Here is a 262363-nt window from a genome sequence, read left to right on the forward strand (position 1 = left end):
AGAAATAAAGAAAAATAAACAGAAGAATACAAAAGTGAATTAAACGCTCTGACTGAATTCATATAACCTAATTTTCCTATTCCACGTTTACTGAATAAACCACACTTGTCTGTATATGTACAAGCATATACCATATGTTACAAATCATAATGAATGTTCATTACTGTGTATTTATACTAAGTAGAAAAAAAAGCTATGTTGTGACATATTATGTATATGTATCCACCTGTATAGTATTGGGATGGCTAAGTGATTGAATGTTTGTGATGCAAGAAATGATATTTTCCATCTGCTCTTCATAAAAAGATTTCTGCTGAATGCACATTCAGGATCAATTGTAGCAACAACAAAAAGCTTGAATAAATATTGATCACTACTGTGAGCAAAAAGAAACAACACCAACACAAAGGAGCAAGCATTACATTTCTATTGGTTGAGGGTATTTTTATAGCTGGATTAGCAGTAAACCAGAATAGAAATAATACATCTATTTCTTTTAATTTATGACATTTGTTCCTATCTCTTGGCACAAACACCAACAATCAGTTTACCATGATAATGCAATGCATCCAAATCAATCAAAGACATGGATTAAAAACAGCAATGGATGCAGATTAAAAATGTTGAAAGCAGTTGAAAATGAGATAGATTCCTTTTAAAGGACAAAACCAGTTTTGCCTATGGCATAAAAGGTAACAGAGATGATGCATTATTCAAAACTACACAAAACTAGCCTTTTGATCTACTAGTTCTGATTTGGTGATGTGTTTTGCGAACCAAATAAATTGTGGATTGTTCAGCTAACTATAGTTAAACAAGTAATGATTTGGTGAAACTTCTGAATGTACCTTACATCTGTGAGGGGGAAAAAACCATAGTTTCAGAGTCACTACAGAGGGCACCTTTTTAGTAGCTATCAGCCTACATGCCTACAGCCTAGATGGCGATATACTAAAAAAGTATTTTAAAAAATCAGGTGGCATGGTGGTTTTTGTGGATAAAGGAATTTATGAAAAGCAGCTTGAAGAGTCTGGTTACAAGATTTAATAAGTTAGAACTTGTGCTCTTTACACTTTGAAGTTTCCAAATAGTTTATTAAAAATAGCCTCAAGAATGGAATCATAATACTTCAAAATTAAGAAATGTCTTGATTCCTATATATGTGGTTACCAAGCTCCAAAGCAGGACCACACAGTTGAAGTCCCTTTCTAATGAAAAGATCTATTTTTAGAAGCTCTTCAGAGTTTTTTATTAATAAATGCAAGGAACTCCTATTATTGTACTTATGGCATTTCATAAGTAACTTGACAAAAGGAAGTTTTCAATAATCCAATTTTGAATCTTAATGAAGACTGACTAGAGAAAGACTATTAGTTTTGATAGTGGTGTGTGGAATTTTCTTCTTCAACACGTAAGTGACCATTACCTCTGGGCAGTAGTAGAATTTTTCTTATTGTCATGTTTCATTAGTTTTCACAGCTAGAACAGCCATACAAAGAAAATATGTACAAAGGGATGATTGTGAATCACTCTGGATAAATAAAAAAATGTTTCTTTCTTGACAAATTTCCTTTAATGTGGCACCATCCAGATGTGTTGAGATTGCAACTCCCACAGCTCTGTGACTTTAACATATTTCCTCTGATTTCCATTCATTTTCCATAATTTTCTTGTTGCAGGGGAGTAACCCAGTAATTTGCTGGGCAAGTAAGTCACAGCACAGAACTTTAAATGACGAGATTCATACACAATTAAAAGATATGGAGCCCTTCAACAGAAAACTGTTCATCAGAGACAGGTAATATTTGAAGTTTATGAGGTTTAATACCATGCTCTATGATTCTCAGAAAACTACAATTTCACACAGCTGTTGTGTAATAAACCAAGGAGCTGACATATAGAAAAGTCACAACTTCCTTCAGTGGGAGTATGGACCATGCTTTGAAGCAGAAGAAAACGTGGCCATTTTTAAAACGGTCTCTTCTGGATTAAAGCAGTTCCCACTTTTATGAATACAAGACCAGTATATATGCCTCTGTAAATGCTCCATTATGAGTTAGGAACAAGGAAGGATTCATGTTTATTAATTAATCAAATTTATATAGCCACCCATCTCATCAAAGGTGACACTGATTAGCAAGCAATTAATAAGAACAAAAAATAAAAACAAAAAATGTACAATATGGAAAATTTAATTAATAAATATCAAAAAGCAAAAATACAAGCCTTAGGTGAGGGATGATAAAAATGGCTATCTCAACAATGGAGCCATCTGAGGAAGTCTATCTTCGCCTGAGAGCCTCAAGCCTAACAATATATCCAAGACTTGTGGGCTTTTTGGAATACCAAAAATGACAGAGTCTAATTTGGGAGAGAAGAATTTTCCATGAGGTGGGTGACATGCAGAGAAGGCCCATTTCTTGGGACCTCCCATCAAATAAAAGTCCTGGGACGATCATATCTGCACCGTGCCTGTTCTGCCAGATTTCGTGTGGTGAAGAGGTGTTCCCTCAGACAACCCAATTCCATGGCATGAAGGGCTTTAAAGGTGATAACCAGCACTTCGAATTGGACCTGGAAGCAGTGAGGTTGATACAATACTCCCACCTGATCCCTAGAGCTCAACTTGATTAATAGGATCTCACCACATCCTTACTGAGCTAGTCCCAATTAGGCAAGTCCATGGTTTAGCATGAGTTGTGAACGTAGTCTATGGGTCCTTGTGTTAAGAAATCATAGTAAATAAAAGATATAAATAAAAGATACTTTCTATTGTCCTTGCTTCTTTATTTATATATATGACATATTTAGTTTGAGGTTTCTATGCAGAGCGGATTTAACAAAAGTAATGAGTATACCAGTACATTAGAAATACTGAATTCAATTGCTCTTTCAATAATAGTTCATTTCCTCGGTATTCTTGATTACTCCTGTAATCTTTAATTTTATTTATTTATTAAATTTATGTACCGTCTATCTTATAGCCAAAGTGACTCACGCTGAGGTGGGTTGCTCCCGGTTCAGCCCGGTTCAGTCAAACCGGTAGTGGAATTCAGGCCTGGGTCGCAGAACCAGCAGTAACCCAGGCCTGCCACGCCCCCGAACCAGTTCCCTCACTGCCGCTGGGCTGCCACCATTTTGGTTTTTAGTGACTGCGCGCATGTGCAGTTCACTGTCCATTTTTCTGCACATGCGTGAAAAACAATTTACATTGAATAACGCACACGCGCAGTGCATGTCTGGTGTGCAATCAAGTTGTGAATCGGTAGTAAAACCAGCAGCAACCCACCCCTAGACTCACAGTAGCTTACTTGTACATAAAAATACAACTAGAAGAACATTAAAATTAACAATTAAATAAAGGCTATTACTGCCATAGCAGTAATCCAAGTGAGAAATCATCAATGCATGAGTGACTGAGTGCAGGGCGTCACAATGTGGGAAAAGGTGCAACTGACCAACAAGAAGTTATGCAAATGTTCTTTTAGATACAACTGCCACCTGCTCTACTAATCACAGAAAATGGAATTTGCTTGTCATAACAAAAATAGCAAAACTATAAACTACAGTGATACCTTGTTGTTTTTCAGCTGCTTTAAAACTCATTGAATTTGATACTCAACAAATTTTGACATGAAAATTTTATCCTGGTACTCATCATTTTTTGGTACTTGATGCACAAGCTACAACCTGTCAGTGTCATCTGCCTTGTGACTCACTACATTATTCCTTATCGGAAAAAAATGTTTGGTACTCATTATTTTTGGTACTCATTACATCTCCCGGAAACAATTAACTGAATACCAAGGTACTGCTCTATACTTAGAACAACACATTTAAAAATGTATATCTATCAATTTTCTGCCATGCATGTTATTCACAAAACAACAACCCCCCTCCCCCCAAAAAACCCAAATCTTGGCTCTTCTAATTTTTTTAAAAAATGCTTTGAAGCTATTCTCTAAATGCTGCAATGTAATCAAATACGATGGCAAGAACATTTTGCAGTGTACAATACAGTGTTTTTATTGTCATGATTTTTATCTTTGCAATTTTCTCCCCATTCAGTGTCCACTAAAAATATGTAGTTTTTGGGAAGGTTGTTATTATTCCCTTCAGTTTTACTCTGCCTTAAAGATTGGTTGTATTTCTGCACACTCAGTGATTGAAAGTCTGTTACTACCTCCCTTTACATACCTGGATTGTACCATATTAATTAGTAAAAAAAACAACAACCAGTACCATACGAAATCAAATTACTATTAATTTTTGATGAAATCACTATTCGTTGAAATGAAATCACTACTGTTGAAATTTCCAGGACAGATTTCAGCCACAATCTCAAATTGCCGTACTTCTGTTCTGTTACAGAATCTTACCATTGTTTCTTTACAGCTAATAGGGGATACTTAAAGATGCTGTAAAAATGTAGGTGGAGCAGTATTTCCAGCTTCTTTGTGGGCACTTCTTTAAAAAAGAATTTTTGAAGGCAAGAGATGAAATAAGGGCTTCAGGCTGTCATTTCAATAAAACTTTGAAACCTCTACTACAAACGGTTCCCACACATTTGTTTCTAGAATGTGATACTTGTATTCTGAGCAGAGTGCATGCATCTTTCAAATGCACATTCTGAAAGTGGCTGCACATTCCACTTCTATTTTCTTCCTTTGTTGGGTCAATTTTATTTGTCTGAGGGCAGAGGTGGGTTTCACATAATTTTACCACCAGTTTGCCATGCACCGAAAATGTGAGCGTGTGCCTTCCATGCATGCGCTTTGCTTGTGCGCGCAGCTTGAACGCATGCACGCAGCTTAGAAAATATGGCTAAATAGGACAACATAGCACCAGGGCGGATGCTGGGGTGGGTGGGTGGGCGCCACTCACCTATCTTTTTCATTAGTCATATTGATGTATTTTCTTTATTTTATTGTTCTATTTTTCTTTCGCTTTGTTTAAACTTCCTTTTAATTTCTTTGTTTTTCATTGCTGTAGGATGCCTAGAGTAGCTCCATGGCGAGACACGTGGCAAATATATTTAATAATAATAACTGGAGTACCTCTTAAACAACATCATCATTGAAAAATTCACCATCAGTCAATTGCAAAAAGCAGCTTTACTTGGAACAGCTTACATCCTGCGAGGATATAGCTAATATCATATAAATGTCAAGTACTACCTATCCAAGGTTCTTAGAAAGGACTCGATAGGTGGTTAAAAATGCCAAACCCAGTCTGAACATCTGATCGACTCTGCAATGAACCATAATAATAATTTAATTTTCCTTCTTTCCTCTTCACTAGATTTCTGTTTTGGTAGATTTCTATATGTGTGTTGTATTACATTTTAACGCAATTGCACTCAAGATTGCATTTTCTCTCTCCTTGGGGGGTATATAAGTGTGTGTGTGTGTGTGTGAGTGAGAGAAAGAGACAGCGAGGCGGGGGAGAGGGATTTTATTTTTCAGTGAAGCTCAGGATATAAAGCATTTTAAATAAGTATCAGTTGTCTTGCATAACAGTGGCCATTTTGAATATATTGTATAATCCAAATTTTGCTATGCTCTAGTAATCATATACTTAGCAATTTTCCATCTCACTTAACTCCTTTTCTGCAGTGAAAAGGTAACCTGAACTTCAGCCTTTTAACTTTTCTATTTTAAGATGTGAAAACTTAATTTAGTAAATAACCTCCTTCCCGCAAATAAGATGAGATTATCCGTAAAATTAATACATGAGTTTTGTGAAGGAAGATGATTAAAAAACTTCAGTGATGTTGAATCAGGTGTGATAAGGAGATATTGAATCTTTCAAGAATTCACTGATTTTCATTGGTCTGTGCTATATTATGTTTACAGAGAAAATTCAATATTTTGAAAAGCTGTCATTTCCCAAATTTGTAAAACAATCTATGACTGTTCTGTAATATATAAATAATATATAAGGTTTTGCATAGACCTCTGGACTATTATAACAGACGCTATATGAGTCTGCCCTTGAAGCCTCCAGAAGCTTCAACTGTACAAAATGTGGTGGTGTATCAGTTATGGGTTTGTGTGTCCCTAGAATAGAATACATTCATGCCTACATAAAGAATACATAAAGAAACAAATAAAATAGCAGCAGCAAAAGGAATTCATTAGATGGCACATGCATGCATGAATGCACCCATGTGCCTTGCATGGTGAGACCTATGTGTAAATCCTTTATTATCTATCCATCATCATCTCTCTGTCTCTCTCTTCCTCCCTCCTTCCCTCCTTTAACCACCCATCTCCCTCCCTTTCCATGATGTCTACTTAGAACTAAATATTAAATAAACTTCAGTTTTAAGAACTAAGCATAAAGAATCTAATAAATTCTTGTATCCATTACATTTCTATAAGAACCAATGGGACCATAAGGTTTCCTGCACAGTATAGAGTTAGCTGTTTGCTTGTTTCCTTAAGCCTAGCCTATTTTCCTGCTATAGACACAATCTTTGTTATTATCTTCCTTCATCTTCTCTTTATTTCTGATAAATTAATTAGTCTTCTTCAGTCATCATCCATGTCTTTTTGGGCTATGCTAAACATACTAAAACATATCGCCAGTTATAATCTGTTTTGGTTTTGGTTTTTCAGCATTTAACAGATATTGCTTAACAGTAACTGGATTAAAAATAAATCTTGAATTGAAAAATTGCACATTTGGAATGGACTCTCTGATAAGGCTAGAACAGGGATCGCAAACGTTTTTCTGCTCGGGTGCCAAAAGGGTGTGTGCATGCGTGATAGCACATGCGTGCGTGCCCACACTCATAATGCAATGCCCTCCCTCCGTGCATGCACGCACAACACCCCACACTCCCCTTTGTGCATGGGCGCAGGCCTCACTGAAGCCTCCAGACTTCTGGTAGGCCCGTTGCGCCATTTTTCGCCATCCACAGGCTCCAGAGACTTTCCTGACACCCGAGGAGCATGAAAATAGCCTCCTCCACCTTCCAGAAGGCCAAAAATCAGCTGGTCAGCTTGGCATGCCCTTGCGTGCCCTCAGATATGGCTCTGCGTGCCACCTGTGGTTGTTTTGGCCCCGTGATGGGTTCACTATCACAGGGCTAGAACATCCTGACCAGCTCTGAAACTTACATGAAAATATTGCCTTGAATTTTAGTCACTTTATGCACAATGATCAGAAGTGTAAACTACAAGGTCTGACAAAATTCTCCACAGAAAACATGATTCATATACCTTCCTCCTTGATTTCTTCCTTCCCTTCAGAGGCAGCCTCCCAATACTACATGAGTAGATATTTTACTGCAATATGCGTAAGTAATGAATTGCTTAGCAGTTCTAGACATTGCTCTCCATGTTTAGAATGGATTTGATTAACGGTTCTGTTGAGTATAGATCTTAACTCGATTATACATTGCCAAGAGTAGCCACAAAGGAAGTACTATTTTTAAAAATATGAGCAAACATAAACAATCATTCTGGAATAAATCTTGCTGTAAGAGATGCAGGCACTTTACATATGACTAAACAGAATAGTAATAAAATAAACAGTTCAAATGAAATTTCTCTGCACAATATCCAGGATCAATCCAAAATATGGAAATAAAGTGTTTCTTTGTAAATAGGAAATATCCAAGACTGCTTTTTAAAAACCAAATGCTGTAGAACATGTTGATGATTTGCCTTTCATTTGGATTACTGTGGTTTGCTGTATACTTTTATGTATTTAGAAAGTTAATGCTGGTTTTTCTTCATGCCAAAATCAAGTATAGGTGTGTACACCAATTAGCAGCCATTTTCTTAATGTAGATTGCCACATAGGCCAACACTCAGCAAAGTGATGCCTGTAGGCAACATGGAATGCGCACCTCCGTTGAATTCACAGAGACCCAAATTAAAGGGCATTTTTTTTAAAAAAAGGCTAATATCTTGCATGACTTGGATGACTCAATAAATTTTGTTGTTTGAGGAACAACATCAGCATTGTGGAAATTTTGATTTATGTGTATTGCAGTACGGATAGTCCTCAACTTAGGAATCACAACTGGGATCAGAATTTTAATCATAAGCCATCATAAGTTGGCCCCCTTTTTGTGATTTTTTTAATGATGGACATTAAGCAAATCGCATGTCATTAAGCAAATCCAACTTCCCCGATGCATGTTTTTCACTGGAAAAAGGTCACAAATTACAATCGTATGACAACAGAATGTTGCAGTGGGTTATAAATATGAGTCAGTTGCCAAGTATCCAAATGTGAGTGGTGCAATAGTCATAACCAGGGGTGGGTTCCTGCCAGTTCTAACCTCTTCTATAGAAGAGGTTCCACAAATCTACAGTGCTGTTTAGAACCGGTTCCAGCTCCCTCCCCCTGCCCATCCGCACATCATCAATATGAAGAGCGAGAGGAGGAATTCTGGGAGTTGAAGTCCACAAGTCTTAAAGCTGTCAAGTTTGAACACCCCTGGGGTTTTTTTTCTAAAGGGTTAGGGAATGCAAGGGTCTTGTAACTTGACAGCTTTAATGCCAGAGTTCCTGAGCCAACATGACTGGAGGAGGAATTCTGGGAATTTAAATCCACAAGTCTTAAAGCTGTCAAGTTTGAACACCCTTGGGTTTTTTTTTCTAAAGGGTTAGGGAATGCAAGGGTCTTGACAGCTTTAAGACTTGCACACTTCAATGCCAGAGTTCCTGAGCCAACATTTTGGTTGCTAAGCAAGAGCATTGTTAAGTGAGTTTCACCACATTTTACAAGTTGCTCACTCCCACCTGGTCACATGGCCAGCAAGCCACTCCCACAAAGCAGGCCACACCTACAGAAGAGGTTCTAAAAATTTTGAAACCCATCACTGTCATAACGGTGAGTATAGGTTGCAAGTCACTTTTGCTAAGGTCATTGTAACTTTGATTGTTAACTGAATGGTTGTAAACCAAGAATTACCTGTTCTTTGTAGACCACCAGCAGGTCCTTGGGAAGCACTGAATGAGCATATTTAAGGGCCACATGTATTCCTCAACTTACAACAGTTCATTTAGTGACTGTTCAAAATTACGGCACTGAAAAAAGTAACCTATGACCGTTTTTCACACTTATGAATCTTGCAGCATCCCTGTGACCACATGATCGCCATGCAGACACTTGGCAACTGGCTTCATGTTTAGAATGGTTTCATTGTCCTGGGTGCTGTGGCCTGCCAATGGCCAGCGGAGCTTGTGGCACACTCAGACAGTGAGGAGGTTGAAGAGGAACATGGGCCAGTCCTCTGGAGTCTGGGGAAAGCTCTGACGAGTGCTCTGCGTCAGAGGCAGAAATGGGATCGGCTCCATCTGACAGTTATCAGCTCTCTTTTGAGTCGGACATCAGTGGGGCAGAAGAACAGCTGGAGCCTATTCCCAGCGTGCGCATGCACAGAGTTGCCAGGAGAAGGGAACAGCTAAGGAACAAGGGTCGACTCAGGAGTAAAGCCACAGGTGGATGGTGAATGGCCCCTCCCATAGGGAATAAAGAGGAGCAAAAGGGGAGGGGAGTTTGCAGGAGACAATTAGTTCAATTCATTAGGGTGAAGATCTGTTCCTGACTTCTTGCCAAGTATTGTCTGCTACAGAGTGGCGTTTGGAAGATATCAGTCTGGCAGTTCTCCAAGCCTGATAAAAGTCTGTAGTTGTGAAATCTCTTGAAAGACTGTTGGCCGGGACTTTGCTGGAGAGGAATTCCCTTTAAACTAAATAAAAGCGATTTTATCGGGACAAGGAGTTAGCTTCGTGCTTTTGGGAAGCCTAGGTCAGAACACTGGGATCATGTGATCAACTTTTGTGACCTTCTTACAAGCAAAGTCAATGGGGAAGCCGTGTTAATAACTGAACTACTGCAGGAATTCATTTAACAACCACAGCAAGAAAGGCCATAAAATAGAGTAAAACTTCATTTAACAAATGTTTCACTGAGCTACATAAATTTGGGTGTGAACTGTGGTCATAACTCGAGGACCACCTGAATTACATTAGACTTCTATAGCACCTTTACAACAGTTTCCTATCTAGCATTGCAGAAGAAGGCTAGGAATTAGACTCACATGGACCATTAGCCATAGACCAGGGATAATTCATCAATGTAGTTGGGGGACTAAATGGATTATATCACCGTCAAGTCATCCTCTGTTTGCCTGCTCCAGTTCGATATTTTGCTTTATGTTTTAGCATTAGCTGTGCAATGCGGTTCATCTATGCCACCTTTGATCAAAATAAGATTACCTATTAGCCACCTGAGTTGCTGCAGTGCAGAGAACCAGATAGATAATCTTGAAGAGAGGAACAGATGTGGCAAAGGCAGAATAGGGTTGAATTTAACTGTTGCAGTGCTGAAATAGAATTTTGCCTTTTCTTCCGATACACGTCTGGCCATACAAATGTTCTATGACACCTCCACAATTGTGCTGGTGATGATGCAGTCAGAGGCAGGATTATGCCCACCTTCTCTGGAAGATGAGCTGGAAACAGAGTCAGAAAGTGAGGAGGTTGGGGAGGAACATGGGCCAGTCCTGGGGGTTGAGGAAAGCTCAGACCAGGACTCTGCATCGGAGGCAGAGAGGGAGTTAGAGAGCAGTGAGGCAGAAGAACAGCTGGAGCCTGTTCCCAGTGGTGTGCATATGCAGAGCTGCCAGAAGACAAGGGCAACTAAGAAAGCAGGGTCTACTTAAAAGTAAAGCCACACCTTGGAGATGATTGGCCCCAGAGGACACAAAAGAGGAACGAACGGAGACTGACCTATTGCAGGAAACAATTCATTCATTTCGGTCTGGAAAGTTCTGTTTGGGATTATAAGAGACTCTGTGCCAAGTTTTGCTTTGCCTTGTGTTTGGAAGCTAGTTATCTGGCAGTGCTGTAAATAAGATAAGGTACATGTGGATAAACATTCCTCTGAAAGACTGTTAAAGCCATGCTGACTGTGAATGAAAGTAATTCACAGTCGTGTAACTAAAAGAGATTTTGTCGGGATCAAGACTTTGCTTCTTGCTTTCTAAGGAAGCCTGGGTCAGAAAATTTGGCATTGTAGAGATGTTAAATAGGAATGGGGAATGTATCAAGGCTTTGGCTCAATCTCCCCCTTCACCACTACATGCAGAGAGTGAAGAAGGTGATTGTGTCAGAATTATGCAACAAATATTACCTAGGAACAGAGAGCTGAAAGTGCTAGGAACAAGATAATATTTGAAAACAGTTCAGGCGACACCTCCCTGATTCACTTAGATATAAGAAAGGAGATAAAGTACAACCAGACTTGCCAGATTATTTTATTGCAGCCTATGTCAATAACGTTCTAATCTTCCTGTGGAGTTAATCTTTGGTCTGGTCTACCTTAGTGAGGCTCACCCCTGATTGCAGAGAAAGAGGGAGAACCAGGGCAACACTTTCTCCACAACTTTCCCCCAAAGGGGAGGTTAGCAAACAGTTGGAAATGACCCAATACCTTTGGATCTAGCATTGATTTTACTTAATTACTTAATATTTATATAATTGCCTATCTTATAATAACCCTGGGCAGTTTCTTCAGGAGGAAGAAAGAGGAAGAGGAAGAGGAGGAAAGGCAGAAGCAAATGAAAATCCAGGGAAAAAACCATCCAACAATCTAAAAGGGCTTCATTCACCCTTGGAAAGCTTGTGAAAAGCTTGGACACACAGAAATAACAGAACAGAATCTCTCTCTTAGCCCTCTATTCAGCTAGAGTTCAACTCAAGTGTGGTTCTAAGAAACCATCAGATGCCTATAATGATTTGCACCCAAAGAGGAATAATCTGCCCGATTTGACCACATCCAAGTCAGATCTATAACTAGAACCCCTCACTACAGTTCATATCTGTTCAAATCAGTCCTGAGCCTATCCACCACATCTATAAATCCTGCCATGTATAATCTAGATGTCAAACAATCTTCTCCAGGCAATTAAGCATAATAATCTCTACTGATGTAACTGCAATTAGAAATTGGGATGGACATTCCAGAAGGAGGCAGTGGCAAATCATTTTTGCACTGTTAATAAGAAAACTGAGCTCCAAGATCACCAGAGATGGGGACTGCAGCCAAGAAATTAAAAGACGCTTGCTCCTGGGGAGGAAAGCTATAGCAAATCTAGATAGCATACCAAAAAGCAGAGACATCACCCTGCCATCAAAGTGCGTATAGTCAAGGCTATGGCTTTTCCAGTTGCAATGTATGGCTGTCAAGGTTGGACTATAGAGTTCCAAAGAATTGAGGCCTTTGAACTGTGGTGCTGGAAAAGACTCCTGTGAGTCCCTTGGACTGCAAGGCAATCAAACTGGTCAGTCCTAGAGGAGATCAACCCTGAATGCTCTTTCAAAGGCCAGATCCTGAAGATGAAACTCAAAATACTTTGGCCACCTAATGAAAAGGAAGGACTCACTGAAGATGAGGCCTAATGCTGGGAACGATTGAGGGCAAAAGAAGCGGACGGCGGAGATTGAGGTAGCTGGATGGAGTCACAGAAGCAGGAGGCGTGAGCTTAAATGGACTCCAGAGGATGGTAGAGGAAAGGAATGCCTGGAGAAATGTTGTCCATGGGGTCACAATGGGTCGGACACGATTTCGCAACTAACAACAAGAAGAAGAAAACTACAAAGATTGTCCATGAAAACATCAGAAATCAAGCTTGAGTTGGAAGACATTAACCTTTAATGTCAGCTCAGTAATTTCTTTTTCACCATAGGGTATATGCCACTATAAGAATAAGGCACATTTAATAGATACTATCACTAAATTTGTAAGAATAATATTATACTTCGGATAGCCAATCTAAAGCTCCATGGGAAAAGGAAAACACAATACAATAGGCAAACAAAAGTTTAATTAGAGCCTGGAGGCAATGGAATCTATGCAATTGAACCTATGCCAAAGCACTGTTTCAAGATGCCCTAGTACACAACTTTGGTGAATATTAAATAGATATGATACAAGAAGAGAATAGATCCAGATTAAGTAACATACCAGAAGCCCAGGTAGGTTTTTTTTTTTTTTTGGAGAAGATGATGTGGATGATTGCAAATTATAATGTTAGAGAAGAATATTTGTAGCTCAGGGTTAAAATGGGTGACGCTTGGTGCTCTCTGAGCTTGGTTGTTTTCAGACTAGTACTGATATTTGTGTATCGAAACTACTGCGTGTAACGAAACATCTGCAAGAAAACAACTAAGTTCCCTTGACAGCGAGACAGCTAGTGCACAAATTTACTAAATAAAAAATAATGAAAGAAACAAATTTAACAGGAAAGACTTGAGATGGTCGCGTTTGGATGGAGTTGGAGAGGTCGTCAAAGTAGAATTTGGGGAACAAACGGCAACGTTGAGTTCTTTAAGATGTTTTAAAAAAACAGAAACCCATTTTTTTTTAAAAAAAGGTAAACTCTATACTGCAGGGGTGTCCAAACTTGGGAACTTTAAGACTTGTGGACTTCAACTCCCAGAATTCCCCAGCCAGCATGGCTGGCTGGGGAATTCTGGGAGTTGAAGTCCACAAGTCTTAAAGTTCCCAAGTTTGGACACCCCTGCTATACTGCATTCCAGGTTTTTTTTATTACATGTCGCTGATTTACACTTAACCGTTTTTCCTACTCCTTTTCTGTGCTTTGCTAACGCTGCTTACAAAAAAAAAGAGGCTATCTATTGGCAGAGGGCGCGAGAGAGCCAGGCTGGCTCTGAGAACTGGTGGACTCGAGACTCCAAGAAGCCCTTGGCGCTGAGGTTGCCGGGAGTTGTAGGCATCGCTGTTCCGGAGAGGCGGCTCGGGAGCCCGGGAGCCCAGCCCAGTGGGAGGGACGGGCTCAGGAAGAAAGGGGAGACAGGTACCTTTGCGATCGGCCCTGCAGGTGACAGGAGCCGGGGGAAGGGAGCGGGGGAGGGCATGCGAGGGGGAGGGCAGACTCGGCGTCGAAGAAAGAGGAGGCCCGGGGGAAGGGCGGCGGGGTGCATTGCAAGCCACAAGGTGGAGAAGCGAGCCGCCGATTGGCCAGCCCCCGGATTGCCACTGGGGCAAGTGTGCGATCACCAGCCTTTTGCAGCAACGGGGAAGGAGCACGAGGTGGGCTGCTTTTCTTTTCCCGGCGCGGGGGAGCCCGACGTGGCTTTTTGGCGCTCACGTCTCTCCACTCCTCGGTTAGGAACAGCGGAGGAGCAGGTGTTGGGGGGGGGGGGAGGTCTGGTGGAGGAAACCCACGCCTCCTACATACATCCCCTTTGTGCTCCCCCCACGTTCCCAGCCTGCGCCCGCGGTGCAGAGCTCTTTCCCAAAGCGAGTCGCCTTTCCTAAAAGTTGGAGGAGAACCTTTAAGATCATAGTGGCAGAGTCGGTCATAAAATAATAGTCATAGCAACAACAACAATAATAATAATGTCCAGGGGATAGAATGTTAGAAGGAAAAGTCTGAGTGGCAACGGTTGAAAGAATCAAGGAAGGGTGGATTTTCTCAGCCAAGCTTTCCCTGGTTTTAGAGTCCTTTTTTTAGAAACACGGACATGATGGACATTCCTTATGGTAGAACCAGACTATTTTTTTGGTTCTATCCCACTTTCTCCCTATAATGGTCAGTCCACCTCTACCACCAATCCCTTTGTACAATATATCCATTGGCCAGCTCAGTCTCCCCTCTTGAGTTCCTGTTCCTTCTGCTTGTATCTAGAGGGGATAACTTGCCTGCCTCTAAGAAGCCACACTGATTGTTGTGCTGCTATTGTTCCCCGTTTCTTCCCCTAGAGTTGCAGCACAGTGTGCTTTTTGACTTTGGATCCTCCTTCCCTCTCCTTTGTGCTAGCAACTGCCCCTGGGCTATTGCTGGACTCACTATGGAGGAGTAGGAATTGTGCATTGTGTGTTGGGCGATATGAATTGATTGACTGCTTCAGTCTCATCCTTTGGGGGGGGGGGAAGGAGTGAATGCCTAGGGAAACAGTGAAGGGAGGGAGGGACAGGGTCCCCTTGTGCCATATGTTCTTTTCTTGTTGCCTCTGTCCTGGCTGAAAAAGGGCACAAGGAGCACAGAAACGATATACGGCAGACCCAGATAGGTTTTGTGCTGCTGCTGGTGCCTCTAGCAGCTCCTGCACTGATCCTTTGCTGTCTTGCAGCTCGTCTCCCGCAGCCGTTTCCCCAGGAGCTACTGCGTGCTCTTCGGCGGCAGCAGGAGTGAGAAGTGGAGAAGGATAAGGGTGTCTTCCGACTCCCCAAGCGTGCGTGCCGATTTCTGCAACTTCACATCATAGCTTCTCTTTTGCCATCTGGGACTCCGTGCACAGAAGAACAGAGGAGAGAAAGAGGAGGCACTGTTAGCAGCACTAACCCTGCCCTCCGTGGGTTTGCATTACAGGAACATGCAGTGATTTGCTGCTTTGCCTTTAGACCCATCCCAACCATCAGAGTGTGTGGTATATGGTGTGTGTGGGAGGGGGAGATCTACTGTCTCTGTAATAAATGATAGAGGATACAATGACTTTGCTCTCTTTGCTGGGTCGGATCATGCGTTACTTCTTACTGAGACCAGAGACGCTGTTCCTGCTATGCATCAGCCTGGCCCTATGGAGCTACTTCTTCCATACGGATGAAGTGAAAACCATTGTCAAGTCCAGCAGGGATGCAGTGAAGATGGTGAAGGGCAAGGTAGCAGAAATTATGCAAAATGATCAACTTGGGGGTCTAGATGTGCTGGATGCAGAGTTTTCCAAGACCTGGGAGTTTAAGAACCACAATGTGGCTGTTTATTCCATCCAAGGCCGGAGAGACCACATGGAAGACAGGTTTGAAGTGATCACGGATCTGGTGAACAAGACTCATCCATCCATATTTGGGATATTTGATGGACATGGTGGAGAGGCAAGTTTCAGGCTGGTTTGGGTGATGGGAATTTGCTATTATTGTGTGTTCAGATGTTTGGGAATTTGGGCAGTGATCTTACGGGGCTTTGTAAGTTAGATGCAAAGTTGATTTGTGCTGTTGTAACACTCTTTGATTTGCTCAAAATCAATTCCATGAGTCTCATTGGAAAAAAAGGGGTACAGATGAATCTTCAGTGAATTGAAAATGTAGACCCAGAACCTTAAGAGCAATGATTGTGCTTTTTCATATGTTTGGAATAAGCTCTTAGAATCAAACTGTCTGGCCTTCAATGATGATATCTGCAGTTAGTTAAAAGCTACCTTTGTTTTAATAAAGCACGAATGTACAACTGTAAAGTAAAAGCTATCAGGACAGTGCTGACTGAGGGATGTGCCGGCAAACTTTACCGCTCTCCGTTTTGCAGCAGCCTCTTCATTATGACTTTATTTATGGGATTTTCCGTATCCTTTTTTTGACTCACTGAGATGAGCTGCTTGCCTAGAATAGAAGTGAAAATAAATGCCATGTGCCTCCCTGCAGCATATGCGCAGAAGATGGCTGTAGCTTTTTGCAGTTGTGTGGGAGAAGGCAGGTTTATTTAGATAATAACTAACTTCATGTCTGTTCATTAGCCACACATTAGAAAGAGGCTTCATTCTATTTCACTTGAATTCAGAGGGTGGTTCTGAATGGCTAAGGAGGTGGTTTCATGCCCAAGTTAAAAATTCACACCCGCTGAAGTAATTGGCTGATTTGTTTTTATTCACTTCTGTGATTTTATTTATTTATTTATCAAGGGTCTGCATTTCCTACAGCTGTTCTGATAAATCAAACTTGCTGGAAAAGCTCTGATGGTGATCAGAAAGAAATTGAGCCTCCTGGGGAGAGCAGCTGTTCTTATAATGGGATATGTTGTGGCTCTTGATAATCTTCTGTTTGTTTGTCAGATAAGGAGATTGGATGGTTAGTGGCCTTTTCTCTGTGTGTGGGCTTAATGAGAAGCAGTTTGATTGGAGGGTAGTCGGAATCACTCTCCAGATTCTGCATGGCTCTTCAAAGTCACAAAATGGGGAAATTGGCATCCTGATAGCAATTATGGGCACTGGAATTGTATAGGATGTTGGGGGTGAAAACTGGGTAGAATAGGATAAGCAGTTGCTCCTTCTGCCCCCCTCCCTTCAAAATGAGCAGTTCTTGGTTTGTCTTTTGAAATCTTTGTTTTTCATGCTGCTAACCGTTATGAGAGAGCGCCTAATATTATACTGAATTCATGTTATTGTTGAAAGCTTTGATTAGGCTATCTAACCTGTGCTTGAGATTAGATGTATTTTCTCCTGTTAGTTGACCTTTGGGAATAAGGGTTTGAAGTTGAGTAAGCCCCGTTCACCTTTGCCTGGGAGAAATTCTTGAGGATAACATTGTCCTAGCAGGTGCACTGTCCTCTGCAAAGAAACTCTGCTTTTTACCCCTGTCCCCTTCCTGCTCCTTCATCATATTAGATTCTCTGTGTCTGCTGTCAGCAGTTTGAACTATGATTAAAATAGATTTGATAACTTGGCAAGCTGTTTGGTTGTTCCCCATGTGCTACAGCCATCCTCCCATCTTTCCAAATCATTAGCTTAGCCACATCTAAAACAGTGTTTTAAAAACATGCTAGAATGTCTGTGGGATTTAGAAGTTTAAATGTAGCATTTATCTTTTAGCCTGTCTTGAACAGCACCTTTTGTTTCATTACCTGGATGATTCTTTGCAGAATTTCATAGGTTAATAAGCAAATTTTTAACTATTAAGCCATTATTTTTAGAAAAATCTATGAAAGATTCGACAATACATATAGAGCATATGTTTGCAGGGATAGTGTAATATGCATTTCTTTGTTTTAGGGGATACTTATTAATACTGAACAAAATCTTTCTGACTATTTAAACTGAATAATCTTAAACCAGCACATTGTGCTCCTATCCAGATTAAAGGTATATGGCTGCTTATATGTTTAATGCATTTGTTGGATTACAGGTAGACTTCAACATATGAACACAATTGAGCCCAGAATTTATGTTGCTGTGAGAAATTTGTTGTGAGTTTTGTCCCATTTTATGACACTTCTTGCCACATTCGTTAAATGAATCATTGCAGTTGTTAAATTAGTAACAGTGACCTGTATATTCCATCAAGTTGGTGTCAACTCTTAATTCAGTGAATCTGGCTTCCCCAATGACTTTGCTTGTCAGAAGGTCACAAAAGGTGGTCACATGACCCTGGGACACTGCAATCGTCATAAATGTCAACCAGTTGTCAAGCATCCAAATGTAAATCACGTGACCATGGGGATGCTGCAATGGTTGTATCTGTGCAAAATGGTCCTAAGTCTCCTTTTTCAGTGCTGTTGTAACTTGAACGGTCACTAAACGAGCTGTTGTAAGTCAAGGATGACCTGTATATTCCATCAAGTTGGTGTCAACTCTTAGTGACCATATAATTAAACCTTAGCCAGGACGATCGTTTTCCAGCTTTACTCTTCAAGTTCCCCAATGGAGCATCCATTACCACTACAATCAAACCCATCCCTATTGCTGCAGGTTGTTCTCTTCCCTTCCATCTTTACTAGCATTTTGGATTTTTCAAGGGAGCTTGCATTGTGTTTACGTGACGTGTGCAGAATGCTATAATTTGAGCCTGATCATTTGTACCTTGGGTGAAAATTCTAGATTTATTTGTTGTCCAATTCGTTGCTTGTTTTCTTGGCTATCCATGGTTATTTCAAAAGTCTTCTCCAACACTAAAATTCAAAAGCGTCAATATTCTTTCTGTTCTGCTTCTTTAAAATTCAACTTTTGACTTGCTTATTAATCTAAGTGTATTTTGAAAAGGTTAAAGCACTAAAGTAGGTAGTGGCAGATAGAAAGGCAGTCTCATAGATCAGGTGTCCCCATCCCCAGGTCCGCGACATGCCAGAAATCGGGCTGCGCAAACAAGTAAAGCCCATCTGTGGGATACAAGCAACACACAAAACCACATCCCCTCTGGTCCATGGAAGCAGTCCCTGGTGCCCAAAGGTTTGGGGGTCTAGATCAGCTTTTATTGAACTAACCTGCCTCCTACATGGAAAGATGTCTGGCATCAATTTTACAAGCAGCTTGGGTAACTGCCTCTGCTAAAAGATACTCTAATATTAAGCTGAAATTCATAGAAAATAGACAATATGGATTGATTCTGTATTAGAAGATTGTGTTGTCTTCATAAACAGTGTATAACAGCAGGTCATATGTGCTGCATTACTCAATATTAGTTTGTATTTGGGATTTATAAATAATTCTAAAGTAAACAACTGACATTGAAATGCTTAGGGTTTGATGTCATATTGACCTTTTGGATCTAGCCTAAAATCTTCTCCCACGGTTTTGGAACTTTTTTTTTTTAAAGTCCTATTTAGTTTTAATTATTGTGCCAAAGGTGATTCTTTGAGAAGAAGGAGTGAGATGGAAAGATTTAATCTTCAACCCTCTTCATGTACTTCCCTTTTAAAATCGCAAATCTCAGCCTAGCAGCTAGCCTAAAATGGCAAACGGAGTTATTTGTAGAAATGGGGATTTCCCCCCCTCCCTTAAATTGAGGCTATTACCCATAAAGAATAGAATAACAGAGTTGAAAGGGACCTTGAAGGTCTTCTAGTCCAACACCCTGCTTAGGCAAGAAACCCTATACCATTTCAGACAAATGGCTATCCAACATCTTCTTAAAGACTTCCAGTGTTGGGGCATTCACAACTTCTGGAGGCAAGCTGTTCCACTGATTGATTGTTCTAACTGTCAGGAAATTTCTCCTTAGTTCTAAGTTGCTTCTCTCCTTGATTAGTTTCCACCCCCTTGATTAGTTTCCACTCATTGCTTCTTGTCCTACCCTCATGTGCGTTGGAGAATAGTTTGACTCCCTTTTCTTTGTGGCAGCTCCTGAGATATTGAAACACTGCTATCTTGTCACCCCTAGTCCTTATTTTCATTAAACTAGACATACCTAGTTCTTGCAACCATTCTTCATAAGTTTTAGCCTCCAATCCCCTAATAATCTTTGTTGCTCTTCTCTGCACTGTGTCTAGAGTCTCAACATCATTTTTACATCGTAGCGACCAAAACTGGATGCAGTATTCCAAGTGTGACTTTTCCCAGCCATTGTAAAGTGACTAACTTTATGTGATCTTGATTCTATCCCTCTGTTTATGCAGCCTAGAACTGCGTTGGCTTTTTTGGCAGCTACTACACACTGCTGGCTCATATTTAAATGGTTGTCCACTGGGTCTCCAAGATCCTTCTCACAGTTACTACTATTGGGCAAGGTACCACATATACTGTACCTGTGCATTTTGTTTTTCTTGCAAGAAAAGGAACCCGTTTCACACTGAGCTGAAAAAGTTTCTCTTTAGCTGAAACGTACATTGTAATTTTTTACAATTACATTCACAGTTGCTGGGAGTTGGGCATTGTATACATTTATTATTGCTGCTGCCTGCTGCTGTTTCTTGTTTGTCACAAATAGCCATAGTTGACTATGCAAGGATTTTATTTTTGTATGCTTGTTATTTTTATGTATAAGTCAGGAAGGTGATTCGTTCTTTTCTTGACTTACACGGGTAACTGTTCTACAAGACATCACCACAAAGAAATTGATTTTTTCCCCGTTTTTTTGTTTTGGTGGTCTCTTTAAACTGAGGAGGTTATCACTTCCAACCTGTCATGGAAAAGCTTTAGATGTCTTGTGATGTACTTAAAAGCGCTTGCAAAAAGGCTCAATGTACCTCTGCAATTTATTCCATGTTGATGAGTGCTTTGAACAAGAACATCCTTCAACTGTCACCTTGAGGGATGTGATGGTGCTTAATTCATTTTATTCAGTAACATTCAAGACTGTTGGGCTTTTTCAGTCAGTTGTCTGGACTGCTTACCTGCTGTAACAGTGCAGAATTCAGTGGAAAAAAGAGTTAATGAGCCAGAATAATCTGATAGCTTGGGGAGGAGGGGGAAGTGTAAAGGGGTTGGTTCTAGCGAGACTCTTACTCAGTTTAATATGCAACATGACCTTGTCTGAATCCACCCATCACTGCAATTAATGTACTTTACGTTGTAGGAATGTAAGATCAGTGGCGTTTTTCGGGAAACAAAACAACACAAATTGCTGTTGCTAAGAATTGAAATTAAATATGACACTTCCTCTTAACCACAGCAATTTTCATTGTTGAATTGGTATTGGGATTTAATTAAATTACCCTATAATTCTTTATCAGTGCCTCTACTTTCCAGGAATTAGGGGTGTTAGGTATATGATTTTGCATTTAGTTTCTGGTCCAGATTCTCTAGGTTTACTTTGTTTCAGTGAAGCTAGATGGCCTATTTGTATGGTCAGTAAGTCAGTAAAGAAATCAGTGAAGGTCTTTCATAAATTTATATGTAATCTGAGTATGATTTTTCTACTTTTCAAATAAAAAAGACTTAATACATATTGTCTTCGACTTATGACTACTATTGAGTCCAAAATTTCTATTGTTAAGTGAAACAGTTGTTAAGTGAGTTTTGCCCCATTTTATGACCTTTCTTGTCACAGTTGTTAAGTAAAATGGCAGTCATTAAGTTAGTAACACGGTTGTTAAGTGAATATGACTTTCCTATTGTATTTGCTTGTGAGAAGATACTTGCAAAAGGACACTGCAATCATCATAAATATAGTTGCCAGGTGTCTGAATTTTGATCACATGACTGTGGGAATGCTGCAATGGCCGTATATCACTTTTTTCAGTGCCATTTCAACTTTGTATGGTCACTAAACTGTAGTCAAGGACTAACTGTAGTTGATTTTTCTTGTCTATGAATATAAAGTGCTTGCTTGATTTTCAGCAAACTGGATATGTAAGTAGTAAATTCTTGATTTGGGTTCCTACTTACAAATAAAGCAGGCTTACATAGATAAGTGATCAGAGATTAAAATATTTGGTATGATGGTTATTACTTTATGCCCTTCAATTTGAATATGATTACTTTCTCTGTTTTTTAACTATCTATGGGAGAAACAACACTGCAAATTCTTCTGTATAAATAAAAATATTTTTACTTGGCCAGCATTCAGTGAATTTCTATATATCTTTTGAATGTTTTCACAGGAAGAAATATTTTAAAAATGAGGGCTAAGTATTAGGTGGAAGAATGTGTTGCAAGATTTGGATGATTGCTTGCTATTTAAGTGGTTATTCCCTACTAGCTTTTATTGACTTCAAAGAGCAATTGAATAAGTATTCTACACTATGTTTTATATAAAGATTTGTTTGGAAGAGAAACTTGCTTTTGGGCAGAAATATTTTTAAGCTAGAAATACCTTGTTACTGGTAGAGAGTTGTTTTAGTCTGGGGTGGTTTTTTCGGTGTTTGACTTTGTTTATTCAGTTTTAAGTCCAAAGATCAAAAAATATAAAGTCATGAGCACTTGGAAATGCTGAGTTTTAAAGATATAATTGGCAAGGCAAAGGTATTTTTATGTACATACAGGTTACAGTGAGTTGCACAGTAACAAAACAAAGTTGTATCTGTTGAGGTCTTCTTCCTCCACTTTGATAAGACGCTGAACATATGGCCTATCAGAACTTAAGTGCCCTGCCCCATTGTTACTGTGACAGATTTGGCAACAAGCTGTCATGTTATCACAGTATGATTTATTTATTTTTTTGCGTGTTGAGAATACAAGCTGTAGAATTACACTTTTGGGAATTACACCTTTAGTGCTTAGGTACTAAAGCAATGAAAAAAGAGTTTGAAATTACAGTCCCAACTTCTGGGATTATCACCAGTAAGACTTCTGTGACCTTCAGCTATTGGAGAATATCAGAAGAAAAATGGGCGCAAATCAAAAGTGTTAGATGTTCTCCCATGTAAATTTCAGATGCAGGTTTTGTAATTGTATCAATCTTCCTATTTTTCAAAACATGTTTTTCTCGCCTTTCCCCATCTTGGATCTTTCTATCATAAATGGAAATCTCAAACTTCATGGGATATATGTAAGAATGGAGAATGTTCCTCTTAGTTCTATGTAACTCTGAGGGTACCGGTATATACAAACACACCAGTGGTGGGTTGCAGGGGGTACACCCCGGTATGGGTGTACCGGAGCCTACCCGGAGCACTGGGTACCATTCCAATTCGGTGCTTCCACCCTCCCGCCCTAGCTCCTTACCTGTCTTTTAAGCCTTTGGCGCTTCCGCGAACACGCATGGCACATATGGCACCTGCGCGATGCTCCACCGAGCAGCTGGAGCGTCGCAGAGGCTTGCGGAAGCGTCGCAGGCAGGTATGATGCATACGTGTGCCGCGTGCGTATGTGCACGTGCTGCGCGCGTCCATGTGGGCGACACCTGGGGATCCAGAACCCACCACTGAACACACATTCATATTTCTCTTACCTAATTGCTAAGGATAATCCTTTTAAATACATTAATGAAGCTTTGATGCTACCAGCTTTTCCTCAAATTGAATGTGCAGTTTGTTTCCATTCATTATTACAAAAAAGTCAGTGAAATTTCTCACCAGTGATCAAAAATGGGTACTTGCACTTCTGATAATCCCAGCTGGGAAAGGTTTACCGCTATTGTTCTCTTACTTAACAAATCTTAGCTTGGACATGTAAGAATTCTGGTACCTGATATACCTTTAGAGAAAGATATGGTACCTGTTCAGATATGTTTTTCATCTCTGTTAAAGCCATGTAGGCAAATGTACCCACAATCCAGCACTGAGTCCAATATTGAGCAATTAATCATTTAAGGGAGGAGATCAAACTCATACTTTTCAGAATAATATCCAGTTTGGGACATGATTATCTTTTGCAAAATGCACTTCTCCAAAATGAGTGGTTATTGTGGGGAAAAGAGACAAGCACAAATGTGTATACTAGAGAAAGATGTAAATTTTACTTTTTAAAAAATGCCGAGTGATGAAAATATTTCACAGAATGCTAACTGAAGTCATGAAATTGATGCAGACTAAAGTAGATTAATGTACATAGTCTTATTGAAGACGGCATCACTTGAATTTCTTACTTTTGTATTGTGCTCCTTATTTTTTAATGAGGGAGTGTACTGTTTGGAGACCATGTGGTTCATGTGCTCAAAATGTGACACATTGGCTTTGAATTTTGCTCCTTTGAGTAATAAACCCTTCATGAAATCTCAAATATGTACACAGGATTGCATGAGTGCTAGTGGTCTTTTCCCATTTATAGAAATGTACTCCAGTTGTTGATAATGAAATACGTTTGCATTACACTAACATAAATATTTACAATGGTGATATCCTGCTTATATATAAAACCCGGTCACCGGTGGTTAAACCGATGACCACCAAGCTATCACATGAATCAATGAAATCAAATAATTAGATGCTGCATTATAAGTTAGGCTCAAAATACCGTCATTATTTTCTTTAGTAGTTCAAACTGGGCCAGATTTTATTCTAAGATTTAAGACAGATGCATGCACTTTTAAAAAATGATTACATTTTTTGGAAATTAAATGGCTGAAAATGCAGCGAAGGTTAAAGGAAGGATTATACAGTACAAAGGAAATTTGTAAGTACGGTTCAATTAGGGAATTTACATCACATTTACTTTAATGCAGGGCTCTCCTCACTCAGCAAGACATAAGTTGCCTTCATTCCCTCTTTTTCTTCGCATGTCCTCATACTGTTGCCTTCATCTCACCTCAGCTCTACTGTATCCTACCAGTGAGATAACTTGAAGTGTCTTTAGCTGTTCCAGTGTTAAAGTTCTTATTCTAGCAACAGCCAACAGTGGCTGTAAGTTATATCCAATCTGTTAGGTTTTGCCATGTATTCCCTTGGGAGAAAATCAGGTGACTGCAATGACTTGAAACAGAAGCAATAAAAGTAGGATAGAGATTAGCAATGGAGATAGAAGATTTCATTATTTCAGGTCAATGCAGTTTTCTGCCTCCTGAAATATAGTTAGGTTGCATTTCAGCACAGCAGTCAGGAAAGGTCTAAAAGTCTTAAGTTTCCTTTAAACAATTAAAGGAAATGAAACAGTCTTATCAGGAATTGTTTTTGCTTGCTGTCATCTCATAGGTAGGATTTGGAAGAGGTTCTAATTGCTGAGCAGCAACTACAGAAGACTGTCATTTTTATCATGCTCTGCTTATAGGTATTATTGTTGACAATTAGCAGAAATAGAAGGGTAGCCTTAATAAGTATTTGACTCTTGACTAGGAATCTTCTAGACCAGGGGTGTCAATCTGGTGGCCTGCAGATCAGATGCGTCATGTGCAGACCACATCTACCTCAGCTCCGCAAAGGGAAAAAACGCAAAATGTCATGTGACCGCAATGTGATGCCGTGAGTTTGACACCCGCATTCTAGAGGTAACATTCAAAATACAAGTTGTGGTTCTTTTGCCATCTCTCCTTACACTTTGAAAGAGTGGAATATTCTACTTCCACAGAGAACTGGAGTGGTTTCTTCCTCAAATCACTGATTTCCTTACACAGAATATTCCAGATGTTGCTGTGACATAGCTTGCAATATTAGCTCTGCTTCCGGAAAAGGCTGGGAGTTATTTTTCAACAGCATCTGGCAAGCCACAGGTTCCTGATTTCTATTTCTAGATGGGTTAATCTAGACCTGATATTTAAGGTTCATATACTTGGATGATGCCAAGCATTGTTGCTGTATTTCATTATTTTTTGCGTGCCTGGGATTGGACAGTAGATTTAGTTATAGGACTGTAGGTTTTGGCATTCTGTATAAGCCATGAAATGCTGGTTTAGAATGCATTGTTTTATAGGCATTTGAAGAAGGCATTTGAAGAATAGAAAATAGAGCCAGATGGAGCAAAACTGCTAACGTGGAGTGGAAAGTCTCAAGATTATTTTTAAATGGAATAAAATAGAGGAGGTAGAAAAGTGGAGACAGAATGGAGCACCTGTCATGCCGTTGATGATACAAATTGATTACAGCGCTGACTGGTTTTCATCATCCCTAACCTGTCTGATTCACAGTTGGGTAAACAGCTGATTGTCTTCAGTGAGACAATACAAGGATGTGTTTTAGCCACCCCATTGTACTATCTCATCCTAGAGGGAAATTTCAAGGGCCATTTATGTCTATGTTTCTTGCTATGCTTTGCACATTTCCAAGTAGTTATAACATGGCCAAATACTTTCTCCCTTCTTTCTCTCTTTTGTAATTGCCTTAGGAAGAAACATTAATTATATTATGCATCCATTTTTAATAGCAGAGACTCTTGCGCAAAGCTGGATTCTTTCTACCAATAATATTTTGTCCAGTAAAGCTTTTCCATTTCTAGTAGTTATAAAACCGCTGGAGGGTACTCAGAATTTTTTTCAGATAAGGAGAAGTACATGCCCTATAATGTATTTCTTTGATCTACAGCACCACTCTCATTAAAGGAAGGGGAAAATACCTTGCATTTAAACGAGTATTTGGCTGGGTGCACATAATCCTGATACTGAAGATTTAAATTCCAAGAATGAGACTTCTAAAATTGGGGTCTCCAGACAAGTTGGGACTGTATCTCTTAGAATTTATAGCTTTTGCTAGGAGGGCCTGGAATTCTTGCCTTCTAATCCTCTGTTGTGAAATCTTACCTTGCTTTGCATTATGGGCGAAAAGCTTCTGTCCTTCACTCTTTTTATGAGAGTGACAATGTCTGTAAAACCAGTATGTTCCCCATCTCTGCTTCCAAAAGATAAACGTTCCCCTCACACATATATGCTAGTCGTTCCTGACTCTAGGGGGCGGTGCTCATCTCCGCTTCAAAGCCGAAGAATCAGTGCTGTCTGAAGACCCCCTCCATGGTTATGTGGCCAGCATGACTAAATGCTGAAGACGCAAGTGAATGCTGTTACCTTCTCACCAAAGGTGGTTCCTATTTTTCTATTTGCATTTTTATACGCTTTCGAACTGCTATGTTGGCAGAAGCTGGGACAAGTAACAGGAGCTGGCTCACTATGTTACGCGGCGCTAGGGATTTGAACTGCCGACATTTCTGATTCACAAGCTCAGTGTCTTAGCTGAGATATTTTCTTATAGATTATAAGTTAACACAAGATGAGGTTATTCAAAATGGTCTTTGTTTTAGCAAAACCTTTAAAGTGGATTTCTGTGTTATCTGTAGTAAATAACCAGGCTGAGCAGTCCCTTCATGCCCACAAGGATCTAACTTCAGCCCACCTTGAATTCTGTTGTCTCTTATCTACCACGAATTTGCTTTGGTTGTTACTAGTTCAGATTCTTGTAGAGAGCATTAGCATACAATAAATCTATATTCATTTGAACTGCCCGGGCTCCTGATTTCCCGCAGTTTACATTATCTGTATCTATCACAGTAGATTGTTGTGTAAAAGATGCCTACTTGAAAATAAGGAAACAAAATGTTGGGAGATAATGTATTTCATTGGCATGCACAAGTACACTTATGGCTGGGCTCTGGGCCAAAATAATGCAAAAAAGCTTTTCTCTAAGATGGTTATAGGTTATATCTCCCTCAGAAATATTACATGGAAATGATAAAGAAAACAAGTAAAAACCACACTATTATTTTTACAGCTGGAATATAATATCTGATAGCAATAGCACTTAGACTTATATACTGCTTCATAGTGCTTTACAGCCCTCTCTAAGCAGTTTACAGAGTCACTATATTGACCCCAACAATCTGTGTCCTCATTTTAGCAACCTTGGAAGGATAGAAGGCTGAGTCAACCTTGAGCCTGGTTGAGGTTTGATCAGCAGAAGTAGCCTGCAGTACTGCACTCTAACCACTGCGCCACCACGACTCATGGATAGTATTTGGTACCCAGCATCTCCAAATTCCTCTCTACTAATAGACTCAAATCCATCCTAATTACAAATACTAACACTGAGTACCATTAATATTGGTATTTGTGTCCATATATCATTTCCCTTTCCCCAAAAAGGAAAGGTCTAGTTTCTGTTATCTTTCTCCTCTCTCTCCAGGAAGGAGTCATTAGATGGCTTTGGTTTGCTTTCTTCTTGAGCTTGTTTGCCTTTTTTCTGATATATATGCTGATATTCAAGGCATCATGCATGACAGTCCTCCACAAGATGTCTAATCTCGTGTTTCTAGTTTCTAGTGTTTGGGGAAATGAGTCTATGAATCAGTTCTCTTTGAAGCATTAATTGGTTAAGCTGTTAAGTTGAGTTTTATCCTGTATGAAGTCAAGAGTTAAGCAACGTTAACCCATATTCTAAAATAGGCAGATTGGAAGCTGTAATGTAATGGCTAGATTTTGACAACACACTTAAAGTAACCCATTTTTTTAGGTTTGCACAGTATATTTAATTATAAATTAGGCTAAAGGATTGAGTTTGCCCAATATCTTAAGCACCATCAACAAAATTAACAAAATTAAACAATTATGTATGATATAGCTCAGGGGTGTCAAACTCGATTTCATTGAGGGCCACATCAGGGTTGGGTTGACTTTGGGGGGCTGGGATGGGCATGGCCAGGTGGGCAAGGCCAGCTCGACATCATTCATGTCGCTGGCGCCTGTGGCGATCCGAGCGCTTGATCAGAGAAAACAGGCTCCCGAGCTCCGTTTTCAGCTATGATGGCCTCCTGTAACCCTCTGCTAGCAAAAACTGAGCTTGAGAGGGCCACATGCAGTCCTCCCAAGCTCCATTTCTGTTGGCAGAGGCACTGAGGGCTGGTCCTTCGCTGTTTCCAGGGCAGCCCCGTGGACCAGATCTGAGCATCTGGCCCCTGGATCTTGAGTTTGACACCCCTGTTCTAGTTGCTAGGTTTTTCAGTGACCTAGGTAAATATGTTGAACAAGCCCAGGCACTCCCTGAACTTGTCACGCCTAATATTGTTGATATCCAAGTGGTTCTTCAGAATTTTAGGCCAGCATTCTCTAATTGTAGCTGGAGAGGCCGAGGATTAAACTCCAGACATTTGATATGCAAACCTTGTGCTGTACCATTGTGCTCTGGCCCTTTCTTTAAAATACATGTTTAAAAATAAATGTTTTGTTTCTTGGTGCCTTTTTGGTTCCCCAAAACATATTATAAAATGTACATGGATTCTTCCTTGTAAGAAAAAAGCAGAATAATATTATGGTGGAGGTACAGAGAAATTAGATTTGCATAACAGATGCGTTAAGAGGCTGCCTCCTCATTCACAGTCATGCTGTGCCAAATGGCAAGATCTTTTCACAGCTTTTCCCATATTGGACCCAGGATGTACCTTTTCTAGCTTTTTTAAAGCTGGAGGATTTGAAGGTTTTCGCAGTTATTTCTGCCTACTGCTGGCATGGACCTCTGTTCAATTTGAGTTGGGACTGAGCTTTAATCTTTTGTTCACCATCTGCTGATGATGCAGAGCCAGGTTATTGAGAAATATTGCTTTGGAGTTTGTAAAAAAAAAAACTGGGATCATTGAAGGTTATAATGATTTACATGAAATCAGATTGGGGTCTGTCTAGTCCACTGCATTTTCTTCTAACTAGCAGTTTGTCAAGGATAAGGTTTAGCCAGGGATGTCAAACTCAAGGCCCGTGGGCCAGATCTGGCCTGTGGGGTGCTTAGATCTGGCCCACAGGTCCGCCCTGGAAACAGCAAAGGATCAGCCTGCAGTGCCTCTGCCAGTGAAAACAGCCCTGGCAGGCCATACACATCCTCCCCAAGCTCCGTTTTCACTGGCAGAGGGCTGCAGGAGGCCATCGCGGCTGAAAACGGAGCCTCAATGTGTGACATCCAGCTGGGCATGTCTCTCCGGGCCCCCAAGGTCAAACACAACCCTGATGCAGCCCTCAATGAAATCAAGTTTGACACTCCTGGTTGATACAGTTCTTGGAGTGAGCCAGTAAGTCAAAGCCATGGAGTTGGATGGAATGGATGGAAACTGGTTGGAAACTAATCAAGGAGAGAAGCAACCTGGAATTAAGGAGAAACTTCCTAACAGTGAGGATAATTAACTAGTGAATCAGTTTGCCTTCAGAAGTTGTAGGTGCTTCATCACTGGGGATTTTTAAGAAAAGACCGGACAGCCACCTATCTGAAACAATATTCTGCTGGAGCAGGGAGTTGCCTGCTGCAGTAGAAGACCCTCCAAGGTTCCTTCCAGCTCTATTCTGATTGTAATTGCATTAGGAGCACGCAAAAAGTGCCAGATAAAGAAAGTGATTGTTTGCTCAAGTGTAGCCAGAGTGGAAAACCTTAAATATGAACTGTACATTGCAAACTTCATTTTTTGCATTTGTGTCATGATATCATACACAAATGGATAAGAGGTAGAGTTTGTCTTATGTCACATGTTTTACCATTTGCCCCTCTCACGTCGACATTCATGTTGGGAAGTCCTAACGTCTTTTAGGTCTATTACTTTAGTCATTTTATAGAAAAGAAGTTTTGCACCAATTTAATTTTGTAGTAATTTCCCAATTGACCTAGTAAAAAAAATAGTCACATATGCTGGCAATAAATCAGAATCTACAGTACATTTAATTACAGATTCCTCCAAATAACTGATGATGAAATGGTTAGACTGCCCCTCTCCCTTGCTGTCGTCTTTCTTTGCCTGGATAGAAGTGAACATTTCCCAATTTGGGAGGCACTTTGACTCAACCGCTGAATTTTTTTACTTGCAGAAACACACATGCGTGCACACTCTGCCACTCATGAATGAACATGTCTGTGCAAATTGTTTTATAAATGATTTTATCTTTGTTCCAAGCTAAAGGGACAGCCATGCAGAAATCTGTAGATTTCCCTGCTTTAGCTTGAACCGACAAGGAAGTTTCCAATATTTTGAGTGGAATCCTTTATGAGCTTTGCAAGCCTATAATTGCAGCTTGCCAGCTGCTTGTATATGCTCTGTTATTTAGTTTTATATAGGTGAAAGGGAAGATCTTCTCGCCCTTTTGTAAACATTTTATGGAATTTATATAAAGATCTGTTCATTTGTTCATTCCATAATTATTCATGGTTGTCCCAATTTGGCACACCTGGATTTATTTAGACTATGGTTACCCATATTCAGATAGTGTTATTTGGAAAAAAAAATCCATTCCAATCATAGTTTGATTTGTTTGCTTTTAAATTAACTGAATTAAATGGTTGAGTTCCAGAGGGATATTGAACATAAATTACAGAATCCCTTTAAATTTAATCAAGAATAGTGTACAAACAGCCCGTGAATGTGGCCATTGTGTAATCCAATGAGAAAAGGGACCATATCAAGAGAAGCAGAACTGAAAGGCAACTTGTCTACTTTGGTGGCCTAATTCCTAAAAACAGGGATGGCCATGTATGGCCCTCCAGACACTGTTGGACTCCCTTTAACATTGGATGTACTGGGAAAGACTAATTGGTATTGGATCATGTATTAAACGTAAAGGTTGCCCTCACACATATGTGGTAGTTGGTCCCGAGCCAGCGCTGTCCAAAGACGTATCCATGGTCATGTGGCCGGCATGACTAAACGCCGAAGGGGCATGGAACGCTGTTGCCTTCCTACCAAAAGTGGTTCCTATTTTTTCTACTTGCATTTTAACATGCTTTTGAATTGCTAGTTTGGCAGAAGCTGGGACAAGTAACGGGAGCTCACTCCGTTATGCGGTGCTAGGGATTCGAACTGGCGAACTGCCGATCTTTCTGATCAAGTGGCTCAGTGTCTTAGCCATTGAGCCACCATTGAGTCACTTTGGATCATGTATTACTCAACCTATTTGTCTTAAATTCCAACTTAAGATGAAAACACGACAGTAGAAAGACAGTTGTAAATGTTTGGGGGCAAACATTTTGGATATATGGCCCCAGAGAAGAGTTATTGTCCAGTTCTAGGCAAAGAGAAGAAGTAATGCTGTAAATCTTGCATTCATTTTTTATATTCTTTTTGCCCTAAGTTTTATTTAATGTATGTTTTTCTGTTAACTTTTAACTGTATGTTTTTCTGTTACTATGATAAGAATAAACTTCATGATCAGTCAGAACAACAGTTGGCATAAATTATTGGGCAGGGAAAGAAATAGAAGGATATAGCATGAAGATATGGGGTGGATCTGCATCAGATTCCAGGCTTTTCCTCATTTGAGTTGGGAAAAAAATGTGTAATTGAAGCTGTTTATTAGTGATGACTAGAATCACCTTGATAAAGCCCATAACTAGTCCAAAATCCTGATGTCCCAAAAGGTTGAATAGAAAACTTCCATAGAGAACTTTCAACATGTTTCACTGCACCAAGAACTTGATTTGGTGCGTGGGGTGGTGGTGGAAAGGAGCAACAGGCTGGGTGTTAACTCTTATTAATTAACGTACAGTAGTTCGTGTTATCATTCTTCCTACTTCCTATTCTCCCCCTTTCCAACATTTCTAGGTAGGAGTTTTATTAGATTCTGAGAGTTACCACATGTAGCTTGTAAATTGAATTTGGTTTTTATAACTCAAAATTTGCAGCATGGAGAATGTAGATATGAGATGAATTTGAGGAAGGGAGTGATTGGATGTTAGGAGATATAGTATTTCAGAGTGATGGACTACCAGAGTAAGACTCTCTATCTAACATCTCTTATATCCCAAAGGGAAAGACTCTAATACATCATTTTCAGGATTATTGCATGTGATGAGCAGGCTCTGTTTGGAGAAGATGGTCCCATAGATAACAAGGAACCAAGTATGGAACTCTGAGAATCAAATTCAGCACTCTAAATTTCTGGGAGAGAGTCTAAGGTGGTTGAGAAAGAAATTAGACATAAATCATTCACGGAGGGAGGACTTTGTTCTTAATCCCTAATCCTTGTATTAAATCACCTTGTTGAAGTCTGGCAATTCTTGCTTCCTTGAATCCTCATGCTGTGAGGAGTTTGACAATTGTACTCAGAAACATGCTAGCAATCATTGTAATAGCCACTGTATAGGTTTGGCACTGCTGTAATGACTCTCATTTGTCATCATGTGAGATGTTGCAATCTGCACCAGTTGAAGTTCTCAAGTATTCTTCACAGTCATTCCCAGCTATAATGATTGCGGAAATGAGGGCACGAGTGGGTGTTGCCATAGCTTCCCAGTCTAAAATTGGCCACAATCGGTTGTACCAGATGAAGCTGCACAAAGGGTGCCCTGGTCATGGTCTCTTCTTACTCATCAGAGGGAAACCACAACTCTAGGAAAACACCCAAGTTGTAGACCAGTTCCTTCATGGGAGTGGAACTCTTCCCCAAGACTTTATAGGGGGCATCAACAAATATGATGGCTCCTTGACAGAAAAAAAAAATCCTCTACCTTGCTAGGATTTCATTTTCAATTTTTTTTTTCAATTTATCCAGTCCCTTACTACTTCTAGACATTGGGTATATACATCTATTATTTCTCCTGTCTAACAAAGAAATTACTAGAGAAAATAATTTCCATGCCCAATTTGTTATTCGCTTCAAGATGTCTTTATTGGCTGTCCGTGGAAAACAAATGTCAACCACGTTTTGAGTGGCTAGTTATTTGCTGCCTGCTGATCAAAGAGAGGCTACAGTAATATTGTAAGCTGTAATTACCATACTATTGCTGTGTGCCTAGAGCTGGCACGGACGACTCATACCCTTTAGTGTTTTGGGGGGGACCGGGTAGACAAGACTGCCAGATTCAGATGCATAAAAAATACAAAATTGGAGCTTGAAAGCTTCAATGATAGTTTTCCTGTAGTGAAATTTTTGTAATGCAGAAGTTTTAGCAGCATGGAATTGGTTGCTATGCTTTTTTGCAATTGACCTTGAAGTTGATAATGCATTTAATGTTGGTGGAGCGCCCAACCTCTTGCTATATAAATACTTAATCATGAAAATAATATTATGTAGGAACTTCAGTGCTTAAGTGGGGATTGGCTACGTAACAAGAATAGAATTCTTGTATGCAATAGGATTCTGTGTTCTGTGCACTTCGGAAATTAGACGTTTCCTAAGCATAATCCCCATTACCTCTTTACATGTGCCATTTCAGGCAAATTCAGTGTTATGAAACTTATATCAGAAACTGAATAACTATCAAAAATGGTTTTATATAACATGCATTACTCTTTAGCAGAGTCATGCATTTTAGACAGAAGCTGACTACTAAGTGGAATTCGTTTTGTTTAGGGTAGATGAAGCTTACACCAGATCTGTGAGCACTGTGGACAAAATCCGCCAAAATCCGCCAAAAAATAGAAATTTTTCTGTTTTCTTACTCTAACAAAAAAAAAAAAAAGATAAGTAAGTAGTCCAGGATAAGATAGACTTGAATTAAATGCAAATTAGAAATTTTGTGTTGCCTGGTAACTTTAAATTTGAAAACTCAAATCAGTCATTCAGTTGCAGTACTGCTACAAGTTGTAGCCTGACAAGGACATCAGACATTTTGTATAACAACAAACAAAACTAGCAGCAGAGCCCTTATGAGGAATAAAGTGGAGTTGGTATTGCTTTTCCACTGCTGAGTAGAAAAACCCAAAGTCTGTGACGGGAGGATCTATCAGAGGGGACAGCCAATTTTCCCAGTTCAGTTTAAAGGCAAAGCTGATCACACAACAGCACAACACAACAAAGGGCATATACTTTGACAAATAAAGGAATTTGTGAATGCTTCTTACACACACTGTTTACCATTTTCCCACATGTAAATAAAAATGCAATAATCATGTTTTCATATGTTTGCTCCCGTGGAGGTCACACAATTATGTTCTGAGAAATGTCTGCAATCTTAGTTCTTTCTGTCAACTGCAGAGCATAGAACCCAGATTCTATGCTCTATAGACAGTTGTTATTAAATAATCCCTAAAGCAGTGGTGAAATTCAATTTTTTTTACTACCAGTTCTGTGGGAGTGGCTTGGTGGTGGGTGTGGCAGGGGGAAGGATACTGCAAAATCTCCATTCCCTCCACACTCCTGGGGGTAGGATATTGCAAAATCTCCATTCCTACCACACTCTAGGACCAGGCAGAGGTAGTATTTGCTGATTCTCCGAACTATCAAAATTTCCGCTACTGGTTCTCCAGAATAATTCAGAACCTGCTGAATTTCACCCCGGCCTTAAAGCCACCTTGGTATAGTGGTTAAGGCACCAGGCTAGAAGCTGGGAGTTCTAGTCCCACCTTAGGCACAAAGCCAGTGGGTGACCTTGGGCCAGTCACTTTCTCTCAGCCCTAGGAAAACAGTGTCAAACCATTTCTAAAAACCTTCCCAAGAAAACTGCAGAGACTTGTCTAGACAGTCTTTAAGAATCAGACACAATTGAATGGAACAAAAAAAAAAACCCTACTAGTCCTTTTCAGGCCACATTTAAAATGCTTTTTGCAATGTAACAGACAACATTATTTGTGTTCAAGGTATTTGATATTCTCTCAGATGCACTTAACTGGGTTTTAAAGATCCTCTGGAAAGACTCTCTTGCCATCATTAGAGGAACACTGAGTATTTAGAGTGAGGCGTGGACTTCTCAAGTTCAGTTCCCAAACTCTCTGCCAAGTTGTCTTTTCAACAGCAAGCAAAACATTTTTTTTTAATATGGATGATGGTTTTTGGACTTTGAAATGTTTGCAGGTACACATTTTAACCCATGTATATGATTATAAAACCTGATTGAATTATAAAACTGGTGCTTTACTGTTAGCTACCCTAAGCGCTATATGTAACCCAACAGAATATGCATTTAATAATTAGAATTATGTGTGTGTGTATTTTTATTGGGTGCTATGTCTCTTGATTTTCTACATTGCAAAAGAAGTTTTAATATTTAGAAAAGTGACTTCTGATCTTCATCACAATATATATAAACAAACTTATAACTCTAAACCCCTTATAAGGTTACAAACGAACCTTCTTCCTTTAATCTGTCCCTTATCTATATACAAATCCATATATCATAAATTGTTTAGTTCTGGGGTCAGCAGGGTTAATAGAGCTTTTAGAAACATTCTTATTCAGACAAACCAACTTTATATTCCATCCTTTTACTTGTAACAGTCTTGATTTTAATTCATCTGTTGTCATAGGATTTGATCTTTGTTCATTTTTTTTTCTTTTTTCTACTCCCAAAGGCCTCTCCAACACTTTAGCAAGCCCTTTTTGTGTCATTTGTATTTCCACTTTAATTTTTAAGGTTTTAACCAAGTTTTCTGTATCCAGTAGAAAGCCCTTATCCAGGTCATTCTCTTGGCTTGTCATTTATGTTTCTATTATAGTTGTTTTCTTTGTTTTATAATCCACACCTTTTAATATTTCTGGTTGTAATATTTCTACATCAGCAGAATATGTTTCACCCCCTTATCCTGTAGATTTCTTAAAATATTTTTTCCACTTCTGTTGTTTCTTGATTACTATTTTTTTGTCTATCCATAGAAGCATATGTCATTACTGATATTGTACTAATTTCTGACCCCATTCTTCAAAACTTTTCCTGGAAATTTCAAATATAACATTTGTAAATTTGTAAATTCTAGTATTAACCAATTTCAGTCTATTGTCTGACTTACAACTATAATGGAGCCTGGAATTTCCATTGTAAGTCATGATAGTCATAAGTTGAGTTACCTATCTGACTGGACCCAACATCATCTTATATTTGCAGTGATCATTGTTTTCTTGCAGACGTTTCATTATCCAAACTGATAACATCATCAGTGTTACCATGTTTCCCCGAAAATATGACAAGGTCTTATATTTTTTTGACCCATGAAATATGGCCTTGGGCTTATTAAAGGGGAGGGCTTATTATCTTTGGGTTGCTGGGCGGTTGCTCCCTTGCGAGCAGGCTCCCGAAGAGCCGGGCACAGCCTCAGGGTTGAATGGCTGTGTTGCACTGTTGCTTTCGGAATGCCCCTAGGTGAGTGAATGGGGCTCTGCATGGCGGGAGAGGAGGGTTGTGCGAGCAGCTTTTCCACTCCCCACTCACATGACTTGCGGGCTCACGATGCCTTTGGCGAACTCTACAGTACCTGCAGAGACAGGGCATCTCTGCTGCTGGCGCCGCCCGCCGCTTGGTGGTTTTTTTTTTCAGCTTTCAAAGCACGGATGCCACTCTGGAAGTATGCTCTATGGTAGCGTACAACCATAGAGCGTACTCCCAGAGCAGTATCCTACCTCCATGCTTTGGAGCGGGGAGTGGAAAAGCCGCTCGCACAACCCCCCTCTCCCGCCATGCAGAGCCCCATTCACTCACCTAGGGGCATTCCGAAAGCACCGAACCGCGGGAGGCAGAGGGCGATGAACAGGCACTCATGTTGCTTGGTGTCTTCTGGGTACCGCTAGGTCAGTCAGCGGTGCTGTGCCTGGCTAGAAAGGAGGGTTGCCGGCAGCTGCTCACAAGTGTGGTCACCTCATGGCTGCTGTGTTGCTGCTGCGACAGCGCAACACAGCCATTCGACCCTGAGGCTGTGCCCGGCTCTTCGGGAGCCCGCTTGCAAGAAAGCAGCTGCCAGGCAACGCCCCCTCTTCAGCTGGGCACAGCACCACTGACCGACCTAGCGGTACCCCGAAGGCACCAAGCAACACAAGCGCCTTTGCCCCCCACCTCGTTCCAGCGGCTTGGCGCCTTCAGGATACCTCTAGGTCAGCGAGAGGTGCTCTGCCTGGCCGGAGGGGGGGATTGTCCAGGGAGCTTATTTTTGAGGGTGGCCTTATATTTTTGCCCATGTGAAAAATGTGGCAAGTCTTTAGTTTCAGGACAGGTCGTATTATCGGGGAAATACGATAGTAAGGAGTGCAGTTTGCCGTCAGCTTTATATTTTGTTTGCTTGCCTGTCAATGGTGGTGGGAGTGATCTTAGAAATTCTTTGATTGGGCTTTTTGCTGTTGGCTTCTTCGAAACTGCCAAAGAAGTCAACAGCAAACAGCCCAGTCAAAGAATGTCTAAGACTGGGGTTTCGCAAGTCAGAGGCATTATTTGTCTCTTTCCAGCCTGGGATGCTGGGGGCCAGGGTGTCCTCTGCAACTATTGGCCGTTGGCTGCGACAGGCCATTGTAGACGCCTATGGGGCAACGGGTCATCCCGCCCCGTCGGGGATAATGGCCCATTCCAGTAAGAGTGCCGCTACCACGGCGGCATGGGCCACTAGGCTCCCTTTGAGGACATTTGCTGGGCAGCTACTTGGGCGTCCCCGACCCCGTTCATCCGGCATTACCGGCTGGATTCGTTTACTTCAGCGGAGGCGTCATTTGGTCGGAGGGTCTTGCAGAGGGTAGTAGCGGATCCTCCCCTTGGGCTGTAGTTGTTGTTACTTCCCTCCCTGGGACTGAGCTGGGTATGTCCCACACGTGACCACTCCCTCTCCCCCACTGGAAAAAGAACATTGGTCTTACCTGAACATGTCTTTTCGGGGGGGGAGAGGGAGTGGTCACGACCCACCCTGTTGAAGTGGGGTGGGCCCAGGAGAGGGCTGGGGGGGGGGTTCCCCCGGGTTGTGTTATGTTGTTTTTCAGTTCTGGAGTTCGCCTTCGAGGAAACTGGGCAAGAAGGAAAGGCAGGAGTAATTAAGAAGTTTACTCTCAGTCTTTGGACAAATCAGACTTTGAGAATACCCCACACGTGACCACTCCCTCTCCCCCCCCCCCCCGAAAAGACACGTTCAGGTAAGACCAACCTTCTTTCTGTTCTCCTTTTCATAGTAATAAAATGCCATTTTACTTTACAGTTTTCGGACTTTTTTATTACAATTTATAAATTGCTACAAGTGTATTCCTTCAGAGGGAACTTAATCAAGTAATGGAGTTATTATTTTTATTAAAAGCATGCCACCTTTCCTCTGAACCTCTCAGTGCACTTATATAATTGAATAATTGTTGTAACGCGATGAGGATGTTTTCAGAATATAAGTGGACACTCCATTTTTTTAAAAAATGATGGAAATGCTACAATTGTTACAAAGCATGATATAAGCACGACGCAAAAGCCAAAATGTGTCCATAAGATATTCAACCAGGATTTAAAAATTAAAAGCTCACTTCATGCAGTGAGCACAAGAGGAGTGATATACCCAGGAGCTCTAAGAAGACATTGCAGATTAGAAAAAAAGTTGCAGGGGCAAACAAGCATATTTAATAATAAATACAGTGCTTTCCCCTGGAGCAAGCAGCGTTGAAATTTCCAATCTTGGGATTGGAGTGGGCTTGGGGGTTAATGCAGAATAAGTCTACAGAAATTTAATGTGTTTCTTCCTGCAGTTACTTTAACAAAAAATGGGGACAACTGTGAAGCTGAAAATAGGTGCTTTCTGCCAGATTTCAGTAGTGAGATGTTGGAGAATTTAAGTCCTTCAGAAAAAGCTGGTTATAGCATGCAGGTCCTGATTTCCCAACCTTGGGGTAAAAGAATGTACCAGTGTGAAATTGGAAGACGACTTGCTTAAAAGCTTCTCTGTTTTGCTAGGCAAAAATGTTTCTGCTCCCAGTGGAGAAGCCTTCCCATCATGCTGTCTCTTTCTAGCATCAACTGACAATTTGCTCAATTGGTCAAGGCAAGTTATTATCAAGTTCAGTTAATCCAGATAGAACCTTGTGGCGACATGTGGATTTTGTTTGGTTATAAAAATCAAACTTTAAAAGAATTCCTGCGTATGCTTTAATCATTCCTACTTGGTGCAGAAGATCCAGAAGACCTATTGCAAGTATCAGTCATGGCTCAATTACTTTCCTTCTTGTGAAACCAAAATTATTCAAGCAGCATAAAAGAGTTGACATTTTTGAAGTGCCATTTTTGAAGTATTGGAAGCAATAAAATAAAATCTCATTAATTCATTTTTATGGAAAAAAACACAGTGGATTCAGCGTTGACCTAAACATTTTTACTCACTAAAAGATCATTGTTTCAATTATAAGGGTAAAAAAGGAGGAGCTATGGTGCAGTATTGCAGGCTGACTCTGCCCGTTACCAGTAGTTCGATGCTGACTGGTTCAAGATTGACTCAGCCTTCCATCTTTCTGAGGTTGGTAAAATGAGGACCCAGATTGTTGGAGGCAAAAAGTTGTCTCTATAAACCACTCAAAAGAGTGCTGTAAAGCACTATGAAGCGGTATATAAATCTAAGTGCTACTGCTATTGCTATTGTTAAAGAAGAATCATTCAATTTCAGTGTGTGGACAGACCCATAATTCTACTGTAGGAATGTTGTTTGCATCAATCAGGCCTAGCTCCAGTATAGCTTTTTGTCTAAGATTACCCCAGACTAAGTATCCTGGGCTAGATTATACCAATGATTAACTATAATAAAATTCATCTAATGAAAGGAAGAGGAATCCTTGTCAGTGGAAAAACATGTATAACATCTAATATTTTGCCCAAGAATAGTGATTTTTTTTTAAAAAGATTGAAAATATCAATACAATACAATAGCAGACTTGGTAGGGACCTTGGAGGTCTTCTGTCCAACCCCCTGCCTAGGCAGGAAACCCTATACCATTTCAGACAAATGGCTATCCAACATCTTCTTAAAGACTTCCAGTGTTGGGGCATTCATAACTTTTGGAGGCAAGCTGTTCCACTGATTAATTGTTCTAACTGTCAGGAAAGTTCTCCTCAGTTCTAAGTTGTTTCTCTCCTTGATTAGTTTCCACCCATTGCTTCTGCCTTCAGGGGCTTTGGAGAATAGTTTGACTTCCTCTTCTTTGTGGCAACCCCTGAGATATTGGAACAATGCTATCATATCTACCCTAGTCCTTCTTCTCATTAAACTAGACATACCCAGTTCCTGCAACCGTTCCTCATGTTTTAGCCACCAGTCCCCTAATCCTCTTTGTTGCTCTTCTCTGCACTCTTTCTAGAGTCTCCACATCTTTTTTACATCGTGGCGAGCAAAACATAATGCAGTATTCCAAGTGTGGCCTTACCAAGACATTACAAAGTGGTATTAACACTTCACATGATCTTGATTCTACTCCTCTGTTTATGCAGCCTAGAACTGTGTTGGCTTTTTTTTGGCAGCTGCTGCACACTGCTGGCTCATATTTAAATGGTTGTCCACTAGGATTCCAAGATCCCTCTTACAGTTACTACTATCGAGCAAGGTACCACCTATACCGTACCTGTGCATTTTGTTTTTCTTGCCTAAATGTAGAACCTTACTCTTTTCACCATTGAATTTCATTTTGTTAGATAGTGCCCAATGTTCAAGTTTGTCAAGATCCTTCTATATCTTAAGCCTTTCTTCTGGAGTGTTGGCTATTCCTGCCAGCTTGATGCCATGTCCAAATATCCTGCAAGTAAATTTAGTTATTTTGCTTCCAGTACAATCATGGCAGAATAAATGCTAGCTGGAATAAATGCTGAACTGCATTCCAGATAGCATTAGAGCCACGGTGGTGAAGTGGTTAGAGTGCAGTACTGCAGGCTACTTCTGCTGATCACTGGCTGCCAACAGTTTGGCAGATCGAATCTCACCAGGCTCAAGGTGGACTCAGTCTTCCATCCTTCTGAGGTGGGTAAAATGAGGACCCAGATTGTTGTGGACAGTATGCTGACTCTGTAAACCTTAGAGAGGGCTGTAAAGCACTATGAAGTGGTATATAAGTCTAAGTGCTATTGCTATTGCTAGCATTTGTTCTTTAGAGTTTCATTTACTTCATTGACAAAGTTGTCCAAAGGTCTCATACTTTTTTCCAATTAAAAAAAAAGAACCCAATATCATTTTAGCAGAGCTAAGAAATAGTTCCTAGAATGAATTTGTAATAGCTATTTTTCACGTATTCCTAATTTATCAGGTTTTAAGGATGATACTTTAGGATAATAGCTGAAATATGTGCTTCAGCTATAGGCAGCATAGGAAAAAACAATCTGGAAGAGATGGTTATGCCTTGGTTTGCAAGATTACATGACCTTTTTTGACCCTGGTAACTGCTTGCATCTCATCGGCTGGTTAAGCACAATCTGAACTTCAGTAAGTCATTCTGTTTATTTATCAGTCAGATCTTGGCTGTTTGCCTAGTTTACAAGCTGCATTTGTACTTACATAGTTCACAATTCTGTTAACTCTTTCTTATCTGTTTTAGCATCTGATCGGGATTAGCTTTTTTTTTTTCCAGACAGTGGTTTTCATTGTATACCAGCTTTCTCCAAACCTGATTACTCAGATTCCACATATTTATGTCCTTTACTTATAATTTGAGAAGGAGGGAGTGTATGATGAGGTATTTCAGGAATGTATGTTAAGAATTTCAGGTTCCATCTACATCTATTTGTGTGGGTTGTACTTGGATATTTGTTGTTTTCGAAGCTGGTATCTTCCCCAAAAGAATTAATGTTATGGCTTTCTTAGATGGGTCCAGCAGAAGAGATTAAAAGGCATTGCATAGGCGATTTAACAGTGAAATTAATTCTAGTCTTTCCATCCATTCTCCAACACATGGGAGGGAGGAACAAATAGGCGAAGGCATGCTGAGTGCTGTTAAGAACATTTTGTAGATAACAGTATTACAGTTCAGCACTTTTTTTGATATTGTAGTCTGCTTAAATATAAATATGTTTTATTGAAAAGACTGAATGAGGTTTCTAGGGCTTTCCTAGAATTTGTTCATTAGTTTCATCTCTGTTTCTTTCTTTCCCCAAACAGCTTGCTTATGATCCTGGTTCAACAAATTGTTCATCTTTTCTTAATATTTTGTACCGGTATCAAACGCACTGTGTGACATTGTGTCACATGAGGTATTGCAACATTTCCCCCCCCCCCCCTTTGCAGAGCTCAGTGGGCATTGCCTGTGTGTGAAGCATCTGGCCCGCGGGCTTCCATTTTGACACCTCTGATATATTGACTTCTAGTTTACAGTTGTTGTTACCGAATTACCAAGTCATAAAATGTGCAAAGGAGCTTTGGTCCTCAGAGAGAAATGTTGTATTGACAACCTAAATTGATAGATTATGTTCCATCAAGGTAAAGTCAACTCTTTGGACCTAACCTGATCCTTCCCATCTTCCAGAAGTCTATCCACTTAGATCAGTGGTGTCCAAACTTGGGAACTTTAAGACTTGTGGACTTCAACTCCCAGAATTCAGTTTGAATTCTGGGAGTTGAAGTCCACAAGTCTTAAAGTTCCCAAGTTTGGACACCCCTGACTTAGATAGAGACATTTGCTTGTCCTTGTCTTCTTTTTCTTTCCATCTTTCCCAGCATTACAGACTTCTCCAGAGAACTAATGTGCCTGAAGTGTGATCATTTGAGCCTATAATTACAGGTTCATCTAAACCCAAGATCAGAGTATATAATCCGTAGATTATAAAAAGAGTATAATCAGGTAAGTGTAGCTCTTACAATAGAATTTTCTTATGTTTAATCTTTCACTTCTTTGTAGTGAAATGAAAAACAGGAGGGACTTTCTCACCATTTGGCTTGGAAATGCTATCAACTATTGGAAGAATGAAAAAGCATGTTCCCTCTATGCAGAGTTGGCAGCCTTTCTTTATTGCATGATTTTATGACTGACCTATGACATAAAACAATCTTTTCCAAGAGAAAAGGCTATTTTGGTTTACTGTAACATCATCAAGCAATGCAATGTATGCCCTTCCAAATATAAAATCATGAATTCATAAGATAGTCACATTTCATTCCTCTCTGTGCTAGAACTACGGAGGAAACCACTTGTAGGAATGACAACAGATGGAAACGCCTTGATGTTTCTTCAAAAGCCTTGGATGTGCCAGAGCAGGTTATGATTTGGAAGAGAATGTAACCCCAATTAGAACATATTATATCACTCTCTTCAGTCTCTAAAAGGCTCTTGGCTTTATTGTGGCGACCAGCTTTTGCATTATGGAAACTGTGTTTTAAGTTCTATTTGTTTGTTTTGTTTTGTTTGGACTGAAGTGCAGTGGGACCACAAATAAAGCAGATTTAAATAGTCTGTGTGTAGGTAAGAATGAGAGTGAATGAGGACAAATTAAAAGAAATTATTATCTTTTAACCATTCTTGGAACGTTTGGTCAATTATATTTGTGTACATCTTTTTAACAATGCCTGCTGTAAGTCATATCTTCTTCTAGAGAAATTTATCATCAATGTTGGAACCAGTGGATTTTGGAAATTTAGAGGGAGGCAGTTTTTGGCTAAACATTAGGAGAAAAAAAAAGCTTTTACAGATAAGAGCTGTTTGGCAATTGCTGGAAAGCCATCTGTCAAAGATGCTATAGTTGCAGTATGCACCACAGATTCTGTGTTGAGTAAGGGCGGAAATTGAATGGGCTCCAAGCTCCCAGTTGCAGTTTACATCTTATTTTGCACTCCAGCCATTTGGAAACACCCTGCCCCAGAATCTCTGTACAAGCAGCGAAGAAATGAAGCAAGACTACTTCTGATTTTAAAAGTTCACCCAGACAGTTAGGTCCAAGTTGAAAGTCTAAGTCTAAAATCAGGAATCCAGATAGCCAACCAGAGGCCCCCAAAACACGATGAGAATGTTTCTAGCACTGGGCTAGCCATGTTGTTGTGTGCATTATTGCAGAAATGGTAATCTTTGGGCTTAAATCTTGTGTGAAGCCTTTTAGATTAGAATCTTAAAGAACAAGACCAATTCTCCACTTGCTCTGCTGGCCCAGGCTCTCTAGTGGTAAAGGTATTTGAGGAAGAACAGGGAGCCAATTTGAACCAGTTATCTCACAGGATTGTTGCTGAGAGAAAAATAGGAAGTGTGAGTGTTTTATATATATGTCAACTTGAATTCTTGTACAAGGCAGAATATAAATCTAATAAATAAAGGAACAAGAAACCTTATCAGAAGTTGAGTTGGTTGTAAAAACCACAACGTTCCCTTGTGGAAACTTCAATATCCCTCTCCCTCTTTCTCCATAGTGAGGGGGAGGAGTATCCAGACTGGGTTAACCTTGTCCTCTCACTGATTGGACTGAGTCAGATAAGCTCTTTGGGAACGCCCACTGGTCACCAGGTGCTACCCAGTTATCGACTCAGTCTACTCACTGGACGGTTGACCATTCTGGATCTCCAGCAAATTTCTACAATTTAAAGGAAAAAAGACTTGGACCCATGAATTTTGCCTCACAGCACCGTGTTTTAGCCTCCCATCTACAGGAAGGACTGACACAAGCCCTCTGGGGCAGCACGCTGCCCTGGCCACTGAGTGAGACCGAAGTCACTCAGTGAGGACCTTTGCCGGGCAAGCAGGGAAGAGGGCACAAGCCTCCTGGAGGCAAGCCCTGCCGCGGAGGTTCTTCAAGAGCAGGAGCGCTCCGCCGCTCTCCCCAGGGTTGAGCGGTGAACTGCGGCTTTTCCAAGCTCCGCGGAGCGCCTGCACTACCTCCACGTGGCCAGACGATCGCAGGGAAGCCGAAGAGGAAATCCCTGGCCACAGCGGCGTTGGAAGGAGGCAGGAGGCAGGAATCCAGCGGCAAGGGTGCACGGCAGCTCCGGAAAGCCCCAGCGGCTAGGTGAGCATTTTTAAAAGTCGTGCCCTTTCTTCTAAGCCACGCAGCACCATTTTGAAGCCGGGAGGACCCACGTGGTCCAAGATGGCGGCGCCCAGCAGCTCCGAGGAAGCAGGAAGCCAGGCAGCTGCTAATCCAGCCAGCAGCCCCACCGGAGGGGCAGAAGAGCATTCAATCAGGTCAGTGGCCTTCCCAGAGACTGCCCATAGAAAGCGGGGAGGAAAGGCTAAGTCTAAACAGAAGCATATCTCTCCCAGGGTAGATCCAAGGGAAGGGGGGGCAGAAACCTCCCAAGCCTCCCTCCAAGTACGAGAGGCGAAGGCATCAGACCTTGGAAAGGCTCTGCAAGAAGGCAAGTGGCCACAAGAGCACCCCAGGCATGGGCACAGAAGGGCAAGCTCCAGGGACTCCCTCCCCCATGGGAGCCACAGAGGAGAACCCAGCAATGCAGGCTAGGATCCCGATAGATACCTCTGGCCTTTGGGGCCCTGCGCAGGGGGGGCAATCCCCCTCCCTTTCTGCAGTGGGAGCAGCCTGCCCACAGGATCTCCAGGCCTGGGCATTCCTCCAGCACAGGGGCACCCAATTTCCAGGAGATGATGATGAGGGCCTTTCAGCAATGCATGGCAGCGGCCTTCCAACAGCCACAGCCACAGGAGCCTCCTCCTTCCCCTCCCAGGGCTTCTGACTACCTGGATGTCCAGGAGGAAGACTTTCCCAGTTCCTCAGCCTCATCCCAGGAGGACAGCGACCTGGAAAGTGAGGAGGGAGAGATCAGGGAGAGCACGCTATCATATGATGAAGGCATGCTGCCTCCCAAGCCTACATTCACCAGATTGTTCCAGCCTTTGCTGTTCAAATCTCTGCTTTTCAAGGCCAAGACAGCAGCCAAGCAAAGCTACAGAGGCTCCACCTCCGCACCAGGGCTTCTCAGCGGAGAACAGTTTTGATGAGCAGACCTTCAAGGCGGACACGATACCTACACTCAAGGCCTTCCTTGACCTGGTCAAACGCCAGTGGGTATCCCCCACTGCGGGCCCTTCGCCTTTATCCACAGACAGGGTCTTCTTTAACGTGGACCAGGAGATGGCGAAGACGTTGGCACAACCCTCCATCGGCGCTCCCGTTGTGGCTCTGCACACAATTACCAACCTGCCAGGGGAACCAGAAGATGCCTTAAAGTTGGAGGACAAGAAGGCGGACCTCACCTTGCAGAGGGGTCACGAGGCAGCTGCCTGGGCGGTGAAAGCAGCCACCACAGCCTCCTTCATCAACCGATCTTCCTTGCTATGGCTGCAGGAGCTGCAGCAACGCATGCCTATAACAGATGTCCGAGTCCATCAGGACATCAACAAGCTGGTGGCAGCCATCCAGTTTTCGTTGGATGCCACCCTAGCTGCAGCCAGGTTCGCCTCCAGGGCAATCGCTTCTTTGGTGGCTTCCCGCAGACTGCTGTGGCTTCGGCACTGGCAGGCAGACGTCCTTCCCAAGTGGCGATTGGCATCAGCTTCCTTCATAGGAGACGCCCTCTTCGGACCAGCACTGGAGCCGTTCCTAATCGAGAATAAGGACAAGAGAAAGGTCCTTCCCACCACCCCGAAGAAGGGCAGCTTCAGAATGGCGCCATACGCCAGATGCTCCTACTCCCAGGGTCAAGACTCTGGCTCCTTCTTTCAGGGTCAGGACTCCTTTAGGGGATCAGAGGCGGGGTACTCAGGGAACAGGCAGTACCAGGGAGGATTCTCTGCCAGGCAGAGATACCCAGACAGGCAACAGAGAAGCAGGCAGTAAAAGCAGCCCTTTTGAGGGGGCGGAGGAGGCGGAGGGGGGCGCTCCTTCCGCAAAAACTAAGTGTAGGTCCAGCTCTCCTCCCTTCGGGGAGCGCTTAGTGTACTTTGCTGACCGCTGGGACCTTTCCTCCTCCGATAAGTGGGTGCAGGATACCATCAGGCATGGCCTTTCGTTTTCTGTCCAACCCCCCGAGTTTTTTCCAGATATGTCTGGTCTCTAACAACCCGAGCCGGAAGCTGCTGATGCAGGAGATCATCCAGCATCTGTTGGAGATTAGGGCCATTCAGCCCGTGCCTCCAGAGCAGAAGGATCAGGGACACTACTCCATCATTTTTGTCATCCCCAAGGCTTCAGGGGGCTGGAGGGCAATCCTGGATTTGAAGCGCCTGAACCGCTATATCCAATATAGGAGGTTCAAGATGCACTCTCTGCACTCCATATTGGAAGGCATTAGGCAGGGGGACCTTTTAACATCCATAGACCTCATGGAGGTCTACCTACACATTCCCATTGCCAGGGAGCACCATAGATATCTCAGGTTCTGCTATCTGGGGCACCACTATCAGTACCGGGCACTGCCCTTTGGGCTATCTTCGGCCCCGAGGGTATTCACTAAGCTCATGGTGGCTCTGGCAGCACGCCTGAGAGAGGTACCGGTACGCATTCAATGTTACCTAGATGACCTGTTACTACAGTCATCTTCCTTTGAGGGTGCCCTAAAGGACTTAGATATCACCATGGCAGTCCTGAGAGACCACGGGTTCTCAGAGAACATGGCCAAGAGCCACCTTCACCCCTCTACTAGCCTGATCCACCTAGGGGCCCCAATAGATACCCAGATGGGTACGGTCTTCACCACTTCTCCCGAGGTTCTTCTCCAGGTACCGAACAGGGGGGCGGAAGGGGCAGACGCTCTCCGGTGCCCCTGGCCCAGGGGTCTACTGTATGCCTTTCCGCCTTTACCCCTGATCCCCGGAAGGTACTGCAGGAGAGGGCGGAAGTGGTTCTGTTGGCCCCTCACTGGCCCCACAGGCTGTGGTTTGCAGATCTCCAGTCTCTGTCAGTGGAGAGGCCCTGGAGAATTCCCCAGGAGAAGATATCCCTCAGCCAGGGGTTTCTGGAGCACCCAGATCCCCAATGGCTCCAGCTGACCGCCTGGCACTTGAGCGGAGCATCCTGAGGAAAGACCACTTCTCCCCCAGGGTGATACAAACCATCCAAGCCGCCAGCAGACCCTCCACAGAGCGCATCTACAGCGCCACTTGGCGTGCATTCTCCTCATAGTGCAGCTCCCAGGGGCACGACCCCATTCAGACCACGGTGCCACAGGTCTTGGAATTTCTCCAGGCAGGCCTGGACAGGGGGCTGGCTTCCAACTTGATCAGGAGGCAGGTTTCAGCCATTTCATCAATTCTCCTGTGTGGCAGGAACCAGAGCTTGACTCACCACCCCATGGTCAAGCAATTCCTTAAGGGGGCTTCCAATCTCAAACCGCCCACGGTACACAGGTACCCGTCCTGGGATTTACACAGGGTACTGGATGATCTGACAGGTGCTCCGTTTGAGCTTTTAAGCACTGTTTCTCTTAAGTTCCTGACCCTTAAGGTGGCCTTCCTGGTGGCTATCACCTCCGCCAGAAGGATATCTGAACTGCAAGCGCTGTCCACTAGGGAGGATCTCTGCGTGTTCCACCAGGACAGAGTGGTGTTGCGGTTGGATCCGTCCTTCATCCCCAAGGTGTGCACCTGCTTCCATCGAGCACAGGAACTGATCTTACCCAACTTCTGTCCAGACCCTTCTCACCCGTTAGAAAAGAAGTGGCACACTCTGGACGTAAGGAGGGCTCTGAGGATTTACCTCAGGAGAACCAGGCCAAGCAGGAAATCCGAAGCCCTGTTCGTTTCCTTCCAGCCGTGGACTCTGGGGAAAAAGGTGACCTCTGCAACCATAGGCAGGTGGTTGCGATCCTGTATTGCCACTGCCTATCAGTCACAGGGCCTGTCCATGCCAGGCCGCATCACTGCTCATTCCACGCGGAGTGCAGCCACTTCTACGGCCTGGACCACGCAGGCTTCCTTGGCTGAAATCTGCAGGGCAGCCACGTGGGCTTCCCCTTCCCCTTTCATAAGGAACTATAAACTGAACTCCTTTGCTTCGGCAGAGGCCTCTTTTGGCTGCAGGGTGTTGCAAGCGGTCCATAGGGTGGGGGCCATGCCTCACCAGGCATGAGTTGGGAGGGGCATGGGCCTCAGGGGTCTCCCTCCCTAGGGACATGTAGGCTTTGGTACGTCCCAGTCTAGATACTCCTCCCCCTCACTATGGAGAAAGGGCGTTGGTACTTACCTGATCCGCCTCTTCTCATAGTGGGGGAGGAGTATCCAGCCCTTCCCTGACAGTGTTATGTTGATACAGTGTTATGTTGACGGTACTTAAGTTATGTTGTTTGATACAATAAAAGGTAATATATGTTTTAAGAAATCTGGAGTGAATGGTGCAACGAGTCGGATAGAGTTCTTCGCCGATAACTGGGTAGCACCTGGTGACCAGTGGGCGTTCCCAAAGAGCTTATCTGACTCAGTCCAATCAGTGAGAGGACAAGGTTAACCCAGTCTGGATACTCCTCCCCCACTATGAGAAGAGGCGTATCAGGTAAGTACCAACGCCCTTTCTCTCCATCTTTCCGTCCATCCATCCATTGATCCATCTATCTATCTATCTATCTATCTATCTATCTATCTATCTATCTATCTATCTATCTATCTATCTATCTATCTCTCTTGCTCTCTATTTTTCTCTCTATCTTTCTCTCTATTTCTAATCTCCCCCACATAAAGAGCTGAATACAAAATATGATTTTTCTACCTAGTGTTTTCCTCACAAATCCATGGTCTGCTTTTTGTTGTTATCTGCCCAGAAGATCATCAGAAATCATCTGTTATTGAGGCAGAGGTGTTAAAACTATATTTTCCCTCTTAACTCTAGCCTTCCATATCATGATGTCCTTCAGAGGTACTAGGGCTACAGTTCCCAAAATTCCTAGGTAACATGCTGGTAGAAATTCTCAGAACTATAATGTCAACATATATTGTAGAGATGGCCTTCAATTGGGCAAGGCTTTGTCAGAAAGAGTAAACTGGGAATCAACAGCTTTATAGAAGCAGATGGAGTCTTAATTGATCTTTTGTACCTCCTCCGTAACATAATCACTGTGTTATGTGGAAGAGAACCATCTACCATCATCTTCTTTTCATGCATTGTGGCAAAGTAGTTGGTTCCCCACTGTTAGGCTGCATTTCCAAACATTGTATAACCAAGTTACTGAATTAAGTTAATTTCTAGTTTGCACAGTACATCAACATATTAAACTAAACCTATGATCTGGTTTACATAACTCCCTGAGCCTAAGTTACAGTAGGTTAACGGTAAACAAGTGTCAATGCTCTTTACTTGCCTGGTTAATCAAATTGTGTGAATGTGGATTTAGAGTCTCCCATTGAAATCCCATAGAGATTAATACTTGAAAATTGCTATTAATTGTAGTTATGAAGCCTTTCATCCTATATATGTAAAATAAAGGAAAATAGAAAACATGTCTTCATATAGATGAGATTCAGATTTTCAGCATAGAGTAAGCCTGTATAATTTTAGCATTGTTCTGGGGAAAAAATGTGATATGTGCTAGAAGAGTGACCACATAGTATTCTTTGGAATATATGATTTCAGCCAATAAAGGCTTAATAAACCCATAATTAAAACTCATGGGATAGTATAAAATATGAATCAAATAGACAGTGTTTAGTTAGAGAACATGTTAGATTATAATTTCTAGTATTTCCTCTCACTGTAATTATAAAGTGTGAAATGATTCACTAGAATGATTCAATCTTTTTTTCTGTTTGAATAATCAACTAATATGTATGCAAACTGCAAAAGTAAAAACCTAAATTGAATTTAAATTCATTTAAACTAGTGATAACCATGACAGAAATCAGATATAGAAGCGCATCTGAGCTAAGTAATTTCTCCCGATACAAAAATCAAATCCTGCATTGCCGTTTTGGAGAAGGAAAAAAACACCCTATGGATTATATTGATCGTGCAGCCACTTTTTCCACTACGTAACTCTGGTTGCTCAACATGTTACTGAAATTGCCTGTTGAATCAAGCAAGCATTCTGACACGGAGGGGATTTCGATTTCTGCTTTGACAACATTGTTATATTCCTTTTTCATCTTTAAAGCACTCCATGGCTCAGGACCAAGCTACCTGCGGGATCGCATCCTGCCCCATACATCCCTGCGGCCGATTCGCTCTCACAGGGAGGGACTCCTCCGGGTGCCGTCCACTAGGCAGTGCCAGCGGGCGACGCCCAGGAGTAGGGCCTTCTCTGTGATGGGCCCGACCCTCTGGAATGACCTCCCCCCGACATTAGAATAACGACGGATCTCCGCTCTTTCCATAGCAAACTAAAGACCCACCTGTTTAATTTAGCTGGCCTGGCCTAATTGTAACTTTTGTGTCCCTCTAGCCTGTATTTTAAATTTTAAATGTTTAGGGATAAATTTTATAGGTTGTTTTAATTTTTAACTATAATGTACAGCCTACCATATAATTTGTTTTAATGGGTATTTATAATTATCTAAGTTTGTATATTGTTTTATTGTGGTCTGTACACCGCCCCGAGTCCCTTTGGGGAGAGAGGGCGGTCTATAAATTAAATTAAATAAATAATAAATAAATAAATAAATCCCAAATTTTATTATAGAATGATGTTTCCAGTCATCAAAGTGGAGGACAAAGGTTTTTCCCAACATAGGCATGAGAGGGAAAACACAGACTAAGGAATTTTGAGGTTCCAACCTATTGGAGTTATTAATGATCTTGGCCGTAGAGCAGTGGTCTCCAACCTTTCTGTGGGGCGGGGGGGGGGACGAAATGGTTCTGTGCTTGCACGAATGGAGCTTCACACGCATGTGCAAGTGTCCGCTGCTTGTGCAAATGGAGCTAGGTGAGTGTGCATGCCTACCACTTGTGCAGCCCAGTTCCGAATAAAGTCGTACAGGGCCACAGCCTGGGAGTTGGGGATCCCTGCCCTAGAGGATTTGGGGCTAAAGTTTGCACACACCCAAGGATATAGGTTTTTTACAATTATTATGTTGACAGATAAGTTTTTGGATTCCCACCAATCACTTCAGCCCATCACCAGCTTCTGGTGGTTGTATGCCTTGCCTAATATAGTTGGAAATGCTTCCTCTAATAGCACAATGTTTATTGCTTCCTCCCCCCATGTCCCTCTGTGAAGGAGATGGGCAATTTGAAAATGCAATCAATAAATATTTTACATTTTATTTTTCTTTATATCCCATCTTTCAGAGCAGTATACATTTGCACCTTTCTTGAGACTTCCTGATGAATTTGATTCCTAGCTATTCTTTACAATTCATCTAGTACTATAAATCCAGTACTATAAATCGGATTATCTTAACTGAAATCTTAGCCTCCAAGCAGGCAAGTTTGGACAGACTGGAGGAGTTGAGGCTCGCCTTAAATGCCAGCTTCTTATCCAATTGGTGTTTTTTAAAAAACCTATCTGCAGAGGTATAATTGAGGGTTTTGTCTCTGAAGAATCTGAAAGCCATAAAAATATCAAATTCCCTTCCTGTTCTCTTTTTTAACCAGCATGCTTATGCTCGAATTATCAGCAATGTGTACTTGCTAGGGCCACCAAAAGTAAAAGTCTGCAATGCTCTACGGTCTTACTTTAAAACCAGTGTGATCATTCTCAAACTAGTTCATTCCCCCCCCCCCCCCACTGGTGCTGTACTTATATAGTAATTGAAGAAAAGAGTGCCAGATTGTTGCATTTTTTTTAAAAAAAAATGTTGCATATTGAGAAGAAAAATCAGTATTCTGATAATGAAGATGGGATAGGATGATAAGGCAATTATTACATAGGTTTTTCTTTTTAACTTTTGAAACCTTAAACAAATTCTCTGTTTATGCAAATATATTAAGGGGATCAGAACATATGTTCAGTCTTCAGTGTTAGGCTTCCAGCCCTTTGATTTCTCCATGCCCATTACAATATCTGAAAAAAATAATTGTTTTTATGTAAACTTCCATTTTCAGCACAAGAATAATAGTCAACTCATCTTCATGGTACTATTTACATATTTCTTCTTTATTTTAAGATTTCTGAAGTGAATAACTACACAGACCACATGACATGATGGAAATGTCTTAATGGATTTTCCTAAAATTTAATATGGATAGGTAAAATGGATATTCATGGTCACATGAACATGAAAAAGCATTAAGAATGTTTTAGCAGGATGGCAAATAGGAGTTTCAACTGCAGGATTATAAGAGGTTCTCGTCTGCTGCTGCCATTTTTTAAAAGTGTTACTATTTGTGTCTTTAGATCAGTCTTGGCTTTTGGCAACTACATGGACAAGTATTTGTACTTTTCTAGGTAGCATTTTCAAACCTTTTTTTTTTTGTTTCATTGCCTTCTTAGAGCTAAAAGACAGTGACTGGCGCAAGGTCACCCAGATGGCTTTGTGCCTAAGGCAGGACAAGAACCCACAGACTCCTAGTTTCTGCCTCAATAGCTTTAACTACTACACCAAATTAGCTCTGTCTCCAGGGTTGAGAAGTCTGCCGTACGTGCTCACTTACGTATGAGCATCTTGCTATATTGCCTTGTGTCACCAGATCAAACGGGAAACCAGCCATGTTACAGACATTCCTATCTCCTGGAGACGCTTGATGTTCTGCTTCCCAGTGTTTTCTAAAAATCAGAAAACATGGGAATATAATAAAGTATCTCTTTTCCTTATTAAGGGACACCTTATTTTGCTTCTATTTCAAGTGCATCTTTCTGCCTCTGATCCCATATGTAGAAATGTAAACAATTGACACAACCTACTGAGAGATCTTAGGACTTTCCAAATATACTTCTGATTTTATTGTTGATACAGCTGAATCTTTAAAATATACCTCCTAGAGTTACTTTCTAATTAGGCCAGAGGGAGAAAAGGCTGTTCTGTAAGACTCTAACCTTAGGGGGGGGGGGGAATCTATCACAAGTGGTATGTGTATATGCACACACTTCTAACATGCATAACCTGTAGGGAAAACAATCTTATTTTAAGACTTTCCATCTGCCAAGTTACTTACTGCTTCCCTCCCCCCCTCACTTTTCACCTTGAACATACCCAATTCTTTCACTATTAACAGGAACTCAGCTTCCATCCTAACTCATTTTCCTGTAAATTAAATGTGCCAGGAGCTATCCTATTTTTATTCTGAACACTAGCCCTGTAAGTTACAACTAAACAGAGTAGAGAGGTTCTAACCAGATGCACTGATTAAATGTCTGACAATTTCCAAGAAATCTATTTGGCGAGATGTTTACCAATAAATTTTGTGCCTGATTAATTTTCAGCCACATCAATAATCTGGTACAGCCAAGGACCAACTTATGCTTCTGTCTCTTTCTCAGAGAAAAAAAAATAGTTTACATTTATTTTATCATTTTTTATGCCATCTCTAGCAGTAGGTCAATATTGAAAACATATCTGAAATTCAGACAGGCCACGCCAACACCGATAATGCTACCTGGAATAATTAATTTCTTAAGAATGTTATAGAAAGAAATGTCATACAGGGAGCCCCTGTATGACATAGGATGGTGAATTAAAGAAAAACAGTACGATCAAAACAGATTTGCTGAACTGGAAAATGGGGAATCATAATAAGGAATAAGTGAAAATAAAAATTGCTACAATTTATAATGCTGCTGATGGGAAAAAGAAAAATCCTTTGAAAACAAAGTAGAATTTAGGTTTAGATCAAAAACTAAAAAATCCACCATTTTCCTAAATATAAATACGCTTGTTCTTGTTAAGAAGTCAAAAGCTTGATGGTACTTGAACGTGCAGCATCAACTCTCTCCCCCCCCCCCCTCATTTTGCAAATATAAATTATTGGATCTCAAATGTGGAAACATCATTTGGAATGACATTATCATTCCATCATTTGGAAACATTAGCTAGAAGTGGCTACTAATCTCAATGGCGCTGGGAGGTTTATGGGCTGAAAGTCCTGGGCTGAAAGTCTTGGGTTTTCTTTAGATTGTAAGCATAAGCTTCCCAGAGTTGCCCTGTGATAAGAAAGATGGCCAATAAATTTTACCATAAATAAATAAATAAATCATACAAATTATACAATGGAATTTTTTCCAGCAAACTCAGTTTTGGAATCTTGCAAGATCTCATGCAAAAACACAAACAAGAGGCTGGGAATCTGGTTGGATTGCAAGCTGTGTGTGTTGTTCTATTAAGATATGAGTATTGAACTATTATCAGCATCATTTAGGGAGGTGTTTGGCGTCTTATTTGTAACATAAGGATTATTCTCAGTATTTTCAAGCATTATTTAATTTTCAGTACTGCAGCAAAGCAACATCCACCAGTGGAGAAACATGGCAAAATATAGTAATTTGCATAGTATAGTTACTATACTATAGTATTTTCACACACGGAAAATGTATTATCGGTAAGTTGCTGCATTTGTCTCTAACATGCAAATATGAGATGGAGTAAGTCACAGCAAAGAGATTGTCTTTCACTCTTAGAAATATTCTTGGGTGCCTTTTTACTTTTTTTCATAACTCTTCATTATGGTAGTAAACCAAATATTTGCTGACATTGTTTAAGTCTACATTTAAAAAAAGAAAGAAAAAGAAACAGTTCCATGGTACAGGGATCCTGTACAATGCAAAGTAACTTAGCAGTCTGCAATTTTATTGAATTGTTACTGCTTAAGACACATCTGTGCCTTTATATTTAGAAGAAGTTGTTTCGCACTGAGTCACTGCACAATTTTTGCCTGCTTCTATTCTACATGCTTCGGTTCTTCCACCACATTTCTGGCAATGGGCCTAGGTCTCCATTATTTTCATCAACTGTTAATGATGAACTCAGCTTTATCTTTCTAATCATGGAAAGAATAAAATGCATGCAACTAGCTTGCTAAGCAACATTGCCACACTTTCAATTCTTAGAAACTCATCTGCTTAGTACAGGCAAGGCAATTGTTTAATTTGGGTTCAGTGACATCCCTTGGCTGAATTCATATAGACTCAGAAGTTACAAAGGATTAGTACTTGGATGGTAAATAACCAGGGAATATTACGGTTGTGAGGTTAGACTAAAAAGTCCCAAAACACCTTGCAAAATGGCAGTGATAAGCCACTTAGGTTTCCAAGAAAATACAGTGAAGTACAAACTTAATGTTATGTAAAGGATGCAAAGGCAGTTACATAAACACCAGCTTATCCCTAAAAGAGAGCAAGGGGTGAGAAAGAAACTCAAGGATACCCTGACTTGATTCTCTTTGGTATAAGGAGGAAGGGAGGGGAATTATAGAGATTTTCAAGATCCAGCATTCTGTTTCTATGTACACTCTGCAATAATAAAATAGTGATTGTAGACTAATCCTTTTGGTGTCAGTTTCCAGGCTGACCTTGAAGTTCTAATAGAAGACAAAGGTCCATGAAGTTACTGAAAGGTAATGTTAACTTAAACTTTACTTGTATACTAGTTAAAATTCTTAATTTCCCATGTTCCTATTCTTAATAACTTAGATATCGTGATTTTTTTGTTTGATAGTTTGATAATCTATCTACATTGGGTTTAGATAAAACCTGGAGAAAGGTCAAGCAGAGAATAGTTGATTTTGTGCAGAAGAGATTTGACACCATTCTGGCATACACAAAGATACATAGGCCAGCTTCCCCTTTTCTAGTTCACAGAATTCTCAGCAAGAACTGGGTAACTCTGCAATATATCTTATATCACCAAGTGTGCTAGGATTTTCCATTTTACTCGTAAGTTTCTCTGATTGACAGTGGCTATTCAGCATTTGAAATGCTTGATGAAGCTGGAAATGTGGAAAAAGTCTGCTAAAAGCCTGATTGTATACCCTACTTGTAAAAATTGATCAATATCAATATTAATGTCAATTAATAATGATGAACCTCTTTAGTAAAAGTGCATACTCTATGATTTCTCTCTTGTCTATTCAAAATAGGGTACCACCCCTGGCAGCCCCTGGAGCATCTGCTCCATTAGGCTCTGGAAAATACCCGGGGCTACACTGACCCCAAATTGCAAGCGTTTACATTTGGAAGCTCCCTGGTGCGTTATGATGGTTTGAGCCATGGCAGTGGCTTCGTCCACTGGGAGCTGCTTGTGCCAAGTCTAACATGGCAAAAATGTTTCCCTGGCCCAAGGAATGGAGGAGATGTTGAACCACTGGCACTGGGTAAGGGTTGGCTTGCAACCCTTTATTAATGGTGCATTAAAATCCCCGCAAATTCTAATACTACCATCCTGCTTAATAGGTATTACTATGGGGGTCTCCCAGGGGGAGTGGTCTACTGCTTTGAGCACTCCTTGTGTTATTAATTTATCTAGCTCTAAATCTACTTTGGGCCGAAGAGCAAAAGGCACTCTCCTGGGTTTTAGACGTATTGGCGCCACCTGGGGGTCCAAGTTAAAAGAAATGGGGATCCCATTATATTTACCAAGCTTGTTGTCAAATACGTCCGCGAACTTGCTGGCCAGTGCGGCGAAGGAATCTGGAACAACGGAGTGGATGCCGGAGACGTTGAGCCTCAATGTGGAGAACCAGTCAAGCCTCAGGAGGCTGGTCAGATGGCCATCTACAATGATGAGGGGAAGAGGCCCCTGGAAGTTATTGCCTGCTATGGTGAATGTGCCGCAACCCACAATGGGTATTGGCTGTCCTTGATAGTCTCTGAGGCGAAGTGGGCACTGCCTGAGTTGAGCTTTGGTCAGGCTGGGCACTATCCATTTGATAGTAGCCCAAGAGTCCAGGGATTTGGAAGAGCCAATGTCCACTTCCATCTTGCAGGGTTCTCCCTCTATGCGCACAGTCAAGTATATCTTATGGGTAGGCTTAGTCAGGGACCCTGGTCAGGGTGCTGCTGGTCACCTGCGATGGCAAAGCAGTCTTCATGGTGTTTGGGAAGTCTTTTTATAAATTGTCTGGACAAGGCGCGCTCCGGAGGTGGGTCAGCGATTGGCATGGCCGCTCTGCAGACTTTTGCTAAATGTCCTTTCCTGTCACACTGACGGCATATTGCAGCTTTGAACCTGCAGACTGACCTTGCATGGTTCCCTCCCCAACTCAGGCAAACCCGCCTGAGGTAAAAAATCAGCCCGAGTTTGTTTTTTCCTGGTGGCCAGTTTGAGGCGGCTAATCTCTTCTTCCTTATCCGAGAAGTCTTCTTCGTCATCTTCTTCATGGTGGACAGCATGGCCCCTGCTGGCATGGGTGGCCGGTGACAAAAATCTCTGAATTCTGCGGTGGATTTGTCTGACATTTCATATGCCGTGGCTTCATCCACGGCTGCCTGAAGGCTCAGCTCTTTTTGTGCTAGCAAGGGTCGCTGAAGTCTGAGGTCTTTGATACCATAGACCAGCTGTTCTAACAGGGCATCATCAAGCACAGGAAAGTTACAGTGCAGGACCGCTGTAATCGCTCACAGATTCCCCTTCTCCCTGGGTCCTCTGCCTAAACGCATAACATCTGGCTATGCGCGAGGGAGTTGGGGAGTAATGATTTTTAAGTTTATCCAAAAGAGTCTCCCAAGGCATCGAATGGATGGATTGCGGGGCTGCTAAAGCCCTGGCTGTTCCAAACATCTTGTGGCCACATGTGCTGAGAAAATATCCTCTTTTACGGCCACTGGACAAACTGGTAAATTCGTTTGCCTCCAGGAATCACTCAAACCGCTAGAGGTAGGTGTCCCATGTTTCAGTGGCCGGGCCGAATGCCGTAAATGCCGGTAGTTTAGCCATCCTTACAAGGACGGAACTTGAAGAATTAGCCTTGGAGTGACTTCTCGTCACCTATGACTTGAGGCAGCTCTTATTAGTGACTTCGCTTTTCCTTTACCTCAGTCCTGATCCCACCTTCATTACCAGTGTTCTGTAGGGAGAACGAGGCAGACAGGAACTGAGGCAAAGCAGGTTGAAGCTAACACAACCTTTATTAACAGTATAACACGGCAAAATGTAAGGCAAACCTCGACCCGGCAAACAGCAACATTTGACAATTGACAGCCCTCTTTATACTAGAACTGTCAGATGCTGAACCAATAGAATGGCTGCATTCTCCCGCCAGCTGGCTGCTCGCGTCTCAACCAATCGGGACGGCAATGATAGTCAATGGCGTCGTAGCCTCGACGACTTAGCACTTTCAAAATGAGTCTTTCATACAGAGGAAGTCACTGGCACTGAGAGCAAATTGCAAGAGCATCTCTAACTTCCTCATGAATAGAAAATGGCTTCCCAAATGCTTTGTCTGCATTGCTTTGCTGTTCTGTGCAGAGGAAATGTGAAAAACATAGGTGCATGATGGATTGGTATTGTGGTACAACCTTATAAAATGAGCTGCTTTATAACCGAGCTGAACAAATCTTGGCTAACCTGCAGTAAGTGCGTATAATCATTTATATCCTCTTTGTATATGTCTAATTTTGACTCTCTAAAGCTGTCTTTTTGTGAATTCTATAGTTTAACCGTGTGCTCTCTGCAGGCAGTTTCTATTGGATGCTTTACGTACATAGAAAAATATTGTACATAGTACAATATGTACATTGTACTATGATCAAGCAGCAAGCCATAATAGGAGGAAAAAGAATGTTTGTTTTATTGTAGTGTTTTATGTACAAAATGGTCAAGACTGTATTCTTTATAGAATACAGGGAGCGCACTCTAGGAACCTCTATGGTCAATTCTTCCTCAGTTGCTACTGGAACATCTGAAGAGAGAAAAATATACTTCATGAATTGATGATAATGTGCTTTAACTGCATTATTCCTAAGTGACAATTAAAAACTCTTGCCTGATCAATGGAGGCATCTGGATGGTGATTATGGAAAGTAGGACTTTGGATTAAATGTCATGTATATGGTCCAACATAATTTTTATTCTATAAGAAGGAATATGAAGTTCCAGTATGTTGTATCAATGTAGTCTACGTCTATGTCCTTGTGCTTGTACGTCTAAAAATAAAATTAAAAAAATTTAAAAGAATTTTTAGGTCACTGTTTCCTCACCCTTGATAACTTTAACATGTGTGGACTTCAATTCCCAGAATTTCTGTTGCTTAAAGTCCACACATCTTAAAATTGTCAAGGGTGTAGAAACCCTGTCTTAGGTTAAAATGGAACTGATAAATCATGGACGAACATCTCCCAATCCCAGGCAGCTTCCTGTAATGTCTGCCCTGTATGCAGTGGTGGGATTCAATTTTTTTTACTACCAGTTCTGTGGGTGAGGCATGGCTTGGTGGGCGTAGCTTGGTGGGCATGGCAGGGGAGGGATACTGTAAAATCTCCATTCCCACCCCACTCTAGGGAAAGGTTACTGTAAAATCTCCATTCCCGCCCCACTCCAGGGGAAGGTTACTGAAAAATTCCCATTCCCTCCCGATCAGTTGGGACTCAGGAGGCAGAGAATAGATGTGAACGGGGCAAGTCAGAGGTGGTATTTACCGGTTCTCCAAACTACTCAAAATTTCCACTACCGGTTCTCCAGAACAGGTCAGAACCTGCTGAATACCACCTCTGCCAGTATGGCAATTCCTGCTACCTATCTCCTTTCTAGCAGCTCATTAGTCTCTTCTACGGCAGGCTGTCAGATGTGATGTTCCCAGGTGCAGTGAAGTCACTTGTAGCAGGAATCCTTCATGTCCTCTCTGTGGTCCTAAAGTAGATTGTGATGGTAGTGAAGCAGCAATTTGGAAGAAAATTGCTAGGTGTGAGGCGATAAGGTTTCTCTCCATTAGCCATCAGTTTGCTCAGGTTTCCTCTGCTCAAGAAATTGTTTCCATCTTTGCAGGCTAACCCCAGTAACACTTATCCTACAGAGATTACCGATCCCTGTGTTAAATGGGAAGGGAACTTCAGTCTTGTTCTACTGTTAAAACAGTGCTATGAGGATATTAGAAAAAGTAATGTTTCATAACTGGACACAATGAACAGATGGCCATATAAGAAAATAAATAAAATTTGTCAATTTGATTTTCATTCATGAGAAAACCATTTCCACCTAAACATTTGATTCTGTTCTACACATAGGATAAGGATTAAGTCATATTCAGCTCACTTAGGCTTATTTCTGAGTTGGCATGTATTGTGTAAGATATCACAGGAAAGGTATGAACAGATGGCTTGGTTAATGTGCTCCACTCCACTGCCTACACTTTCTCGGATCAGATATTCTGAGAGAATCATTTTAATTTTGTAACTCTGAGCTACTTAAAGAAAACACCTTAAAAATAAATGTTGTAAAATAGTTTTACGTTCTTAAGGTCAAGCAGCAGTTTTGTAGGTTAAATTAGGCTAATCCCCCCCCCCCAAAAAAAACATAATTTATTTTAGCTAGAGAAAATAAACATTTTTTTCTTCAGTCATGAAAAAATATAGTATGCTTAAGTCAGTTAACTATAATTATCGCAAAAAACCTTTGGTATATAAAAGTGTTTTCCAATTTTGACAATTTTAAAAAGTATAGACTTCACTTCCCAGAATCCCCTAAATTAGTTGGAAAATTCTGGAAGTTGAAGTCCATATATCTTAAAGTTGCCAAAGTTAAATAACAATGGTAGAAGATTTGAAGATGTACATACTGTACCACAGAATCAGCTAGAAGTTATGTTGTAATACTAGAGTCTAATCATTCCTAGTTATATTGTACAGCATTCTGCAGAAATGGCTATTTACTCTTTAATTAATTATTTCCAATAAAAGAGAGGCATGAAGTCCTGACTTTGTGAAGTATTTTCTAATGCCCAATTGCAGTTGATTTTTCAGACAATCCCAGTTCACGGTCATGTTGGTAAAATTGTTATAATATGATTTTAAAAGGCAGTCAATGTTTTGCATGGACATAGCACCTTATAATACAGATCATCCTTGACTTACAGCAGTTCATTTAGTGACTGTTCAAAGTTACAGTGGCACAGAAATATGTGACTTGTGGCCATTTTTCAGAGTTACAACCTTTGCAGCATCCCCATGATCATGTGATCAAAATTAAGATGTTTGGCAACTGATTCACTGGGCACTATCTAACAAAATGAAATTCAATGGTGAAAAGAGTAAGATTCTACATTTAGGCAACAAAAACGAAATGCACAGGTACAGTATAGGTCAGCGATGGCGAACCTTTTTTGGCTCGCGTGCCACAAGGGGGGAGCGCAGGGGGTCGTGTGCGGGCGTGCCGTACCCATAATGCAGTGCGTGACCCCCCCAGTGCTCATGCGCGCACAACGCGCGACCCCCCCATTTTTACATGTTTTTTTCACCCTCCCCAGGCTCCAGAGGCTTTATAGGAGCCTGGGGAGGGCGAAAAGAGCCTCCCCTGCCTCCCCCCAGAGGCCGTCCGGAGACTTCAGGGACCGTCCGGAGGCTTCCCTGAAGCCTTTGGAACGCTTAAAACCACCCTCCGAGCAAACCGGAAGTCTATGGGTACGGCACGCCCGCGTGCCCTGACAAATTGCTCCGCGTGCCGCTTGTGGCACGCGTGCCATAGGTTCGCCATCACTGGTATAGGTGGTACCTTGCTCAACAGTAGTAACTGTGAAATGGATCTTGGAGTCCTAGAGGACAACCATTTAAATTTGAGCCAGCAGTGTGCAGCAGCTGCCAAAGAAGCCAACACAGTTCTAGGCTGCATCAACAGAGGGATAGAATCAAGATCACGTGAAGTGTTAATACCACTTTACGATGCTTTGGTAAGGCCACACTTCGTCTAGTTCAGTGTTTTTCAACCTTTTTTGGGCAAAGGCACACTTGTTTCATGAAAAAAATCACGAGGCACACCACCATTAGAAAATGTTAAAAAATTTAACTGTGCCTATATTGACTATATATAAAGTAATTCTCTTGAATAGGAATCAAATAAACACAAAGAAAGTATTTTATAATTACTTTATTATGAAATAGTAAGTAAAGAGAAATATGAAAAATTATAAAATATTCTGAGAGTTGAAGTCCACCAAGGGCATCAATCATATTAGCCCAGGGATCTGCAAAATTGGCTCTTAAGACTGGTGGACTTCAACTCCCAGAATTCTGAGAGTTGAAGTCCACCAAGGGCATCAATCATATTAGCCCAGGCAGGGATCTGCAAAATTGGGTCTTAAGACTGGTGGACTTCAACTCCCAGAATTCTGAGAACTGAAGTCCACCAGTCTTAAAACAGCCACCTTTGCAGACCTCTGTGTTAGCCCAAAGCCTGGCGCTGGGCGGGCCTTGCTCCCCCATTGGTGGAGCCCCAAGAAGCGAGGAGGGAGAAAAAGAGACGGAGGCTAAGGAGCTTCCCTCCCCGCAAAAATCTTATCAGGGAGCCGGCGGGCAATAGCAAATTAGCTGATCATGCGGTGTGATCGGCTAATTTGCTACTGCCCGCCCGGCTCCCCGGTTAGATTTTTGCTGGGAGGAGGCGGGGGGAAGCTCCTTAGCCTCCGTTTCTTTTTCTGCCTGCTCGCTTCTTGTCCCCGCCAGGCGGATCTGATCGGAACGCCCGTGTGCAAGAGGCGAGCCCTTACTTTTATTATTACTTTTATATTTACTCCGTCTCCTCCTGCTCCGGTCCTCCTGGTTTTTTTTTTTTAAATCTTTCGAATTTTTCAATTTTTCCCACAGCACACCAGGCAACATCTCGCGGCACACTAGTGTGCCGCGGAACAGTGGTTGAAAAACACTGGTCTAGTTTAATACAAAGAAGGACTAGGGGAGACATGATAGCAGTGTTCCAATATCTCAGGGGTTGCCACAAAGAAGAGGGAGTCAAACTATTTTCCAAGGCACCTGAGGGTAGAACAAGAAGCAATGGGTGGAAACTAATCAAGGAGAGAAGCAACTTAGAACTGAGGAGAAACTTCCTGACAGTTAGAACAATTAATCAGTGGAACAGCTTGCCTCCAGAAGTTGTGAATGCCCCAACACTGGAAGTCTTTAAGAAGATGTTGGATAGCCATTTGTCTGAAACGGTATAGGTTTTCCTGCCTAGGCAGAGGGTTGGACTAGACAACCTCCAAGGTCCCTTCCAACTCTGCTATTGTATTGATTCATCTTTATGATCGTTGCTGTGTCCGAAGGTCATGTGATCTTCTTTTGCAACCTCCTCAAAAGTAAAGTCAATGGGGAAGCCGGGTACATTTAACAACCGGTTTACTAACTTATCAACTGCAGTGATTTACTTAACAACTGTGGCAAGAAAAGTTGTAAAATGGGGCAAAACTCACTTAACAAATATCTCACTTAATAGCAGAAATTTGGGGCTTAATAGAGGTCATAAATTTGTAGGTGAATACTTTCTTACAGCTTCAGATAGGTCAGCTGTTTTCCAAATATGCCCATACAATTTTTATACATATTATCTAAATGTTGAGATGAAAACTCACTCATTCTATAAATGTTCTCACTTCTACCCCTCCCATGGGGCCTATTGTTCCTTGAAAATCAATTAGGTAATAAAATATTCATTCGTTAGGTCACAACAATGCCATTTTTTCCCTTCTCAGTTGCAAAATTACTGGTTTCCATATTAACTGAGATTAATAAAAAATGAATTCTGTCCTTTTGCTTTATTGGCTTCGTAATGGGGCCTTAAATAAAATGTATATTACCCACAAAATTCTTCATAAAGAAATTTAAGCCATTGGAAAAAATGAACTGGGAAATAATATATTGGCGAAAATACATAATTACATCTCCAGATGTTTTCTTTGTACTACATTCTTATTCCAGAAAAACTTAGGGGGGGGGGAAGTATAGCAGTCTGCATAAGATTTTTTTTTCTATTACTGTCCCTAAGCTTTGTATCTTGTTTACCAAGTAGCATTGTGTAGATGAAGAGCTGTGTTTAGAGGTGTGTCTGTTTTATATCTGCATTTTCTAATCCAGAGAAGGTGTTCCATATTTTATACCATACAGTTTTGCATGAAAATTTCTTTATTTGGCTTGTTGCTGTCTTCGTTTAATATATGAATTAACAAGAAGAGGAGTAATAAAAAAATATACATGCATTTAATTTTATCTGGGAAACTCTGCTCAGATTCTAACAGAAGTTGTTTGAAATTAAGGGCCTGAAAGGTCAGATGGAAATTGTTGTTGTAGAAGATAAAAAATACATTGGGTAAAAAATACAACTCAAAGAATATTTCTAACTCCTGGAGATCATATAGAACACATCCATGCAGTTTTTCCTAGCAGCATTGCTGTTTTCCAGAAAGTCTTTTGATTTCCAATCAAATCTGTGGTCCAGAGATTTCATGATGAAATCCTATCCAAGTACACACCAGGTGTGACCTTGCTTTGTTTGTTTGTTTGTTTTTGGAGCATCGCCAAGGTTATTTGAAGGCTTGCACCTGCTTGGGCACTTTCAAGATTTACAATTTTGTATGTTTTTGCATTGAAAGGAAAAGATTTGTTAAAGTAGCTCATTGGAGAGAAAATATAGATTCTGGCATTGCAATTATGAAGAACGTCAAAAAGCCAGAGACAGAATTTGAAAATTCTGAATCCTTAATCAGTTATAAATCAGAGTGGCTGAGATTGATTCTTAGGAATTAGAAGAATTCCAACAAGCTATATCCAGCTGATATATGATTGATGATGATAATGATTATTGCTACTGTTCATACATTGCTGTGCTTTCGTCTTTTTGCACATCTGTTTTTCAAATTCTGATTTATTCCCAAATCACTAGAGTAATACTCAGCTCCTAATTAAATCTACTGTATTATTTTATTGCTTAAACAATGTAAATTTTGAACAGAATGTTAAGAAGAAAAAATGTACCTATTTCTCTTGCTTGCAATGCTGGACGGGTTGCATTCCTTTCTAAAAGTCTATTTTATGCCCTGAACACTTACATTTTATATTTGCATGTTTAAATCCTGGAATTCTTCTGCTTCATGTTAAAAAAAAAAAGGAAGCGTTCCATAGAAAGGAGGAAGAAGAAAATAAAGATTCTGACAGTGCTTTGTCACTGTGTGGGTTTTTTATTAGATCATTCCTACAGTATAATCAGCTATAAATAGACATCTGTTAATTTGATGAAGAGGCTGTAGTTCCATAGATAATTGAACAAATATATCACTGTTCTCAAATATAGATAAAGGCTGCTTCTCTTTTTTATGCACCAGGAATAAGACTTGTGTTGGAAGGAGAGAAAGGAAACCTAACCAACAAAGATTGATTTTATATACCTCTCAGCAATCTATTCGTGAAAAGTAAATTAGGCCACTTAGCAAGGCTTCCATTGCAGAAGGCAAATGTTCAATTAAGGAGTTTTCATTGTGCTGTACCTTTTTTGAATGGCATGACTCGCTATCTAGGTTTAGGTCAACAATTATCCTTCCTTTTGCACAGGTGTTCTTTGTTCAAATAACATTGTATTCTCTTAGATTTAAATAGTAAAAGGCACAACGCTTCCAATAGAGATATTTACAGAAGACTGCTCTGCAATAGGACTTTGAACCCACACACTCTTATACTTCTTTGGGGAAATATCTAAAGCTGCTGGGAGACATCGTTGTAATACCTTTTGAAAGTGGATTCATTATTCCATCAGCTTCCACTCTGATTTTAATTTGAAAAGCTCTTTATAAGATACTTTTTACAGTATTTCCAGTTTAATTCTTACTCGGTTGCGGTTTAGAATGGTATATTCAATCAAACCTTCTGAAAGTCAAGGCTTTAAGAAAGTTGGAGGTAATGAAAATGTTTAAATTGAACAGAGAGAAAAGTTACTGGATAACTTTTAATTGCTCTTATATCGTTTAATAGAGGAAATCATACTCTTATGTTTACTTTGAATGCCTACTAGTTTAAACAAAAAAGTGGATGTAGCATGATGGAACTTTCTGGAGGTGGTTTAGATTACATGATGGCCATCCCTGATAAAGCTGTGATTTATATTACCACTTAAGGTTTTGATTTAGTCTACTTTGAAATCTGATTTAATTTTATTTCTACTTCTAAGAATAATAATCCACCTCTCCGAATTTTGTGCATGATACTGCCTTTTGGGAAAGGATGTGTTGAATTTTGTTTTCTTTTAATTAATGGCTCGTGGTTGGAATGTGTATATGACACAATTTAGGAACTGACTTGTACAATTGACATTCATGCATTGTTGGTCAATTCAGTCACTTCTGACTCCTTTGCTACCAATGCACATCATTTCATCAAGATTGTCTATGACTAAGAGCTTATTTGAGTTCATGTAAGCGCATGCATGAGTCATTGATGATAATCACCTTGTCTTCTGTTGATCTTTTCAACTGATTTCAATTTTTCCGGGTATCAGGGTATTCTTGAGTGACTCTTGCCTTTGCATTACAGTATAAGTTTAAAATACTCAATATTTTAATTTCATTATTAGTATATTCAATCAAACTTATAGTTGTGGTCACTGTCCATTGAATTCTCAACCATTTTTTTTTCTAGCACCACAATTCAAATACCGTATTTTTCGGACTATAAGATGCACCAAGATTTCAAACAAGTAAGTAAGAAAAAAAGTTTTTGTCCTCCTCGGTCCCCAGGAGCACTCTCCAGGTTTCAGCAGGGCTGGGGGAAGGAAAACATGGGAGAAAAATGGAAGTGTTTTTGCCTTCTTTCATCCCTGCTGAAGATTGCAGAGTGCTGCTGGGAGAAGGCAAAAACACCTCAGTTTTTGCGGAAAATGGCTCATTTTTGCCCCTTTTTTCATAAATGGGAGTATTTTTGCCTTTACCCAGCCTTCCTGAAGCCTGCAGAGTGCTTCTGGGGGCTGGAGGAAGGCAAAAACACCTCCATTTTTGCAAAAAACAGACTGTTTGTTGCCCATTTTTTGCAAAAATGGGATGCGGAGATGAAGCTTCAGGAGGCCAAAAATGGTTGTATTCGATGTATAAGATGCAGCAACATTTTCACGCTCTTTTGGGGGGGGGGGGGAAGGTACGTCTTATACTCTGAAACATACGGTATATCCATTTCACTTTATTCAGTGGTCTAATTTTCACAGACATATTTTACAACTGGAAAACTGTATTAGTTTTCACTTAAATATTTTGTAGGGATGTGTATTGGGCAAATTCAAAAAGCATCCCTTTCTGGTGTGGGGATTGCTTGCTAACCATTTTCGTAGAACTTTTCCACACCACACGACATTTGTATCCACAGTGAAGGAGCCTGAAGATGACTTTTGATACTCTAGTCTGAATAGGGTGTGGTCACCCTGTCCTCAAACACTGCGTGGGCAAGTTTAGGGCTATACAATTTCCTTCTGTTCCAGGTTGGTGGAGGGGGGTGGGCATGGACAGGAGAAAATAGTTATATGGAAGTGGATATAATATTTCTACCAAGCAGGCATTTTTTTCATCCTTGGAACATATTAATGTGTATAGACTAAGCAGCCCAAAAGGCTGTGATCCATAGGGATAGATTTGTGTCTCCAAATAATTATCTTGGTTTATTATTGTTTTTTACTTTCTTCATCCGGTTTTCATCCTTACACATTCTTTTTTCACTCCATTTTGTCAATGAGAGAAACAGGAACTCTGACTTCCATAATCTCTTTCTTTTTTTTAAATTGGTTGACCAGTTGAATTAGCAGTTACAAAGGTCTGTAATTGACTCACATGTATCTGGATTTGTGCATATAAGTGGAAGTGGAATTGAAAGGAGTCGTCTCTTTTATTTTGTAGACTATCTAGCTGGCAAAGTCCTTTCTCGGTGGCCTCTGCTCCAAGAGTCTTCTTCTCAGTTCTTTTCCTTGAGTTGTAGTATTATGATGTAGCTTTAGCTCCTTTCCCAATCTCCACAATTAAATCCTCTTTCTCAAACGCCAGCTTTTCAACAACACTTATGCAATGGAAGTTCCAGATAATCACTGGAGGATACCTAAGAAATACAGAATTTCTTTGCTACAGTCTATTAGTTGGCCAGTTGCCTGATTCCCTATAGTTTCAAGGAATTAAAAAGTTATATTGATTGATGATGTAGTAAGAGGGAAAAAATGGAGTAAGCAACTAAGCCAATTAATGAAAATTTTGCATGGTGGATGGTGTTTAATGGTGCTGGAATTTCAGCCAAGGGATCCACCAAACATGTTCCTTACGTTGTGCGTTGAAGCTGCAAAAGAGCAACAAAGCACAACCCATTCCGGACACGTGGGATGAGTTTTGGTGGCAAGTTTAGATCTATACAATTTCCTGTTCCAGGTTGGTGGATGGGGGGCATGGACAGGAGAAAATAGTTATATGGAAGTGGATATAATATTTCTACCAAGCAGGCATTTTTTTCATCCTTGGACATTTTTGACCTTAGAAACTTACTACTTCAACATCTTCTTGTTTGCATTATTGTCCTTATTTGTATATTGAACAAGAAGTATAAATCTTCCTTGCTTCCTGGCATTAGAGTAGATCAGCTTGTTAATGATTATCTCTGCAATTTTAATTCCAATTTCTATTTTTCCTAGTCAGCATTTTTCATCACGTTTTGCATATAATTTATAAACCAGAGAATATGCAATCTTGGTATACAGTACTCCTTTCCCAATTGTGAACCATTGAGTTGATTAAATCCCTTACCTTGCCCATAGTTAGAACTGGAGAAGCATCTTGGATGAGAAATGTCAAAAGAAAAATCAGAAGTCCTGTTGCCTTTTTTTAAAAAGCACTTTTGGGATATTTAGTTGATTCATATTTCATTCTAATTGTTGCTTCCAGATCATCATAGGAATTATTTCAGAGCAAGATCAGATGACCTGGTGCATCCATGTTTTTAAGGACCAGCTGATTAAATTGTAATGGTTTTTTAAGTCGAAAACATTTGCCTAACAGAGCAAAACTAGATGTCTTTTTGGAACTTTCTTGCCTTTTCCGTTATCCATCAGGTGTTAGGAATGTGATCTCAAATGCTCTGGTCTTTTACAAATCCATCTTATATATCTGCCAATTTTCATTCCATAAACTGCTAATGATTGCAACATCTTGTATGCCATTGAAAAAATAATAATTTTAGCATTCTCTAACTCTTTCCTTTTTTGAAATCAGAACATAAACCAACCTTTTCCAGTTTGGCCATTGCACTGTTTTCCATAGTTTCTTACAATCCAGCACTTTAACTGCATTCTTTTGAGATTTTAATTAGTTCTGCAGGTACTTCCTAGAGATTTGTTGTCAGAAGTGTTGTTTAGGGGCCATTTCCTTTCATTCAGAATGTTTGACTCAGTAATAATCAAATTCCTGATGTCAGTTTGAGATCTACCTGCGGGATCGTATTCTGCCCCATACATCCCTACGACCCATCCGCTCGCACAGAGAGTGACTTCTCCAGGTGCCGTCCACCAGACAGTGCCATGGGGCGGCGCCTAGGAGCAGAGCCTTCTCTGTGGCGGGCCCAGCCCTGTGGAATGACCTCCCCCCGGATATTAGGACCACTACTGACCTCCGCTCCTTCCGTGTCAAGCTCAAGACCCACCTTTTCCAAATAGCTGGCCTGGCTCAACCATAACTTCATATCGCTCCTGATGGGTTTTTTAATTTAGTAATTTTATTTAAGGGGATTTTAAATTGTGTTTTTAATTGCCTTTCACTTATAAGTCAACTCTCCTCCATGCACATATGTATATGTCTCTGTTCTTTTTGTATATATGTTTGTCTTATGTGTATTTTTATTTGTTTTGATTGTACGCCGCCCCGAGTCCTTCGGGAGAGGGTTGCAGCTAATCAAATAAAAATTATTATTATTATTATAATTATTAATTATTATCTTTTCTGTAGATTTCTTCTGCATATTCATGGCATTTTCCCCTTTACATTGCATTTTTTTAAAAGTACAATCTCCCAACTAATAAAGTTTAGCAACCTCCATTTATTTGTGTCATCCACCAACTCATCCTTCGTCCATCCCATTTTGGAGAAGCAGGAACTGAGTGAACTGTCCATTATCTTATCTATACCTGTCTTCATTTATTTCCAGGATGAAGTTCCTTCTATTGTAATAAATGTTTTCATAAACTTGAGATTTAAGATGTTGTTAAATAATGCTGGAGTTCTATACTCCTTGCAAAATGCTTTTGGTTTTTTTATGGCCACAAAATGATCAATTCAAACTGGTTGTATGTTAATTAAAAATGAACATGCACTCTTATTTAGGCTTAGAAATCCTGATAAATTGATTAGTAAATCATGAAAAGGAGCAGTAAATAGCACAATATATTCAACGTTTTGCAGCTTGAGAGCAGGCTAAATGTGATGGTCAAAATATTCCATGTACTATCCAGAGACCTACAAAGATTGTTAACAAATTGTACTTTTTAACATTGCTCCTTTCTGTTCTGTTTCCTTATTAACCTTGATTTGAATTTCCTTTATCAATCACCTTTTCCTAAGTTTTTCGGCATATTTTTTTCAAGATTTTATTTACACAGTGTGTGTGTGTGTGTGTGTGTGTGTGTGTATTTGCAATACACTCATTTATATTTGAAACAGACCATTATGTTTATGAATTGAAAATGAAATACGTGGAATTTGCCAGGCCTCACTATCAAAAACATTTAAAATTTATAAGGGGCCCAGGAAGAGCCTTGAACCCAACAATTTGATTTATCAACTTTCAATGTGTCTAGATTTTGAAAGAAAGTGTAGGAAGAGAGAATGAAAAGGTCGTGGGAGGAAAACACATTCTTAAGAAGTATTGAGCCAGTTTAAAGCGTGGTATTATTACTCTCTTGGCCATTGTTCTCATAGGAAAGACTACAGTGGGTTTTTCTAAAAGACAGAAAGGGATACAAAATATGCATGAAACCAATCCATATATTTTATCTAGTTGTTTGGAAATGCTTTAAGAAATAATTCAGTATCTCTGATTAAAATGACTTTGCTTTTCCTGTTTTCTTGTCATCAGTAAAGTTATCTTGTATAGTTGGTAAACATTAAATTCTGAACGAATTTCATATAATTTTGTTAGTCAAAGCTGCAACAAATGACCTTCACTCAAATGCAACTAGGTTTTGTAGAGATGTAATCCTAGTGATCAAAGAATGTTACAATACTTTACATACACGGATTCTTTTTTAAGCTCCCAATTCCTGTGAGCCCAATTGAGAGAGCGCTCTAAATGGGTGAACTATAACATTTGGCATGAAGATAAATGTCAGATTGTGTAAGTGAGAAATGAATTATCCTGAATTTGCACTTTATTTCCTATTTCTCTCCCTTACACAACTCATAAAGCCACCTCCAGATTAAGGTTTACAGTGCTGCATGTTGTCGCGAACCCATGAACAATGTTCCTCCAGGCCTTCCAGTCCTCTGCCATCCTCTGGAGTCCATTTAAGCTCATGCCTACTGTTTCAGGGATTCCATTCAGCCACCTCAATTCTCTGTCATCCCCTTCTTCTTTTGCCCTCAATCTTTCCCAGCATTAGGCTCTTCTCCAGTGATTCCTTCCTTCTCATTTTGTGGCCGAAGTATTTGAGTTTCATCTTCAGGATCTGGCCTTCTAAAGAGCAGTCAGGGTTGATCTCCTCTAGGACTGACCGGTTTGATCGCCCTGCAGTCCAAGGGATTTGCAGGAGTCTTCTCCAGCACCATAGTACAGAGATCTCAATTCTTTGGTGCTCAGCCTTCTTTATGGCCCAACTTTCACAGCCATACATTGCAACTGGGAAAACCATAGCCTTGACTATACGCACTTTTATTGGCAGGGTGTTGCATATCACCTCTCAATTAAAATCATGCCAGGCATCTTGGGTATTAAACTTTGGGGATAAAACTTGGGTCTTCATGGATTTTACATAGAGTGCTAATAAATCCACCATCAAATGACAGAAGTTATCTATGAATATGGAGGTGATGGTAGTTTGGGGTAATTCACACTCAGAAAAAGGAATTTCTGACAGATAATTAGGACAATCTGATGTCCATTTGGTCATGAAGAATTGGAAGTAACCAAATGACCACCATGTGCAAAGTCATTGTTCATTCATAAAATTTATAAGGGTCTCTTTTAGTGAACTTTGTTCTTGTTTCATTTATTAAATCTATATTCTGATTTTTCTCCAGGAGATCTATATTCCTTCCTCTAAGTTTCTCCACAAGGAAGTAGACTGAGAGATAGTGACAGACCCAAAATCTAGTAAACTTCAGTAGTTGAAAGTGGAGATGAACAAACTTCTCCCTAATACTTATTTTCAGATCCCCATGTTTTCACAATGCAGTTGATGGAGAAAAATCTGGTTTATATATTTTCTGGTGATTTGGAAAGATGTTGCACATTCTATACTGTAAAAGCCCATTAGTGTTTTCTGTTAGTCCCTTTCTATTTTGATGGATAAAAATTAGCAGCAAACATTGCCATAAGGAAACCTGCAAGAATGACTCTTCAAAGCATTAAATTCTTATTAAATTACCCTGAGCTACTACAAATAATCATGGTGAGATAAATTGGGCATGTACACATATAAAAAGGAGGAAATGAAATTCTTTTTGCCTCTATTGTTTTAGTAGCCCTTTGGATATACTGTACTCGTATTACTATACGTTTGTATGAAAAGAGAAGATTAATCCGCTTTCATTGCCTTAGCCTCTCATATTCCCTTCACTGAGCATGAAACTGTCTTGTTTACCAGCTTGATAAAGAGTTCGTGCTTCATTATGCTTCCCCCCCCCACTCCATTCCATTTTTCATGCATGAGAATTAATACTGAAACCAGAGTATAATGAAAATAAATGGTAATTCAATTCCAAAGGCACAGCCACTTTGTTGCTTTAAAAAATTGATTTGCACCTTTGCAAACTCAGCGTTCTTGCAATACATATAAGGTTCAAGTGAAATTAATGTGTTCCACTGTCCTTGTCGTTCGGGAGATGCTTCTTTCACTTGGAACAATCACAGTTTAGCATAAGTAGTCCTGGGACCTTGAGAGTAGTATTATAGAGGCTGGAAAGAAGCAATGCGAGTTACAAAAATTAAATTTAAGAACTTCTTATGCAGACTAGCCTGAACTGATTTTAGTTTTGCAACAGCTTAGAAGGAAAGAAAAGGTAAGAAGAAAGAAATCTAAGACAATGAGAGAAGAGCAAGAAAAATGGGGGCAAACGTGCCATGAATATGCATGGACTTACAAGTTCTGTATTGTTGAATTGATCATTGTTATTATAGGAAAGACCATAATCTCATGGCGTTTTAATTAAAACAAAAGATGAGAATATGAAGATGCATGAAACAAGATCATTTACCCAAAGAAAGCAACTGTGAGATTTTATATATAACATGTTTTACTGAAAATAAGACCCACCCTGAAAATAAGCCCTAGCTTGATTTTTTTTGGGGGGGGGGGGGGCTAATAGAGGTTTCAAAGCATCCCATTTGCAAGCAGATGAAGCTTCAAGTCTCCATCATTTCTCCATCCAGGTGAAAAATGAGTCTGCCCTGGGAAGCCTTGTAAGCCATTGCGGCTGCGGGCAAGCAGATGGTGGGAAGGAGTGGACTAGCGGCTGCAAAATAAGACATCTCCCAAAATAAGACCTAATGGGTCTTATTATCCGTGTATGTGTGTGTATACACACACACACACACACACACACAAAGTGTTTTGTCAAAGCACCTGGTATGCCCAAATATGGGAGGGAGCATGCTGCTTCCCTTTTGCCTTTCAGCCCCACGCCAGGAACCTTTCAAGCAGAAAAAACATTTTTGTGTTGCATTTTTGCTGATAAATAAATAAAGGGAGACTAGTATAGATCTATTTCAAGATATTTAGCTCTCATCAGCTAGCCATACCCTTACTGGGATTCAAACTTGGGCTGTTTTTATATGTTAGGCAGTTATATTAACCTCTAAGCCACAAGCTCTCGTAATCATTCCCCTGGCTCAACTGATAAGGGAGGAGAGCTTGTGGCTTAGAGATTAATACACACACACACACACACATATCTCTCTAAAATTGAAGTTTCAACTTTTGAAGTTTCACTCTTCAGTTCCCTGGATCAATTCTTTAATTTTTAAACTTAATAAATAGAGGTTTTCCCTGATCACGTCTAGTTTAGAACAGATTCTGTTTTGATTTGGTTTCCCTAAATGTGTTTTCATAGAAGACAATCATAACTTGTATTTTAAAATTGGATTCATTCTCAAGAACAGAGAATAATAAAACAGCTCTGGGTTTTCCCCTCCAATTCGAGCATATTTTTGCATTTATTTTGCTGCTGGATAGAAGCTTTTTAATATATTACTGATTCCATGTGGAGTGTTACTCCCACAGTAACTTTTTCGTCTGAAGAACAAACGGTTCACATAGCAAGAATTTTTAGAAATGCCATTGGAACAGCTGTTGCAAATCTCCAGCTTATGGGAAAAACACTCAATGAAGTGAAATACTTATTTATTTTGCTTCTGCCTTCTCTCCATCATCTCCCCACCTATTTTCAACGGTGTTTCATTAGGATAATTATTTTCTGTGACTACTAGTTGATGCTTTTTGTTAGTTTTAGGATATCCAGAATAGGAAATATCAGGTGTTATGCTATACAATAGAGAGAACAATTGCCTTTTTAATTCCTGTTTTTGCCATTCTTGCCAGAAATGCTGTAAACAAAAATCCATTAGGTATTGCAAAAGAAGGAAGGAAAGGAATGAGGAAGGGAGGGGAGAGAGGTAGGTAGGTAAGGAAGGAAGGAAGGAAGGAAGGAAGGAAGGAAGGAAGGAAGGAAGGAAGGATGCAGTCTAGTTAAATATCTCTTCTTTCTACAGTCTGTGTTTTCCCTCTGGGCATTTTCTTGATGACTTCATTATTGGTAGAAGGAACATTGCTGATCTTTTCACTTTTAATATATTTCATCTTCCAAGAATAAGGGATTACAAGCAGGAGGAAAAAAAGAAACTCAATAATGTATGTTTTATGTTGTTATGGTTATTTTAAGTCCTGCTGTTCGTACTTCCTCAAGAGGTTTCAGAACTCAATAATCTTTTCAAAATATTGCAATTCCCCCTCAACCTCTTTACCCTTGTAAATTCATTTCTCTAGGATACCATTTCTGCCTGCAACTGATTCATATTTAATATGGTTTGGTGTGCCTGTGACGGAAAGGTTTCAATTGTTTTATGTTTCTTAATGAATATGTAAACCAAAAGAATGGATAAATGCACTTACTCTGGTTTCATAATGCATTTAAGAAATTTCACTAACCTAAAGAATATTAAGCTTTGGACAGTATCTAGATTAGTGGTTCTCAATCTTCCCAATGCCGCAACTCTTTAATACAGTTCCTCATGTTGTGGTGACCCCCAACCATAAAATTGGTGTCTCAGTTCCTAAGACCATCGAAAATATGTGTTTTCCGATGGTCTTAGGCGATCCCTGTGAAAGGGTTGTTCGACCCCCAAGGGGTCCCAACCCACAGGTTGAGAACCACTGATCTAGATAGTACATTCGTTTTTCTGAATTTAATTTTTTTAATCATCTTATTTTCCTAACTTGCAAGAAATGCCAAAAGATTAGATCAAGTATTAAGAACCATCAAAATGATTCATTAAACTGCGTAATAGAGAAACAGAAAATAAAATTTAGCTCCAATAAGGACATAGTACTATTGGAGATAGATGGACAGTGTATAATTTAGGCATCTTTAGAGAAAATTGAAGCTGTTTGGACCCTGAACTCTTTGATCCTATTAGGATGTCCAGGCCTTAACTCTGTCTTATGCCTACTATGTACTATATATACTATAGGACAGTGATGGCGAACCTATGGCACGCGTGCCACAGGTGGCACGCAGAGCCATTTATCAGGCTCCGCGCTGGCCAGCTGAGTTCACCCTTTTTTAAAGCCATTTTTTGCCCTCCCCAGGCTCCAGAGCCTTTATAGGAGCCTGGGGAGGGCGAAAAGAGCCTCCCCGGCCGACCCCCAAAGGTCCTCCGGAGGCTTCATGAACTTCCGGTTTGCTCAGAGGTTCATTTTGACTGCTCCAGAGGCTTCAGGGAAGCGTCCTGAAGGTTCCTCAAGCCTTCGGAGCGCTCAAAACGACCCTCTGAGCAAACCGGAAGTGACTTCCGGTTTGCTCGGACAATCGTTTTGACTGCTCCGAAGGCTTCAGGGAAGCATCCTGAAGGTTCCTCAAGCCTTCGGAGCGCTCAAAACGACCCTCTGAGCAAACCGGAAGTCTCTTCCAGTTTGCTCGGAGGTTCCTTTAGCCTGCTCCGGAGGCTTCAGGGAAGTGTCCTGAAGGTCCCTCAAGCCTTCGGGGGGCTTCCGGGGGGCAGGGGAGGCTGTTTTCACCCTCCCCAGGCTCCTATAAAGCCTCTGTAGCCTGGGGTGGGCAAAAAAAGCATGCAAAAATGGGGGGGGAGCGCCTGTAGTGCGCACATGCGCATTGGGTGGGTCGCGCATTGCATTATGCTATAGGAAATGTATGGCCATTTAAAATAGGGTGGGGGCCCACTAGGATCAAAACTACTGTGAAAAATGTTTTCAGTTTTAAAATTAAGCAAAGTTATGTGAGATGGTAATAGCAGAATAATAGCTTTCCAAAATCCCAGTGAATTCAGAAGGATGAAATTTTGTTTGAGAATGGAAACAAAATACATTTTTCTTTGTGAAGTTGTCTACTTAAAATAGACTCACTAAAATCACTCATGGTTAATTTAGGTAAGCTAAATTACATTCTGATATATTTTTTAATTTGTAATTATTTTGGTTTATAGGCTAAGTCAGGGGTCGGCAACCTTATACACTCAAAGAGCCACAAGGTCCTAACTGGAAGCCCCCCATTCAATTCTGGAGTTGACCGGAGGTCCGGCTCCCCTACCATAGAGTCTCCTCCTAGCACGGCGTCCTTTTTCCTCTATTTGTCCTAACCAAAACCCAATTGTGGAGCCGACCTGTGACAGGGAGCCGCAACAGAAGGATGAAAGAGCCACATGGGGCTCCAGAGCCACGGGTTGCTGACCCCTGGGCTAAGTATATAATTCTATCTAGATCCAACGAAATGATTACAATACAGGTAGTCCTTTCCCCCTTGTTGCCTGCTTTTCACTCTCCCTCATCCAAATCTTAAGGCGTGAAAGTCCTATTGATAATCACATAGTAATTTTATTTAAATACACTGTAAATCTACAGAAGGAAAAAGTTACTACAGTAACATACTACTAGTTACTAGTAGTATTCAACATACAACCACAATTGAACCCAACATTTATGTTATTAAGGGAGACATTTGTTAAGTGAGATTTCCCCATTTTACGACCTTTCTTGCCTCAGCTGTTAAATGAATCACTGCGGTTGATAGGTTAGTAACCCAGTTGTTAAGTGAATCTGGCTTCCCCATTAACTTTGCTTGTCAGAAGATCGCAAAAGGTGATCACGTGACCTTGGGACACAACAACAGTCATAAATATGAACCAGTTGCCAAGCCTCTGAATTTTGTTCAAATGGTCCTTGGGCTGCTGCAAAAGTCATAACGGTGACAAACATAAGTCACTTTGTTCAGTGCCATTGCAATCTTGAGTGGTCACTAAACTAACTTGTAAGTCAAGGAGGTAGTGTAGTGGCGAGGGTTAAAGAAAAAGCGAAAGATATAATTATCTGAAGGGTTTCTTTAGCTTAGGAGGGAAAAATGCATTTCACAGCATACTTTGGACTTTGATTTAAAACTAGATTTCCTTGGAGTATTACTCTAGCATGCATATCTCTGATTCAAAATAAAATTAAAAATTAGCTTAAAATGTGCATTTCCAGTGAAATGCGATTTTTCTGAGGTTACCTACAGTGCCTGGGCAGAGTCAGGAACTTGCTTTATTGACTTAACATATTGCCTTGGAGCACTGGGAGAATCTGTCATTTCATTAGCAAAATAACTTGGATGCAAAAAGAGTAGATGTTTGATGGGGACTCTTGTTGCTGTCGCAACCAATGAATCAACACTCAGTTGCTCGGGCGAAAAGGGGACCCGCCACCTGCAGGAATATGCTAGGAAGGAAAAAAACAACTTCTTGTTGCTTTCTAAATAAGACTATAAATGAAAATATAGTCCAAAAGAAGATGTCAGCTTCACAGTCCTGGTCATTAGTTTAAACAAACAGTCCTATGGACTGTTGGAAATTATATACTTGGAGTAAACTTGTTTATTATTGGTGCCTTTCTGTCAGTATTGATTCCTAGCAACTGCCTGGACAAATCCTTGCAGTTTTCTTAACAAGGCTCTTTTTTTTCAGAAGTGGTTTGCCATTGCTACCTTCCTTAGAGAGAATGATTGTTCCAAAGTTATCCAGTCATGCCTAAGGTGGGTTTTGAACTCAGGTTGTTGTTCAGTTGCTAATTCGTGTCCAATTCTTTACAACCCCATGGACTTCAGCACGCCAGGTCCCCTGTCCTCCATTGCCTCCTGTAAGGTTAAGGTTCCCCTCCCACATATATGCTAGCCATTCCCGATTCTAAGGGGTGATGTTCATCTCTGTTTGAACGCCAAAGAGCCAGCGCTGTCCAAAGATGTCTCCGTGGTCATGTGGCCGGCATGACTAAACGCTGAAAGCGCACAGAACACTGTTACCTTCCCACCAAAGGCGGTCCTTATTTTTCTACTTGCATTTTTAAATGCTTTCAAACTGCTAGGTTGGCAGAAGCTGGGACAAGTAACGGGGGTTCACTCTGTTATGTGGCGCTAGGGATTCAAACTGCCGACTGTTCTGATTGACAAGCTCAGTGTCTTAGCCACTGAGCCACCACCTCCCTATTGCCTCCTGAAGTTTGCTCAAATTCATGTTCATTGAGTCGATCACACTGTCTATCTCATCCTCTTAGTCCCCTTCTCTTTTGCCTTCATTCTTCCCAATACCAGGGTCTTTTCCCATGAGTCCTCTCTTCTCATTAGCTAAAGTATTTGAGTTTTAGCATTAAAATCTGTCCTTCCAAAATCAGGGTTGATTTCCTTTAGGATTTAAATTTACAGTCTCTCAGTTTTTAGCCTGGTACCTAAATGATTGCTCAAAACTGTGTCTCTTGTTTAGAACGATTGATTGCAATTGAACTAATATCATTTTTTCCCCCTGGATTATGTATTGGGGTCCAGTAACATGACTCAGTTGAAGGTATGATTCTGTGATAAGATTAACCAACTCTAAATCTTGGGTACACTGGAGGAGAAGCCAATTGGAATTCATAAGTATTCATAATTATTAAATAAAGTCATAGGGGAAATAAATATTTGAATATTTTTAACTATATATACGTTTATGTGCAGGAAGGAGTGATGCTATACAAATCACCAGTTTAATCATCTTACAGGCATGTTTCAATTTGACACATAGAAAAACTAATTAAATTGTGGTAGCCTTCTGAAGCCCAATTGGGAACACACTTCCAGAAATTAGAGAGCAGGATGGTTAATAGAAATATACAGTATGTCTCAATTAATCTTTTAGCAGCTTTTCTTGTAAGAGAGCTGAAAATCTTTATCATGCAATTAATGAAATAAAAACAAATTTGAAAGGTTTTTTTTTTCCTGTTCCTGTAATGAATTAGTTTTGGTATTCTAATTGTGCTGTTGTAAGATGAATGCAACACATTGCATTTTGGTTTGTATTTTCCTCTAAAAAGTTTTGTTCCCGTCCACATTTTTTATTAATAAGTAAGATTAGAATTATTTAACTGTTGTAACATTGCTATATACACACCTTTCACTCATTTTTCTTATTTGGGTTTCCTTATTTGGAGGAAAATACAACTGGTTTTGTTTTGTTTTCTGTAGAGACTTTTTCCTTGTAACTAGCCACCTACTCTTTACTGCCTTTTTATCAGCACTTGAATATCTCTTTACCAATCTTTAGTAAATATTCTATCAAGATACACAAATTTACCTGTTTGCCCTACTTTTTTTGCCGCTTACATGTAGCTTGCAATTGCACAGACTATTTTTCTTGTCAGATACAACTTGGATCTTCAATGCACTAATTTTCAGGTAGATCTATATTCCTCTTTGTACAAAATAATCTAATATCGGCTCTATATGATTTCATGTCAAAAGTCTATTTCATATAATATTCTAACATATGCCTTCCAGGATTCTCTCATCTCAGTTTCATTACAATCATTTTATTACTTTTGTTTTTAATTCAATAAACTGCTAATGATCCTTGTTTCACTTTCACCTCTTTCCACTTTCAGAAAAATGTTTTATTTCCATCAGATTGCTTTGCCTCTCCGTTCCTTGCTCCATTTCACTCTATTCTTTGAACTGTGTTTTTATCCTTATATGCATTTGCAATATATTTCCTTCGTCTTCATCTTTTTTTTCAGCAATATGCATTTTCCCCAAAGCCTTTTTCAATTTATCATCCTACCAAGCATCCCCTTTCTTTCTTCCTAGTAGCATAACTCTACACACTTCTCTGTAATGTAATTTTTCATGTTGTTCTAAACAACTTCCATATCCTGTTTTTTTAATGTTCACGTTCCACTAAATATGCTGGGATATTAATTCGACTTAGTTCTTCTTCTTAGGAAACACCACATGATCAGTTTCATCCTGTTTTGAATTCTTTAGACAAAGGAAGACAGATGTTATTCAATGGAATTAAGTCTACAGGACATGAATTCCTAGACCTTTGCACTTTAGATCAGGGGTTCCCAACTCCCTGGGGCAAAGCCCACTACCAGGTCATGGCCTGTTTGGAATTGGACCGTGCAAATGGCTGGTTGGAGTGCATGTACAACTCAACTTACATGAGTGACGGGCTAGCGGGTACTTGCATGCATTCACACAAGGGTTGTGTGCATATGTACCACCAGCTCACAGCCCAGTTCCCATCTTCCCTGCCTCCAGCTGGGCTGCCAAGCTGCGCAGGTTGGGGACCGCTGCTTTAAACGACTGTATATAGGGCATTAGTTTGAGGAGCTGTCCAGATCCTGGAGCTCAGTGACCTTGGATCTGGGTCACATAATACCCCATACATGGACTCCTGACACAGGGTAAGGACACTGTTAAAGGAAATATCTATTATTCTCATTGGTGCATACAGTGCATCATTGAATTGTCTTAGTGCAAGTTAATTCTTGGCAGTTGCCTAGTCCATCCAGGTTTTTGGGCAAGATTTTTGGAAGTGGTTTGCCATTACCTTCTTGGGGTTGAGAGAGTGAGTGACTGACTGACTGAAAGCCATCCAGCTAGCTTCATGCCTGGCAAGACTACAACTTACAGCATCTTGATTTCTAGCCTGGTGCCTAAACCACTACACCAAACTGGCTCTCTATGAATGAAGCATGATTTATCGAATATATCATTACCTAAGGATGATATGTCCTGACTCAGCTTTGTCTGAAATAAAGATCAAAAATCACCTTATACTGATGGTTGGAGCCAACATAGTTTTCTCTCTTCCTTAGGTAGCCATTTCAGTAGGACACAGCATAGGACAAAGCAGTGATCCAGTTGCATAACACTGGCTCATTTTCAGAGATGACATTAGGGACGAAGGGAAGTTGCATTGGGCTGGTTTACTTGAAATCGGAGCACAGCTGGAGAACTTTTTCTTGTAGTGCTAAGGTAGTTTGTGTTCTTGTTTGACCTTGTTTCTTCAATCCAGAGTTCAAGTAAGCCTTAACTCTTCCTCTTTCTCCCCAACTCTTCATCTTCTTCCTAGAGTGGGAAACGCTGATTTTACTTCCCTTGTCTCCCACTCCAGCTGCTTCCTGCCACGATTAGAATATTGGGGAAGGTGCCTTGCATATCATCTTTACATCCTTTTAAATACCACAAAGAAAAGGCATCAGGAGTTGGTTTTCATTTGTTTTTGCAAACACTGCAAATGCTTAACTTCCCATCACAGTAACAAGGCTAGAAGGGAAGGTAACATTTTGTATATTTCCACTTTGGGTATGAAATTGGGGATACTAGATTGAGATGGGGCCACTCACAGAATAGCAGTTTTCTTTCATTAGTCAGCTGGAGGGAGCAGTAACTGGCATTTGGGGATTTATCTGTCTCTTTGGAATTTAGAAGCCTGAAAGAAGGAAGATGATCACGTTGCTGGCTTCAAACAATTTGAGGAATTGTTGAATTAAACCACTGACCTGTGAAAGTGTAATAGTATGTGAGCATGACAGGGAGGAAGATCTGCAGTCTAGGCAACAGCCTGATAAGAGGCATACCATGCCATATTTGGGACGGGGGAGTTTGGGAAGTGTTTCAAAACGGACTCTCTAGTTTTTCAGAAACAAAAAAGAGAGAAGGGGAAAATGAACTTTCAGTCTTGCAAGATTCTGTTAAAATAACCTTATGGTTTAAATAACCTTACAGTAAAATAGGATTAGTTCATCAGGGTGTACTTCTTGTCTGGAGAACCTTATAAGGCTGCGAGGAAGTGCCCGCAGATCAGTTATGTAGCTAAGAACCTGGGTTTTCTTACTTTCCTCTTTTTTTCTTATCGCTGTTATATATTGCATAGCGATGATAATGACTGTAGTTGATTTATTCAACCTTCAACTCTTTAGACGAGTTCTGATCTCAGACACGAGTTTCAAGATTTTAACATTGTGTCTGCACATCCTGTTAAGCCATGCTGTCATTTGATGTTGATTTAATGGATTAAGCAGTATCAACCAATTGTAATTTACTAATAAAGACTTAAGAGCCAGTTTGGTGGTTAAGGCATCAGGCTAGAAACCAGGAGATCATGAGTTCTAGTCCCACCTTAGGCTCAAAGCCAACTGAGTGATCTTGAACCAGTCACTTTTTCTTAGCCCTAGGAAGGAAGCAATGGCTAAACACTTATTAACGTTGCCAAGCAAATTACAGGCACATGTCCAGGCATTGTCCAAGAATTGGACACAATGAAACAAAAGGAATAATAAAATAAAATAAAATACTTAGTGTGGTATGCTTGTCTTATGCTAAAGTCTGGAGTTTAACAATAGTTTGTTGGGGGGGGGGGGGGAATACAGTGACCGCTAAGATAACTACAACAGCCGTATGCACATAGGGTATCTCTGCTAAGTCAAAATGGCATTGTGACTTAATGTGTGATATGCAAGTCCATCTGAAGACTGTGTTTCTTCTTCATAGCATTTAAGAAATAAGAAATAGCAGCCGATGTGGTAACACTGCATTGACATTTCCCTGGGCTAGAACAATTTCTGTCTTAAGAGAAAAATTGTTGCAGTTGCTAGCACCAAATGTAGCATAACCTTCTTCTGCACAAACTAACTAAATTAGAGCTAAGAGATGACTCTTAAAAGTTCTGCTATTTTCCAGTAGACTCGAGGGAGGGGCCACACGTGGGATATTCCGAAATCCTGATTGGTCCAAAGACCGAGGGAAATTTCTTTTAACCTTCTCTTTTCCCTGTTGGCTCCCAGTTCCTCTCAGTCTTTGGTCCAAACAATTGCTTTGGTTCCCAGCATTTCATTGAGAAAAATTAGGTAAATTTTATATTTTTACCGATTCGATCCATTGGACATTCTAAATTCCAAAAGCAGCTGCTGCCTCACAGGGAGAGGGTCCTCCGTCTCGCAGCGCATCGAGGGAGAGCTAATTGGCTTTCCGCTCTCCTCTCGTGGCACTGGGAGGTCCAACCGATTCCTGGAACTACGGGGGTGTTGGGCTCCATATAGCAGCTACGCGGGTGAGGCTCCAAAGTGGGTGGTGCCGTTTGGGCTGGCGGCAGTTTCCATTTCCCAGCCGCGCGCCCTTCTATTGAGCCGCAGCTATACAAACAAGCCGCGGTGGAGCTCACAGGCCGTTTGAAGTTGCAGTGAAGCTCTGGCAGCCATTTTGAAGCGTGCACATGGAAGCGGCCATTTTGACCACTAATTGAGCCTCATTGCATCGCAGCCAGGGTCGGGCCGGCATTTGAAGTTCTCGGCGCTCCACTCTTCACCCGCAAGGCCTCTGCACCGGCTGGTGTCTCCAGGCAAACCCACAGAGTTTGGACGCGTGAGTGGCCAGATGGCTGAATCACAGGCCCAAGGGGAAGGCCACATTGAGACGAGATCTTCCTCTTCTGTCTCTCCTAATAGGCCCATCAGACAAACTGGCATGGAGGTCTCTCATTCTCCTCCCACATCTACCCAAGGGGTCCGGGAGGATGCTGTGGAACATTGGAAGGTTCCTCCAGGGGGTTTCTTCCTCATCAGGCTCTAGCTCCCCTGGAGCCACTGGCAGATCAATATGAGGATGAATTTGAGAATTTAGAATTATTGCCCGAGAGCATTAAGAGGCTGATCTCCACCGCCATATCAAAAGGGGTCTCTTCAGCCCTCAACCAAAGGGAATTCCCCCCTCTGAGGGATAGGGCGTCCCATTCCCTTCAGCAACCAAGGGATCTATGCCTGTCAATGAAATGGTGGCTGTCCCTGGCTCTTCGATGCGGATCCCATATTTGGGAACAGGATCGCATCACCATCACCACCGATGCAAGCTTATTCGGTTGGAAGGCCCTGATGAACTCTAGGTTGGCGTAGGGGCGTTGGACAGTGTCGGACCTGCGCCACAATATAAACTGGCTGGAGCTTAAGGCGGCCCAGCTGGCCCTCCAACAGTTCAAGGACTCGATCTCAGACCGTCACATTCTTCTTTTAACTGACAATGTGGCCACAAAAGCCCACATAAACTGGCAGGGTGGGGACTCACTCCAGAGCCCTCTGGCTGGAAGCCCTGAAACTCGGCTCTTGGGCAGAGAGACATTTGGGGTCACTGGTGTCAGAACACATTTCGGGCACAGCCAATCACCAGGCCGATTGACTCAGTCGTGTGACAATAGACCACGGGGAGTGGCAGATCCACCCTGACCTGTTCTGGAAGATTTGCCAACGCTTCGGGTACCCATTGACTTATTCGCAACAGCAGCAAACGCTCAACTCCCGGGGTTCTTCTCCCGCTTTCCAGCCCGGGCAGCAGAGGGAGTGGACGCTCTTCGGTCCAGATGGCCTCCAGGTCTTCTATATGCCTTCCCCCCTCTCCCACTGATCCCGGGGATCTTGAGGAAGGTAGTGGTAGAGAGGGTGGACATCATTCTGATTGCGCCACACTGGCCCAGACAGCCTTGGTTTGCGGACCTCGTCCAGCTTTCCAACCCCCCCCCATGGAGGATTTCTCAGGAGGAGATCTCCCTGTGCCAGGGGGTCCCACCTGGAGCCTCAATGCCTCCACCTGACTGCCTGGCATTTGAGTGGAGCCACCTGAGGAGAGCCGATGTGTCCTCCCGGCTAATAGCTACCATAGAGGCATCCAGGCGCCCTTCCACTACACGAATTTATAATTCCACATGGTCAGTCTTTGTTAGATGGTGCACCCCCCTTCAGATATGCCCTACCAAAGCTTTGGTTGCTCACATCCTCGAATTTCTCCAAAAAGGATTAGACCGGGATCTCTCCCATAATACCCTTATTTATTCTTTGCATTTCTAAACCGCCCCCTCTCCCAAAAAGGGACTCCTTAGGTGTCAGGTAGCGGCCAGTAGCCTTTCTAGTCGCCATAACTTCTGCCAGGCGCATTTATGAGTTGAGGGCCTTGTCTTCCAAGGATGACCTTTGCCAATTTTACCAGCACAGGGTGATCCTCTCTTGGATCCCACCTTCCACCCTAAAGTCAATTCATCCTTCCACCGGGCACAGGAAGTTATCCTTCCTAATTTTTGCCCTAATCCCTCCCATGAGCAGGAGTGTCTTTGGCACCGCTTAGACGTGCGCCGCGCCTTATGCATATATCTCTGGCGCACATCACCTATCTGTTGCTCTGAAGCTCTTTTCATTTCCTTCCAACCTGGCTCCCTGGGGACCAGGGTATCATCTGCCACGATTGGCAGGTGGCTGTGTCAGGCCATCTCCACTGCCTATGAATCCTCAGGCCGGCCGGTCCCCTCAGGGATCACTGCCCATTCCACGCGGAGTGCCGCAGCCACGGCAGCATGGGCCACTAGGGCCCCTTTCGAGGACATCTGTCGCGCAACCACTTGGGCCTCCCCATTCTCCTTCATCCGTCACTATTGGTTGGATGCTTTTGCTTTTGCAGAGGCGTCCTTTCGATGCAGGGTCCTACAGCAGGTGGTGACTGCCCCTTCCCCTGAGTCTTAGGTTCCCTCCCTGGGACCAAGCTTGGGTAGGTCCCACATATGGCCCCTCCCTCAAGTCTACGGGAAAAAGAACGTTGGTCCTTACCTGAATGTTTCTTTTCAGTAGACGAGTTATGTTAGTTGATAGTGGGGTACGGGGCAGTCTGGTGGTTTGTTTTCCTTCTGTTTGTGTCTGTTCCTATGCAGTTACTTTTGGACATTCGCCTTCAAGGAACTGGGAGCCAACAGGGAAAAGAGGAGGTTAAAAGAAATTTCCCTCAGTCTTTGGACCATTCAGGCTTTCGGAATATCCCACGTGTGGCCCCTCCCTCTCATCTACTGAAAAGAAACATTCAGGTTAGGACCAACGTTCTTTCAAGGAGAAAAGTGCCATCTCTTCTATCTCAGTTGTGACAAAAACTAAGAATATTTTCCTCTCTGCTTTTCAAGCATTTAACATACTTGTTCTTGTGGAGTTGCAGGTACTGGCAAGGGATGAAATGCATTTTAGGCTATAATATTGAATGTTAATTAAATCTCAGAGTGCTCTGGGTCTCCAAAACTCCAAAACCACCTATCTCAGTCCATCAATTGTGTCGGCAGTTGAGCCATTTTTATTTTCAACTTGGTTATGTGTTTAGTAACACCAAAAAGCACATATTTCTGTTATGTTGTAATATTTTATTGTTCCTGTATTATTTTATTGATCTATTATGTTGAACGTTTGGGGAGAGTGGGATTGAGAAGAGTTTGATGCCTCTAGGTTTGTGATTAGCCCTGGTAGTGCAGTAGTTGGAATGCAGTATTGCAGGCTAACTCTGCCCACAACTAGGAGTTCGATCATGACTGGCCCAAGGTCGACTCAGCCTTCCATCCTTCTGAGGTTGGTAAAATGAGGACTCAGATTGTTGGGGGCAATATGCTGACATTGTAAACCTCTCAGAGAGGGCTGTAAAGCTGGATCTATATATAAGTCTTAAGTGCCATTTCTATTACTGTAGTACAAGGACATTGATTGAGTGATCTTTTTGGAAGCTTATATTAGCCATGTGGAAGTCTGATTTGTGTATGATGTTCCTTGAGTATACTCAATATTTCAAGATCAGCAGGACTGAAGTTATATAGATTGTCTGTATAGAGAAATGGAAACAATATAAGTAGACCTCAACAAAGTTTGTTTAGCAACTATTCAAAGATATAACTGCACTGAAAAAAGTTACTTACAGCTGGTCTCACAATTATAACCATCATAGCATCCCCACAATCAGATGGTCAACATTTGGGAGCAACCAGCATGTACTTATGATGGCTACAACATCACAGAGTCATATGAACACCACTTGCAACCTTCCAAGCTGGCTGCCAACAAATGCAGCGAACGCATTATGCACTTAACAGCTGCACTGAATTGTGGCAAAAAAGATCGCAAAATTGAGGTCAACTTAACCGCTTCTCTTAGCAATGGAAATTTGAGTCCCAACTGTGGTTGTAAGTCAAGGACCATCTGTATGAAGTTAAAATGAATTTAATGGCTTAATTTTCAAAACATTTATTGGCATTAATTATACCTGAGCCATGTGCAGCAATAATTTAGTTATTCTTTGCAAAAAAAAAAAAACCTAACCAACATAAGCAGGGGTGGGTTGCTGCAGGTTTTACTACCGATTTGCAACCCACCCATGTGTGCTGTTCAGTGTAAATTGAATCCAACATGGCGGCGACAAGCAAGGGAACGAGGTTGGGGCCTGTCAGGCCTGGGTCGCTGCCGGTTCTGCAATCCAAGCCTGAATTCCACTACCGGTTCAGACAAACCAGACCGAACCGCCAGCAACCCACCTCTGAACATAAGTCGTATAACTATGTCTTTTCAGAACATGTGGCACTTGCATTGAAATACATGAAGGGGAAAGAGCTGTGAAAATAAAGAAGGGCTTTAACAGAGTAACAGAGATGGGATCGACCTTGATGGTCTTCTAGTCCAACCCCCTGCTCAACGAGACCCTATGTCTTTCCATACACCCACAACTTCTGAAGGCAACTTCAGAAACAAAAGTATCAAATATCACAGGGGAAACATGAGGGAAAGATTTGAGTCACTCTTCATGAGTGAGATGGATAGCGGCAGGTTACTTACATACAAGCTGTTTTTCATCTTGGGGAAAAACACAACTGAAATATCAAGTTTCAAGTTTATTTGATTTATAGACCGCCCCCTCTCCCCGAGGAGACTCGGGGCGGTGTACAGGAACCACATTAAAAAACCATATACATAATAAATACCCTTAAAACCAAATTAAACCTAGAGCCCTGTACAAATTGTTAAAAATTAAAACACGACCTAAAACCAACCCATCGAATTTAAAAATACAGGCTTAGGGTGGGAAGCTGGGATTAGGCCAGGCCGGCTAAATTGAACAGGTGGGTTTTAAGCTTCTTACGGAAGGAGCGGAGGTCTGTAGTTGTTCTGATATCAGGGGGAAGGTCATTCCAGAGGGTCGGGCCCATCACAGAGAAGGCCCTTCCCCTGGGCGTCGCCTGCTGGCACAGCCTAGTGGACGGCACCCGGAGAAGTCCCTCTCTGTGTGAGCGGATCGGCCGAAGGGATGTATGGGGCAGGATGCGATCCCACAAATACCTAGGTCCTGTGCCATGGAGCGCTTTAAAGATGATAATCAACACCTTGAAACGCACCCGAAAAGCCACAGGTAGCCAGTGCAGCCCGCGCAGGAGAGGTGTTACATGGGAGTACCTAGCGGCTCCCAAAACTGCCCGCGCGGCTGCATTCTGGACCAACTGCAGCCTTCGGGCGCATCTCAAGGGGAGCCCCATGTAGAGAGCGTTACAGTAGTCCAGCCGGGACATCACAAGTGCATGAGTGACTGTGCGAAGGGCGGCCCGGTCCAATAGGGTACGCAATTGGTGCACCAGGCGAACCTGGTGAAACGCCCCCCTTGCCACGGCTGTCACATGGTCATCCATTGACAGCCGGGCATCAAGGAGGACGCCCAAATTGCGTACCCGATCCACGGGGGCCAGATGTTCCTTCATCTTGTTTTAATTTGCTCTGATTGATGAGGCATTATTTACCTAAGAAAAGTTGACAAATTGGTGTGGGACTGGCATTGAAGAATTGGGAATGAACAAAGTGAAAGTAGCTACTAGTCCAGGGGTGTCCAAACTTGGGAACTTTAAGACTTGTGGAATTCAACTCCCAGAATTACCCAGCCAGCCATGCTGGCTGGGGAATTCTAGGAGTTGAAGTCCACAAGTCTTAAAGTTCCCAAGTTTGGACACCCCTGGACTAGTCTATTATTGCCCTCAAAATGACAAGATGTCAAATTGTGGTTATGGTCCTGGGGGGTTTTTTTCTCTCTTTTTTTCTCTCTGCATCTTTTTTATAAACTTCCAACACTTTTTTAAATCTCTCATGAGCTGACCCTTCAGTTTCTTGCTTAATGGCAGAAATATTGAGCTTTGAAGAAAGGTGAGAAAAACTCTCATTAGATACAGGTTCACCTTTTCTGTAATGGTGCAGAAATAATTAACGTGGATGTATTCATGCTTACATTTTACAGCCAAAGTTGTACACATAGAGAATCAGAATTACCATGCCTCATAATTAGTGTTCTCTGCCATTATGATATGAACCTGCTTTCTTCTTCAAAATATTTACTGAGCTTTGATCTAAATGCAGCCCATTCGGCCACCAATCCATACTGACCCTTCCTCCATCACACTAATACTTGCTTAAAACAAACCAATTTTTCCTTGAATTAGTCTGTACATTGATCTTCTGTAGTTTTTTTCATCCAGGAATAAACTGATGAATCTAAAATGTTAATGTTTCCAAGTTGTTCTACAAAGGGCTAGGATAATATTTGGGAACTGTGCAGTATGAATGTCCAATCTTGTTTCAGATTTGAGGAATCTTTAGGCAAAATATCTTTTGACTGGTATCCGTAGACACATCTTAGCAGGATAACCTGTGGTGGCAAACTAAAGTATCAATGTTTGGGTTGACCTTGCCAAGAGGATCTGTTGGATCTTTAATTAAATTTCCTATAAGGTCTGAGCACAGTACAACCTCTGAATCATTGTTGTTCACTCATCAACTTTTTGGAAGCAACTTTTTAAAAGCCCAGAATGAAAGTGTTGGAAATGGTTTAGCAGAGTACAAAATATCCTAAAATATTGGTGTTTCTGCCTGAAACCTCTTAAGATTTTGGATGATATCGCATAATGGGTTATTTGAAGAAGGATGGATGGGAGAGAGAGAAAGAGAGTCATTGGGGAATCTTCAGTTCCAAAGCATAGAATGGGCAGCTTTTGAAACAGCATTTCTTGTGTTTTCTTCAAATAATAAAAAAAGAAGTGGGATTGGGTAGGTCAAGACAGCTTTTTGTTTGTTTGTTTTTAGCAAAGAGGAGATCTTGGATTTATCTGCTCTTGGTACTATTTGTATAAAAGTATTTTTAGGTGTCTTTGTTTTTTTAGAGGAGGATCAAGGTAGCATCGTTAAACTTGAGAACTGTCATAGAGTCCAAGTCTTATTTTTCTAGTAAAGGGCCAGTTAATAGTTAATGTAGAAAGATTATTTCTGGGAGCTCTTGCCAGCCCAGTGTAAGCAACTCTTGGCTACATGATAAATACTCTGACCTGATGTGAGTTAGTTATATACATTCTTTAGTAAACTATGCAACTATGATCCTTGTGTTGGGCTATTTTTGTGAAACAGGTTGCGGTGTTTCCATTCAGCCTTCCATTTTACTGATCTCACTTCAGTTAGCCTTGATCAAACAATACTTTCAGAGATCGCATAAGGCTTAAATTTTCTGAGAGCCAATGGAGCATTATATCCTTCAGAAGTGCAGAGGTTTCCTTGGTAATGTCAGAGTCAGGTTTTGACACAAGTTGTGTTCGGCATAAAAATTAGTTTGCTGGACCACGAGCCCATGTCTGCAAATAGAAGTTTATCCTGAATGTAAAAGCTGCAGGTGGGCATATACAACTAGTTATTGACTTATGTCCATAATGGAGCTTGCCCATTAAAAGTCATAAGTCATGGCAGTTGTAAAGCGGGTTGGTCACATGACTGACTTGGTTTTACGACCTTTTTTTTTTGCCCTGCCATAAAGGAATCCATGACTCACTAAGTGAATATTCAGCAAGTATGACCCTGTTGGGAGCACTTGAAGTGGTCACATGACTTGGAGGTGTCTGACTGTTGGAACTTTGAATCTGGATTGCAAGTACCTGTATGCATGGTGGGTTAAATCCTTCAGTTATATTCTTCTCTCACATTCATAGTCCATTCTGTGAAACCATTTTTCCCAACTGCTTTTCAGTATTGAAAAGTCCTGAAGATAAGGAAGAAAGTAGAGTGATTTGCAATGTTTTCCAGACTTTAACATGAAAAATGGAAACCATTTTCAGACTGGCGTATTGTGCTCAGCTTTTGGAAATGCAGCTGACAATAAGAAGAACCACAGGTTTCTTAAGAAAAATGTTTCTGCTCCATTACCTTTACCTATTATTCAGTGAATAATAGTCGCTATCACTACATGGTTAAAAAGTATAATTTATTATTCTGAACTGACGTTGCCACCATTTCTATTGCCATGAATGAATGATTAAGTTAATCATAATCACACTATAAATAAGAACAATTATTTTTTTCCACAGAAGTTTTCTTTTATTACTGTAACCATTACTGAAATAATAATTACAAATTTCCCACTATCGATAATATTTTTGAACTATTTATTATATAATATAGCATGGAAGGATTAAAACTAGATAGCTTGTGTTTCTTTTAGGTCTGTCTCTCTATGACAATTACAGTAGTCTGTTTCTGACAATAATACAGGTTTTTTTTTTAAAAAAGAATTTATAATCCAAATTGTTGAGAAAAAACAAATCTGTATTTGCTCCATGAAACATCTACATCTAATTTTAAAATTTGGACCTTTTATCATTCAGGAGCTTGCATGGAATAGAAGTGATACCAAGTAGAAATTTCAAAAAAATTGTAGAGTTAGAAGGAAACACATAAATTGTGGCATTCAGCCTTCTTCTTGGTACAGTAATCCATATTAAAGCATCTACTTGAATAGATGCAGTCAATAGGAACCTTCCACAGCTTTTTCCATTGAACAACTTTTTCCGTTAAGATATTCCCCTGACATTCCACTAGAATCTGCCTTTCTGCAGTAAATTATTATGAGCGGATTGTTCCATTCACAGTATTTGAGGAAGCAGTTGAGAAGTTCTAGTCCTGCCTTAGCCATGAAAACCAGCTGGATGACTTTGGGCCAGTCACTCTCTCTCAGCCCAATTCATCTCATAGAGCTGTTCTTGTGAGGAAAATAGGTGGAGGAAGGAGTATTGCCATAGTTATGCTCAATGCATCAAGTTACTTATAAAAATAAGGTGGGATAAATAAAAATATATATAATAAGCCAATTTGGAACATACTATATAACCTACGCCAGGTTGAATCATCATTTCACAGATACAGTGGTACTGTATACAGTTAATACTCATTAATTGGTTCCAGAAGGCGCAAAGAGTACAAAAAATGATGTCAGGCTTGTCCCAGCTTGGGCATTTATGAAAGAAAGACCCTTGACTCAATTTATAGCAAAAAGTATACTTTTTCTAAAGCCAAGTGGTTATAGTATAAGCAAAGCTGGATCTTAATATTCCTGCTCAAAACCTGCCTTTTCCTTATTTACTGGGCCCTTCCCCCTTGACCAGTTCATGAGTGTCCAATAATATTCAAATTTGGTGTTTTGGTAACAGATTTGAGGTTTGGCGCCTCAAAGTTTCATATTCTGTTCTCACACTCATGTCCTTGGATGAACTGGTCTGTTCCGGATTGACACCTCTGGTTCCTGTATTCCTACCACCCTCCCCCTCCCCCGCTTCATTCTCATTCTCCCCCCTCCCCTCCTGCATTTTACAGTAGGATGCCAGCAAAACAGACATGGCAGACCTGACAAATGACGAGGACCAAACAAATTTTTCCCCATAAGGAATAATGTACTGTATTTTTCAGACTATAAGTTATGCACCCGAGCATAAGACGCACCATTATTATAAAGAGGTAAATTTAAAAAAAAGTTTTTGTACTCTGTAGGCCTCCCAAACCCTCTAAATGCCTCTTTTTGTTTTTTGCAGATAAAGGGGCGGGGGCATGCAGAACTTTGGGAAGCTTGTAGAGTGATCCTCAGGATTCCGGGGGGGGGGCAAAAACGAGGAAAAACTGCCCTGGTTTTTGCTCATTTTTGCCCTCCCCAGCTCCCAGAAGCATTTTGCAGGCCTCCCAAACGCTCTGCACGTCCATTTTTGCACAGGGGGCGGGGTTTCGGTAGGCCAAAAATGCTGTATTCAGTGTATAAGACACAGTCAGATTTTCAGCCTCTTTTGGGGGGCAGAGGGAAAGGTGCGTCTTATACTCCCAAAAATATGTTCAATAAATATTTGTTCAGCAACTGTTTGAAGTTGTAATAGTCCTGAATAAAGGGACTTACAACCCATGGCCAGTTACCTCTGTTGCAGCTCACCTGCGGTCATGTAATCAAAATTTGGACACTTAGTAGCCTACCCACCTATCTCCTCTCCCATGTAAGCCCTTTTGGCCTTTTGTTGCCCTGTGTTCTGTCACCCCAGCTGACCTTCTCCAGCATCTTCTTGCTCTGCCTGCCGAGAGAAAGGCTGGTTTCATGGGGCAAAAAGGAGGGGAAAATACAGAATGGAATTTAAAAGGACCGCAGCATACTAAAATTCCCCTTTGCGCTGTGCTCCTTGGCTGGCTTTGTGCTATGAAAAATATTTTTCAAAGCACAAAGCTATTGTGGGGTTTTATTTCCAATGGAAGTAATTTGCCCTTGCCCTCTGTTCCACCTTTACATTACCTACTGGTTTCTCATCTTACTCGGCTTGATCCTTCTCATCTTCCAAGCCCAGACAAGTCCTGGTAGATGCTGACATATTTTGAGATAACAATCACAGTTCATAATTGCTTCCTGTCTTAAATTCCTTCCAGGTGTTGTTGTTGTTGTTGTTGTTTTGGCCTTTTCGTAATTTCCTAATTCAGAAGGCAGAAGGAAAGCAACACTTTCTTTTTATGATGCAAATCTTTGGTGTCTTATATCAAAATCATAAAACTAGACAAACCAGAACTCTTAAGATTCCATTAAACCCTTACATGGAAAGAAGATAACAGAAAGCTTTTAACTCTTTCTCACCATTTCTGCATTTTTGAAATCCAAAATTAGTAATCTTAAAGAAACACATTCTGAATAATTTTCAAATAAAATCACATAGCTGTTTTCATGAAAGCAACTGCTATTTGGTTTAATGGAATCTTCATCAAGAAAAATCTGCATAAACCTGAAACCACAATCCATACGTTTCTCCAAGCAGAATGGAGTCATTCTAGAATCTTACTTCAGCTTATATTCATTGGCTTTTAATTGGGTATGTTTGGTTTCCTAATTATCATTGTTCTGATCTGAAAGCTGCAGTTTTGCTTTTCCACTAGTTCAGTTCTCTATCCTACTTGAGACCCTAAGTCAGCAATGGCGAACCTTTTTTGGCTCATGTGCCATAAGTGGGGGGAGCTCAGGGGGGTCATGTGCGGGTATGCCGCACCCATAATGCAATGTGCAACCCCCCAGTGCGCATGCACAAACTACAGGTGCAACCCTCCATTTTTACATGTTTTTTTTGCCCTCTCCAGGCTCCAGAGGCTTTATAGGAGGCTGGGGAGGGTGAAAACAGCCTCCCCCGCCCCCCCAGACGCCTTCTGGAGGCTTCGGGGACCTTCAGGAGGCTTTCGACCCTCCGAGCAAACCGGAAGTGACTTTCTGTTTGCTCGTTTTGAGTGCTCCGAAGGTTTCAGGGACTGTCTGGAGGCCTCCCAGACGCCTTCATAGCACTCAAAACGACCCTCCGAGCAAACCGGAAGTCCGTTCCCGAACTTCCGGTTTGCCAATAGGGCCGGGTTTTTACGCCTCCGGGCGAGGGGGCAGGGGAGGTTCTTTTCGCCCTCCCCAGGCTCCTATAAAGACTCTGGAGCCTGGGGAGGGCAAAAAATGGCTTTAAAAAAGGATGTACTCAGCTGGCCAGCTGACAGGGCAGCGCCACACGTGTCCTGACAATGGCTCCGTGTGCCACCTGTGGCATGCGTGCCATAGGTTCGCCATCACTGCCCTAAGTGATAGCTAGGATCTGTGTTAAGCAATAAGTACTGCAATCCTAAAGGTAATTAAGAGACATTTTTATTTTTTATATTTCTGAAATTAATGAAACTGCTCCAGGAGAGGCTTAAAGATGTCAGATGCAACATTGAAAAATCAATTTTTTTAGAAGTATAGAAATTAATTGCCACCAAAAGTATAATGTGTCCAGATTCCATTATTATACGTATATTAATCGGAGATAATTTCTCATAGAACAACAGGGAGAAAGAATCAGGCAGAAAAATCTTACATAAAATTGTTTCAGGAGAACTAATATTGTTACAGAGATAACATCCATAAGTAAATGTTAGATATATGCCTTAATGTATACCAAAATGCCTAAATTCAACAATAATATGGTTAAGAAAGCATAGCAATGTAGAAGGTTGACATCCAGATAAAGTTAGGCTGGGACTCGTTCAAGCATGCAACAGGAGATTGGTCACCCTATCTGCCTGACTAGGCTGAAACAAAGGAGCCAGGAACTCGGTGCAATTATATCCTTATATGGCAGTCAAGCAAAGCTAATGTATATCCTGTCACTAGGGTTGATGTGTACGTGGCCTACGTGACACGGGAAGAAGGTGTACTTTGAACAATGATCAATATCCTGGGTGGTAGGGTATAAAAGCTTGTGGCTAACTGCCCTTCGGGGTTCAGATTTTGCTTGAGCTATCGCTGCTGAACCTTGTGCAATAAACTTTTCTCTTTGACAAAGAGCTGGTCTGGTCTCATTTCTGCAACATTTCTGGCACCCCAGATGGGACTATCAGGCGATCTTTTGCCCTGGACGACCAGGACCTCACGCCGGCAGAAGGATCCGAGCCCCGGGTATCTCTGACGCCACAAGGCTTCTTGCTTCAGAGGAACGGGGGAGGACGCCTTCCACCGTCGAGGGAAATTCCAGTCAACCCAAGGACCCTTTGTGTGAAAAGGGAAAGGAGAGAATCCAGGACGAGTGGGTGAGGAAAAAACCTGCTGGCAGGCGACTATAATATAGTTTTGTGTATCTACTCCGCTTGAGAGTAGAAGAGGGTGCCTGATCACCGCCTTGAACTTGGGACGTCGATCCTAAAGAATTCCGTGTTAAGTTGTATGGGAGGTTAAACCACTGCAGTTCGCGTTGGTGACCGTCGAGTGTCCGGTGCCATGGGTAAGTGGTAGTGTTTTAGAACATGGGTGGAAGAGGGAGTGCCCCGAGGACACCTCTCCAGTGTATGTTGAAGAATTTTAAAAGGGCGTATAATGGAGACTATGGGGACCCCTCAGCAACCCTGTTTAATTTGAAGAAACTTTGCGAATCAGAACAGCCCACTTTCGGTGTAGGGTGGCCATCAGAAGGGACCCTAGATCCCCGAATTATAAGCCTAGTTCATCAAATCGTAACCGAACCAGAGATTGGCCATCCAGATCAATATCAATATATTGATCAATGGCAAATTGGAGTCGAGGAAAGTCCCAATTGGCTTAAAAAATGCAAAGTCGAAATGCTGAGGATATGTGTAAATCGCACCCTAGAATCTGCCCAGAGGAAGAAAATTTTACACACAAAAAAGGGATGCAGCCACAATCCTAACTGGAAGACAGGAGGAAGATGAGTGTCCTCCGCCTTATGTCCCCCACTACCCCCCAATGCCTCAGCCACCCCGGTAATAGGAGTGCCGATCCTGAAGGAAGAGCCAGTCAGGCCAAAACAGAGGGGGGCATCAGCCCCACTGAAGAGAAAGGCCGAGTCTGGCTCAGATCTAGAATCCCCGATTTCAGGAAGGACTAGAAATAAGGCGGACCAAATTACCGTAATGGCTCCACTAAGACAGATGGACCAGAGAGTCTTAGATGCACAAAATCAAGCCCAACTAGTGTCAATTTTTCAATATACTCCTTAATTGGAAACAGCACTATGGTTCATTGCCCCCAAAAGTAAGGGAAGTGATCGAACTGGTTCAGACCATCATGCAGACCCATCTCCCGACCTGGGGTGATATTGGCCAATTGTTAGGGACATTGCTCAGCCCCGAAGATAGGGAAAATTGGAGGACAGCAAAAGAGAAAATTCTAAAAGAAAGATTCCCGAATGAGACTGTAGTGGATATAAATGAGAGGAGAATTAGAGCTATGGACCAGGATCCCCAGTGGGATGTAAATAATCCGGTCCATATAAACCAACTAGTAGAGTCAAACGAGCGGGAAAACCTCCCGTAAATTTTTTCAAACCCGCAATCATCATTCAAGAACCTCAAGAAAGTCCTGAGTCGTTTTTCCAAAGGTTGGTTGCCACCTATGAAGATTATGCCCAGGTTAACATACGTGCACCCCAGAATTTAGCAATGTTGAATGAAAGATTTAACGCCCAAAGTGCAGATGATATCAGAAGAAAACTCCAAAAGCAAGAGGGAGCATTAGGAATGAATACCACTCAGCTTCTTGAGATAGCCAGGAAAGTGTATGTGAACCGAGATAAGGTTGAGAAAAGGGAGAAGGATAACAGAATGCAGAAGAAAGCGGAACTTTTAGCAGCAGCTATAGGAGGGGTCTCACGCGGATCCAATCAATGTGCTCTCTGTAAAGAAGAGGAACATTGGCAACGGGAATGCCCACGGCGTTTGGGATCCCGGAGTCGTGGGATGGCCGGAATTATCCCATAAGGGAGGAATAGGTAATAGGGAATTGATCAAACAATTACAGGGGTTGAATATGCAACTAGAGGTCATAAAACATTGGAAAAATGAACCTCCTAAGGCTAAATGGAAAGGGCCATATACGGTGGTCATGTGTTCTCCCCTTACAGTAAAAGTACTGGAGTCTAAATTGTGGATCCTTATATGGCAGTCAAGCAAAGCTAATGTATATCCTGTCACTAGGGTTGATGTGTACGTGGCCTACGTGACACGGGAAGAAGGTGTACTTTGAACAATGATCAATATCCTGGGTAGTAGAGTATAAAAGCTTGTGGCTAACTGCCCTTCAGGGTTCAGATTCTGCTTGAGCTATCACTGCTGAATCTTGCGCAATAAACCTTTTTCTTTGACATAGAGCTGGTCTGGTCTCATTTCTGCAACAATAGGAGTGGATTAGGTTAAGGTTCCTAGTATATTATCAACAAAGGAAAATACAGGGTCAAAACTGTTTTTGAAGCTATTTTGCATTCATTTTTCCCAGTGTTTCCACCAGAATCTGCTTGGATATGATTATATATGGCAAGTGATCTCCAAAGCCATGGCAATTGCAGGCCTATCACAAGGCCGTTCCAGTCTTTAAATCTAACTCTGCACAATGCAGGGATCTAGATTAAAACATTCAGACAATTTTCTAGCCCCCATTTGAAATGAAAAGGAGAATATTTATAGCTCAGGGTTGGTACTCTTGATACTCTCCAAGCTTGATTGTTTTAACATCCTTGTTTGAAACATCTGCAAGAAAACAACCAATCTAAGAAAGTAACAAGGACTACTGTAAGGGAATCACCTATCTCTCTATGTAATTGGTTGCAGGGGTGAGCTTCAAAAATTTTAGCAAGGGGTTCTCTGCCCTGTTGCTGGGTGGGTGAAGCCATTGTAGGCATGGACTGGTCGGCCCCCTGCACCACGGCGGAAGGGGGGGCATTTTTGCTTTGTTTTGAGCCTCCAGGAGGGGAAAAACAGCCTCCCCAGGCTCCGGACGCCCTGCACAGGATCTTAGCTAGAGGTTCTCCTGAACCTCTGCGAACCCTCAGCAGCCCACCCCTAATTGGTTCCCTTGTTGAACTCCTCTTATTCTTGCAATGTTTTTTCTTCTGTTCTTCCTGTACAACCAATTGTGCCCTGAAGTCTGGATTGAGAGAGGACATGTATTGACATCCTTTCAGGTTTTGAATCTTATATTCCAGCTCAGTCTTTCTATTATTTTTAAGACTACAGCTCCTTTGATCTCTCTTCAAAGGTCTTAGTTTCTAGTGCCATGATAATCTTTGTTGTTGTTTTCTGAATTGTCCTTAAAGTGGACTTCCCAGAATTAGTACATCTGCTAGCTTGTAACATTTAATTTTCCAGCACTTATCTCTATAGTCTGTTGGAAGCAATGTTCAACTTTGCGACTTCCAAACTATGCTTTCTCTCTTAATCTCTATATAACTCCCACACTTCTCTTTTATTTCCAGATCTATTGTACTTTTCTGGTCGTCTTCTACTAAAAGCTCACACAATTTTACACTTTGCTCTGATGTCAGAATCAGATTAAGTGGAACTAACAAAAGGTGACCTTGCGATTGTGAAGTAATTGCAATTTATGGGCATGAAGAAGTTTTAAAGTGGAAGCGAAATCATTCTGATTTTTAAAAAAAACCTTCATCATGTAATGTTTTAAAGCTAAATATTTTGTTTGTTGTTTGCCCATAAGCCTAGATTCGATTTAAACTCTTTCTGACAAAAACATCCAAATTATCAGCAAGGCTTGGAGGATTGGATGTAGGGTGTTCCAAATTCAATGCAAACCCTCAAAGCAAAGGTGCAAGTGCTTTTTTTTTTATCTGCAAGTGTTTTTCAATCATATTTTAGAACAGAGCTTTTAAGGGCACGTTATCTGATTTTCTGCCTCTGAAAATATTCCAGGCAGGGTAATCGCTTAAGTTGTCCCTAGGATACATGTGGGGGATTTTAAATAGTGAATGCTTGTGGGGAAAATATCAAAACAGGAAAGTGTGTACCGAACGTCACATTTATTACTATAACACTGTGTAAATGTCATTGAAGTGTGTTTTGTCATAAAAAAGGATGGACAAGAAATTAATGGATTTTAGTTTTAGATTGCTTGGAAGTCAATATTTATTTACTTATCACTGCTATGCTGGATCGTTCTGTTGGAGAAAAATTGACCATTTTTTTCCTCTAAATCATGTATGGTTTTCAAAATGTATACATTAAGATATTTGCTGGCATTTTTAAATTCATCTTAGAGAAGGAGAAAAAATGACACATTGGAGGATAGAGAAATTTGTCTCTGTATTCTACAAATGTTTGCACACCGGTCAGTTTATGCTTTAAGAAAAGTTGCCATGGAATTTCACATTTAAATGCATCGTTGCCTATAATCTTGCAGGTTTCATGCAATTACAGATACTGCAAGAAATAAGCTCAGTAGAAACGTCTGAATATGTCAGATGAATGTGCAACAACCTGTCAAGATACCTTTGGGGAAAACTATGTTAAACTCGACATTGTTTGTATGATCAGAGGAGATTAAAGAATAGTGGAAGGCATCAGATAAATAATAGAAGTTTTTATATTTGCTGTTCTGGTCTAGACTGATTTGTTGGATTAATATGCGTATTATAATTAGCTAACCAGCCACTTTTGCAAACCTATATTTTGTTTGTTTGTTTAATATTTAAGTTGCCCATCTCCCTAAGTGACCCTAAAGAGCTGTTATTATACTTTTTGTTCCATGATAATTCTTGGTTTCAGGAAAACAAATATCAAAATATATACTGTGTGATTTCAAACATAAGTTAGAATTTGCTGGGATGTACATGATTTTGAACCTATTTCCTCTTAAAATACATGATTTCATAAAAATGAATGAACTAATTGCTGTGGAAACTTGGTCCATATTGACAGTGCTGTACTCAATAAATCAGATACCAAATGTAGGAGATGATCAGACTGAACCCAAGGGAGGGGTCTCAAACACGTCATCAGTCATGAGTCCCTGCACACCCACAAGAGATCTAAATACCGCGCACCTTGAATGCCTTCCTTATCTCCCGCTAATTTTCCTTGACCGTTAGTAGCTTAGATTCTTGTAGAGAGCTGAAGCTTCTAATAAATCCTTATACTCATTTTTTACTGCCTGATTCTTCTGATTTTCCCAGCACCTGACCCCCAATTTGTTTAACGCATCTTTCTTAATTTTGGATTATTTGGCTCATCAAAGTGTTTGTTTTATTTTATTTCAGGCTTCCCATGGTGGTCATATAAGTATGTGCCTGCCAGAATATTTTTATTGTTCAAAGATGGATAAAATGAAACCAGCCTGAAATACTCTGTTAGTCTCTTAAAATCAGAAATATTCACATCAGTACACATCAGTGCAACGGCAACACGAGTTTTTGAGTGGCATGTCAAAAGCTATATTCTAAAAGCTAATCTCTAAATGAAGGAGCTTGAATGATACCACTAAAAAATGAATGAATTTCACATGTAGGACTGAAAGGAACATGAAATGAAAGTAAGTTCAAGTCCAGCTCCATGGAGAGGTAGTGTGGTTTTTTTCTCAAGCACCATTGCATCATGCGGTTAAAACAAGCTGCATGTAAGATTTTAAAATTTAAATCTTCTGTATGATTCCAAGTGATTGATGCAATTAAAAAGCAGTTGTATTTAAACACCCTGATTCATTAATATCCCCCAAACCTTCTTTATGGTTTCAGATAATTATAATCAGCATCAAAAGAAAAGCTTTTGGCATGTTTCTTCCTTTGTTGTTATAAATTACATTTCTCTGCAGAGATGTTGTGAGGGGGGTTGTGGTTTGTTTAAGGGAAATGTTATGCGGTTTCTACAGTTAATAACACAGTCTTGTGATGTTATTGGATTAACATCTAACTGGTTGTTTTGAAGAATAATGTGAAACTTATTGGGTGTGCTTCGGATATAACTTCCTCTGTTTTTCATTTTCTGTAATTGTTTTTCTAAATCCTTTTTAGTGAAAGGGAATAATATTTGATGTGTGTGTATACAAGGCAGCCTTTTGTGATAGGAAATTACAATGCTAAATCTGAGTGCTTCTCTCTCATTTATGTTTACTGATGTAGCTGCCCTTTTATTCCTGAAGGTGCCTCTTGTTGCTACTTTTGTTTTTTTTGACAGTACCCGAAGAAACCCAAAGTTTTATTCCAAAGTCCCTGAGAGATAGTCAAATCTAATCTTCGAGGTGATTTGGTTATTGCAAAAGGGATGTGAAAGAATATGCAAAGAAAGCTGAAATAAATGTCATAAGTTCTCTTCATGACTGATTTTGAATTCTGTAATATTTTCCTTTATGGCTTAATTTAGATTAATGGACCCTACTGCGCAGAATTCAGAATCTCATCATATTTTTTTCCAATTTTCTAATTCTAATTTTTCTAAACATGAACCCTCCAGTGTAAAACTTATAGATGATTAAGAAACAGCAACCGGATTTCCATAGCCATGAAAGCTGAAATCAAATACATTTCTGGAGTGAAGTACCATATTTTTCAGAGTATAAGATGCACCTTTTCCCCCCAAAAAAGATGGTGAGAATCTGGGTGCATCTTATACACTGAATACAGCATTTTCTGGCCTCTCGAAACCCTTCCCCCTTCACAAAAATGGACGTGCAGAGGGTTTGGGAGGCCTGCAAAGTGCTCCTGGGGGCTGGGGAGGGCGAAAACGAGGAAAAAACGGGTTGCTTGTTTTTGCCCCAGCCCCCAGGAGCACTCTATAAGCCTCCTAAAGGCTATAGATGCCCTTTTTTGGCAAAAAGGGCCCATTTCCGCAAAACAACGTCCATTATTTGCTCATTCCCCACCCCCACCCCCAGGAGTACTCCAAAACCCTCCTAAAGGCTATGCATGTCCTTTTTGGGGCCAAAAATCTGGGCCCATTTTCATGAAAAATGGCTGTTTTTTGCTTGTTTTAGCCCCCCCCCCCCCCCCGGCCCTCAGGAGCAGGATTCATAATCATGCCTAGAATTCTCCATGGACACAGGAACACTGCAAGGATAAGGATCAGTCATAACCACCAAGCATTCAGCGCTTTTGTAACTTCAAACAGTCACTGAACAAGTGGTTATTAACTGAGGACAGAACTACATAAAGGAGGCTTTTAAAAAACTGCTTGCTATGCCCCAAGAAGCTTCTGCCAATCTAGGGAAGCTTTTTAATTTCCTATTGCTGTTTAACAATCTACCCCTTTATAATGGATAAAACAAATAATTGAGCATCTTCATTCAAAATCCATATAAGAAAATTGTTTCTCTTCATAGCTAAAAGATCTTGGGGCTTCAATCTATGATAAAGATTTCCTCCCCCTTCCAAACCAAAACAAAAAAAATATCCCAAAACATTTTCAAAAACTAAAATTTGAATCCCACTTTATTTATTTATATAGAACTTGGTGAGGACATATTTGATTATTTTTCTGTTCTGGAGTGACGTGGTGGCTCAGTGGCTAAGACGCTGAGCTTGTTGATCAGAAAGGTTGACAGCTCGTCGGTTCGAATTCCTAGTGCTGCGTAATGGAGTGAGCGCCTGTTACTTGTCCCAGCTTCTGCCAACCTAGCAGTTCAAAAGCATGTAAAAATGCAAGTAGAAAAATAGGAACCACCTTTGATGGGAAGGTAACAGCGTTCCATGTGCCTTTGCCGTTTAGTCATGCCGAACAGATGACCACGAAGACATCTTCGGACAGCGCTGACTCTTCGGCTTTGAAACGGAGATGAGCACCGCTCCCTAGATTTGGGAACAACTAGCACATATGTGCGAGGGGAACCTTTACTTTTATCTTTACCTCTTTTTCTGTTTCCTGTACTGAATAATCTAATGTAGATACTACTTTGCCTGCAAATCCTCAACAAAGCACATGTTCTGCAGTAAGTACAGTAAGTTTTGTGTCTGTATTGCAGTGTCATTGCTGGAGCCATTTATGTCTTATAAAATGTCATGTCTCCTGACATTCAGTGCAAAATAACACAGCTTTTGAAAGGATACAAACCAGGACGAAGGAGATCTAAGCTAAAATATATAGTAACCTGACAAATTGAGCATTCCCAAGAACACAGATAAACCCATATTAGAACATTTTTTTCCATTCTTCTCAGAAATCTTGCTGGTCTCTATAATAGACAAAGGATCCCAAAGTACACATCACACAGCTGGTGTTTAGCCACATTTCATACGTGGAACCCCATCTCTAGGCGTGAAATACTGTCTTTGCACCATTTCAGTTTAAACAAACATTCCTTTTTCATTGTAGAAGTTGTATCCTAGCACCTACGGCCTGCACCTCTGAGTGATACTGGACAAGATTTGTGAAGGCACATTGGGAAAGAACGAAGGCAAATATTATTTCAGAAAACATTTATGGAAAAGAAAATGCCAACTATTAACAGAACAGTCAATTCCTGCCAATCAAGTTAATAAAATATTATGGTTGCAGAATGATTGTAGGGCTTTTTGTCCGTGTGTATATGCCTGAAATTGACAAATCCTCTTCCTTCCAGGCGTAAATATTTATAAAGCACAAAGCCAGAGTCTTGTGGGGTTTCCAATTCCTGCTTGCAGCCTCTAACAGCACTGAGCAGAAGGGAGTAAACTCATAACTTGGTGATTAACATGCAGTGTGTTTCTTGGTCACATGTAAGTAGGAAGTGTACTTTGTTATGGAAAGTTTCTTTCAGTAACTCTCCCATGGTAACATAGGTCATCTCTTTCCCGGACTAGCAAGAAGATATCCCAGGAGGCTAGAGCAACTTCTCATATTAAATTATAAAGACACAGGCACACATTTATGGTCCGAATAAAAACCTATATCGTATATATAGACAAAATGCCAATTTCTATGACATTTTTCCAACTTGATACCTTCCAGCTGTGGACTTCAGTTCCTGGAATTCTTAGCCAGGAATTCTGAGAGAACTGAAGAAGCTTCTTGAATGAGAAGTAAAATATTTTCAAGGGGAAAAACCCCCCAGAAAGTACAAAAGTGGGAAAAGCACCTTTGGGACAATCATGACCTGGATGATTCAGAATCTCTATCAGTGGTGGGATTCAAAAATGTTTACTACCAGTTCTGTGGGTGTGGCTTTGTGGGCGTGTCATGGCTTTGTGGGCGTGGCAGGGGAAGGATACTGCCAAATCCCCATTCCCTCCCTCCCCACCTTACTAACCTGCTTTGCAGCTCCGTTTTCCTGTTCAGGTTAACACAAGAAGATCAGAGGGGAGGCAGTGGGTGTGGGGGCAGCCACTTTGCCAGTTCTATTCAAAATTTCTGCTACCGGTCCAGAACCTGTCAGAACTGGCTGAATATCACCTCTGATCCATAGACGTGACCCTGGGATGTAGGAATTTAGGAGTTGGAAGTCCAACACATTTAGAAAATAATGAATTTGGGAAACCCAATTACTCAGCTTTCTATAGCATAAAGCCATAGTCCTGTAGAATTTCCAATTCCTGCTAACAGTATCTAATGGTGTTGAGTACAAGTCAGTAAACTCATAACATGATATTTCACAGGCAGAGGGTTTCTAGATCACATGTAAATCAGGGATCACCTTTCTCCAAGAATCTCTATCCATTGAATTTAGCGGATAGGGTATGCTGCAGATCCCATCAGCCAAAGCGTGTCAGCTGGCAAACTAGAAGACAGGTTTTTCTGGAGTAGCTCCTGTTTTGTGGAATATCCTTCACTTGGAGATGAGATTGGCCCCAACCCTCTTTACTTTTACCTTATAAAATTCTAGAAACCTGTCTTGAGTTCCAGAGCCTGGGATACTGAATATGCTAACGGCCTGGCTTTATTGTTAAACTGACAAAAAATCTCAGCTGCTGTGTATATTTATTGTGGATGTTTTTATAATTTTAATTGTAGTATAGGTAAAGGTTAAGGTTTCCCTAATACATATGTGCTAGTTGTTCCTGACTCTAGGGGGAGGTGCTCATCTCCGTTTCAAAGCTGAAGAGACAGCGCTGTCCGAAGACGTCTCCGTGGTCATGTGACCTGCATGACTAAATGCTGAAAGTGCACGAAACACTGTTACCTCCCATCAAAGATGGTTCCTATTTTTCTACATGCATTTTTATGTGCTTTTGAACTGCTGGGTTGGCAGAAGCCGGGACAAGTAACTAAAGCTCACTCCATTACGCAGTGCTAGGGACTCGAACTGGCAAACTGCCGACCATTCTGATTGGCAAGCTCAGCATCTTAGCCACTGAGCCACCACTTCCCTTGTAATTGTAATATATTTTTCTTCAATTCTAAGATGCAGAAAATCACTGTAGAAATTGAATAAATAAATAAAATTCAATTGTATTTTGTTATGGAACGTTCTTTCCAATACTTCTCCTGAGCTAGCTTAGGCCATATCTTTCCTGGGTTAGCAAGAAGATATCCCAAGAGGCTAAGAGCAACTTCTCATATTAATTTATAAAGGCAAGGCATACAACATACAGTAAATGCATGATTACAATCAAAACCTATGTGATATATAAACAAAATGCCAGGTTATATTAGATTTTTCCAACCTGCTACCTTTCCAACTGTGGACTTCAGTTCCTGGAAATCTTAGCCCTTGGATGTAGGAATTTAGGAGTTGAATCCAACACATTTAGAAAATAATAGATTGGGAAAAACTGGTTACAGAGTTAGCTTGAATAAAAAGCTAACAAATGTTCAGGATGTTTAATTATGGAGGAAATTATATTGTTCTCAAATTTTTTTTAAGGTAATTGAAAAATCTTACGCATCTCTTGTATGCTGCAGGACTCATGACTGTTAATAGAGGAAGAAAATCCATTTATGCAAGCTAATACATGGTTTGTGGCTATTCATGAAAGAAGCTGATGCTGTGCTGCTTCTTCCCTGATGCTATCATTTTGAACTCTTGATTTCTCCAGATTTTGGACTTATATTTCCAAAGCCAACCTTAGTAGACTAATGGAGGCATATAGCAACCTATGACTTCCTACCCATCCTAAGGTATTACAACCCAAGGAAGGTTTGCCTTCTGATTCTGCTTGCTGTATAAATGGACTGTACTTCTAAATAGTACTTCAGTACTTCTAAATAGTAGGTCACTAGCAGAACTGTTGATCAGAAGGTTGGCAGTTTGAATCCCTAGCTCCATGTAATGGAATGAGCTCCAGTTACTTGTCCCAGCTTCTGCCAACCTAGCAGTTCAAAAGCATGTAAGAATGCAAGTAGAAAAATAGGAACCACCTTTGGTGGGAAGGTAACAGTGTTCCATGTGCCTTTGGCGTTTAGTCATGCTGGCCACATGACCACGGAGACGTCTTCGGACAGTGCTGGCTCTTCAGCTTTGAAATGGAGATGAACACCACCCCCTAGAGTTGGGAACAACTAGGACATATATGTGAGGGGGAACCTTTACCTTTAGCAGGAAATAACAGTTTGTACCTAACCTGGATTTTCAGCCGGGTGGAAAAAATGGCTAGCACGTCTTTTATCTTCATCAAATGCTATATAAAGACCTTCCCAAGGAGTGTGTACAGATTGCAGAAATAGATCTGAGCATCTGGGAGCAGCAACTTTGGAGAACAGCCTGTAAGACTGACTCAGGATCTCTTGTGGCTGAGCGCCCATCCCAGAATTGCTTTTCAAGACCTGGGGAAAGATGATCTGTTCCAAGCTCTTTAAAGAGGAACTCCATTCAGTATTGTTGGAAGCACAGAATTATAGAAAAGAATTATAGTGGCTTGGAGTTACAACCTGCATTTGTAATTGCAAAAGTTGGAACAGCATCAATGCCTACGGTAGTAAGAAATATAGCTAGGTTTAAGTGTTGCCTATAAATAAAGTTAAGCAAAACGAAACTCAGCACACACTTAGTTATTGTAGGGTCATGAAAGACAATGCTTAAAAACCTTCAGGCCTTCAGGGCTCGCTGTCTTTTGGATGCTGGCGTTGTGTTGAGATGAAGCAGTGGAGGCAGGATCTTCCAGCAACGTCAAGTTTCCTGGTAGGTGAACTGAGATCACCTTTTCTTTCCGTTCTACAAACAGGAGTGAGTTAATGAGTCGAGCAGGGTCTGTTTTGGAAGGGTTTTTTTTCAAGATTGTTTGGTATAAACCTTTTGGGATTTATTTTATTTTCCAGTTGTCTTTTCTGTAGAATCACTCAGCAATCAGCTTCAAAATAACTCCTGGCCTTGAAGATACCCCTTAAAATTATTGTTTCTTCCTCTTCCCGCAAAAGCTTCCAGTTCTTGATTCTGCTGTTACAATGGAGAGATTGGATTGGATTGGATTTATTGGATTTATATGCCGCCCTTCTCCCAAAGGACTCAGGGTGGCGTACAACATTAAAAAACACATATCATAAAAGTTAAAAGGAAATTAGATAAGTATCCAAAAAACCGAACCCAATTAATACAACAATAACATTTTAAAAATTAGATAAAATTAACAGGCCAGGCCAGCTTGCTGAAAAAGCCAACTTTTTAGGGCGCGTCGGAAGGACCGGAGGTCGGGGATTATGCGAAGTTCCGGGGGCAGCTCATTCCAGGGGAAAGGCGCTCCCACAGAAAAGGCTCTCCCACTGGGGGTTGCCAGCCGACACTGTCTGGCCGACGGCACCCTGAGGAGACCAACTCTGTGGGATCATACTGGACAGGGGGAGGCTACTAGTGGCAGTAGGTGGTCTCCCAGGTACTGTGGGCCTAAGCCATGGAGCGCTTTAAAAGTCATAATTAGTACCTTGAATCGCACCCGGAAAACAACCGGCAACAGTGCAGGCTGCCTAAAAGGGGTGTAACATGGGAGCACCTAGGTACCCCCATGATAACCCGCGTGGCCGCATTCTGGACCAGCTGAAGCCTCCGGGTGCTCTTCAAGGGAAGCCCCATGTAGAGAGCGTTGCAGTAGTCCAGGCGAGAAAGGACGAGGGCATGAGTGACTGTGCATAGAGCATCCCGATCCAGGAAGGGGCGCAACTGACATACCAGGCGAACCTGGTAAAAGCCCCACCCCTGGTTACGGCCATCAGGTGTTCTTCTAAACTAAGCTGCGTGTCCAGGAGGACTCCCAGATTGCAGGCCCTTTCCCATAACACCTTATGTCGCCAAGTGGCTGCATTGTCCTCTGTTCTCGGGGGGGGGGGGTAATTCCACTCTCTCACCTCCCCCTGATAAAGCGGTTCCTAAAGGGGGCAGCAAATCTCAGGCCTCCCCCAGTACATAGATTTGCCACTTGGGACCTGCCCCTTGTCCTAAAGGCCTTAACGGGAGCTCCATTTGAACCCTTGTGAACAGTCCACCTTAGATTGTTGTCCCTGAGGGTGGCCTTTCTGGTTGCAGTGACGTCGGCCAGACGCATATCGGAACTGGGCACTCTGTCGTCCAGAGACGATCTATGCCAATTTCACCAGGATAGGTTGGTCCTTCCTCTGGATCCTACATTTCTTCCAAAAGTAAACACTCCATTCCACAGGGCAGAAGAAATCATCTTGCCTAATTATTGGTTAGACTTGCCATTGGGGCATTCTCTGTTCCCCATTGTGGGTTGTTTGTTTGTTTTATTTTATTTTTATGTTGAGATAAAAGGGAAAAAATGGAATGTCTGGGGTATAATACTGTTCTTTTAGGTCTAATACCAGTTTGACCTGCCTAGTCTTATAAGAATCTCATTTTTTTTCCTTTTTCCTACTACTACTCCTTATTCCTCTCCTCTTCCTTCATTTATTTTTCCATGAAGCCTGTGAGATACATCAAGTTCAGGAAGAGTTACTCAACCAAGGTCATCCAGTAGGTTTAACGTATTGCTAGGGAATTGAAAGCAAGTCTTTCCTTTCATAGTCTAACATGCCAACTGCCATGGCTGCTGGTTATATGTTTGGTGTTCCCAGAAGGATCTTATTGACACTAAATTTGTATTTCTTTGTTCATTGTTTATGTATGCAGTGCCAAAACATGTAATTGTGCTAATAATTATAATTTGACGTACAGAAAGAGAATCATTATAATCTGTATTCCTGGTGATGATCAATGGTGTTTTTGCAGATCGTTTGCATTCAGTTTCTTGAACTGAGCTACTTGAACCATGGTCTGTGAACCATAGGGGGATTGCTTAACTTTAGTTGAGATTACAAGTGGCATTTTGATAGCAAGTCTCAGCAGGAAGATATGACAACTTACTTTTTGAAAAATATTTCCCAAGCATAAGGTTACAAGATCAGTTTGCAATGCCTCCCATTTAAAGAATCAGATTGAGGTGATTTAGCTAACTCTTCCCTGCCATCTAGTTCTCATCCATAGTTTTGCAGACTGATACACAATGTTCTGAAGCAGAATTTCTTAACTTCTGTTTTGCTCAAAAGTCTATGGACATTATCAATGATCCAGTCATGGTTATCCAGAAGGTAGGATTTTTTTTTTCAAAGACAACTATTTTTCTTGGTTTTTTTTTTCTTTGAAAATATTTTGCATTCATCCAAGAAGCTTCTTCAGTTCTGTTTTGTTCCTGCTCATTTCTCAGAACGGAAATAAGATCTTGGCTTATCATGATTATGCCAAGGAGATAAGGAAAGAAGTGCAGTGTGGAACAGACAAGTATAAGATAAGAGTGACCTTAGTTAATTTAAGCAAGTATACTTTTCCAGTGCCAAATAGATTACAGCTTAAGGTACTGAACAAATTGATGGCAGTATGCAAGTACTATTAGTAATGTTTAGAGCTTCCAAGAACCAATGAGATATCAGAAGGCTAGAGAAGACTCGCTGTCCATAACTTCAAGCAAGGAAGGAGGAGGAATTTACAGATCCATCAGCTTAACATCTGTCATCTTGACTAGGCACAATCCTCAAACAGATTATTAAACAATTAACAGGAGAGGCAGGTTTGTCACAAATCAATCATGTCAGATTAACCTTATTTCTACGTTACTAGAATTACAAACTTAATGTCAGAAGAATGCATTAGACATTGTGTCTCAAAACCTCGGTAAAGCCTTTGATAACTTCTATGTAATAAAATGGTAAATTATGGCCTATATGTAACTACCGTTAAATAGATTCACAATTGGCTAAAGGACCATATATAAAGTTCATTAATGATATCACTTCATCTTTGAGGAAATATCATTAATTTTGTTGCATATGTGATGTGACAATAAAGGCTATACTACTATCATGTGGAATGCCACCAGGCTCTGACCTATAGAATAACTATATGCTATTGAACAGTTTTACCAATTACTTGGATGAAGAAGTTGTGAAGATGCTGATCAAGAATGCAAATGATACAAAACTAAGAGAGAGGTGGCTAATATTTTTAGAGGAGAGAGGAAGGAAGAGAGAATTTAAAAGATAAAAACAGCCTTCACTAGTAAACTGCACTGACTATAGTTGAATATAAAAAGGGGGGGGGGAATGTACAATGTTCAAACTGAATAGGAAAAGGCCCACATGCTAAATGACTTAGTGGTATGGCATGTGAAAAGGATCCACATGTCCTTGTCGACCAGAGGTAAATCATGAGTCAGTATTTTGACGCAGCTGTTCAGAGAGCAAATGCCATCTTGGAGTACATTAGTAGGATAACAGAATCCAAAACAAAGGAAGTAATTGTGACATGATTCTGTGCTTCTGTCAGACACCTAGTGGAATACTGGCCCTATCATAGTTAAAAAGGGGCTTCGCCAGATTGTCGCTACCAAGATAGTGAGAGGTCTCAAAATCCTATTCCATGAGAAAATGATAATAGTTTGTTAAACTTGGCTGCACAACTCCCAATGACTCTAGGTAGCTCACAACAATTAAACAAAGAAATTACAAGAAAAAATAATCTAAAATGACAAATGCGACAGACCAGGTGGAATGAAACAAGGAGTCTCAGTCTTCCTGACGAAAGACCTTCATAAAGAGCCATATCTTCAACAGTGGAATTGATCTCCGGGATATTTAGAAGACTCTAGTGTGCTTCCCTTATCTAACTCAATATTTACTATTCAGCAGTTGCCTTCTGTCTTTATTATCAACTTACTATGTAATCAAATCACAAAGTTGAGAAGTCGTCATATAGAAGAGGGAGTAAGGTTAAAACTACAATGAAATAAGTTCAAACATTAGAAAATGTTGACTTATAAAGAGGTATTAAAACAGACACTGTGCAGTTATTTGTTAAAGAAGCTCCGATGATCTCTGCTCTGAGCAAGAGATTGAACTAAATGATCTCTAAGAACCTTCCCAACTTTGTGATTTGAGTCTTCTAAATATCCCGGAGATCAATTCCACTGTTCCCAGCCATGGGAATACCAAGGGACTATAGAAATTGTAATTGAACACTTGTGGACATTACCACGTTGTCTGTTCCTGGGCTAAACTTTGACCTAGCAGCTTGCTATATTCCCATTCAAGATCTATCCAGGAATGTCATTTTGAACAAAATGCAATTGTTCATGACTGATGTTTTCATGATGATATATACTGTGTACAAGTGCATGCATGTGTACAAATGGTTCTCAATTTATGGCCACAATTGATCCCAAAATGTAGGTTGCTAAGTGAGAAATTTGTAAAGTGAGTTTTGCCCCATTTTACAACTTTCCTCACCACATTTGTTAAGTGAATCACAGCAGCTCTTAAATTAGTAACACGGTTGTTAAGTCTATCTGATTTCCCCATTGACTTTGCTTGTCAGAAGGTTGCAAAAGGAGATCGCATGACTCCAGGACTCTGCAACTGTCATAAATGTGAGTTAGTTGTCAAGCACCTGAGTATAACTCACATGATTATGGGGATGCTGCAACGGTATAAGTGTGAAAAATGGTCATAAGTGACTTTTTCCCATGCCTTTGTAACACTGAACGGTCACTAAATGAACTGTTGTAAGTCAAGGATGGATCGATGATATCAGCAAATGTTGCGGGCCCAATTGGCAAAAGAAAGTTGAGTACCTTATGGGTTGGAAACATGCGGAAGAGGCCTTCATCCTGCAGTGGATAGACAATGGCTAAAATGATGGTTTTACACACACACACACACACACGCACACACACACACAGACGGACGTCTTTCCTGCTAATGGGAAGATAACGAGGTAATTAATCATTGTATATCCTGAATGTTTATTTCAGATTTCTTTATCCCCAGTGGCTAGTAACACTTGTAGCAGTTTTAAATGTATTGAACCTGGCACACTGGGGCATTTCTATTAACCACTGGGGCATTTCTATCAACCACTTAGGCAGTCTGTCAAGATGAAGTTTTCAGCACATGGCAGCTCATCTCAAATTGTTGGTTAATCTTTCAAACAGACACTGTCTGTTACAAAAGGCACCATGGCTTTAATTGCAAGATCAGGAATGAACGTTAGCTTTAAATGCACCTATCCATATTTTCACAATTTTGGTAACTAACCATCCAAACCAAGTTCTACTTTGCTCTTAAGCAGGGGTCCTCAAATGCGGTCTGTGAGCTGGATATGGCCCGCTGAAGGGAATTAATCCAACCCACACGTGGCCACGAGGCTGCCCTGCCCACATCGTGCCGCCGGCCACCACCCACTTTCTGAAGGCCGAGGCGGCCAAAAATAATATGTGTGGAGGCCTTGGCTTCCAGAGAGAGGAGGACGGGACAGGGGGGGAGACACACACACACGTCTCTCATACACATCCCAAGGCAGCCACATCCCTTCATTAACCAATGTTTCACCCCAGGAGCATAACAAATTACAATTTATTTTGTATGTATTGTTTGGACGGCTAAATTGGCCATCCCCACCCAGTCACATGACCACCTAGTCACGCCCACCCAGCCGGTCCAGCCCTCCAACAGTCTGCGGGACCGTGAATTGGCTCTCTGTTTAAAAAGTTTGAGGACCCCTGCTCTTAAGTATTCTTTTTCCGGTAATTTCAGTTCCCTGGTTTTACTTATATTAGTCTGGTTTGTTTATAGCCTCTGCATGATTTGGGCCTCATGCTCCCCCTCAGAACCTGGGATAAAGAATCAAGAGCCACTTTGGTGCAGTGGTTCAGGCATCAGGCTAGAGACCAGGAGACTGTGAGATCTAGTCCCACCTTAGGCACAAAGCCAGTCACTTTCACTCAGCTGTAAGAAGGAGGCAATGGCAAACCATTTCCATGTTCTCCAGGATTATCGTTTCTACATGTGAAAAGAGTAGATATGAATCCCTGTCTTCTGTCCAATGATCTCTATACACATTTTCCTGTGGTTACCTGAGAAAAAGTTTTCAGAAAATGAAATCAGAGAAATATCTAGAGCAGTGATGGTGAACTTTTTCAGCACTGTGCCTAATCCAGAACATGTGCGGACATGCACGCCGAAGCAGCAGAAACCCAAAGACCAGCTGGCTGGTGCACATGCGCTCGCCAGCCACCTGGTTTTGGGTTTCCGGCACCCGCATGCACGCTGGCCAGCTGGTCTTTGCGTGCACTGGAGCGCCAGAAAGCCAAAGACCAGCACATGCCAGAAACCAGAAGAGCAGCTGGCGACGGCATGAGTGCCCACAGAGAGGACTCTGCATGCCACTTCTGGCACACGTGCCATAGGTTCGCCATCACGAATCTAGAGGGACACTTAACCAGTAAAATATATCAAATCATATCAACTAAATAAGAATATTCCGACCACCAAAAATGTTGCTTTTCTGGATACCTTAAGGGGTTTTTCCTTAAAACCAATTATCCATAAGAAAGATGACTTAGTCTTAGAGGAAATTTCTGTGCCAAATTGTTGGCTTGGAGGTGTTGTGAGTCTGCCAGGAGATGTGCCTTTTTTGCCACAGCCCCTGCCTCTAAGAACGTTTTCTTTAGAGATCAGGATGACCCCAAATCTGTTGGCCTTCATAAGGCCATGAAGTCTGGCTTAGCTGTCCTGACCTAGGGGCCCTAAGTATGATAAGGGCCCCATTTCTTGGCTATGTGACACCCATGGTAATAATTTTACTTGACCACCATGTACATTTATATTGTTTTAGCGTTTTTATGATGTACGCCACCCAGAGTCACTTGTTGAGATAGGTGGCTAGGGAAATAAAATAATCGATTGACACAAAGGAAAGTGAAAATGTAACCAAGGACTGATAAATTCTTGAAAACCTCAACTGCATGTCCTCAGCAAAAAATAAAATAGTGCTCATCAAGAATGACACAGTCCAAGGAAAACGCCAACCTGATTAATAAATGATGCTTAGAAAAATAACAGAGAAAAGCTTTCTTCAGAAGATGGAAGTCTTGTCCAAATGAGGTCACTCAAAAAAAAAAGGACCTTCCAGAAAGGGTTACAGTAAGGGATGCTAAAAAAAACTTCGATGAGAATATAATCAATAATAATAAAATCCCCAATACATTGAATGTAAACACTTTAGAAATAGGAGGATGGCTAGGGAAGCTACTGGATCGTTGAATGACAAGATGATTAATGGGTGTACCTTGTGGAAGGTCAGACAATTACAGAAAAGCTGAATGTAATTTTTTTGTTTCTGGGTAGATACCTGTTCCTGAACTGACTCCCGCCCACCCCCCACACCCCGAAAATATGTCACAAGAATAATGTGCTTTGACCAAATAACAATGGCAGAGAAAAGTTTTAGGTCTTAGTGGCAATTTAAAAATGAACTCTTGGCAAATGTACATTTGTAGATTTGCTTTTAAGTTCCAGCAAAAATTGGTAAGGTTGTATGGCTGCTGGTGTAGCTCATTGAAATGTTGCCAACATAATGCTAGGTTTGGGGGTTTTCTTTTTTAAAGTGTTGGATAGTTAGCTTTAATTTCTGTCTCAGGTAAATTGATGGAAGGCACAATTAATGATAAAATCATCAATGTCTAGAATAGGTCTTGATTAAAATTAGAGAGTAGAAAATGCAAAATTAAAAAGAGAGGCTCATTGCCTCAAGTTATAGGCTTCGATCACTTGAAATATCTTCATCAGTTTCAGATCTCGGCCCATGAGTGGCTTGTCCCAGCTTCAACATGAAAGCCATTGGGATAAAGTACGAAAAGGTCTGCTATCACACTTGGAAAATGAGGTTTTGCTTTGTTCTTTGTCACAGTCATGGAAGATGTTGGATAGCCATTTGTTTGAAACGGTATAGGGTTTCCTGCCTAGGCAGAGGGTTGGACTAGAAGACCCCCAAGGTCCCTTCCAACTCTACTATTGTATTGTATTATTGTATAAGATAATGTATTATTGTCTGTTGTGTGTAGGGTTGGGGACGTAGGCAGGGAAAAAATCAGCTGCAAGCAAGTAGCTTGAACAAATACAAACTTAAGAGCAGTGGAAAAAATTAACAATTTCAAAGCTCTTTTTCCATTTCTTCTCCTCTCTTCCAGAAAAGAGCAGTGCATACAAAAGAGCAATATTTTTTTAAAAAACCACATAAATACAATTGGCAAAGGATCAATAATTTTAGTATTGGAGGTTTAAATGTGCCTTGTTTTGGAAGGGATGCAGAAATGTCTCTGAATAATTCTTATTATCCTGTAGATTTCTTAAGGATACAAGCTGCTGGAGCACACTGCATTTTTAGCTCAGCAGAGCACAGGAAGTGTCTGTTTTTTCTAGTTTTATGAATGGTGAGGCAAAGTTGTTTATTCATAAATTATAAATGCTTGGTTGTTGTTGATTTCTTCTCTTAATCTATTTTCATGACTAGATGGCCAGTCTTTGGAACATTTTGTTGTCTGCAGTGATCCAGTTCTCTCAACTTGTAAACCAGAGTTCTTTATTTTTTTAAAATCTTTCCTTTCCTTTTACAGCACAAACCTTTGTATTTCTATCTAAAATCACGTCATATTAAAGTAAGTAATATTTGTTGTGAAATATTGATTTATTTACTCCTGGAACTCAAGTCACGTGTATACCAACCCCTTTCCCCATCCCTTTTCATTTTTCCTCACAATACAATCCTGTGGAGCAGATTGCCCTAAGAAAAGATGATTGGCCCAGGATCATACAATCAACTTCCTGTGGCTGATTGAAACCAGGATTCCCCCAGTCCTAATTCAGTATCTTAATTACCATCACAGTTCAGAGTGGCGTGGGGGCCTAGAGGTGGCCTAGTTAATAAGGAGTCAGTGAGTTCGGTCCTAGTAAGTGATAGATATTTTTCTTTCTCGGCGCAAAGAGAAAATATCTGCTGTGAGCTCCATGTAGGCATCAGAAAGGGCATCCAGACAGTAAACATTCAGCTCTGTTCAATTACCCCAATGCAAGGGATTACAGAATCATTAAAAGAAAAAGAATTACCATCACAGTTCAATTCCAAAGGGCACTTTGGCTTATTATTAGTTTTTCATACTTTACAAGTAAAGCAGGCTTAAGCCACTCTGGAATTTAACCATCTCTTAACTGAAGTTTTTTTGGGGGGGAGGGGGGGATTCCTGCTCTTTGCAAATACTTATGTCTTTGAGAAAATACTGCTAAAGGTCAAGTTAATGGACCTAACTGAATTAATATTCCAATATAAATTTGACTTAGTCTTGTATCTGGATAAAAGCTACATAAGCTTGTTGATTAAGATTTTTATGATGATTCTAGTACAGGAAAAGAAGAATATGCAGATTTATCCATTGGATTGAATTTAATCAGAAATTTTCATTATCAATTGTTTTGATTGATCGATCGATCGATTGATTGATTATGCACAATCAAATCTGTTTCAATTTTAGTGATGACATAAATCAATCTTCTCTAGAGGTATCTGTCTATAATGTGGCTCTTAGGGTCTTCTACCTATAAAGGTTCCCTTCGCACATATGTGCTAGTCATTCCCGACTCTAGGGGGTGGTGCTTATCTCCATTTCTTAGCTGAAGAACCAGCGCTGTCCGGAGATGTTCTCCGTGGTCATGAGGCCAACATGACTAAATGCCAAAGGCGCACAGAATGCTGTTACCTTCCCACCAAAGGTGGTTCCTATTTTTCGACTTGCGTTTTTACATGCTTTTGAACTGCTAGGTTGGCAGAAGCTGGGATAAGTAATGGGGGCTCACTCCATTACACAACGCTAGAGATTTGAACTGCCAAACGCAACCTTTCTGATTGACAAATTCAGTGTCTTAGCCACTGAGCCACCGCATCCCTGTAGGTCCATAGTGAAATTCAATAGATTCACTATGATTTACCACTATTCTTTCTGAAATTAAGTACAGGGTCAGCTTGTTAGAATTACAATTAGGGTCTTGACACTTCTAATATATCAAGGTTGCTATGGTATATTTCAAAGAACACAATAGTAGTATTTCACACTTTGAATGATACTCTTTTCTTCCTTCTTATTATATGTCATCCTTATCACTTGTGAAGTAATTTTCCCTTGCAATAACTTTCTCCATAGATGTGTGCATGCTTAAACAGTCTAATCAACATTCTATTTAAGATTTATGTATCCTTGGGATTCTTTCTCTTGGCTCATCTAAGAGCAAAAGATCAGTGACTCACACTAACCTACTGAGTTTGAAATAAAAGGATTGCTGTTGGATCTCCTCCAGTTGTTTGTATTTTTTGGATGAGCTTTTCAATCACAATTTCCATGCTCTGTAGTGTACTTTAATACTATTGGCATGGTAACTACCGTATTTTTCCTCAAAAAAGAGGCTGAAAATCTGGGTGCGTCTTATACACTGAATACAGCATTTTTTTGCCTCCCAAAGTGGCTTCAAATTAACTCTGTCTCGAGGCCAATTGGACATCACAATACCCAATCCTGGCTAATCCTGCAAAACCTCCTAAAACAACAATTCAGGTAAGACCATCTGTCGTTTTTTGCACCCCCAGCAGCACTCTATAAGCCTCCATAAGGCTATGCATGCAATTTTTTTGACAAAAAACGGGCTGTTTTTTGCTAGTTCCCCCCTCCCCAGGAGCACTATGCAAGCCCCCCCAAGACTATTCATGTCTTTTATTTGGAAAAAAACACCCGTTTTTGCAAGGTTTGCAGAGTGCAAAAACTTTTTTTTCCTTTTGGAAAGCTCTTTAACTGATTGATGAAAATTACATTGATCAAGTGCTGTGCCAGCAGAAACAAAGTCTTAGGTGCTCCAGCGATTTCCTTCTCCAGCACATGGATAAATACACCTGGAAACATCTACCTACCTACCTATTCTCTCTCTCTCCCCCTACTACCTACTATATTTCTCTCTCTCTCTCTCTCTCTCTCTCTCTATTTCTCTCTATCCCTCTACCTACCAACCTACCTTCTCTTTCTCTCTCCCCACAAATGTACTGTATTTCTCTCTCTATCTCTCTCTGTTTCTCTCTCTCTATCCCTCTCCCTACCTACCTACAGTATTTCTCTCTCTCTCCCCCTCTACCTACCAACCTACCTACTCTCTCTAACTCTATCTCTATTCCTACCTACTGTATTTCTCTCTCTCTCTCTATTTCTCTCTCTATCTCCCTACCTACCTACTGTATTTCTCTTTCTCTATATATATATATTTCTCTCTCTCTCTATCCCTCTACCTACCAACCTACCTACTCTCTTTCTCCTCCTATCTATCTACTATATTTCTCCATCTCTTTCTATTTCTCTCTCTATCCCTCTACCAGTGACGTGCGGTGAGGTTTATGACTGGTGAGGCACTGACACAGTGCTGGGTTTCAAATATTTTTAGACTTGTGGACTTCAACTCCCAGAATTCCACAGCCAGGCATGCTCAGTTCCAATTTAAAGCGACAGCATTTGTTTTTCTCCTTTGCTCCTTCTTTCTTTTTTCTTTTTCTTCTCCTTCCCCTCCTTCCTCCCTCTCTCCCTTCCTCCCCCTCTCTCAAACACACACACACACACAGAGAAGTTGGATTGGACTATCTCTCCTACCCCTTCCCTCTCTCATTCACTCTCAAACAAACCCCCACACACACAAAAGTTGGATTGGATATCTTTTCCAGTGGCTTGAAAGCAGCTCCTCTGCCACCCACCCCCCCCATTCCCCTGCTGCCTTTCCCAAACACCTCCACCATTGCAAATGCAGCCTGCTGTCTGGGTGAGAAATGCCTGGAACACAATAAAGCCCACCCACCACCTCCTGCTGGCAGGCTGGGGTGAGAGGAGAGGCAGAGAAGCCGGAGGGGAGCCGATCTGAGCCTTCCAAAAGAAAGAGGCTGGGGGGAAGTGTGTGTACTACAGCATGGCTCTTTGCCTGGCTTCCTGCTTCCTCCTGTGGTCTCCTCAGTGCTCGCTTGTGCTCTCCCTCCCCAAGTGTAGTTTGATTGCAGGCGGAGCCACGTTGCCTTTTCAAACTTGTAATCAGTGAAGCTGGGCTAGATTTTTATATAGTTTTATCCAGCTGTGTGTGTGAGAGAGAGAAATGAATGGGTGCCTGGGGAGGAAGTCACTACACTTGGGGAGGGAGGATTTAGAGCCGAGGGAGTCCACTGTGCTACAGACGTCCGGATGTGAATCCCTGGTTGTGAAATGGGGCCCTAGGAGGCAGATGGGCTTGCTGATAGTATACCTGGCTCCCCGCCATACATCAGCGACCCTGCCTGAGCTCCTCGAGCTGATCTCATCGGTGGCGGTTGAGACCCCCAAACTTTTAGTGATGGGGGATTTTAACCTGCCGTCGGTGGGAGAAGCATCAGAGGGGGCTCGGGAGTTCATGGCTTCCATGATAGCCATGGACCTGACTCAAATGATTCAGGGCCCGACACACGAGGGAGGTCACACCTTGGACCTTGTCTTTGTCTCTCGCCAGTGGTTGAGTGATCTGGGAGGAGTGAATTTAACCATCACTCCTCTGTCATGGTCAGATCACTCACTCCTCCGTCTTGACTTCCCTGGTGCTACTCCTCGCTGCGGGGAGGCAGAACCGGAGAACACTAGATGGTTCCGCCCCAGGCGCTTGATGGAACCAGACAGGTTCCAGACGGAGCTTGGGCCACCTCCTGCAGCCCTGACCCGCCCTCGGGTAGAGGACCTGGTGACCGCGTGGAATAATGCGACTACCGGGGCCTTGAACCGGGTGGCGCCTTTGCGGCCTCTCCGGCGGCAACGATCCACCCTGGCCCCTTGGTTTACCGAGGAGCTAAGGGTGATGAAGCGCCGCAAGAGATGCCTAGAGAGTCGTTGGAGATCCTCCCGAACCGAACTTGACCGAGCACAGGTACGAGCCCATTTAAGGACGTACCTAGTGGCATTGAGAACGGCCAAACGTCGATATTGTGCCGCTCTCATTGCATCCGCAGAGAACCGCCCTGCCGCCCTGTTTCGGGTGTCCCGCTCTCTTCTGTTTCAGAGGCCACGGGAGGCCCCTTTACAGGGCAGGGCAGAGGAGTTTGGGAAATACCTGCAGGATAAAGTCGCTCAAATCCGGAAGGATTGGGTCCCCTTCAGTGGCCCAGTCGAGACGCCAGTGGCGAGTCTTGAGAAACCTTTTTGGGAGGAGTTTGACTTGGTTGTCATCGAGGATTTGGACAGATTGCGTGGGCGACTGCGACCTACCACATGTTTGTTGGACCCGTGTCCCTCCTGGCTTGTACTGGCATCCTGGGAGGTTACACGCGACTGGCTCCTGGACCTAGTGAACGCTTCGTTGGGTGAGGGGTCTCTCCCGGCCGCCTTGAAAGAGGCGGTGGTGAGACCCTTGCTCAAGAAGCCTTCCCTGGACCCTATGGAGCTGGTCAATTATCGTCCTGTCTCCAACCTTCCCTTTTTGGCGAAGGTTGTGGAGAGTGTGGTGGCTTCTCAGTTTCCACGACATCTGGAGGAGAATGATTATCTAGACCCACGCCAGTCCGGCTTTCGCCCTGGGCACAGCACTGAGACGGCCTTGGTCGCGTTGGTAGATGATCTCTGGAGGGCCAGAGATAGGGGCTGTTCCTCTATCCTGGTCCTATTAGACCTCTCGGCGGCTTTTGATACCATCGACCATGGTATCCTGTTGCACCGACTGGAGGGGTTGGGGATCCGGGGCACCGTCTTGCGATGGTTCGGCTCCTACCTCTCCGGCAGGACGCAACGTGTGTTGGCAGGAGAGCAGAGGTCGACCCTAAGCCCCCTCATCTGTGGGGTGCCACAGGGGTCGGTCCTCTCGCCACTCCTGTTCAACACATACATGAAGCCGCTGGGTGAGATCATCCGTGGTTTTGGGGTGGGATACCACCTGTACGCTGATGATACTCAGCTGTACATTTCCACCCCGAACCACCCCAACGAGGCCGTCGAAGTGATGTCCCGGTGTGTGGAAGCCGTACGGGTCTGGATGGATGACAACCGACTCAGGCTCAACCCTTCCAAGACGGAGTGGCTGTGGGTTCCGGCTCCCCGGTTCAACCAGATAATTCCATCTCTGGCCATTGGGGGCATTCAACTCGCCCCCGTGGAGCGGGCGCGCAATTTGGGCGTCCTCCTGGATGCCAAGCTGTCCATGGATGAACATGTGACAGCTGTGGCCAGGGGGGCGTTCCATCAGGTTCGCCTGGTGCGCCAATTGCGCCCCCTATTGGACCGGGACGCTCTACGCACAGTCACCCATGCGCTGGTGACGTCTCGCCTGGACTACTGTAACGCTCTCTACATGGGGCTTCCCTTGAAATGCACTCGGAGACTACAGTTGGTCCAGAATGCGGCCGCGCGGGTGATTATGGGGAGCACCAGGTACTCCCATGTGACACCACACCTGCGCGAGCTGCACTGGCTTCCTGTGGTCTATCGAGTGCGTTTCAAGGTTTTGATTACGATCTTTAAAGCGCTCCATGGCTCAGGACCTAGTTACCTCCGGGAACGTATTCTGCCCCATACATCCCTACGACCTATTCGCTCGCACAGAGAGGGACTTCTCCAGGTGCCGTCCACTAGACAATGCCATGGGGCGGCACCTAGGAGCAGAGCCTTCTCTGTGGCGGGCCCAGCCCTGTGGAATGACCTCCCCCCGGATATTAGGACCACTACAGACCTCCGCTCCTTCCGTGTTAAGCTCAAGACCCACCTTTTTCAAATATCTGGCCTGGCCCAACCATAACTTCGTTACGCTCCTGAGGGGTTTTTAATTCAGCAATTTTATTTAGGGGATTTTAAACTGTGTTTTAACTGTTTTTAGCTGTGTTTATTGTCTTTCACTTGCAGGTCTACTCTCCTCCATGCACAAATGTAATTGTCCTTGTTTTTTTCGTATGTATGTGTGTCCTATGTGTATTTTATCTTTTTGATTGTACGCCGCCCCGAGTCCTTCGGGAGAGGGTTGCGGCTAATCAAATAAAATTTGATTTGATTTGATTTGATTTGAGAGCACCAGTGAGGAGACCACAGGAGGAGGCAGGAAGCCAGGCAAAGAGCCATGCTGTAGCACACACACTGGCCCCACAATGTGGCTCTGCCTGCAATCAAACTACTCTTGGGGAGGGAGAGCACAAGCGAGCCAGGGTCCTTCCCTCCAGCCTTTGCCCAAAGCCCTGCACAGCACCAGGAGGATGAAGTTTGAATTCCTCCCCCTCCCTCCACACGTACCTTTTCCAGCTTTTTTTAACAGTTAAGCAGAGTCATCCACGGTGAGGCAGTAACTAGCTCAGCTTTTTCCTTTTACTTTTTTTTTTCATGATGAGTGTGGTGAGGCTGTGCCTCACTTGACTCACCTGACTGCACGTCACTGCCCTCTACCTACCTATCTACCTACCTACCTACACTCTTTCTGTCCCCCTACCTACTGTATTTCTCTATCTCACTCTCTTTCTCTCTCTCTCTTTCCCTTTATCTAGCTACCTACCTAACTACTCACTCTCTTTTCCTACCTACCTACCTACTGTATTTCTCTTTCTCTCCCTCTCTAGCCTTCTATCTACCTACCTACTTTTTTAAAAAAATTGCCTCTTCAAAACCTTGGTGCGTCTTATACTCCGGTGCATTTTATACTCTGGTGCATCGTATACTCTGAAAAATACGGTATTTATTGAATAAGAGAATTTCAATTTTGTTTCAGATACTTTTTTAAAACTTTAATCAGGTTCAGTTTGTTTGTGGTTTTTATTGTTCTTGATAAGGCATTCACATTAGTGTATAATTAGGATAGAATTGACCTGATCAGATCATCGTTGTATTTAATAGCTATGACTCTCTATTGTTTTTCCAGAGGGCATAAATGCTCATTTTAATGCAGCTTGTTTTGCTGCAAAAGAAATTGAAATTTATTTCTTAAACTTTTTTCCCTTCTATCTGTGACACAAGGTATTTCCATTGAGATGTTAGACTCGCAACAGATCTTTAGTGTTTAATTTTGAGACAGAAAATTTTAAAATTCTTGCTAGCACAAGCTCAAAGATATTAGACTTTATATTCTTGATATTCTTCAAGTGGAAAAGGCTTCCCAGCTTTTATTTATGAGGAAGCTACTAAAGTCAGTTCAATGAATAGAAGAGAAATGAGTGGGTGGTAGCCCCTTGCTTGCCTTTTAAGAGAAAACAAAAAACAAAAAAATAGCTAATTTAAAAAAAATCCCAAGCAGCTTCATTTTTTTGAATTAAAGTTTAATTTAATGCTGCAGATAAATCACATGTTATATATCTTGACTCTATAAAGTCATTTTCATATATCTCATTCTCTCTCTCTCTCTCCCTCCATCTCTCTCTCTCTCCCCCTTCTCTTCATCCACCCACCCACCTTTCATTCTCTCTCCCTCTTTCTCCCCTTTTCTTCATCTATCTATCTATCTCCCCCTCTCTCTCCCCTTCTCTTCATCTATCTATCTCTTTCTCTCTTTCACTCACTCACACACATACGCACACACATACAATCTACGTATCTATCTAATAAAAATAGTTTTGTTTAACTCTTGCTGATAAACTCAGTGGGAAAGCATCTCAATACAATACAATACAATACAATACAATAGTAGAGTTGGAAGGGACCTTGGAGGTCTTCTAGTCCAACCCCCTGCCTAGGCAGGAAACCCTATACCGTTTCAGACAAATAGCTATCCAACATCTTCTTAAAGACTTCCAGTGTTGGGGCATTCACAACTTCTGGAGGCAAGCTGTTCCACTGATTAATTGTTCTCACTGTCAGGAAATTTCTCCTCAGTTCTAAGTTGCTCATTAGAGTTTTTAAGAGCTGATGCAATAATAATGCAATTATTATTATTTTTCTTCCTCCTTAACAACAGAATTGATTGCTGTAAAAATTTGACTCTCTTTAAAAGTCATCCCCCCCCCCCCCCAATATTACTATACGAGGAAGGAAGACACATAAGATATATTACTAATATAGTTTGTTACTACAGTGGCACCTTGGTACTCATCATTAATTGGTTTGGGGGGAGGGATGAATCCCAAAAACAAAGAATAGCAAACAGTTATTTTCCCCATAAGAAATAATGCATTGAGTCACAAGGCAACTGACACCAACAAGTTCTACTTTGTGCATTGAGTACCAAACAAATGACGAGTACCAGGACACAATTTTCACATCAAAATGCTTTGCATACTAAATACAATGAGTTTCAAAGAAGTTGAGTACTACTTAGTATTGCAGAGTATACCTTTTATGCTCAAAACATCATATTCTTCAGAATGGATTGGTTGCTTCAGTGAAAGAGAGAGCTATCATAGCACCTAAGTAACATACAAAAATATTGATTGTTATACCCTGCCCTCCCATCCACTGGGATGTTAATACCATACTCTTAAAGACAACCTCATTCACAAATGAATAGTACGGTATTTTGAATAATATTATACAGAGGTTGCATGAGGAAAGATAGAATAAAAATGTTATTATCCTCAATTTTTATCCCAATTTCCTTTAAAGAAGACATGTTCACTTTTATATTAACAACAAAGGTAAATTGATGTTATAGAAGTTGATTTGCCAAGCATCATTGTCTGTTTCACTATGGAGTGGCATATTATATTTAAATTCTATTTCATTCTGATTAGATTTACTCTGTACATACAAATTACTGTGTGGTTATTTTATGCAGATGATTAATCTCTTCTATACTCCAGGATTGCTTTAAACTATATTTCTGAAGTAGAGGATGAACGCTGCATGAAGACTTTAAAAAATACAGTAGAAGCAGAAAAATTCTGATAGTGAGAAAATTAATATTATTCTATAGTTCCAAACGAAAAGGAAGATTTGAATAGTTATAATATATGTGTTTCTGCTATAGAAACAAATCCAACTATGGGGAATGTTTTTTTGGGATTGGGTTACTGTAAGGATAATAAAGGTTATTGTTTTCTTGTAGAATGAAATTACCATAGATATTATATATTCACTTTTGTCATTGTACTTTTATTTCCTGAAATCTCTGTCACTTTAGTTATTGTCTGTGATTTATGACATACGTCCAGACAGTTTCAACCTAATGCAAATTCTTGTAAAAAAACACAAGAGCTTGTTCCATGAATATTTGTATTTTTTGCCTACTGTCAATGAACATAAAAATCATCACTAGATAAATTTGATTTATTTTTAGCTGCAGAAAATTCTTTTGTCTATTGTCTCATCTCTTTGATGACTGAAAAAATGAGCTGTATTCCAGTATACACTGAAACCTGTAAAAACATTACAGTTTATAAATATTTTCTTATTATGTTCGTGCTGTGACATTTTACCCAGCATGTTAACTGTAAAATTAAATGTGACTTTAAAGAACACGTTTTGAAAGGGAAAACGATTCTTGAATTCAATTAATTTTGTTGTGCCGATTGGTTCTTGGTTAATAACAATTTATTTCATTTTTTTCATGAGTTTGGTGTGTTTTTGTTTGAGGAAAATAAACCATGCTTACTGTTGATTTGATACACTGACTTCTGAGTGAGTTTTGAAGGCATCTAGATTAGAAATGTTTTTTTAAAAATCAGATGAAAAGGTTAAAAATGCAAATTAATGCAGATTTCCTGTATACAAACTGTTGCATGTATTAAGCAATGTGCTAGCAACACAGAAATCCATGAGTTAAGCAGATATGAGAGCTAGTAGAGTGTTTAATTGCCATATTTAAAAAGTACTGAATTGGTTCTTACTTTTAAAGCTTAGTATTGCCCATAAACTCCCAAAAAATCAGTTGCCCAGAAAGTTAGGTAAATTGGTGCTGTAAAAAAATCAGTATGCTCTTAGGTATTTATCATGCCCTAATGGATATCAGAGCTATGGTTTTGCACACAGAAAATCACTTGGAAAGTTAATGATAGTTGTAGACATATTACTCACTAATCCATGAGCTTCAGAATCACTGGAGTTGGGCAGAATGAATTAGTTGTTCTCCAATGGTCAAAGGTCCATGGACTGGATTAGATGGGAGTTTGATTTCTTTTAAAAGCACAGCCAGAGCAAAAGAATCGCTTTGCAAATTCCCCCTCCCCTAAGTATCCTGCAAAGAACATACGTATAAAAACAAATGTATTTTTAGAACAATCAGGAAACGTGCTGTGTTCACATCACATTTCCAGATTGACTTTCCTTCTGACTTTCTCCAGTACAGTTAAGCTTATAGCTAAAACATTTTTGCCCTTCCTATAGGATCCTTCTTTGAAATAGCATGTCTAAGAGACAAGATTTTCTTTTGTAACACCTATTCTTGGAATTATATCCCCCGTGAGATTTAAGGGGCTCCGATCTTTGTTGGCCTTCCAGCTATGAGGATCTAGCTGCTTCTTAAGGTTTTACACTTTTGCAAATTGGGCAGAAAAAATAAATCTAATCAATCAATTAATAGTCTTCTCAACCTAACATCACATTTCCAGGCAATATAAATTTGCTGAGCATTCCTCTTTCATTATATTGAGCTCTCCCATAATCCATCTTCAGACTTTGAACTATGTCTTTGCGGCTTTGCAATTATTTTTCTAAAAGGCAACATCGCTAACTAGGCATACTGAAATTTTTAATCTAGCCACATTATAAACACTATTAGTTTTATGACTTAACTAACACTATTAGTTCCTTTTTTAAAATTCTCAGATATCTGTTAGTGTCATCTAAATTGTGAGGCCCATCATCTGGCTGTGTATGTTGTATTTTTGTTGTATTTTCTATCCATGTGATATATTTTTTTTTGGATAAAATTCAAAAGGGGTTTTCTCCCACACAGTTTCAATGGAAGTGTTTGCCATTATTGCCAAAGTGATAGGTTGCCTGCAGCATCTTCCTATATACAAATATACTATTATATTTATTTTGTTGTGTATATATAATCATAATTATATTGCTTCTGCCCAATGTAGATGGCTTCGTGCTTTAGCTGGGCAGTTGAGGTAGTCTTCCCATCTTGGGTCATTGCTATTGGTGTATAGCAATAACTGCAATATCACTTAGACTTATATACCGCTTCACAGTGCTTTACAGCTTTCTCTACACAGTTTACAGTCAGCATATTGCCCACAACAATCTGGGCCTTCATTTTACCAACCTCAGAAGGATGGAAGGCTGAGTCAACCTAGAGCCTGATGAGCCTCATCAGGTTCAACCAAATTGCAGGCAGCCAGCAGTCAGCAAAAGTAGCCTGCAGTACTGCATTCTAACCACTGCGCCACCACAGCTCTATAATTATAACTATTATGTTAGCGCCCCTCGTAGACAGAGAAGTGGAAACCTGAATAACACTTAACAGAAAGCAAACACTGGACTCTCCAAGTTATAGAGAATCTGCTGAAATCTATTCTTCCCAGTTCTTTAAGTATTCAGGGATAGGAGTTGAAAACCAAAACAGACTCTTTGGAGCCTCAGCAGTCGAACTCGGTGTAATGCTCAAAATAAAATATCTAACTAGTAAATGAATCAACAGATGGAGATTTTTTCTGGTTTTGCACTAGCAGTATAAATGGTGACCACATTTATTGAGTAGTTTCTTGCTCCTTCCTTCCTCTGAATAAGACTTTTTAATGTGCAGAACTAGCTATCATGTCTCCTGGCCAATGAGCATCATAGAAAGCTGGAGAGTTTGTGTGTGTGTGTGTGTGTGTGTGTGTGTGTGTGTGTTTGTTTGTGTATGCCTGATAGAGATAATTCAACAAATGCTTTCTCTGTAGGCTTCTCTTTGGGATCTGCTGTCTCCCAATCTTCTTTTCCAAACCCCACACCTGCCGTTTCTTCAGAGCAGCTTTATGGTCTACAGGCAATCATAGCCCCATGCTGGTTGTATTCACAGGGAGAATGGTGTTTTCCCTTCCCCACAACAGTCTTAAGGAAATGTGGCTTTTGTTCACTCTATTCTAAATAAGGGTCTGTTTTGATTTATCCTTCATTTGTCTTTCTTACCATTTTAAAAATAGCAATATTTTAAAATGTCCCAGCCATGCTGACAGGATCCACTGGGAGCAGTACTAATGAATTAACAAGCTATTGTTTTAATTAGAAGACAGAGACAGTAGGGTAAATCTGACTCGTAAGGGGGCGGGGGAAAGCTCACCATACTTCATGTTTTGCAGATGCAAAGTCATGGGTTCAACCCAGAGCAATTTTATCACAGCAAAGAAATGGATTTCAAGATGCACAGTTACATTTTAAAATCTTGGGGGAAAATTAGCTAGATTAGCTGGGCAATTCCAGTAGAAAGCATTTTCATTTTGTATGCAAGTTCTATTTTTTTTTTCAAATTGACTGTCTAATGGATGTTTATTCAGGTGGAAGTGATGATCTGGTATTAAATTCAAGTGTTATGAAAACATTTTTCACTGGAAAAATGAATGGGCAGGACCCTTGGAGTACAGGTAGTCCTTGGCTTACGCCCATAATTAAGCTCAAAATGTATGTTGCTAAGTGAGACCTTTGTTAAGGGAGTTTTGCCCCATTTTGCAACCTTTCCTGCCACAGTTGTTAAGTGAATCATTGCAGTTGTTAAGTTAGTAACACTGTCATTAAGTGAATCTGGCTTCCTCATTGACTCTGCTTGTCAGAAGGTCACAAAGGGGGATCACATAACTTGAGACACTGCAACTATCATAAATATGAGTCAGTTGCCAACCATTTGAATTTTAATCACATGACTGGAAAAACTGCAGCAGTCATGAGTGTGAAAAATGGTCATAAATATTTTTTTTCAGTGCCGTTGTAACTTTGAAAGGACTCTAAGTGAACTGTTGTAAGCCAAAGATATATTCATCATACATAATATATGTATACATTATGTTAACAATTTGATCTTCTTAACAAGATTTAGCTTCTCATTGTACATAAATTACTCAAAATAATTAGAACTTAACTTTTTTCATTGATTATTTCAGTTGCGAAGCCTGAATTCCATACACCTAAAACGCTCCAAAGTTGTAGCCATCCTGGTTTAATAACTACGGTGCTTAAGACCTAACTTAGTGAACTTTACGTTTTCTTACACAAAACATATGTTTTCTTGTCATCCATTCCCTGTTTATGAATGCTGTTTCAATCTGATTTAAATTTTTCATAGGAGGAAAATGTTAATTATCTCTGGGAATATTCCAAACCATTAAGTTTGTCAGCAGTTGCTTTGTGATGTGTTGTCAATATAGATACAGAAGTTCTGTAATCTCAAAAGGTACTGTGCAGTTTGAAAACGTCAGGCTGTGTCAGTTTTGAAATGAACAAACATAGGAAAATCAAAGTGGTATTATCTCATCAGGCCAGGAGCTCATTCAAGGCTTTACTAATGGAGCAGGTTAAAAAAAAAAAAACCTTCCCAGTTGTATCTTTGAAGTTCTCTGCAATATGACAGGCATTAAATGTGTATTAATAATTGCTCCCAGAAACAGCTAAAAATTATTGAAGTAAATAAACAAAACAGGATTATTATTGCAATACTTCAGCACTTTTCACAATTTCTAGAAGCTGGTTTTGGTACTGGTATGAAATAAACAGAGCTTTTTTTCATATCTGCCAGTCAGACAGAGGATCAAGAAAACGGTATGTAGCATATTGTGTTAAAATTTACAATGGCATCCGAATTAGGAAAAATGGTGGATGTAAAGACTCTTGTGTGTAGTTTTGTTTCATTCACTGTTATAGCAGGATTGTGTTAGTCCTTGGAAAATCTGAAGTCATAGAAGTTGAAAGGGGTCATTCAGATCAATAATTTCCATTCTATGTTCATTGGAACAATTCAGTTAAAGCAGCCCCAACAGATCATCAGTTCATTTGTTAGATTTCTCCAGCACAGAAAGCAGCCAAACCCTTTTCAATAATTACCGTATTTTTTGGAGCATAAGAAGCACCTATTTTCCTCAAAAAAGAGGCTGAAAATCTGGATGCATCTTATACATTGAATACAGCATTTTTTTTGCCTCCTGAAGCCCCACCCCTTCACAAAAATGGCCGTGCATACCCTTATGGAGGCTTTCAGAGAGCTCCTGGGGACTGGGGAGGGCAGAAATGAGAAAAAAATGGACCGTTTTTTGCCCCCCCCCCCAGCTCCCAGCAACACTCTATAAGCCTCCATAAGGTTATGCATGCAATTTTCTTGACAAAAAACTGACCCGTTTTTGCGAAAAACGGGCCTTTTTTTGCTCGTTTTTGGCCCACCCCACCCCCAGGAGCACTCTGTAAGCCCCTCCCCCCAGGCTATTCATACCTTTTATTATTTCTGGGAGGTTTGCAGAGTGCAAAAACGTTTTTTTTTTTCCTTTCGGAAAGCTCTTTAGTTAGAGTAATTGATGAGAATTACATTGATCAAGTGCTGTGCCATCAGAAACAAAGTCTTAGGTGCTGCAGGTTGTCAGCGATTTCCTTCTCCAGCACATGGATAAATACACCTGGAAACATCTACCTACCTACCTACCTACTCTCTCTCTCCCTACCTACCTACTGTATTTCTCCCTTTATACCTCTATCTACCTATCTACTTTTTTTTAATTTGCCTCTTCAAAACCTTGGTGTGTCTTATACTCCAAAAAATACGGTAATTTGTTATTGTTAGGGAGTTTTTCTTAATATAAACTGACAAGTACCAAGGTACTTCTGTATTTTCTATATTCGGCAACAGGGAATAACAAATCCTGACCATCTTTTTTGTATCATCTTTTCAGGTACTATCATATCCTCTCTGAAAGATCTTTTCTCAGTGTCTTCTTTTTCTCAAATACAGTGGTACTTTGGTAATTGTCATTAATTGGTTCCAGAAGGTGCGACGAATAGCAAAAATGATAAGTACCAAACAAAATTTTCCCATAAGGAATAATGTATTAGTCACAATACAACCAACACCTACAAATTCTATCTTGCGTCGAGTACCAGGATAAAATTTTCATGTCAAAATGCATTGTATACTAAATTTGACAAGTTTTCAAAGCAGTCAAGGGCTGAGGTACCATTTTATCTCATTTAGGCAACAGTTCTTATGAAATTTAGCTTACAGTTCCTCAGCCTTTCTCATTAATTTATTTTAATCAATTCTAATTTCTCAGAAACATTTGAATTCTAGTGTCCAGAATTGGACGTAGTTCTTCAAGGGTATAGATTTTAAAATGGAGTCCAATGTTGATCTTTGGTTTAACTCAGTGACGTGCGGTGAAAGTTATGGCTGGTGAGGCTGGTGACGTCATCAGGAAGGCGGGGAATGGGACCATGTGTGCAGGAGGCTGAGGCAGCCCCCACCTTCCTGAGTGAACATTAAGGGGACCGCGGAGTGCACTGATCCGCGTAGCCTTGCTTCCTCCACCGGCGCCAGTCCCTTCCCCCCCCACTCCTTCAAGGTCTTCCACCAACCCAAAGCCCAATCCCCAGAGGCCTCCCTCGGGCCTTCTGCATCCCCCTAACTCCTCCTGCACGGCTTCTTCAGCGTTGTCACCTCAACGAAGCCCTGCCTTGGCAGCCAGCAAAAAACCCGTTGGCTCCCGGGAATGGCCCCACATCAACGAGAGACTCACCTACAGGGCGGGCCTTTCCCGAGCCGCCGACTCCGAGAAAAAAATCGGGGTGAGGGAGGGAGACGCACAAAATGGGGGCAGGAGCTTCCCAGGGGTGTGGGAGAGGAGGAAGAAGAAGAAGAGCCTGTCTAAGGCTTGCAGCCGGCGGCGCCCACAAACGCGGGCCCGTGGCGGTGGGTTCCTTTGCGTTTGCTTCCTAACAACCCGAGAGGCAGCGCGCCGGCTGTGTGGTTGTCAAGCAGCTTCACCAATCGCTGCCCAGGAAAAGCAGCTCCGTGGGGCCCGGCGGCAAGGCTTGAGCGGGGTGACAGAGCAGCCGCCTCAATGGGAAAGCAACGAAAGGGGCTGCGCTTTCACCCCACTGAAGCCTTGCTGCCTCAATGGGAAAGCAGCGAAAGGGGCTGCGTTTTCACCCCGCTGAAGCCTTGCTGCCTCAATGGGAAAGCAGCGAAAGGGGCTGCGTTTTCACCCCGCTGAAGCCTTGCTGCCTCAATGGGAAAGCAGCGAAAGGGGCTGCGTTTTCACCCAGCTGAAGCCTTGCTGCTGAATGGGAAAGCAGCGAAAGGGGCTGCGTTTTCACCCCGCTGAAGCCTTGCTGCCTCAATGGGAAAGCAGCGAAAGGGGCTGCGTTTTCACCCAGCTGAAGCCTTGCTGCTGAATGGGAAAGCAGCGAAAGGGGCTGCGCTTTCACCCCACTGAAGCCTTGCTGCTGAATGGGAAAGCAGCAAAAGGGGCAGTGAGGACGGCTTCCCATGCAGGCAGCAAGGCTTCAGCGTGGTGAAAACGCAGCCCCTTTCGTTGCTTTCCCATTGAGGCAGCAAGGCTTCAGCGGGGTGAAAGCCCCTTTCGCTGCTTTCCCATTGAGGCAGCAAGGCTTCAGCGGGGTGAAAGCCCCTTTCGCTGCTTTCCCATTGAGGCAGCAAGGCTTCAGCGGGGTGAAAGCGCAGCCGCCTCAATGGGAAAGCAACGAAAGGGGCAGCGAGGTCGTTCTCCAGTCGCTTTCGTGGCTTCGTCATCCGGGAGCGCCAACAACATTTCTGCCTCAGCAGCTCCCGGGCATGGCTGACGGATGTATATAATATTATAATATAATATTACATACTATTATTTCATGAAGAGAGGTGAGGCTCTGCCTCCCCTGCCTCCCCTGCCCGCACGTCCCTGGTTTAACTATAATTCAGAAAGAACAACTGGAACTCCTGTGAAAATCTGGTTATTACTAGAAATTACTTTGTTAAACAGTGTTTTTCTAGCTAACAACTTTTTCTTTCCTTATCTTTGTTTTCTGATTCAGTCCTGGTTCATTATTTCAGTATGACTAAATTGTCTCAGTGATCTTCTTTTATAGTGGCCACTCACTTTTATAATTCACATTCATTAATCACACATTCAGTTTTTACCTCCATCATGTCTTGTTTTGCTAAAGATATATTTTCAGTAATCTGTTTCCTGGAATAAGAAAATCAGCTTTAGTGTGGGTCTTAGCTATGTTATACATAATTGGCATAATGCAGAAATTATTATTTTTTATTGCAGCATTGTTTCTTAATTTGCAATATGTATTTTCTAAAATCAATTGTAATGTTGATTATAGTTGAAAATAAAACATAAGCTTCATTTCTTACGGTGAACATTTTGCAATCTCTGTTAGGAAGAAAACAGTAATTGTTTCTTTTTTATTCATTAATCATTATTTCTAATTCATCATCTTTTCAGTGTTTGCTATCCCAAAACTAGCAAAATCCTTTCTTTTATTTTTTTAAAAAATGTGTACTTATGTTCCCTGAATTTTAACTCACATTAATTGTTAATTTTGTAGAACTGTTCGGTATATATGTAAATGCAGGAATACATATTTTGAACTTATTGCAACTTATTCCTAAATATATGTATAAGATTTTAGCTTTAGCTTGGCAATATTATATGAACAGAGTTGGGAATAAATCCAATTCAACACAGATTTATTTTTGAATTTAATTGATTCCATTGTTTGCAATAACTTTCCTTTCCACTGGAAAAAAGAAGGTCAATGTATAGGTATGATTGAGCTTTCATCAGTACCAATGGTGGAAACATTTAGCAGAGAAAACCAACATTGATGATGGAGAAGAAACATGGTTCTTAGAAGGATGTTGTTGAGTGTTGGTAAATGAGAATTGTAAACATATAAAAAGTCTATTATTTACATTTCAAGAGTCATTTGGTACTTAGGTGAATTATGTAAATTAAGTAACTAGAAGCTAAGTAACATGATGGCTATTGATTCTTTTCAGGGCACTCAGGTATAGTTTATTTGAAAAGCTCCAGATAATAGAGATAATTGTCCCTATGAGGCCAGATAATCTAGGTCATCTTTTTCCAGCCTGATACATTTCTGATGTTTTGAGGCTACTGCTTCCTGAATTCCTGATTTAGCTCAGAATTTTAGGAGTTGTAGTCCCAACACGTCTGGATGCCTTGAGTTGCATGAACTGACCTACATATCATTGTATCATTACATCTAATAAAGATAATGCAATGTTCATTATTTCATTAGATTGGGGTCATAAAGTCCCCAAAGATTGATTGATCTGGGGTAGTTTTTGAAGTACTTGTCAGGTATAAGGAAGACATATCGAACTCGTCTATTGAAAGGTAGCACTCTATTCTTTCTCTACTCATTATAGTAATTGGCTGTGCTACCAGTTTGAAAGGAAACTGGGTTGAGAAAAGGAGCTGTAGTTCAGTTACACCTGACTAAGAAAATAGGACAGAAAGAAGATGAAGCGGTATATAGATTAAAATCTTATCTATATAGAAATGACTGTGTGTGTGTATGTTCCAGCATAACTCTGGAATTCACAGCGGATGCTTCCCTTAATTCGGTTAGGTTTTCTGCAAAGGCCATGGCTTCATCTGTATCTACCAGATGCTTGCTCTGGTTGAAACAATGGCAGGCCGATGCGAGGGCCAAGTGGAATCTGGCTTCAGCTCTATTGGGGGGGGGGGGGACTCTTTGAGGCCCCTCTGGAACCACTCTTTGTGGAATCTCAAGATTCTGCCCTCCCTTTTTAAGAAAGCTGACAACAAATCCTCTCATTTTTACCAGGGGTCTTCCTTTCGAGGAGGGATGGGGGGTTTTATGCCTCTCGTCCCCAACGCCAGTCCAACTTCAGGCAGTCCTACCAACCTCAGGACAGATTTGGGAAAGACAGTCAACGATTCCCTCCCAAGAAGCCCTTCAAGGGCTCTTCCACCCAACCGTTCAGACGTCAGAAGTGACTGTCTTAACAGCCTCCCGATAGGGAGTCGACTGTCAGCCTTTGCCAACCAGTGGGCATCCTCAACATCGGACCAGTGGGTCCTAAACACGATTCAATTCGGCCTGTCATTGGAATTTCTCTTTTCCCCTCTGATGCTTTTTCTTCCTTGTCCCGCACCTCAGGATCCATCTCGCAGGCTCCTGATGGAACAATCCATCCAGGCAATCCATCACCTGACAGAGATCCAGGCAGTTCAACCTGTTCCTCCGGCTCAGATAGGTCAAGGGTTTTATTCCCGACTCTTTGTTGTCCCAAAAGCATCAGGAGGGTGGAAAGCAATCCTTGACCTAAAACTCTGAACCTGTATATCAAGTACCGTAGGTTCAAAATGCAATCACTTCAGACTATTCTGGAAGGGATCAGGGAGGGCAACTACCTCACATCAGTGATAACTTGAGTGTGTTATCAATTTTTGTCCTAACACCTTGCGTCAGTCTACAAATCTGTCTTCGCTAAAGCTGGGAGGAAAACCAGTGGTACCAGTGATGTCACAACTGTAGACTCAGTCCGATTGGTCAATGGACAGAGACAACCCATTCTGACTGCTGTTTCCACCTCCCGGAGACTGGGTGTATCAGATAAAAACCAACGACCATTCTCTCTTGCTCTCCCCATATAAATTTCAGTGCGGTATTTCAGTTATTTGTTAGGGTTTGTTTGATGGAGATCTTCTGCGTTTATTGTAATTGCAGTTCAGTACCAGAAAAATTCATATGAATAGTTGGATTGATTTTCTGATGAAAAACCCAGATTTCCACTTCAGATGCTGGATACACTAAAACAAGTATATTCAGTCCTGCCCATTGTTCTGCTTTAATATTGGCTGCAGGAAAAGGAATAAGAAGGGGAGACATGTCATTCATGTATAAGCTGAAATTAAATATTCCTTCCTCTGCTGGGTTTGTTTTGGAATTGCAAAAGTAGTAATTACATGAATAAATGAAAAGAAGCAGAAAACTATGAGAAGCTTTGCTTAGATTTTCTTCACAAGCTGTGTCCCACTGCTTTGGGGTAAATGGAATAAAACAAGGGTGCCAGCCTTGGTAGCAGAAATCAGAAACTACATTTCTAAAAAGAAAAAGAAAAAACCAAACCTTGAAATGAAGAATGAGTATCAGAGCAGAAACTGTAATGATATTTATGCAGAACATACTGAATCTGAAATGTCATTACCCATACAGATTTAATCCACATGTGCACCACTAAAAGGAAATGCCTCTGGACCTTTGGGAAAATTTGATAGAGACAGAGCACAGTTGTCTGGTCTATTCTCCCCTTAGCACTTTGTGGAAGCGTTTGTGACAACTACCAGATATTAAATTGAATGCTAAGCTACTAACCAGCCACACTTATGCTGGCTGCTTTGATTACCGAACTATCATTAATGGTGGGTGAATTCACCTTCAATTTTCCTCCACCTATTTTTAAAAACATCAAGATGGTTTATTTTTAAGTTTAAACTTGAAATTGATGAGGTGATGTGGGGAGAGATTCTGATGAGCTTCCAAAGTAGATATTTTCAGTCCTTCTGTCAGGATGATAGTGGGCACAATTAACTTAATCCTCAACAGAATTTCTCTTCCTGGAAAAGCAGAGAGCACATTTCTTGATTTTGACTCGATTTCTTGATTTTTTTTTCTCAAAATGAAGGTCTGAAATGAGTGTCATGAAATGACTTGTAATACAGACAAATCAAAAGCCTTTATGACACAGCCTGCACAATACAATCTTCCTTCCTTCCTTCTGCACAGCATGCAATGGATACAGTTAATTAACATATAGTTTCTTTTGTCCCGTGACTATAGTATTCAGGTCTTAAATGGCACATGGGTTAAAATTCTGACATATTTATTAAGTTTCTTATCTATTTTCTTTTATGTCTGTCTTTCTTTTATAACGATAGGTTTATATGTAAGTCTTTCCTCTTATTGGGTCTGGAATTAGACAACCGACTGAAGATTTAATAACTTCAGAGGAGGCAATAATATTAATAAGATCAAATACAATCCATTTTAAAGATACCGTGGAAATTACACTACATTTATTCATTATTCATTCATTATGGGAAGAAAATCATTTAGGTTGAGTCCAGTCTCTCACTCAGTACGGGATCCAAATTAAAACAGGGATTTCTGGTGCTGAGATCACAGTTAAAATAATGAATGAACGTATGTGCCATCCGCACCTGTGAAATAGAACCATCAGACTACACCCGGGTAGAACAGCCACACTTTCTGGACAGGCGTCCATTGACTTGTTTAGGCACAACAGAGCACAGCCTGGAAACAATGTACCTCTGCAAATTCCCCTTGCATGCCTAAAGTTGAAATCACTTCAGAACTTGTTCCAGCCCAGGAATTTGCTTTGATCACCTTTGGTGATAAAATGAGGTAAGCAAGGTTCAAGCCATATAAGGATTGATTTGTTAAAGTAAGCACTTTGAATATGATTCAGTAAGCAGGAGGAAGCCATAACAGTTGATCCAGGACAACTATCTCATGTCCCCCCCCCAAAAAAAACCTGCCCATATCAGCTTGGACATCTTGAACCTTATAGATTCTGTAGAAAGATTTCTACAAAAATTGCATTAGAGCAGGGGTGTCAAATATCAGGGTTCCAAATACCATCCAAAAGTAAATCAGCTTCAAGGCAAAGTATTGCTCAAAGTTCCAATTTATTAAGAGAGCCATGTTGGCACATCTGGGAAAACCTGAATCTGAAAGCTTTCCAGTTTTTCCCACCTAGTTGAAAGTTGAAGATTTTGCCCCCACACCCACAAGTCCATCACATGGCCTAATCTCCCACTGCCATGCTGGCAGTTCCACCCATCCAGTTCCAGTCAGGTGCAAAGACAAAGGCTGACCTTGGCTTTCTGGAAAGAATGTTGTTATGGCTACATCGCATCTCACTCCTACAATCCTCCCTCCCATTTTTCCACAATAGAAAATGCATAGTAGAATAATAGAAAGTGTGGCAGACCAAAGATCCAAAAGAAAAGATGACTGTAGGCCTGACATCAAACTCATGTACTCATGGTGGTGTCATGTGCCGTATCGGGACTTTTTTTTCCTCTTTGCTAAACTGGGCGTGGCCATGGCCAGCACCTGACGCATCTGGCCCACGGACTGGGAGTTTGACAGCCCTGCATTAGAGTAAACTCTTTGGGAGGTAACTAACACAAAAGGATAATAGAAACCAGATCAAACATAGTAAGGAAAAGGGACAACATTGGTAAAATCAAATGTAAATGAAAACAGAACCTGTCACCAATAGGCTTATCTGAAAAATAAGAAAGAGCAGAGGGTTGAAAATCAAGCAGCGGAATACTCCTTCATACAGGTCCCTAACCCTGGGCAGAACAAATAAAATTCCATCAAATTCAAGAATTATGATTGACACCCAAATTCTCCACCTTTTGTTTCTTGGAACCATGCTTCTTGTGAATGCAACCTAAATTTTCATTTGCATTCTTGGCAGCGATATCATGCTGTTGATTCATATTTCAACCAACTACTATTTCACAAATAATATTACTAAGCATCATACCCCCATGCTTTCAATTTGCTTCCTTAAAGGAAGAATTTTGCTCTATTATATTCTGATATTTTCAATTCATTTTTTATCCTGCCAATACAGTTCTGAATTTTAGATACAAAATATTCTAGGATATTAGCTATCCCATCTAATTTTATGCCTTTTGCAAATTTGATATGCATTGCCTCCAGCTCCTAATCCAGGTCATTAATAAAAATGTTGAAGACATTTTAAAGACTTTGATGTATAATTAAGTTAACAAACCACTCAAAGAGGACTAAATTAAATTTGAGCTAACTCGACTGAATAAGTAGAATGAAAAATCCTCATTCTATTTTATTCTTCTAAGCATAGTTTTTTTCTTTCATTTAACTCAATAGGCAACCATGTCTGAAATTCACAAATTTCCATATATTAGGTAATTCCTAATGAGCCTTAATTGCTGTCAACACCTGCTGTTTGATGAACACTCTTGCAGTTATATACTGTAGTATTAGTAAAATACCAGATTACTGCAAAGCATTTTTGAAAAGGTTACAAAATACAAAAATCATATCTTAGAAGGGGTTTCTTTTCACTTATACAGTCTTCAGTCTCTCCTTTTTTCTGTCTTATGTCCTGATCATAAATTAAAATAAAGATGCCTTTTGTATCTTTACACAAGGACATCCACAAAAGAGACCTCAGGTGTCCAGGAAGAAATGCTCAGCCATTATGAAATTTGTTGTTGTCATGAGACTGCACTAATCACCTTGTTGGTTGAAACCCACAATATATCTCTTTGACCAGCCAGGCATGGTCCAGCCAAATGACCCAGCGAAGCTCTGCAAACTGAGAGAGATAATAACTACCCTTGCTAATGTAGTCCTCAGCATCTGATCATTATGAAGATGGACGTTGCAATCACCATGTTACTACATAATAGGCACTAATAGGCCTATCTATTATGAATGTATATAGTCCATTTTGAAGTGCCTTTATTGACAACCATCAAAATATCCTGAGATATTGTGTTATAAAAAGAAGTGCATCATTAACTTTGCGAGTTTCTGTAGATATTAATGGAAGTATTTCAGTTAGATTGGTTTACAGAATGGGGAAAAACACGTTGGTGCATTGAATAAAAAATGAAGCACATGTACTAGGGATTGTGTCCGTCGCTTGAATAACGATATGACTTTACCTTATTCAATGACAGTGGTATTCAGCTATCTTTCAGTTAATTTTAAGCTGAAACATGTGGAGCCTGTTTGCATTATTAAGATTACAACCACAGCTATTGTAATTGTAATAATTCAGCATAATTTCTAAGAGCAAATCTGTTGTTTTCATTAGGAACCGATTCATTTCAAGCAACGCCATATTTCATTACACACTTGGTACTTCCACCTTAGTGCCATTACATTATTAATGTATGTGTGCAGTGCAAATAGCATTCACTGATATATTCAGCTTTGTCAATATCTGTGGGCTTCAAAGCTTTCATTGAAATTATGGAAGCCATATTCCAATTCAGTGTCTGCTGTTTTCATAATTTCTGAGCTGGTATCTGTTAGACAGAATGTTTGTTCAAATACTTATAATTTGTGCAAACAATTAAGGCAGCATTGTATATAATGCAGTGGTGAAATTCATTTTTTTTTACTACTGGTTCTGTGGGTGTGGCTTGATGGGCATGGCAGGGGAAAGATATTGCAAAATCTCCATTCCCACCCCATTCTGGGGCTAGCCAGAGGTGGTATTTGCCAGTTCTCAAACTACTGAAAAATTTCGCTACCAGTTCTCCAGAACCTGCTGAATTTCACCTCTGATATAATGCTGATTTTCTGCACTTCTATTTCCTTTCTTATTAGAAAAATATGCTTTCATCCAAACCAGCCAAATAAGATAATTTGCTTTTGACTGGACACCAGGATCAATTATAACCTCAAACCTTTCATGGAAATCTTTTAAAAGGTTTGAGACAGGCATGGTTGATTGCTTTTTATATTCTCTTAAATGCTGAAATCTTTTTAAGGCACCATCTTTTCTATTGTAATTTCTTATTCATTCCTTTTTTAAAAAAATTAACATACTTTTAAATACAGTTAGTAACAGCTATCTTAAACCTTTGTTAAAGAGAAAGGCACAGAATAAAATACTTTTAATTTGAAAAAAAAACTGGCTTAAGTCAAATACATGTTTCTACAAACATGTAACTCAAAATATTTTGGGGCCTAATCGTGCCACTAATTTGCATGGACCTTGGCATGTAGCTGTATTTTCATCTTGCCTTTTGTTAAGTTTTATGTTATTTTATAATATTAACTACATCAGGTAGGATTAGTATCTTACAGACTTTGATGAAAGATGCCATTGTAGTTAAAAACATGACTTCTTTGTTAGATTGTGTATGCCAAATCTGGTTAATTTTCCTGAAAAAAATGTACAGGTGCATAAACATGTGCACTCTATTTTCTTACTTTGATGATCTAAACTGGTTTCTCTGTTACTAGTGCACATTAAAAAAATACACTAGCTAACATTTATAGACAAAGACATGGGAGCTCAGTGGCTAAGACGCTGAGCTTGTCGATCAAAAGGTTGGCAGTTCAAATCCCTAGCGCTGTGTAACAGGGTGAGTTCCCGTTACTTGTCCCAGCTTCTGCCAACCTAGCAGCTCGAAAGAATGTAAAAATGCAAGTAGAAAAATAGGGACCACTTTGGTGGGAAGGTAATAGCGTTCCATGCTCCTTTGTTGTTTAGTCATGCTGGCCACACAGAGACATCTTCGGACAGTGTTGGCTCTTCCACTTTAAAAAGGGGATGAGCACCATCCCCTTAGAGTCGGGAACGAGTAGCACATATGTGTGAGGGGAACCTTTACTTTTAACATTTATAGATCACAATTTTTTTGTTTGAATCAAACTCTTCTTGAAGAAAGAAATGATAATACATTTTGAATATATGTATGGTAAGCGTGTACTGTACTCCTTTTTTCCCTTTAATTTGTAGCGCTCTTATCTTGGAAAAATAATAACCATAAATCCATAAATGGATCCTGTCAAGGAAGATCGAGCCCTCTCGTATTAAGCTAGAGCATAGTCTGGACCAGATGGCATTTCCTTTCCGTTTCATGGACACCAGCTCTCACCGGCCAGCTCATTATTTTGTACAACTGAAGCAGCTGTGGATTACTGTAATTATGGATTTAATATATCCTTGACACTTCAATTTGAATACTAATTCAGAGTTCACATCTCTGAAAAACCCAATTAATTTTCTCATGAGGGTATGATACTTTATTTGAATAAAAACACTAGGAATGCCATATTTTTGGCTTCTATAGAAGTTGTTACGGTATAGGTTTGTGTTTAGCATTCAGTTTTAGGAAACGTTAAGAAATAATTGCTAGCTGTTGATTCCTGGGCTTGATCTTTTTAATACTCTGAAGGTTATAAGGGAGGAACCTTGATCAGCAAATATAATACTAGATATTACTAGACTGCATTTTTTTGGCAAAGCTGGGGTTTAGTATTCATCAAGAACAGGGTATCAAACTCGATTTCATTGAGGGCTGCATTAGGGATGTGTTTAACTCGGGGACGGAGGGCCAGGGGAGTGTGGCCAGCTCGACATCACTCGTGTTGGGGGGTGCATGTAGTGGCCCGAGCGCCGTGCCAGCAAAACGGGCTTCTGAGCTCTGTTTTTGGCTGTGATGGCATCCTGCAACACTCTGTCAGCGAAAACGGAGCTTGAGAGAGCTGCATGCGGCCCAAGCTCTGTTTTCGCTGGCAGACGCACCACAGGCTGGTCCTTCCTGTTTCCAGAGTGGCCCTATGAGCCAGATATAAGCACCCTATGGGCCAGATCCAGCCTGTGGGCCTTGAGTTTGCCACCCGTGTCCTACAACTAGTGTTTTATGTTGGCTGAGGATTCTACCTTGCAGGATTCCCAGCCAAATAGAACATGGAATTCTAGTAATCCTGGAATAATCAGGTGAATTATATGTCCAGGGAAATCTATAGCTGAAGAATATATTTATTTAATTTATATACTACCCATCTTCACTGTTGAAATAATTCTGGACAGCTTATATACGCATGTGAAAATCCTACTTTATTTCTGCAGAAGTTAATTTTGTATTTAAAAAACTCAAAAATTATTGATGTATAACAAGACCATTTTTATTATGAGTGCTTTTCCTGCAAAATTATTTTAAAAAAGTAAACAGTAAATGTTCTTCCCTTCAATACTTCCCCTTGTGAATGTTCCAACAGCTATGTACTTTTTTTAATATTACAGGGATTAGCATTAAAATTGCCTGCTCTTTTGAAGTGAGGAGAAAAAAAACCTCTGCTAATATAATTCCCACCAATAGTAGAATGAAACACAAACCATAGAATAAACATAACTAATTAATAAGCAAAATAAAATATTAATAAGGGAATATAAAGTAAACTTTAAGAATAGAAAACAGGACCCACCTATATTTAGGTTCCACATAAAATCCAATTTGGATCTTCGGCAGGAAGTGTGGACTCCTGCTTTATATAGAAATCTTCTCCTGTAGCTCTCAGTCTTACCTAGACTGATATTTTATATTTTATATTATATCATAGAGTACTCATTTAAGCATTCCTAAAGAGGTTGAAAAATTGACTGAGGTTTGTATAAAATCTGCATACATCTTATGTAAATTTAGAAAGCATCTTAGTTAAAATAGATATTTGGCCAGCTACTAACTTCATGGTTTCTTTCTGACCCATTTGGAGTTTCCTTTCCCTAAAGTCTCTTTTCTGATTTATCTTTAAGCCAAACTTGAAGGTCTTTAAATGGAGAGTCTTTTCAGAGACACATCTTCTATCAGCTTTTCCATTCAAAGACTGTCCCCTATGAAATATGACTTACAGCCATCCTATTATCCTAGCTATTATAAGTGTAGAACACAGTTCATTTTATTCACAAGATTATGAGAGCTGAAACCTAACACGTTGCAACATGGCAGAAAAAATATTAGATTTTACTTTGAATCTTTCCTAATATAGCTAACCTAAAGATCACTTTGCTTTCTACTGTTTGCATTGTCTTTTTACTATAATTGTGAAATTTGACCAAAAAAAGTAATGTGATACTGTACCTTTGTTCACTAAAACAGGTTTATTAACATTGATTTGTTACCATACAAAACTAGCTAAATTACTGCATCTCTCATTATAATCCATGCTGCTGAGTCTTTTGAACACTGCATGTTCCTCTCCTATACGGTACGATATTGCCAGACAACTTTTAAGCCACAGGAATGGACTCCATTGAGCAAAAATTGCAACATCTTTCATGCATTTAAAGAGAAACATAATCCACCCTGATAGATATGTGCAATTTATGATTCTCTGACTATGCTGGATTTAACCTAGTTGCTACCAAAGTGGTTTTAATAAACCTCTGACTTTAAAAGGCAGCAAACTCAGGACTGCAAAAGGGGAAAGTGTGTTGTCAAAAATAATTTCAAGTTATAACCATGGAGTTTTACCAGAAGTAAACAGAGAAGAGCATTGTTCGCCCATCAAACGGTTTGGCCAGTTTGGTCTAATTTGAACTAGTTACAGCCAGCTTGATCTAGTGTTAAGGCACTAGGCTAGAAACCAGATGACTGTGAGTTCCAATCCCACCTTAGGCATGAACTGGTTGACCTTGGGTCAGTTACCTTCTATCAACCCATGACATGAGGCTCAAGTGCCAAGCTGGCTGGTCAATCAATTCCTGTCACAACCAATGGATCAACACTTGATTGATCAGGAAAAAAATATGACCTAGTTCTTGTGGGAAAATGCAAGGAGCAGGAGACCCATCTAGTCCTAATATTACTTCTTATGACTGACAGGAAGGTGTGATAGTGTCTTTTATTGAGTGAACGCATTGGTCTGCCCAGCCCAGTATAGTTGACACTGACCTGCAAATGCTTGCTAGGATTTCAAGAAGAAATTTTTCTAGCTCTTCTTGAAGATGCATTGTACGCTGCAATTCCAGTCTTGGTGGTTATTTGATCATTGAACTGGGTAATGGTCAGAATGAGTAAGAGGTGCTGTATTACCAAGCTAGATGACTGATTACATCCTTCTGAAATAGATTAAATATAATGCCAGAAATTGTATTGTAAGGCTCAGGAAAATGGTTAGAACATAAGAAAAACCTGGGTTATTTTTAGCAGTGGGATTAGCAATGTGTGCTATAATTAATTCACTTGGTAGAAGCCTGTGTTGCAGGACAAGTTGCTAAACCCAGTAACAGCAAATGTCATAAATTTTTGAAGCAGAAAAGTCTTCTTTTGAAAGAATGCCCTTCCTCTGTTTAATTAGTTACTTTAGTTGCATTATATAAGACTTGCTTACCTTACATTAAAGGTTTTATGTGATGCTTTAAAATGTACAAAAATTTGGGGCTTTGTAGATCTGTTTATTTTTGGGTGACTTCAGTATGTTTGTGTGATTAAGAACAATAGCCTGTTTACAAGTATGAACTTGAGATCATGTTTGGTTTTTCTCTCATGTATCGCTGCAGGAAACCACAATGTTTTAGATTGTTTTTTCTCCTCAAAGTGATATTTTTATCTTCCTCACCCTTGCGTAGAATATTTTTATAGATGATATTAAAATATACTTACTGATTTACTCATTTACTTACTTATTTTCTAATTGGTTGATGCAGTTTTCGGATCTAGTCTACCGATCAAAAAAAACTAAGGAGAATAAAATATAAATAAATAGATAATAACATGTACATCATGTGCAGCTGATCCAAAAGCGGACTATAAATGGAATAAATAAAATATACTATAAGTCTCTATTTCAGGATTTTTCAGACTCTGTTTTGTAGACTCCTAGATCTTCATGAGGACTTGTTGGGGTTCCATGATGTACTAAGCCCTTTAACCTCAATTTATGTGATGGAAAGGACGAAGGTGTTTGTGCAATGACATTGCATAATGCTTTGACTCTTGATCAGGAGTTCCAGAGCTATTTTTAAACTAACAGATTCTGATCTATTTGAGTTTCTTCTCCACTTTTATATCTTGTTCTCTAAGGTCAGCTTAGACATGCTCAATGGCCAGGCAAAAAACTGGGACAATGAGATTACAAATACAAACAAGCTTTCTTCACTTCCTTCCTTCCTTTCTTCCACTGGCTGGGGAATTCTGAGAGTGGAAGTCCACACATCTAAAAGCTACTGGAGTTAATAAATACTGGTTTAGATATTTTTAAAGGTCTTTTGAAAGATATCTATGAGATCTTCAATCATTTTAAATGTTGATTGAGCATTTGAGTTGTTGGTGCCCAGTAGCTAAAAAAGTGTGCATGAATAGAATGTCTAAGAGGTGGGAGCTTTTCCTTTGTCTCCACATATTGTAAGTGAATGTCTGAAAGCACATCTCTAAATTGCCTTTCTTATATGATTAAAACCTTTTGGTGAAATCCTGCTATTTTCCAGGGCGCTGCTCTGGAGAGTCCAAAGAAGGGGTTAAACACAGCCAATCTGCCCAGAACTGAATTGAAAACTTTAAGCCACGCCTCTGGTGCTGACTCTCCTCAGATTTTTTCAATTCAGCTAGCCCAGTGGACGCGCTTTAAGATTTTCTCCAGTTCTAAATTCCTTGGACTCTCCAGAGGAAGAATAATTTTTTAAAACAGTATATTTAAGGATTTTTAGAGCAGGCTGGTGAGTTTAAATTTAAGTTTGTTTTTTTCCCTTTTTAATTGAGTTTTTCTCACCCTTTCGGCTCTCCTGGAGTCCGGGGCTTTGCTCTGGCTCCTAGAAGCCGCAGGCAGCTGTTGGGGGAAGCGCGTGGGTCGGAGTGCTGACGCCAGCGCAGTTGGGGCACCCCTACTGGGGGCCGATTCCCGCTGGAAGCTCTCCGTTGCAATTTGTGCTTCTAGCAAGTCAAATTGCTGTGTGGGCTTCCAGGGCAGCCATTTTGGCTTCTTCCCTCTTTAAATTTGGCGCGCAAAGCTCCGGTGAGTTCCGGCCGCCATTTTGGATAGCGCAATCTTCCGGCTTTACTTTTAAAAGTTTTTTGCCGCAGCTGCCTGGTGCCTGGCTCTTTGCAGGAGCCGCGTGGAGTCAGACTTGCCCGGTGTGACCGGCGACCTGGGCCCCAATCCAAGCAAGTGATAGCGGCGTGGGATCGTGGCCTGCTGGGTCGCCTCCTTTACTCTCTTGCAGGCGCTGGGAGCGAATTCTGCTTGCGCCTAAGAAATTCCAAGCTACTTCAGGCCTTGCAGTTTCTCTGTCTACTCAGGAGCATCGTGCTGCGGTGGGCTTTCTGGAGGTGGTGAGTGGTGGTTTTCCCATCCCCCTACTGTCCCAACCAGTGATTGTTACCATGGCAGATCAGGCCCCTGAGACTTCTGAGGGTGTCTCTTCCAGAGCCCCTGTAAGACAGGCCGGGAAAGCTCCCAGGGAGGCCATTAGAGGGAGTAAGCCTTACTCCAGGCATGGCCCCAAGCAGGGCTCAGGCCTAGACAAAGATGCATTAAGGCGACAGAAGGCCTTAGAAAAACAGTTTTTCAAAGCCCAACAGCAGGCCCAATCTTCCCTTTCGGTGTCTCCTGGGGAGCCCTCCAGGGAAATTCCTCCAGCCCAGGGAGGCCCCATTTCTGATAGTGAAGAGGAAGGGGATTCCTTGGCCATGGCAACTTCTCCAGGCCATTCCATGGCTGATCAGGCTGATCTCTTTGCCTGTCCCTCTGATATGGATGAGGGACCAGCTCCAATGGGGCCCTTAGCCCCTCAACAGCCGATCCCCGGGCCCACTCAAAGGGTTCGCCCCATTGAGGACCAAGGGCCTAACCTATCCACTGAAATGCAGGAAATAATTAACAGGGCCATTTCCCAGGGCATTGAGGCAGGCATGCGAAAAGGTGGCAAGCGCACTCACAAGACCCACCATTTGCAGCCCCAGGAGGATTCCAGAGAGATTACTCCTAGCCTTCCACCTCCGTCCCTGCATTCTTCAGTGGCCTCCGATGAGTCAGACTGGGAGGAAGAAGAGGAATTTCTTCCTAGGCAGGAAGCTGAATTCTCTGGGAATGAGGCAAGCCCCGCCAAAAAGCCAGCCTTTTCAGGCTTATTTAATTTGGATAATTTCAAAACCATTTTAGATAAGGCTAAGATCTCAACTCACATGGGGTCCACTCCCCCAGCTCAGGTGGTTGTAGACCCTGATGATCTATCTGGGGATCTCTTTGAGGAACCCATTTCGGTCCAGGAAATAGTTCCTGTACCCAAGATGTTCCTCAATTTAGTTCAAAGACAGTGGGCGCAGCCAGCTACCATGGCTACCCCCAGCAGCCATGACAAGAAGCTATATACGGTGGATGCCAGCCTGGAGGAGCTGCTCAAGCTCCCTCCTATCGATCCCCCTGTAGCGGCTCTTACCTCCTCTTCTGTGCTCCCTCCTGACCTGTTGGAGGGGCTCAAGGCTGAGGACAAGAGAACCGAAACTGCTTGTCACAAGACCCATCAGGCAGCTGCATGGGCCATTAAGTCCTCCGCTTCAGCCTCCTTTTTCTCCAGGGCGGCTCTCCTGTGGCTGAGGCAGTTGTTGAGGAAGATACCTCCCAAGGACGTTAAAGTCAGGCAGGATATCAATAAAATCATGGCAGCCACAGAGTACACTGCTGATGCCACTCTGAATGCTGCTAAGTTTGCCTCGCGTGCCCTAGCGTCTAATGTTACTTCCAGACGCCTCCTGTGGCTTAGGCACTGGAATGTGGATATGCGCTCCAAATGGAAGCTTGTTACTGCCCCCTTTAAAGGGGACAAGCTGTTTGGTGAGGTCCTTGATCCAGTCCTTGTGGAAAACAAGGACAAAAAGAAAGTGATGCCATCAGTCACCAAAAAGCCTGATCGTAAAGGTCCTGGCTCTTACAGGAGGCAGGCCTTTCGGAACAATGAGCCCTCCACCAGCTCCGCCCCCTATCATCGGGCGTATCCCCAGCAGGGTGAGCGGTCTCAGGACCGTCAGTCCTTTCGAGACAGAGGTCGCCAGCAGCCCTTCTCCAAGCGGCCATTTCGGGGGGGCTCCGGCTCCCGACCCTTTAGGAGGTATAAATGACCATCACAGGTCAGCTCCCATAGGAGGGCGGTTGCAGTTGTTCCACGCCAAATGGGAGCAGACCACGTCGGACCAGTGGGTTCTTCAAACGGTCCGCATGGGTCTCACTTTAGAATTCTGGTCCCCCCCTCCCCGCCACTTCATCCGGTGTCCAGTTCCCTCAGGGTTAGTCAAAAGATCCCTCATGGAACAGGAGATAAGGCACCTCAAGGAGATCAGGGCCATAGAACCTGTTCCAGCAGGCCAGGAAGGAAGAGGGTTTTACTCCATCCTGTTTCTGGTCCCCAAAAACTCAGGAGGATGGAGGGGGATATTAGATCTAAAGAGGTTCAATCACCACGTGACATATCACAGGTTCAAGATGCAGTCCCTCCAGTCCATCTTGGGGTGCATCAGGCCAGGCGATATACTAACGTCCATAGACCTCAAAGAGGCCTACCTCCACATCCCTATCCGCAAAGCCCACCGCAAGTTCCTGAGGTTCTCTTACGCGGGCCTCCATTACCAGTACCGGGCAATGCCATTCGGCCTGTCATCGGCGCCCAGGACATTCACAAAGGTTCTCGCAGCCGTGGCGGCTTTTCTACGGTCACGTCCGGTCAGACTCCACTGTTACCTAGACGATGTTCTCATTCTGTCATCATCGCATCAACAAGCTGTCAGCGACCTAGAACACACCATGCAGGCGCTCCGGGACCACGGGTTCACCATCAACCTGGAAAAAAGTCATCTCGTTCCCACGACCAGACTGAAGCATCTAGGGGCCGTCATCGACACCACCTCGTGCACGGTATCCCTGTCCCCGGAAAGGGTGGCCAGCCTTCGGGAGATGGTCGTTCAGGTGCAGCAGTCACGTCTAGTCAAGGTGGTTCAGCTCTCACAGCTCCTCGGCAAGATGATCTCGTGCCTGTCAATCGTGCCTTGGGCGAGACTTCACTCCCGTCCCCTTCAGTGGCTCCTGCTTCCATATCAAAGAACAAACGAAAGCAGCTCAACAAGACTGATTCCAGTTCCAGCAGAGGTACGTCGCTCTCTAAAGTGGTGGTTGTCTCCGGCCCTGTTAAAGGGGTCGCCATTCAAGGAGCCAGTCAGGCTCACCATCACAACGGATGCCAGCCTGTTCGGTTGGGGGGCCCACTGCCACAACCAGCTCGCACAGGGCAGGTGGTCCCCTTCCGAAGCCGCTCACAGCATCAACTGGCTGGAGCTGAGGGCAGTCAGGCTTGCGCTGAAGCGCTTCCAGAGCACCGTTCAGGGCCACCACGTGCGCATCATGACAGACAATGTCGCCACCAAGGCGCACATCAATCGACGGGGGAACGCGCTCCAGATCCCTGATGAAGGAGGCGGAGCTCTTGGGTCGATGGGCGGAGAGGTATCTCCTTTCTCTTCAGACGGAGCACATCTCGGGCACGAGCAACACCCAGGCGGACTGGCTGAGCAGATCCACAGTCGACCACTCGGAGTGGCGTCTACATCCGCTGCTATTCCAGCAACTGTCCCAGAGGTTCGGCCTCCCGCTGGTGGACCTGTTCACCACCGTGGCCAATGTGCATCTTCCGCGGTTCTTCACAAGGTTCCATGACCCGAGGGCGGAAGGAGTCAACGCGCTGCACGGCCCGTGGCCGAAAGGTCTGCTTTACGCTTTCCCCCCGCTACCTCTTCTTCCCAGAGTCATCAGGAAGATCCTAGCAGAGGAGGCGGAGGGGCTGCTGGTAGCACCGTACTGGCCCAGGAGAACCTGGTTTGCAGACTTGGTGAGTCTTTCGATCACACCACCGTGGCGGATTCCTCCACAGGACATCTCTCTCAGCCAGGGGGCCCTTCAACATCCAGAACCCCAGTGGCTGCAGCTGGCCGTCTGGCACTTGAGAGGGATCTCCTAAGCAGAGGCAAGTTGTCAGACAAGGTGATTGGCACCATCCAAGCGTCACGACGGCAGTCCACGACGTGCATCTACGACGCCACTTGGAAATCCTTCACCAGCTGGTGCACGGCTCATGGTACGTCTGTGCCCCTTGCTTCGGTTCCTGTCATCCTGGACTTCCTGCAGGAAGGTTTGGACAAGGGCCTGGCACATAACACCCTGAGGCGCCAGGCGGCAGCCCTGTCAACCATCCTCTCAGTTGAGGGCTACGCATCTCTTGGGCGGAATCCGACCATCCGCAGTTTCCTCAGGGGAGCGACCAACCTGAGACCCCCAGTGGTCCACAGATACCCATCTTGGGATCTCAATGTAGTGTTGCGGTCCCTCATCGGGGCCCCGTTTGAGCCCATTAAGACGGCCAGTCTCAGACACCTCACATTCAAGACCGTTTTTCTGGTCGCTATCATGTCTGCTCGTCGCATATCGGAACTGGCTGCCTTGTCAGTCAGAGAGGACTTGTGTCTCATTCGTAACGACAGAGTAATCCTGAGGCTGGACCCTTCCTTCATTCCGAAGGTCAATTCCTGGTTTCATCGGGCGCAGGAGGTGGTCCTTCCGGATTTTTGTCCGCATCCTCGGCACCCGAGGGAAAAGCGCTGGCACATGCTGGATGTGCGCAGGACTATTCGCAGATACATCAAGCGCACGGCCAGTTTTCGGAAATCCGAATCTCTATTCGTCTCCTTTCAACCAGCTTCTCAAGGCAAGAAGGTCTCTTCATCTACCATCGGCGGATGGCTGCGAGCCTGCATTGCGCTTGCCCATGTTTTACAGTCCGTTCCTGTGCCTCGCAATATCACAGCACATTCGACTAGAAGCGCCGCCACCACAGCTGCCTGGTCTACACAGGCACCGATTGAAGAGATCTGCAAGGCGGCCACCTGGACTTCTCTGTCTCCATTTGTCCGAAATTACAAACTGGACAGTTTTGCATCGGCGGAAGGGGCCTTTGGGAGGCGTGTTCTTCAGGGCATCCATACCAGCGGAGCGACCCTGATGGCTGAGCCTTCCCGCCCTAGTGACAGTTAGCTTGGGCATGACTCTTCTTTGGACTCTCCAGAGCAGCGCCCTGGAAAATGACCATTGTCTTACCTGAAGGGTCCTTTTCAGGGCGCTGCAACGGAGAGTCCACCCCGCCATGGGGTCTATTCTCCGCTGGTGTTTGTGAAGTCACAGTGTTGTTTGTTGTTTCTGTTATTGTTGTTGGACTATTTTTGACTTGTTCCATATTAGACTTCCAGTTGAAGTTTCAGCGCGCAACTGTTCCACGTCTTCATTGAATAAATCTGAGGAGAGTCAGCACCAGAGGCGTGGCTTAAAGTTTTCAATTCAGTTCTGGGCAGATTGGCTGTGTTTAACCCCTTCTTTGGACTCTCCGTTGCAGCGCCCTGAAAAGGACCCTTCAGGTAAGACAATGGTCATATACTGTACATGAACGAAACCACCTGTGTGTGCATTGATACTTTTAGGACTTTCTGAAGAATCATGTACCCAGCTCTTCTATGCTAAGTCTTGCATCCAAACACATCCACACATATACACGTGCAAATACACATTACAAATGTTAATAATTGAACTCTGGTATTCTCTTCCCAAAGGATATATTTAGAATTGTCCCTGGAATTGTCAGGATTCAGCATCTCCCAATGTCTGCATCCAAGGTTTTCATAACTTCAAAAATTTGAACATGAATATTCTCCATGTATCCCTCTAATGGTCCTGGATATTTTTCTAGGTTGAACTTTCCATCTCAGTTTCCAAAGTGTAAATTGAAAATAATTGTGACCAAGAAGATCTTAAAGCACCTTGTATTATTATTTATATTAAAGATGCTATTTAAGTTCATATTACCAATGGTGAAAAGTCCAAAACAGGTATTACTATGAGTAAAAATGTACTATTTCCAACTTTTCTATGTAGATAATTTATCTATTTCTTCTCCTTCAATAGATTTATGAAGGAACTGTGCTTTTAGTTGTGCAGTTGGTTTGCTGCACAAAAGCACACTAGGCTGCAGCAATGATTCAAAATCATTTTTAAGCTCCTTTAGTTTGACTACAGTATAGGTTTTTTGTTGTTAAATAAAAATGTATGATGTGGGAAATAGACTGTAGCTGAAGGACATTTAATTATCTTTCGGGCTGGGGCAATTATCTTGTGCAACTAGTATGGAATGCTCCTTTGAGGTTTTTATAATAGGTTCATTTGAAATGAATGTAAGGAAACACATAATTTTCTAACCAAAATGTTGTTTTTAACTCCTTTGCACTGCAAAGAAGCAACTGACACGTTACAATTGGTTGCAAGCATTATGCAAGTTATGTGCCAAGCTTTGGGAATAACATCAGCATTTTGGGAATAACATCAGCATCTGCTTATTTCCTCCAAAATGTTCCCAAGTAAATAGCTCAAGAGTACATAGCATGACTGTCTCAGACTTCTGGATCCAGTGGGTGTATTGCAGGGGTGAAATCAACTTACCTTCATTACCAGTTCGCAAATGTGAGCACACGCGCCACCCAGGGGTTGGCTTCAGCCGGTGTTACTGCCGGTTCAGTCGTGCATACACTTTGCTCTGTGCACCCGCTGGATGTGCACTGCATGCGCATGCACAGTTCAATGCAAATTGTTCTGCTCATGCGCAGACATAAAAAAAGTTGGCGGCAGCAGCGACTAGGGAACTGGTTCGGGGGCGTGGCCAGTCTGGGTCACTGCCAGTTCTGCAACCCAGACCGACATACCACTACCGGTTCAGCTGAACCGGTAGGAACCCACCACTGGCGCCACCTCCACGCATGCGCAGGAGCATCAAAAACGGGATATGATGAAGTCTGGGTGGGCATGCGGAACCTCCCGCCGCCACCTATACTGGTTTGCCCAAACCAGATAGAACAGGCTGAATTGAACCACTGGTGTATTGGGAATTTTGTAGACATGTTGTAGACACTTCCATATGTAGGATTGTTGCAGAGAGGTCTTTTTGCAAAATGATTGCCATAGGAGCACTTCCCTAGTCAGCAAGTGGTTGCCACCATGGTTATGTCAATCACAAAAGCCTGAAATGTTATCTATTACCCTCTCTTCCCATTCTGTTTCTTTCTGGACAAACAAAATAATGGATTCTAGCCATCCACATTTTCATTTTCTAAAGATGTCTATGAGACAAACTTTCCAGCATGCAAATTTCTTTTTTTAAAAAAATCTTAATAAAAGCTAAGAAGATTAATCTTTCTATGAAATAATTTTCCTTCCCTGAAACAATGCCACCTGATTGGACCCAGGAGATGTTCCTTTTCTGTTGCAGCATCTGCTCTGCTAAACAATTTTCCTTCACCTCCATGCCCCAGACCTACTAGTCTTTAGAAAGTCATAAATATCTGATTCTTTCCCGCAGTGCTGTGTTCTGGATGTCAAGTATCTTCATCTGGGACAAGGTATTGTAGTGAGTTCGTAATCACCTAAAAGTCTGTGGAAGATTCTCAGCAATCCAGGTCATGGTTGTTCCAAATGTGCTTTTTTCAAGAGGCAACTGGACTTTCTGGTTTTTTTTCTTTTGAAGACATTTTACTTCTTATCCAGGAAGCTTCTTCAACTCTGACAGGATATTGGGGAAGGGAAGGATTTAGATTCCTTGCAGACAGCTGGTAATCTGCATCCTTTAGAGCAGTGGTTCTCAACCTTCCCAATTAATACAGTTCCATATCTTGTGGTGACCCCCAACCATAAAATTGGTGTCTCAGTTCCTAAGACCATCGAAAATATGTGTTTTCTGATGGTCTTGGGCGACCCCTGTGAAAGGGTCATTCGACCTCCAAAGGGGTCCCCTCCCACAGGTTGAGAACCACTGCTTTAGAGGGTTGTTGAAGCACAGGTTCACCTGAGTACTGCTCCTGGTTCCTGTGGTCTGCAATTTTTTTTTGTAATCACCAGTTGAAGTTTTGCTTTGATTAATGAAATGTTGGTGGGTGGGTGGGTGTGCACGCACACACCTGTGTTATTTGTAGACAGCCCTCAGTTGCTGTAGTTGGGAAGCCACATACTGCAAATTAACTAAGGAAATACATGTTCAATATTCATTCATTCATTTATTTAATTTTCTATAGCTACTCAATGTCAACAAATGACTCTGGGTGGCATAATATCACAGCAATGGATATTCCTCATATCAAAAGGGGAAAAAGGCTAACGGGCACATGGGAAGATGTCCCACCACAACTTCTCATTGGTGCCAATGGGCACTCGTGTTATTTATCCTCGCAGCAGTGATTTATTACATTCTTGCGCATTTTCTAATTATACAGACTGTGGACAAAAAGACTGCTGAAACATTTGTATTGTGATTTCTTTCTTTTATTTACATGTGTACTAGACAGGGATTATGCTCTTAAATCTGGGAGTAGGGATAGCTGCTACATTTTCTAGCCGATTAACTAAATATGGCACTTATAAGAAATGGACTGAGAACCAAGTCAAAGGAGGGTACAGACAGGTCGTCCAGAATTGTACAATTAAAGAAAAAGCTCCAGATATATTAAGCTTAGCGAGCAGTGCTAAGAATAGAGAAAAGAGCTTCTTAAGTTATGCTTGGGGGGGGGGGGACCAGTAGCTTTGTGGAAATAGCAGAATATCAGTCTTCAAAAAAATGTATGTGTTCCACCATTTCACCAGGAAATTACTCAGAAGAGAGAGTCAGAACTGAAGTCTAAAAATAATAGAAACACATTCAGAGATTCACTTCAGATGAGTATCAGTTTCAACAAGCAGATGAACTGCATCTTAGACTATTTAAGGCACAGCTCTGACTGATACTTTATGTATTTTCTAGGAGAAATATGAGAGCTCTTTTGAGGTACTGAACAGTATAAGCGTTGTCCCTATCTTCAAAAATGGAACAAAAGGAAGATTCTTACATCATCATTCAAAGTATTTCCATACTCGAAATTATTCTAGCGCAATCATAGACCTGAATTTCTAAGCACTTTGAACAGCGTTGGCAGAACGAAAGTCCGTTTGGATTTTTCAAGAGCGAATCTTCCCACACAAATCATATCTTTTTTGGGGGGGGGGGGATTTTGCTTAGTTGATTATAGCAATGCTGTAGAATAATAGTTCAGCAATTTGAGGATTTTCCCAGCTTAATAGTGGACAGTTCATCTTGGTGCTTGGTGAGCCACTGACAGCGGGAGACAAGCCCACTACTTTGGGGATGTGATTGCCCCCAAGAAGTCTTTTTCTGGAGGCCAATCCCAATTGTGCCATGACTCATTGTTCATTTCAAAAACTAAAGCTTCAGAGATGTTGCCTAGCAGAAGAAGACAGAAAACAAATCCAACCAAGCATGGCTATATGCTTATGTTCAGACTTATTCCATAGCGATTGAGGATGCAAGGTTCTTTTCATGTCTCCTGTGTTATAGTGGTCCAGCTGCCTTTTTAAGTCAAATCTCCCACCTGAATCTTTAATTTCTTTGGTCTATGAACTTCAAGGAAGTGGGGGAGGTTTTTTTTTCTAGACTGTCCACTGCCATGGGTGTAGATAGTTTTCTGGAGATCCTTAGCCATTCAAGTCATGGTAGTCCCAAAGGTGCTTTTTCAAGAGGCAACTGGTTTTTCTTTGAAGACGTTTCACTTCTCATCCAAGAAGTTTCTTCGGCTTTGACAGGATTGTATGTGGAGAGGGGGGGGGGGTTGTAGATTGGCACTCTACCTGTAAATTGGAATCTGTCCCAGCCTGAGTAGGTGTGACCACTTGCATTGGGGAAATTGTAAACACTTCATTGTGGGAGAGGGAGTTGTCCCCAAATTTGAAGAAAGCCGATGATCCAAATCCTGGATCCGTTCTAATGGCTTTAAATAAGTACTGGCCAGTCTCCAACCTGATGTGGACTTGATGACCAAAATGATTCTATTATGAGCTTAAGCCAGGGGTGTCCAAACTTAGCAACTTTAAGACTTGTGGACTTCAACTCCCAGCCAAGACTTGTGGACTTCAACTCCCAGAAGCTCTGCTGGCTGGGGAATTCTGGAAGTTGAAGTCCACAAGTCTTAAAGTTGCCAAGTTTGGACACCCCTGGCTTAAGAACAATTACTGTTCTTTGAAAATCAGTAATGATTTTGTTAGCAATTCTTTTGCAAGGTACATCCAATACTGTATATGGTTTGAATATGTTGAACTACAGACACATTTCTCTGAACTGAACTACAGATTGTAAACTTTGTCATCATCATACACATCCTCTACAGAACCTCTGCAGTTCTGAGATATTTGAGTGCTTGCTTTCCAAATATTTAATTAATATGGTTATGTCATTTAATCCACCAGCCCAAGTTATAATGCCTCAGATTTGACTCCAGACTATATTGAGCTCCTCATAGGTTTTTGTACAATTAGAGTTGAAATGGACGACGACAACAACAGCAAAAACATTCCTTACAGGGTGTTTAAAAAAAAAACAATCTGGGGGTTTCCGAATTAAATTTAATAGTTTGTTGTGTTATAAATAGCATTGAAAAAATAGAACACTCTAAATAATTTGCCACAATGCGCATTTTTTCAGAAGCATAATCTTTTACAAGGAATACATATTCAGTCCTTTTAGACAATTAGATAGTCTGCATCTCAAAAATTTAGCTTGCATCCTGTACATACCCAGTTATACGGCTGTATGAATTGGGAGTTGGGAATGAATAATAAAAAAGGGATGTTAAAATTGTTGTCAGATGAACCTAAGATTTCTGTCTCAAACCAAAGGTCAGTCTAATCAAGACTTCTTTGCAAGCCAGACAGTTCCATGACACTGAGTAAATTTGTTACCTCTTTTATCCATCTACACTTCCAACTGTTGTCAATCCTTTTACTTGTTACATTTTACAATCTCTGACAATGAAAATGGAAACTTCCTAAGAAGATATGTTTCTTTTCAGTGAAACCATTTTCCTAGCCAAGTGGAAGTCAGATAATAAAAAGTATCTCTTTTAGAAACTTACTTTCTTGTATGTTCAGTTTAATGTGTGTTTGCTTCTTTAAAAAAAAAACAATTAGAATTTCTATGTGTCTATAGATTTGAGTTCATGTTTATGCAAAATATCTCATGATGTTCATCTTTGCTGGAAAATTCCCAGCCAAAGGTTTATTCTTAATAAATCCGGGTGGATAAAAATTGATGTTTTTTTAAAATATATATCAGATTTTTAAAAATTTAAATTTGATTTTTTAAGTCAAAATTATTTTAATAAAATGCCTTTCTATTTAAGATACGTAAATAATTTAGTTTATTCAGCATGAAATGGAGCTTCGTTATGTAGCATAAGGCTGCATATTCTGCAACATTGGGACTATCAGTAAGTCAACAGAGGGTCAGAGGAGTAGCAGATATGACAGTTGCTCTTTAAAAATTATGATTTAAATCAAATTGACTTAAATCAAATCCAGCCTGCAATAAATTAATGATAAATTAATACATTTTAATAAATCTTGAAAATATCAGATTACAGAAACTATCCCCAACACAATTCAGTTGTGTGTATGCATTTAGTAGCATTATAGTTTCCCATTTAATTAGCTCAAAACTCTCCATCTGCTTCTTCGATCAGCTTGTCTTTGGTTATCACTAGTGCTTCTGACAAAATTTCTCTCATTAGTTCCATCAATTCTTCTCTCTTTTTTTCTTCTATACTTTGAGACCTGGGGTAGAGCTCCAGTCCATCTATCTCCCCTTTCCATATTCCACTCTTTCCATTTCCAACCACGCTCAGTTCACTGTCAGTATCAACAATTTTCTTGTCTCTTTGTTTATTTTTTCCTTCAGTTTTTAGAACTCTGACCTCCACTTTCTTCATTTGATGAACTTCAATTTTTCCATCAAATTTTACTGTTCTAGGACCTATGTTCTTCAATCTCTTCTCAATTTTCTCTGTTACTTTTAATAATTTTTGAATTTCAAACATAATTTTTTGCAATGTTAAGGTTTCTTTTTCATGTTGCACCATTCTTCCAACTTGTAAACACTGCCACTCTGGCATTCAAAACTTTTTATTAAATTTAAAGCAAGTTCATTTATAATCTTTCAAGACAAGGCTTTGTTTTCACTCCACTCCAGCTGCCAATGAAGTTCCCGAAAAGCACCCGTATAAACTACCCATGCTCTTCTCACTATCACTCTCTATAAACAAGCTGAGGAACCTTGAAATGCAAAATCAAATGATCAAAGAGAAAAAAGAATAGACAATATTTCCAAGCTTCCCAAGCCTCCACCCTCCAAGTGGCAGTGTTATTTCCTTTCCCTCTGTTATTACAGCCCTCTTTGTATTCCTTTTATATCTTCTTTATATTCCAGGCTTAAAGAAAACAAAATTCTTAAATGGAGCAAAAAAAAAAACACCATCCAATCCAGCATTATAAAAATAAGGAAAAAGATTTTAATCCACAGGTATAAAAAAAGAATATAAAAAGTAGTAGAAGAAAAACTAATCTGTTCAATTTAAAGAATAGGAAACATTTGCAAAATGTTTCCATTCATAAAAGAAAATTTTAAAAAAAGGATAACACACTGTCTAATGTACCTTAATTTCGCCACTTGTTCTCTTCTGTTTTCAAATTTAATTTAGCTTTAATTTTTTTTGGGGTAGTCTCTTTTATAATAATATTATTTCTTCACCAGATGGACACACTTTTTCTTTCCGTTTTCCTCCCGCTCCGGAGTTGTCCCAACTTTAGAGCTTCAATGGCTGCGCTTCTGTTGCCGGCAAAAAGATTTTCCTGGATCAATCAGAGACTTTGCGATGTCCCTGAGACCATCAGGACATACTCTTTCCTGTCACCAACTCTTTGGGACGGTTTAGGTCCCAAAGGACCGTCCAGTGGCAAAAGTATTGACTGCGATCTTGGAGCTCCAAGATCGCACATTGTGTCATTGCAACGTCAGCTCCTCCTCTCTCCTTTCCCTTGTATTTTTTGTCATTTCTTCCTGATAACCATTGAAAGACAGTACACCTGCTATTGGATATACAACTTTCCCCTGAAAGAGTTTATAGTTTACCTAAACTCTAAGTAATGTCAGAGTATATTCATGAACTGGAATAGGGCTTAGTAACAAGGTCAGCCAATGGGAGCTGAAACACTTCGGAGCCTGGGCGTGGCTTAGCTCTGTAGCTCTGAATCTGTGCTAAAGCTGAAAAATTAGTCTGAGCTCTGAACTGAAACTGGAAACTGTTCTCTCCTCTCCCTGTTTTTGCTTGTACTCTCTACCACATTGGAAGAACCACTCTTGGTATTGTATATATGTCTCGTGTTATATTATATATAAAGACAGGTTCATGAATCCTGCTGCATCAGTTACCTGTGTCTACTTTCTGGATTTGATTTCTGCAACAAACTCTTAACAGGTAGTTCCAATCAGAGATTTCGGTGGGAAAAGTTTTTAAATCCCTGGATTCTCCATGTGGAATCCCTTAAGACTTAGTATTGTCGCCTGCTATTTGATGTGTACGTGAAACCACAGGGAAAGGCCATCTAGAACAGGGGTGTAAAATTCGCAACATCATGTGACATATCGGGACTTTCTTCCCCTTTGGTAAACCGGGTGTGGTGGTGGCCAGCGCTTGATATATCCAGCCTGTGGGCCAGGAGTTTGACAGCACTGATCTAGAGGTTTCAAATAAGATCTCATCAGTATGCTAGGCCAAAGCCAGAGGCTCAGTAGAAATCTTGAATAATACTTGGAGGCTAGGAAAAAAATAAATGTAGATTAAATCCCTATAAGATGGTGTCATTGTTCATCAATGAATATCAACATCAGTCCTAATAGATATATACTAGATGGGATTTATTCTCAACTATTACCAGTGTTGTGTTACACATTATTTGTGCCTTCTTCTGCAATAAAACAATTAACTTGGTAAAAGAGCCAGAGAGATAAAAACATGCATACACAACACCCTGGGTGACTGATAAAATGATGATAATTTAGACCAGAGGAGTTTAAAATATGCTTTGTAAAGAATCTGCTTTCAAAAAGCTTGCCAAATTTTAATCTGTAATGTAACAGGAGAAATTATTCAATATATGGTATAGTAATCCTATTTAGCTATGAATTTAAATTACCAAGAACATTTTGCCTTGCAGCCAAGTGTCTCCACTTCTAAGAATAATTTGGGAGTTGAATCTTAATATTTTACTTGCTCTAAAAAACAGTATAAATTATTAGAATATTCCGCTTACAGTAGAAACTCCTTGCCAAACTTTTCTGGAATGTGAAGCGGTCTCCAAGAATTTAAAGTCTTGTAATCCTGGTACTGGTGATTTAGAGGTGCCAAGAGATAGTAAAAACCATTTATTAGGAATAAGAAAAAAAATTGAATTTTTTTGCTTAATTTAGGATATTAGCAAATTCCAGAAAACTCTAAATATTGTGAACTAAGAAATATATTTACAACTTTCTGCAGCATATAAAGTTGTGTAAATTATAGATTTGCTTCAATCTTTATAGAGTTGCAGACATTGGCTGCTGGGTCTTTATATAGCTTTCCATTAAATTAACAGATATTCATCCTTATGATGTACTCTGCCAACTTAGAACTATATATGAGAGGGAATTGGAAACATTTCCTTTTTCTTTTTCAAATAAAAGTTGCCATCTCAGTTCCATTAGATTTAGAAACTGATACATACATCTTACAAATCCCATATTCCCCTTTTTACTAAAAATATTTTCAATTGTATTTAGTTTTATTTGTAACTAGTGATAACTTTACACATCTTATCTGAAATTAATTTATGTGATTTCCTTCCATTAGAGTGATCAAATATTAATGTTTAAATACTACTGTTGACTTTTTACCTATTGCTGCCATGATGCTATGTTAAAATTGAGTATATGTGCTATTTTATTTCTGTCAATATGTCTTCATTGTTTTTCATCAAGTTCCCAATGTTTCTCTTTTAAATGTCTCCAGAAAGAGACAAATTGCAATTCCAATTCAAGTGGCAAACATAACTAATACTCCTTCATCCTATTTTCCCCACAACCAGCATCCTCGGAGGGAGTTAGGCTGAGGGTGATTGGCCCAAGGTCATCCAACTAGTTTTCATGGCTAAGGCAGGACTAGAACTCAAGTTTCCTGGTTTCTAGTCTGGTACCTTAACCAGTAGACCAGACTGGTTCTCCTACTAGAAAATTCAACCATGACCAAAGTGACTGAGAGGCTACCATGGTCAAGTCATGGCTTGAATAAACAGGTCAAGAAAATATACAAATCCCTCTTTTTTTCTTCTGTTTTTGCACAGTTGTTCACAACACTCCATCATTTCCAGCAGCAGAAAGAGAAATAAACTCTTAATTTTCTAAACTGATTGAGGAAGATTAGTTTAAGCGAGCACAAGCCTGGCTGTATAGGGTTAAAACTAACCCTGATTAATTCTCTGTTGACTGGGTTTGGGGAGAACTCTCTCTTTAATATTGTGCCATATTAACATAGTCATATGGTAGTAGTAAGAATATTATTATTACAGTAATGCCTTGCTTCAATAAATCTTAATGAAATGGATTTCAAATGCAGTGAACAGGATTTGTGCCAATGCCTCTTTTCCAAAGAGTAGACAGAATCAAGAATATTCAAACCAGTCTAGACATGATTACTCTAATAGCGTAAATGATGTAAACGACATACTTTTGGTTTGAACAGATGATATCTCTATTTTGATAGATTGAGGGCTTGATATATTGTTGGGACAATGTTTCATCAATCCAGCACAATCTTAGTTCCATTAAAGAATAACCTTTTTCATTGCTTAAATGTTTAAACTTTATAGAGGTTAGAGATAGTTCAGCATTTCTTCCATTGAAGGAATCTCTTCTGCATCCAGACGTGCGTGTGTGTGTGTGTGTGTGTGTGTGTGTTTGTTTTCCAACATAACTCTGGAACGCCTTGAGCAATTTCAACCAAACTTGGTACACAGATAGCCTACTCTCTGGAGAAAAATACTCTGGGGGTAAGACACCCCTAACACCCCTCGGTGTGTGTGTTCTGTTAAGATACAGCCTGTTCTGGCATACTGGCATACTGGCTTCTACTGTACAGCGCAGTTGAGTTGCCATGGTAATGGCTTCACAGTTCTCCACAAGGGGGCTCTCTATAGTAGGGGATAAAATCCAACATTAGAAATTACATTTTGTCCGGACATTTTCCACCTGTAAATAAATACCCGGGCAACACTGGGTTATCAGCTCTAGCATATAATAACATATCATAGTCTTAAGCATTTTGCAAATGTTATTTATTTGTTTGTTTATTTTTATACACCTTTATTATTATTATTCTAAAAATGCAGGGTGGTGAACATAACTAATACTCTTTGCTCTAGTGGTGGGTTGTAGGCGGTACACCCCGGTACGAGCGTACTGGTGCCTTCCCGGAGCACCGTGTACCATTCTGGTATGGTGCTCTGGAGGGCCCACCTGCCTGCTCGAGTTCCTTACCTGTATTTAAGCTCTTTGGTGCTTCCGCACATGCAGCGCACAGCACCTGCGCGATGCTCCACTGAGCAGCTGGAGCATCGCAGAAGCTCGCGGAGGCGTCACAAGAGGTAAGGATGCGTGCACTACGCACGTTCATGTAGTGGACGCCGGGCCCCGTTGCAACCGTACCAGTTGCAACGGGATCCGGAATCCACCACTGCTTTGCTCCCTAAGGTCCCTAAATCCCTAAGAGAAAGTGACTGGCATAAAGTTACCCAGCTGATGCCTCAGGTGAGAATAGAACTTATAGACTTCTCTTTTCTAGTGTGCTGTCTTAGCCACCTCACCAAACTGGCTTTCTCCATAACTGTGAATTTTATAGGCTATAGACCACAATTTAGAAGTTACAGACTCAGAAATTATCTTGTGGCTTCCTAGAAGATGTAGGAAATTATGTGCCTTCAGGATTTATAGGCTATACAACACCTATGTAGGGCTGGGGGGGGGGGGGAAGAATACCTCAATTTTTGCGAAAAACAGACTATTTTTTGTCCATTTTTTACAAAAGTGGGATGCGGGGGACGGGGCTTCGGGAAGCCAAAAATGGTTGTATTTGGTGTATAAGATGCACCAACATTTCTACACTCTTTTGGAGGGGAGGTGCGTCCAGTATTTGTATCCCACCTTTATTATTTTTACAAATAACTCAAGGCCGCGAACGCATGCAATACTTTTCCCCCTCCTATTTTCCCCACAATTCTATGACAGTTGTGGTTGTGGTTGTGGTTTGCACTGAGAGGGAGTGAATGACCTAAAGGTCATCCAGCTGGCTTTAGTCACTAAGGCAGAACTTAAACTTACAATCTTCTGCTTTCTAACTCAGTGCCTTAACCGTTAGACCCAACTGGCTCTGTATTTTATAAAACTGTACGTATAAAATGAGCTATGTAGTCTATCTTCTTTCTTCCACTGCTGGAAATAAATGACATTTTAAAAATCTAGTATTAAATTTTGTTATGTTATGTTACAGGCTATTGTATTTCTGGAAATAATTTTGTTATGTATTACCTAGCTTGGCTCTAGACTAAATTGAATGCACTTTAGTGATAGCTTAGGCTAACTCAGTTAACTATCTTTGGATTACAGGAAATATTTTTTATGAGATCTCATATATAACTTTTTGTGCATTTTGTACATTGAGAAATTAATCTAAATGCTATATTGAATTATTTCTCACTGGCTACCTTCTCTACTGGTCCATTACTTCATCCAAGAGATATGACAGCAGCATGTATGCCTTGAAGTACAGTGCTGTCTTACCAAGTAAATGCTTTAGAAGCATACTGTGTTTCCCCAAAAATAAGACGGGGTCTTATTTTTTTTTGACCCCCAAAATAAGTGTTTGGCCTTATTTCGGGGAAGTCTTATTATTTTTGAGGTGCAGGAGGCAGCGAGTGTGGTCACTTCATGGCTGCTGCTGTGTTGCAATATTTTTGGGAAGGTCTTATTTTCGGAGGAGGGCTTATATTAGCACATGCGCTCCAAAGCGCAATTGGGCTTATTATCCATGGAGACCTTATTTTTGGAGAAACAGGGTACCAATTCATTGCCTTCATCACAAGTAGGCAAGGAACTTACCTGACTTGACCAGGAAACATACACTATATTGCCAAAAGTATTCGCTCACGTGCCTTTACTCGCATATGAACTTACTGTAAGTGACATCCCAGTCCTAATCCATAGGGTTCAATATGACGTCAGTCCACCCTTTGCAGCTATAACAGCTTCAACTCTTCTGGGAAGGCTGTCCATAAGGTTTAGGAGTGTGTTTATGGGAATTTTTGACCATTCTTCCAGAAGTGCATTTGTGAGGTCACACACTGATGTTGGACAGGCTTACGTGGCCTACTACTTCGTTGGCTGAGTTGCTGTCATTCCCAAACACTTCCACGTTCTTATAATACTGCTGACAGTTGACTGTGGAATATTTAGGAGCGAGGAAATTTCACGACTGGATTTGTTACACGGGTGGCATCCTATCACAGTTCCACACTGGAATTCACTGAGCTCCTGAGAGCGACCCATTCTTTCACAAATGTTTGTAAAAACAGTCTGCATGCCTAGGTACTTGATTTTATACACCTGTGGCCATGGAAGTGATTGGAACACCTGATTCTGATTATTTGGATGGGTGAGTGAATACTTTTGGCAATATATGTATGTCCATGTTTCATTCTTCACAACAGATCCAAAGATGTAAAAATTGTTATAAATGTAAAAATAGAGTAACGTGTGGCATAATGCTGTTTCAGGGGCCAACAAATTATAATGCAAACTAACGTCTTCTATTGCTAGGAAGAATACAGCAAAATATTTAGTAAACATAGTAATATTTATATTATAATACTAGAATATATAATAAAAATATATAGCAAAAGTTGCCTATAGTGTTTTATTTCCCTTTCCATCTGCCATAGCAGCATGTCGTCTCAGAGAATTTAGACTAATAGTATAAGCACACAGTTGTCATGAGCCTGAAATACCTCTTCCGGAGTTTTTTCTGAAAATTAAACGTTGTTACCCCCATGGTCTTGCAAGCTGCAGCACAGCATTGCAAGTATTAGTCCTCAGAACTGGGCTTTTAAAGGTCAGAAAACAGAGTGATATGACATGCTTAATTAGTTCAAAAACCAATCAGCATTGCTAAAACACCAGCAGTACATTGAAAATAGTGCAGTTAGATCCTCTTCAGTATTTATCCCGTAGAGAAGAAAAGAAGAAACCTTACAGATGTCATTCATTCTGGCAACTTTATTTATGTTCTTCCTAAATGTATGGTCACCAAGGTCAAAGACCTTTTTTTAAATTGGCAGGACTCCTTTGAGTAGCAGGAATGATTCAGCGCAGTGAATGTCTCTCAGTTGGCCAATTGTCATAATCTGTTAGGAATGGCCAAGGTCGCGCAGTGGTTAGAGTGCAGTACTGCAGGCTCTATCTTACCGGCTCCAGGTTGACTCAGCCTTCCATCCTTCAGAAGTGAGTAAAATGAGGACCCAGATGGTTGGGCGCAATATGCTGACTCTGTAAACCGCTTAGTAGAGGACTGTAAAAGCACTGTGAAGCGGTATATAAGTCTCAGTGCTAATGACAGATTCTATGTTTCGCTTTCATAAATGTTTTTAAAATTTGTAAATAATTGGCCTCCATAATTAATAAACTGTGTGGAAAAGATAGATGACATTATTCCAGTTTTTTTATACAGTTTTCCTTTGTGATATTTGCAAGTCCTTTTTTCCACTGAGGGAGATGTAGTTTTAGTGAATGCTTTTCTCTGTTGCGTGTGCTGATGTACACATTTTCATTTGAAAAGTCTGTGACAAAAATGTCCTTGTGTTCACCACTCCTTATGTACCATAGCATCTTTTGTGATCTTCCAGAAAGGCCCACATTTTCTATAGCCCTTTTTTTTAACCTCAAACTCTTTTGTGTTGATAAAATAGAAAAGTTTCAATGTTGGGAGTTGCTTCAGTACATTTTAGACTTTGTGGAAACCTGATTTCTCAAACTGACCAGTGAAAGAAATGAAGAATAACCTAAAGAAAATGCCTAGAAGTACTTCTAATATGGGCTGTGGCAAGTTTTTAAATTCTTGTATTTCATATCTGCTAAAATCCTAAAACTACCTCTTAATTTATGTATATGTATATACGACACAAAAGGTAATATGGCACATAAAAGTCAACTTTGGTTTCTTTCTCCCCTCTTTCTCCTCTGTAGTCAGCAGCAGAATATGTGAAGTCCCGCTTGCCAGAAGTCCTAAAGCAACATCTTCAGGATTATGAGAAAGATAAGGAGAACAGTGTATTATCCTATCAAACCATCCTGGAGCAACAAATTCTCTCAATCGACCGAGAAATGCTGGAAAAATTGACTGTATCCTATGATGAGGCAGGTATGTTGGTTGACAACTTAAGTGTGGCAGCAGTTTTTTGTGGCTCAGTTCCACATAACAGATATTTTTACCTAGGTATTCTTTGAAACCAGCTATTTAATGATGCATCACGACACGTTCCTTTCTGTATTACTCTCATATAACAGAAGCATTATTACATTAATGTCTCTATATTTTATTTTACTTTGACATTCTCCAGGCCAAGCTTTGGTTGGTATATTCAGCCAAGCAGATAAAATGCTAAACTAAAAGTATACTTCCTTTTAAAAAGGTGATTGACTCTTCACATTATTAGCATAATCATTTTTTTTCATACTGTAGAAAAATAGCGATTTCAGTAGAATTTTCAATCTTTTTTGCTTATTTCATTTAATCAAATCTTGTTCATTTCCTATAATGTCAATTCCCTCAGTCAACACTGAAAAGGATATGCTGATTTAGTGCAATATGTGCTGCATATTCAGAATACACATTAATTTACTCTGAAGAGATTTTGCCTCATTAGTCACAACAATATGGATGATAGTGGATGATAGTGAGATTATTTGCCCACTTGAATTTTTGGATTTGTTTAAATTAAAAGAAAATGAGAATATTGCATGCCGCAAAGTACCATCCGCGAAATAGTCTATTTTCCTAGTAGTGCCATACTGAAATATTTTGTGCCTCACCCAGAAAAAAAGAGAAGCATAATGTGAGATGGCAGGTAACATTCTGAGAAGTTTGAGGGGATGGCAGGAAGCAGCCACCTTGTTTTGCTTCTCTATATTTGTATTTGAGGTAATTGTTCACATAACTTGTGACAGACATTTTGTGTGAATACTCATAACATGTTTCAAAATTTCAAGTATACTGACATAATTACAGGCTCATCATCCCATTTTTTCCAGTCCTAAAAAGATTACAAATTGTATAGGGAACACAAAGGGGATAAAATAGGAAATCTTGTTTACACATTATTCACAACATTTCTTTCTACCAGTGGTGAAATTCAATTTTTTTTACTACTGGTTCTGTGGGCAGCTTGGTGGGCGTGGCAGGGGAAGGATACTGCAAAATCCCCATTCCCACCTCACTCCTCGGGGAAGGATATTACAAAATTTCATTCCTACCCCACTCTGTGGCCAGCCAGAGGTGGTATTTGCCAGTTCTCTGAACTACTCAAAATTTCCGCTACCGGTTCTCCAGAACCTGTCAGAACCTGCTGAATTTCACCCCTGCTTTATACCTTTCTAATCTTGCAAACCGTCTTTGCTTTTTCCATCTGGGGAAACTGGATTCTCTTCTATATAATCTACAGTATCTTCTACATAATTCCTTCCCTGGGAGGAGTTCATTCTGGCATGATGAGGGAGATAAAAAAAATGCGAAGGAAAGGTATACAGAAAACTAGCATTCTTATTTTCCATCTCGTATTTTCCTTATGTAATATTTAGTACCACTCAAGTATGCTATGTCTTACAATAACATCCTTGAATCTCAAATTCTTATGGCAGCTCAGTAGCGAAACAGGAATTTCTCATTTAACACTTCTAATTGGGACTGGAAACTCCATTGTTTGTGATACAATTATAAGATGAAAAACCATGTGACTGCACCACATAGCAACAGCAGTGCCAATTGCTATCATTAAGCAGGGATCACATAGGTTATTAAGTGAGGGGCCTCACGTGACTGTGACTTATAACTTACTGCCAGCTTTCCGTTGACTTTACTTATCAGAAGGTGGAAGTGAAGGTCACAAATGGTGATCATATGATTATGGAATGTCGCCAGAGCCATAAGTGTGAGGATTATTCATAGTTACTATTCATTCAGCACCATTGCAACCTCAAATTGTCACTAAACAAGTGGTCATTCAACTAGGACCAGCTATATACATAAGTTTTTCAAGTTTTGATACAAAAAAACATCTAGTCTATTCTTTTGGATAATAACAAGAAACCCTTTTTTAAAATTTGCATTCTATGTGTGTCCCTTTACCTACTCCTCTGTTTTGAATGTTAGACTGAAGAAGGAAAATTATAGATTTGTTATACTATGAAGAATGACATTTAAAAATGGGAAAGAATGTTTTTGCCTTCACTCAAAAATGTTTGTGCAACAGAAAACTTGTCAAATATTTTTTTTTCCCCCTACAAAAGTAGATTTTAATGCTGAAGTAAAGCAATCAAATCTGAGTGAAGACGAACTATAAGATAAATACAAAAATATATTTGTGCGGTACACTTTTTAAAAATACCATTAAAACGGTGGATATATATTATGAATGGAAGTCCTGTATTTATATCTATAATGAGGCTGAGTGACAGACTTGGCATTCTAATCAAATCTCTTGTTTAGCTTTAATGGTGCTACCTGTTCTGAAGCACCGCTTGATTGCGACTGCTGTGCAAAGAAGTGTGTGTTTTTTTAAATAATAATGATAATAATAATAATTGCAGCAGATGTTTGTGATTTGAAATCCCCCTATCATTCAGCTTCACATGAATTCCAAAGGTAACATTTACTCCTGTCATGATAGATTTCAGTGTATTATCAACACCTTTCATTTTGATGAGAAGGTCAAACTGGTTTCAGATCTTCCTGGGTTGTGAATAGATAGACGACTGAGGATGGGCAGAAGGTGCCATTGTTTTAAAATAGAGCAAATTATAGCTCTTTCAGGTGACAGCATAACTCTTTCCATCTGCATCAGCAGGATGGTAAAAGTACCCATCTTTTGGCTGCCTCTGAAATACTTAACATTTATAATCACAAGCAGCTGGAGTTCTATTAAGTCCCAGTCAAAAAATACCATCTATGAGGGCTCTGTTATGCTTTGCCGAGCACCATGTACATGGCCTGCCATAGTAGCTCACTTCTGATAGCATTAAAGTTTTGCAAACTGGTCGGGTTTTTTGCTTCAAAAACTTTAGAAAATTACAGTGTTGCCCCGTAGTTCCCATGACAATATATGGATGCAAAATTGATATTGTAGGAAATAGCTATATGTGACCAAAAATCCAAGCTGGTAAATAGTTAGATTTGATTCCAGATGCAGACTGCAGATTTGATTCTCATGTACTAAAATAAAGTGTCAAGGTTAGCAGATGATTCCCAACAGTGGTGAGATTCAATTTTTTTTACTACTGGTTCTGTGGGTGTGGCTTGGTAGGTGTGGTGGGCGTGGCTTGATGGGCGTGGCAGGGGAAGGATACTGTAAAATCCCCATTCCTTCCCCATTTCAGGGGAAGGTTACTGCAAAATCTTCATTTCTTCCCGATCAGCTGGGACTCGGGAGGCAGAGAATAGATAAGGGCAGGGCCAGTCAGAGGTAGTATTTACCAGTTCTCCGAAGTACTCAAATTTCCACTACAGGTTCTCCAGAACTGGTCAGAACCCCCTGAATACTACCTCTGATTCCCAGAGATCAAGTTTTGTTTTGCCAGAGAAAAATAAGGCAATTCGAACTATTTTGCTACATATTACTTGTGCCATATATAAAATCCAACTGGACTGGGACATGAATCTAACAGTGTATGTGGTTGGATGGCCTTTTCTAGTGTCCTTGATGCAGCTGACAAATTTAGGAAGCCAAGCAGTAAACACAACCTTGGCTTTCTATAGAGGGAAATAACTAGGAGCCATTGCTTTTTGTCCAAGGCATATGCTCCCTAAAATAGTTAAATATTAGAGTAGATTACTCAGAGAGAGTTTCTAATCTAGTTTTTTTAAGATTGTGTTCCATGGAATCATAGAATTGTGGGAGAAGTTGGTGGTGTTCCATGAGAAATTGTGGAATGTTCCTTTCCTTTTTGTTCTCCCCAACTGGTTGCATTTGGGTACAATTTTCCCCAACAAACCTGAACTTCCCCTGCTTTGCTCTCTGACCTCTTTGGGTAAGCGTGTTGTAGAAGTCAGTAGGATTAGACAACTTACTCAGAGTGGCATTTTTATTCTTCTAATTTTCTTATAATGGCGTCATTTCACACATTGTGTACACATTGTGTACATTTCAGACTTTAATAAGGACCAAATCATAGATTACATTTTAATCACAAATTGCCTTTAAATACCATTTTCCCAATTATGATTGCAACCACCAGCATCAGAGATGGTATTCAGCAGGTCCTGACCAGTTCTGGAGAACCAGTAGCGGAAATTTTGAGTAGTTTGGAGAACCAGTACTGGTCACCACCTCTGACTGGTCCTGCCCCCATCTATTCTCTGCCTCCCGAGTCCAAGCTGATCGGGAGGAATTGGAGATCTTACAGTATCCTTCCCCTGCCACACCCACCAAGCCATGCCATGCCATGCCCATCAAGCCATACCCACAGAACCGGTAATAAAAAAAATTGAATCCCACCACTGACCAGCATGTATCTTAAAGTAAAGTATTTTGGAACCAAAGGGATTTCCTGACGTGATAAGGCATGCGAATCTGCTGTTCATAGAAAAACATTTAATTTCCCACCACAAGGTTCTTTAAAGTGTGGATTCTGTCACGGGGTCCACCACAACCTCCCTGTGTTCAAGGAGTTGGTTCACTGTCTCAGCCCGCACGTCACCACATGTGCCTGTGTGTCCTTAGAATCAATCATTGACTGAAAATTATTTCATTGAAATGTGAACGTGATAATATAAATGGTAAAAATAAAGTTCAACAAATGACAACAATAAAGAGATCTTAAGAACTGTGCTACCTTTTTCAGTATGTCCTGACTTTTAAGACTTCATATTCATTTGCTGTTTTCTCCATTGCATATCCTTGCCCCTGCTTTTTTACTGAAAAGAGAAAGTTACACAACCAAATATTAACCTAGCTTTCACAATCAGAAAACTCTTACGTTTATTCTGCCAAGCAGTTTCCACTAAGCCACTTAAGAATCTGCTCACCTACTAGTGTCCTTTTTCCTTGGTTGAGTAAGAATTACATGATTTTAAAAGGAGAAGATTACTTGAGCGGAATTAATTGATTTTGAAAGGGGTGGGGGTCAGTGAGAGAGAGAGAGAGAGAGAGAGAGAGAGAGAGAGAGAGAGAGAGAGAGAGAGAGAGAGAGAGAGAGAGAGAGAAATTACTTTTGGTTTGGACTCATTTTATGACAGTTTGCTTTTGGAAATACATGTTTAAGTCCATAAGAAAAAGATGCATCAATTATAGAAGGTTATTATATTAATACCCATAGTTGTATTACAAATAATCGAAAGGATAAGGTTTTTTTTTTAAGGAAATGCCAATAGAGTTGAGTTTCAGAGATTTTTATCACCTTTGTGGACAAACATTGCGGGTATATTATATTATATAAATAATATGGGTTAGTCCTATCTCACTAAAATTTCAAGCTCATGATAGAATAATTTTGTTTCGGTTAGATTGCTCTTCTATCATTTCTATATTTCATTTTATATAATGCATTTATGTTTATTAATTTGGCTGTACAGTCATACCATATCTTTAATACCCTCCACATTCTTGATAATTCTCCTTGAAAATCTTTTCCATTAATAAAAAAAATACATCAAAGCCATCCAGCAAAATGAACTCCACTAAAAATAGGCATGTGTGTTGACAAGATTTATAAGTAAGTAAGCTTTCCAGGCCAAGAATAACAGATGGATTGAAATCATCACATAATGCTTAAATCCTGTCAATTTGCAAGTGGCATTCTCAAGATAATTTGACCTAGGAAGGAAGAATAGCAATCAAGTGAAGCAATCAATGTCAAGTATCCATGAATTCATGCATAAACAGTAAAATAGAGTTCATCCTCAGGATACTATTATTGTATGTGAATGAATCTTTTGTTCACTCCATTCCTACTTAGAAAATGGAAATTGATGTTTTCTTTCACTTTGTGGTTGCCCTGGAAGGTTCATGAGTGTACACAAGTTGTGTGCATAATGCTAAACTATAATTTGTAGTCACATATGAAAGAAAAGAGGCTTGCAACTTTTGGATGTTGTTCAAGATTAAATCAATGGCTGCATTAGGGAACTTTGTCTTGTTGGTATTTTCAAGATTCTAGATATGTTCACATAGCCAAAAGGAGATACGCATGAGCAAGTTTAGAGGTAGAGGTAATGAGGCGGCTGCACATGGAGTATCTTCTTTCATGAATTCAACAGGTTTTGATTTTTCTCATCTCTAATAGAAGTTCTATAAGACCTGCTGAGTTTTCCCTTCCTTCCATTTGTCCATCTGTCTGTACGTCCGGCCTGTCTCTTAAGTCACAGGCATACCACAGTTAGCCATGCAGAAAAATAAGAGGAAAGCTGAATACACATAGCATCTTTAGATTATGGAACTACACCAAAAATGTGTACACAAAATTGCTCTTTTGCATTTTGGAACAAAATCCATCTAACAAGAATATAAATGCCTATCTTCCCTTTCCTTAATGCTCTTCTATAAAACACCATTCCCGCATCTTCTGCTACTCTGAAGAAGTGGAGTTCGGCAAGGATTGGAGTGTTTCAACCAATTGGATGCATATTTTTGCAAAACTCATGATGGAAGGTTCAGTCTAATCTCTGTAGGAATGGGCAAGGATGCCTCTTGCAACACAGAATCTGCCAGTTAACAGTTTCTGTAAAAGGAACTTAAAAAAAAAGTGTTGCCCAATTTAGTCGGTCCTTTTTATTGTATTAAAATATGTTCAAATTGTATTTTTTTATTTATGAGTTAGAAATAACATGCATGCATCAAATCTGTCATTAGCAATTACCAGTTTTAGGAATAACTATATAACTGTTTTTTTTTCTAATGCTAATTCTTCATCTGGCTCGTTGCTCAGCATCTGCCTTCTGTAAACAAAGATGGATTTGCTGTAGAGTCAATCCATTTTGGATGCACATTCAACAATGCTGCTCTAGAATATCAGTAAGGTAGACATAAAGGTTCCCCTTGCACATACGTGCTAGTTGTTGCTGACTCTAGGGGGAGGTGCTCATCTCCATTTCAAAGCCAAAGAGCCAGCGCTGTGCAAAGACATCTTTATGGTCATGAGGCCGGCATGACTGAATGCCGAAGGCACATGGAACACTCTTACCTTCCCACCAAAGGTGGTTCCTATTTTTAACTTGCATTTTTACATGCTTTTGAACTACTAAGTTGGCAGAAGCTGGGACAAGTGACGGGAGCTCACTCCGTTACTCGGCGCTAGGGATTCAAACCGCCAAACTGACGGCCTTTCTGATCAACAAGCTCAGCCCCTGAGCCACCGCGAATATCAGTAGTTTACCTAAAATCTGTATTCCAAAAGATTCCTTCTGCCTTTTCTCTTTACCTCCAGCCATTGAAAGATTCAAATCAGGATTTAGAATGATTGAATTTTATGCATTTGTGACTGATGCAAAGATTATGTTTGCCATAACCCCTTACAGTGGCTTTATAAATACACAAAGGAGATCAATTTCTTTCAGTCTTTATGAAGCACTATAAGATTACTGTTGAAATAATGAGAGTGGAAAACACGTTAAGTTCAGATGTCAGCCTTGTAGATCAGCAAATTCATCTCCCAATTCCCACTACCTCAGTAGATATTAGCAAAGGGATTTCAGAAAAAATAAGCTCCAAACTTAAAAATGGAGAGCTGCAAATTATAAACTATCTTTTGTAAAATATACACAAATTACTGTATCATTCTAACCCTTCAGCCTTACCTGGAATTGCATGAAATTTAAATTTAAGATCTTTCTAGTATAACATGAAAATCACTGATAGAAGAGTTTTTATATATGTCTAGTAGGTGTTTTTTTCCACTTATGACTTATCAAATAACCTTACTGAATCATATATGTACTTTTGTATTAATGCTAGAATTAAAAATGAGAAATGGTTCAGATGCATTTTTATGATATCAAAAATGATGTTGAATAAATAATTACAGGTAAGATTGCAAAGGAGAGGTTTTCACACAGAACAAAATTAAAAGGGACATTTTTATTGAGTATGACAGTTTTGATCAAGCAGTAAATAATGAGATCTTCAATTTGTACTCTGGTGGCTAATAAATAAACAATCTAGCCATGTTCTGCATTATAAAATTCTGCTTCTTTCTTCAAGATTAAAGGAGCTGCAAGAAAAACAGCTGAGGGCATTACACTTCTTTTTTTTCCAGGAAAGTTCATTTTGATGTCCAAAATACGATATTATAGATTGTGAGCCAATCTAGAGAGATTCTGCTTTGGCAAAGGAATATTATTAACTGCAATGTAATGACCTATGGAATTTTGTTGTGTTATGAATTGACCCAGGTTGGCATTTAGTAAAGCTTGGTAATGACTCAAGGGAGGATATGAATCACCTACATGATATTTTGTTTGCCAGAGCACCAGTTATGTCAGCACATCTTGACATATCTAATATTAGATAGTGATGTTCTATAGTGGGACTCCAACAAACAGTGAGCATTGGATATTCTTGAAGATCTATTAAACACAAGATGTCACTGGATCTTTGAGCAAATTAGTATTTATCCTGGTCAGAAAAGATAGAAGGCAAAGATTCAGCTATCTTGTCTGAGGGAGAGGGGATGAAATCAGATATCTTCTCTTGTTTAATCTTCTGTCAGTAGTTGTTATGTTGGTTAGAGGTAGAATATATTAATATCCTGGGTATTATCTGTTTTGGATCAGGTAGGAAATTGTGAAACCTAAGCACAAATAGTTTACATGAGACAGTTTTGCTCTTTCCCTATTATAAAAGTATGTTTTTTTCATAAAACAAGGGAATTGTTAACTTTATTATTAATGTAATATTTTTGTTTATTATTTCTTTCGCACACAAATTCAAAGAAACATTTTTTAATTTTCTTGAGTCTTGTCCTAGAAAATAGTTATTAATATCATTTCCCTTAAGATATAAAAAATTGAACTATATATCATTCTAGCTTGTTTGTTGAAAAGGTGGGGTCAAATTGGTTGAAGAAGATAAATTAAAATAATAAAATATTGATTGCCATCTCCATCTCCCTAAAGCTAGGCAAAGTCTCCCTCACAAAAATTCTGTTTTGCTATGAAATAGTGATTCACAATTGCCTTCATACAATGATCCTAATATAATATATCATTACATTTCCTTTGCAAATGTGCTGGGCAAATGGACAGAACAGATAAGACAAATTTACAAACAATATTCTTTTAGCCCCGTTCTGACAAAGTTTCCATGGTACCGTATTTCCCCAAAAATAAGACAGGGTCTTATTTTCTTTTGACACCCCCCCCCCAAATAAGCACTTGGCCTTATTTTCGGGGAGGTCTTATCATTTATTTATTTTTTCAAAAAGTTTTATTGGTTTTTTTAAAAACATTTATGCGGAAAAGGGTAAGTGGAATGATTACAAATTTTGGCAGTTGCAAGTGTGGCAGACGCCCCCTCCCTCCAGACTCCTAGGTTACATCAAAATATCAAACCTTAATACATAATCATAAAGAATCAGCATATTAATTCTAGAAAAGATAATTTTCAATCAATTTATATAATTATAATATATAGTCTAGTTATAAATTCATTATTACTTTCGGTCTGTTTATAACATTGTGGTTTTCTTATTTATTTTTGTGATCTGAGCTTTCTTGGTGTTGACCCTTCACCCCCCGCTGGCAGAGCTCCGGCCCCTCCCGTGTCCTGTATGACCGTTGTAGTGTCTTCTGTTTTTTCTAGGTTCGCTTTATTTTTTTCCATAAAGGCCTGTGCCTCTATGGGTGTGTTAATTCTAATTCTTGTCTCCTCCCAGAATATCAGCATACCTTCAGGCATCAACCATCTAAACCAGACCCCCTTCTGGTATAATTTATTCGCCAATTGCGAATAGCTTTTCCTTTTTTCCCTAATTTTTTTGGGAATCTGCTTTAGAATGGTTATCTCCCTGTCGTGGTATGTCAGTGTTTGCCCCCTTTGTACACCCAGAATTTCATCTCTTGTGGTTTTCCTAAGGAATTTAATGTGAACCTCCCTGGGTACATTATGTGTTCTGGCATATGCTGAATTCACTCTATAGGCTAGGTCTATCTCCCATTCCATCTGCTGTTTATCTTTGTGTATGTATTCAGCTAACATATTAGTCATAATGTCCCTTATGTTTTCCCCATCTGCTTCTATTACATTTTGAAATCTAAGATAAAAGGACATTCTCTCAAACTCTGTTTTCATTTGTTGGATGTCGAGTTCTTTGTTCCCCTTCTGTAAAGCCTCTACCCCCCCCCCTCGCCTCCGCCACCCCACCCTCCACAAGGTCCAGTCTCTGTGAGTTCTTAAAGATTTGGGCTTGATTCTCTTTAATTTCATCTTTCATTTCCCTTAACTGTTTCTTAATTTCCTCCTGGCCCTGTAAAATTTGTTGAAGCATTTGTTGAAAGTCTATCTCTGTAGTCTTGGGTTGCATCAGTTCTGTTATCTTTGACTGTGTAGCTGGACTAGACGTTGCAGACGTTGGGGCAGAAGTAGCAAAACCAGGCTTTCCAGGAGGTGGTCTTTTTGGAGACATGGTTTATGAAGCAAGGAGATCAGTCAGAGTGGAAACTGGGCAGCTGGAGAAGTAGAGCAGGCAGGCGAATTCAGAAGGCAGAGGATCCAAACAGATGGGGGTTTCTTTAGTCACTCTAGCAATAGATGAAAGTTTTTTCTCCAAAGAGTTCAGAAAAGAACAATCCACAAGAGATTCCTCTGGGTGACTCGGAGACAAAGACCGGAAGCCTGAATTTTAAAGGTGGAGTCAGGTTTCACAGTTCATGAAGACAACGGAAGTGTGCCATCTTGCCCTGCCAGCTTTGGGCTCAGAGGCATAATAAAATTTTAAAAGTTCAGAAAGTTCTCAGTTCACCCATAAGTTCTGGAGCTAAGTCCACTGAAAGTCACTTTTATAAGGGTGAGGCATCATTAGTTGGCTCTCCCCCCTCCTCCTTCCCCTGGGGGCGAGAGCAAAATCTTCTCAAGCCGCTTGTCCAAGGGAGGGGGGGAAATCCCCCTCCCTCTAGCCGCACCTCTAGCAGAAATCCGAAAGTTTAACTTTTTTAAAAAATGCTGAAAAGTCCATCAATTCAAGAAAGAGGGAGTGAAGAAGGGAAGCCTCTCACCATACTGCCGCTGCTTCGTTCAAGAGTGCGTTCTCCGATCGGCATGGGGCGAGGCGCGCACACATGGGCGCCCTCCGAGACTGCTCCCCGGTGCCTAGAACGAAGCGGAGAAGCCCCCGCCAGCCGCCGCCGACGCCAGGACCCTCCGCGAGCCGTTCCCTCGGCAGGACGCCTCTCCGGGGCGTCCTGTGCCCCCCCAGAGGCGGGGGAAGCCCACCGGGAGAGCGGGAGCAGGCAAAGGCTTGCCTGTCGCCGTAGCCGCCGGAACCGGAAGTGCCGAGGTCTTATCATTTTTGAGGTGCAGGAGGCAGCGAATGTGGTCACCTCATGGCTGCTGATGAGTTGCAATGTTTTCAGGGAGGGCTTATTTTAGCGTATGCGCTCAAAAGCCTGATTGGGCTTATTATCCGGGGAGGTCTTATTTTCGGGGAAATGGGGTACAAGTAAAACGTAGGGACAGTATTGAACCAGTGACCAGGATTGCTAGGGCATTGTGGGAGAAAAGCAGGCAGAGCTGAGGTGGCAGAGTTAAATATGTCATAATCTTAGAGTCCTTACATTGCCACAAATAAACCAAGTCCACTCCCTCTTGAATTCCATTGATCCTTCTCTGGCACCAATTTAATACTGAACTTTAGTTGACTAGATTCTGGTGTATAGACTTGATTAAATCTTCCGTACTGCAATTTAGTGAATGGTCACAATTCTTTGTGCCTGACATACACTATATGCCTAATTGTCTCCTTTACACCAAATGTCCCCTTGTCCTTGGATTGGTGAACAACAACCACTATGTCCCCACTCAGCATTTAATCCACTCTTTGTGGTGCACACTCTCATTTAAGCTGTTTTGTTGTTGTTAGTTGCAAAGTTGTGTCGCCACCCCATGAACAATATTCTTCCATGCCTTCTTGTCCTCTACCATCATCTGGAGTCCATTTAAGCTCACACTTACTGCTTCAGTGACTCCATCCAGCCACCTCATTCTCTGTTGCCCCCTTCTTCTTTTGCCCTCAATCTTTCCCAGCATTAGGCTCTTCTCCAGTGAGTCCTTCCTTCTCATTAGGTGGCTAAAGTATTTGAGTTTCCTCTTTAGGATCTGGTCTTCTAAAGAGCAGTCAGGGTGGATCTCCTCTAGGACTGATTGGTTTGAACGCCTTGCAGTCCAAGGGACTCGCAGGAGTCTTCTCCAGCTTCTCAGCTTCTCCAGTCTTCTCAAGCTGTACCAGATGTTATTCCAAATTTGACAATAGCATGACATAAAGTGAGATATTGCACTTTGGGTAATTTAATATGGCATAGAATGAAATGGATTGACTCCTTCAAAAACCTCAGTTCTTTTCAGACAGATTTCACTCTATAGCTTCAGAGCAAATGGACCCTTTTGATACGGACATCCTTGGGCAGCTCCTTAGTTACCCTAAACCCAGATGCCAATTATGGCAATAACGTTGCTTTTATTGTGACTTTGATTCACTTGGTCACATTTCTGAATTAGATTACACAGTCCAAATTGTTTTCTGCTGCTTTTCAAAGAGCTCTGGTTTAGAAACTTCTATAACAATTTCACACGCTAATAGGTTGGCTTTTCTCCAGTTGTTAAGGACTTAATGTAAGCAGCCTTTGTATTGAAATGCCCTGAAGCCAGTAGGAGAATGGACAGTTATTTATGACTGCCCTGATGAAATTAGCTGCTTATCTGATAGGTAGCTTTGTTGCTTGATGTCTCCTAGTCCTTCATAAAGCCTGATGGTCAGAGCCCAGGGATAGCATGTCTGTAGCTGAAACAATTTGTCAGATGTGATATCCCAAACGGAAGGGGATTTTTCCAGCAGATGGATCCTGTTCACCCTGTAGCTGACTGAATAATCAAGAGATGTCTGCAAGGACTACAAACGAGGCTTTATTTATACTGTTTGAAATGAAACTGCTAATTAAATCCCTTGAGTTGACTCAAGAACTTACCAGCTGAGACTGTGCTTGAGATGCTTATTGACAGCCTGGAGAGCAAATGTGTCAGCACCACAGAGTCCTCTTGACCACTTTAACATTTAACTTTCTCTTCAAACATTGCGATCATCGTTAGTCTTCAGTTTTACAACTTCTGTTACTCTAAATGTTCTGATGAAAATATCAATTATTTGGAGCAGGATCAAAGCCTTGGCCCTCCAAGCTTTTTCCCAGCTCCATTTCAGATGATACTAATATTTAGTGATATCAGGTGATATTTAGTGATATAAATTGTTGGAAGAAATGTCTTTCTGAGTTCAGTTCCAAGTGGGGAAAAAGACACTGGAAACATGGAGGCTGCTTGGAAAGATGGTTTAGTGGTGATCAGGATCACATGGCTTGAGTTCCTGAACAGGATCACGTGGCTTGAGTTCCTGAGCAGAAAAGGCAGAGATGCTGAGAGTCCCTGGGTTTTATGCCCTCTCATGGGCTTTAAACTTCCTGGAGCACAGGAAAAGTATCCTGATTGGTTTCTGTCAGAGGTCATAGCTAGCTTTTTAGGTTGTGTGCTAAGTTTGGTTGAAACTTGGTGGGTGGTGCAATGAAGGGCAATGAGATGGGGTAAATCTTGGTTATGTATTTTTTCAACCAAGAAAAAATTAATAAGAACTCACAGAGACTGGATCTCTTGGAGGGTGGGGCGGCTGAGATGAGGGGCGGGGGATAGAGGGCGTGCAGAAGGGAAACAAAGAACTTGACACCCAACAAATGAAAATAGAGTTTGAGAGAATGTCTTTTTATCTTAGGTTTCAAAATGTGATGGAGACAGATGATGAAAACATAAGGGACATCATGACAACCATTTTGGCTGAGTATATTCAGAAGGAAAAACAACAGATGGGGTGGGAAATAGACCTGGCCTATAGAGTGAACTCAGCGTATGCTAGAACACACAATGTCCCCAGGAAGGTACACATTAAATTTCTTAGGAAAAGCACAAGAGATGAAATCCTGAATGCACAAAGGGGGCAAGCCTTGACATACAAAGATAAGGAGATAACCATTCTGAAACAGATCCCCAAGAAAGTGAGGGAGAAAAGAAAATTTTATTCGCAATTGGCGAATAAACTATACCAGAAGGGTGTGTGGTTTCGATGGTTACTGCCTGAAGGTATGCTAATATTCTGGGAGGAGACAAGAGTTAGAATTAATACACCCATAGAGGCACAGGCCTTTATGGAAAAAAATAAACTACTCTTAGAAAAACCAGAAGACACTTCAGTAGATATACAAGACACGGGATGGGCCAGAGCACTGCCAACGGGGGGAGATGGGGCGACATCAAGAAAGCTCAGATCACACAAATGAGTAAGAAAACCCATGTGACATAAACTGACCGAAATTACCAATTGAAATTACCACACTGACTATATGCTATTATGTAATATTTGAATTCTATGCAAATGTATACTATGAGTCTGGAGGGGGGGTGCACCTACCGCATTTCGCGGCTGCCAAAATTTGTAACCTTTCCCATACCTTTTCCCTTTGTAAAATATTAAAAAACCAATAAAACTTTGTTTTTAAAAAAAGAAAAGAATAGGCTGATTCAAGCCTTAATCACCCATTGACAAAGGTGGAGGGAGCTATTAAGCGTGAGTATGTTTCCTGCCTAAAAATATGTTTCTCTGGCCTATTGTCAAGGTGGGCGGGGCTGGGTTTTTGCCTCTCTGAGTTTCTACTTCTCTTTTTAGGGGAAATATTCTTCCCTTTTAATATTTCCTAGGATATTTCATTCTTCTAGGGGAGGGGTGGGTGCTAATTTCCTACAAGATAAAAACTAAATATCTGGTTCTACAAATTGGATCAAGATTGAGAGGGTGATTTTTTTAAAAAAAGGGGGGGGATTTCTAAAAATGTAGGGATATTTTTTTTCTTCATATATCCAGGTACACAAATGCACGTATATGCACACACACCATACGCACTCAGGCGCTACAAATGTATTCTAGTTTCGTCTCACCCTTTTTTTCTTTGCCTTTTTATTCATTCCATAGAATTTCAAAAGGCTCTTTTAATCAAGCTGAATCAGAAGGAAAGTAGAAAAATAGTAGGAAAGAATTCTACTCAGAACTATCTTAAGATAAGAAAGAAGGGATGACTTGTTGGCTACCTATGAGGCAGAAAGAGGACTAAGGGAATGATATTAAAACAATTTTGGTTCTCATAGCAAACATTTAGAGGCCCCAGTCACTGTTCTATCAACCTGTTCCTCGCTCTATAGCAGCGATGGCGAACCTTTTTTGGCTCGCGTGCCACAAGGGGGGGAGCGCAGGGGGGTCGTGTGCGGGCTTGCCGCACCCATAATGCAATGCGCAAACCCCCCCAGTGCGCATGCGCACACAACGTGCGACCCCTCCATTTTTACATGCTTTTTTTGCACTCCCCAGGCTCCAGAGGTTTTATAGGAGCCTGGGGAGGGCAAAAAGAGCGTCCCCCGCACCCACGGAGGCCCTCCGGAGGCTTCAGGGAACATCCGGAGGCTTCCCTGAAGCCTTCGGAACACTTAAAAAGACCCTCCAAGTCACTTCCGGTTTGCTCGGAGGGTCGTTTTAAGCGCTCCGAAGGCATCAGGGAAGCCTCCGGACGGTCCCTGAAGCCTCTGGAGGGCCTCTGGGGGGGCGGGGCAGGCTCTTTTCGCCCTCCCCAGGCTCCTATAAAGCCTCTGGAGCCTGGGGAGGGCGAAAAATGGCTTTTAAAAAGGTGAACTCAGCTGACAGGGCAGCGCCTCGCGTGCCCTGACAAATGGCTCCACGTGCCACCTGTGGCTCGCGTGCCATAGGTTCGCCATCACTGCTCTATAGTTATACCCCTGTGTTTCAAGACAGTTTCAATCTGAGTCATATTTTTCAGGGCTGACAGTTTAGGAAGAACAAAGTGTGTAAAAGAGGGGTAACTCATTTTTATTTTAAGACCTATTATATAATGACCCGATCTCTCAGGCATGATTAAATGGCATGACTAAACTCCGAAGGCGCATGGAACGCTGTTACCTTCCCACCAAAGGTGGTTCCTATTTTTCTACTTGCATTTTTACATGCTTTCGAACTGCTAGGTTGGCAGAAGCTGGGACAAGTAACGGGAGCTCACTCCGTGATGGCGCTAGGGATTTGAACCGTCAAACTGCAAAACTTTCTGATTGGCAAGCTCAGCGTCTTAGCCACTCAGCCACCGCGTCCCCTTCTCTTTCTATATACATAGGGAATGAGTCAAGTTTTCCAGTGAGACAAATACTTGTGGATTTGCCTATTGAAAAATCTTAACTGAAATAACTATATAAACTTATTTGCCTGTGTATTTTAAATTCAGAATTAGAAATAATATCCAAGAAAATAGATGTCCAAAACATTATTACCACTGTTATCGGGAGCACCACAAGCTTTTAAAAAGACTTTTTCTTTGGTTCCATGAAATACAGGTCGTCCTCGACTTACAACAGTTCATTTAGTGAACGTTCAAAGTTACAACAGCACTGAAATTATCATTTTTCACAGTTACAACTTTTGCAGCATCCCCATAGTCATGTGATCAAAATTCAGATACTTGGCAACTGGTTCATATTTATGACGATTGCGGTGTCCAGGAGTCCAGTGATCATCTTTTGTGACTTTCTGACAAGCAAAGTAGATGGGGAAGCCAGATTCACTTAACAACCAGGTTATTAATTTAATAGCTGCAATGATTCACTTAACTGTGGCAAGGTCATAAAATGGGGAAAACTCACTTAATAAATGTCTCACAACAACAGAAACTTCGGGCTCAATTGTGATTGTGAGGATTAGCTGTAATAACTTCTTTCTGTAGATTAATATTTAAATAAAGTTATGTGATTATTAATAGGGCTTTCATGACTTAAGATTTGGATGGGGGAGGGTGAAAAGGAGATAACAAGGGAAAGAGAAATAACAGGGATGAGAATGATATCACTACTCGTCCCACCATAACCCTGTTTCATGTCCTTAGTGTTTTCATCTGTATTATGTGGCTAGAAAACATTCAACTGTCCAGTTCCAGTGGCTACTGGGTTTTAAAATCCAAAGAAAAACCTACTAGGAGCTGCAATCTCGAAATTGCTCGACTGCATTAAATGTGTTCACAAGTTCATCTCAATCATAAGCCAAGGTTTGCAACCATGCACAGGGGCTTGATTTGAACAAACCAAACTTATTTCTGTATCATTTTCTATGGTCCTGAATCTAGGATTCCGGTTTTTAAAAAAATTAAATTGGCCCTTGAATGGCTAACAAGAGGAGTACAGCTGTTCTCTGGAAAGTGGGTGGAAAGGCAATAGGGCAAAAACATTTTATGTACTTTATATTTCTTTAAAATTAAATTATTTAAATGCATTTCATATTAATCTGATGTGTGTATAATAGTTTGCCAATGTGCCTTATGTACATTGTAATTCAATAAGGAATTTGGGGGCAAGCATCAAAAACTTGGGATAGGGTGCATTTTATCTGAAATTATGGAAGAGATGCAACTTCAGTTTATTGAAATTGTTTTTATATGTGTGTGTGTGTGTGTGTGTGTGTGTGTGTGTGTGTATATATATATATATATATATATATATATATATATATATATATATATATATATATATATATATATATATATATATATATATATATATATATATATATATTCAAAACAAACACAACACAAAGAATCCTCCTTCTTTACATACTGTAGAAAGTGTATCAGTTGGTTACAAAAGACTTTCGTGCATCTTTTCCACAGTCATCAACCATAATTCATATTAACTCCATTTTAACTCAGATATATTTATACATATTAACATCATCATACATCCATTTTCATTTGACTATAATTGTTTAAACATCCTTCATCATAAAATATGCCAAGATTTAAAACATAACTGTTGATCCTAATAAATGATTGGATTTCTTTTGAACTTTGTCTCCAGGCTCGTAAATTAATTAGGTCGTCTTCTGGGAACTTCACAATAACCACATACTGGCATTTCATTTGCTATTTTTAATATCCTCCAATAACACTGAATCCTTATGGCCTATTCTGGTTAAACATCCATAATATTTAGTAACAAAAATTTCTAATCCTCCTTTCCAAATCACCGTTACAATTTACATCCAATTTCCTTATGTTGTACCTGTATGTATGTATGTATGTATGTATGTATGTATGTATGTTACAACCCCTGGTATGCTCAAATATGGGAGGGAGCTCACTACTCCCTCTTTCTGTCGTTTGGCTCATTACAGAAGACCATCCAGGCAGAAAACCATATTTTTATTTTTAATGTTGCCTTTTTATATTTGTGTTGTATTTGTGCTGATAAATAAATAAAGGGAGACTAGTATAGATCTATTTCAAGCTATTTAGCTCTCATCTCGTTCGAATCCCAGTAAGGGTATGGCTAGCTGATGAGCGCTAAATAGCTTGAAATAGATCTATACTAGTACTAGTCTCTCTTTATTTATTTATCAGCACAAACACAACATACATACATACATACATACATACATACATACATACATACATATATATATATATATATATATATATATTTGTTTTCGTAGATTTTCACGGGTGTGGGTATGCTGGTTTTGTTGTATTTAGGTCTTTTCCCGTGTAAGATTGAGATTGTCTTTGCAACGTTTCAGCGAGATCGCACTCGCCATCTTCAGGCTGTGGTCTTTGGCTTAAAGTGTGACCTGAGCTGCCGTCTTTCTGTATATCTTGGTGGGAGGGGATGGAGTGCTGGCTTTGTTTCAGTAGGTGGAATGATTGGTTGCGTGGTTGTATCATGATTGGTAGATTGGTGCTGATTGGTGCTGGCTGTGTGTTCGTTGTTCTTTTGTACTGTAACGGCCTGGATGGTGGGTGGTGTTCGTTTGTTGGCTAGGGCTGGTTTCCAGATGTTTGGTAGGCGGGAGGTATCATCACGTTTATTCATGTTGTGGGGGTGTTTCTCTATTTCGATGGCTTCCATAATTATTCTCTTGTTGTGGTGTTCTGTTTTGGAGATTAACCTGGCTCCTTCAAAATTGATTTCATGTCCTGTAGCTTTTAAGAAAAAAAGAAAAAAAACTTCCTCCCTTTTCCAACACCTTAAAGCTACAGGACATGAAATCAATTTTGAAGGAGCCAAAACTCCAAAGAATGATTTTTACCCTCTCCATTCTGAAGGTTGTTGTATACTATCTATGTTCTATAACAACCTTCAGAATGGAGAGGGTAAAAATCATTCTTTGGAACAATGTTTTCTGGGCTGTTGGGTTAATTGAGTTTTCCTTTTCTGTATATCTGACATTAACATTCTTTGAGTGTGTAGGGACCTCCTATTATTAGGCTTTGGCAAATCCTTTGGGATTTTTGAATGTTGAACTCTAGGGCTCAGTCCCCTTTACATCATAGACTGATTGAGGTCAGCTATTCATGAAAAAGACCTTTTGAAGGTATGTAGATCCCAGGATCATCCTTATTTTTTAAAAGAAAAAGGAACAGGCTACATGTCACACACAAAGGTCATTGTGGAACATTGGTTCCTTTTCAGTATGGGAAATAATAATAATAATAATAATAATAATAATAATAATAATAATAATAATAATAATAATAATAATAATAATAATAATAATAATAATAATAATAATAATTATGGGAAATTACTATTACAATTAAAATGAGGAAAAAGTGATGGTTACCATAATTCATTCACACCTTGTAAATATGCTGCTCTAGATTCCCTCCTTGTGGAGGGATTTCCAATGTGTGAATGTTTGGAACTTCATACAGAGAATAATAATTTGTGAGGGTCATATAGAAGTGGGAATCTGTTGATTGAGAAGGGGTATGTGATTTCTTAACTTTGATTGCTTCCTTCTCCGTGTCTCAACACTAAATCACCTTCTATCAAGAAAATACAACATATGGCAGTCTATAGTTATTTATATATCTTTGTAATAAGATTTTTATGTATGTTTTCTAAAAACAAAAATAGCGTTTCCTCTAGGAATTGAAAAGTGGAGAACAATTTATTTTGTAATAAAATAATTTGGAAACAACTCTATAAAATCTGTAAAGAAAGAATATTTCTTCCATAAATGAGTTTATATGACTAAGCATATTATAGATATATATTTCTCACCCAATATGGACTTTACGACTTAGCAGTATTAGTTACAGATTTCTAATTTTACTGGAAGACATTATATATAGATACGCACACACAATATACTATCATACCCTAAAATATCCCAGTGTAGGATCTGTAGCCTTAATATTTTCTGTCATAGAATTTATAGCCTTCTATAGCCATACTCTCAATAACTAATATAATCCTATATGTTATTATGTGTTACCAGTCCTTTCAGGATCTTGGACATCATTTTTATGCAATTGATCCAAAGCTAAGTATTAGCATAGACCAAAATTTTGAATATTTTTGCAATTGTGGTTAAAGTTCTATTTGTGTGCAAACATTAGGATACGTTTGCAATATTCCCTTTGTAGTTTGGAAGAGCTGCCTAACAGGCTGACTCTGGATTTTTCGGAGGATGGGGGGTGGACTTAGCAGACTCTGAAGTCTTTTTTTGGGAAGGTCCCAAATCTAGAGCTGTTCTGTTAAAAATTTTATTGCAGTGATGTTGACTATATGCTATTTATTTGCTACTATTTATTTAACAAATCTTTAGACTTTGTCCTATGACCTTTAAATATTGATCAGAAGTGCTCTAAAAAGGGCAAACAGAAGAATTCCTCATTTTTCTCCAGAAACAAGTAGTAGCAGTCACTTCCTAAATAGTACTGAAATTTTGTAGCAACACGTATATTATTTATTTGTTTACTTATCCATTACAACAATCAATAATCTGAAACAGACTGCTTATGCAACCTATTACAGTAAAATGGATACACATACAACTTTGTCAAAGGTGCCTGACCACTCATCCCACTATATCACAACCAACATAAGCTATGAAAAGGATAATATGACCATAAGTCAAAAATATATTAGAAACAGCCAACCAATTATTACAATACATGGCATTACTGCAGCCCACAAATCAACTAAAGTCTCCAAAACAAGTACAGATAGTCCTTGACCTGAATCTTTCATTGCCACTAGATCAGTGGTGAAATTCAAAAAAAATTACTACTGGTTCTTTCGGCGTGGCTTGGTGGGTTTGGCTTGGTGGCTGTGGCAGAGGAAGGATACTGCAAAATCCACATTCCCTCCCAACTCCTGGGAGAAAGACATTTCAAAATCTCCATTTCCACCCTACTCCGGGGCCAGCCAGAGGTGGTATTTGCCAGTTCTCCGAACTACTCAAAATTTCTACTACCGGTTCTCCAGAACCTGTCAGAACCTGCTGAATTTCACCCCTGCACTAGATGACGCCAAATTATATGTTATACAACATATAAAATTTTGCATTGTCCAGAAGGTATTTTAGGTATAGCTTTCTAAAAGACCTTGGAGAAAAGCCACTGTCCCAAATACAGTTGCCCAGCAGTTTTCTGATAGGACTTTTCATATGTCATATAATACCCTTAGAAGTAACATCCATTGAATTCAATGAATATTATACCCAAATAAGTGTCTATAGAATTGTAATCTTAGCCACCATGTAAAGTCCTCTAGAAATTGTGCTAATACAACCAGTTTTTCCTAAGCCAACATTACACTGATTTCTTTTCATACAACTTGGACCATGCTAGTCTTATAATATCTTATAGGATGGTTGCACAAGGTAATTTACAAGAGCTATAGCTAGTCTTTCTTTGCTTAGTAATCATTTCAAAAAGATTAAAAATCCATTGACTTCACAAATAATCTCTTACTGCGGTGTCATAAGTCTGGTGATGTGAGCCTAATTAATTAATCTTCACGAATGCAGAATTCTCCTGAATAAGGATGTTTACAGAATTCAAGTTTTGCTAATATTGATACAAATTAATTTGATTATTCTTTCCCAACACATAGTTAGCCACTAATTTCCATGTTTTCCATCTGTTTCAACAGAGCTTTCAGGCTCCTATTCAAAAAAAAAAGTCTTAAGTTAATATTAATATTTTGAGAAAAACATATTTACTAATATATGTTCCAATGTAATTTTGTATATATTTAAACTACTATAAATTAATGTGTCAAAGCAAAGATTGATGGATAACCATATACAAAATTTGTAAAGCTGAGAAATGTTAAAGTCATATAGAGCTGATATACTGGCAAACATTCTTTAAGTGGAAGGGATTGCATGTAAAACAAATGTTTGGATAGAAGTGTTCCTTCCACTGAATGAACAGGATTCCAAATTCAGCAGGAGCCCTGTGTTCTTAGATACAACTGTATAGGTTATTTTTTGTTTGGTACTCAACAAGCAAGCTATAACTTGTCGACATTGGCTGTCTTGTGACTCACTACCTTATTCTTTATGGGACAAAATTTGTTTGGTGCTCATCATTTTTGGTACTCAACGTGCCTCCAGAACCAATTAACGATGAGTACCGAGATACCATTGTACCTGTGGTGGATAATGGTGATGGATAATGATTATGTTCTACTTACTTTAATTTATTATCATTGTATGTATATACACATTATACACATACAACGAAATTCACATAACACCCAGAGACCAGGACCAACACACATAACAATCCCCAAACACAGCCCCACCCACCCCAAAATTCCCCGCCCCTAAACCACCCAAGCATCCACACAACAGACCACGTAGTGCTGTCCAATAGCTCACTGATAGTGGCCCTTTAGTTCATTGTTGAGTGCAATTAGATCTCTGGGATAAAAGCTATTCAGAAGACGTGTGGTCCTAGTAAACCCATCTATCATGCTGCTGATAACTTCTACCAATCACATAAATAAATTTTTTCCCTATAATGATTTTTTTCCTAACTTGGTCTTTTAGGTCTTCCAATGGTACACTCATAGCCACCGAAAATGCATCTGTTCACCTTACTACTGGTTATCTTGTTGTCTTCCCTTCCACCTTCCCTTAACCATATCTTAACACATCTAGAAAATCTGCTGTTTGTAAGAGAATTAGATAGCTTTAGTGTTCAGTAAATTGTATATGCAGGTTGAATGCATATATACCCACATACAAATTGTGAATTCCTAGGTATGTTAAAAGTATAATTCCTAGGCAGAAGACCATTTTGAATTATAACCAGTGGAAGTCATTCAGACAAGACCAATTTCTCTTGAACTGAAAGATATTATCATTTTAATTCTATATCTGGTTTGGCAGACTAGAAATATAGCACCAAGCCATTTCATTTAAGATTGGCGAATAACTACAGTATATACTGTATGTCAGGATGAAAAGATAAAAATCACCGTCATTTTCACTGCCACAGTGCAGTATAGATAAAAAGAAAAGACAGTGATCTGATTCCTGTTAATAAAATGTTTTAGTTGGAAAAGGTGCTACTAGATTCCTGATTTTTTTACTTCTATAAAGAGAAATGTTTGGGACTTTAATCTGCCAAGCAATAGTGCAAAAGTATGGAAAAATAAAAAGAACTGAACTAACCAGGTGATTGGGAATAACCAGGAGCATAACTTGGGTAGCTGTTCCGATAGAGTCCTTGGTGCTCTATGAACATGGTGGTTTTCTTGCAGACATTTCATTACCAAACTTGGTATTTGCATCATCTAGCTAGCACTGATGATGTAACCTAGTTTGGTAATGAAATGTCTGTGAGAAAACCATCAAACTCGGAGAGCACCAAGGACCCTACAAGTCAACCCTGAGCAGCAAATATTCTCTTCTATCATTATAGCTGTACCTGATGATCAATTATATCAAACGTTTGCTGACAGATTAAAAAGAAACAGCATCGGTATAATAGTATCATACTGACATAATTGGGGGTGTGGGGGAATTTACAAAATAGAAAATGCTAATACAAAAATTACTCCCATGGAATCTCATAAAACCTATCCCCAATAGGAATTAAATAGGAACACCTGGCTACTAAAACTTTGTTGAGGTTTTTTGTTCTCTCTTGTCTAATCAGCTTAGCAGAAAGACAAAAACATAATAATGCATCATGTTTCATAACAGATGGAGGTGCTGACATGAAACAGGGAAATAGGTATGTTAGGAAGCTGTATCCCAGCAAGATCCTAATCTCTATTTTCTGGTTTGGATGACGATGTCTTTGTCGGAAAGTGAATGCAATAATTCATATGTGCTTTAAAAAAAAATAAAACCATGAATTTATAGTTTGATTTATTAAAAGAAAGGTTTTATCAATTTGTTGCGGCGTGTGATTATGGCTGAGAGGGGAAAATGGTTTTAGGAGCTTCTCTCTTCGTCCCCTCCCTGCAAAAAAAAAGCCCCCCAAACCAGAGGTTGGTTCCTACCGGTTCAGCCGAGTAGGTAGTAACTCGGCCTGCCATGCCCCCGAACCGGTTCTAGCGGCGGTGTCACCACCTTGATTTTCAGTTCTGCGCATGTGCAGAACAATCTTCTTGCAGAAATGTAATTTTTTTTTCCTTTTCTAATGTTGTGTACATGCACAGACCTTTTAGGTGCAAATGAGCATGCACACGGAGCTGAAAAATGTTTGTGCACCGAAATGACAGTAATGCCAGCAGTAACCCACCCCTGCCCCAAACTCTATTTTCCTGCCCCCCACCCACCCGCCAACCCTTTTGCATTTAAGTGTTTATTTTCAGTATCCTCACTTTGCTATTAAGCTGTTATTAGAAAAGCTTTATTGCTACTTTCATGGTATTTTTACCTTGTATTTCTGTTGTTTTTTTCAGCTGGAATTTATTTTACATTCTTGTTCCGATCTGACCCAACAGCTGTAGAAAGCCAAATTTGGTAGGAAGAAAATGAAATAATAATAATAAACTGCAATAGCAAGGAGGTGTGGAATTGTTCTCTAGTCAACTAAATTAATTTATGCTAAGAAGTATGCCTTCAAGAGAGAATCTTCCTTGCTCACCCATTGCTGGAAAGTCTGCTCAGCCACATCACTTATAGAATATTATTTTCGTTTGTGTTTGTTTTTTAAGTGGAAGAATATCTCCAGGCTTAAGCTTCTGCAAAATTTTATTTTGTGCCTTTCCTTAATATTTTTGTGGCAATCAGCATATTTGGTAATTATTCAAATTGTCAGATGTCCTAGTAGCACTGCAGATCATCGCGTACATCAACTTCCATATGGGAATGGATGGCACATGAGGCCTTCATAACCTTGTCTTCTTGCTTGCAGCCGTTCTTCTAACCCGCACACCTGATAATTCAAATAATTACAAACAACATGCTGATTGCCACAGAAGTGTTAAGGGAAGAGGAAATAATATTTTGTGTAACCGTAAGAAACTTTTAAAAAATCCCATACCAATTAACTAAGCAAATGTTTCCCTTTGAAGCATTTTGGGAGGACTTTACGAATGAAACAGGGAGATTAACACAATATTCTCCTTTAATCCTCAATTTTTTTTCTGTTAGTTTTCCTCAGCCTGCCAGATTTCAAAGATTTGAAGTTCCAGTTTCCAGAATTCTCAACCAGCACATATCACATTGACTGCACATTCTAGGAATTACAATCCCAATACATATAAGAAAATACATAAATTTGTATAGAATTTAAGCAGATCTGGGCTAGTAGAAAAACTGCAAAAAGGAGTATCATTGTACTTAAGTTCCTCCATCTTGAATTATATTTATTAAAAAGAAATTGAATTATATTTATTAAAAAGAAATTAAAGTATAATTAATTATCCTCCTTTTGACTTCTCCTTTGATACTGTACAATGGTCTTTTTTCTATATTTGGCATTCTACCAGAAGGCAGTATGCTGAACAATACAGGAGATGAAAGCATTAGTAAAAAAATCAATGATTAATTTTCCCTGCTTTAATACTTAATGTCATCCAAAAAAAGGTTGCTAATTTCAGCTATTTTATTCATACATTTAATGATAAAACACAGTCCATATTCCCTTTACAAGAGGTTATGTTAAATTTAGTTCCTACTTACTGTATGGTCTCCTGCTTGGGCGGGAGGTTAGACTTGATAACCTACTAGGTCCCTTCCAACTCTATTAATTAAACGTAAGTGAGATAGGGGTATTTGTATTTATTAGTCTGTATAACAACGATTCAAATACATCTGAGCTACACATTTTCATTTATCTTGAATGAATTCTAGATAGATATTATATTGGTGCTCTCTGATCTTGATTGTTTGCTTGCAGAGGTTTCATTACTTAACTATGTAACATCATCAGTGCTTCTTGTTTTTAACCTACTTGGGTACTGAAATGTCTGGAACCAAGAACTCCACGGTTCAACCCTAAGCTACTAATATTCTGTTCTATTAGATATATTTTACATATTAATGAAATATGTATTTGGTAATACTATTGGCATTCTTACCTTGGTCTCTTTTAATTGGTTATCACTTGTCCTATTCTTATTTCAGGCAACATATAAATATTTATCTATTCTTCCTTCAGCCAAATCTGTCAAATGGCTTAGACTACCCACTTGTTCTCATTAAGGTTTACGGCATAGATCTGAACTTGGACTCTGTGATATAACTTCAGTTCTCTGGTCCAATTTAGCTAAGAGCTTTTGGTCTGTTTTAGTGTTTTCTTAAACACAGGAGGACTCAGAATTCAATAGGAAATTGCCCTTCACATGTTCATCTTTTCTTGTACTTCTCTTGTTCCACTCATCCTCCAACTTTCTCTTCCTGATGTTCTTGCCTTTTGTTGGGAAATCTGAATGGGGACTGTAGCTATACTTGCTTAAATCCAAATATAACTCTGCTCAGGGCAAATCAGTCTCCAGACATTATGGAAAGCAGTAGTCAAGTACTGTTTTACTTCAGAATTTTGCTCAAAGGCAACAGTTGTGATAAGCAGATGCAAGGGCATGACCAGCATGCAATATTCAGTCCTCTACTCAAGTTCAAACTCTCATATATTGATGCTAATGCCTGAATATAGTTCAGGTGAGTCATTTATATGATTTTTATATAGCTCCTTTGTCCCAAGCAGCTAACAAGAATCTCTTAAAAGTCACTGTTGGCATTAATAATAATAATAATAATAATAATAATAATAATAATAATAATAATAATAATAATAATAATAATTTTATTTGATTAGCCGCAACCCTCTCCCGAAGGACTCGAGGCGGCGTACAATCAAAACAGATAAAATACAGATAAAGACAAACATATATACATAAAGAACAAAGACATATACATGTGCATGGAGGAGGTAGACTCATAAGTGAAAGACAATTAAAAAACACAATTTAAAATCCCATTAAATAAAATTACTGAATTAAAAAACCCATCAGGAGCGTTATGAAGTTATGATTGAGCCAGGCCGGCTATTTGGAATAGGTGGGTCTTGAGCTTTATACGGAAGGAGCGGAGGTCAGTAGTGGTCCTAATATCCGGGGGGAGGTCATTCCACAGGGCTGGGCCCGCCACAGAGAAGGCTCTGCTCCTAGGCGCCGCCCCATGGCACTGTCTGGTGGACGGCACCTGGAGAAGTCCCTCTCTGTGCGAGCGGATGGGTCGTAGGGATGTATGGGGCAGAATACGATCCCGCAGGTAACTAGGTCCTGAGCCATGGAGCGCTCTGAAGATCGTAATCAAGACCTTGAAACGCACCCGATAGACCACAGGAAGCCAGTGCAGCTCGCGCAGGAGAGGTGTCACATGGGAGTACTTAGTACTCCCCATAATCACCCGCGCGGCCGCATTCTGGACCAACTGCAGTCTCCGAGTGCATTTCAAGGGAAGCCCCATGTAGAGAGCGTTACAGTAGTCCAGGCGAGACGTCACCAGCGCATGGGTGACTGTGTAGGGCGTCCCGGTCCAATAGGGGGCGCAATTGGCGCACCAGGCGAACCTGGTGGAACGCCCCCCTGGCCACGGCTGTCACATGGTCATCCATGGACAGCCTGGCATCCAGGAGGACACCCAAATTGCGCGCCCGCTCCATGGGGGCGAGTTGAATGCCCCCAATGGCCAGAGATGGAATTAACTGGTTGAACCGGGGGGCCGGAACCCACAGCCACTCCGTCTTGGAAGGGTTGAGCTTGAGTCGGTTGTCATCCATCCAGACCCGTACGGCTTCCACACACCGGGACATCACTTCGACGGCCTCGTTGGGGTGGTTCGGGGTGGAAATGTACAGCTGAGTATCATCAGCGTACAGATGATATCCCACCCCGAAACCACGGATGATCTCACCCAGCGGCTTCATGTATGTGTTGAACAGGAGTGGCGAGAGGACCGACCCCTGTGGCACCCCACAAGTAAGGGGGCTTAGGGTCGACCTCTGCTCCCCTGCCAACACACGTTGCGTCCGGCCAGAGAGGTAGGAGCCGAACCACCGCAAAACGGTGCCCCGGACCCCCAACCCCTCCAGTCGGTGCAACAGGATACCATGGTCGATGGTATCAAAAGCCGCCGAGAGGTCTAATAGGACCAGGATAGAGGAACAACCCCTATCTCTGGCCCTCCAGAGATCATCCACCAACGCGACCAAGGCCGTCTCTGTACTGTGCCCGGGGCGAAAGCCGGACTGGCGCGGGTCTAGATAATCATTCTCCTCCAGATGTCGTGGGAACTGAGAAGCCACCACACTCTCTACAACCTTCGCCAAAAAGGGAAGGTTGGAGACAGGACGATAATTGGCCAGCTCCGTAGGGTCCAGGGAAGGCCTCTTGAGCAAGGGTCTCACCACCGCCTCTTTCAAGGCGGCCGGAAGAGACCCCTCACCCAACGAAGCGTTCACTAGGCCCAGGAGCCAGTCGCGTGTAACCTCCCAGGATGCCAGTACAAGCCAGGAGGGACACGGGTCCAGTAAACATGTGGTAGGTCGCAGTCGTCCACGCAATCTGTCCAAATCCTCGATGACAACCAAGTCAAACTCCTCCCAAAGAGGTTTCTCAAGACTCGCCATTGGCGTCTCGACTGGGCCACTGAAGGGGACCCAATCCTTCCGGATTTGAGCGACTTTATCCTGCAGATATTTCCCAAATTCCTCTGCCCTACCCTGTAAAGGGGCCTCCCGCGGCCTCTGAAACAGAAGGGAGCGGGACACCCGAAACAGGGCGGCAGGGCGGTTCTCTGCGGATGCAATGAGAGCGGCATTGTTGGAAGAGTTTGAGCTCTTTTCTAAAAATGGAAAGAGGAAGTGATGAATACACTTATCTGAGAAAGCACGTTCCCTTGCTTAGGTATAACAAGAGAAGGTCTTCTCCCATGTGCCCTGAAAGTAGATTTTAAGAAATAATGACTTATTTCAAGGGACGGGATAGCTCTCAATGACCACAAAAGTTCATATTGAAATAATTGGTCCCTCAGATAATGAGGTCCTAAATTCAGGAATCCAAGCCAGCTTACATGTTACTTCTTGCCTTTTCATAATTTCCTGGAGATCAGACAAACTATAGCTTGCCAAAATAGAGAAACCCATATCTTTTTCAAACCATTGATTGCCTCCACATCTAAAACTAAAAACTAATTTCTAACTGCCTTTCATATTTGCAGATGAAGGTTTTTCTCTTGTAGCTTCAGAATGGTACCAATAATTGAAATGTCTGTAAGAGGTACTGGCCTTTGCCAGAAAAGGGAGTATTTTAATCTGTAAGAGGGAAAGAGGCAGGTGAGAGAAATGGAATGGACTAGCTTCATGGAAGGCATGGCTAACTGGTTGGAATAGAATTTCCTATATTGTATCATGCTGTTCCAAATTACATATATCTACAGTCCAGTCGGATGCACATCTGTTGTTTAATCAATCCTCTATTATTTTTTGAGGAGATAAGGTCAATAGTTTGAAGAGGGATATTTTTGCACTTCTGCTACTTAGCAGTTATGTAGTAATCAGGAAGCAATCATGAGATGTGCATATATTTAGTTTCTGGAAATGTGTATATGTTTTATTTTCTTCCCTTCTTTCAAAACCAGATGGCCAGTCAAGTTCCTATGAAAGCAAACTGCATTCTTTCCAGAGTTATGAATCACTTGAGCCAGTACTAATTCCCTCTTCATAATATCAGTTTATAAGCTAATGTGCTAATTTAAGTTATTAGATTGTATAATTATGAAATAATAGAAGGTGAACAAACAACTTATTATTATGCCCATCAGTATAAATGTGGCAAGCTGATCTCTAATAATTTGTGGCTTGGGAAGATGTTGTGTTTCTTGTAATAATCCATTTCAGCTAAAGATCTGTTTTTGTTTCTCTTTTACTGCCTCTTCAACTAGTTTCTACATATTGTTTAGTCTAATAATATACCATTTCCTTTGAAGCCATTCCTATCTGAAATCTTTGGCCATGTTTTGACTAATTTGACCTGATTAACTTTACACACATGCTTTCTTGTTCACCATAGAGTTTTAAACCAATTGGGGTGGCCAACAAATATTGTCAATAAATAAATATCTGGCCACAGTTTGCTTCATCACAGTTTTGTGTTTAAGACACATGGATTAATTTTTCATAGTAAAATGTAAAACAAAATAAACAATTTGAGATCCCAAGGTAATGGGTAGTCTTCAAATCTTTTTACAGTTCCTGGAGTCTTTCCAACCCAGTTGCTAAAAATACAAAGGCTATTTATTTCGCCATAGGAATCACTAGAAAAAGCTTATTTGAGACAAAGAACTACATTATGACTTATTGTGTTATATGAATTCAAAACACCATTTTGGGTACATAATATCTAAAGATATCAATACAAGATATCTGGCCTAATCCATAGATACCATCAACCCATATAATGTAGAACAGGGATGTCAAACTCGTGTCATCACATTGTCGTCACGTGATGTATCGTGGCTTTTCCCCGCCTCACTAAAATGGGGGTGGGCGTGGCCGGCACATGATGCATCCAGCCCACGGGCCACTGGTTTGATACCTCTGATGTAGAAGAGGCACAGTATCAGGGAAGCATCAACATCTGCTCCAAGCCACCTTTCACACATCAGTGTGTATACACTTGAAATAAGTGTGCCAGTGAGAATAGATTGGTACACTGAGAAAGGTACACAAATAACAGGCCTTCCCCTCCTTAATAGTTCATTTGCCCTCTTCTAGTTCATTTGTTGTTATGCGAAATCTTGGAAGGATGAGAAAACTTACGGTCCATGATAACTTTGTTTCTTCTCCCATAAAAATATCTCATCAAGAATTATTTGGGGGTTTTTTTTTTTTTGTTAAAGAAAACGTGTGTGCATTTGGTGTGTGTGTGCACGTGTGTGTGTTTTAAACCCCCCCCCAAAAAAAAAACATTTCACAGATTTAGACAACTGCCGCATATTAATGCAGAGAATGCATATTAACTTACTTTATGCCCAAATAAATTCTGGCCTCCCTCAGCCTGTCACTGGCCTCTGGCACTGATTTCTAGATAAAACATTCCAATCCAGGTGTATTATTCTTCTAAATACCAGAAATGGGGAAAGGAAGAATTACTGTTTTTATACTCAGTTAGTTTGTCACAGCAGTCACTGCTGGCTTGGAAAACTCTTATCTGTTGCTGAAATATCTCTGTGTTTCTTATTGCCCTATGATAGGCATTTCATCCCAATCCCCTCAGAATGTGTCTTTGACCATAAATTCCTCCTCAGTACATTTCTGCTTTTCATTCTAATCTGGCAACTATAAGTCCACATGTATACACATTCCTTCCTTATCCTTCTGATATTTCATGGGGCTTTTATTCTTTCGTTCAACATGCAAGCTGACCCCGTGGCCTCCCTTTCATTTTAATGGACTTTGACTCCCACTTTCCTGTCTGGAAGGGGAGAAATTTACTGGGAGATCCAACAGATCCAAGGCTTTGCTGGCATCGTCCAGCCTGTCCCTTTTAATCATCAGTGAGCTAAGGATGAAGGCATGATTAAACTTCTTGCACGATTTCCATTGCAAATATTCAATGTCCATGATGCTATCTTCAAAGAAGCAGAATTAAGAAGTCAAGCAGTTCTTCCTCTTGTAGCGCTGTACAGATTAACTCTCATTTTTTATTAGCTTCTCATTTGCAGTGCTCAGAAGTCAGACCAGAAGAGGGAAATGAATTATGCAGAATCACCACAGGCGTTTTTGAAACGCTGTAATGATAGCAAAAGACGGCAATGTAGCTGGAAGTATTGCTTACACAGTTAGCAGTGGTAATTAATATTCAGCTTTTGCCAACCGGGGGGAAGAAAAATCATTATGGTATCTTTCCCAGTCTGCAAGCCTTTGAAGAGTGAAAGAAACAATAAAAGGCAAGTAGGCAGAAAAACAAATGTATGTTTTTGTTTTATGTGGATCTCAGAATGGATGATTTCAGATTTTTGTTTTAGTTCCAAAGGAGGATTGCCGTTTTCTTCCTTTAAACACGTTTGGATTTGGGTGCATTGATCTCTCTCTCTCTTTTGGCAAGATTTTTAAATCATTTACCCAATCACGTGTCAGCATTCCAGAAAAACCCAACCCTGATTAAAAACTCTGAGACAGGCATTTTCTCAAAGTTCCCATTTATTGGAGTAGCTATACTGGCACAACTGGGAAAACCCGAATCTGAGCGTTCTGGTTTTTTTCCTCGGTAAATCAAAAGCCCAAACCCATCCCCTGCACCTATCAGTCCATCCCATGGTCCAATCACAATCCATCCCCACTCGAGACAACACTTCAACCACTCCTCTTCCAGGTGCAGGAATACCATGACCTTGACCGAAAAGAAGAATGCTATTATGTCTAACTACATTCTCTGTACTAAATCCCCCCTCCTAATTTGCAAGCACAAGAATGTGGAAGCTTCCGGTGTTAATATGGCTTCCAAAGCTGACATCACGTTTACATCTTTTTTTAAAGAGTGATTGCAAAGGAAAGAGTATCCACAACCAGAAGAGCCAATATATGCCTTCTGGTATATATTCTGGGAAAGCCAATTTGGCCTAGTGGTTAAGGCACCAGGCTAAAAACCAAGAGCCTGTGAGTTCAAATCCTGCCTTGGCCATGAGGGCCAGCTGGGTAACCTAGGGCCCATCTTTCTTTCTCTCAGCCCAATTCACCTCACAGGGTTGCTATTGTGGGGAAAATAAGAGGAGAAAGGTATGTTGGCAATGTTCACCACCTTGAGATATTTATAAAAATAATAAAAGCAGGATATAAATAAATAAATGAAATTATATGTACGTATGAGAGAGTGAGTGCATCTTTCTCCAGCATGTTTGTACAAAGGTGCTTTTTCAAGAGGCAACTGGACTTTCTGGTTTTTCTTTGAAGACGTTTTGCTTCTCATCTAAGAAGCTTCTTCAGCTCTGACTAGATAGTGGAGAGTGGAGTCAGTCAGTCAATGAATCCAGTCAGAGCTGAAGAAGCTCCTTGGATGAGAAGCAAAACGTCTTCAAAGAAAAACCAGAAATTTCAGTTGCCTCTTGAAAAAGCACCTTTGGGACAACATGCTGGAGAAAGACGCACTCACTCCCTCTCACAACTATGACCTGGATGACTGAGAATCTCCATAGACATCTCCAGCATGTTATTAGCCAGAAGTTATCAGCTGCAAATCTCACCCAATCCAATCAACATAACCAATGACTGACTACCTTATGGGAACTATAATCCATGTGTCTCAACAGTGAAAAAGATGTAAGCCACTAAATAAAATTCACAAGAATCTCTATGAAAATTGTAATAGAGTAGTACATGCTAGGCACTTTCAACAGAATGGGACATCTCACTGCAGCCATCTCACCATGGCCATCTTGCTGCGGTCAACTCAACATAGGCAACTCACTGGGGGACAATTTTACATGGGATAACTCAATGTGATAAATATTATCTATCAATGTTTCTTTGACATTATTTCCATTGAAGAAACAATGGCGGGTAACATTTATCGTACTGAATTATCTCAAGCAAAGGCATCTTCTTGGCTCTTTCTCCATTCCCAGCTTTCAAAGTTATGCTGTCACTGAAATAAATTAAAATGTTCCTGACTTTAGGTTGCATAGTCTTCTTTCAGTTTGAACTGTTAGCACTTTAACAGGCTCTGTTCCTTTACCTTTAAATAAAGCACTTCATTTGCACCTAATATTTTTCTTTTTGACAGTTGTCCTATTGCCTGTCATATTACACTTTCTAATGGAGTCAGTTCCTTAATATATTCTCTTTCCATAAATGCAATTCCATTTGTAAAGAGTTTCAGTATAGTGTTTCCATTTATTGTACTTATAAGAAAACTATTCCATTTGTAGTCCTAGTCCTAGTTTATCTATAAGAGGGGTGCTTAGATCTGACCCACGGGGCCACCCTGCAAACAGCAAAGGACCAGCCCATGGTGCCTCTGCCAGCAAAAACGGAGTTCGGGAGGGGCTGACAGAGAGTTGCAGGAGGCCGTTGCAACTGAAAACGGAGTTCAGGAGCCCATTTTTGCTGGCAGAGCCCTTGGGCCACCACATGTACACCCAACATGAGTGACATCAAGCTGGCCACACCCACCCTGGCCACGCACACGCCAGCCCCCTGAGGTAAAAAACAACCCTGATCCTGCCCTCAGTGAAATCAAGTTTGCCACCCCTGATCTATAACATTCTCTGTTTTTTCTGATTTTCCTTTTCTTTTCCTTGCTATGTTTATCCACGTTGTTTTTCTTGATGGCTATATATATTCTTTTGTCCTTTCTTGTCTGATGTTGAAATGCTCTATTGATTCATGTATTCTTCTTGGTACTTACGCTTCTCCGGCTATCACATTAGCTTATTCTGAAAGCCTTTTGATCTTTTCCTCTTTGAAATTTTTGGAATACTTTCAGGTGTTGATGTCTTGATGTTTCTTATTTCTTTCTACTTTTTCCTAAGTTAAGTGAACTATAAACCTGCTCCATACATTGGCTTTATATTCTGATTACATGTTTTCCAGAATATAATCTTGCTGGCACACTTATTCTTTAATTTTCTAAATTTCACCTGTGTATTTTTTTGTTAGTAACTCACCTTCTCTTCCATCATGTTTCCTATGATGTAGTCTATTTCATTCAGATATTGTCCTTCACATGGTATCCAGGTGCAGAGTTTCCATTTACATTATTTGAAACAGTCTGAGACAATAAAGAATGCTTTTTACAAAACTTCTATTCCTGCACTGTTGCGTTTTATCTAGTCCAGTCACAGGCTCTACAAATCCTCCCAATTCTTGCATTCTGTCACATTTGCAGTCCACTAAACAAGTGAACAGCAGAGTAAATTGACAACAGGGTTCAATTGAGAAGGAGGAGGAAGAAGAGAGTAAAAGTGACACAAAGGTGAAAACTTCAAACTCTGTTGCTGGGTATTTCTCTATTGCAGCTGATTACCTATTGTATTGCTGATTACCATTGATTCCCCATTGTGTATGATTGGAATTCTGCCTGCTGCTGACCTCGTTTGAGCCAGCTTCAGGAGGTATATTTTCTCCAGAAAAGATGCTAATTAAGTGGATTAACAGGGAAAGCAAACATGGGAAGAGTTTCTTCTGTTCATCAGAGGAACATGGAGACAGAAGACATTTCTGTCATACATGCAGGAGTTAGAGCATGTTTATTTTCATACCTGAAGCCAACAAGAAACAATATACGTTAAAAGTAAAAGCCAGTTGGCTCCCTACAACCAGAGGTAGGTTGCTAATATTTTTACTACTCATTTGTGAATGCTCGCATGTGTGTGACACTTTTACGCATGCACAGAAGCTTATGCGCAGAAGCGTCTGGGCGAGTGGGTGGAGCCTCCCACCGCTGCTACTACCAGTTTGCCCGATCCGGGATAAACCAACAGCAATCCTTCTTTGCCTACAACACAAGGTAAGGACACTAGAGGCTATAATCTGTTGTAGCCCGCCAGCGGCCTGCAGAGCTGGCAGCAGATTTGGACAGTGAGGAGATTGGGGAGGAACATGGATCAGTCCTAGAGTCTGGGGAAGGCTCTGATGAGGGCTCTGTGTCGGACGCAGAGAGGGAGCCAGAGCCATATGCCAGTTATCAGCTGCCTTCAGAGTCAGTAAGGCAGATGAAAAGCTGGAGCCTGTTCCCAGTGTGCGCATGCACAGAGTTGCCAGACGAAGAGAACAGCTAAAGAACAGGGGTCGACTTGGGAGTAAGGCCACAGGTGGTCGATGAATGTCCACTCCCAGAGGAAATAACCTCCCAGAGGTAATAAAAGAGGAACGAAAGGGAAGTGGAGTTTGCAGGAGACAATTAGTTTGCTTAATTGGTTCGTGACTCTCTGAGACTCCTTGCCAAGTTTTGCAGATATCTGCCTGTCAGCTCTCCAAGCCAGATAAGGTCTGTGACTGTAAATCCTCCCTTGAAAGATTTTGCTGGATGTGAATAAGCAGAATTCACAGTAAATTAAAAAAAGGGTTTTTTTGTCGGGACAAGGAGTTTGCTTCATGCTCTTGAGAATCCTCGGTCAGAACATAATCTTAACTCCCAACGGTTACTCTTGAATGAGAAATAGGAGGAGCTTCTGAAGAGACAATACCTTAAGAAACCAGCTCAAAAAATAGAAGAAAGATATATGGGGTTGGTGGAGGGTGGGGAAATAGAAACACACACTATAGATATAAAGAAGAACTTTTATTCTCTTGAGTTTCAAAAAGAGATTCCACAGCCTAGCTGTTAGTGATGCCTGTGGAGTCCTAAATGAAAAGCAGCTGCCATAAGTGTCTAGGGCTGAAGAAGAGGACTATAGATGTTCTGCAAAGTGAAGAATTATTTTCTTTCTTTCCCTGTTCTTCCTTTGTCCTGAAGAGGAAGAAGTCATGAATGATCGTGATCAGAGCCTCCTTGGTGAACCAGCAATCTGTCAGCCAGACCAGCCTATTAGGAGAGAGAGTATTGTCTTCTTAGGGTACATGTTGACTGATAGTTTAAAAGATAAACTTAAAAGATCCCAACCCAGGATGAAGAACCAATGTCCTCTACTCGTGTTGCTGAAGTATTTTTGTCCTAGCTGGTATCACTAAGTATGGGAATTGATCAGAGTTGTACTTCCACAAGAAGTAAGTCATTACCTTGTAAAGACCACAAGTTCTCCATACTTGGTTTAATTTAATCGGCGTCCCTCAGATTTTGATGTAACAAGGAACTCTAAGAACTAGTGGAAAAATAAAGATCCATTCTCCTTCATATAGATGGGGAAAAATTTATGTGATATTCATAGCTTAGTTTGAATTTCAAGTTTGAATTTACCAGTTCAAAAGCTCAACTAATTAGGCTCCTTTTGTCTCTATGTAAAGTATGGAGACTAGCACAAAATCAGGGCCAAGTCCCATTATATTTATGAGACGTGACTGCAGAAAAATGTTGAATTTAAATTGAAAAGCGAATACCTTAATTTGGTAGCAGCTGACTTCACTCTTTACGTGGCACAACTTGGCAATACCCTTAGCTTAGTTGTTTTTCTTCACCTTCCCAAGCCTGAGTAATACATTTTCCTTCCCCATCTCTTCCTCCTCATTGTACATTCTTGCTAATTAAAAAGACAATTTCTGAGCAACAGCTCAAAAAAGAAAGACTTCAACTGGAAAAGCCCTCTTTGTAATTTCAGGCGGTTGGCATTCAATTGATCATAGTAATTTATGGAGTCTTTGTTGCCAGAACAACAAAAACATCCAGCTTTTAGAAAGTCAATTCAGTATTTTTCTTTACCAGGTAAAGCTAGGATTTGGGCAGAGGGGGATATAGATTAACATACAAGAATATAATTACTGCAAATGGATATTTTAAATAATAATGATATACCAATTTGGTGATGTGGTAAGGGCACCAGGTTCAAAAGTGAGAAATTGGGAGTTCTAGTGCCACATGAAGGCATGACGGCTGGCTGGGTGACTTTAGGCCAGTCCCTCTCTCTTAGGTCAATCCACCTCACAAGCTTGTTCTTGGGTAAAATACGAGAAGAGAGGAGTATTATGCACGCTTGCCACCTTGAGTTATTTCCAAAAATAATAAAGGTGTGGTTTTAAAAAAATCTGAAATAAATAAAAAATAAGTATAATGCAATTAATTTATTGATAATTAAATTAATAAATTTCAAGGTGTCTGGTCCTGGGTATAGACTCTGCCACTCAGTTCTATTGTCTTTATCTTGCTGTTTATAACTTTGTTCTATGTAAGAGGCTGTAGTTCCTAATTCTGAACCCTACTGTAATTGTAATTTCATGTAATGGTGGTCCAAAAGGTTACATTTGCAACCATTGTAAATGTAAATATAAAGCTGTATAGATATACACATTTATACATTGACATATATTCATATACAATCACATGTATACAGTGAGTTTGGAAAAAAGTGCATTCTAAACCTATATAAGTTCCCATGGCATTTTCTTGATCTAGAGCAGTGTTTCTCAATCTTGGCAACTTTAAGTATCGACTTCAATTCCCAGAATTCCCCAGCCAGTTTGACTGGCTGAGGAATTCTGGGAGTGGAAGTCCATACTTAAAGTTGCTAAGGTTAAGAAACACTGATCTAGAGTGTTGTTCTTTTAATGTTCCTTTCCTTAGCTAGCTAGCTAGCTAGCTAGCTAGCCTGTGATTTGATTGAAATTTCTAATGGCTTCTTTTCCATCAGTTGCTATATACTTATTTGGGGTTGTATTCTCAATTTCGGCACGTTGTATCTTTGGAATTATCTCTTGGACATTTACATCAAATGTGGAGACAACTGAGAAGAGTAACCTTTTTTCCCCCTATACAAGGTTAAGTGGATTAAATCACAGTAGGCAGCAGTGAAGACAAAGCGAAATAGGTTTGCTTCCTCACATGTTGGCAGGCTGCCGGATGCGGTCAGTGGCTTCAACATTTTCATAAATCAATCTGGACATTGTTATCCCACTGTTGTATTATTTTTCCTTTTGTTCCTAGGAGAAAAGAAATAAAAATAAACTTATCTTGCATTAAAAAGTAAAGAGCTTTATACATAAATAGGTCAGGTTGTAGCTATGAAAAAAATGATATACTGTGTGTTTGGTTAGTGTTGATTTTTGTTTGTTGGGTTTGTGTCTTAGCAAGTTCAGAAGGTACATCCTATCTATATCTTATGAAATAGGGCATTGCACAAATGAAAAAAAATGGGTCCACTATCAAAATTAAATATTTTTGGGAAGGCAATTAAGATAAATAGGAAAAAAAGCTCCCATAAATACCAGAGTTAATTAGCCTGCATTTTTTTCTGTAATATCATCTGAGATGGGATTTCTCTATGTTTTGACAAGCTTTTTCTAGATACTTTAAAAAAGAACTGAAAGTAATGAGAGAATGCAGATTAAGAAGATAATATTAGGCTGCAAGACTGTATACACTGATATAAAAACTCAAGCTTGATTCCTAGACACTTCTGTATTGGGTTTTTTTTTTTTTTGGCAATAATACTTTTCATTATTGCCATTTTTGGGTACTTTCTCTACCCATTCATCCTTCTTTTTCATAATCATATTGTTTTATTCTCGTGTTCTTTTTCATTGTTTATTTTATTGTTTCAATATCTTACCTCTGTTCTGTTTATACTCATTTCATTTCTTCCTTTTTATAGTTGTAAGCCATCTAAAGCAGCCCCATGGTGATATAGGTGGCAAATACATTTAACCCCCCAAAATTTGAGTAGTTCATCAAACTTACTTGAGTAATCCATTGTCTAGGTGCAACAAGTTTGACACTCCTCAGCTTTTCAAATAAACACCAGGGTTTTTAGGTCTTGGATGCAAAATTCCAGATGACTAATAGATGGAAGAAAAGATATCAGAAAACAATAATATTTAGTAGTCATCCAGATTTTTGCAGCCTAGATCTGGTAGCCCTAATAGAGACTGAAATATGAAGAAATGCAGTCATACACTTGATATAAGCTAAACCAATATCCATGGCCAAGCAATTGTTATAGACAACATTTAAGGTCAGATTTCCTATTGCGATTGAACAATCTAGAAACAAAGGGAAGTGTTTTAATTTTGGCAAAATTGTAGTTCTGGGTCAAGGGATATATAAACTTTTCCTTTGCTGCTAGGCTAATTGAAATCTTCCATCTCAGGGGCAATATGTGACAATAAAGTAGAGTAATACAACTGCCAGCACTCAAATGTCTTATGATCGGGAGCAAAATTTTAGATTTGTTAATTTTTAAAAAAAAAAATGTTACTATGATCTATGTCTTCTTGCTGGCCAGGAATTCTGAAAAATGCAATTGCAACAGATTCAGAGAATGTTGACAGATATATAAATATTTAGATGTAGTTAGAAGGACTTAACTTGGCCTAGGACAATAGATGTAAGCCAAACATGTTGAACTATAACTGTTTAGCTCGGCAGTGTTGGACTTCAGGATTTAGTGACCCATTGTCTAGACCAGAGGTGGGTTCCTACCAGTTCAGCCCAGTTCAGCTGAACCAGTAGTGGTATGGCGGCCTGGGTTTCTGGAACCGGCAGTAACCCAGGCCTGCCACACCCCCGAATTGGTTCCCTGGTTGGCGTCATCGGCGGCGCCATCTTGTTTTTAAGTTCTGCACAGCACACATTCAGTGCATGTGCAAAGTGCGCACACGAGCAAACCAACAGTAAAGCCAGCCAGAACCCACCCCTAGTCTAGCTTCTTCATTGACTTCCCTTGTTGGAAGCCCCCTTGGAAGGTTGCAAATGGTGATCACATGACCTTGGGACGCTGCAGTAATTGTAAGTGTGAGGACCAGTCATAAGCATTTTCTTCTATGGATTGTTGTAACTTCAAACGGTCATTGAATGAATGGTGTAAGTCAAAAACTACCTGTAAGGTGTGATTGTTCAGGAACATCCATAGCAATTTAGCCAACAACACAAACATTTTCCCTCAAGACCTTCTTGAGGGAAACAACGGTCTGTAGATGAGGTAAAATAAAGCCATCCTACTTTTTAAAAAAAAATTATGGATGACAATTTCTGCATTGAAGCTGGTTGTTGAAGGTGTATCTCAGTTTTGGCAATATTAAGATCTACCATGGACCTCACACCACTCCTAAGAGGTCCTTAAATGGGGCATACATAAGCGCACCAGCATGCCTACCGTCCCTGTCTTACTGTCACCATTTATCTGCATCTACTTCCTTTGTTCTTGTTTATGTTCATACTTATACCTGTTACCTTGAACTTGTTGGACAAATAAATAAATAAACAAACTTGTAATGGCATCCCTTTCGTATTACAACCTGGAACGTCATCAGAATTTTAGAACCAGCTCTTCTACTATGATACATTAATAAGGACTTTAATACCCTTTAATTTAACTTATAATCCTCCGGAACTCCATTATATGCAAAGGCTGATGTCTGAACCTTATGAATAATCAGATGTAAATTAACTAACTGAGGTGAAAATTTACCTTGCACTCCTCTGGCTCACTTAAAATGAAAAGAATACAAGCATGAAATTAATTTTATTTACCATTAAATGATAAACTGGAATATGAATTGCAGTGATGTAAAAATAAATTAATTTGAGCAGTTCTCATATAGGGTAAGTTAAATGTCAGCTCTGTTCCTTAGAAATTCTTAACCGCTTTTTTAAACATTATGTTGTTACTTCATAAAAGAAATCCTTAAACAATTTGGAGGGGGGGAGAATTCATGATTTCTGTCAGTACAGATCTCTGTTGATAGAAGTACAGGTCTTCTTTTTGGTTCTGTACAACTGAGTTGTTGTTCTGTACATACTTCGTGTTTGAATATGCTTGCATTTGCAGTAATAATAGACTGGATGAGACTTGCAGACCCATTAATTGTTTTTAGTTCCCTCAAAGGCCAGCCAGGAGCCCTCAACTGCAAGGCATAAGCCTGTAAAATTCATTAGCCCAAGGCACAGTAATGATCAGTAATTAGGATGGATTTAAATAGGATCAAATAAATTCATACCTCAGGTTGGGGGTTAGCCTGACTTCAAATATTAGCTGCAGGGAAACGATGGTGAGAAAAGGCTATATCTCCATATCCGACTTGTGAACAACCTAAGGCAGTGATGGCGAACCTATGGCACGCGTGCCACAGGTGGCACACGGAGCCATTTGTCAGGGCATACAAGGCGCTGCCCTGTCAGCTGGCCAGCGCGCATGCACTCGCTGGCCAGCTGAGTTCATCCTTTTTAAAAGCCATTTTTCGCCTTCCCCAGGCTCCAGAGGCTTTATAGGAGCCTGGGGAGGGTGAAAAGAGCCTCCCTCGTTCCCCGCTGAGGCCCTCCGGAGGCTTCATGAGCTTCCCTGACATCTTTGGAGCACTCAAAACGACCCTCCAAGCAAACCAGAAGTGACTACCGGTTTGCTCGGAGGGTCATTTTGAGTGCTTCGAAGGCTTCAGGGACTGTCCGGGGGGGCGGGGGAGACTGTTTTCGCCCTCCCAGGCTCCTATAAAGCCTCTGGAACCTGGGGAGGGTGAAAAAAGCATGTAAAAATGGGGGAAGCATGCGCACTGGGGGGTCGCGCATTGCATTATGGGTGCAGCACGCCCACCCACGATCCCCCTGCGCTCTCCCTACTTATGGCACATGAGCCAAAAAAGGTTTGCCATCGCTGACCTAAGGGCATCTTGATGATGGCCTCTGGAGGAACAATATCCCAGACTCAACCATACCACACCACCCTACCACCCCTAAAACCTCCACTGTCTCCCAGAGCAGGGGTCTCCAACCTTGGCAACTTTAAGTCTTGTGGATTTCAACTTCTGGGAGTTGAAGTCCACAAGTCTTAAAGTTGCCAAGATTGAAGACCCCTGTCCCAGAGTATGCCCAAACTAATATCCTTTGTGTAGATGACACTATGCAACCATCTCATGCACTTGTCTTCAGTCTTTCCCAACAACAGAGTCTTTTCCAATGAGTCCTCTCTTCTCATTTGGTGGTCAAACTATTTGAGTTTCAGCTTCAGTATCTACCATTCCAAAGAATCATAATGCCATCATTTTTTGAAATGTTTACTCAGAGAAAAGTTGTTCCAGCCTGTGTAATGTTTTCTTTGGTCTTTCACGCATGTTAACAGTTCCCCTGTTTGTGTATATCTATCTGTATACATTGTTGAACAAATGTCAAAACTAAACAAATCTTTACTCATGTTCAATAAATAGAATAGAATAGAATAGAATAGAATAGAATAACAGAGTTGGAAGGGACCTTGGAAGTCTTCTAGTCCAACCCCCTGCTTAGGCAGGATACGCTATGCCACTTCAGACAAATGGTTATCCACTTTCTTCTTTAAAAACTTCCAATGTTGGAATATTCACAACTTCTGGAGGCAAGTTGTTCCACTGATTAATTGGGTCTAACTGTCAGGAATTTTTTTCCTTAGTTTTAAGTTGCTTCTCTCCTTGATTAGTTTACACCCATTGCTTCTTGCCTACCCTCAGGTGCTTTGGAGAATAGTTTGACTCCCTCTTCTTTGTGGCAACCCCTGAGATATTGGAACACTGTTATCAATTCACCCCTAGTTCTTCTTTTCATCAGACTAGACATACCCAGTTCCAGCAATGGTTCTTCATATATTTTAACCAGTCCCCTAATCTTTTTTGTCCTTCTCTGCACTCTTTCTAGAGTCTCAACATCTTTTTTACATCATGGCAACCAAAACTGAATGCAGTATTCCAAGTGTGGCCTTACCAAGGCATCATAAGGTGGTATTAACACTTCACGTGATCTTGATTCTATCCTTCTGTTTATGCAGCCTAGAACTGTGTTGGCTTTTTTGGCAGCTGCTGCACACTGCTGGCTCATATTTAAATGGTTGTCCACTAGGACCAGTGGCGTAGCGTGGGGGGTGCAGGGGGGGCCGGCCGCACCGGGCGCAACGTCGGGGGGGCGCCCTGACTCGCCCCACGCCACCCTTTGCCGGACTGTGGCCACCTCTTTCCGCGCCCGGCTCGGCCCGCAAACTAAGCTCCCCGGCCCCGGCCCGCCCAGGCCCGCCCAGGCCCCTCCTGCGCACCGCCTACCTCCCAGCGGAGCCGGCAAGACCCGCCGCGCCGCCCCCGCGGGAGCCGAAGGAGAGCGGCGCTGCGCTCCGTCTGCCCGCCGCTGCAACGCCACCGCGTCCTCCCGCTCCGCCTGGAGCGCCCCGGGGAGCCGGCACCTTCCTGAAGCCCCCGGTGCACCTCCCACCCCCGCGGCACCTGCTTCCCTTCAGTCGAGCCTTTTCCCGCTGCCCTTCGAGCTCCTTTTCGGGAGGAAGGCAGGAGGCCAGCATGGAGAGCCTCACTTGACTGATGCCGACCCAGGGGCAGCTGCAGTCGGGCCGCCCTTGGGTTAGGGGGCGCAAATTACTTGCCTTGCCCCGGGTGCTGACAACCTACGCTACGCCACTGACTAGGACTCCAAGATCCCTTTCACAGTTACTACAATTGAGCAAGGTGCCACATATGCTGTACCTGTGTATTTTGTTTTTCTTGCTTAAATGTAGAACCTTACTTTTTTCACCATTGAACTTCATTTTGTTAGATAGCACCCAATGTTCAAATCTGTCAAGATCCTTCTGTATCTTAAGCCTAACTTCTGGAGTGTTGGCTATTCCTGCTACCTTGATGTTGTTTGTAAAGCTAGCTTGGTGTCGTCTGCAAATATTGTAATACATCATACATGAGAACTGCCCATAAATGAAAGTTTTCAGGACAGGGTATAACACATGCAAAGAAATTATCAGTGAAAATTTAACAACTCATAATAATGATAGAAAACTTTCATCTGAATTTTAAAAACTGGATTTGCAGTCTGCTTCAGAGCAAATGATTAAATTATGCAAATAAAGAAATAATAGTGTAGTATGGAATGGAAACCAATAGAGATATGACATGGTTACTGAAAGAGAGTGACTATGCATGCAGGTGGGGGGCTTGTTTAGCTAAGACTCATGACCAGAAGTTTCCTTTAGGATCCTTTACTAGGCAACATCATTTTTTGATGTCATTCCTTTCAACAGGGATCAAGAGGGTTACAGCTGTCCCAGCTAAACAATATTCCTACACCTGGTAAAGCCAAAGCTTTTGTCAATCACATACAACTATATACAAGCAAATGGATATGTCAATAGGAGATTTTCCCCTTATTATCCTTGCCCAGTGGGAGAAGACAGACATCAGTTTATCCCTGGGAATATAGTCCTCTTGTGGTTTGTAATGGAGAATCTGCTTTTCAGTGACATTAACTGTGCATGATAAGAATTCCCCTTTGTATGTTTTTTACTAAGTATTTTTGCACTTGTAGTTTGTATTGGGAAGAAAACAAATGGAATAAGGATGAATGTGTATATATACACCATTGGGGCACGGGGCCATTTTTTTTTTCTTGTAGATTTCCTGAATGACAAGCTAGGTGAGAACCAGTCCCTGAAATGCCAACCAAATATCAGATACAGAAAAAAATATTGTGGAAAGAAGAAATTGTCTGTCAGATTTGATCAGTGCCATGAAACAATCTGTCATCCTAGTACCAGATGTTTCGTACAGATACAAATGCAGCTGCCATTCCTGACGGCTCCTGAATGCAAATAAGGTGGATCAGGAAAAGAATATGAAGGAAACGGTACTGATTTTTTACTCGGTTGTCTTAATGGTCTTCCTTTTTTCTTTTCAGGAACAACATGTTTGATTGCTTTACTGTCCGATAAAGAGCTCACAGTGGCCAACGTTGGCGATTCAAGGGGGGTCTTGTGCGATAAGGATGGAAATGCTATTCCTTTGTCTCATGATCACAAGCCCTACCAGCTGAAAGAGAGAAAGAGGATTAAAAGAGCTGGTAAGTTTCTAAAACGGGTGTTCGGTTTGTTTCTTTGTTTTACATCATGGCAGGACATCGTATTCATTTATTATTTTTTCCCCATTCTTTCACCATTTTATGTATTGCAATGTGATAGTAATGAATTTTCTGGACAATTGTAGCAAAATAAAGGATGAACAATATAGAAGAGGAGAGGAGAAATAGAAGTATTAGACAAATTGTTGTGGTGGAAATAATATCTGCCCTTACCTTTCGATGTCCCAAAGTCAAGCTGATGAATTTCCTTCAGGTGTAACTGTAAGAAAACAGAACAGACCCACTGTATGTAATTCCTGATGTCTATTGTTTCCAGTTTCGGACAACAGCTTCACTCTCGTGGTAGCCGTATGTTGTGGTCCAGCAGCGGCCGGCTGAGTTGTTGTTGGACTCCGACAGCTCAGACCATTATGGGACTGCTCTGGAGGATGAGGAAGACTCTGGAGGGTGTTTGGAGTCAGAGCAGGAACTAGAGAATCCTGTTGGCCACCAGGTGGCATCTGAGTCAGGGAGCAGTGAGGAGGAACAGAGGGAGGTTGTCCATATTCAAGCCATTGCGAAAGCCTTCTGTAAGAGTTATCTTGTGTTTGTGAAGAGAACTTTCTAGGCTCCCAGCCAAAGGGGGGGCTTTATCTATGTAATTAGTCGCGGCAGGCAGCCAAGCCTGGGTCTGCATATTCCTTGGATTCACGGGACAGAACACCCTAATATCAGTATTTACTAATGATTCCTTAACAAGTCTTACAAGTCATACAAATGCAATCAAAGGATCTGCATAGTAGACCTAAAGTGGACGCAACAAGATGTTAAAACACTGAAGAGTTCATCTGGTGCATGATAATTCAGGTCTTCTTGTATGAATTGTTACCTGGTCCAAAAAAGCAATACCAATTTCTCACACAGGAAGGAAGTTAGGTTTATGATTTTTGATTTTTGCAAAATCCATCCATCCTTTGGTTGAAGTCACCCAAAATGGCACAAATGTAAAAGTTTTTGAATTCTCCATAACTCTTTATCAGGGCAAAATGTTACAAAAGATGAGATATGAATAAAGTAGGAAAATCCAGAACTGTTCTACTTGTTTCAGCCAGAAAATCAATCATAAGATGGAAATACTAGATTGAATACATTAGCCAGGAGGGAATATTGCCAGTATTAAGTTGTACTGGACATTGAAGGACATGTTATTTTTGGTTTTCTCCAAAGAGAAAATTACAATGTTCTAGTGATGCTTTTTTAGACACGCAATCAGGACAGGGTTTTTTTATTCAGTTCTGGCAGTATATTACGGCCATGTGAAAAATTTTACTGAGAACCTGGTAGGCTCTAAAGCTGTAAAATGTTTGTTCCTTATATAAATTGAGTTTACTCAGGGAGAACTTTCAGTTACTTTCAGCTTAGGCTCTTTTATAATATGCAGCTGTGCCTAAGTCAGAAATTATTCCTTCTTCAACAGCATCTTGACATACACAATATTTGGGTTTATAATGAGAATTTTTGAGATATGTAGGGTGTTTTCTAAAACTGGTTGGTGAAAGTTTATTTTAATCTTAGAAAATTATTCTTATCCAATACTTAGCAACACTAAATTTTCTAGACCAGTGGTTCTCAACCCCCTTTAAATACCTTTTGTGGCCATGGACCACCAAGACTTAACTCAAGATTTAAATCATAACATTTCTTCAAATCTTCGTTCATCCCCTGTGATCATAGCCTCCCAGGGATCTGCGGACCACAGGTTGAGAACCACTGATAAAAGTTATAAGATTTCAGAAAAACATCTTCTTAGAAATATCTGCTGCCCTCAAAGATTAGCATACTAGAGATGATTCCATCAGCCATCTCTTTTATGTAAAAATGAGACAAGGAGAGAAAAGGGAATATAACAATTATACTATGAGGCTTGAAAATGTATTCAAATGTATTTTTGCAACTGCAAAATTTGAACAAGAAAATATATGCCATTTGTCTTACACTTTTCTGTATTTTTATGATCATTATTGAGAATAAGTCATCCAGTCATCATCTATTGTTCTTTATTCTGTGGCTTTAGGCATTGTGGCATTTTACTAATGTAAAACAGCATAAACTAAGCTCAATAAAACTTATATTTTATGTGGGTTTGGATGGTAGTTGAGAGTGTAAGGATAATGAGAGCTTACATAGTTGTAAAAATAGAAATGCAGATTACACTCAGTTTATTTTTATTTTTATTTATCCTTGGTTTTGTCCTTTTCCATCTCTATAAACATTCAAGGTAGCTTTTAATAGTTTTAGAATACAAAATAAATTGACAATAAAATTAGTGCAATTAAAATCAAAAGTAAAAAAGTAAATTCAGTTTTCTAAAAGCAATTATCAGTTAAAAATGGTTTAATTGTAAATTGCTATGAGAATTCTATTAATGGCAAGCAATGTAGTCATGTTTAAAATGAGTAAATAATAAATAAAAGTTTGGCAAAAGAAACAACCTTGTTCCATTTTCCTAATTTGTTCTTGCTTCAGTTTCCGAGTTTCTTGGGTGGTGTTGCTGAGAAGTTCTGGGAGAAACTGTCAAACACAATTCTGAGAAGTTATAATTGGGGAAGACTAATTTGCGCTTCACAAATGAACATTAGTTCCTTTCTGTTGCCATGCACTAAAGGAGGTGAAATTTTCCCTTTACTCAAGAGACAGTAAAACCTTCCACTTTTTTAAAAAAGTGCATTTTAATTTATCTTGTTTTCCTGAAAATAAGACCTCCCCGAAAATATTGCAACACAGAAGCAGCTATGAGGTGACCACACTCGCCTCCTCCTGCACCTCAAAAAGAATAAGACCTCCCCAAAAATAACATCAAGCGCTTATTTCAGGGGTCAAAAGACCCTGTCTTATTTTCATGGAAACACCTTATAGGAAAGGGGGAAAAAAGATTGACTATTGTAATAAAAGATGATACTAAAAAAAACAGAAAATAAGCAACATGTGAGGGAGGGAGGAGTGTCCAAGAGAAAAGGAGAAATAAAAAAATGAAAGGTGGGTTTTTTAGAATGACAATAAAGCCTTTTCTCACTATAGAACAAGAGAGATTCTATCTCTGTTAAGGCTTTTTTCCTTCAGTTCTTTTATCTTCCAATGAAGGAAGCAGGCATGTGGAAATGGCCAGCTAAGCTCGAAGAAGAAAAAAACCCGCCAAAATATCTTTGTTTTCACATACTGGGTCAAGGACAGGGAAGGGTTCCCTTTCTTTTTTCTTCTTCCTTATGTAACATTATTTTAGGTAATATAAATCAGGGGACAGGACCAAAAGTATAGGTCAGTAATGGCGAAACTTTTTTGCCTCACGTGCCAAAAGCGGGGGGAGCGCAGGGGGGTCGTGCGTGGGCTTGCCACACCCATAATGCTATGCGCACGACCAGCACTCCCTCCCATTTTTGGCGTGCTTTTTTCGCCCTCCCCAGGCTCCAGAGGCTTTATAGCAGCCTGGGGAGGGCAAAAACAGCCCTCCCCCCAGAGGCCCTCTGGAGGCTTCAGGAGCTTCCTTGAAGGCTCCGGAGGGCTAAAGCCGACCCTATGAGCAACCCAGAAGTGACTTCCTGTTTGCTCGTAGTGTCATTTTTTGCCCTCAAGAGCCTTCACGGAAGCCTCCTGAGGGTTCCTGAACGCTCCGGAGGGCTGAAACCAGCCATACGAGCAAACCGGAAGTCCGTTCCCAAACTTCCAGTTTGTCCTTAGGGCTGTTTTTTCAGGCTCCGGAGGCTCCTGAAGCCTCCGGAGGACGAAAAATGGCCTCAAAAGAAGGCCGAAGTGAGCTGGCCAGTGCATGCATGCGCACTGGCCAGCTGACAGGGCAAGCCTCGTGTGCCCTGACAAATGGCTCTGAGTGCCACCTGTGGCACGCGTGCCATAGGTTCGCCATCACGGGTATAGGTAGTATCTGTTACATGTATAATGGTTGCTGAGTGACCAAAGATAAGACCTACCTGAAAAGGGGGGTTAATGGCCCAGATGGGCCCAGATGGTCTAGAAATTCTGATAGTCAGCCTCCCCCTTTGGGCTCTTGGCAACATGTGACTGCATTTTATGACGGTTACGCTGAAAGGCAACATGTACTTTCGATTATTGTTTCATCATAACTGTTAAAGGTCATGGAAAGAGGCAGTTGCTAAAATGAGGATTACCTGTGTGAGCATTAATAGACAATCTCAGAGGCTCCAATTGAGCTCCCAGGGCCCAATTCAAAACTTGAACTGGATCTCCGGGAAAGTTTTCAGGAATGTTCGCACAAGGTTGGGGTTTTTTTGCAATTAAGACAGAGTTGTAAAATGTACCAAGGGAATGTGTTGTTTTCCTTTTGGTGCCTAAGAAAGGTGCTGGTTGGAGGTTTCAGAGCTAGATGGAACTTCCTTGAGAATCAGGGGTGGGTTCCGGCAGGCACTACTGCCAATTCACTCGGGTGCGTGCTGCACGCCTGCACTTGATGCGCACTGCACATGCATGTCAACCGGTAGGAACCCACCACTAATCATATGCCCCAAAGGTGCTTTTTCAAGAGGCAACTGAGCTTTCTTGTTTTTCTTCGCAGACATTTCGCTTCTTGGATGAGAAGCAAAATGCCTACAAAGAAAACCAAGAAAATCCAGTTGCCTCTTGAAAAAGCACCTTTGGGACAACCAGGATCTGGATGACTGAGAATCTCCATAGACATGATGATGAGAATGTTATTGATGACTGTATTTCTAATAATCCTCTCACCTCAGGTACTATTCTTACAGGATTTCAGTTGTACCTAGCCCAAATATTGTGTCCCGTTGCTTTGAAATGGGCCTCTTCCTTGCCTGTTTCTTCTGTTTTTCCCTATGAACCCAAAAGTGAAGGATGATTATTTTCACAAGAATTTTTTTTTCTGGATCATTACTGCTCCTGTTCAACCAGAATTTCTTGATGAGAAAGACAAGCATTTGCTTGTATGTGCTTTTCTCTTTTGTGTGTGTGTGCCCTGGAGTGGGATTTTGACTTTTATAAGACTGGTCTGATATCCCAGTACCATTATAAATCTTTGCAAATGAGTATGAACCTCTTCTTGAATTATCCCAGAGGGATATACAGTACATGATTAAAATAAGGGGGAGATTGCCTGAGCACAGAGAAGAAAATGTCCTTTATGTTGCAAACAACAGAGATGAAGATTGAATTTTCCACCTGTTCAGCAGTTTGTCTCTTATATGGATGAACTTGCCTATGGAAAGCCATGTGTCTACCATTTCAACAGCAACAGCAAGGATATTGATTTAATCTTAACTTCCTGTGGCAACATTTTCTGTACTTTCTGCGTCAGATAAAAGATGCATAACATAAAATCTACCATGATAGAAAAGGATATGCTCACAGTCTATTAACTCTGGTCTCGTTAGTCCCAGATGTTACTGAATATGCTTTTGTTTTTCTAATGGTGCCATTTTCTTTTTACTCTGTATGCATGTAAAACCCAGACACAAAATTAGTATAGGAAGGAACACCTGCACCAGGGATTGTGAGCCAAATATAATTCAAAGGCCAGAGTGTTGTCCAAACTTCCTGAAAATAGATCAGTCAGGATCCAGAGCTATGGAAAGTGGAAGTCCCACTGCAGAGTCCATCTTTTCAGCCAAATACTTGAGCCCTGGATTGTAAGCTGAGTCACATACGCCCAAGTGAGTCCAATAGCATCTGTCAGCTTTTTGTGCTGCCTCATTTATTGTGTTCCATTTGTTAAAATTTAAAATTGCGAAATCTATGTATTGTAAGAGTTTTTCCAGAAGTGAGATGTAAGCCTCTGCTCAGTGCACAAATCCATTAAACCATCCCAACTTAGTTTTAGTTTCAAAAAATCACCTGTGAGAAAGAGTTCAACTTTAGAAGGACGGTTCCTTTTGCATCTCCTTTAATTTCAACCCTTGGTCCTCGTTCTTCCTTTACTTTAAGCAGAAAACAAGTTCCTCTTCCTGCTTTTCCTTTTTTATATATTTATAGGGACCAGCCTTGGATAGTGATGTTGCGTCAGTCATTAGACTTTTAGCCCTACCAAGACAATAATGGCAAGCCATTTATCAAAATGTTGCCTAGATAATACCAGGGACATATTCATGTAGTTACCAAGAGTCAAAGCTGACTGAATTTAAACATTCTAGCTATGTTTGCCTTAATACATACATACACACTCTCCACACACACACAGTTTTCATCTCTCAATCTTCTGTTTTGTAGCCTAAACCTGGTCAGTTCCTTTAACCATTCCTCGTAGGGTAGGTCTCCATTTCGCATAGGGTAGGTCTCTTTATAATCCTAACAGTTTTGCCATGCAGACAGAAGTTTTACCAGTTACTGTATTGTATGCAGGCATGAAATTTTCTTATTTTTGCTACCGGTTTGGAACCGCGAGCGCTCACACACGGCACTTCTGCGCATGTGCAGAACCTTCTGCGCATGCGCAGAGCATTCGTGATGACGGGTGGGCGAGGCGTCCCAAATGGGCAAATCGGCAGTATACCACCTCTGATTGTATGGTACAAAAGTCCTTTGTCATCATGGTATGCTCTCAAAATTTCAGATGTGCCTCTTGGTTCAAAATACTGGGTGATTTTAAGATAGGCAGGGGACATATAATTATGGCTTTCTAGCTATGTTTGCCTTAAGTAGTGGAGTCATTTCCTTGTGTTGAAAAAGACAAAGATCAATTGATGGTCAAGATTTCCTTCTTACGTCTTGGCAACAGATATACAGGTACATTATAAGAAAGGATTTACTTAAGAAAAAAAAATTGTGAAGTTACTCAGTTTTCCTAAGTGATTTAATAACCTAGTGGCGTGGAAGCTTCTGAGAACAATTTCCCATAAACACTATTTAATCATTTTTTTCCCTCTCCTTCTCTCCTCCAGGTGGCTTTATCAGTTTCAATGGTTCCTGGCGTGTTCAGGGGATCCTGGCCATGTCTCGTTCTCTTGGGGATTACCCGTTGAAGAATCTGAATGTTGTCATCCCGGATCCAGATATCTTGACCTTTGACCTGGACAAACTCCAGCCAGAGTTCATGATCTTGGCTTCTGATGGGCTCTGGGATGCGTTCAGTAATGAGGAAGCGGTGCGATTCATCAAAGAACGTTTAGATGAGCCACATTTTGGAGCCAAGAGCATAGTGCTCCAATCTTTTTATAGGGGATGCCCTGACAACATTACAGTCATGGTGGTTAAGTTCAAAAGCAGCAACAGAGCGGAAGACCAGTAAAAAAGAGAAAGAAAAGGGGGAGGGGGGAGAAAGAGAAATAAAAGTAATACCACGCTCTGCCTCTCACTTGGCGAACTTCTTCATTTAACCTTTACACTTCAACACAGTAGACAGTGGTAGCAAGTATATTAGTATTAAAATTGTACATCCAAAAATGAGAGTAGAAAAAAACCCAGTCTTTTTGGTAAACACAGAAAACAAAATTGACAATTCAATTTATTTTATTTTTAAATGAAAAGGATCTCGTACCTTTATTCTCTAGATCCCTAATGAAAAATCCTTCAGTTTTAAAGGCCTGTGACTCCTGCTTCGGAGAGTCCAAACGACTGCAATTCCCTTAGTCTTCACATAACAGCTTAGAATTGCGTTTGGACTTGGGCAGCTGAGACACGATAGGAACAGCTGATTGCTTGGAAGTAGTTGGTAAAACTGACATGGTATTTGCCACCAGTGTGACTATCCATTCTAGCATCCTCTCCTTCATACCGCAACTGCTTAGTTAAACTGCAGAAAGAACAAAAATGGGTAGCTAACAGTTTCATAACAAGGAGGTACCAATGGGTCCATAACAGATAGGTACTGTCTGTTTCCATTGATATACTTCCTACTATATCATTAGCATTAAACAATTAAGCTTTTCCACTGCTGTGTTTATAAGGTTTGTGTGCATGCTGCAAAATAATCTTTGGTTCTTAAAAAAAAACTAGCAGCAGATAGCTTTTCTATGCTCATTGAAAAATGTCCCCCTTATTAATTCTTGTTTCTCGATGAACTGAATTAATTCTTGTTTCTAGTTTTGGGCCATAATTCTGTGTAGTTCAGACATCAAAAACCATGGTATAAAATGTATTTGTAGCTTAGAAGATTCTGATATAAGACTTTAGCATTTCTAAACTTGTATTTAGGGGATAAGGCTAGCATATTAATGAAGCAAGCAAACTGAAATAGGAACTTGGTGCCAAATTCACTGAAGATACAGGTAGAGCATTTTCTTTTCTTTTCTTTTTTCATTAGTGGTGAAGCTTTGTTCCAAAACAGAAGAATTGGCAAGCAAGTTTTACGATGTAAATATTTAATGATGTCAGTTATCAAAAGCCAGCCCTTGTAGCAAGTGTTCGCTGCATGTAGCTGCTATTTGAAATCTATGGAGTTTGTTATGAACTGGCTGCTTAATTCCAGTGTGCCTATCATCTGCGTATCTCACGACCAATTTTCTGCAGATTGATAGTTCCAGATGTGTTGGGCTGGAGTTCCCATAATTCCAACCTCGGGGGCAAGTGAAAAGTTGGGAAAGCTTTGGGGTAACAAGATAGACTTTGTGGTAAACAGTGACAGTATCTGACCTTGAGCTATTCTAATTGTAACCTCTTTCTATCCTGCAAATTAGGGGAAACGATAGGGCATTCTGATTTACAGTGGATCCAGTAGAATTTTTCTGCAAGCAGAAGAGGGATCAATGGATGCTATCACAGAGGAACTCAAATAGCATGATTTCCAAAAGAAAACAAAATTAGACCTGTTTCTATGTGGAATATTGCTGACGGAATATCCGTCACTTTTTATATGTGTTAAATCAGTGGTTCTCAACCTATGGGTTGGGATCCCTTTGGGGGTCGAACGACCCTTTCACAGGGGTCACCTAAGACCATCGAAAAACACATATTTCTGATGGTCTTAGGAACCGAAACACCAATTTTATGGTTGGGGGTCACCACAACATGAGGAACTATATTAAAGGGTCGCAGCATTGGGAAGGTTGAGAACCACTGTGTTAAATTGAAGTAGGACTAGAAGGATTGGGGGATATTGCCCATAATTAGACATCTTGGAAATATGTTAGACCTGTTAATATTTGGAGTATTGGTCATGTCAATAAGGCTGTAATTGAGAATCAAAACTATAGAAACCTGAGTCAAAATGAGCAGTGTCAAGCAACAATGGAGTGTTGCCACTCATCTGTGAAGCCTACTTACTTGAGAATAGACCCCACTGAATTCAGTAGACCTAACCTTAGGACATATGCCTAGGATTGCACTTCCAGCACACTAATATCAGTATTAGAAAGAGGAATGACTGAAACATACTTCCTATTCTAGTGTTGTTTCTTGTTCAGAAAACTGAGGCATATGAGAAGCGTTCCAATTTTTTTATAGACTGGAATAAATGGTTTAATTGTGTTATGGAGATACAGTATCGCTGTGAAAAATAATCATGGTAAAAACACATGTAAATGGAACCGGCAAATGTATTCATTTGCATTCTGTTGAAAGCTGTTTTTAATGTCTGAGGAAGAGAACATTCATTGTTAACAGGAAAATAGCTGTAAACAATTACAGTGTACAAATTATATTCATTCAAGTGTTTAAAAAGGCCACATTTGGCTAGTCACCTACTCAGTGAAGGGCAAAAATATGTATGCTGTGCAAAAGGCTACTCAGAATTAGTGGCATCATTCAAATATTTGCAGTATAAACATTTATAGTCTTCCCCTTGGAGAAAAAGGTCCTTCTTAACAAGAAAACAGGCTGAGATAATAGAAGAGATTAACCTAGGATGAAGTATCTCTGTTGAAAAAAAATGGTCATACCCATATCATATATAGACAGTATTTCAAAACTCCACTTGTTTACAAACTCAGAATATTAAATCAGGCATGGTAAAAACGAGAAATATGCTTAATGCTACTGATTTGGATTCAGAGATACCTTGCACAAATGAAAAAAAGTTCATCAGCAAATTATTTGAATTTCCCATTGGTGCCATGGCATCATGACAAAGGCTATGTTGACCTGTAGGAATGTTTTTGTAGAAAGAGTAGGTACAGAGGAGTAGAGGAGGAGGAGAAGGAACCAGGAAGCTTCTACTGGCTAATACTGCAGAATATTCACTGAATTTGACCTGCTAAATACCATTAAATGATTATTCAACATTGTAATATTATAATGTATAAATAATATACATCATTAAACAATTAAATGATTGTTTAATGAAACATGATTGCCCTGCAGTCCAAAGGGTGGGAACCTGTGACTATCAGTGTAACTCCCAGAATCTTTGATCAGTGGCCAAATGAAGCTGAGGTTTGTATCTCAGCAATATCCAAAGAGTTAAATCAGGGCTGTCAAACTCCCGGCCCCGGATGCAACACATGCTGGCCATGCCCACGCCCTGTTTAGTGAAGGGGAGGAAAGTCCCGATATGTCATGTGATGCCACCACGACGACATGAGTTTGACACCCCTGAGTTATACTCCTCTTCTTTTAAGGAGCCTATACAGCAAATATTGGTTATCTAGTGTCCTTCCACTCTTAAGTTTTGGATTCCAACTCTCATTATGGCCTACAGCAAGAAAACATAGGAATTACAATCCAGAACAGCTGATGTATACTATGTTGCTTATCCTTAAAATAACATAGCAGGCAATCAGTATTATAATTTATTGAAATTTATCTTAGATCTACATTTATTTGAAAGCAGTGCACACTAAATTTTTTCTGCCCTAATTTATGACCAGTTCTTAATTAGAAGGAGGAAAAACTCTCTTGCTTTAGATTTATGGCTGCATAGAGCCTAATAAAGTGTGTGAAATGAAGTCAGAGTGGTTTTTACTAGTATGTAAAAATTTACATCTTGCAAAATGTAAGAGCATCTATGTGAAAATTAATAGAAAGACTCTTAAGATTGCTGATTTACTGTAACTTTGCTTTTATTTTTTACCGAAATGTCCATTTGTAGTTGATGGGAAGGAAAAAGGAAAACTTTTAGTTGTGAAAGTGGTAAATTCAAACAATAGATTTGTGCAGTATTTTTGAATATCATACAGGAAATATATTATTTTGACAATGTGTGATTTAGGGAAAAGTTTGCCATTGTTCAATGTTTTAGTCCGTGCTAACAAAGATGCATATTTTTGTAGAGAATATGATATATAATATGTATGCTATTCTCTGAACAAAAGCTTTTCTATATTGTAGAAATGAACTATCAATATTTATCGGGACTTTAAAAGCTTCTAAGCCAAACAGATTGGGAACAGCAACACTGCAAGCAGTGTAGACAAACTAATTATAGATTTATGGCACAACTATATTTTCAGTTTAATTGATCTCCAAAGGCACAATCCAGTCTGTCACAAGAGCTTTGGGTCCATGGGAAATGATTCAGCACAGGCCCCACAAAACCTCCACGTGATTTCTTACCTCCATTTCCAGGTACATAAAGATATTTACACAGAATCCAATTAAGACAGTTAAACAAGCATGGATTCTGCCCCCCCACACCTTCCTTCTTTCTCTGCTTCAGCTAATAAAGGAATAGGAATGTGGTGGTGATTTATTACTGTTTGTGCTAGTGTATCCTCAGTTAACTGGTTTTTTTCTAGGAGTAATGGGAGTTAGCTTAATCTTGAGGCTTGTTCAGATGTACAGCAAGCTCCTTCCCAGTTAGGAATAAGAGAGTGCTCATTCCATTGGGTGGCTTGGTCTCTCAAACTGGCAGGACTTATTCTTCTTGTTGTTCTTTATCCCTAACTGAAGCCATCTTCCTTGAGAAGATACATCTCTTTCTAGCTGCTTCTCTTCTTCAGTGGTCTTCCCCTCAACTCTCCTCAACTTTCACTCTCTTACTTTTCATATTCAAATTCAAACCTGTATTGTCGAGTACAACATATGTACAATGAGATTGGCTGAGCCTCCCTTCGTGCACACACCCCCAACACAATACCCCCATCACAATGAGAGACAAAAAAAAATCCTAGCCCAGTGAATCCTACCAACAAACACCCAGTCCTATTGCACTGTGTGAACTTATTGCACATCGTGTTGGCCCTGAAAGTCAATTGTACTATATTGTTGTAGGGTTATGTTTCATTCGGGAGTCTGACAGCCCACGGATAAAAACTCTTCTTCAGCCTGTTTGTGTGGCTGCCTATGCTTCTATATCTCCTTCCAGGTGGTAGGAGAATAAAGAAGGGCTGACCAGGGGGTTGAGGAGTTGACCATATCAACCTACCCTGCCTAAGAAAGTTTTGCCTGCAAGAAAAGTTTATTCTCTGCTCTTCTCCCAAACTGCATTATTATAGATGAATAGCTCCCTTGTCTTCAAGCTCAGGTGACAGGGTAGTGCACAGTGTTTAATTTCTGCATGTTGTCACTCAATCATGAAGTAAAGTGAAGTACTGTAGATCACTCTGCTAGACACATATTCCTAAAGTTCATATCTCTGGAGTTTACTCCTAAGTAAGGAATATAGGTTTGCAATAAGTGAGTCATGCATAATGTTAATCCATCCTATTAAAGGCAATGGGGTGAAAATTAATTGAACATTAAAGTATTCAGGTTTAGTGTATATTCATTTATAAGCATAGAATAGAAATATGTGCATAGTGGTTGAAGAACCATTCTACTGTAGTCTCATGCAAGCTAGGTCATATAGAAAGTACATACTTTAAGATGAATATACAGTGATGCATACGGCTGTCATTATTTAGGAATACAATACAATAGCAGAGTTTGAAGGGACCTTGGAGGTCTTCTAGTCCAACCCCCTGCCTAGGCAGGAAACCCTATACCATTTCAGACAAATGGCTATCCAACATCTTCTTAAAGACTTCCAGTGTTGGGGCATTCACAACTTCTGGAGGCAACTTCTGTTCCACTGATTAATTGTTCTAACTGTCAGGAAGTTTCTCCTCAGTTCTAAGTTGCTTCTCTCCTTGATTAATTTCCACCCATTGCTTCTTGTTCTACCCTCAGGTGCTTTGGAGAATAGTTTGACTCCCTCTTCTTTGTGGCAACCCCTGAGATATTGGAACACTGCTATCATGTCTCCCCTAGTCCTTCTTTCTATTAAACTAGACCTACCCAATTTATTTGTCTTCCTTGATGATGGTTCACGGATGCACATATCAGCGTATCTACCATGCACTTTCTGCTTTGCCACATGTTATCGTAATAGAATCTAATACATGGTTCTGCAGCTTCCTCTGTGAAGCCGCTTATCTATATTGTAATTCTGAAAAGAAAGCTTAGTTTTGTATCTTGGTTTTGCTCTCGCAAAAGCTAGCAAAGAACTCATGATCCTGCAGCATTTTTGTGAACATCAGTCCTGAATTTGTTGATACTTGCAATTTATGTCAGATCCCCGGGGTCAGAAGTTCAGTTCAGCTCTGAAGAGGATATTCCCCAGGTCACCTCAGTTCAGAGGAAGCCATCCCACTCTTGTGCAGTCTTGGCTTGAGTTGAAAGTACATTAAAAGTTGGCTCAGCTTTAGAAGATAATACTCCCATGACCTCTGCAGTTTCCCAGTCATGCTGGAGGCTAAGGAGGCAAAAAAAAGGTTACAGGCTATTGAAGTTTAGAGAGAACAGGAAGCAGGGATGGAGTGGATTAGTAGCTACCTCTTAACTTGGGCAGCGTTTTTAAGCTTACAGAAAGATGCTGGGATCTCAGCTCTTTTAGGGAAAGAGTTAACTCAACCTGTAATTTCTTGCAGTAAACAATCTTAGATCTTGACAGATCTTGTTCAAGTTAAGACCAAAAAGGAAACAGTACCTTTAACTGTTAAGCTAGTTTGAAGATTTTTTTTAAGAAATAGGGGGAAAAAACCTATAAAATTGCTTGCAAAAGTTGAGGCAACTCTGGTTAAATTGTATATTTCAGTGAATCCTGAACTGCACAGAGGCTGACAAAACCTTTCCACGATGCAAAGTTAAGCACAACACCTTCTTTTCAAATTTGAACCAGAGATGGATTGCTTCCGGTTCGGCCCGGATTAGACAAACCGGTAGTAGTGGCAGCGGGAGGCTCCGCCCACCTGCCCGGATGCTTCTGCACATGTGCAGAAGTGTCTCAAGCGCACCCAAACTGGTAGTAAAAAAATGGCAACCCACCACTGATTTGAACACATGCTACTATTTATACATAACTTGTATAGATTCAGTAACAAAACAATGAGCATGGCAGGGAGAAAAGTTGGATCCCCCTTTCTCTCTATACTTTGTAGTTTCTTATCTAGCAGAAACAGCAGTTCCCAAACATTTTCTGTTGCTAAGACAATAGACATCTTTCTATTCTTGCTGTTCTGTACTTCTTTGCAGAAGGCTTCTAGTTCTAGATTCTCTTGTATACACTACTTGTACCAGATCTGCCCAGAAATATTCGATAATATTCAAACCTTAGAATGATAAAAACCATTCCAAAACATCTATTTCCTTGAAGAACTTCATGTTTATTTGGAGACCTGGTTTGGATCTTTACCTTATTAAATCTCTAAGCTTTTTTCAGCCTCAATGAAAACATAAAATCTGACCAGAAGTGCCTAAAATTTTTCATGCAGCTGTATATGTATTCCACCTTGGTGATTTACCAATTCTTCAACCACAGAACCTCCCGCTTCAAAGGAATTGATTTGTGCAGTAAATGGGGGGAGGGGGGAGGAAAAATGTGGAGTTCCTCATTTTTCAGATAGGATGTGTATGCATCATATAAAAGTATTTAGGATTAGTTTAATGCAAATGTAAAAGAATGAAACCAAAATTATTCAATTAATTGATTTTATGCAGTTGACTACTTTAATATGGTTGGTTTGGCATGCCAAAAAGTACTGTTGTTACTTTAATTTAAGTTTGATAGACCTGACTAGGCTCATGTTCATTAGCCCAACATTTCATTAAAAAGTGTCCAGTTTTACATTTCTCAGATCCATTTTTTGCAGCCTTGTGCCATTTCATTTTCTCAGCTACCAATAAATCTGTCTGCAGTAACTTGTTAGGAAAGCTACTGACCAGAATTGTTCGAAAGCAACTTTAGCTCATGCCAGGTTTCCCTGTAGCACTAGTATTCCATATTATCCAGTTGTTTTCGTAGGAATAATTTAAATCTTAAATACAAAGTGAAGGTTATTTCTAAGGGGAATTCTGGCTTTTCTCCACAGTCGGAACAATTCAGGCCTAAACAAGACATTTTGCTCTGCCATTTTTTAAAAAAACTCCCAATACTGTTATCACTTTAATTATTGCTTCTGGGATTATAGCCACAGTCCCAATTCAGTCATATGCCTCTTTCCCCCAGAAAAGTAAAAAGTAAGTTGAAATAGTAAAGAGCACCCTCAAATGTGTAGCAGGAGAAAGTGTACCGGTGTTTGTGATTGCCTAGATCTATTTCAGTACTCATTTCTGAATACACAGCACTTTCCATTTAAAGTCATGTACCATGACATGTTTTCAGAATTGCAGTGTGTCTGTTTGCCCAGAACAGTTGTTGTCTTCCAATAAAGTGGTCTTTATTGGAAGACATTTTTTTTTTGCCCATTTGTGAACTATGTGATAGACAGCAAGGCTATTGAAGTCAAGGTCAAATCTGAGACACTTTTGGCCTTTTAATCATGGAGGTGAGTTTGCGAAAACTTCAAGATGCTTTTCGTTTAGATCACTTTTTAAAATGCGTGTACACAGTTGAGTTGCAAAGGGTATGCAACGCATAGAACGGTTAATCCACCCATCAGTGTTCCATACAAGCCAATGCTTGGTGCACGTATGGTGTATTATGTTACATTTGCACCAACATTAATATATGAACATGTATGCTAGGAATTCAGAATGTTATTTTAATGTTTAGTGGGAATCTCCAAGTGTTCACTAAAACCCTAATTTGAAATAATGACTTCAACCTACCCAAATCCAATGTTTTGGTCATAATGAAGAACAAAAGGAGGGGCTTGTGAAACCTCAAAAATTCTTGATATTTGTAGAAGGTTTCTTTTGTACGTATTCTACATCTGTCTCTAAGAGACAATTAGAAACACAGTCAAATGAAATGTAAATACATTAACATTCGCCGTTAGTGTAACCTAAAGGTGACCATACACAGTCACTTCTAGATGTAGGCAGTTATGGTATCTTTGGTGTGTGCATTAGACAATATAGGTTTTCCTTTTTTTAGATGTGTGAAGAATATATGTTTCATGCAATTGAGATTCTGTCTTAATGTCTACAGGAAGTGTAAACTACTGAGAAAAAAGGAAAAAATAAATAAAAGTCTTGGCTGTATGATTAAAATAAAAAAAATAAACGCTTCAAAAGAAGCATATTTAAATAAACAAGTCTAATTTTTATTTTGTGTGTTGGACTCATTTTGAATCAGTCTAATAGCTGACTTTCCCCCCCAAAAAATAATAACATGCTTTGTCTTGCATATATCAAATATTTCCTCCTTTTTTGTATTCCGTGTTTAGCTGAAGAACAGGTTGAAAAAGAGACTTTTCCTCGTTGTGTTGGCAAAATTCGATTATTCTGTCGATTTTGGAAGTGAAATGGAGCATAGAAAGCCCGTTTAATTAGGGTTTATATCCTATCAACCGATCTGTGTTTTAATAAAGGTTGCAGGCAGACTTTGACAGCTGCCATTTTAGAGTACACAAAGCCAAACTTTATAATGAAGTTTAAAAGGTCTGGTTTGTTCAGCTCCCAAATCGTTAGGCCAGGATGACGTCGTCCAAGTCAGATTTCAGGATGACATTGCAAATCTTGGTTAAACAGCAGCAATAAAGGGAAATATAAGACGGCTCAGTGCTTGTGTTCATTAATCAAGCTTTTTGGATTAGTGTATTATATGAACACAGCCTTACATAATGCTGAAATATATAATTTCTAACAATAACCGCCTTGAAGAAGATAAGGAAGAATTTGGAGAGAGCAAATTATGTATTTCTTTGAGGCTTCCAAGAGCTGTGAGTCTGCTAGGACAAATAAAAGGAGGAAATGTATTTTTAAGTCCCCTCTTCCTCCTTCATCAGAGCATCATCGTCGTTACATACTTTTATATCACTATTCACATTTATCTTCCACATGTATATTCAAGCATTCAAACCAAAGCACAAACTATAAACCACAATGCAATTAATCTGAAATCAGTGTAATTAAAAGCTTGATGAAGTTAAATGTAAAAGGATCTAAGCTGGAGTAAATGAATGCAAAGTGTTGAGAACCCACATTTTTCCTCTTATTTTAAGCCTGCATTTATTTCCTCAGATGTCTTCATGCAACGGTTCCATTTTATATTCCATATTCAAATAGATACTAGAGTCCCACTTTTTCCAGTGGGTTCTGACAGGTTCTGGAGAACCAGTAGCAGAAATTTTGAGTAGTTCAGAGAATCGGCAAATGCCACCTCTGGCTGGCCCCAGAGTGGGGTGGGATTTTGCAGTATCCTTCCCCTGGAGTGGGGAGGGAATGGAGAGTTTGCGTGGCAGGGGAATGGTATCCTTCCCTCCTACACCCATCAAGCCACACCGTGCCCACCAAGTCACGCCCACAGAACCGGTAGTAAAAAAAATTGAATTTCACCACTGCCACTTTTCCACTTGGGTAAAATCAGAAGTAAGCTGATAAATCACATGTAACTACCGTAGTTTTCGAGTAAAAATATTATTTACTACATTACAATATCAATTGTTAATGTGATAGTCAGTTTAGTATTGTAGTTAAGGCACCACGCTAGAACCCGGAAGACCATGAGTTCTAGGCCTACCTTAGGCAGAAAGTCACCTGTGTGCAGGGGTGAAATCAACTTACCTCCGCTACCGGTTTGCAAATGTGAGCGCATTTGCTTCCTCCGTGCCTGCGCAGGACCTTCCGCACATGCGCAGAGCGTCAAAAACAGGATGTGATGGTGAGGTGGGTGGGTGGAGCCTCCTGCCACCACCGCTACTGGTTCACCCGAATTGCATCACTGCCTGGGTGGCTTTAGGCCACTCACTCACTCTCAGACCTAGAAAGAAAACAAGCCATTTTGGAAATCCTGTCAAAAAACTGGAGGGCCCTATCTAGACAGTCACTGAGAGTCCACACTGACATGAAGGACCAAAACAAATAATGATTTTAAACAATATAGCAAGTTGACTTCAAAGACATAATAAGCTTAGAACAGTTTCCCCTCAAAATTCAGAAACATTGACTTAAACATTAGTAAAGCAGTTTACTAATTAGTAAATCAGTTTACCCACCTTCAGGACCATGATGTATATTTAAATATATCTCTGAATGATGCTTGTTGATTTCTAAAATATGAAATATTTTAGTTACATACAGGAAATGAACTTTCAACCAACACAGTTGCAGTGATAATGGTTTCCAATTCTATTTCCTATTTACAATTAAATATATTGTTTTACATCAAATGTCACAATATTATAGAGCTTAAACGTATACATTTTGTCAAATATACATGGACACCCTTATCACAGGAAATTGCAATAATAGAAAATTAGAAATAGCAGAATAAGCAGATTTCCGATTGCTCAAATATATAACACTAGCTGATAACCTGGCGTTGCCCGGGTATTTATAGATGTTGAAGCGTTTGTCTGATAGGGAGCCATTGAGAGGGGCCTTTCTTCCAGTGGTGGGTTTCCATATTTTTTACTACAGGTTCGCTCGAGCGCATGCTCAGAAGCATCCAGGCAGGTGGGCGGAGCCTCCCACCACCGCCACTACCAGTTCAGCCGATCCAGGCCAAACCAGGAGCAACTCACCTCTGCTTTCTTCCCCCTACTCCCATGCCCATCATCCCTGCCCTCTCCCTTCCCCCCTCCTATGTGCTCCTCTTTCCCACCATGTCTACAATCCTGGCACTTTGCCCTAAAGTGTTTGTCTGACAGGGAGCCATTGAAAGGCGCTTCCTCCTACTCCCTTGCCCATCATCCCTTCCCACTCCCTTCCCTCTTCCATGCACTCCTCTTTGCCACCCTGTCTTCAATCTGCTCCAAATCCATCAGGCACTTCCCCATTGGTCCACTGGAGGGTGAATGTCACAGCTAACTTTCCAGAGGAAACTGTGAAGGAACTGACATCGCAAACAATTGCCACTCTAAGATGCCACACTCACTCTCGTTAACAGCCCAGGCTCTCCCTTCCCCTTCCCATGACATCACAAACAATTGCCATTCTAGGACGCTGCACTCATTCTCCTTAACAGCCCAGGCGCTCCAGAGTTATGTTGGAACACACACACATACACACACACACACCAGGAGTGTCTTAACCCCCCAGTACTTGTTTCTAGAGGGTAAGTCATCTGTGTACCAAGTTTGGTTGAAATTGCTCCAGAATTATGCTGGAACATACATACATACAGCCTTTTTTATAGAGAAGAGAGATATTAAGATCCATAAAACCTAAATTTCTGGAAATTGGAAAACAGTTCAAATTCCCATGCAACTGGGGACAATATTCCTTTCTACGGTAGTATAGAAAGTTAAATCATGAATAAAAGAAGTGATAGAATGATTCCTTACACCAAGAAAAGTTAGCATGTAAATGGAACCGTCTCTATGAATTCCCTAGTTGCTTTGGTTCAGGGGTGGGGAACTGTGGCTCTTTTGCGACTTGTGGACTTCAACTCCCAGAATTCCTGAGGCAGCTATGTTGGTTCTGGAATTCTGGGAGTTGAAGTCCACAAGTCGCAAAAGAGCCACAGTTCCCCACCCCTGCTTTGGTTGTTTTCTTGCAGCTGTTTCTTCTTCAACACTGAAGATGTTATCTAGTTAGGTAATGAAATATCTGCAAGAAAACATCAAAGTTCAGAGAGCACCAAGGACTTCACAATTCAACTTTAAGCTACAAATATTCTCCTCTTTTGGAATAGTCTCCATTTACCATCAGTCAATGCTTCGAAACATAAGAAATTCTTGTTATGTAACAAAATAAGTTATGTAAAATTTCTTTTATGGGAATAATATTGATTTTAACAGGCCACTTACATGTGCTACTTTCTAGAAAAAATGCCATTTTCCTTTAGATTTTATTGATTAAAAGCAAATCGATAAAATGCATATTCCATATTCTACTTTATTCTACACATGTTTAAGAAAACGTTGTACTGTAATAAATCTGAGAAGGCTTTTTCACTGCTTCTTTTTTCCTCCTTTTAAAAGTGTACATGTTTCCTTTTAAAAAATAACTTCTAAATTATATTAAATTGTTTTTTTTTTCCAATTTTCTAGAAATCCGATGTTGAAAGGCTCTACAAAGTCATCTTTCTCTGTTTTTTTTCTCAGAAAACTATGTTCCACTTATTTCAGGGGTGTCCAAACTTGGCAACTTTAAGACTTGTGGACTTCAACTCCCAGAATTCCCCAGCTGGACACCCCTGACTTATTTAATAATTCATATGTCACTTATATTCAGCACTTTCAAAGGGAGATCAGGAATCATTTCAAAAGTAAACTGAACAATTTTTTTTTGGACCAAGGTAGACAAATTTGAAAATCTGGCACTACTATTTTTATTATAAAGTTATAATGACAGAAACTTGCGAGTCTGAATGCATTTTTGCGTCCCTCATTTCTTTATCTTCATGAGAACCTGGGAAGGTCACATATGAAACGCATTTTTAAAATTACATTTCGAGTCCAAACTTCGATTACTTTTATCTGACTGTTGTGCCTTGGTTGCAATTCTTCCCCGTGTTCCTGATTGGCTCAAGAATTCTGGAAGGTGAAGTCCATGGGTCTTTAAAGCTGTCATAGTTGTCCACCCCTGCTCAAGGTTACAATATTTTTGTCAGTTACCATATTTCCTACCCAAGTGCTAATCAGCTTGCCTCTGCTGAACTTTTCAAGAGCAGCCAAAGTTGACTAAGTGCCAGCACTGCTGTGACAAATTTACAGAGACAAAAAGTCCCCAATAAGCTCATTTTACTCAATACGATTTTGGGATTGACTTTGTACTCTAATGTATGCATTCAAAAAATGAAATCATTTAAAATACATTTATTTATTTGAAGGTAGATAAACATAAATCAGTTCCAAGAAGGGTTTGTCGTTAATGTCACTGAAATCTAAAAGTAGTTTTCACTATAGAGAATTTTGTTTGGAGTTGTGAAATAGGAAAAATATTTTTATGGCCACTAGAGGACACTCCAGGCCAATAAAACACTAGTTTTATTTTAAAGAGAAACCATCAATACATTAATAAACACTGTTAAATTCACAGCAGTATTTTATTTCAGATTGTTGCAAGCTATTGAAATAGCAATGTTTACTTACAACTTCCTCAGAAGCAAATAGTCAATCCTTTTTTTTATCCTGATCTTCCCTGGATCTTATTTTACTTATTTTACCCAGTCACAGCTAGAAAGGGGGTTGAAGTGATGGTTGACATTCCAGCTCCTTCACATCTGTCCCAGATGAGTTGGCACTACAAGAACAAGAATCCCTGGTGGGAAAAGTGCTTTGAGGCATTGGGGAAGGGTTATTGCCAGCTGATTCTCTTCTCTGTCCACACACACAGAGGCATGCAGTATGCTGTTCTATTTGCTCAAGCAATCCCACAGCCTTTGCCTCTGTCTCTTTAAGAAAGAATAGTTGATTGCATCCCACTTTTTCCCCTTCTAAATCCAAGGCTAGGGCTACACCACATCCTGCCTCTCCAATAATATGTCTTCAATCTGGAAGAGACTATTTAGGGACTGCAGCAAAGGTGAAAGAACTATTATCTCTTCAAGTAGAGTTGTAATGATAATGTTAGCTAGCCACCTTATCTATGCATTTATAGTTCCATCAGTCAGTAATTCTTCAATGGGCTTCTCCAAACAGGATGCACTGGATTGCAAATTCCAATGGCTACTGAGCTAATGGGCTCAGCGACTGAGCTACTGGGAATGTTGATCCAATACTCCTGAATAACAACGTAGAGCAACTAGAAAAGCTTTCTTAGCAGAGTGGGAAGCCGCCACCCACCCACCCCACCTAGAAGAATGAAATATTTTGAGGAATATTAAAACAGGATAAAATATTTCCCCTAAAAGAGAAATAAAAAATCTCAGGGAACCAGAAACTCAGACTCCAGCTCCCTGCCCCCAAGCAGATACTGAGCTAGGCCAGCTTTTTAGAAATTCAGATTTGGTAATCCGTTCAAGACAGGATATTTTGAACAAAGGCAGAATTAGGTAGAATGGTAGGACTAGCCCTCCCTCAAGATCCAAACCAGGACAAAGCCATTAAGCCATATTAGGAATTGCTCGACACTCTTTCAGAACACAAGGTCCTTCATTGCATCATCTCAGTTGCACCACCCGCAGCAAAGTTCAACCTAACTTAGCTCAGACAAATATGACCCCTACATGGCCTCATCGGAGTCTGATAACAGTCAATAGAATACATGTTCTTGCACAGGAACAGGAAGCTCAAGTTCAAAGCCCAAGAGAAGGTATAAAAACTCCTCACTCTCAACTCCATGTGGTCAGCTGCCCAGAATCACACATGCTTGGTATTGCTGCAATTACCTTTTCCCAGAGCTACTGTCTCATTGCTAGTCTGCTGCTGAAGACAAATTGAAATTGGTTGAAGGTGTCCCACCTGAAAAGAAAGACTTTCTTTAAGGAAATGGAAGCAAATCGCCCTTACAAGTCATTCTAAGGAATCATATGGAAGAGGAACAACCTTCAGAGGGCAGTGACTACAGGGTTCTAATTGGCCACCTGGCTCTGTAATTTCATGCTCATTTGTATTTTGTTTGCCAGCATCAGAACTTCACCAAGAAATACTTTTTGTGTACCCTTCTTATAACAAGTACCTTGTTATAACAAAGTTCTGTGTTAAATCATAAAATTTAAAAGAATAATCTGCATATAGCAAATCTAATTTTCAAACAGGCAATTTTGTTTCAATGTCCGAATTGGACATTCTTCAAGTGAAATTACAAGTTTTAAATTATCAATGAAAATGCAGTACCTTTAACATTGGTGAAAATCTGATGCAACTCACACAGAACCACCCCCCTTCTCCCCCTGGCCGCTAAGGCAGAAAGTTGGGGATCACTGACTTAAGAAATGTAATATTTATAATGATTTCCAAAATTTTATTTATTTACTTCTGAAAACCTAGTAACTATTATCTTTAATTCTGAACTTCAAAATCATTGTTAAATATATTGAATATATTTCAAATATTTTGATAAATTACTGTGTAAAGATTCATACATACGATTCAAACTGAATGCTTGAGGTAGCTCTAACCTTCTGTAGTCAGGCAACTATCAGCCTCGTGAAAGTCAAAATGTGGGTCTTCTATGAGGTGAACTTTTCCTTTGATAAATGACTTGGTTTCATTCAAGCTCTTCCACGTGTGAGAAGAAGCTGTTGTATGTTGCTTGGTCAATTTCACCCTCTCCTGCTCTTCACTATTAGAAAGCAAGGCATAACAGAACAGGATAAGATAAAATTGACCAGTATGTACTGTATTTTTCAGAGTATAAGACACACTTCCCCCAACCCTAAAATAAGGTGAAAATTTGGTTGCATCTTATATACCAAAGATAGCCCCGGCGACCCACCGGCCCCACCCTTTGGCCTCTGTGCGTCACACTTTAGACCTTTTAGTTCCAGGCTGCAGGGATTGCTACAGACCATCGCCACCTCCATGCCTCATGTTTTTGGCCTCTGCGCCTCACGTTTTCAGCCTCTGAATGCTCTGTTTGAGACCCGTTCAAGGCTGCGAGATTCGCCAGAGCACATCGCCGCCAATCGTTGCCTCCACGCATCATGTTGTCAATTTCTGTGCATCACGTTTTATATCTCCGCACGCCCCATTTTTGGCATCTGTGCGTCGTGTTTTTGGGTGGCGATCGGTGGCTATGTGCTTTCCCCGCAGCCTTGAACCGATCTGAAATGGAGCATTTGGAGGCTGAAAATGCGAGGCGCAAAGGCCAAAATAGCAACCCAGAACAGCTGCTGCCTGCACTCACTGGAGAGCCCTGCGATGATCAGCTGTGTTTTTGAAGCTGCCTATCAGCCCCAACGAGCCGCATGCGCACATGCTCACAACCAGTGACCTAATGTGCTGAAGCTGACCAGGTTGTTTGCCAGATGAATATCAGTGGATGCTGGTAGTCAGAGACAGATTTATTTTTCTTACTTTCCTCCCCCAAAACTAAGGTGCATCTTAAACTTATACAAAATATGGTATGTATGTATGTATGTATGTATGTATGCATGTATGTATGTATGAATGAATGTATGTATACATACATACATACATACATACATACATATCATAGTTTTCAGAGTATAAGACACACCTTTTTTCCTCAAAAAAGAGGCTGAAAATCTGGGTGCGTCTTATACACTGAATACAGCATTTTTTGTCTCCTGATGGGCAATTTCCCCTCATCCCCCAGCAGCAATCTATAATCTCTATAAGGCTATGCATGCAATTTTTTTGGCAAAAAACAGGCCCGTTTTCACGAAAAATGGACTGCTTTTTGCTCATTTTTGCCCCCACCCCCAGAGCACTCTGCAAGGCTCGTCCCAAGGCTATTCATGCCTTTTTTAAAAAAATGGGCCATTTTTAGGAGGTTTGCAGAGTGCAAAAACTTTTTTTTCCTTTTGGAAAGCTCTTTAACTGATTGATGAGAATTACATTGATCAAGTGCTATGCCAGCAGAAACAAAGTCTTAGGTGCTGCAGATTGTCAGCGATTTCCTTCTCTAGCACATGGATAAATACACCGGGAAACATCTACCTACCTACCTACTCTCTCTCTTCCTACCTACCTACTGTATTTCTCTCTCTTTCTCTCTATCCCTCTATCTACCTACCTACTTTTTTTTTAATTTGCCTCTTCAAAACCTTGGTGTATCTTATACTCTGGTGCATCTTATACTCCGAAAAATATGGTACATACATACATGCATATAGTGTGTATAGAGAGGGAGGGAGGGGAGAGAATGAAAATAAACCTAATAAATCCTCATATTTCCCCTCAAGGCATGCATGTGCACACATATATACACACACATTTTCCCATCCAGCTAGCTCTTTGATTTTAATATTCCTTCAATTGGATTTTTTTTTTACAATGGAACACAATTATCAGCAGGCATTCAGAAATGGAAATCAGTCAAAATTTATATTAGCTCTTTCAGAGCTGAAATGTGTTTCAATTCTTCAGGAAGCGCCAACAGTTGTGTTGATGCCAAGAACATTCAGCTACAGCGAGATTTCTGTGTTAAACGTGGAGCCGAAACATGATTAACTAAGGGGCAAAATCTATGAACCACAAATGGTATGGATGGAATGGAACGCCTTCAATTAACAGCGAATTGTGAATCAAATATACATTGATTTGGGACTGCACCGGAACAGGGCTTCTAGTTGTAACAAGCAGCCATCGAGTGGATCAGTGCAGAAGGACATGCAGTTCCCACCTGAATAGATGGAAGCAAACTGACCAGCTGGGTTGAAAAGAACTGCCAATTGCTTAAATAAATGCTCGCTTCTGTGGCTTTAATAGTACTTTGATCTACAGAAATCATGGGATGCGGTTTTGCTTTGTATAGTCAGAAACAGTAAAGCTCTATTTAATAACTCTGACAATCCACTGAAAAGCAATGGAGAGAACTAAATCCACAGTGAGCTTCCACCTTTCTTTTCCTCTACTACAGAAATATCCTTGCCAAAAGGGGTGAACTGTCCATGTGGGCAGCCTTTGAAAAGCTGCCCCAAAATTGAAAACTCTACACAACAGTCATACAACTGTAGAGATCGACTTGACTAAGAACGGAACTAAGACTAAGGAACAAAGTGCAGAGTTTGGTTAAGCCAGAAGGTGATATTCAAAAATGGAATGGAAAATTCCCTGGATGAAGGGGGTGGTATGTGTCTCTTTCAGAAGAGAAATCAAAGTAGAATTTTAAATGGATTTTGTTTTTTAAAAAATCTGCAGAAATAAATGATTAAAAATTCATTTAATTGGATTTTATTTTATACTACATTTATTTGATCAGATTTAAATTGCTACAACTAAATGTCATCACATAATCCTCAGCCTATACCTGAGCATTTAATGGTCACATAAAAATGAGTTAATGGCTTTGTCATATTCATACACATTAGGTGTCAAGCACAAACAACAGGTCCATCCATAAAGGGTACTGTTTACTGTTTTATTGCTGAAGTCTATATATATAGGAAACTTCTCAGTTTGCAGCTAGGTAAAACTAGATAAATTTCAGCAACATTCAATGCGGGGGTGAATTTTGTCATCTTGTAACTACACAGAGACTCTAAACTGGTTAAGGAACAAGATCAAATTGGGTTGCAAATTGAAGGTGACAATGATCCCAGTTAAAAGTCCAAGGTGATTTTAAACAATCCGTAGACTAAAGGTTTAAAAGCTGCATTTTTAGGATTTGGCTTTGGGCACCATCACTTTCTTTTATTAAGCCTGCATCTATTACATATATTGTAGGGACACATATATTGTAAGGACACAGTGGCTCAGTGACTAAGACCCTGAGCTTGTTGATCAGAAAGGTTGGCAGTTCAGCGGTTTGAATCCCTACAGAGTGACAGAGTGAGCTCCCATTACTTGTCCCAGCTTCTGCCAACCTAGCAGTTCGAAAGCATGTAAAAATGCAAGTAGAAAAATAGGAACCACCTTTGGTGGGAAGGTAACAGCGTTCCGTGCGCCTTTGGCCTTTAGTCATCTCAGCCACATGACCACAGAGATGTCTTCGGATAGCATTGGCTCTTCAGCTTTGAAACAGAGATGAGCACCGCCCCCTAGAGTCGGGAACGACTAGCACATATGTGTGAGGTGAACCTTTACCTTATTGCATATCCAGAGCCCTACCATACTTACTTAGTTTGAAAGTTGTTAAACCAAGCCATCTGGAGTTCATCAAATGTGGGAAAAGCATTAACCATAAAAACTCTGGCAATCAATTTTATAGACCTCAATGAGACTTCATTTTAAATTGAATTGGTTGTGTGTATACACACATAGACATTGACACACATACATGTTAAATATATTGCACATACAAGATAGTTAACTTGATTACTAGATTTGTACAATGCCGTGCAGAATCATGGATCAGCAAAACAGGGTGAAACCATTTTGTGCCGAAAATATAATGTCCAAAGATGGGTTTTTGTGCTAAACTAAATCACTAAAACCTAATCAGACTTAACATAAACCAGGCTTAGAGTATAATGCCAATTTGGTGCTAGGTCTAACTTATCTAGTTAAATTTTAAAAGTCAAAGGGTTACATCCATGCTTAGCTCTTGACTTGTTCTTAGAATTGACTGGCAACTGTTTGCGTGGATGAGGTCACCTCCACAGATTCTCATCCCACCCTCAAAGCATACTCAGTGGAGGGTGATGTCATCTATTTCTGTCTTCCAGAAATGGTTGCCAGCTAATTCCAGCAGTTGGGCAAGAAATACAGATGCAGCCTCGGACACTGCCGAAACAAATTTAACACAGAATAAGACAATATTTTTGTGTGCGGTTGCAACAACTTTATTCTAAAAAACATTTGTGTTGTTACTGTATACATAACTTATTCTTTGTGGTGTCATGTTGCACACGTTAAAAGGAAAATAGAATAAAAGGGAAGCTGGCAGTATGAACATTACATAAAACTGCCAAATCTGCGTAACCATCAAGGAAAAGTAGCATAAAACTAATTCCATTGAGGATTAAAATTAATTGAAATATCTGAGAATATAAAAAGAAACGTGGTTGATACCAAAGAAAGACTGTGCCAGAATATAAATAAGATGTGCCCAAGACACTTTGCTGCCTGAGGCAGAGATCCAATCACCAAAACTAAAACGTGGCCAAGTTATTTTGGCACTCTCTTAGCAATAAAAATAGAATAATTATTAAGCATGCACACTGTTCCTTAACTGTTCATTGTTGCCTTAATATTCAAACCTTGCAGCTTAAGAGAACTACCTGGGCATAACATATGACTCATATGCCCTTAAATAACTATTAAATTGTTCTTTGGAAAGCAAATTGATCCACGTAACAAATCTCAACCTGCAGGCAGTCAAATGCCCCAATTTCAATTCACTGAACTTTAAAATATCTGCTGGAGATCTAAAAGAGATGCCAAAAAAAATCAGTCATACTGATCAAGGAAGAAAAACAACCCAGGGCAATGTGTCCACTTGAAAAAGGAAGTAAGAAGCTATATGTATAACACTATCGATAGAGAAAGAGACAGCAAGTTTTTAAAATTATTATTATCACACACGGGAAGAGGTAGATCCTGCCTTTGGGGCGGTGGTGGGTTCCGGATCCCATTGCAACTGGTACGGTGCAACCGGCCCCGGCATCCACCACATGATTAGGTGCAGTGCGTGCATGCATCCTTACTTCCTGTGACGCTCCATGATGCTCCAGTTGCTCGGCGGAGCATCACGCAGGTGCCATATGCTCCATGTGTAGAAGCGCCGAAGAGCTCAAATGCAGGTAAGGAGGGAGGGCAGGCGGACCCTCTGGAGCACCGTATCAGAACCGTACTGGGGCACACCGCCTGCAACCCTTTGGGGACACTGGAAGCCAAATGTTTCTTTTTGGTGTTTGCCAACCTCCATCATGCATATGTAGGGGTAGATTTCAAAAATTTCACCAATGAGTTCTCTGTCTGGTTGCTGGGTGGGCATGGCCTAGTCAGCCTCCTGCACCACAATGGGGGGGAGTTTTCACCTTCCCCAGGCTCCAGAGGCTTTCCTCAAGCCTCTGAGAGGGCAAAAACTTCCTCCCCCAGGCTATGGAGGCCTTCCGCCTTCCATAACTTTCAGGCGGCCCATTTTTCTCCCTCCCCAAGCTTCTGCACGGGCCCTGCACTTACCTCGCATCCAAAATGGGCCACATAAAGACTCCTGGGAGGGGAAAGGAGGGGAGGGGTGGCGGTGGGTGGGTGGGCCAGCCAGGGGTGGGATTTGGTGGTTCTCCAAACTGGCCATAACATTAGCTATGGGTTCTCCCAAACACAGGAAAACCTGTAGCAGCCCACCCCTGTGTATATAGGTGCAGAGGACTACAACAACTGGGCTACAAAAATATAGAGTAGCTAAAAAAAAGGTAAAGGTTTCCCCTGTCCAGTTTTGTCGGACTCTAGGGATGATGCTTATCTCCATCTCCTAGCTGAAGGAGCCAGCCTTATCTGAAGACGCTTCCGTGGTCATGTGCCCAATATGACTATACAAAGAAGATAGAATGTTATTAACTTCCCATCAAAGTGGTACCTATTTATCTACTTGCATTTGCATACTTTCGAAATGCTAGATTGGCAGGAGCTGGGGCAGGTAGTGGGAGCTCACCCCATCACACAGTACTTGGGTCTTGAACTGATAATCTTTTAGTTGACAAGCTCAGTGCCTTAACTGCTAGGCCATTGTGCCCCCACAGAGAGCAGCAGAGAGATACAGAAATTTTAATGTCTCATGAATTTTGGCAGTCCAATAGAATCTTTTTTTAAATCTCCTTTTTCCTTTTCTTTTTCCTCTAGCCAACTGTCAATCCTTTCTCTTCTCTCTAAAAGTAAAGTTAAAGACACACATGAGCTCAGTTTCTAGTATATGTACATGTAATGTTCATGGAAACAATTTTTAAAAGGGGGGGAGTTGCCAATGTCTTCTTCCAGCATTTCTCAGTTTAAGGTAAAATCCTGGGATTTTTCCGGTGATTGAACATCCAAGTTCTTACCAAATTTGACTCTTCTTGGCTGAATTCCTTCACTTCACTACAAGAACAGCTACCTCTTTCTGCCATCCGGTAACTTCATCTGTTACTCCCCAATTCATCTCAACTTGCAGTTGTCCTTCTTCAAAAGAAAAGGCAAATTTACCATTCACTTGCATTGAACAGAATTATACAGTAAGCTTTCATCACATCTGCACCTTTCTGCAGCTGAGACTTCTAAAGTGGCCAGAGAAGAAATAATTGGGAAAATGTCAAAATCTTTGAAATCAAATTTGCAAACTCTTTAAAAGTTATTTTTTCTTCCCTCATTAAAACTTTATTTCCCCCCCCCCCTTTTAAACTTATCTTTCTCCCCCATATCCTTTCTGCAACCAGATTCTCTCTTCATTCTTATCTATCCCCCATCCAATTTAAGCACATATGAACCATAATTAACAGAGGATTAATGAAAATCCTCTAATTGGTTTACTTTAAGGAAGTGCTTCATTGAGCTCTGGCTTCTCCCTTCTCAGATCATTTTGTCATTATATTACTTCTGTATAATGTTCTACTATTTTTGTACTTTGTTAGTTCATATTCTTGTTTTGATACATAGAAATAGTTCCTCTTCCTTATTAAATGGTTCCTCTTCCATATTAAAACAATATGGTTTGAAAAAGAAATGTTCATTTCAGAACAAATTTTGCTTTGAAGTAATTCTTCCTTTAAAGCAAGGGTGTCAAACTCAAGGCCTGCAGGCTGGATCTGCCCTATGGGGTGCTTAGATTTGGTCTGTGGGGCTGCCCTGGAAACATCGGTGCCTCTGCCAATGAAAATAGCGCTCGGGAGGGTCGCACACAGTCTTACCAGGTCCCCCTTTTGGGCTGCAACAGCCTTCTGCAGCCCTCTGTTAGCGAAAACAGAACTCCACTTTCGCTGGCAGAGGGCCTGCAGGAGACTGTTGCAGCCTAAAACAGGAGCTCAGGAGCCCATTTTCACTGGCAGAGTGCTCTGGCCACCACAGGCACCCCTGACACAAGTGATGTCAAGCTGGCCACCCCCACCCTGGCCATGCCTACCCAGACCCCTGAAGTCAGACACAACTTTGGTGTGACCCACAATAACATAGAGTTTGACACCCCTGCTTTAAAGGCTTAAACACTTTTCCTTTTTGAAGCATGGCTGGACTAACATTTTTGGGGAAATTTACTTTATCTCCTTTCTAATGTATTGGTTCGCGGAAATCAACATTTTGCAAAATTCTGTCTCTTACCCAAGCATTTTCTTTATTATATCCCTTGATGTTTGCATCTGATTAAACCTAGATCTGATTGAACCTATGGCTGTGTTCCACCTCTTCAATCTAAAAGCTTTAAATCAGATAGCTTGTCATTAAGTTTTGAGACGAGCTATCGAACAGAAGACGACTTTTCTACATTTTGTCAGATTCCTCTAATCAGCTAATTATTTCTTCTGTTCTGATCCTGTACATCAGCCAGCTCAGGTCCAAAGTCTGCAACATATTTTATCATCAAAAGCCTGCTCGTTGTGCATCACAGTATCAGAAATATGCTAGCAGTCAAAGCAACCTCTGAAACCTGAGAATACAATTCTGTTAGTTGTTCATTAACTTGTTCAACTTTTCCTGCCCACACCTTTTGGACTATATTAGTTGACTTATCCCATTTTGCCCGTACTTCTGGTTTGCATTGTTTTCCTTGTTTTTCTATTCTGTCAGTTTTAAAGCTTTGTCTCAATGGTGCTTGATGTCTACATTCTCCATGGAATCTGGTCCTCCTTTTCCCTATCTTCTTCTTAACTAGAGTGAGGTGCTCTTCAGCTGATTCATCCACGTAAGCTTTAATTCTTCTACCTTTTTAGAATTACCTTTCTCATTCATCTTCTTCATACTATTCCTGTCTATTATTTGACTATTCAGATAAGCATGAATGGTGAAAATGATCAGACAAGGTAAGCTGGGAGAAAGCAGTGTTCCAATATCCCAGGGCCTGCCACAAAGAAGAAGGAGTCAAGTTAGTCTCCAAAGCACCTGAGGGCAAGACAAGAAGCAATGGGTGGAAACTAATCAAGGAGAGAAGCAATCTAGAACTAAGGAGAAATTTCCTGACAATTAGAACAATTAATCAGTGGAACAACTTGTCTCCAGAAGTTGTAAATGCTCCAACACTTCAAGTTTTAAAGAAAATATTGGATAACATTTGTCTGAAGTGGTGTAGGGTTTCCTGCCTAAGCAGGGGGTTGGACTAGAAGACTTCCAAGGTCCCTTCCAACTCTGTTACTCTATTCAAAAGCAATGAATTCAATGTACCATGATTCCCAGTTACTAACCATGACTTCCCCGATATTTTTTTTAAAGCAGGATCCTATCTTAGTTGGGAGAGGAGCATTACAGGTAGTCCTCGTGTTACGATCACTGTTGGGAAAAATTGTGCTAAGTAAGACGGTTGTTAAGTGAGTCACACCTGATTTTACAATCATTTTTTGCCATAGTTGTTTAGCAAATCACTTATGGTAAGTTGTTTAGAGAATCACATGGTCAGTTAGCCAATCTGGCTTCCCCCAGACTTTGCTTGTGAGAAGACTGGGAAACTCACAAATGGCGATCACATGACTCCCAGACAAAATCTTGCCAGACTGAGGACTCTGCTATCTGTATCTAAAATATATTCTGTGAACTATTAAGGAGAGGCTGTCTTCACTGTCTTTACAAACATTTTTTAAAAATGGTAAAAGAGTCCCTGTAGATTTTGTTACGCTGGCTAGTCGTTGCCGACTGTAGGGGCGGTGCTCATCTCTGTTTCAAGGCCATTAAGCCAGTGCTGTCCAAAGACATTTCCGCGATCATATGGCCAGCATGACATTGCGGAGTGCTATTAGCTTCCTACTGAAAGTCACCCAGAAGTGGTACCTATTTATCTACTTGCATTTGCATGCCTTTAAACTGTCAATGATGGGAGTCTAGACAGAGAATGTCACACAATGGGTGCTTTAATAAGAGTACTGTACAGATAGTCCTCGCCTTATAACAGAGCATGTGATGCAATAGTTAGAATGCAGTACTGCAGGCTACTGCTGCTGATCACCGGCTGCCAGCAGTTTGGCTGCTTGGGACTCAACGGCTCAAGGTTGACTCAGTCTTCCATCCTTCCGAGGTGGGTAAAATGAGGACCAAGATTGTTGGAGGCAATATGCTGACTCTGTAAACCACTTAGAGAGGGCTGTAAAGCACTGCGAAGCGGTATATAAGTCCAAGTGCTATTGCTATTGCTAGTGACCGTTCAAAGTTATAATGACACTGAAAAAAGTGGCCGTTTTTCACACTTACAAACGTTGTGGCATCCTTATGGTCACATGATCAAAATTCACACGCTTGGCAACTGACTCACATTTATGATGATTGAAATGTTCTGGGGTCACCTTATCCAACCTAGTAAGTAAAGTCAATGGAGAAGCCAAACTCACTTAACGTGTGTTACAACTGCAATGATTCGCTTAACAACCACAATAAGAAAGTTTGCTAAATAGGACAAAGTTTACTTAACAACTGTTTCACTTAGCAACAGAAATTTTGGTCTTAATTGTGGTTATAGGTTGAGGGCTTCCTGTACTATAATATTGTGAAAAACTATACTTACCCTTATATTAGGAGTATTATGTCTAAAGGGAAATATCACAAGAGCAAAACAATAAAACCTTTGTATGCATTTTACTTTGGCATTAATCAACTTCTGTTTTTTATGTCAATATAAGTCCACCCTTAGATAGCTTGTAAAGTTCTGTTTGCAGGTAAAGTCATAAAACAAATACATGCCCAATCTTATTCTTATTGCAAAACAGAAACCTGATATTCTGTTGCTTCCTCTTTTACCAGCCATTCTGCTCTGAGACAGACACCAAACCCGTAAGGAGAAAAGAAAAGACAACGAACAGCTGAACAAATGGGGCTTATAAATTCTACACAACTGAAAATCAAAGGAGCCCAGATTATAATGCTTGGACTAGATTCATCTGGGAAATCCACTCTTCTATACAAGCTAAAATGTAATGAAGTCTTCCTAACGGAGCCAACGGTTGGTTTTAATGTAGAGATGATTAAAACATCAAAAGATATGACCTTAACAATATGGGATGTTGGAGGTCAGCAGAAAATGAGGACTGCTTGGGACAAGTATTTGGAAGACACAGATTGCTTGGTCTATGTTGTTGATAGCTCTGACAAGCGTCACTTGGAAGAATCAAAGAAAGAGCTGGAGTTTATTTTAAGACATGACAGTATTAAAAATGTACCTGTGGTTGTACTAGCAAACAAGCAGGATCTTCCTGGAGCTCTGAGTGCTGAAGAAATAACTCAGAGATTCAACATGAAGAAGCAGTGTCACAACCGAAACTGGTATGTACAGCCTTGTTGTGCACTTACAGGAGTCGGACTCTCAGAAGCATTTCAAAAAGTGACAAAATTTGCAAAATCTTGCATAAAATCTAAACAAGAGAGCTTTGCAATTTTCAAACAACTTTAAACGATCATTTCATAATCTGGATCATTAATTCATTGCTGAGGAAGAACATTAGCCTGTTCATTAACCATCAGATTTTGTAATATGTTTTCCTTATTTTTGATGAAAGTAAAATATTTGTGACAGAGTTTGGACCAATCTCTCATGTCTATTGGCCTTCAAAAATATTATGTTGCTCTAAGGAAAGAAATATAATTAAACCCTGAAGTATGAAACTGCAAAAAGAATAAAATCAGCCACAGTATAATTGATTATGGAAGTGTGTGTGTGTGTTTCTGTACATGTCATCTGTTTTGCATCTATCAATTGTGCAATAATTAATGTAACAGTTTTGAAGCTTCTGCAATAAGTAATTGGAAATCATTAGACAAAACCTTACTTGTCATTAGTATGCTATTAATATAAAATCAGATAAAATATAGATTTGCAGTTCTATCCTAAAGTTTATGAGAAAAGATAAAATATTCACTATAATATATAAATTGTAAAATATATTTTATTTTAATTAAATCAGGTAAAGTGCACAAAAAGGTATTTACTTTTTTATTTACTTATTTCTTTTACAGCTGCCTATTATAAGGGCTTTTATAAGGTGGCTCAGTGGCTAAGACGCTGAGATTGTTGATCAGAAGGTCGGCAGTTCAGCGGTTTGAATCCCTAGTGCCGCATATTGGAGTGAGCTCCCATTACTTGTACCAGCTTCTGCCAACTTAGCAGTTCAAAAGCACGTAAAAAATGCAAGTAGAAAATTAGGGACTACTTTGGTGGAAAGGTAGCAGTGCTCCATGCGCCTTCGGTGTTTAATCATGCCAGCCACATGACCATGCAGACGTCTTCGGACAGTGCTGGCTCTTTGGCTTAGAAACGGAGATGAGTATCGCCCCCTAGAGCTGGAAACAACTAGCATGCATGTGTAAGGGGAACCTTTACCTTTAAAGTAATTATATCCTCTCCCAAAACAAAACAGAAAAGATTTCTCATAGAAAATCTTTAATATACTATTTCTTTAATTTTCATTTCGATGGAATCTAAATTCCCACTTTCACTTGGTTTCTAACTATCATAGAATATCATGGTAATAAAACATTTACACCTATAAAGAGAAATGAACAGGTATCTTATAGAGACATCTGTTATGTCTGCATATTTTTAATGTGTTCAAATGTAAAAAGTCTGCCTTGGTTGTATTTTTCTCATTCCAGTCGAAGAACTGCAATGATTACATGGTAACCAATTAATATTCTTGCCATGTCTTTCCTAAATATAAAAGCAACTTCATATCTTCTTTGTTTATCATCCCTGAGTAATAACAGTGTGATCTAAGCCAACTCCTGTCTATCTCAATTCTTTGATGCCTAAGATGTCAGTGCATAGTCATTTCATTTTATCTTTTATTGTCATGAACTTGCCCATTTCCTGCTTCTTACACTCCATGTTCCCACTATAATTTGTATAACTTCAAATTTTCTTTTTCTGAATGGCAGTATCAGCAACTAGACATCCTGAAGGTTTTAATGTAGCCAAATCATAAGTGCCATTAGAGTCTGAAAGATTCTCAGGACTTCTTCAATACCGGTAGTAGGTTGTGTCATCAGACTAAGAACCCCATTATCCGACACTATATCATTTTATATTATTATATTTTCTATCCATGGGGTTTTCATGGTACAAATAGAGGTTTACCATGGTCTTCTCCCACATGGCATGAACAGATGACTTTGCCATTGTCACTAAAATGATCATCTATCTCCAGGATCTATAAGGGCCTGATAATTTAACTGGGCAACTGGATGACCATCACGTCTTGGGTAACTCTGCTGGGAGTATATACTTTCGGTATACAATACCAATGTTTTTCATTCATCTCTCCCAGGAACACCCTCTGCCATAATGACACAACACAGCTGTCAAACCCTGACTGGCTTGCCATACCTGGAGAGAGGGGGGAATTGAAGAGTGCAGTGCAGTGGTGGGTTGCAGGCGGTACGCCCTGGTACGGGCGTACCGGAGCCTGCCTGGAGTATTGGATACCGTTCTGGTACGGTGCTCCGGGGGGCCCACCTGCCTGCCCAAGCACCTTACCGGTCTTTTAAGTCTTTGGCGCTTCCACGCACGTGCATGGCGCATACAGCGCCTGCACGATGCTCCGCTAAGCAGCTGGAGGCTCACGGAGGCGCTAAGACAGATGTGCGCACTGCACGTGTCTATGTGGATGCCACTGGGCCCATTTCAACCGTACCAGTTGGAACGGGATCCGGAACCCACCACTGGTGCAGTGGCAGGAACAGTTGTGCCATGCAGCAGCCCGGGCAGCAACAAGGTGTCCCGCTGGGACAGTGTCGACTCCGGGTGCAGCATGAAGCTCCAGCAAAGGAGGCAAAGGCACAGCGGTGGGATTCACTTGCCTTCCCTACCAGTTCACAAATGTGAGCATTTGTGCGTGCGTGCGTGCTCGCTTCACTCACATGCACCAGTCTGCACATGCACACCACTTTCTGTGCATGCACATAGCTCACGCATTATTGGGGAGGGTGGGCGGACCCTCCCTACCAGTTCACCCAAACTGGAGAGAACCAGCTGACCTTTATCCAACGGTTCCAGAGCGTGTTTGCTTCTATGTTTGCCAGGCCTGGGGATTTGGACACTTGAGAACAGGAGGACATGGGGGAAAGATGTCTTTGATAGCAATTTCAACATGCATTAAATCAGATAATATACAAGTAGTCCTTGACTTACCACTGATTGCTTAGCAACCATTCAAAGTTACAATGGACCCCCATAAAGTACTTATGACCTGATCGGTTCTAAAGTTCTGACAGCTGCCACCTTCTGTGGTCGTGGAACCTCATTTTGGGTGTTCGGCTGCCAGCTCCCATTTACAACCATTTGCAGAATCCCATAGTCATGTAGTTACAACTTGAGACATTCTTTCTATAAACTGGTATCTACTTTTCAGTTTCAGCAAGAGTTCCCCATAGCAAATAATGGCTTTGCTTAACAATTCAGGTTTACTTAATGACCATGGTGATTCACTTCACCCCCACTGCAAAAAGACATAAATTTTGGTTGTTCATCTGATGATCCGCTGTTCAACCAACACACAGCTGAAATGAGTAGGCTGGACTAGTGATAGGTTGAGGCCTGCATATATTACTGAAAATAACTGTGCATTTAAAGTACTTCAGAGTAAGAATTGTTTGGTGCATGTATATCACTTACAGGTTACCGTGCCCCATAAGATTACTGCACAAATAACATTTTCTGAGCTTTAACGTGTTGCATTATAATCGTGGTGTAATATTAATCAGTTTTGGAAAAGATTTCAAAATTCTGACTAACAATGCTAATCATCATGCCAATATGCTCAACCATAGTTAAAGCCAAGGAAATTATATCAGAGGATGTTATGATGGGGAAGACTTAAGTATGATTAAAGGACATGTACGATACCCAAAAAGTGATTGCTATGGTGATGAAGCAATGCTATGGCAACATTAACAAGAGAAATGTCAGTGTATCCATACTCATGATAGAAACCTTAACTCATTGTATAAGCTTTGACAAGGGGTGATGAATCTTTTTTTTCTTCCCCCACCCCAGGAGTGGAAAACAATGGATCTCCAAAGGTTGTAGACCTTCACACTCTACCACTGGCCAGCAACATGAGCCCCACCCTTTTCTAGGTGCATTGTGATGTCACCTGCATGGAGAGCTTATGGCATGATGCTATAACACTGCAAATGCGGTTGCCACCATAAACAGCCAGCGGCACTGGACTTTGAAATATAACATTTGGAGGGTCACAGATCAAAAGAATCAAATCAAAGGGACTACTGTTTCCATCCTATCTCCTGAGAAAGGCACCTGTAACCTTTTCTAATATACTGAGTTGAAAGTCAGTTCCTTCTGCCCCACAGACTAGGTTAAAAGAGGCATCTTTTCATCCTTCTCATATTCAGATCCCCAGATCAAAGCATCTTGGAAGAAAGGCAAGCAGAACTAGTTTTGACCCATTCTCAAGATTTAAGAAAGGTCATCTAACAACTTCCAGGGAATAAATATCACCTCTCCTTTCCCAAAATATATTAAAAAGAACTTCACAACAATCTCTCTGGCTCTGTCACCCTTCTCGGCCCCAACTCTGAGTGTGATATTATCATCAGAGATCTTGGCCTTTCACAATTGTCTATTACAAAGCAACATCTTTCTGAATTTAAAAAAAAACACTGAAACCTTTACATTATGTACATAGATCACAGAGTAACTGCTGGGAAAGCTCCCCATTGGGAGAGCAAGTGCGTTCAGAGAAGCTTTGTGAGAGTTGTGTTGGAGGACACACAAACCAGCATACAGAGACACTGCAGTTTAAATAGGTGTTTACTTTCGTGGAAATAGATGATTATATTCCTAACATTAACACATGTGAGATATGTTGAATCAATGAATAAAAGAATTAATGAATAAATAAGATACAGAAAGAGACACAAAATGAAACAACAACATGGTTTTGCATTATTGTTTAAAAGAAAAGATAGGAAGCAATTAAATATTTTACCCAGGGGCTGTTCCTGAATCAAAATTTGGCTTTAGTTCTTAAAGGCAACAAAGCAGAATTTGGCCAGTGCCATAGATGTAAGATTGTACTGACCAGCCAGCAAGAGTTGATTTTTTGGGGAGGGCTTATTTTAGTGAGTGTGCTCAAAAGTCCAATTGGGCTTGTTATCTGGGGAGGTCTTATTTTTGGGAAAACAGGGTATCTCTAAAGAAAAAACAGTATAATAAAACATGGCTTAAGGATTTCACTGCATCTGATTCACATGCCAGCTTTGGGTTCCAAATTTCAAAGTGACATGAATTTATCTATGCTGTATTTTTAAAACTGAGCTCAAAATATATAACCTCAGTGTTGTTTTCTTCTATACATCTGTGCACTCACATTAGACCACATAAACTAACTGAGACTTTTGGAATACCCTGTATAATAAACTGTATGTGATTCCACAATTCTGGAAGAAGAAAGGGAAAAATGTTCTGAACAGATGAATCAATATTGGTTAAGTGGAGATAAGCCCCATCAGAACTGGCGAGAAAAAGGAATTCAAAAAGGTGAAAATGTCATATATAAACCCAAGGAGCACCTGCAAAATAAATAAATATATAAAAATCCATTACAGACTAGTATGATGTTGACTGTATATCCGTAGAAATCTTAAATACATAAAACAGTTGTCATTTCATCCTCCACTGAGTTTAATACATTTCTACAATTGAACAATAATTTAATAGACATTGCTCTGAACTCGTCTCTTCATTTTTCAATGTAACTTCAGGCATTTTTTTTTCTGTTGTGCTTATCTTGCCTCAGTTCCCTCCCCTTCTCTCTCCTGTTTGTTCCATGAATCCAAGATCATCTTCCTTTTAGATCAGGGGTGTCCAAACTTGGGAACTTTAAGACTTGTGGACTTCAACTTCCAGAATTCCCCAGCCAGCATGGCTGGCTGGGGAATTCTAGGAGTTGAAGTCCACAAGTCTTAAAGTTCCCAAGTTTGGACACCCCTGTTTTAGATGAATAAGGTATTTTAATAACAAAAGAACAACCCCACACATAGCACCAAACTCTCGCTTTACTTCCCATCATTCTCACTATTGGTTGTACAAAGACAGAATTCTCTTCCTTTCCAGATCATATCTGGCTTCAGAAAGGAAGAAGTCCTTAGAGCAAATGCTGGGACAAGAATTGATCAAGCTTTCACAACTGCACTCTTCAGTTATTTTTTAAAAAATTCCACACTCCTATATGTCCTCAAGATTTCTTCAATCTTACAACTTGCATATTAAAATATGATTGACATAAATGTGGCCCTGTATTGTGGTCACATGATCTATGTTAATTAGGCTGTCCATATGAGAATATCTGTGCCACGTTTTTATCGTGTGACTAACCATCATCATCATAATTTTAGCCGTTCTCTATCCATTGCAGGATGAAGGCTTCTTCCACATGTTTCCAACCTACACATGTTTCCTAACCTTTCTTTTGCTAGTTAGGCATGCAGGACTTGCTGATGTTGTCAATCCAGCTTGTTTTAGGTCTCTTTCATGAACACTTTTTATCAAGTGTGACTAACCATTATATAGGTAGTTATACCAGTCAGTGGTTCCAACATTCAATTTTGCTCTCTTATTATAATACCTCGTACCAACCTAGAATAGGCCCGTGCAGGGGTGAAATGCTACTGGTCGGACCAGTTTGCCCAAACCGGTAGAAAAATGCTACCAGTTCGTCCAAACCAGTAGTAAAAAATTCCACCGGTTCAGGAGAACCATTATTTCTAACGATCAGCTGTGACGCATGATTTATATTACCTAGAATCATCGGATTTCCTGCTTTCTAGCTAATTTAAATTGTGCATTATAGCTGATAGTCAGAAATCAAAAGTTCTGTGCATGCGCGTGTGCTCACATTTGCACCCCTGGGCCCGTGCATTTAAAGTCCTGCTTTATTACATAAACCATTACTAAACTATCTAAGCCAGGGGTGTCCAAACTTGGCAACTTTAAGACTTGTGGACTTCAACTCCCAGAATTCCCCAGCCACCCCTGATCTAAGCCATGAAACATGGTTTTCAAATTACAGTGGCTGTAATCACCCAACATATTAACATATACGTATGTCAACTAGGCCTTTATCAACTGTCCAGATAGGAATCCATGTATCCAGTGAAGAGGACTGCAATTCATAAAAGCTTTTTTGCCATAATAAATGGGTTTTTGCTTTTTGCAGAAAATGTCTGATATCATTTGATAGGCATTTTATAACATCAACGCTATAATATGTGGTATGATTAAAATAAGAGCTTTGACATTTACGGCTTTATTGCTTAAGACAAATGTTGATCTACTGATTTTGAAAATATTCTCAGGAGATGTTATTCATTATTTATTATAAATGCTTTTATGTTGTTTCAATTATTTCAACTCTTGGCAATTCACAAGCAATAAAATAGTATATTAATAATATAATGCTCAGATAATCAAAATCCAACATAATAATTGTAAGCCATAACAATTTGTCATCCTAGCAAAGTTTAGCATCGGAATCTATGGCTACATCCTGGCTTCTTCTGACTATTCACTCCTCAGTTCCTGAAGCCACATTTTCAAAAGCTCCCACAAGAAGCAGGAGCACAAATCTTCTATCTGTTGGGAGGGGATTTTCCATAAAGAGGAGCTCCTGCAGAAAATGTCTTCGGAAAGTGACAATTCAGAAACCAAACAAGTTTTTTGGACCAGTCACACGGTGGCCATGATACCCAACCTAGGAGACCACCAAGGCTTTTGGACTGATTGAGACTACATGAGGTGTACAAATTGGCACCTCTTCAGTGATACTATCTCCATCTCTCAAATGGCCATTAAAAATACTGCACTAAAACCTATGAACTTCCAAATATGAATAGTTTTCCATTTGGAGCAAGCCTAAATTGTTCTATCAGTTAGAAGATAAAATGCCACGTTTTGTGTCACTGCTTTGAGCGAGGAAGAGAACAAGTCCCAGAACCGGTTTCATGGTCTTGATTAATTGGGTTAATTTTGTTGGGACTTGGCCATGGTTTACCAAGAAGCACTCTGCATCCAGTTTCCATTAGAAGGGGCGGAGCTCTACAAAACATGAGGGCAAGGAAGCTTTTTGACCGTAGAAAATCTTACCTCATCAGGGCTTCTGACTCTTCCCATTCTCAGTAGCGGAAGCTTGGTGTCATCATCTCTGGTGTTTTAAATTAAGCATTGACTTGTGAAAGCATAGATCATCATCGTCTTCTTCTTTTAACAATCCCATAAGGGTGGAGTCTGGGCAACTGAATGGAACTAGCAGAGTGTTTACAGGCCGGATGCCCTTCCCGTCGCCAATGCGGAGTTTTATTCAGCAGATATATTCTCATTGTGCCGCGAGAGAGAAATATCTGCTTCTGCCTAGGATCGAATTCACAGCCTCCTGATTGTGAGGTGAGAGCTCCACCTCTAGGTCACTGCACCACTTTGCAATTGTGAATGCATAGATGTTTTTACTTATTTATTTTTATCATGCCATTATTATTATTATTATTATTATTATTATTATTATTATTATTATTATTATTATTATTATTATTATTATTATACGATTGTATCACAGCAGCCAGTTGTTTTGCCGGATTTGGCATTGATTGCTAGTCGGGCCCCACCCAAGGGCCTAGGACGTCATAACGTATTTTCGTAATATACGTGCAGATCCAAGCAGTGCAGCTTTTTGCATTTGACTGATGGTGATTTTGTCAAGATTTAACTGTTTTAAATGTAATTCCAGTGCTTTTGGAATAGCACCCAGTGTGCCAATTACCACTGCTGGTTTGTGCCATAATTGTTGAATTTCAATTTTTAAGTCCTGGTATTTCGCGATTTTTTCATGTTCCTTCTCGTTGACCCTGCTATCACCTGGTATTGCAATGTCTATGATTGTAACCTTATTTTTCTCAACCAGTGTGATGTCTGGTGTGTTATGCGCCAGTATTTTGTCTGTTTGTATACAAAAATCCCACAGGATCTTGACCATCTGATTTTCGGTGACTTTTTCAGGCTTATGTTCCCACCAGTTTGTTGTTGTTTTAATATTATAATTTTTGCACAAATTCCAGTGGATCATTTGTGCTACTGAATTGTGCCGCAATTTATAATCAGTCTGCGCGATTTTTTTACAGCAGCTGAGTATGTGGTCAACAGTTTCATCAACTTCTTTGCAGAGTCTGCATTTGGTATCATCAGAGGATTTTTCGATTTTGGCCTTAATGGCATTTGTTCGGATAGCTTGTTCTTGCGCAGCCAGGATTAGTGACTCTGTTTCTTTCTTTAATGTACCTGTTGTTAACCTGTTGTTGTTGTTGTTGTTGTTGTTGTTGTTGTTATATGTAACTCAAGATGGCAAACATTCTAATATATTTCCTCCTATTTTCTCGACAAAAACTCTGTGTGATGAGTTAGGCTGAGAGAGTGATTGTCCCAAAATCACCCAGCTGGCTCTCATGTCTGAGGCAAGATTAAAACTTCCGGACTCCCAGTTTCTAGCCTGGTGTCTTAATCACTAGACCAAACTGGACCTCAATTTTAAAAAGAATCCAGTGGCAATCTTGGGAAGTGGGACAGTCCTGCTTTGTTATATTATTCAGCTGGCCAGTGGTGTATTCTTTGGTGACCCATTTAAGGTACTTTCCATTGTGAAGTTAGAAGTAATCAGAACTACAACCTGGCTCAAAACGGAAAGAACATTATATTTATACAGTTGGGAACAAAGCATATTATGAAGATTCTGATGGAACATAAGAGATATTTGGAATACAGGGAAAGGATTTAGAAAGTCTAGGGGACTTCAATTCCAGCACAATATGCATTCCTGTTTTGGGTTCCAGCCAGCTGTGTTGTTTTTTTTCTAGCATGTAACATCCCATCTCTTCAAACATCATTTGATAGCCTCACTGGGGTGCTTAAAATCCCTTTAATAACAAGAATAACAAAATTACACATTCAAATATCTTCCAATGGCTTCCTCTAGGGCATCATCAATTCTACTTTGTCCACATAAAGTTCTATGTCCAGAAAACACATTCACTACAATATTACAATTTAGAATACAAAGATACTTGACTGTTAATTTAAGTCAGTCAAAGCCTTTCAAAAGTGCACCATCTGGTGGTCCATTAAATTAACTGTTAGAAGCAAGCAAAAAACAAACAAACCAGTAAGTTTTAAAAGATGGAAATTAAATTAGTCTTTTTTTTAAAAAAAAATAATTTTAGTGATTACTGAAAATATACTCTACAAGATAAACTGAGAAATTATGTCTATTAATTCATACATCAGACAAATGAAATGTCTGCTGCTTGTTTCAAAATTAATTTGAATTTCAGTATAATAGGCATATTTAGGTTTCCTCCGATCAGGCATAAACCCTAGTGTCCAAATGATCTTGTTTTTGTGGCAAAAATAGAAAAAGTGCTTTGTTACTATCTTCTTCCAGAAACATTTTAGAACTTCCCAGTCCAATCTATAGTCTGTCTACATTAATTTATGTATCTATAGTCTGTCTACATCAGGGGTGTCCAAACTTGGCAACTTTAAGACTTGTGGACTTCAACTCCCAGAATTCAACAGCCAGCAGAGCTGGCTGGCGAATTCTGGGAGTTGAAGTCCACAAGTCTTAAAGTTGCCAAGTTTGGACACCCCTGGTCTACATTAATTTAATGAAAAGATGACTAGGAGTGACATGATACCAGTGTTCCAATATTTAAGGAATTGTCATAAAGATGGAGTCAATTCTATTCTTCAAAGCGTAAGAAGGAAACTAACCAAGGAGGGAAGCAACCTAGAACTATGGAGAAATTTCCTGATGGTTAGAACGATTAATAAATGGAACAATTTGCCTCCAGAAGTTGTAAATGCTTCAATACTGGACGTTTTAAAGAAGAGATTGGACAATCATTTGTCTGAAATGATATAGGGCTTCCTTCTGAGCAGGGGGTTGGACTAGAAGACTTCCAAGGTCCCTTCCAACTCTGTTATTCTGTCTAGTGGTTTTTCGCCCCAACCACTTTCTAGGTCCAACCCCACTATTTTCCAAGATCAAATTTTGCTAGATGCAGGTAGTTCTTGACTTACAACCATTTGAAGTTACAACAGCACTGAAAAAGGTGACTTATGACTGGTTTTCACACTTACAACCTTTGCAGCAACCCCATGGTCATGTGATCAAAATTCAAATACTTAGCAACTGGTTCATATTTATGACCGTTGTGGTGTCCCAGGGTTACGTGATCACCTTTTGCAACCTTCTGACAAGCAAAGGCAATGTGAGAAGTCAGACTCATTTAACAATTGGATTACTAATTTAACAACTGCAGTGATTCACTTAACAACTGGGTCAAAAAGGTTGTAAAATAGGGCAAACCTCACTTAACAACTGTTTCACTTAGCAGTAGAAATGTTGGGCTCAATTGTGGTCGTAAGTCAAGGACTAACTATATTACCATCTGCTGTTTCTGAAAAACAATACAATACAATACAATACAATACAATAGCAGAGTTGGAAGGGACCTTGGAGGTCTTCTAGTCCAACCCTCTGTCTAGGCAGGAAACCCTATACCATTTCAGACAAATGGCTATCCAACATCTTCTTAAAGACTTCCAGTGTTAGGGCATTCACAACTTCTGGAGGTAAGCTGTTCCACTGATTAATTGTTCTAACTGTCAGGAAATTTCTCCTCAGTTCTAAGTTGCTTCTCTCCTTGATTAGTTTCCACCCATTGCTTCTTGTTCTGCCCTCTGGTGCTTTGGAGAATACTTTGACTCCCTCTTCTTTGTGACAACATCTGAGATATTGGAACATTGCTATCATGTCTCCCCTAGTCGTCCTTTCTATTAAACTAGACATACCCAGTTCCTGCAACCGTTCCTCATATGTTTTAGCCTCTAGTCCCCTAATCATCTTTGTTGCTCTTCTCTGCACTCTTTCTAGAGTCTCCACATCTTTTTTACATCATGGCAACCAAAACTGAATGCAGTATTCCAAGTGTGGCCTTACCAAGGCATTATAAAATGGTATTAACAGTTGTGTCCTCTACAAAATTTGTTGCAGGAGTCCCTGTTCAAATGTTTTGAATTTTCTTTGAGATGCTGAATATATGGCTTAAAAGCCAAACCCAGCCTTCAAAGTATCACTGGATTTTAATCATGGTTAATACCCACAAGATGATAAGAATACCCTTTTTTTAAAGTCAGGCTTTTAAACATAGCATAGCATAGCATAGAATTCTTTATTGGCAAAGTGTGATTGGCCACACAAGGAATTTGTCTTTGGTGCATATGCTCTCAGTGTACATAAAAAGACAAGATACATTTGTCAAAAATCATTTGATACAACACTCAATGATAGTCATAGGGTACAAATAAGCAATCAGGAAACAATTAATATCAATATAAATTGTAAGGATACAAGCAACAAAGTTATAGTCCTGCAGTCATAAGTGGGAGGAGACGGGTGATAGGAATGATGAGAAAACTCATAATAATAAAAAGTAATAGTAATGTAGCCTTAATGAATAGTTTGATAGTGGTGAGGGAATTATTTGTTTAGCAGAGTGATGGCATTCGGGGGAAAAACTGTGTGTCTAGTTGTTTTGAGGGTAGGAATTGAAACAATTTATATCCATGATGTGAGGGGTCTTTAAATATTTTCACGGCCCTCTTTTTGACTCCTGCAGTGTACAGGTTCTCAATGGAAGGCAGGTTGGCAGTAATTGTTGGGTTGCAGAACCAAACTAGATAGTTATAGAGGTGCAGATGACAGACTCAATAATTCCCCTGTAGAACTGTATCAGCAGATCCTTGGGCAGTTTGAGCTTCCTGACTTGGCGCAGGAAGAACATTCTTTGTTGTGCTTTTTTAATGATGTTTTTGATGTTAGGTGTCCATTTTAGGTCTTGAGATATGATAGAACCTAGAAATGTACTGGTTTTTTATTAATTTGCTTTTTAAATATTTTATTGGATTTTCATGCTTGCTGGTTATATTGCTGAAATGATAGTGTGATAGCTCAGATTGTTTTCTGGAGATAGTAGTACCCTACAGCAGGACAGACAAATGAATTGATTAAATAAAAAACAATGGTACCAAAACCAGTAAGAATTTTCAAGTACATGAAATCTACTTGTAAGTGCAGAATACTAAAGAAAAGTTTCTTTTTTTCCTTTCTCTGCAGCACCTTTGCATAGAATGCTTTTCTTAAGAAAACAAGAGTCACAGAATTTTAAGAATTGACCGCAGTGTAGCACTAAGGTAAGCAGAAAGAACGGGGAGAACCAGGCTGAGAAACTGCCTCATGTAGGGCTAGAGAGAGCATGCCACAGAATTTAGAATGTAAAAATGAAAGGAGATGTCAAAGCTGAAGTGTAGCAAATAATCATTACAGTCTTTACCAATGTGACTCACCAAGCTGAGTAACCAAGCTCACTCCTGTAATATTGGAGGGAGGGGAAGGA

General features: G+C 40.5%; 2 protein-coding genes across 3 annotated transcripts; both read left to right on the top strand.

Annotated features, from left to right (window-relative positions):
* Nucleotides 1-13750: 13750 nt before the first annotated feature.
* PPM1L (protein phosphatase, Mg2+/Mn2+ dependent 1L) lies at nt 13751-231394 on the top strand. 2 transcript variants are annotated; one of them, XM_081955298.1, is made up of 5 exons: nt 13751-13843; nt 15123-15868; nt 169016-169186; nt 214860-215021; nt 221936-231394. In XM_081955298.1, the coding sequence occupies exons 2-5, from the start codon at nt 15466-15468 to the stop codon at nt 222280-222282; spliced, it is 1083 nt and encodes a 360-aa protein (XP_081811424.1). In that variant the 5' UTR covers nt 13751-13843; nt 15123-15465; the 3' UTR covers nt 222283-231394. The 2 variants fall into 2 exon arrangements, with proteins under 2 accessions (XP_081811424.1, XP_081811423.1); XM_081955297.1 differs by lacking the exon at nt 13751-13843 and adding an exon at nt 13934-14079.
* Nucleotides 231395-246459: 15065 nt separating this feature from the next.
* ARL14 (ARF like GTPase 14) lies at nt 246460-249543 on the top strand. Its single transcript, XM_081955723.1, has 2 exons — nt 246460-246614; nt 248654-249543. Exon 2 carries the CDS (start codon nt 248721-248723, stop codon nt 249297-249299), a length of 579 nt encoding a protein of 192 aa, XP_081811849.1. The 5' UTR covers nt 246460-246614; nt 248654-248720; the 3' UTR covers nt 249300-249543.
* Nucleotides 249544-262363: the final 12820 nt, after the last annotated feature.

The sequence above is a fragment of the Natrix helvetica genome (genome assembly GCF_964273705.1).
Source record: "Natrix helvetica genome assembly, chromosome: 5".
NCBI lineage: Eukaryota > Metazoa > Chordata > Lepidosauria > Squamata > Natricidae > Natrix > Natrix helvetica.

Coding starts and splice junctions, on each gene's coding strand:
- PPM1L (XM_081955298.1), top strand. CDS start 15,466: ATGATAGAGGATACAATGACTTTGCTCTCTTTGCTGGGTCGGATCATG. Junction 169,187..214,859: donor TGTATCCTATGATGAGGCAG/GTATGTTGGTTG, acceptor TTTTCTTTTCAG/GAACAACATGTTTGATTGCT. Junction 215,022..221,935: donor AAAGAGGATTAAAAGAGCTG/GTAAGTTTCTAA, acceptor TCTCTCCTCCAG/GTGGCTTTATCAGTTTCAAT.
- ARL14 (XM_081955723.1), top strand. CDS start 248,721: ATGGGGCTTATAAATTCTACACAACTGAAAATCAAAGGAGCCCAGATT.